General features: G+C 42.4%; 17 protein-coding genes, 1 long non-coding RNA gene and 1 pseudogene across 28 annotated transcripts; 8 read left to right on the top strand and 11 right to left on the bottom strand.

The window, feature by feature from the left end:
* Positions 1-2762: 2762 nt before the first annotated feature.
* LOC129868475 (brain mitochondrial carrier protein 1-like) lies at positions 2763-19237 on the bottom strand. 2 transcript variants are annotated; one of them, XM_055942491.1, is made up of 9 exons: positions 19084-19237; positions 18414-18512; positions 17772-17910; positions 15083-15177; positions 8751-8836; positions 8473-8568; positions 8145-8269; positions 7765-7978; positions 2763-7187 (listed from the first exon to the last, which is right to left on the bottom strand). In XM_055942491.1, the coding sequence occupies exons 2-9, from the start codon at positions 18475-18477 to the stop codon at positions 7146-7148; spliced, it is 861 nt and encodes a 286-aa protein (XP_055798466.1). In that variant the 5' UTR covers positions 18478-18512; positions 19084-19237; the 3' UTR covers positions 2763-7145. The 2 variants fall into 2 exon arrangements, with proteins under 2 accessions (XP_055798466.1, XP_055798465.1); XM_055942490.1 differs by lacking the exon at positions 19084-19237 and having other exon boundaries at positions 18414-18697.
* A 14613-nt stretch (positions 19238-33850) lies between these two features.
* LOC129867834 (glucose-dependent insulinotropic receptor-like) lies at positions 33851-35316 on the top strand. Its single transcript, XM_055941322.1, has 2 exons — positions 33851-34421; positions 34676-35316. Exons 1-2 carry the CDS (start codon positions 33851-33853, stop codon positions 35314-35316), a joined length of 1212 nt encoding a protein of 403 aa, XP_055797297.1.
* A 1002-nt stretch (positions 35317-36318) lies between these two features.
* On the top strand, positions 36319-40036 carry LOC129868473 (RNA-binding motif protein, X-linked 2-like). The gene is made up of 6 exons (XM_055942488.1): positions 36319-36418; positions 37045-37160; positions 37377-37428; positions 37641-37770; positions 37927-38107; positions 39137-40036. The coding sequence occupies exons 1-6, from the start codon at positions 36414-36416 to the stop codon at positions 39676-39678; spliced, it is 1026 nt and encodes a 341-aa protein (XP_055798463.1). The 5' UTR covers positions 36319-36413; the 3' UTR covers positions 39679-40036.
* An 18-nt stretch (positions 40037-40054) lies between these two features.
* LOC129868474 (E3 ubiquitin-protein ligase Siah2-like) lies at positions 40055-80150 on the bottom strand. Its single transcript, XM_055942489.1, has 2 exons — positions 79596-80150; positions 40055-44817 (listed from the first exon to the last, which is right to left on the bottom strand). The coding sequence occupies exons 1-2, from the start codon at positions 79992-79994 to the stop codon at positions 44266-44268; spliced, it is 951 nt and encodes a 316-aa protein (XP_055798464.1). The 5' UTR covers positions 79995-80150; the 3' UTR covers positions 40055-44265.
* Positions 80151-97585: 17435 nt separating this feature from the next.
* On the bottom strand, positions 97586-106184 carry LOC129868472 (transcription initiation factor TFIID subunit 9-like). Of its 2 annotated transcripts, none has more exons than XM_055942486.1 (7): positions 106081-106184; positions 105451-105532; positions 105187-105323; positions 104956-105090; positions 104760-104841; positions 104445-104555; positions 97586-97935 (listed from the first exon to the last, which is right to left on the bottom strand). In XM_055942486.1, exons 1-7 carry the CDS (start codon positions 106114-106116, stop codon positions 97778-97780), a joined length of 741 nt encoding a protein of 246 aa, XP_055798461.1. In that variant the 5' UTR covers positions 106117-106184; the 3' UTR covers positions 97586-97777. The 2 variants fall into 2 exon arrangements, with proteins under 2 accessions (XP_055798461.1, XP_055798462.1); XM_055942487.1 differs by having other exon boundaries at positions 105426-105532; positions 106081-106165.
* Positions 106185-106398: 214 nt separating this feature from the next.
* On the top strand, positions 106399-114379 carry ap4m1 (adaptor related protein complex 4 subunit mu 1). 4 transcript variants are annotated; one of them, XM_055942482.1, is made up of 17 exons: positions 106399-106625; positions 106815-106876; positions 107002-107087; positions 107200-107306; positions 107503-107599; positions 107763-107873; positions 108044-108124; positions 108265-108327; positions 108619-108687; positions 110305-110371; positions 110528-110581; positions 110995-111101; positions 111221-111312; positions 111511-111555; positions 111797-111847; positions 111991-112108; positions 113646-114379. In XM_055942482.1, the coding sequence occupies exons 1-17, from the start codon at positions 106576-106578 to the stop codon at positions 113835-113837; spliced, it is 1452 nt and encodes a 483-aa protein (XP_055798457.1). In that variant the 5' UTR covers positions 106399-106575; the 3' UTR covers positions 113838-114379. The 4 variants fall into 4 exon arrangements, with proteins under 4 accessions (XP_055798457.1, XP_055798456.1, XP_055798459.1 ...); XM_055942481.1 differs by having other exon boundaries at positions 106399-106652; XM_055942484.1 differs by having other exon boundaries at positions 106399-106876.
* Positions 114380-124231: 9852 nt separating this feature from the next.
* On the top strand, positions 124232-138770 carry LOC129868469 (arrestin red cell). Of its 2 annotated transcripts, XM_055942479.1 has the most exons (15): positions 124232-124418; positions 126860-126890; positions 127004-127064; positions 127223-127267; positions 127367-127563; positions 127655-127714; positions 127879-127946; positions 128098-128318; positions 128440-128512; positions 131855-131992; positions 132271-132354; positions 135572-135595; positions 136439-136515; positions 136984-137038; positions 137254-138770. In XM_055942479.1, the coding sequence occupies exons 1-15, from the start codon at positions 124396-124398 to the stop codon at positions 137336-137338; spliced, it is 1242 nt and encodes a 413-aa protein (XP_055798454.1). In that variant the 5' UTR covers positions 124232-124395; the 3' UTR covers positions 137339-138770. The 2 variants fall into 2 exon arrangements, with proteins under 2 accessions (XP_055798454.1, XP_055798455.1); XM_055942480.1 differs by lacking the exon at positions 135572-135595 and having other exon boundaries at positions 124235-124418.
* A 12109-nt stretch (positions 138771-150879) lies between these two features.
* On the bottom strand, positions 150880-158346 carry LOC129868468 (ribonuclease kappa-B). The gene is made up of 3 exons (XM_055942478.1): positions 158145-158346; positions 151894-151976; positions 150880-151727 (listed from the first exon to the last, which is right to left on the bottom strand). Exons 1-3 carry the CDS (start codon positions 158220-158222, stop codon positions 151583-151585), a joined length of 306 nt encoding a protein of 101 aa, XP_055798453.1. The 5' UTR covers positions 158223-158346; the 3' UTR covers positions 150880-151582.
* A 59-nt stretch (positions 158347-158405) lies between these two features.
* On the top strand, positions 158406-171719 carry c13h17orf49 (chromosome 13 C17orf49 homolog). Its single transcript, XM_055942477.1, has 6 exons — positions 158406-158710; positions 158841-158935; positions 170048-170149; positions 170435-170661; positions 170894-170998; positions 171142-171719. Exons 1-6 carry the CDS (start codon positions 158690-158692, stop codon positions 171204-171206), a joined length of 615 nt encoding a protein of 204 aa, XP_055798452.1. The 5' UTR covers positions 158406-158689; the 3' UTR covers positions 171207-171719.
* A 144-nt stretch (positions 171720-171863) lies between these two features.
* On the bottom strand, positions 171864-178179 carry LOC129868465 (P2R1A-PPP2R2A-interacting phosphatase regulator 1-like). The gene is made up of 9 exons (XM_055942474.1): positions 177376-178179; positions 177175-177259; positions 176891-176947; positions 176611-176657; positions 176485-176539; positions 176275-176342; positions 176101-176156; positions 175911-175995; positions 171864-175807 (listed from the first exon to the last, which is right to left on the bottom strand). Exons 1-9 carry the CDS (start codon positions 177474-177476, stop codon positions 175693-175695), a joined length of 669 nt encoding a protein of 222 aa, XP_055798449.1. The 5' UTR covers positions 177477-178179; the 3' UTR covers positions 171864-175692.
* Positions 178180-181318: 3139 nt separating this feature from the next.
* LOC129868466 (very-long-chain 3-oxoacyl-CoA reductase-like) lies at positions 181319-201423 on the bottom strand. 2 transcript variants are annotated; one of them, XM_055942475.1, is made up of 8 exons: positions 200437-201423; positions 189098-189144; positions 188931-188971; positions 188703-188813; positions 186839-186906; positions 182315-182380; positions 182055-182204; positions 181319-181906 (listed from the first exon to the last, which is right to left on the bottom strand). In XM_055942475.1, exons 1-8 carry the CDS (start codon positions 200470-200472, stop codon positions 181769-181771), a joined length of 657 nt encoding a protein of 218 aa, XP_055798450.1. In that variant the 5' UTR covers positions 200473-201423; the 3' UTR covers positions 181319-181768. The 2 variants fall into 2 exon arrangements, with proteins under 2 accessions (XP_055798450.1, XP_055798451.1); XM_055942476.1 differs by lacking the exon at positions 200437-201423 and adding an exon at positions 190835-191272.
* Positions 201424-210410: 8987 nt separating this feature from the next.
* Positions 210411-211823, bottom strand: LOC129867833 (P2Y purinoceptor 4-like; annotated as a pseudogene).
* A 1422-nt stretch (positions 211824-213245) lies between these two features.
* LOC129868464 (schwannomin-interacting protein 1-like) lies at positions 213246-218818 on the bottom strand. 2 transcript variants are annotated; one of them, XM_055942471.1, is made up of 7 exons: positions 218503-218818; positions 217654-217868; positions 217086-217216; positions 216887-216974; positions 216441-216554; positions 216204-216315; positions 213246-215994 (listed from the first exon to the last, which is right to left on the bottom strand). In XM_055942471.1, exons 2-7 carry the CDS (start codon positions 217858-217860, stop codon positions 215900-215902), a joined length of 747 nt encoding a protein of 248 aa, XP_055798446.1. In that variant the 5' UTR covers positions 217861-217868; positions 218503-218818; the 3' UTR covers positions 213246-215899. The 2 variants fall into 2 exon arrangements, with proteins under 2 accessions (XP_055798446.1, XP_055798448.1); XM_055942473.1 differs by lacking the exon at positions 218503-218818 and adding an exon at positions 218304-218495.
* A 410-nt stretch (positions 218819-219228) lies between these two features.
* LOC129868463 (uncharacterized) lies at positions 219229-222245 on the bottom strand. Its single transcript, XM_055942470.1, has 7 exons — positions 222065-222245; positions 221482-221722; positions 221219-221357; positions 220933-221069; positions 220791-220843; positions 220136-220578; positions 219229-219959 (listed from the first exon to the last, which is right to left on the bottom strand). The coding sequence occupies exons 1-7, from the start codon at positions 222201-222203 to the stop codon at positions 219633-219635; spliced, it is 1479 nt and encodes a 492-aa protein (XP_055798445.1). The 5' UTR covers positions 222204-222245; the 3' UTR covers positions 219229-219632.
* A 172-nt stretch (positions 222246-222417) lies between these two features.
* LOC129868462 (uncharacterized) lies at positions 222418-228131 on the top strand. Its single transcript, XR_008761767.1, has 5 exons — positions 222418-222669; positions 225378-225422; positions 225706-225740; positions 225836-225917; positions 227469-228131. It is a non-coding gene; the product is annotated as an uncharacterized LOC129868462 (long non-coding RNA).
* On the bottom strand, positions 223341-229686 carry med31 (mediator complex subunit 31). The gene is made up of 4 exons (XM_055942469.1): positions 229502-229686; positions 228643-228717; positions 228130-228226; positions 223341-223720 (listed from the first exon to the last, which is right to left on the bottom strand). The coding sequence occupies exons 1-4, from the start codon at positions 229521-229523 to the stop codon at positions 223513-223515; spliced, it is 402 nt and encodes a 133-aa protein (XP_055798444.1). The 5' UTR covers positions 229524-229686; the 3' UTR covers positions 223341-223512.
* A 3743-nt stretch (positions 229687-233429) lies between these two features.
* On the bottom strand, positions 233430-250626 carry LOC129868457 (Na(+)/citrate cotransporter-like). Its single transcript, XM_055942464.1, has 12 exons — positions 250525-250626; positions 245454-245582; positions 245237-245373; positions 244751-245076; positions 244298-244484; positions 243970-244092; positions 243525-243737; positions 240883-240992; positions 237074-237195; positions 236718-236879; positions 236036-236173; positions 233430-234608 (listed from the first exon to the last, which is right to left on the bottom strand). Exons 1-12 carry the CDS (start codon positions 250624-250626, stop codon positions 234456-234458), a joined length of 1902 nt encoding a protein of 633 aa, XP_055798439.1. The 3' UTR covers positions 233430-234455.
* A 2-nt stretch (positions 250627-250628) lies between these two features.
* Positions 250629-259767, top strand: LOC129868458 (alpha-2-antiplasmin-like). 3 transcript variants are annotated; one of them, XM_055942465.1, is made up of 8 exons: positions 250629-250712; positions 255233-255304; positions 255610-255808; positions 256100-256243; positions 256448-256636; positions 256738-256880; positions 257135-257339; positions 258779-259767. In XM_055942465.1, the coding sequence occupies exons 1-8, from the start codon at positions 250698-250700 to the stop codon at positions 259345-259347; spliced, it is 1536 nt and encodes a 511-aa protein (XP_055798440.1). In that variant the 5' UTR covers positions 250629-250697; the 3' UTR covers positions 259348-259767. The 3 variants fall into 3 exon arrangements, with proteins under 3 accessions (XP_055798440.1, XP_055798442.1, XP_055798441.1); XM_055942467.1 differs by lacking the exon at positions 250629-250712 and adding an exon at positions 252746-252895 and having other exon boundaries at positions 255211-255304; XM_055942466.1 differs by lacking the exon at positions 250629-250712 and adding an exon at positions 252747-252895.
* Positions 259768-260087: 320 nt separating this feature from the next.
* serpinf1 (serpin peptidase inhibitor, clade F (alpha-2 antiplasmin, pigment epithelium derived factor), member 1) lies at positions 260088-267290 on the top strand. Its single transcript, XM_055942468.1, has 8 exons — positions 260088-260211; positions 264672-264735; positions 264968-265157; positions 265250-265408; positions 265549-265752; positions 265853-265992; positions 266118-266328; positions 266416-267290. Exons 2-8 carry the CDS (start codon positions 264673-264675, stop codon positions 266664-266666), a joined length of 1218 nt encoding a protein of 405 aa, XP_055798443.1. The 5' UTR covers positions 260088-260211; position 264672; the 3' UTR covers positions 266667-267290.
* The last annotated feature ends 19030 nt before the right edge of the window (positions 267291-286320 follow it).

Raw genomic sequence — 286320 nt, 5'->3', positions numbered from 1 at the left:
GCTAGGTGTGAAAAATTTAGTTTAGACTACCGATAGACGCTGCGGTCAGTCAGAGTTGATTCCTATCAGCACTATGCTTCTGTTCCTGCTTCTGTTGCCTATTTATGTGTTTGTTTAATATCATACTTCAACCGCAAAATGTCGGATGAAGCAATTTCACAAATCCGTCTGTTTTTAAATGTTGCTATGCTGTAATAAAGCATCAGAACAGACTCTCTGGTATTACTTTATTTGGTGTTGTTTACACTGTTCCAAACGGACAGAAACATTATATTGTAATATAACAGCTCCTGTTTGTCATGCAACAGTATCTCTTGTGCTTTTGACAATGACGAAATACCCTTTTCTGTAACTCTACGCCCTCACATCCCTCCCTCCCTTTCCTCACCCTTGTGCGCACGAACCAACTACGTAGCGGATCCCGTTTAAACAATAGAGACACCCCGAATGTCACGGTATGATTCGCACTTTAGATGGCACTTCCAAGTTAATTTACTGCTGCACGCTAATAGCCTTATTTAAATTCCTGACCTTGAATGCAAAAACAGTAACAATACTTTTGGAATTGATTTATGATGTATTTGAACAGGGAAATGTACCAAACCTATGCTGAGTCTTTTAATTCGTTGAATCATCATAATTATATTGAAAAAAATCCACTTTGCATCGATGAAGGTTCAAAATGACATGGCCGCCCTAAACTCCGCCTTGGCCACACCATTCAAAACGTTTTGGACATGCCACTTATTTGTTACATGTTACACATTCAATCTCAAAGAAGAAAAAACACTTGAATTTCTGTATCACTTCAGAAGATGAGCATCAGAAGAAGTTCTAAGAGAAACACAGCTGCAGATAGAGTGATGACAGGGCTGTTGAATCACAGGGGCGTAATAAGTTGCTGTAATGTGTGTTTGTGTTATAGACTTATGTTTGTTTATGTGTAACTCTGTGTTGTTGTCGCACTGCTTTGCTTTATCTTGGCCAGGTCCCAGTTGTATATGAGAACTTGTTCTCAACTGGCCTACCTGGTTAAATAAAGGTTAAATAAAAATATTACAAATATTTTTATAAAAAGTTGCTTTATTATATGGTGTGACAGCTGGTTTGAACTTGACTAGGATTGGCTCGCTCCATAACATAAGTACCCTGTGGGATCCAAGACAAGACAACCATTCATTCAATTATGCTTCATTCATATTTTTCATTTTCTCTGGTGTAGGGTTATACTGGAGCAAATGGTTGCTCCGTTACTACCAAATCACTATCACAAAAAAGCATGTGGCTTTTCCTGTACAGGATTATCAAATGAATGGTTAGGGACAATTACACAGTGGGCAGATTATGATATACCTGTCTTGTGGACCTGCACTGACATGCTGTTCTCTTTATTTGCTCAGGAGTCTTGACCTCCACAAACAAAACCAGCTTCATTTGATGATATCCTTTTCATTGCTTTTTGATTTCTTTAACTTGCTCCGATGGTCCCTATGTGATCATAAGTAGCCTAATAGATGATGCCGAAGTGAACAGTTCTCTACATTCTTATGATACATTTTATAATATTATTGAATGTTAAATTGTTATACTCTTACAGGCACTAAGCCTATTTCTTCACAAAATGCATCTTCATCATACAGTGTATTGTAATAAACTCACCTCTACAATTTGTTCTCGGTAGATGCCTGATTCTTCCAAACTATTTACACGGACCCTCTGGATATTCTGCAAATATACAGGTGACACCATCTGCTGCATAGCCTGGGGGGGCTGGTTGACCAGCACATACTGCATCTGCTGCTGCTGAATCGCCTGCTGAACTGGCATCAGGTAGCGCACGGTATCGTAGCCATTACCGATGCCATACTGTACCGGAGCAGACGAAACACTCATAGTTCTGTAACCGTCGATGTATTGGCCCGGCGATAGAACTGTGGTGGCTGGGTCCGACGAGACGCTGACGGTCCTGTATGACGTGGAGGTATTCTGAATAGACATCTTGCTGCGAGTGCGAAGAATAAATTCCACCCAGGTTGAAACTTTGGCTAGATAATGAGTGCGCGCGTGCAAACTTTTATCACTAAAATATTGGAGCAGAGTAAACTAACTAGGTCCAGTCTCTGAAATACTGAACTTTGAGAACTGTGAAGGTGTTTTGTGTTGTACTACTACGCAAAAAAAGCATTGGGGGCGGATATCTATGCAAATGTCCCCCTGACACACATTGATGTTCTCAAATCACAGGGAATGTAGCCTACCTGAAGTCTAGGCAAATGTAAGGTGGGAGGCAACCAACGTCTCTACAGTACGTTCAGTTCGTCTCAACGTTTACTACGTTTCATAACTTAACTGCCTTCTGGGCAACCATAATCACGTTTTTCCAACTGGTCGTTCAGTAGTTTTCGTTGAATTAACGATGCACACCGTTGTTGTTTTTGAAAGCAACCCAAGCCACTTAGATACACTATAAAATGAGTTGGTCAACTGTATAATAGTACTCGAACATTAATTCATACACATACTAGGAAGGACCAACACAATAAATAGGTCACTGTATGGATATATGATTTATTCCAGCTGGTTCCAGGTATTAACCTGTATGCTACTACCACCTATTTTGGGGAAATCTGTCCCTCTATAGAATATAATGCATATGTCATCAATACTTTGAGCTGCTGTAGGGTTAGGCCATTGTTTTTGTGCACATTCTAATAAAGATGTCATTACCTTCTCACTTGATTACTCAACTGTCCACGCTGGTGCTGGGTGCTTAAAAATAAATACAATTCATTTTATTTAGGCGTGTACATTTAATCAAGTTATTTATACAAAGCCAAATCAAATCTTTCACTGAAAATAGTTTACACAATTAACCAACTAAACACTCAATTGACTAAACAAGCAAGATGATATTTGATTGCAAATACAGTTTTAAAATCAACAGACTTTTGACCAAAGTGCAAATGACCAGGTAATGACAGGCTGAAATATTTGACAGAGACCAAACAGTGTTTCAGCCAGCTGAGTCACACAGCAATAGAGAATATAACCATGAAAAACAGAAATAAATAAGATAGCCGTCAAAATATAACAATACAGCAAGGCAAGTCTAAGCAGTCAAAAAGGTAACAACATTGTACTGTCATTTTCTATTTTCATAATAGAAAGACAGGACGATGAAGATAAAGCCTATACTGGATTCAGGGTTGGGGTCAATTCTCAAATTCCAATACAATTATAGAAAAAAATCCTAATTTAAAAATGGATTTATTCTTGAATTTGAAGTTAAAATCACTCCCTGAATTGACAACTGAAAATGATCACCCAAGCATGTATTAATATATACCAAAGTAATAATCAATTTGTGGTTGACAGCAAAATGCAGCTGGAGCCAATGAAAACAATAATTGTCCAATAAATCATAAAAAACAGCAGCAATGTTGTTCCTAAGCTAGACATGCTCACATACTGTAAGTAAAAGCATGCAGTAAGCCCTGCCAAGTGTTTAAACAGGAATGAGAGAAAAAGTAAATAACATACTCTGCATTGCTGAGTAAAGGGGCAACAGGTTCAAGACTTCAATAATGTGTTTTGTTAAGTTCATATGGGAAAACATGATCATGCAATTTAAATGTAAAAAAAATAGATAATGCTTTGGAAAGAAATTCAATAAAAGTTACTCGTAAAGTACTTTCTGATTCTCTGTGGGGAAAAAAGTGTATTACATCATTGTAAAGACACATAGATAAAAGCTAAAAAGCTTGACTGTTCAGTAATGCATGACTGCTGAAACAACATATTAAGCAACAAAACTAGTAATTCTAATAAAAATCAACATGGCCATGGGACATGAGGCAGAGGTGCAGAATCAGGCATCATGTAAATTATAAACATGATCATGAAAGTAAAGTATAAGGCCTGAGTAAGAATGTAACAGTACAGTTCTCCTGATACTTTGGCAACTGACGTACTCAGATGGCGCTTTGCAACAGTGGTCCAATAAAGTACAGTTACAGTACAGAACATGCACACTTTGGCACAACAGCCCCCACATCCTAGTCCATTCAGGGCTTTACTCAAAGCTCAAAATAAAAATTCAAAGCAGATTCTCTAAAGTATCTCTGTACATACATTTACATAATGTACACTGAACAAAAATATAAACACAACATGTAACGTGTTGGTCCCATGTTTCATGAGCTGAAAGAAAAGATCCCAGAAATGTTCCATACGCACAAGAAGCTTATTTCTCTCATATTTTGTGCACAAATTTGTTTACATCCCTGTTAGTGAGCATGTTATCCTTTGTCAAGATAATCCATCCACCTGACAGGTGTGGCATATCAAGAAGCTGATTAAACATCATTATCATTACACCGGTGCACCTTGTGCTGGGGACAATAAAATGTGCAGTTGTGTCACACACCACAATGCTACAGATGTCTCAAGTTGAGGGAGCGTGCAATTGGCATGCTGACATCAGGAATATCCATGAGAGCTGTTGCCAGATAATTTAATATTAATTTCTCTACCATAAGCCGCCTCCGTCACTTTTTCAATAAAGCCCTAGACAACCAGGTGTGGGGAGTTCCTAACTAATTAGTGATGTTAATTCATCAATCAAGTACAAGGGAGGAGCGAAAACCCGCAGACACTCGGCCCCCCGTGGAATGAGTTTGACACCTGTGCTTTAGAGACTCATTCTGATTGGCTGGGCCTGGCTCCCAAGTGGGTGGGCCTATGCCCTCCCACGCCCACCCATGGCTGCGCCCCTGCCCAGTCATGTGAAATCCATATATTAGGGCAATAATTAATTTATTTCAATTGACTGATTTCCATACAGTTGAAGTCGGAAGTTTACATACACCTTAGCCAAATACATTTAAACTCAGTTTTCACAATTCCTGACATTTAATCCTAGTACAAATTCCCTGTCTTAGGTCAGTTAGGATCACCACTTTATTTAGAAGAATGTGAAATGTCAGAATAATAGTAGAGAGAATTATTTATTTCAGCTTTTATTTCTTTCATCACATTCCCAGTGGTTCAGAAGTTTACAAGTTTACTCAATTAGTATTTGGTAGCATCGCCTTTAAATTGTTTAACTTAGGTCAAACGTTTTGGGTAGCCTTCAACAAGCTCCCCACAATAAGTTGGGTGAATGTTGGCCCATTCCTCCTGACAGAGCTGGTGTAACGGAGTCAGGTTTGTAGGCCTCCTAACTCACACACGCTTTTTCAGTTCTGCCCACAACTGTTCTATAGGATTGAGGTCAGGGCTTTGTCATGGCCACTCCAATACCTTGACTTTGTTGTCCTTAAGTAATTTTGCCACAACTTTGGAAGTATGCTTGGGGTCATTGTCCGTTTGGAAGACCCATTTGCGACCAAGCATTAACTTTAGAAATTGCTTGCAAGGATGACTCAGACTTGTGGAGGTCTACAATTTTTTTGAGGTCTTGGCTGATTTGGATTTTCCCATGATGTCAAGCAAAGAGGCACTGAGTTTGAAGGTAGGCCTTGAAAGACATCCACAGGTACACCTCCAATTGACTCAAATTATGTCAATTAGCCTATCAGAATCTTCTAAAGCCATGACATAATTTTCTGGAAATTTCCAAGCTGTTTAAAAGGCACAGTCAACTTAGTGTATATAAACCTCTGACCCATTGGAATTGTGATAGTGAGTTATAAGTGAAATAATCTGTCTGTAAACAATTGTTGGAAAGATGACTTGTGTCATGCAAAAAGTAGATTTCCTAACCAGACTTGCCAAAACTATAGTTTGTTAACAAGAAATTTGTGGAGTAGTTGAAAAACGAGTTTTCATGACTCCAACCTAAGTGTATGTAAACTTCCAACTTCAACTGTACCTCAGCAAAATCTTTGAAACTGTTGCATGTTGTTAATATTTTTGTTCAGTATACTTTCATGGGAATCACCATGACAATCAGGCAGGTCCCAGAAAGTGTTTCCATTCCTGTGCATGTTTAGTGTTCCAGACAACAGCAGACACCTCTACTTCACACAAAGGGGTTGTGGTGAAATGTACAGAACGCAAAGTCACTCTCCGGGTACCCAATAGAGGCTTTGGTTCAACATTGGACTAAATTCCCATCTCATCTTACTAACCATACATATAGTCTCCCCACATTAAAAAAATACTAGTTTACTATAGAATACTGCAGTACTTACTATAGAATTCTGTAGTAAACTATAGTATACGATACTACACTGCAGTATACTTGAATCATTTGTAATACTTACTATAGAATATTTTAGTATAATGTAAAATACTATAGTAAATACTACAGTATACTATAAACCACAAAAACACAGCACTAAATATTACAGTAATGTGAGCAAAACTACAGTAAAGGCAGCAAAAACACTACAATGTATTTTAACCATAGTATATTATTTTTTCATGAGGGTCACCGTTGTCCTGAGTTCCTCTAACAGACTAAGCAGCACCTACTGTAACCTTTACTTACCCAGGTAAATCATTGAGAATAAATTGTCTGACAATAACAACTCGGTTAACCTGCCATGCATCGCATCCTCTTCTAGCTAGCCCTGCCCAAAACATTGAAGACATTATTTAAACGTCAGATCAGACAGGCAAAACCCCAATCCTATACATTTAACAGCCATTGTCTTTTTCTTGCACATCCCAGGCAGTATAGAGATGTGTTTAAAAAACTAGTCAGACACAATCAGAGGCCTATTCCACATCCCTAAAAAAGCTCAAGTAGATCTCCAGTTACCGTTCCGCCTTGGATAGTCCTCCTCCTTTTCCCACAAGCTCACTTTAAAATGGTAACAAGCTGGCAGTCAGCGTACCTAGCTAATACCTTATGGTAAAAACGGGCTTCCGTCCTCAGCTACAATCCTAAGCTTTAGCTGCCAGGAGTGGCATCAAGGATGGTTAATGAGTATGAGGAAGTGCTTTAAAAAAAAACGAACATTAAAAATTGTATAAAAAAAATATATATATTATTAAAAGTTCAAATAAAACTTAGATGAGCATGCACATACAGATTGTGTGACGAGGGAGGGATTGTGAATGAAACGAAGACAAGGGGCTGGGGTGTTTCCCGCGCTCTGATAGACTCTGGTCCGACGGAGTGTCCACTCCCTGTTCAACTATAAGGGGAGTTTCTTCAGCTGCTCAAACGTGATGAAGAACTAAAGAGCTCTAGTTAAGGACAACACTTTGTGGCAGCCCTGGAGCATAATCATGACATTGTCTGTGCCCATACAAAAATCACAATACTTATAAGACTTCACTAAATACAATTTACGTTTTGTATGGTATTATACAATATCACTGTAAACATAACAAGGTTCCTCCTTGCATATTTTGCTTCAGTGTAAGTATTTGGCACCCTCTACTGGTAGCCAAGGAGAAAGGAGACAGGACTGCCATTACACAAGCTGTATACCTGGCAACAGCTCTCCGTTCCACTCTGCTGTTCTCTCGGAACCTCTGAGCAACAATAGGGTGATAGAATTAGAACATGCTCTAGTTCCCAAAGGGATATCACCTCAACAACAAACTGACAACTTGTCCTGCAATGCTGAAGTCCACCTACTTTTACCAGGAATGGTTCTCGGATGTCTAAAATACTCAATATGACCTGATGCAAAACTGAACTGACCTAATAGAATGCAGAGAGACAGAGTTCAGATGACTCAGTTATTTGGATAATAGTGCTGGCAACACAGTGGGTTTGAACTTTGATTCCAGTGATGGAAAGGATACAATGATGTTCCATGGCCCCAGACGCAGCCAGTTGGGCCAGAAGCCCTTGTAGAGGGCAAAGAATCCTTCGTTCTTCCAGGTCTGCATCAATCCGTCCAGCGTGCCTTTATACATGGGATTCCCTGACAGCACTCGCTGGTTCATCATACGCGTCCGCACCACGTCCACTGGGTTGGAGGCTAGCGCCCCCGCCAGGCCACACATAAAACTGGAACTGCAGGCAGAGAGACCGATGTGGGAGAAGCCAGAGGATCAGGTGTATAATATGCACACTCACTGTTAGGTTTTCTATTATCTTTCTCAGAGAATATGCCGGTACATTATGAATAACAAAAATTATATATTTATATGCATTTTACAATATTGATGTCTAAACTCACATAAAGTGTGTGAGTATGGTGTCTCCCATGGTGCCAGACTTGATGAGGTGCTTCTTAGTGATGTCATAGACAGGAAGCTCCACTCCCACTACGATGGCTGCCCGCTGAGCTGTAGGGATGACGCCCTGAGGATGACAACAGTATAAATACAACAACCCGAGAGTACCAGTCACTCAACGGTCTTCAGATGGCCAAAAATAAATAAACTCACTGGTCTCAATCTTACAAAACAACAAAGCTCTTCCATGAAAATAAAAAAATAATAATAATCTTGATGACAGATCAGAGCCACTGTTTGATAGTTTGTGACCAAGAGGGCACCACTCACCCTCCACAGGCCACGGGTTCCCTCTGTCTGGTAGATGTTTATGAAGTTCGACATCATGCTGCCTTGTAACAGACTGCCCTGGGCCTGCATGCGGATCTGAACACAATATAGAAAATCAGGGCCTGCGTTCAGCAGGGCAAAACGTTGTGAGACGTTCAGATTATGAGATGCCTCAAACATGCCACTGACACAAAAAGGAGTCCCGTCAGTTCTATTCATGACATTACTTTCTGCAATGTCCAGTATCTAGATCTTTCAACTATCTACACGTTTTTCACCTTGACAACATCAGTGGGGTTGGCCAGAGAGGAGGACAGGACTCCAGACACCACTCCACAGAACACATTGATCACCATAGTCTCATCTGTCAGGGAAAAGAAAGTACAGCCAGTTACTCCTCCACATCAAACACACAAAGACAGAGAGAAATTCTAGAAAGACAGAGGTAGGCGCAACGTAAAACAAGTGCCTATAATTCTGAACAAGAGACTTTCAAATGATCATTTAGAGGTGAACATGAAATCTAAAAGATCGACAAACATGCAGTAATCAACTCCAGACAGAAAGTCATGAGACTTAGAAAGCCATTAAACTATTCATTACAGCATAATAAGTAAAAGAATGACTACTAACTAGAACCCTCTGCAATTTGGATTTGTCACCATTCAAAACATACTACTGTAATATTGTTATTGTATTGAAATTGCACCCTGCCCCTCTTACAGCACACAGTTTGAAATGGAATGGGGAGCATGATTTATTTATTAGTGATTATGACAGTTGGGGTTAAGACAAGAAACAATGACCATTATAAGTCACCAGGTAAACAAAACAAATCTACAGTGGAAGTAAGTGAGACAGAGGAGTAGGAAAGAAATTATGGATTAAGTTTAGATCAATAGTTACAGTGAAACCTTGATCAATGTGACCAAGAGTTAGTGTGGTCCTGGTGCCGTTCATTATGGCAGGAGAACGGGCGCTGGATCCCCCCGCCCAACCACCACACCAGGCAAACCACAGCCTGTACCAAAAATAAGCATTCAAAACACATTCGCACAACCTGGCAGAGTGAGGCATACAGAGTGAAGAAGCACAACCTGGCAGAGTGAGGCATACAGAGTGAAGAAGCACAACCTGGCAGAGTGAGGCATACAGAGTGAAGAAGCACAACCTGGCAGAGTGAGGCATACAGAGTGAAGAAGCACAACCTGGCAGAGTGAGGCATACAGAGTGAAGAAGCACAACCTGGCAGAGTGAGGCATACAGAGTGAAGAAGCACAACCTGGCAGAGTGAGGCATACAGAGTGAAGACGCACAACCTGACAGAGTGAGGCATACAGAGTGAAGACGCACAACCTGGCAGAGTGAGGCATACAGAGTGAAGAAGCACAACCTGGCAGAGTGAGGCATACAGAGTGAAGAAGCACAACCTGGCAGAGTGAGGCATACAGAGTGAAGAAGCACAACCTGGCAGAGTGAGGCATACAGAGTGAAGAAGCACAACCTGGCAGAGTGAGGCATACAGAGTGAAGAAGCACAACCTGGCAGAGTGAGGCATACAGAGTGAAGAAGCACAACCTGGCAGAGTGAGGCATACAGAGTGAAGAAGCACAACCTGGCAGAGTGAGGCATACAGAGTGAAGAAGCACAACCTGGCAGAGTGAGGCATACAGAGTGAAGAAGCACAACCTGGCAGAGTGAGGCATACAGAGTGAAGAAGCACAACCTGACAGAGTGAGGCATACAGAGTGAAGAAGCACAACCTGACAGAGTGAGGCATACAGAGTGAAGAAGCACAACCTGGCAGAGTGAGGCATACAGAGTGAAGAAGCACAACCTGGCAGAGTGAGGCATACAGAGTGAAGAAGCACAACCTGGCAGAGTGAGGCATACAGAGTGAAGAAGCACAACCTGGCAGAGTGAGGCATACAGAGTGAAGAAGCACAACCTGGCAGAGTGAGGCATACAGAGTGAAGAAGCACAACCTGGCAGAGTGAGGCATACAGAGTGAAGAAGCACAACCTGGCAGAGTGAGGCATACAGAGTGAAGAAGCACAACCTGGCAGAGTGAGGCATACAGAGTGAAGAAGCACAACCTGGCAGAGTGAGGCATACAGAGTGAAGAAGCACAACCTGGCAGAGTGAGGCATACAGAGTGAAGAAGCACAACCTGGCAGAGTGAGGCATACAGAGTGAAGAAGCACAACCTGGCAGAGTGAGGCATACAGAGTGAAGAAGCACAACCTGGCAGAGTGAGGCATACAGAGTGAAGAAGCACAACCTGGCAGAGTGAGGCATACAGAGTGAAGAAGCACAACCTGGCAGAGTGAGGCATACAGAGTGAAGAAGCACAACCTGGCAGAGTGAGGCATACAGAGTGAAGAAGCACAACCTGGCAGAGTGAGGCATACAGAGTGAAGAAGCACAACCTGGCAGAGTGAGGCATACAGAGTGAAGAAGCACAACCTGGCAGAGTGAGGCATACAGAGTGAAGAAGCACAACCTGGCAGAGTGAGGCATACAGAGTGAAGAAGCACAACCTGGCAGAGTGAGGCATACAGAGTGAAGAAGCACAACCTGGCAGAGTGAGGCATACAGAGTGAAGAAGCACAACCTGGCAGAGTGAGGCATACAGAGTGAAGAAGCACAACCTGGCAGAGTGAGGCATACAGAGTGAAGAAGCACAACCTGGCAGAGTGAGGCATACAGAGTGAAGAAGCACAACCTGGCAGAGTGAGGCATACAGAGTGAAGAAGCACAACCTGGCAGAGTGAGGCATACAGAGTGAAGAAGCACAACCTGGCAGAGTGAGGCATACAGAGTGAAGAAGCACAACCTGGCAGAGTGAGGCATACAGAGTGAAGAAGCACAACCTGGCAGAGTGAGGCATACAGAGTGAAGAAGCACAACCTGGCAGAGTGAGGCATACAGAGTGAAGAAGCACAACCTGGCAGAGTGAGGCATACAGAGTGAAGAAGCACAACCTGGCAGAGTGAGGCATACAGAGTGAAGAAGCACAACCTGGCAGAGTGAGGCATACAGAGTGAAGAAGCACAACCTGGCAGAGTGAGGCATACAGAGTGAAGAAGCACAACCTGGCAGAGTGAGGCATACAGAGTGAAGAAGCACAACCTGGCAGAGTGAGGCATACAGAGTGAAGAAGCACAACCTGGCAGAGTGAGGCATACAGAGTGAAGAAGCACAACCTGGCAGAGTGAGGCATACAGAGTGAAGAAGCACAACCTGGCAGAGTGAGGCATACAGAGTGAAGAAGCACAACCTGGCAGAGTGAGGCATACAGAGTGAAGAAGCACAACCTGGCAGAGTGAGGCATACAGAGTGAAGAAGCACAACCTGGCAGAGTGAGGCATACAGAGTGAAGAAGCACAACCTGGCAGAGTGAGGCATACAGAGTGAAGAAGCACAACCTGGCAGAGTGAGGCATACAGAGTGAAGAAGCACAACCTGGCAGAGTGAGGCATACAGAGTGAAGAAGCACAACCTGGCAGAGTGAGGCATACAGAGTGAAGAAGCACAACCTGACAGAGTGAGGCATACAGAGTGAAGAAGCACAACCTGGCAGAGTGAGGCATACAGAGTGAAGAAGCACAACCTGGCAGAGTGAGGCATACAGAGTGAAGAAGCACAACCTGGCAGAGTGAGGCATACAGAGTGAAGAAGCACAACCTGGCAGAGTGAGGCATACAGAGTGAAGAAGCACAACCTGGCAGAGTGAGGCATACAGAGTGAAGAAGCACAACCTGGCAGAGTGAGGCATACAGAGTGAAGAAGCACAACCTGGCAGAGTGAGGCATACAGAGTGAAGAAGCACAACCTGGCAGAGTGAGGCATACAGAGTGAAGAAGCACAACCTGGCAGAGTGAGGCATACAGAGTGAAGAAGCACAACCTGGCAGAGTGAGGCATACAGAGTGAAGAAGCACAACCTGGCAGAGTGAGGCATACAGAGTGAAGAAGCACAACCTGGCAGAGTGAGGCATACAGAGTGAAGAAGCACAACCTGGCAGAGTGAGGCATACAGAGTGAAGAAGCACAACCTGGCAGAGTGAGGCATACAGAGTGAAGAAGCACAACCTGGCAGAGTGAGGCATACAGAGTGAAGAAGCACAACCTGGCAGAGTGAGGCATACAGAGTGAAGAAGCACAACCTGGCAGAGTGAGGCATACAGAGTGAAGAAGCACAACCTGGCAGAGTGAGGCATACAGAGTGAAGAAGCACAACCTGGCAGAGTGAGGCATACAGAGTGAAGAAGCACAACCTGGCAGAGTGAGGCATACAGAGTGAAGAAGCACAACCTGGCAGAGTGAGGCATACAGAGTGAAGAAGCACAACCTGGCAGAGTGAGGCATACAGAGTGAAGAAGCACAACCTGGCAGAGTGAGGCATACAGAGTGAAGAAGCACAACAGCAGCAGAGGAGAGGTCTTCTCTTCACAATCACAGATAACGCAGTCCCCATTCCAGAACTTATTTGGCCGGATCCAGTACCTCTCGTGGCATGAAAAATAATTGTCACCTTTTGCAATATAAAAATTCAAATAAAAAGTGTTCAAATAATTACTGCTGTCTGTTCAGAAATAAATGAAATAATTCAGAATAGCCTACTACACAATGAGAAGCCCTATAATTTTGCCACATAGGACCAATAGCTTCTTTAAAAAATATTGCCTAGCTGTCTGCTGATTGTGTGTAGCCTAATAAGGCATAGCCTAATCAGGAACGCACGGCAAATCTGTCAGTGAATAGCATGCATACAAATAAGGGCTTTCCAAAAAATATTTCAAATACAATTGCGGAATAACACAGGTTGGAAAGCAAATGGCTCCTGCTGAACAGAGAAGACTAATCTGTCTGCTGTAGACTACCAAAATATCTGATCAACTTCCAAATAGTGTTTTACAAAGTAGTATGACAGGGATAAGATTTAGGCACGAACACATTGGCCATCACCGGCAAGTAAGCTGCACATCACTGGGTGAGCATGGAAAGCATTTTTAGGACTATAATTTCCTCCTCATATTGTAGCCTACAATATGTGTATCTCCATATGCCTAGGCTATTGATGGATTCAAGACAAGGTTGTTTTTATTGATCTCAGATTCTCAGTTTGTCAGTGTCTAAGTAGCCTGTCATTTCCATCATTTGTGCGGTGTTAAAAAAAACATTGTCCAGTCATGTAACATGACGTAGAACTGCATGACATGTTTATAAAAAGGCCACATTTTTCCCAGACCCTAGGCAACAACAAAAAACACCCGTGTGAGAAATTTATGGAAGTGCCTTTACTCTACTGCTCTATGCCAATACGCAAATGCAATTATACGCAGTCCTCCCCAGGGCAGCTCCCACTCGTGCTCACTTTTTGTTCCGGCACCTCCCGATTTACAAATGAACCACTGCCTTAAGTCTCAGATAAATCAGTGTGTCAACCCCTCTACTAACTAGGTAATCTCTTCAAACTCCGTTTGGTTCCATTTCTCTGTCTACTGCAAAGGTTCAAATAATCCTGTAATTGTTTTTGCAGTAAATACTCAGTCTCTCAGTAGAGATTGCTTCCTGTTATATGGGAATACATGTTGGCGCCGGTTAATGTAATGCAAACCTATTAATAGACAGCTGATGAGATTTGTTCCCTGTTGCATTAAAGGCTCCCAGTCTCCTGTTTATATTGGCCATTAGTGACGGCAGTTAGGCACTCTCGGTCTGTGTTTTCAGACATCTGCGTCAATGCAGGTTGTCCAGACAGGTATTTAACTGGTTTTCCCAAACTGTTATTTTTGCTGATGACAGTATGAGAAAACGCCCTGTAAGCTCTACTGGAAAGCCTAGAGACAAAACAAAAAACACTGATCTTCAGAAGAAGCAACGCAATGGTCCATTTTAAAATTACAGGCTTTATTTAAACCCCTGTTGATTGTTTGTGTGTGCAAATTAACAGTATGGTGAAGTCACAAGTACTGACTGATGTCCCCTCTACCCTTTCAGGTTGGCCAGCTAACTTCTTCCCTCTCTTCCCTCCAAACTCCCACTCCACACATGGCTGTAAAAGGGTGACTTTATTGTCCTGCCCTGGTATGACTGTTGGTAAGGTCAGTCCGTCACATGAATTTGGCTGGGACATGCAGTTCAGTACTCATACAAAAGGGTCGCCAGATTTCATGTGCATGTCTGAGATCCTTGACATTATAAACAACTGAAGTTAAATAATTCTGAGGGCAAAAGTAGATGCCACAAGATACGACCAAACCTCATGTGTGACCCACAACCACCACCCGACACAGTCATTCTCTCATTACTACTGATTTCTTGCCACTAATGATGCTTCCAGATTTATGCCCAGTTTTTATACAACATGCTAAAAGTCTATACAGTTGTAGAAGGCACTAGGCAAACAGAAGAGAGTACCTTATTACAGAACCTTGCCATTGCCTATGACAGCACTATGTATGCAATGCATTGTTGCTTAAAACAGCTGTCAGGGACATACCATAGATGGATGTTTAGGGCAAAAAAATAAAAAATTTAACATGAAAGGGCATATAGAGAAAATTATGTGAGATAGAAAGCACTGGGGAGTCATTGAAACCCACCTTCCGGATGGGTCACAAATAACCTCTTGAGTGTGTTGTAGGTCCCGATCTTGATGGTCCCGTAGGAGGCTTGCCTCAGGAGAGCTGGGGAGATGCTGCACAGAGAAAGACAGGAGTCATTTCGGGGAGTGTCAATTTTATGAACAAGTGAAGAGCTTTTTGCCTAACGTTCACACCCCATTAGCTTGCCATCAGGACTGTCAAGATGTTGGCAGACATTTGTATTTTGCCTGGGAAGCTTGGTTCCCTGCAACTCTCTTGCAAATTGAACTATTGACTATTGCTGTTATCACATTGGTCACTCCGCTCTCAGATACTCTAGAAACAAACAGGTATTTCTAAGGCTGTCCCCTAATGAAAACCACAGCCAAGAAGAGCGTTTCCCCCCAGGGAAAGCACCTGCCAACTTTCCTTGTAAAAAGTCACGCTCTCACATACAAGACCAGACTTCATTTCAGTAGCTTAGAGATCAATAGTTGAGAATGAGAGAAGGTTCTATTAGAGAGGCTTGAGGTTAATTGATAGTGGAGCAGGTTTATATGATAATGATCTAACTAAGAAGAAAAATATTCTGTTCAATTGCGTGTTCTACAATGGTAGAAATGCATCTCTTGGACACAGTGTATGCTTGCTAATTAAACATTTGTTGAAAAGTGCACCCCTTTAGCCACAGACCTTCGTCAAAGCATGACTTTTCAAAAACAAATGTTCAATTTGCAAGTATAATACAGAGCGTAGGAGTCTCTTGTACCATTTTTCAGTTGTTGCTTCTCCTATTTTAATTTTTTTTTATTTTACCATTATTTTACCAGGTAAGTTGACTGAGAACATGTTCTCATTTGCAGCAACGACCTGGGGAATAGTTACAGGGGAGAGGAGGGGGATGAATGAGCCAATTGTAAACTGGGGATTATTAAGTGACCATGATGGTTTGAGGGCCAGATTGGGAATTTAGCCAGGACACCGGGGTTAACACCCCTACTCTTACGATAAGTGCCATGGGATCTTTAATGACCTCAGAGAGTCAGGACACCCGTTTAACGTCCCATCCGAAAGACGGCACCCTACACAGGGCAGTGTCTGCCCTGGGGCATTGGGATATTTTTTAGACCAGAGGAAAGAGTGCCTCCTACTGGCCCTCCAACACCACTTCCAGCAGCATCTGGTCTCCCATCCAGGGACTGACCAGGACCAACCCTGCTTAGCTTCAGAAGCAAGCCAGCAGTGGTATGCAGGGTGGTATGCTGCTGGCTATGCACCTTTGATTGAAGACAGGGATGGGCAACTTTAATGGTGGTGGGGGTCACAAAAAAATCAGAACTCATCATGGGATGCGGGTCTGCTTACCCACATCCATACCCTCACATGCAGTCAGAGCTGGCCCTAGACTTTCGGGCCATAGCCTAAGAAAATGTTTGTTTGAAATTTCCTGCAATTCTACACATTTTGCCACGGGGTGTAGAGAATTGTTATTCCCTGACCTAAGCCTCTTGTAAGCCTGTCTGAGAACCCAGACCTGGACATTGTGTCCTGGATGTTGACACACTCAGACCAAGATGTTGAGCTGACTGGAGTTGATTGGCTCTCTTGCAGTAGTCCTGTAATGTCATCCTGTGCATACCATCAATGGATCACATATTTTGTTTTGTCTGTAAAAACATTTGCCATGTCACGGAAGGGAACAATTTGCAACAATTCTCCTAGTCACCTACACTGACATTATCAATTCTGATAAACTGCAGAAGATTACACTTATGGCATTTCTTCTTCCTCATCTGTTTCACTGGTAGGGTTGGGTGGTATCTAGATGTTCATATCGTCATACCATCCTTCTCTCATACTGGGATATACGGTATTACCGGTTTAGTACAAAAGGGGCCATTAGGAAATGTAGCTGGCTACATTCCCTCTATTATAAACATTAGAAATATGATTGCCATGCATTGTTTACTGCAAAAAATACATTGCTTTTTCACTGTAAGCTCATTTAGGCCTACGTACGAGGCTGCCAGCCAATTAGTGCTGCCCTTCTGTTGTCATCTGATGAAAACAAAGCTATTTTCTGCCGAATGTGTTACACTAATATATTTTCTGTGAAGAAAAATTACATTTGCACGTCCCTGATCATGCTACTGAAAAAAATAAAAACATTAACTTTCAATATAAGACACGACCCATCAATACACAGCTCCCTACCAGCTCCCGCTTTCTCACGTTATGCTATTTACATACCAACACGTGACTGGCTCAACTGTTCTGGGGAACCACAGTAAGCTTCATAATGTAAAATAACGTGACAGGTAAAATGAAGATCGCGATTTGCTTTATGTCCTAAAGTACTGCACAAGTTGACTGCAGGTATTTACTTAAAAAGTAGCTACAAATATTAAAATGTATTGACAAAAGACTTACTCAAAAATGTAAAGTAGCTTATTTTCACCTACACACAGGGGAGGAACCAGAAAAACCAGACTGCTGGAAATCTTTGCGTATTGGTTATTATCAGTAAAATATATATATATATATATATACAATTTGCCCCGGGAAAAAGGGAAATCCTTAATGTCAATCCCTGCCCAAACGGGAATATGTTCTACCATAGCACACCATATTAAATACTGTAATATGTTGTTTTTTCCCCCCCATAGTGTATAGGCTAACATGTGTAAACCATATTATTTTTGGTCACCCAGAGTACAGTGCCTTGATGCCCTCCTCCTTGCCGATCTTAAACAGGGCGTGGAACATGCCCCGGTAGCGCACCTCCATGTACTGGGACTGGCCCTGCACCTGCAGCCGCGTCTTAGTCAGGTCTATGGGGAACGTACCTGAAGGGAGAACAACCAACAACATCATGACAACATTGTTAAGTTCAGAGATCACTGGTAGTATTTAAATGAAATGACAAAGTGACCCCTCAGTAACTAAGATCAGGTAATAGTATCTCAATGCAATGAGGTGGACTAACAATGCAGTGAATGCAATGCAAATCAATGTGATGCTTTCACAAAGTAGGTGTTGCATTGTTTCGCTTTTTTCTAAGGAGGTGAAATATAATCTGTTAGTTTATCTAAGAGGTTACACAAGTAAATTTTAGAATTGCATACAATTGCGTCTCTGTAGATCTACTCCAATGGAGTACCATCATTAATAATTGTATGTAGCATCCATAATATAGGGCCATAGACATCACTCAAGAAGACTGCTGCAAATCTCTGAGTGCTTCTCAATGCAGCTAAACATGAGTCTTAAATGTGTGTGGGAACAAAATAATGAAAAAAATGCATGATTAAAATAAATTAGTCTGAACAGGTTTTGGTGCATCACGTACCAAATTCTGCGACAATCGAAGCCATCCCTCCGTAGATGAACGGTTTCCAGTTCAGGTTGGCCATTTCGGTGGCGGCCGCTTCTACCTGATCGAGCCCCGCTAAAAACAACAGGCCGCCGAGATACAAATAAATAAATTGTTGTAATCGTACATCATATAACATTGTGCTACCTGATCTAATTACTCCCCGAGATCTCATAAAATCAGCGTCACAGAATATTGCGCCGGAAAGGATACCCTCTTGTCAAAGATTCATTAAAGAGCCATCGCAAATGTTGGGAATTTCTATTGGCTGCAATTTAAGTCAATCGAATTTTAAAGCATTTCAATTGGCTTTGGTTGCTACATTCCCCGCCCGCACCACTGTGTTTAATGTTAACGTGTGTGACAGCAATGTCGTTCAGTATTTTCACCCCGAGATGACACAATATGTTATTATCTGATTATTACGCTAGCACCAGTTAACACGTAAAAAATATAGAGGGGAGTCACCGTCATCTGAAATATCAGTCAACTCAACGGAATTTTGTGAACCAGTTGGCCTGAGCCTGCCGGCAGCGCCGCATGTTAGCATTACTCAAACAAACAACCAGCTGGCTAGCTAGCTAACAGTTCTATCAATAATTTAGAAAACCCTCAACAAAGCGCAGAACCATATAATGACAACTACCTGTAATGTGAATAAAAGGCGTGCTCTGTTATTTTATTTTGGATCTCATATCTTCGACGTCAAGTGGGTTAACTAAAAAAAAAAAAAACATCACAAAAGTTACCCTGCTACGTAGCTTTCCATTTCTAGTGCACTTGCGCCGAAACAGGAACTGAGGCACCGGAAGTTTCTTCTTTTCGGTGGGGTTTATCGGCAGTTGGCATCTAACGTTATGGTGCATTACCGCCACTTACTGTATTGGAGTGTGGGCCAGAGACAGGGAGAAACTAAATCCTACCTGCCAGCCCCGTTTCTCTTAAAAAAAGATCACAACTACAGGAGGTTGGTGGCACCTTAATGTGGGAGAACAGGCTCGTGGTAATGACTGGAGCAGAATTAGTCGAATTCCATTTGCTCCGTTCCAGCCATTATTATGAGTTGTCCTCCCCTCAGCAGCCTCCACTGAATCTACTCAATATACTCTTTAAACTAATTTACTGTATCCCCTTCTCCCTCATACTAGATCTCAGCCAATATCTTTCCCTCTCATATTGCCCACACTGTATACATGCTCCACTGTCTCTGTTTCCTGGGAAAACTTTCCTGTTGGATGCTTTCCTATCACATTCAAAGTCTTATTCAACCCACCCTTAATTTTGTAACAATAGCCTCCTCTCTTCTGTCCCTCCCTGACTTTCCTCTATACTTGAAATAAATGCCTGCCCTTAGTATCTCTATTCCACTGCTCCTGCCATTTCTGCACAATCACTGTCCATATCAAGCTTGTTGCCTCTGCCTTGCCCATTGAAACTACAACAACAACATCCCCACTACTAAGTGCTTGTTTAGTCAGTACATCAACTTGCCACACCACATTCCTGCATTACAAATGCTGACCCAGTACGTTCTGCCCTTGGATCTTTTGATCTGTGTAAATTATCTGTGTAAATGGCCACAAAATCCTGATACACAGTATTCAGACGTCTATTAAACAAACCAGACGGATCAACACCCTCCCTATCTTTCGGTAGGCTCTCCAACACTTCTAGATCAACTACTGGAGGCGGGAGTAGCCATGGTGGATTTACCAGAATAGCTACCATTGGACTAAACTCCCTTCCTTACAGTCTCATCTCCCTCGCCTGGGTACTACCCACCCACCCAAAGCCTGTGTTTGTCCTCGCTCATGTTCCCAGCATGCCTTTAAAATCCCTTTCGCAGGATGAGATACCCCATGTCACCGTAGGTTGACCCAATAATTAATTGCCAGTTACTGTATCATAATCTGCAAAGGCAAATCCCCCATCTCAACCTGTAGTGCAGACACTGGGGAGATCCAAAACACCCCACTACATATTCTGAGTCCTTGCCTCTGTATGACATCTAGCCTTTTCAATGAGGTCCGGGCTGCCAAACCATACACTATACTGCCATAGTCTATTACAGACAGTGATGGAAAAAGTACCCATTTATAATACTTGAGTAAAAGTAAAGATACCTTAATAGAACCTCGTAGGGATCCCTTCACCCCCATTCCCGCTCAGATCCCGTTAACGGGATTGATTTGACAACATCCAGTGAAATTGCATTGTGCCAAATTCAAAAACAGAAATACTCATAATAAGAATTCATTAAACATACAAGTGTTATACATCAAAATACAGTTTAACTTCTTGTTAATCCAGCCACAGTGTCAGATTTCAAAGCAGACCATGCGATTATCTGAGGACAGCACCCCGCATACAAACACATGAAAATCAGATTTGAACCAGGCAGGTGCTACACAGAAATAACGATATAGTTCATGCCTTACCTTTGAAGATCTTCTTCTGTTGGCACTCCAAAATGTCCCATAAACATCACAAATGGTCCTTTTGTTCGATAAATTCCTTCATTATATCCCCAAAATGTCAATTTATTTGGCGCGTTTTATTCAGAAATACACCGGTTCCAACTCGCCTACAAAGTATCTAATAAGTTACCTGTAAACTTGGTCCAAACATTTCAAACAACGTTCCTAATCCAAAGTTATGTATCCTAAAACGTAAATAATTGATCAAATTTAAGACGGGAAATACTGTGCTCAATACCGGACGAAAACAAAGTGAAGCATGTTCCAGGTCACTCGCTCCAAAAGACTTGAGTCCCTTTGTGTGACACATGGAAAGAACAGGGCTACTTCTTCATTTCTCAAAGGATAAACATCAACCAATTTCTAAAGACAGTTGACATCTAGTGGAAGCCATAGGAACTGCAAGCATTTTTCTATTTAAAAAAGCTTCCCATAGAAATCTAATGGAAAACACATTGAGCTCAAAAAAAATGTCCCTGGATGGATTGTGCTCTGGGGTTCGCCTGCCAAATCAGTTCTGTTATACTCACAGACATTATCTTCTTGAGAATACAGGGGGTGCTGTTTTCACATTAGCATAATTGCCTCTACAGATAAAACTGCCTCTTATTCAATTATTGCTGTTACTATATGCATATAACCATATACCATTGGATAGAAAACAAGCTATGGTTTCTAAAACCGTTCCAATTTTGTCTGTGAGTGAAACACAGGCCATTTCACAGCACTTTCCCTGAGCCAGAAGAAGATTGCAAGATGTGTATGCTCGCTTCAACGCTCTGCCTATATATGGTCACGCGACCTATGACCCGAAACACACTTCCTTCTTCTTCCTCTGGGTGTCTGGAAGACGTCAGAGGAGAAATTTTTTGTTTATCTTGTACTGACGTGAAATAAGACCTATTTCTTTAGCGTGACCGACAACTTCCGGTTTCCTGAGATGCGCGTTTTAGAGAAGCCATTGACTTTTGTTATGCTGACGTTACGGATGAAAACTATCTCCGTGTCGAAGTTTGTTTGATACATGTGACCATATCACCGTAATGTATGTTTTTTCAATATAGTTTAATCAGATTATTAGAATTTTTTCGGGAGTTTTGCCGTGTTCCGTTCTTTGAGTTTTTTAACTTTGGACAGGGGCCGTGCCAGTCGACCAGTACCCAGGCTAAATGAAGAGGGGAAGTTGCCATTGTGAATGGATTAAACGACTCATCAGGACTAAGGACACCTTGATCAACATTCTGATGAAAGACCAGCAATAGTAAGACCCAATTTACGATGTTATTTCATATATCTGTCGTGCATGTGAACTGGTCGCGCGCGTCCAGCTGGTTCTGGCTGGCCTGGTTATGCTAATTTAGCGCTACATTTTGTTTTCGCTATAAAACATTTAAAAAATCTGAAATATTGTTTGGATTCACCAGATGTTGGGCTTTCAATGTCTGTACGCTGTGTATTTTTTCTGAAATGTTTTAAGACAAGTAATTAGTTATATAACGTTGGTCTCTGTAATTGTTCTAGCTGCATCAGCACTATATCAGATTGCAGCTGCAATGTAGAACTGTGATTTATACCTGAAAAATGCACATTTAAAAAAAAAAAACTATGCTATACCATAAATATGTTATCAGACTGTCATCTTAAGAATTTGTTTGTTGGTTAGTGGCTATCAATATCTTAGTTTAGCCGAATTGGTGATAGCACCTGATGGAGTAAGAAACTGTTGGAGTAAGAAAATGGTGTCATTTTGCTAACGTGTTTAGCTAATAGATTTACATATTGTGTCTTCCCTGTAAAACATTTAAAAAATCTGAAATGGTGGTTTTATTCACAAGATCTGTGTCTTTCATTGGGTGTCTTGGACTTGTGATTTAATGATATTTAGATGCTACTATTTAATTGTGACGCTATGCTAGCGATGCTAATCAGTGTGGGGGGTGTGGGGGGTGCTCCCGGATCCGGGTTAGGTACTCTGTAGAGGTTAAACAAACCGTTTTAGAAACTTCAGAGTGTTTTCTATCCAAATCTACTAATAATATGCATATCCTAGCTTCTGGGCCTGAGTAGCAGCCAGTTTACTTTGGGCATACTTTTCATCCGGACGTGAAAATACTGCCCCCTAGCCCAAAGAGGTTTTAATAGAAAATTACTCAAGTAAAAGTGGAAGTCACCCAGTAAAATACTATTTGAGTAGAAATATCAAAAGTAAATGTAATTGCTAAAATATACTTACAGTTGAAGTCAGAAGTTTACATACACTTAGGTTGGAGTCATTAAAACTCATTTTTCAACCACTCCACAAATTTCTTGTTAACAAACTATAGTTTTGGCAAGTCGGTTAGGACATCTACTTCAATTATCTGAGTGAATTGGAGGTGTACCTGTGGATGTATTTCATGGCCTACCTTCAAACTCATTGCCTCTTTGCTTGACATCATGGGAAAATCAAAAGAAATCAGCCAAGACCTCAGAATTTTAGACCTCCACAAGTCTGGTTCATAGCTTGGGAGCAATATCCAAACGCCTGAAGGTACCACGTTTGTCTGTACAAACAACAGTAAACAACTATAAACACCATGGGACCACGCAGCCGTCATATCGCTCAGGAAAGAGATGCGTTCTGTCTCCTAGAGATGAACGTTCTTTGGTGCGAAAAGTGCAAATCAATCCCCGAACAACAGCAAAGGACCTTGTGAAGATGCTGGAGGAAACAGGTACAAAAGTATCTATATCCACAGTAAAACGAGTCCTATATCGACATAATCTGAAAGGCCGCTCAGCAAGGAAAAAGCCACTGCTCCAAAACCGCCATAAAAAAGCCAGACTACGGTTTTCAACTGCACATGGGGACAGGACAAAGATCGTACTTTCCTGTGGTCTGATGACCATCGTTATGTTTGGAGGAAAAAAGGGGAGGCTTGCAAGCTGAAAAACACCATCCCAACTGTGAAGCTCGGGGGTGGAAGCATCATGTTGTGGTGGTGCTTTACTGCAGCAGGGACTGGTGCACTTCACAAAATAGATGGCACCATGAAGGGAGGAAAATGATGTGGATATATTGAAGCAACATCTTAAGACATTAGTCAGAAAGTTAAAGCTTGGTCGCAAATGGGTCTTCTAAATGGACAATGACCCTAAGCATACTTCCAAAGTTGTGGCAAAATGGCTTAAGGACAACAAAGTCAAGGTATTGGAGTGACCATCACAAAGCCCTGATCTCAATCCTATTGAAAATGTGTGGGCAGAACTGAAAAAGTGTGTGTGAGCAAGGAGGCCTACAAACCTGACTCAGTTACACCAGCTCTGTCAGGAGGAATGGGCCAAAATCCACCCAAATTATTGTGGGAAGCTTGTGAAAGGCTACCTGAAACATTTGACCCAAGTTAAACAATTTGAAGGCAATGCTACTAAATACTAATTGAGTGCATGTAAACTTCTGAACCACTGGGAATGTGATGAAAGAAATATAAGCTGAAATAAATCATTTTCTCTACTATTATTCTGACATTTCACATTCTTCTAAATAAAGTGGTGATCCTAACTGACCTAAGACAGGGAATTTGTACTAGGATTAAATGTCAGGAATTCTGAAAAACTGAGTTTAAATGTACTTGGCTAAGGTGTATGTTAACTTCCGACTTCAACTGTATGTATTGAAAGTAAAAGTATAAATTATTTCAAATTCCCTATATTAAACAAACCAGATGGCACCATTTTCTTGATTTTTTATTTATAGATAACCAGGGGCACACTCCAACACAGGCATAATTTACAAATTAAGCATTTGTGTTTGTGAGTCCCCCAGATCAGAGGCAATAGGGATGACCAGGTATGTTCTCTTGATAAGTGCGTGAATTGGACCATTTTATTGTCCTGCTAGCCATTCAAAATGTAACGAGTACTTTTGGGTCTAAAGGAAAATGTATGGAGTAAAAAGTACATTATTTTCTTTAAGAATGTAGTGAGGTACAAGTAAAAGTTGTCAAAAATATAAATAGTAAAGTAAAGTACAGATACCCCCCAAAACTATTTAAGTAGTACTTTAAATGATTTTTACTTAAGTACTTTACACCACTGATTACAGATTGGATCAATACAACATACATGGTCCTCAATGAGGAACGCCCATGCCCCCCACTACTTCCACGTCAGACAGTGCATCACATTTTGCACCTTCTTAAACTTTCTCACCACTCTCTCGATGTGTTCTGCCAGGTCAGCCTAGCGTCAAAGCACACTCCAAGGAACCTGAAGGCCCCCACCCGTTCCAAGTTTCTCCCATATAACCTCAAGTGTACCTCATCTCTCACCTTTCTCTTGGTAAAGAACACTATCTGAGTTCTCTACAGAGAACCTGAATCCCCAGATTAATGCCCACCGCCCACCGCTAAATTGCTTCCTGTACCTTCCTGAATATGTATGGCACATTTCTTTCACTCTTCCATTAGGCCCCATCATCTGCACATAACGACCTCCCAATATCCGGCCGTACCTGAGAGTTAACATCATTAATCATGACTGAGAACACCAGGTAGCTGCCTGACAGAGACTTCTCTACCCTCACCTGGATAGACCTTCCAAACAGGAAATTCTTTATCCAGTTGTACGTTCTTCCTCCTACCCCCATAATATCAAGCTTGATTAACAATCCCTCCTTCCACATCATATCATACGCCTTCTCCACATCAAGAAAGACAGCTACAACAGTCTCCTTGTTCACCTGAGCCTTCCTGACCTCTGCTTCTAAGCAGAGCACTGGGTCCATAGTTCCCCTCCCCTTCCTGAACCCACTCTGATGTGGCGATACTAGCCCCCTGCTCTCCAGGAAGTAAGTTAGCCTCTCCGTAATCATCCGTTCCATAATCTTACATACATGTGATGTTAAAGCTATTGGCCGATAGCTTTGGTAACACTACTGCCTCCTTCCAGCTGCCCGGTAGTTTCCCCTCCTCCCACACTCTGTGTACAACACCAATACCTTATCCAGGGCCTCATCACTTAGATGGGCCACATGGGCCTCCCGAGTGGTGAAGTGGTCTAAGGCATTGCATCACAGTGCTAGATGTGCCACTAGAGATTCTGGGTTTGAGTCCAGGCTCTGTCGCAGCCGGATGCAACCGGGAGACCCATGGGGCGGCGCACAATTGGCCCAGCGTCATCCGGGTTAGGTCATCGCGCACTAGCGACTCCTGTGGCGGGCCGAGCACAGTGCACGCTGACACATTCACCAGGTGTACGGTGTTTCCTCTGAAACATTGGTGTGGCTGGCTTCTGGGTTAAGTGGGCATTGTGTCAAGAAGCAGTGCGGCGGTGGGTTGTGTTTTGGGGGATGCATGGCTCTCGGCCTTCACCTCTCCCGAGTCCGTACGGGAGTTGCAGCGATGAGACAAGACTGTAACTACCAATTGGATACCACAAAATTGGGGAGAAAAAAATAATCCCCCTCTGCCCCTCTGATAAATTTGCTGAGCTAGGCACTTGGAAAAACGTTTTGGCCATCATCTCTGCCTTCTCTTCATCTGTTACAGCCATATTCTCCCCACTCGTCAACACTGGATAATCTCACTCCCTTCTGACCCTACTCATCCTATTAATCATCCCCCACACTTCTCCCAAAGGCGTCGTCCTTCCAATGGTGTCACAGAACCGACGCCAACATGACCTCTTTGCCTGACGGATAGTTCTCCACACCAGGGCCTGGGCCTGATAATTCTGAATCAGATGTTGGATGTGTCAGGACCCGGTGAGAGAAACAGTCACTAATAGTTGGCAGAACCCAGAAGATGAGGCAGACTCAGCAGTACTAGAGATAATGATTTAATAAAAGGACAAGATCTTCAGGCAAAGAATATAAATCCACCACGTCCAAAATAAAGCCAAGAGGCACAAAATGGATATCCTCCAAAATACAAAGAAACTCCACAAAGTGGTAAAAACAGCAGGGAAAAACAAACCTCAAAAGACTACTCAAAAATACACAAGAACTAAACCAGAGAACCTCTGGAAAATGCAATAAGAGAACTATATGTTTCACACAAAAAGGCTTGGGCTGGGTGCTAACATACACACACTGAGCAAAGAACTGAGGAACACACAGGGTTTAAATACTAACAAGGGAACGACACACAGGTGCAAACAATAAAAGAGCAAGGAAAAAACAAAAGGTTCAAAAAAGGTGCAATGGGGACATCTAGTGACAAAAACCAGAACAGTCCTGGCCAAAACCTGACAGGATGTTATGCGTCCTTTTCAGTACTCTAAATGCCCTGTTCCTACTTCTCACCATTTCCCCACACTCCTCTGTCCACCATGGGACTGCTTTCCTCCTCCTCCTCCTCCTCCTCCTCCCTGAACTCTTAGGTATAGTATCAGTAGCTGCCCCCACTAAAGCGTTTCTCACCCAGTTATTCATAATATCCACATCCCCACTCACCTGCTATCACCTGCGCACTCAGCTCCTGAAACGGATCCCACTTTGCCCTTCCAAATGTAACAGTATAACTTTACGTCGTCCCCTCGCCCCGACACGGGCGCGAACCAGGGACCCTCTGCACACATCGACAACGGTCGCCCACGAAGCGTCGTTACCCATCGCTCCACAAAAGCCGCGGCCCTTGCAGGGCAAGGGGCAACACTACTTAAGTCTCAGAGCAAGTGACGTAACTGATTGAAATGCTACTAGCGCGTACCCGCTAACTAGCTAGCCATTTCACATCCGTTACACTCACCCCCCTTTCAACCTCCTCCTTTTCCACAGCAACCAGTGATCCGGGTCAACAGCATCAATGTAACAGTATAACTTTACGTCGTCCCCTCGCCCCGACACGGGCGCGAACCAGGGACCCTCTGCACACATCAACAACGGTCGCCCACGAAGCACGGTCGTTACCCATCGCTCCACAAAGGCCGCGGCTTTTGCAGAGCAAGGGGCAACACTACTTAAGTCTCAGAGCAAGTGATGTAACTGATTGAAATGCTACTAGCGCGTACCCGCTAACTAGCTAGCCATTTCACATCCGTTACACAAACACCCACCTGCCTACTCCAAATGCCCATCCCCCCTCCCCATCTATCATGTAGTACTAGGTAAATATAAATCATACTATCAATTACACCAGATTATGTTGTGAGGGAAACCCATTAAGCATGTGACGTCAGGCCACTTCTTTGTTTTGGTCCTCCGTCTTTTGTTTGTTTGTCTATTCCAGACTGACCTTGGTTTCAATGTCCCCAGACCGGTCTATATTTGGCCCAAACATAGACGTTCAGATTTGGTCCAGATTTAGCCCAAACATAGACTATATAATTGATCAATAAATCTGAACCAATCATAGATATAAATGTTTCACAAGTTTGGACAGCACAGTACAGTAAAGCACGGCAGAGTACAGTACAATACAGTACAGTAAAGACAAGTAGAGTATAGTACAGTAGAGTACAATACAGTACAGCACACTACAGTACAATCAAGTAAAGAAAAGTAAAATATAGTGTACTGTATTGTACCCTACTTTACTCTAATGTTCTCTACTGTACTAAATTAAACTGTAATGTACTGTACTCTACTTTACTGAATAAAACTGTCCTGTACCGTACCATACTGTACTTTACTGTACTCTTCCGTGTTCTACTGTGCTCTACTGTACTAAAGTGTGCTGTACTGTAATGGGATGTTCAATCTTGTGAAACATAGCCTAGACGTCTGTGATTCATTCAGATTTGGATCTGGTCCACACCTGCCAAATTTGTACTTGTTTTGGAGCGGAGTTTATTAAAATAATACCCAGCATGCGTTGCAAGTGTTTGTTTTTACATTTACATTTTGGTCATTCAGCAAACGCTCTTATCCAGAGTGAATTAGTCAGTACATTCAACTACGATAGATAAACAACAATGTACTGTATCACAGTCTTAGCAAGAAACAATACATCTGTAACCGTTACTCAGAATGTTTATTCTGGACTTGTTAGAACGTTTTTTGCTATCAGTTTAAAAACTTTTGAAAAAGCTAACAGATGTGACAGATGACAACAATACTAAATATTATTTTGCAATCGTCAGTTAGCTCCTCTTATGAAGAGGCATGAAAAAGTATTATTGGGATATAATGCTTACTTCATTAAGAATGTATAGCAGTTTAAATATGGAAAGGTATAAAAAAATAACTATTTTATACCTAAATACCCACGTCCGTATAAGACATAAGACATATTTTCGACATCAGTACAAGACATATTTTCGACGTCAGGAAAAGACGTCTTCTAACATTTCATTCAGTACCTGAAATGCGTGTGATGTCAACGTCTGGAAAATACATATTTTCAACATATAGGCTTATAAAAAAATAAACTGTCAATTGAAAAACAAATGTAAAGTTTATTATATCAGTTTTGATACAGCATTAATTACAAAAGACTCAACTGTTATAACATTTAGCTAATCAAGTGGTACAAATGTATTAAACTATCTTCCCATAATTTGCACAAGTAACATTTTTTCGTATTATTTTATGAAGACAGCACCTACCACTATATGCATTCATGTAGTAGATTTAACAAAACTCAATCACATCAATTCCAGCAGGGAATATTTTCCATGTCCAGCGATAGCATTGAAGCTCATTGAAAGCATTAATTTCTTGATCACGCAGAAATAACTGATCAGTTTTCCACAAGAGGGCATGAAATGAATGACATCTTTGAATTATCCTGCAAACGGCTTTTCCAGCACTTACATTATAATGCAGGGAAATTGGGGCACTAACACAACGCTCATGCAGTTAAGGCCCACTAGAATCTCAACAAAATCTATTTGCATCAATAAAACATTGACATTTTTTAAAAACTATCTCCTGCTTTATTACAGTGAACTGCAATGAGAGCTTTTCGTCCTCTTGCTCTGTCGATGGCAGGTGCTCTGCAGGTCATCTCCATTGTATGGACAGGGTAAGGCAGGAGAGCGTCTCAGTCCTGGTGATGAATAGTGTTGAGGGACTCAACTCCGGCTCCATAGGATCAGAGAGTGGTGCGCATTAGCCTCATGACTCGTTGGTACAGCTGCTGGACAACTGTCATGAGATTCCTAAAATGGTTTGTCAAAAGAACACAAAAGACATGGACAGTAAGTGGTACCAAACACAGCAAATTGTTCAAGCCAAGGTTCTGTTTAACATGCTGTAGTAAATATTGAGCAAAGATTCATTATAACTTCATTAATTATTTTATGAATAATTACCCTAATAACCAAAATAAAAAAATACAATACAAAATAGATGTTGTATTGTCACATACACCAGATCAGTGCAGCGAAATGTGCTGTTTTACAGGGTCAGCCAAAACGGCACCCCTGGAGCAAATTGGGTGTAGTACCTTGCTCAAAGGCACATCAACCAATTTTCAAACTTAGGTATTTAACCCAGCAACCTTTCAGTTACTGGCCTAACGCTCTAACCACTAGGCTACCTGCCGCCAATATGACACTAACCGTGAGTCTTTTAAGACATGGGAAACAGTAACTCAGTAGCCACATATTCCATCTTCTTTTTACATCCCATATTGTTATACTGTATGTATTTCATTCTCTATCAAGCAAGTAAAGGTACGCCAACACATACAGAACAGAAGACATGTCACTACCTCAGATTTTTGCGAATTACCCCCAGATAAACAGATAAGACATTAACACAATAACACACACCATCATGACTAAGACATTTCTGCCCCTCACACAAATACAAACATACAGGCAAGCACACATATACACTGAAATACACACACACATACTGACACAGACTCACCGAGCGCTGATGGAGCCACAGTTGTTGCGGTTGGGGTTCAAGCAGAAGAGCGAAGCGACACAGTAGACACAACACAACAAAATGGACAGCAGTCGTCTCTTTAAAGTCATCTTCAGTACAGAGGAAACTCAGGTCAGCTTCAGAGGTCAAGCCCAAGACAGGAGGTAGTCTATTCAAAGAATAATAACACCTTCAAGATGTTTCTGGCTAAGGCAACCCGTAGGTGAGGAGTGGGCAATGCTAAGTGTAAATAGGGTGAGAATGACTACTGGTACAGGGGCATTGGGCACAATTACTGCTGACCAACAGAAGTTTTGAATGGCACTGAAAGGTCTAGTAGGGATGAATAACATTCCCACATTGTATGTCTGTGGGAGCCAGAGGTTTTTGTGTTTTTCCCCCCTTTGTGATCAAAAGGGGATCTTTACTCTACATGAAAATATTACTGTGTATTTGTATTTTTGTATTTATTATGGATCCCCCTTAGCTGCTGCCCCGGCAGCAGCTACTCTTCCTGCGGTCCAGCAAAATTAAGGCAGTTTATACAGTTTATACAATACATTCAAAAACATTACAATACATTCATAGATTTCACAACACACTGTGAGCCCTCAGGCCCATACTCCACCACTACCACATATCTACAGTACTACATCCATGTGTATGTGTGTGTATAGTGCATATGTTATCGTATTTGTGTGTGTGTATGCATGTGTCTGTGCCTATGTTTGTGTTGCTTCACACTCCCCGCTGTTCCATAAGGGATTTTTTTATCTGTTTTTTAAATCAAATTTTATTGCTTGCATCAGTTACTTGATATGGAATAGAGTTCCATGTAGTCATGTCTCTATGTAGCACTGTGTGCCACCCATAGTCTGTTCTGGACTTGGGGACTGTGAAGAGACCTCTTGTGGCATGTCTTGTGGGGTATGTATGGATGTCCCAGCTGTGTGCCAGTAGTTTAGACAGACAGCTCGGTGCATTCAACATGTCAATACCTCTCATAATTTCAAGTAGTGATGAAGCCAATCTCTCCTCCACTTTGATCCAGGACAGATTGACATGCATATTAATTAATATTAGCTCTCTTTGCACATCCAAGGGCCAGCCGTGCTGCCCTGTTCTGAGCCAATTGCAATTTTCTTTAGCCTTTTTTTGTGGCACCTGACCACACGACTGAACAGTAGTCAAGGTGCGACAAAACCAGGGCCTGTAGAACCTGCCCTGTTGATAGTGTTGTTAGGAAGGCAGAGCATCACTTTATTATGGACAAACTTCTCCCCATCTTAGCTACTACTGTATCAATATGTTTTGACCAAAACAGTTTACAATCTAGGGTTACTCCAAGCAGTTTAGTCATCTCAACTTGCTCAATTTCCACATTATTTATTACAATATTTAGTTGAGGTTTAGGGTTTACTGAATGATTTGTCCCAAATACAATGCTTTTAGTTTTAGAAATATTTAGAGCTAACGTATTCCTTGCCACCCACTCTGAAATTAACTGCAGCTCTTTTTTAAGTGTTGCAGTCATTTCAGTCGCTGTAGTAGCTGACGTGTATAGTGTTGAGTCATCCGCATACATAGGCTTTACTCAAAGTCAGTGGCATGTCGTTAGGAAAAATAGAAAAAATCAAGGGGCCTAAACAGCTACCCTGTGGAATTTCTGATTCTACCTGGATTATGTTTGAGAGGCTTCCATTAAAGAACTCTGTTAGACAAGTAACTTTTTATCCACATTATAGCAGGGGGTGTAAAGCCATAACACATACATTTTTCCAGCAGCAGACTATGATCGATAATGTCAAAATCTGTATTTGATGAGACCCTGGTGATATTGTTTGGACTGACCTCGTTGGGTTGTTGTTGCTGAGGGTTAAAACGAGCAGCAGGGAGTTCAGAAATAGTTACAGAGAGAGAGAAGAGAGTAGAAATGCATACACTTATGAGGAAGTTGGGTAGTAATTTATGCAGGGTAGATTTATGTCTCCCAAAGCAATGCTTCCCATACGTAAAACAGAAGTAGTTGACTGATAACATACAGTATACTGTACATGTAGGGAGATTCACGTCATCCTGTCTGGCAAATATACACTTTCTCTCTCTTTCTTTCTCCCTATCGTGTATTTTGCCTCTCAGTTTGTTTAGAGCTGTATAAATAGATACATAAAACACTTAGCCATGATGAGCAACTGATGAGACATAGATACAGTGGTTAGTCACAGCATATTTTGTACAGCACTGTGAATGTTAAGGGCTGTGTGTCAAGATGAAGAGGCTTCTCAATTCCTTCTATACCTTCTTTTTGCTGAAACTCATCTTAGACATTAGAGGAGCCAAGACAGCAGATAGTCTTTATTGATTATAGTACTGTAAGTGGGAGTAGATGGTTATTTTTCCTTTTGTGCCTCGATTTTTTTTATTCTGTGTGTTTTCTAAAGGACCCACATATTAGTCTACAGACAACTGCCAGATGGGTCTTCCCAAAGCAAATGGGTCTTCCCAAGAGACATGCCACAGAAAACTCTTCCTCTCTTTCCTTACTTCTCTACTTAGTGACATCAATGGATGGGCAAAAATAAAATCACTAATGACTTTATGATGAAGATACAAATGGCATCAAAAGCAGATCTATCTTAGTGTAGTGTAGTGTTGATGTTTGTACTGCAGACTACTGTCATTAACCCAGATTCAGTGGTCGTGGTGAACCCTTGTGGAAAATGGCCCAGTCATCCCGGATGTCTGCACCAGGGACTCTCTGAGGGGACTGGGATGATAACCAGATAGCAGGCTGGACAAGGGTCGGATGCAGAGGAACCACAGCTACAGACGAGAGAGGAGGGGAGATACTTTGCCCTCTGAGGAGCAAAGGCACATCGGGAGTGGATGAGTACCCATTGAACGTTCTTCATTTTTTCCTAAAGAGCTTTTTACTTAATAGCTCAGTTTATCGTTGTGGAATTTCTTTCTGTTATACAAGGAGTTTGACAGAGATTGATATTAAGTACAGTACAAAGAGGAAAAAATTGGTATTCGGATACCAATATACCACAGTAGGAGTGGATGTTGGTGGATATAATTTATTTGTTTTGGGGGGGAATCTCTCAGATATACAAGACTTAGATCTTGTAAAGGACTCAATGGCAGCTTACAATAAGACAGGCTGGATGGGAGAGTCGGGTGCCAACCTCACTGCCATGATGCCAGGTGTGAGACCCATACTAACCCCTGTTGTATACACTTTCATGACACCAGAAATGATGGGATGGGTCCTGAGTGTGGCCTCTCTCCTCATCATCTCCACCAACCTACTGGTGGTGGCTGCTCTCTTTCAGCTGATGCGCAGGAAGGGCAGTCAGAGCTGGTGCTTCGTGCTCAACCTGGCCCTGGCAGATATCCTGGTGGGCCTGGCTATCACTGGCATTGTCACAGACGTGTTTCAAAATTACAATACCGTGAACAATGGAACTATTCCAATTACTCAACCGCTACTCGTGATGCACTCCACACAGAAGACCAAGTGTTTACTCCGCATGGCCTTCATCATCTCCCCCTCAACGGCGTCCATCTTGTCCATGTTCCTGATCTCTCTGGACCGCTATGTGGCCATCAAGCTGCCGCTGCGCTACTCTCAGCTCACTGGGAGGTGGACCGTGACTGGGGCCCTGGTAGCGCTCTGGATGGTATCCCTCACCGTTGGCTTCCTACCAGGTGGAACAACTAACCTCAATTATCTTATTTCAGAGGGGACACATGTCCCTAACAACAGGGTTACATTTAAATTCAGGGGGATAAGCTGAGACTCAATTTGTGAATTTGAATGTGCTTCCTGAATTGACTAAATTGGAATTGAATTAACCCCAACACTGATTGTTGATCAATTTGATAATGAACATCATTATTTTTATTTTAATATTCAAAATACTATAAATATAGAAAGATTATTATTCCCCTCTGCTCCACAGGCATGGCATGGCAGCTCCAGCAGGGAGACTTTGAAAGCAGCAGCCTTTGCACCTTCTTCTCTGTCATCCGTCCCAAGGGCATCATTGTGGTGTTCTGTGCCGTCTTCTTCCCCGTCCTCTCTGTCTTCACCTACTTCTACCTGGACATTCTGAAGATAGCTTGCGGCCATCAGAGGCAGATCCGCCAGGCCGGCTCCAGGCTGCCCCAGCGCAGCCGCTACTGGGGCCACGTCAAGGCCCTGAGGACCGTGGCTCTGCTGGTGGGCTGTTTCACCCTCTGCTGGTGCCCATTTTTTGTGGTGTGTGCAGTGCAGATACTGTGTGAGGCCTGTGAGCTGTACAAGGTGCTGGAGAATGACCTGTGGCTGTTGGGGCTGTCTAACTCCCTCATCAACCCTTTGGTGTACGCCTGCTGGCAGAGGGAGGTGCGGCTGCAGATCGGGGCCCTCTTCTGCTGCGTTAAGTACAGGGTCAGGAACACAGCCGTGTTAGAGGCTAGTGAGAGATGTCAGACAGAGCTGCGTATACCCACTCATACTGTTATATCTGTGGACGATGCTATGAGCCTGGACCCCACCTTTCCCACGGTCACCAGTGAAGAGGGCCACACTGTACCGTTTTCTGCCTCAACCCCCTTGTGAATGACTTAGACATTTTGAGAACAACTCATTGGGGTTGATTGAGCCAATTTGGAAAATGCTTACTGTGGCAGCTTAGAGCTTTTTCCATTTCTGGCAGACACAGTTCACGTCACATGTCTAGCGACAGCGACTAACTGACAAAAGCAATCAAATGGGGAAAAAATAACAGAGTGAGATAATGGATGTGGAGACATCATGGAACCTAAACCATAGAACAGATGGGCTTATTTGCTTTTTTTGCTCTGTTTCCTCCACTAACCTAATTGATATTATCTCTGCAAAGTATGCACTTTGTCCCTCTCTGCATTCCCATCAACCTCACTGTCTATGTGTGTCTGAGAGGTATGTAGGTGTTTTGAATGGGAACAGTTTTTTTGATCAGTCAGTGATTATATATTTTAAAAAAATTGGACAAAGTATTTAATTTCTTGGGAAATTAGTGTGTATTATTACCTCCACTAGGGAGGTACATGGGAAATGTGTGTTGTGTTTTATTGCCAATACTTTCTACAAATGATTTACTCATAATGTCAATGTAGAATTTCTTTATTATTTTCTCATAAATTACCATAGTGGAAATATATTGATAAAAACTTGATATGAGGTAGGTAGAATATTATCGTTTGAGTGGTTGCTATTCAAAATAAATTATAGAATGCTTGGATGATTGATTATTCATTCATGGGCACTTCCTTGTCATATAAACACTTATTTTTAAGATAAATACGTCCATATTTTACAACTAGCCAATAAAATTACACGTTGTGATATGAGGAATGATGGTGCTATAAAAGTAGATTTCATATAGAAAAGAGATAATAAAAGTCTGTGTTTAGGCCAATGCAGTGGCATTGAAGAAAGCGTTTGCTTAATCACAAAATACCATTGGAATTGAATAATTTAATTGAATATTGAAATGCAGTTCTGTAGGACTTGTTTGTACGATTTTTATAATAAAAGTTTGTCAATACTGAGAACAAGGGAGCATGCCTTTGAACTACACCTCCCACAAACCCCTGTACGTAGTATGACGCGCCGGAAACTGATGTTGGTCATTTTAAAGTTAGCATCGTGTTTGCGTTCATGATAACTTCATAATGAAGTGAGTATAAGTGACCGATTAAGTGTTTTACATTTTGTATCGACTGTAATGATTATCTAGTTACCCACTGAGGTGTAATGGGGTAGTCATGTGAAGCGGTCTAGCTAGCCAGCTAACGTGTACTGCAACATCAGTCAACATGGCTAACGTTAGCTTGCTAATGATTTGCTGCTAGCTAGGTTATAATGACAATAATGTTCACGTTAAATGAATACACACTACTATATATAACTGGGTGGTTCGAGCCCTGAATGCTGATTGGCTGACAGCCGTGGTATATCAGACCGTATACCATGGGTATTACAAAACATTTATTTGTACTGCTCTAATTACGTTGGTAACCAGTTTATAATCGCAATAAGGCTCCTCTGGGGTTTGTGGTATACTCCGCAAGAACAGCTCTTAACTGTGGTATATTGGCCATATACCACACCCCCTCGAGCCTTATTACTTAAATATATTATGGTCTGTAGTTGCTCATGAGACGACCCCATGGGATAAAAAAAAAAAGCTTGGCCATGGTGGTTAAGAAAAGAGCAGACAGGATCAGCAGAGAGAATATTCTGCATTCTATTGCATGTTAAACTCTACCCTTTCGTCCTTCTCCATCTCTCTGTGTCCTGCAGTCCCCTGACCAAGGTGAAGCTGATCAATGAGCTGAATGAGAGAGAGGCCTCATTGGGGGTGAAGGAAAATGTGTCATGGCACTCTGAGTATAAGGACAGCGCCTGGATTTTCATCGGTAAGAGGCTGTCTCAAAGACACCCCTGCGATTGAATAGGATTGATCCACACCCTGGTATTACAGCCATGTTTAAGGTGTACTGTCAGCTGACCAGTTGGTGGCGTCAAAGTAGTGTTTTTTTAATTTTTATTCAGTCAGTGGCTAGCTCTCTAGTCCATCTCACCAGCAGTTATAAGCCTGTTTCTAACTTTAGTGTTTCTGTTTTAACCTGCAGGTGGGTTTCCATATGAGCTGACGGAAGGTGACATCGTCTGTGTCTTCTCTCAGTGAGTCCCATACATACACCCCTTCCTCCAATCTCTCCACTCACTGTGTCCTTTCTCTCCCCGCTCTTCTTTGTCTGTCTGTTTTTGTCAATACAATTACCTGTCTTTCCATGCTTATCTTCCCCTATTCCCTCTTAACCTTCCCCATTCTGAATAAATCAAGTGTTCTTTGCATTAGATTAGGTGTATTCTTGCTTCATGTCTGTCTGCAGGTATGGAGAAATGGCCAACATCAACCTAGTGCGTGATAAGAAGACGGGTAAATCCAAAGGCTTCTGCTTCATCTGCTACGAGGACCAGAGGAGCACCATCCTGGCTGTGGATAACTTAAACGGGATCAAAGTAAAGAATGGCAATCACTCACAGCTGAGAAGGAGAGAAGAGAGATTGAGACTAAACCAGTAGACATGCATAAATGAAGGTTAGACGATGCAAAAGACTTAAATGACTATCTCATTGTGTTGTGGTCTGTGTCTCTCTCGCTCTCTCGGTATCTAGATAAAGGGGCGGACCATCCGAGTCGACCATGTACTGAACTACCGCCCTCCCAAAGACCATGAGGACATGGATGATATCACTAAGCGCCTGAGGGAGGAGGGCTGTGCCCCCAAACTACCTGACCCTTCATCGTCCGAAGAAGAGGAGCAGTACGTCGTACCCGCGAAGAAGCCCAAGAAAGGTGAGAAGAGACTAATGGAGGTCCAGATGGTACAGGTCTGCTGCTTGTGTCAGCCTCATTAGACTGGGGATTTGAAATGCAAGAACTTTAGTCAAAGTAGAATGAACACTGAACAAAAATATGAACACAACATGCAACAATTTCAAAGATTTTACTGAGTTATAGTTCATATAAGGAAATCAGTCAATTGGAATAAATTCATTAGACCCTAATCTATGGATTTCACATGACTGGGAATACAGATATGCATCTATTGGTCATAGATACCTTTTTTAAAAAGGTAGGAGCGGGATCAGAAAACCAGTCAGTATCTGGTGATGGTGGCGGATGAATGACACAACACTGGGCCTCAGGATCTCGTCACGGTATCTCTGCATTCAAATTGCCATCGATAAAATCCAATTGTGTTCTTTGTCCTCGGCTTATGCCTGCCTGCCCATACCATAACCCCATCTCCACCATGGGGCACTCTGTTCACAATGTTGACATCAGCAAACTGCTTACCAACACAACATCATACAGGTGGTCTGCCATCTGCCCGGCACAAGAAGTGAACATTTAGTTCTCTGGCAACAGCTCGACTGGACATTCCTACAGTCAGCATGTCAATTGCATGCTGCCTCAACTTGAGACATCTGTAGCATTGTGTTGAGACAAAACTGCACATTTTAGAGTGGCCTTTTGTCCCCAGCACAAGATGCACATTTTTAATGATCATACTGTTTAATCAGCTTCTTGATATGCCACACCTGTCAGGTGGATGGATTGTCTTGGCAAAGGAGAAATGCTCACTAACAGGAGAGAGATGCTTTTAGTGTATATGGAAAATGTCTGGTATCTTTTATTTCATCTCATGAAACATGGGGCCAACACTTACATGTTGCATTTATAGTTTTGTTCAGTATAATTGCAAGGCAAGGACACGAGTACACCCGAGTAGTGGAGGATAACTTGGCTGTCAGTGTGCGTGTCATGTTCATATCTCCTCTTACCTGACCCTCCCTGTCTTTTCTTTCATCTCCAACCCAGACAAGAAGGAGAAGAAGAAAAAAGAGAAGGCTCTGAAGGAGGATAGGAAGCAGAGGGAGAGGCTAGCCCAGACTCACTCTGTGTCTCCCCCTGGGCCTGCCCTGGCAGTGAGGGTGAAGCAGGAGGAGGACCTGGGCTATGACAAGTACAGCCAGCGGGGGGCGCCAGAGGAGTGGCTGGGTGCCAGGGAAGAGAGACCAGGGCCTGGGGCAGAGCCACAGAACCCACGAGAGACACACAGGCAGGTGGACAGAGTGTTCCGAAATCGCCATGGGGAGAGGGAAGGAGAGAGAGAGAGGCCCAGGGAGGATGAGAAGAGAGCTGGAGGACTGCAGTTGGAGAGCAAGAGGACAGGCAGGGAGGAGAGAGAAAACCAAGACAGGGATAGAGAGAGAGACAGACCTAGGGAGGGAGAGAGGGACAATGAGAGGAACAGAGCGAGGGACTGGGACAGGGAGAAAGACAGGAACAGAGAGAGGGAAAGAGACAGGTCAAGTAAGCACAAAGAACACAGTCGGGAGAGAGACCAAAGGAGAAAGTAACAGAAGTGCCTTTTGTAGTCAAGACAACTGGACTGAGTGAAGTCTTATTCTTTCCTTCACTATAGAAAATCATCAGGAACTGGGACCATGAAGCTAATATGATTGGTTGTTTTATTTTGTTAGTATTTGTCATAAGCCATATCAAGCCTGTTGATTCAATATTCTCTTGTGGAGACTGAGCCAAACAGTGGATGACAACTTGAGTCATGAGAACATGGCCTGTTTCCACGTCAACAGCTTAGCGTTTTCAGCAGCAAAGTTAAATCGGAACTGGATTTCAAATGAATTTTTACCCTCAAACCGCTGTATAATGCTTAACTGTTGTAAATAAAATGAAATGTGTTTTTTTACAAAGAGATTTGGTTTCCAACAAGTCTTTGACAGATGCCTTATAAATAACATTTTATTTTTAAATTGGATTTCAAGTGATACAGAGACACATAGTAATATGGGTAACGCAAGATAGGAGCTTCCTCTTGGCTCCAAAAATAGGTGATTTTGGGTGAAAAGAGACTGTCCAAAACATTACACAATTTGTAATTCAGTGAAAAACCAACGACAAACAAGATACTTGGGGGGAAAAAAGGAATAATTCAGAACAAACAAAGATCGTATTTACATGATCACTAGCTCATACCTGCTCAACAGGATTTTAACTGCAATTCATCTGTATCGCTAAATGATGTTTAAAACACAGTTAATCATCTAAGACAGAACAAAGCATAGATACAGAAATACTGTATATATATCAAGAATAAATTAACATTGTCAAAACATAAAAAGGGAAAAAGAGGTAAAGCACATTCTGCCATTAAGGAAATGTTTTAATTCCGCCAAGAGGTTTTAAGTGTGTGAAGGAGCCTGTGGATAGTTGGCATGTGAAACACCGTAATGTCATCAGTTCTATTAAATCTCATCACACCGGGGCTCCAATGAAACTACCCAACTGGGGTATAGAGATATTAGAGAACGAGCCACCATTTTGTCCTTAGTAGATAGGAGTTAACCCTTCCTTATCCTCTTTTAGCTCTTCCAGTGGGGGGCCAGGCAGACAAGCCACACTCGAATAACTGGGATTTTGGTCGCCCCGTTGTTGTCTGGCTGCATTGATAGATCGTCAATGCTATACTATGTTAGTTACCTAGGTGATGTGATGTATTCAATGTTTTTTTTAATGACTTCTGGGTCTGAGCTTCACTTGTCAGACTGGTCAGAGGTCAACCGCTGCCTTCACCCGGGCCCCAGATTAACAGAGGCCAGCCTGGGATGGACAGGAGAGGAAAACGTGTGTCCCCCAAAGAAAATACTTGTTAGGGACCCAATTGAAATGAAGTAAAGAAATTGCACCCATACAGCTGTTATAGAAACATCCCAGGATAGGATTCGGCTAAACTTGGGAGAAAATAAGTATTGGGTCTGGCTGTACAACAGATGTCTATGACGTCATGTGTACTATGAATGTACAAGACATGGGTTGTATTTCCCGAGGTACATAAAGAATGTGTGTACTTTTCCAGGTTGTAGAATGATTCTAGGTGATTTACAGCTGGATGGGAATGTGTTTCTGTTCAATGTTCTGACACCCTGTGGGGTGGACACATCATACGGAACAAAACATTGTGCAAGAGGACAGCACTTAAGCAGATGAAGAGTTATAGTTCTACATGTTTTTTGTATAGCCTACAAAATGACAGCCTAGGTCAGGGATCATCAACTACATTCAGCCACGGGACCATTTTTGTTTTCGTGGATGGACAGGGGACCAGAACATTATTTATTTGAACCTTTATTTAACTAGGCAAGTCAGTTTAGAACAAATTCTTATTTACACTGACGGCCTACCGGGGAACAGTGGGTTAACTGCCTTGATCATGGGCAGAACGACAGATTTGATTTTTACCTTGTCAGCTCGGGGATTCGAGCGACAAACGCTCTAACCACTAGGCTACCAGCCGCCCCAAAACATAACTACAGAAAACTTGGGGGGCCAAATAAAACCACCTGTGGGTCACCAGTTGGTTAACCCTGGCCTAAGTATTCATTAGCATTTCTAGGACTTGGTGTTCATATGACAGTAGCTGCAAAGGATTTATATGTGCAACTGCCATTGTATGTTTAAGTTACATGGGTAGATGGACAGATGTTTTTGTCAGGTAATGGTGATGTAGACCTAAAGATGTTTTCATTTTGCTAAGTGGAAACAAATGCACCATGAAATCTAATTTTGTGGACACTGACTCTTAGTTTCCATTGATTTGATCTCCTATTGCCCCATAAACAATTCATTAATGAAATCCACACCGATTTCTGCAGTTCTCTATGGCTCATGATAACTGATCATGATAACTGATGCAGCATTAAAGGCTTCAAGCCCATGTTACAAAAAGGTGAGCGTCACAGTTTGCATTTTTTGCCGATATTACAGATCAGCCATAGCAATTGCAGAGCTGTCCTGCCCAAAGGATTGTATTGGCAGAAATGTTTGTCCACTCAGTGGGTAAGGCAGGGACACTGACCACTAGAATAAAATAGGATAGCAGGTAGTTACAACAGCTCAGAAAATAACCTCAAAACCTATGTACAACAGTTTGAGTAACCGTGAACACAAACACATCTCAGATTAACCGAACACAGAATCTCCTATCAGCTTTTAGAAAATATATGGTCATCCAACATTTACATATTACAAATACTTATAAGACAGAGCAGTGGGGCAAAGGTGATCAGCATAGGGTGATTTGGGATATACTGCAGTGTCTGAGAGCAGGAGGGGACTCTGTTGGGTTACAGACATGTCTGTGATCAACGTCATCAGAGGTACTTTATGAAAAGGTGGGTTTTTGTTTGCTTTGGTTGCTTGGTTACTATGACGCCGGGTGAAGGCGAGGTACATGGCTGGAGTACTATGGAATGCCCATTTCTACCCACAATGCCATGGGACTTTGCGCCAAAGTCCACAAAAACCGAGAGTCCGTTCAAGACACTGAGGGTGGGTCTGAGTGAGTCTAACTTAGTCATCCTCACAGATGCCTTCCCACCTTGGGAGTGCTAGTTAGGTTACGTACAAAAGTAAGGCTGTGGTGGGTTGACTGACCAGAGGGGAAGAGTCAAAACTACCCCCATATTACAGTATATCAATCAGAGCGTAGAAGAACTGAAGATAAACCAGGTTCTGCAGAACAAACGGTTTCAAGAGACATAAAGAGGAACAAATAAGAAAGCCGTGCCTCCGCCATAGTGTTCATCTCTGTTGGTGAGGAGTGGCTGCAGAGAAAAAAAACACATAATCATAACAGTAGTGGTACCGTCTCCTGCAAACATGTACGCTCGCACACTAGAAATATGATTTCTGTGTCAAAACAAACATAATGCCATCTTAAATATGACATGAAACCTGTTTTTCTTACATGAAATTGTATGACAATTGACCTTACCAAAGAAAGGGACTTCATTGTTAACAAACAAGCTAACCTTCAATCTATCAGAGTTTTATGCAACAGAGCTTGTGACTTTGGAGAAGTAACGTACCTTTGTTGTTTGAAAATTTCAAGATTCAACTTAAGATTGTTTTGCTTTTTGTTGTTTGTATTGTAATACAGAATCCATGTGAATAACTAGGCCCCAGGGTTTCACCAAACAGTGCTTATGACAGGTTTGATACCATGCTTACGATGGCATTATGCAACCTTTATGATGCATTATGACGAGAGCCTACAACCAAAACACCTGATCTGTGTCTTTATTCTACATGGCGGACATACATGCAGTCTTTTGCTTACAATCAGATCAGGATCTATCACCAATATTTATTATACACACCAGGGTTGGGGTATAATTGACATAGCCTAATTATTGAAACGGTTTAGTTTTGCGGTTCTGAAAAGTAAGGAGTTGGTTAGTAGTCAGTGCAATCCTTTAGGAGGGCATGAACAACCCCGGCTTAGCTCACACTAACCCAGACCGAGGCAGCACATTGGTCACTCTCAGACCCGACTCTGCCCATATGCGTCTGAGGCCTAATTGGTCCACTGACCAACTTACTGAAACTTAATTCGCTGTGAGGATTAGGAAGCTGCATCTGCAGGGGCCATTCACGGTTGAAGTGGAGGTTCTCTTAATACCGCTGTGTGGCAGCCAATTGACTGACCGCCCTTTCTTACACTGGCAGTGTCCTTCTTGCCTGGCACTGGTTGGCTGAGCAGAAGAGGAGGTAGGGGTGAGTGGGGTGGGAGCGGTTGAGGGGTCCTGGGGGCGGGTAGGGCATCAGTCATCAAAAGCCCACCGCATGTAGTTTACTGTACACTGTCTCCAGCACACACAATGAGAGGACAGGCAAACACCCTAACCCTGAAACTACTCTACAGCCCAGTCTCCATTCAAGCATTATGGGGAGCCAACGAGCCTCAAGCAGCAAAACACACACATCCTCTCCATATCCCACCTATCCTCTCACACACAGTCTACTGCATCACACAGGAGGCAGGTACAGCACAGCAGTCAGTCACTGTGCACCGGTTTCTGCCCATCGCACGTGTAAGTCTGAGAACGAGAGAGGCCTGTGGGTCTGTGTTTCCACATCTGAGCCGCTCAGCACATGGAGATGGTAACGTTGATCCCCAGGTTGCCGTTGTCGGCAAACAGGTGAGCGATGGACGTGTCAAAGACCAGACAGTCGCTGTTCATGATTGCGGCCGCCACACCGTCGTGGATGGAGCGGGGCGTGGCCTCCCAGGTGAGGCGCCGCCGGTTCCCGTTGAGCTCCAGGCGGTAGGCGAAGTTCTCGGCCTGCTTCCTCGTTCCGATGAGCAGCACCACGGCAAAGAACTGCTGGTGGCCCTCGTACTTCTCTTGCTTCTCCAGGACCAGCATGAAGTGGTGGCCGAAGCAGGACTGCATCATGACCCAGTCCACGGCCCCCGGCAGGTTGATGTCTGTGGCCAGGAAGACGATGTCCTCTCCCTGCAGGGTGGTGATGGACTTGTGGGCGTGCATCAGGTGGGGCATGACAGCCTCCAGGGAGCCCTGCCACTTGCAGGAGGCCCCGGGGCACGGGCAGGTGTAGGGACGGAACTCACACACCTCCTCGTGATCAGGCTTCTCACTGTGGTGGAGGGACAGCAGGCATCCGGCTGACGCGTACTGGAGATAGAGGGAGGGCGAGAGAGAAAGAGAGAGAGAGAATTGCTTACAATTCCTATGCATGTTGAGAACCTACTCGAAGTGGAGTGGGGTTGAATGACCCAAGAGATGGGAGACAGAATGGGAGAGGATGGACAATGCGGGGGAAGAGACAGAATGGGGTGGAGAGACAGAATGGGGTGGAGAGACAGAATGGGTGAGGAGAGAGAGGAGATGGTTATAAAAGAAGAGATGGGGAAGAGAGAGGGAAAGATATCGCAGAGACATAGGTGGTATGAAAAACAGAGAAGGCAAAGGAGGAAGTAAAGAAAGAGGGACCTATTGAGACATTGAACAATGTGTGGGAGGATAGAGATAGAGAGAGTGAGGCAGGGAAAGAGTGCAAGAGAGAGGGAACAAAGAAATAGAGGAGGGAGGGGGTGAGAGTGGCAGGGCACATGAAGGGTATGAAGAGAAGTAGATAAGAGTACTAGATGAGCACCTTACTAGATATAAACCCTCTGGCACTACAACAGCTTCCCAACACATCCATGGAGATGTTAGGGAGGAAGAATCTTATAAGATTGGATGGTTATTTTGTCTGAAAACAAAGCAATACCAGGCCATTAAACTGCTTGTCGAAGGGGAGATCGAGATACACGACATTGTTAGCAAGGCCGTTTTGAAAATATATGTACATATTGAACCATCAACAGACAACCTTGCCTGTAAGACGGAGACATACCAGTAAAGATAGAGTGTAGCAAGAGACGACAGACTACAATATGGGAGGATATGTAAGTAGCTGGTCCGCGCTGGGAGTGCTGGGCCGGTATTGAAGGGTTGGAGCAATAAGTGGATTATCTAATGAAAAGTGCATGAAGGGGGTGGATTTCAAGTTGTATTTGTCGTATGTACAGGATACACGTGGTATAGCATACTCTGCCCAATGAAATGCTTACCTGTAGGTTCCTACTGGACAATGCAACAACAATAAGAAATAATAAAAGATAAGAATATGAACATAAAGTAAATGGCTCAATAGAATAGATTAAACATTTCAGCATCAGTAGAATACAGGAAGACAGAATTTATAGACCAATATTTGCACATTTCAGGGATGGGGGAATAAAATGTCTGGTAGCAGCAGTTGTGGTGTGTGTGAGAGAGAAAGTGTGGCGCAGCAGTCTAAGGCACTGCATCTCAGTTCTAGAGGTGTCACTACAGACCCTGGTTCGATCCCAGGCTGTATCACAACCGGCCGTGATCCGTGATCTGGAATCCCATAGGGCGGCGCACAATTGGCCCAGTGTGGTTAGCGGTAGGTCGTCATTGCAAAATAAGAATTTGTTAACTGACTTGCCTAGTTAAATAAAGGTTCAATTTTTTTTTTTAAATACATTTTTTAAAAAACAGCTTGTGGCTGGAGTGTGTGGGGTCCTTCATCAGGCACCGTTTCAAGTAGATGTCCTGGATGGGTGGGAACACAGCTCCAGTGATGTACTGCAACTCGCCAGGATGCTCTCGATGGTGCAGTGGTAGTATTTGGAGTGGACCCGGTGTGGCATGCCGAATTTCTTCAGGCGCCTTATGAAGTAGAGGCGCTGTTGTGCCCCCTTGACAAGAGTGGTGGTGTTGTTGGTCCATCTCAAGTCATCTGTGATGTGGATGCCGAGGAACTTAAAACTGCTGACTCGCTCTACTGCAGTCCCGTTGATGTGGATCAGAGTGTGTTCCCTCCTCTGCTTCCTGAAGTCAACAATAAACTATTTTGTTTTGCTGATGTTGAGGGAGAGGTTGTTGTCCTGGCACCACAATGCCAGTTCACTTACCTCTTCCCTATAGGCTGACTTGTCGTTATTGGTTATAAGGCCTACAACCGGGGTGTCATCAGCAAGGATTTGGCTGATTGGCCTGGATAAGGCTGCAGGGAGAGGGGTTCTGAGGAACTAGAGCTGGAGTCACAACCTGAAGGACACCCAGGCCCCTTATGGAACAGGAGACAATTCTGATGTCAGTAAGATATAACCTGGGATAACAACACAACCTTCTACGGTCAATATGGGACCTAGCCAGAAACAGATAGGACCATACTGTCTATGATGGACCATTTGAATTGGGTCAGGCCAACCTTCAGGCTCCATAGACCGAGGTAGACTGGGAGGCTGTTTACAGAAGGATAGGGTAACTGTCCTCATCTAGAAGCTTACCTTAAATAAGACATCTCAGTTTGAACACACCTTCCTTCCTTTACGTTCTACTTTTCTTAGATCCTCATGTTGATCACTGATCTGACCTCATTGAAGCAACATGGAAGGAATTGAAGCAAATGTGGCAATCGATCAATCACCCACTCAGTTCCGTTAGATCAGTCATTACTCAAAGCAAGGTAAGAACAAAGGACACATTTTTCTAAGCATTCCAACAGGGCTTATGTGCTGTGTCCTCTAGCTCACTTTCATCTGAAGCCCTGGGGTTGAAAGGATGGGAGGGTGCAAAGATGGAAAGCGAGGGAGGAGGAGGTGGGGTGACATGGTGAGAGGTGCTTGTGTTTCTGCCCCAGTAGGTAAGTTTCAATATTTATAATATTAAATATTAATCTGTGTGGCAGGTTGGAGGCTTCCCACAAATCGATGGCTATGTTAGGACCCACTGGACCGATTGGCTGAATAACGGCATGACTGACTTTAACCATGCACTATGAAAAGAGCAGCTGGGTCAGAAAACCCTCATGGGAGACACACAACTGCTAAAAAAATGTGGGTTAGAATCAAATACTATTTCCCCTGTGTAATCAGTGTCCCAATTAATAACAACAAAAAATGTAAGTTTAATGTCATTTCATTTGGGTTTTCAAATGCATCCAGTCACGCAAATTCCTCTGTATGCCTTGTCTCTCCGTCTATCAGCCCAAATATTTGTCTGTGAGGTCAGATGTGTAGAGGTCAGTCAGTTTCCTTGGCAGAGTCCCTCAGGGAAGCTGATCCTCTTATCCACCTTTATTAATGACTGATTGACAGGATTTTGTGCCGTAATCCAGTCGGCAGGTCTTTGGTGATAAAGCTTACCCCCCTCCTCTACTCCGTGTGTGTGTGGGGGGGGGGGGGGGGGGGGGGGGGACCTCTGGTAGTGTGCCACATGTCACCAATGAATGTAATTTAGGCTAATTGAATTGAAATCCCTTGTCCATCAACATTTACACAAATCTCCTCAGCGCCACCAAAAATGAACAACATACACTAAACCACTCAGATCACACCTCACGGAATGCAGCATGTCTACCGTTCCATTTGGATCAAACCCATTGTTCAAATCTTTGCACGTCAACACAATAACAGTGATTATACGCTGTGTCCCACCTCTATCTACCCCCCCCCCTGTGTGTGTGTGTCTGTGTCCAAATTAATTGCCCAGCCTCTCTCTATGGTGTGCTACAGAGCCTCAGGGGTTTCAATCACTGCAAGTAGCCTCAAGGGAGTAATAACGCCAGCACAACACATGTCAACCACACTTCTCTACACTATGACGCAGACATGCATAGTATACACACATTTACAAAACAATCTATTTAGCTCTCTAAACCAGGGAGTGAAAAACCAACTGGGTTGTTGGCTAATCCTCTGACACTCACAAAAGCTTGCAAACTTGCCCAGGGGCGGTAAATGCTCTTTTCTTCCTCCCCTCGCTTCTTCGCTCTTATTTTAATTAAAACTTTTAATCTCGCCTGGGCCTGGGCTCTGGAGACCTGTTAAAATCTTAAGTAAAGCATTCTCTTTCTGGTACTGGCTGGCTTGGGATGGGGCTGCATGGGGCTGGCGTGAAACAGCTGAGGCTAGGTCTAGAGAGATGGGGTTGGGGTGATACGGCTGAGGCTAGGTCTAGAGAGATGTGGCTGGGGTGATACGGCTGAGGCTAGGTCTAGAGAGATGTGGCTGGGGTGATACGGCTGAGGCTAGGTCTAGAGAGATGGGGCTGGGGTGATACGGCTGAGGCTAGGTCTAGAGAGATGGGGTTGGGGTGATACGGCTGAGGCTAGGTCTAGAGAGATGGGGCTGGGGTAATACGGCTGAGGCTAGGTCTAGAGAGATGGGGCTGGGGTAATACGGCTGAGGCTAGGTCTAGAGAGATGGGGCTGGGGTGATACGGCTGAGGCTAGGTCTAGAGAGATGGGGCTGGGGTGATACGGCTGAGGCTAGGTCTAGAAAGATGGGGCTGGGGTGATACGGCTGAGGCTAGGTCTAGAGAGATGGAGCTGGGGTGATACGGCTGAGGCTAGGTCTAGAAAGATGGGGCTGGGGTGATACGGCTGAGGCTAGGTCTAGAGAGATGGAGCTGGGGTGATACGGCTGAGGCTAGGTCTAGAAAGATGGGGCTGGGGTGATACGGCTGAGGCTAGGTCTAGAGAGATGGGGCTGGGTTCCTGCCAGAAGGAGACGGGCCAGGCCTGTGGAGAGGCACACAGACCAGCCCAGCCGCTGGCTGCTGAATTATTGAACAACTTCCACATTTAAGTTACACTTCATCTGCAATGAGCTTGTCCAGTGAGGGGAGCTTCTGGGGAGGAGTTGTGTTGTTTCACCTCCAACCAAAACATATGCTCTAAACCGTATCACTCTGCTCTGAAAATGTAAATGTTCTGAAATTCTGTCAGCTTCGTTACTGATGGTGGTTTTTTGACAGCTTTTGACATTATATTTTACTGACAAAAACAAGCTGGACAGTGGTTTTTATTTATTTAATTTAACTAGACAAGTAAAAGGAAAGTAACACATGTAACCATCTCACATTTGGGTAAACGATCAAATAAAGTACCCAGATGTGTGACCATTAACTTTGAGGGCCTTGCATGAACTCCGCCTAGATAATCTATTTTCTGACAACCTCCTGCAGAAGCAGTCAAACCCTGCCAAGCAACCAACCATCTCCTTTCAGCTTAGAGACACAGCTCCTCTCCCACCACTACCTCCTCCAGAGAGAGGACCAATGCAAAGTACACAAACTACCTCACTGGCAGTGCAGGAGTGGAACATTCAGGCCTGTTCTCACAGTTAAAAGTAGTTCGCTACAGTGAATTATTGAACAGCTTCTCAGACACCGTTTGCCTGGGCAATTTCCTCACTGCTGTGTCTGAAGAGAGAGAGGCTACACTCACACTGGCTAACTGACTATTCTACTTTAAGCCAAAAAGGGCCCCCTGGCTGGGTTGGTATCGTCTGGCTGAGGCACATTGGAAGCTCTCCTTCTGAGGTAGAGAGACTGTCTTGCCCTCCCTCCAGGATTTGTTCCATCAGGCCTTTTGTTGTGTTGCAGCAGAAAAGGCCCATGAGACTGCAGACTCTTCAGCCCTGCTAAATGGCTATTCTTAAAAAATAAAAAAGGAGAGCCGCACACTCTAGAAGCTCAGATGCAATCATTTTGTAACCAACATTGGTTATAACATTTGGCTGAGAGACCACCTGGTCCTGAGACTACAGGCTACCTTGGTTAATGGGTCTCTAACCTGATAAAAGACTTTACAGGTCAGTCAATTAGACAGAGACAGTCTGGGATAACAGCCTTGGAGTAGTGTGCTTTAGTGCCATTTTAGTCGTTGTGCTTTACAAATTAAAAACACAACTAGGCTATTTCTTTCATATTGATGTTGCCATAGCAGAATGGAGAAAATGAGAGGGGTGTGGGACGGTCATATGGATACTGCAATGAAGGGGAGTTGTTTGTGTGGATCCCCTGAGACAGAGCCCTGAGGAGGAGCGATGGTAAAGTTAGTGCTGAGGGAACTTAACCGCCTCCACACTCAAGACACAAACCCTGCTAGTCTCTCTCTCTCCATGTCTCTCTTGAATGTACCAGGAGAGAGAGGGAAAATAATGGTCAAAAGGGAGATGAGAAAAGATGGATTGAGTAAGCAAATAAAGGAGAGATGTGGCAGAGAGAGGTGTGAGGAGGATGGCAAAAGAGAGAGGGGTGGAGAGAAAAACAGAGAGGTGAGAGACAGGAAGAGGATGCAGTGGGAGACCGGGAGTAAAACAGGAAGGGCAAAAATAAAAACCGTAATGAACAGCATAGGAGAAGCGGGTGAGGAGTAAAAAGTGAGTGAGAAAAAGAGCAGGTGTGGTCCTCTCCTCTTCTCTTCTCTTCCTCTAGTTCCAGTAACAGGCAGTGACCTCAGGCTGAACAGAGTACCCAGAGGCTCATGTGTCCCGAAAAACCATCCAGCTGCCAGGCCACGGGTATTACGTTACCCTCTCGGCCAGGGAATGGGTCACAGAGGGCCATCTGCATCCTCTCAATCATTCCCTCCCCCCAACCCCAGCCCCAGTACACAGCCTCTACACCTCTCCATTCCTCTGCCCACACTAGGATCAATAGCAATCTGGCTAAAAGTTTGGGATGAGATTGGCCAGCAGTGAGATTCTAGTAATTGAGTTAGAGGCATCAAATGTCTCGGCTAGAACACCAGTAACGATCCATTCCCTCTTGTTCTTCCCTCTCGCACACTCTTTCCCTGGCTGCAATAGCATTTTTCAAAATGAGAGATATAGGAACATTCTCTTGATGCCATGAGAGGAGAACCCTTGGGCCTCCATAATAATATAGTTAAATAGCCCTTTCATACCTCTTCTGAGAATAGCCTTTTCACTCCCCATTTCATCTTGCTCGTGACTGACTGGGTTCGAACCAGAATGTCACAAAGCTGTGTTAGTCCACTTACCTACAGCCTATAGGGATAAGTTCAGGAAGTGCATGTAAAAGGACGACACGCTGCTTGCTTAATCAGTACCTCTTCCCCTGATTCATGTTTGAGTTGTATTAGTCGTATGTACAGGATACACATGGTATTCACCGTCCAACAAAATGCTTACTTGTAGGTTCCTTCTCGACAATGCAACAACAAATATGAACATAAAGTAAATGGCTCAGCACAACCTCAATTCATCAGGGCATGGACTCAAGGTGTCGAAGTGTTCCACAGGGATGCTGGCCCATTGTAACTCCAATGCGTCCCACAGTTGTGTCTAGATGGCTGGATGTCCTTTGGGTAGTGGAACATTCTTGATACACACAGGAAACTGTTGAGCGTGAACAACCCAGCAGCATTTCAGTTGGCACACATACACAATCCATGTCGCAATTGTCTCAAGGCTTAAAAATCCTTCTTTAACCTGTCTCCTCCCCTTCATCTGGTTAAATCCACTTCAATAAGTGACATCAACAAGGGTTCATAGCTTTCATCTGATCAGTCTATGTCATGGAAAGAGCAGTTGTTCTTAATGTTTTGTATACTCAGGGTGTATATCTGTGTGGGTGTGAGTGAGTGGATGTGTGCTAAGGTGTGGAGACTCAGTGCAGGTTGTCAGTCCAGTTCAAGTGTTCAGTAGTCTGACGGCTTGTAGACAGAAACTGTCTGAGCTTGTTGGTATCAGACCACATCCGATGGTAAGGGAGTGAACAGTGAACAGCTCGTGGCTGGGGTGTGTTGTCCTTCATGATGCTGCGGACCTTCATCAGGCACATTTTTGAGTAATGTCCTGGATGGGTGGGAGCACGGTCCCAGTAATGTACTGGAGAGTCTTCACCACCCGCTCGAGTCCGTGTGGAGGTGGTGTTGTTGCCAATCCTCACAGCCTGTGGTCTGCCCATCATGAAGTCCAGGACCCAGTTGCAGAGGGTGGTGTCCAGACCCAGGGCTCTGAGCTTGGTGTCGAGCTTGGAGGGAACAATAGTGTTGAATGCTAAACTGTAGCCAATGAACAGCATTCTCACATAGGTGTTCCTGTTGTCCAGATGTGTTACGGCCGTGTGAATAGCGATGGAAATGGCAGATCTGTTGGCGCGGTAGGCAAATTGGAGTGGGTCCAGTGTGCATGTGATTCAGCTCATACCGAGACTCAAATGGGGCATCATATTGGTGTTAGCTTTCGGCCGTGTTTGAGAAGTCAAAGCACTTAGGGTTCGTTATTTGTACAGCTGCCACCATCTTGATTTCCTTGTGTTTTTTCACCTCTCCTCTCCCCTCTTCTCCAAGCAGAGCAGGCAGGCCCTAGCCTAGCAACTACAGACTTCACACAGGTCTCTCAAGGGCTCTCATTCAGGTTTGCTTGTAAATGTCTAAACTCACCAAAAATGGCATTCGGTAGCTCCTAACTATACATGTATAATTTTATGAGCTGGATTGCCTGTCTCAGCAATTTCTTTATTTTCGTTTGCACTCGTTATCATATTTAGCTAGCAGCCTCCATTGAAATTCGATATTACTTGTGCTCATTTTGTCAGCATTCTGGGCAATAGAATTCTGGACTTTTCTTTGTATTTTTGGGCGCCCCCTTGTGTACTAAGCTGGTAATACCATTTATCCCAGTATGAGAGAAGGACGGTATGACGATATGAACATCTAGATACCACCCAACCATAGTTATAACCTACCGTGCTACTGAAAAAGGCCTTTTACTATTGTGCAAGGGACAACACTTCAGGCTGATTAATGAGTTTCACAGATTCCCATATGCTACATTCACCACCTAAACTCGCTCCACAGAAAACCCAGTGGTTGAACCAGCGCAACTGTACATCTGAGTCCAGGGGCACCATTGTAAAGGACATCACACTGCCTGCTTAGCAAGTACTGCTTTCCCCTGATTCATCTCATATTGAGACTCAACCGCAGGACTTCTGCCTCAAACACACGTGACCATGTAACAGCTGGTTTGGTGACCATGCTTTTGTGATAAGTAACTTGTCGGAGACCTGAAAAGTTGAATTGTCTGAAGCACAGGAGACCTGGGTTAGAACCCAATCAGTCAAGCTAACACGTTTTTAGGTCTCAGGCAAGGTTGCTCATCACATGCATGGATCACCAAACCACCTCTGTTGCCCTCATTAAATGGGGTCCACAGATCATTCTGCTTCTGTTTGCAAAATAAAGTGCTGTTGTTGTACAGTAAGCCTGATTTCGAACCCAGTCAGATATATTGGTGCCATGATATCTGAGTATGAGGTCAAAGGGGGTGAAATGTAACTGAAGTGGTTTGATGAACCACGCTCTTTTGATGAGTAACCTTGCTGTAGACTTGAAGAGTTGTGTTAGGGATTAGTTCAGGAAGCTATGGGCTAAGTGGGCTAACACAGTCTTGTGACAGGCAGGAGACCCAGTTCGAACCCAGTAGGTCACAATAGCAAGATTACATTGGGAGTGGAAAGGCTATCATTAGAAGGGCTAAACTGTCAGGAATATTCAACAGTATTCTTATGTGGGCCAAATTGTTTTTATTTTGTGTTACTCCCTTCCAATGCGCCATGTGATCATCTTGGAGGGAACAGATATTTCAGAGACTCTTAGCTTTCAGGAATGGGATCATCATAGTTTATAACCAAAATGGTTCAAATGCTAGAAAATAAATTCAACATTTCACAAGAAGCTTCTGTTTACCACAGTAAGTATTTCATTATATTGGTCCTCCTCTACATTCCCTGGCTATGAAAGTACCAGGATGTTGTCTGTGGTTTTGAATCTGAATTTAGAGAACCAGATTTAAAAACTGAATCTGAATGCATCTGAGAAGTTGAATATATGAAACGTTGATGAACTTGAAATTATAGTTTGCAAACTTGATAGACAATGAATGCAATATATACAATTTTGAAACAGAATATATAAATATCTAACTTAAATATTCGATTTTAAAACTAAATGCAATATTCACTCAATTCAGATTTCAAATCATGAAATACAAGGTACATTTATTAATAAAAGTATTACATTTGTGCGTTACAAACAAAACAAATACTAAAAAGTGAATACAAATTCAAAATTATGGAATTGAAATACAATATCTGTTGGCACTCAAATCGTTCCATACGAGGCCCCTTATGACAAGACTCACACAAAATGTCACAAAAGAATGCAGAACCCTCTGAGGGTACAGAAAGACTAGGTTCATCAATGATTTATTATTATTATTGCAGTATCTAGTTTATCTAATGTGGGGTGTAAAAAGACTAGGTTTAAACTGTCTGAAAGATTGCTGAGTAAATTAAGGTACTCACCGTGCTCCCATGTTGCGGTTTGGTGAGGCAGACGGGTCGATTCATTCCCCCCACCCCAACCTCTGACCCCGGCCCAGCCCCTGCAGTGACCCCTGCACTGACCCCGTGTTGGCGTTGCCACCCTAGCAGGCAGCGCCACTGAGCCAGCTCCCTTAGGAGAGGCAGGCAGGACGCTGGGCACAACATGACGTGTGAGAGAATGGACACACACACACCGTCTTGACACACTGTCCAACACACACTCTATCCCTCAACCAATTTCACACACCACTGAGTCTTTACTATACCCCTCACAATACCTATCAATGGCCGTACTCTTGCTTTACAAGCGGATCCAATCTCAATCTCAATGCCTGTCTTCCAAAGTCCTGCTGAATTCACTCTCAAATAGCTTAGGGGCTATATCCGTCTGCACTCCAAGGATAGAATACCTTTCCACTCAACCATAAGCCAGGTATGAGAAACAAGGGGCTCCACAGCTGGCTACAAAAAGCAAATCAGAGTCTCAGTCCCGAAAAGCACACTGCTGTAATGGAATGGCAGCCCTAGGTGTAAGGAGAGCTGTCTGCCTGCCTGCCTAACAGACTCACTGCTCTAATGCTGCATGTAATGACTGAAATCAAACGAGTGATAAGTCCATAACTCTCCTGTATGTGATAGTATATGTGAATGAATGGTCTGTGTCCGGTCCACAGTGACACTACATCTAGCACTAATCCTGCCACCTGCCAAGCTCAGCTCACACATGCATTGTGCCTCTGGCTGACACAGACCACACTGAATCAGACCGTTGTTTCTGTCCCGCCAGGCAACCGAAACAAACCCACCAGGAGCCCCGAGCTCCTCCACTGTGGAGGAATTCAGAGTCTGATGCTCAGAACACAGCAGCCCAGCTGAACTCACCGTCCGTCCCCTACGCAGAGAGAACATTAATTACCAGCATTGTCTCCTCCACTACAGCGCTGTGGCCTCACTTACAGTATGGCTTCAGCCTGACTCATAGACACATGTCGTATCAGCCACACAGCTAAAGACTAGCAAGCAGTAGAGGAGAAGATAAACAGACCAATGCACATGGAGGGTAACAGCTCTCTCTTTCACTTGTTCCCGCTCCTTCCTTTCCTGGCGGTCTCCTGCAGCAGTCAAATGCAAACAGCATGCAATCTACCTTATGACAGCTCCTCCTCGATGGCTTACTGACCTAAACACACAATCAACAACAGAATAGTGGATGTCTACATACACACACCAAAAGCTCCTACCGAATCACCAGCAGCCAGACAGAGCGATCCCTGCATAACACACACAAGCACATGGACGCACTCTCGCTCTCTCTGCTGCGCTGCTCTCTCCTCCTCTCAGCTCTGCACGGTGACAGAAAAGCCAGAGCAGCCGCCACGCAAAAACATCCCTCCGCCGAACATCTGCAGCACACACACAAGAGTGGAGTGGGCGGGGAGACAGAGCCTGTCTGTGTGGGGAGGTGTTTCACAGCCAAGAGCAACAATCTCCCGAGCCCCTCCTCTCATGTTTTTCTTTTTCCCGCATCTGTCTTTCCCCTAAAGGACAGACTGTTGGGACTCCAGGCAAAACTCACCATCATCTGCCCCTTTCTTCATGTGTCTCTCATGGGTCGTTCCACTTCAAAAAGCACAAGAAAGAGGATTTCGACACCCACCAACAGATAAGATTAGCATTCCTGAAACATTGTTTTATTCAAATATAATTTGATCCTGAAAATGTAACTAATTGATTACACCCAAATTGGCCGTATAAATGTATAGGATTAATATAATATTCAATAAATATAATACCTAAACATCCGATTTGGACCAAACTTTTTTCTAACAATGAGTTAGGCATGAGGAATCTAAAGAAATGCCAATCACACCCCAACAACGAGTATATACACTGAACAAAAATATAACCACAACATGTAAAGTGCCCCATGTTTCATGAGCTGAAATATAAGATCCCAGAAATGTTCCATACGCACAAAAAAGGTATTTCTCTCAAACTTTGTGCACAAATATGTTTATACCCGTTAGTGCGCATTTCTCCTTTGCCAAGATAATCCATCCACCGGACAGGTGCATATCAAGAAGCGGATTAAACAGCATGCTAATTACACAGGAGCACCTTGTGCTGGGGACAATAAAAGGTCACTCTAAAATGTGCAGTTCTGTCACACAATGCCACAGATGTCTCGTGTTTTGAGGGAGCATGCAATTGGCATGCTGACTGCAGGAATGTCCACCAGAGCTGTTGCCAGAGAATTGGATGTTCATTTCTCTATCATAAACCTCCTCCAATGTCATTTTAGAGAATTTGGCAGTACTTCCAACCGGCCCACAACCACAGACCACGTGTAACCACGCCAGCCCAGGACCTCCACATCCGGCTTCTTCACCTGCGGGATCGTCTGAGACCAGCCACCGAACAGCTGATGAAACTGTGGGTTTGCACAATCGAAGAATTTCTGCACAAACTGTCAGAAACCGTCTCAGTGTAGCTCATCTGCGTGCTTGTCATCCTCACCAGCGCGTTGACCCGACTGCAGTTTGGCCACATAACCGAATTCAGTGGACAAATTATCACCTTCGATGGCCACTGGCACGCTGGAGAAGTGTGCTCTTCAAGGATGAATCCCGGTTTCAACTGTACCTGACAGATGGCAGACAGTGTGTATGGCGCCGTGTGGGCAAGTGGTTGGCTGATGTCAACGTTATGTTGGCGGTGGGGTTATGGTATGGGGAGGCATAAGCTACGGACAACGAACACAATTGCATTTTAGCAATGGCAATTTGAATGCACAGAGATACCATGAAGAGATCCACACTGTTGTGCCATTCATCCACCACCATCACCTCATGTTTCAGTATGATAATGCACGGCCCCATGTCACAAGGATCTGTACACAATTCCTGGATGCTGAAAATGTCCCAGTTCTTCCATGGCCTCCATACTCACTGCATACATTTCACTCATTGAGCATGTTTGGGATGCTCTAGAACGACGTCTACGACAGCGTGTTCTTGTTGTCGTCAATGTCCAGCACCTTTGCCCAGTCATTGAAGAGGAGTGGGACAACATTCCACAGTCAACAGCCTGATCAACTCTATGCAAAGGAAATAATCACCACTAAATTCACTGAGAATACATGACATAGGATGAAGAAACAATACTCCAAGCCGCAGCTTCATACTACTTCTCAGACAAAGAACTGATACTGTATACAGGGGTTGGGTTTGTGGGGGTCCATGAGTGGCTTTTGACAATTCCTTGTGTCTTCTCATTGTTACAAATCAGATGTTAGGTACTATATTTATTGAATATTATATGAATCCTATAAATTAAAATGGCAAATTTGGGTGCAATTAATTAGCTTAATTTCTCAGATATCAAATTATAGTTCAACAAAATAATGTTGCAGGCATGCTAATCTTATCTGCTTTAACTACAGAAATGATTTCAGAACAAATCTGAGATGACGGGTTTCATGGCTTGCAGAAATGGCATGGAATGACCCTCCCCCTTTTCATCCCGTTCAACCAGACAGAGTGTGTGTAATGAGATGGGTAGTGTAAACAGCGGTCCTGGGAGCTGGTTTCATTGGCTCTGGCAGGTAGCTGAGTGGAGAGCAGCTGGCCTTGGCAGATTGACTTAGAATGTTCCCCTTTTATTCTCCAGGTTTAATTTCCTCTCCTCATTCCTCGCATCGTATCCACGTGCTCCCCCTGTCCAAGGCCAGCCTCTATTACCTCCCTCAATGGGATGAGAAGCCTGAGATACATGCATGCGTGTGTGCCAGCGAGTCTGAAGACTATAACAGAGTCTAAAAACAAGACAACAGATTCAGGAGCAGGTATTGCCGGAGGACTCTCTATACACCAGAGGGCAGAGGAGAGAGGGGAAAAGAGAGAGAGCGGGGAGGAGAAAGAGAGAAGGGAAGAAAGAGAGACAGGGGAGGTACTGCAATACCTTCAGAATGCACCTCCCCCCAAGTGTACAAACAAGCAGTATGGGTAGGCACACAAACAAATGCATAGGGTGTGTAACTCATGAAGACACCGAAATGCATATTGATAAATGTGCAAACACAGACAACCACACGGCATCCCTGGATAAGCTGCATAGCTAGCTGTCAGTGTCCCTGCAGTGTACATGGCAGACTATTTATAGCACACGTCGCACCAGAAAATTACCGCCAGCACTCTGTTCAGAGGTACTCTCGGCAGGCAAACGCTATTGATGTCCAAGACCTTAGCTGTGAGAAACAGTTACTATCAGGAAAGGTTAGTGGGTTACAATTAAAGACAGCATGAACCATGTGTGATGAGAGAGATGTGATGACTGACACAAGCACACCGCACACACGGGTCATTCCACCTAAAAATACACAAGAAAGAGAATTGACACCCACCATCTCAGATTGTGCTGAAATCGTTTCTGTAGTTAGACACAGATAAGACTAGCAGTCCTAGAACATAATTATGTTTAAATATAATTTGTTCTTTGAGAAATTAAGCTCATTGAATGCACCCAAATTGGCCATTTTTATTTATAGGATTCATATAACCGTCAACACACCCAACAACCAGTATCAGTTATCTATGTCTGAAAAGTAGTACGGAGCTGTGGCTTGGAGTATGGCTTCTTCATCCTATGTAATGTATTGCCTGTGAATCTGGGGATTTTTTTTCCCCCGTTTAGAGAAATTAGTCATTGAAGTCGCTTACATCATTTACTATACTTTTCGATGAAAGTACAAGTTTATGCCCACTAGACGCCATTGTTCCTGCTACTGCAGGTCCCGTGTGGCTCAGTTGCTAGAGCATGGCGCTTGCAACCCCAGAATTGTGGGTTTGAGTCCCAGGTGGGACCAGCACGAAAAAAAGTATGGAAATGTATGCATTCATAAGTAAGTCGCTCTGGATAAGAGTGTCTGCTAAATTACTCAAATGTATATGTACTGCCACACCCTTTTATCCATTTTCAAATCAACCAAATCAAATTGCATTGTCACATGCTTTGTAAACAACAGGTGAAAACGAAGTGAAATGCTTACTTACGGGCCCTTCCCAACAATGCAGAGAAGAAAATATAGAAAAAACAATAACGAGGAATAAATACAGGAGTAACAATAACTTGGCTATAAACACGGGGTACCAGTACCGAGTCGATGTGCAGGGGTAAGAGGTAATTGAGGTAGATATGTACATATTGGTAGGGGTAAAGTGACTAGGCAACAGGATCAATAAAAAAAGTAGCAGCAGCGTATGGAAGTCAAAAGAGTGCAAAGAGGGTCAATGCAGATAACCAAATATCTACCCAGACTAACTATTTAGGTGTTTTATGGCTTGGGGCTAGAAGCTGTTCAGGGTCCTGTTGGTTCCAGACTTTATGCATCAGTACCACTTGCTGTGTGGTAGCAGAAAGAACAGTCTATGACTTGGGTGGCTCGAGTCTGACAATTTTTAAGGCCTTTCTCTGACATCGCCTGGTATAGAGGTCCTGGATGGCAGGGAGCTCGGCCCCACTGACGTACTGGGCCATACGCACTACACTTGCAGCGCCTTGCAGTCGGATGCCAAGCAGTTGCCATACCAAGCAGTTGCCATACCAAGCGAAAATACAGCCAGGTGCGCTCGTTAACATATTTATCTAGCAGCCTCCAAGGAAATTCACTATTACTTGGGCTAATTTTGTTAGCATTCTAGTGTTTGTGTTTTTTAGCACCCCCTTGTGTACTAAGCTGGTAATACCGTGAATCCCGGGATGAGCGAAGAACAGTATGACGATATGAAAATCTGGATACCACCCAACCCTAGTCCAGGGTGTCTGGGATAATGTGTTGAATAATGAACCATGAACAGCCTTTCAAAGCATTTCATGGCAACAGATGCGAGTGCTATGGGGTGAAATTCATTTAGACAGGTTACCTTGGCGTTCTTGGGCACAAGGACTATGGTGGTCTGCTTGAAACATGTAGGTAGTACAGACTCGGTCAGGGAGAGGTTGAAAATAACAGTGAAGACACCCGCCAGTTAGTCAGAGCATGCTCCATGTACGCCTCCTGTCTGGCCCAGAGGCCTTGTGAATGTTATCCTGTTTATCGGCTACGGAGAGCGAGATCACAGTCGTCCGGAACTGCTGGTGCTCTCATGCATGGTTTAGTGTTCCTTGCCTCAAAGAGAGCATAGAAGGCATTTAGCTTGTTTGGTAGGCTCGCATCCAGGGCCTAAAATGAACATCCGCCACCTGCCAAATGCGTGGCATTGGCAGGTAAGATGTCTGTTTCACCAGCCACGTTGGCGGGTGGTCAGGGTTCCAAAGTGCAAGCATTTCACTCACATTTGTGAATGGAAATAGTCAAGTGTGATCACATTTATAGTAAAATAAATGCTTCAGTAGATGTTTTCAAAGTATTTACGACGTTTTGTTACATAGCATGTAAATTAATTGCACAAAGTCAAATAACTATGAATCATATATAGCCTATGCCACCTAGCGCTGCAACATTGTCTGGCTGGGGGCTGTGCGCACATAAAGAGCTGAGAAATATTCATTTTTAGAAGCACGGTGCACAGGCATAAAGGTTGGTTTAATACACTTGAAACTAATGTATATTGAAGTGAGACTTTGTCCTTGTGTTTCTTGGCTATTTACATTGTTCACAAGCTTGGTTGTTTTTCTCTTTGAGTTTCAACTGCTAGATAACGCTTTTACTAGTCAGTCAGACTCAATCTCACAGGCACAGTCACCTCTCACCCTTAACTTCTTATGGCTGGGGGCGCTATTTTCACGTTCGGATGAAAAGCATGCCCAAAGTAAACTGCATGCTACTCAGGCCCAGAACCTAAGATATGCATATTATTAGTAGATTTGGATAGAAAACACTCTGAAGTTTCTAAAACTGTTTGAATGATGTCTGTGAGTATAACATAACTCATATGGCAGGCAAAGCCTGAGAAAAAATCCAACCGGGAAGTGGGAAATCTGAGGTTTGTAGATTTTCAAGTAATTGCCTATCCAAGATAGGAAGTGCAATCAGACCAAATTTACACTAAGGCTTCCACTGCGTTCCCTTTCATTTCTAAAGACAAAGGAATGGTCAGGTTGGAATATTATTGAAGATTTATGATAAAAAAACATCCTAAAGATTGATTCTATACATCGTTTGACATGTTTCTACGAACTGTAATGGAACTGTTTTGACTTTGTCTGGACTAAGTGCTTGCGCCTTGTGAATTTGGATTTGTGAACTAAAACGCATGAACAACAAAAAAAGGGATTTGGACATAAATGATGGACTTTATTGAACAAAACAAACATTTATTGTGGAACTGGGATTCCTGGGAGTGCATTCCGATGAAGATCATCAAAGGTAAGTGAATATTTATAATGCTATTTCTGACTTCTGTTGACTCCACAACATGGCGGGTATCTGTATGGCTTGTTTTGGTGGCTGAGTGCTGTACTCAGATTATTCCATGGTATGCTTTCGCTGTAAAGCTTTTTTGAAATCTGACAGCGGTTGCATTAAGGAGAAGTATATCTTTAATTCCATGCATAACACTTGTATTTTCATCAACATTTATGTTGAGTATTTCTGTAAATTGATGTGGCTCTGCCAAATCACCGGATGTTTTGGAAGCAAAACATTAACTGAGCATAACGCGTCAATGGAAACTGAGATTTTTGTATATAAATATGAACTTTATCGAACAAAACATACATGTATTGTGTAACATGAAGTCTTATGAGTGTCATCTGATGAAGATCAAAGGTTAGTGATAAATTTTCTCTCTATTTCTGCTTTTTGTGACTCTTCTCTTTGGCTGGAAAAATGGCTGTGTTTTTTGTGACTAGGCACTGACCTAACATAATCGCATGGTATGCTTTCGTTGTAAAGCCTTTTTGAAATCAGACACTGTGGTGGGATTAACAAGTTTATCTTTAAAATGGTGTATAATACTTGTATGTTTGAGGAATTTTAATTATGAGATTTCTGTTGTTTGAATTTGGCGCCCTGCACTTTCACTGGCTGTTGTCAAATCGATCCCGTTAACGGGATTTCAGCCGTAAGAATTAAAAGGGGCAGGTGAAAGTGTGATATTTTGCTTAAAAATACAAATTTTAAATATAATTAAACAATATACCACATTACTTCTTACTAGTACTAGTTTTAAAAACATTACAAAGAATGCACATCTGTTTTTTTGTGTTTTGTTAAGTATAATTTAAGTGAAATAAATATATTTGGACTAGTAAAAAATCTGAGCAGCTGCTAGTTTTTAAAATCTCCAAGTGGCTGGTGGATCAAAAAGAAAATGTTATGCCCTGCTCGCATCACTGGGCAGCTTGCGGCTGGGTTTCCCTTTGTAATCCGTGATAGTTTGCAAGCTCTGCCACATCTCACGAGTGTCAGAGCCGGCGAAGTAGGATTCAATCTTAGTCCTATATTTACGCTTTGCCTGTTTGATGGCTCATCGGAGGTCGTAGCGGGATTTGTTGTAAGCACCCGGATTAGTGTTGCACGGTATAAATACTAGAACATTAAACACGGTTCGGTACTAGAATTTTTGTTCATTTTGGTACTTCTGTCAAATGCTTCTCATGTCATATGGATTGAGAGGATCGAGTCCGTCTAGTCATTCATCTGAATATTCTCAAGGAGGCAGTAGCTAGCCAGGCTATTTGCACTTGCCATAGACTGTACAGTGCGAGGCACTTTTGAGAAGCAAGCAAGAGGAGAGAGAAAATGCCAACAGCATGGCTTCTTCTTCTGAAAAAAATAATTATACCCCCATCCCCGCAGCTTGTTGACAAAACTGGCTGCAGAAACTATGGGAATACTTTGATTAGAGCAGATGAGGGCCAGCCCACTGAAACATCTAAGCAAAATGTGTTACAAAGCAGTGCATTTCCAAAAATGACATGAAAAACAAATTTACACATGACATTTGCATTGTAACGTTATTCTACTAATTTATTTTTATTTTTTAGAGCCAATGACATGAACATCAGCATGGCATTCATGTGAGCATTTTAATAGGATTACACAACCCAAAAAGTAAAGCAATGGTCTACACATCATAGAAATACAATGGATTTTAAACTGCATACTACGATTCCCAGAGTGCATTTCACTCATGGCTCTGCTCAGGGCTGCTGGTTGGCTAGTGGCTATTGCTAGCAAGCCCAGACAAACCCGAAGTAGTCTGAATACATTGCTGTCAAGTTATGAGTGCATTTCACAGAGCTTCAAAAGTGTTTGTCGTTTTGGAACTAAACTATTAATTTAATACATTAAACTATTTAGCTGTACTGAATAATGAATGTCATTTGACCCAATATTATGGCCATAGATGAGCAAATGAATCCTGATATGTATCGAATTACATTTTAAAACAGTTTAGATGTAATTGTCAAATAATTGCCTGCTCTGGTATTTAATATGGTGTTTAATTTTTGCAATAAATTTAATATAGTTGTTATTTTATTTGTTTTACAAATTATCAAGATATTGTTAAATGTAAATAAAAAACAGTAGTTATTCTGTGACTTTAGCTAATATGCCTTCTTTTATTTTTGCCGTGGTCTAGTTTCGGTATCGAGTATCATTTCGATATCCAGTATCGTGATACTAAACCCTGGTGTCGGTATCGAAGTAAAAAAATATGGTATCGTGACAACACTTCTCCAGGTTAGTGTCCCGCTCCTTGAAAGTGGTAGCTCTTGCCTTTAGCTCAGTGTAAATGTTGCCTGTAATCCATGGGTTTTGGTTGGGCTATGTATTTATGGTCCCTATGGGGACGACGTCGTCGATGCACTTATTAATGAGGCCGGTGACTGATGAGGTAAACTCCTCCATGTTATCGGATGAATCCCAGAACATATTCCAGTCCTGTAGCTTAGCACACACCTCATCGGACCACTTCCATATTGAGCACATCACTGCTACTTCCTGTTTGAGGTTTTGCTTGTAAGCAGGAATCAGGAGGAGGAACGGCGAGGGATGTATGAGTCTCTGTGTGTGGAGTAAAGGAGATCTAGAGTCTTGTTACCTCTAGTTGCACATGTGACATGCTGGTAGAAATTAGGTCAAACAAATTTCAGTTTCCCTTAATTAAAAATCCCCGGCCACGAAAACTGCCGCCTCTGGATGTGTATTTTCTAGTTTGCGTATGGACCTATACAGCTCGTTGAGAGTGTGGTCTTAGTGCAAGCATCGGTTTGTGGTGGTAAATAGACAGCTACGAAAAATACAGATTAAAACTCTTGGTAAATACTGTCTGCAGCTTATCATGAGGTATTCTAACCCAGGTGAGCAAAAACTTGAGACTTGCTTAACAGAGATCGCACACCAATTGATGTTAACAAAGGGACACACCACTCCCCCTCTCAGCTTACCAGAGGCTGCCGTCCGATGTTGACAAGGCATGGAATAGCAGCTACAGTAGGTGTATATTATCCATGTTCTTGTTCAGCCACGACTCAAAGAAACATAGGATATGACAGTTGTTCAGGTCCCATTGATAAGATAGTCTCGAACGGAGCCCATCCAGCTTGTTCTCTAGTGCTTGTACGTTCAACAACAAAACTGAGGGCACTGGTGGTCTAGATGCTCGACCACGTAGTCTAATCGTCACGCCTCTTTCACCGCTTCCTCTTTCGAGTCCCGGGGATAAGGGCCTAGTCCAGGTTAAACAGAACATCCAGAGCTGCCGACTCGTTGAAGTAGAAATATTCATCCAGTTAGTGATCGCTGTTCTGATGTCCAGAAGCTGTTTTCGGTCATAGGAAATGATGCCGGAAACATTTCGTACAAAAAAAAACAATTTAAGAATTGTTCAGGAGCCCATAAGACTGCAGCTATCCACTGCAGTGCCATCTTGTAAGTGATTATGATGGTCTCTTGTGTTATGTTTCTCAACATTTTCTTTGCAACTTTAGGTAGAAAACCAATTTCAGAACAAATCTAAGATGATGGGTGTCATGGCTTGCTGAAATGACATGGAACGACTCACACACAAACACATGCACGCACACACTGCAACATGGACAAGTGCCACAGACAAGGACGAACTGGATGCCTCTTAACCTAAAAGGGACTACAAGCCTCCATTACTGCCAAATTATGACTGATTAAAGCGTGAGACCAAAGGGAAGGTGGGAGAAGGAGAGAGGGGATAAAGAGTACAACCGGAAAGGAAAGAGTGAAAATAACGAGAAAAAGCATGATAGAGGAAAAAAAAAAGGGCATGATCCAATGATAGCGCAGAGAGAGATGGGTTCTCAGTGTTCTTAAACACCCGGCAATTCAATTAAGTGCTGACGGATGAGAGTTTATGGTGCAGTCAAGAGTGACCATCGCTCTGGCTGAGATTAATGACTCCTCACACACAGGAGAGAGGGAGGAGGACGAGGAGAAGAGAGGAAGGAGGGTGGAAGAGGGAGACAAGTCGAGGGCTGAGAGAGGGAGGAGGATGAGAAAAAAAGAGGAGAAGAAAATAGGGAGAAGAGAAGGTGGCGGGAAGAGTGAGGATAGAGAACGAGGAAGAATTACGAGGAGGAAGAGATAATATGGTCATTGTGATTCAGCAGTATAATAGAAAGGGACAGAGGACGAGGAGGTAGCCAGGCTAGGGGCTTATAGAGCAGAGAGATCATGTTCTTTTGTTTTCAGGACATTCATTCAAGTACATCCTACCTCCACCAAGCCCAGGCTGCTAACAACAGCATGATGACAATTGGTTCCAGTAAAATAAATCCCATTCAGGGGCCCGACGAATACACACTGCGTAAACAAAACACAACATCAGTTGTGGCCAAAGTTTTGAGAATGACACAAATATTAATTTTCACAAAGTCTGCTGCTTCAGTTTGTGTGATGGCAATTTGCATATACTCCAGAATGTTATGAAGAGTGATCAGATGAAAAGACCCTCTTTGCCATGCAAATTAACTGAATCCCCCCAAAACATTTCCAATGCATTTCAGCCCTGCCACAAAAGGACCAGCTGACATCATGTCAGTGATTCTCTCGTTAACACAGGTGTGAGTGTTGACGAGGACAAGGCTGGAGATCACTCTGTCATGCTGATTGAGTTTGAATAACAGACTGGAAGCTTCAAAAGGAAGGTGGTGCATGGAATCATTGTTCTTCCTCTGTCAACCATGGTTACCTGGAAGGAAACATGTGCCCTCCTCATTGCTTTACACAATTAGAGCCTCACAGGCAAGGATATTGCTCCCAGTAAGATTGCACCTAAATCAACCATTTATCGGATCATCAAGACCTTCAAAGAGAGCGGTTCAATTGTTGTGAAGAAGGCTTCAGAGCGCCCAAGAAAGTCCAGCAAGCGCCAGGACCGTCTCCTAAAGTTGATTCAGCTGCGGAATCGGGGCACCACCAGTACAGAGCTTGCTCGGGAATGGCAGCAGGCAGGTGTGAGTGCATCTGCACGCACAGTGAGGCAAAGACTTTTGGAGGATGGCCTGGTGTCAAGAAGGGCAGCAAAGAAGCAACTTCTCTCCAGGAAAAACATCAGGGACAGACTGATATTCTGCAAAGGTACAGGGATTGGACTGCTGAGGACTGGGGTAAAGTCATTTTCTCTGATGAATCCCCTTTCCGATTGTTTGGGGCATCCGGAAAAAAGCTTGTCTGGAAAAGACAAGGTGTGCGCTACCATCAGACCTGTGTCATGCCAACAGTAAAGCATCCTGAGACCATTCATGTGTGGGGTTGCTTCTCAGCCAAGGGAGTGGGCTCACTTACAATTTTGCCTAAGAACACAGCCATGAATAAGGAATGGTACCAACACATCCTCCGAGAGCAACTTCTCCCAACCATCCATGAACAGTTTGGTGACGAACAATGCCTTCTCCAGCATGATGGAGCACCTTGCCATAAGGCAAAAGTGATAACTAAGTGGCTCGGGGAACAAAACATCGATATTTTGGGTCCATGGCCAGGAAACTCCCCAGACCTTAATCCCATTGAGAACTTGTGGTCAATCCTCAAGAGGCAGGTGGACAAACAAAAACCCACAAATTCTGACAAACTCAAAACATTGATTATGCACGAATGGGCTGCCATCAGTCAGGATGTGGCCCAGAAGTTAATTGACAGCATGCCAGGACAGATTGCAGAGGTATTGAAAAATAAGAGTCAACACTGCAAATATTGACTCTCTGCATCAACTTCATGTAATTGTCAATAAAAGCCTTTGAACTTATGAAATGGTTGTAATTATACTTCAGTATACCATAGTAACATCTAACAAAAATATCTAAAGACACTGAAGCAGCAAACTGTGTGAAAATTAATAGTTGTGTCATTCTCAAAACTTTTGGCCACGACTGTACACTCTCTACCGCTGGGGTAGGCAACCCTGTTCCTGGAGTGCTGCAGGTACTACAGGATTGTGTTCCAACTAGGCACCACACCTGATCAGCTGAGCTACTTATTCAGTTCAGTGATTGCCTAAATTCAACACACCTGGTCTTCCAGGTCAGTTAAATCAAAAACATGAAGTGCCTGCAGCCCTCCAGGACCAGGGTTGCCTGCCCTACCGTATATACATCAGTACAATATGTTGTTGGGATGGAATAGGATTTTTAGACATACAAGACAGTTCAATACATTTATCCAAGGGAAAGCATATTACACTACTGGGGCAATCAATACATGCAAACAGACAGGGATGCAGGGAGGCTGAGATGTTATATGACTCAGGCTAGAGCAGGGGTGTCAAACTCATTCCACGGAGGGCCTAGTGTCTGCAGGTTTTTGGTTTTTCCTTTCAATAAAGCCCTAGACAACCAGGTGTGGGGAGTTCCTAACTAATTAGTGATGTTAATTCATCAATCAAGTACAAGGGAGGAGCGAAAACCCGCAGACACTCGGCCCCCCGTGGAATGAGTTTGACACCTGTGGGCTAGAGCATGGTTCTCCAACCCTGTTCCTGGAGAGCTACCGTCCAGTAAGTTTTTGTTCCATCCCTAATCTAGCGCACCCGATTCTAATAATTAACTGGTTGATAATCTGAATCAGGTTAGTTACAACTGGGGTTGGAGCGAAAACCTACAGGAGGGTAGCTCTCCAGGAACAGGGTTGTAGAGACCTGGGCTAGAGACTCTACCTCAACTATACCCCCAAGTCCTCATCAACACAGAAACACACCTGTCAATCACAGCGCTGACACACACACACACAGGAGAGCACCACTTCAGAGGGGAGAGGGGATGCTGGATTGTCAGTCTGCCAGCGTTTCTTTGCAAGAACACACGCGCACACACACATCTGGAGACATGAGGAGAATGTGTTCGTGGATAGGATGAGATTTTCAGGTTGACTGAGTGTGAAATGTAGATGATGGCTTTGAGAAGGAAAGCAGAGGAGAGGCAGGGAAAGACTGAGAGAGAAGAAAAGAGTACTTAAGTGTCTGCTCACGATCCAGTTTCATTAAATCACACACTTAACAAGATAGCAGTAGTGAGATCCAGACAGCTAATGCTGGCTTAATCAAATCCCCATTAGAAACCCCCATGGTGAGACATCTCATCATACTACATCTTCCCTGCATGAGTTATTATAAACTCATTTTTTATTGGCAATTTCATTTCATTTCCAAATGATGACTATCATTTAAATCGGTGGTCTAAAAAACACTGCATTGCAGTTCTGGTTCCCTCCAGTAGGAGATAGTGGCGCTATAGACATATTGCTGTAGAGAGCAGCTGATTTATTCCCTGAAAATCAACCACAACAAACATTTCGCCTTCCTACTTCCTAACACCTCACTTGGCTTTCGACATCCTACATACTTAAAAATGCAAACACAAAAAAACAAATTCATAAATGAATGCAAAATGTATGCAACGATTCACTCAATAAATAGCCCACTCAAATAATCCAAAAGCATCCAAAGTAGGGAAGCAGCTCTCACACTACTGTAAAACACACCAACTGAACAGCCGTTCCATCTACACCACAGCTGAGCTTTACCACCATCCGTCATACATCAGCCCTGCTCATACACACACCTCAGCAGGAGTCCTACTCTAGCGATTTTAAAGGGATAGTTCACCCAAATTACATTCTGATTTATGGACAAGGTTTGACAGCAATCCATGCTTTCATTTAGTTCTCTGGCACTGTTTTCAAATGCTAATGTTTTGGTATTTGTGGCACAAATACCATTCAAGTCATGGGACCAACATTAGCCTTTTTCACGCATCAATCCAATAAAAAATAAATAACAATAGAAACTCAGTCACATAGATGATTTGAACATGATGCGCAAAAAATGATCATATTGGTCCAATGACTTGATGGGATATGTGCCACAAATGCTAAACATTAGCAATTGAAAACTGTGCCAGCCACTGCCAGGGAAATTAAACCAAAGCCTGGATTGCTGTTATACCTTGTTCATACCTTGACTGCTAACAGAATAAGGAAACCAATGTGTCATTGTATTTTGGGAGAACTATCCCTTTAATTACACCACTGCCTCCTGTGACCACTGACCCATACACTGATGTTAGTGAAACACACACACACAGTGAGTTTCTGCTCCCTGTGTCTCAGGGAGCAGAGGAGTATGCAAAGCAGATGTCACATAGCCTGCTTCTAAAAATAACATGGGGTCATAGAGGCAGAAGGGTGGTGTAGGATCAGTGAGCCCGTCATTAGTGTTAGCATGCAATGGAGCTCAGGAGTGACTCGTCAGGCCAGCACAGTGCTACAGGACACGCAACCGCAAGGGGGATGCTGCAGGGTGGAATGACCAGACTTAGTTTGATAGCACTTCGTAACCACTCAATCAATACACACCTGACACATCCAATTAAAATGTGTACTGTGTTGGGATAATCAATCAAGAAATATATGAAAGACAAATCTCAACCTGCTAACAGTGTTGCTGCTCCCAAAAGGGAGGAAATGTTTTCTTCGATAAACAGGATATAATGCATCCTCTCTGCCAAGTCAATTGTCTCATTGTGTGTGTACGTGCATGCATGTGTGTGTTCACATGGCCCCATGCCTGATTTCCATAAAAGCTGCAAGGGCACGTGGGTCACCCTGCAATCAGCTCATCTGTGAAATTAATTTGTTTTACAAACTCAGTTGGGTTCTCAACTTAATGTTGAGTTAGAATAGTAGAATTTGCAAAGCACAATTTCTATACTTGGTTGTGCATCAGCAGTTCTCCTCTTGTTATATGCCACTCACTGACAGTCACTCAATTAGCCCATGTCAGTTAAAACAAAAGTGATAGGTAAATGCTGCTCTGCACTTTCCATGATCTCATCCTGAGTCGTCCAGACCAGGGCAGGGTTCAGGGTATAAAATGTGTGACTAAACCCGTCACCTCTGAGCAAGAGATGGGCTCTTCTCTGGCTCAGACCACTACCGACTACAAAAAACTAACATTTTAGCTGGTATCGGTCTCATCACAGATCTCATAAACCAGGTCTACGTCTGTGTCACCCTGCTCTAACTCACCTGAGTCTAGGGCTAATTGTCTGGAAAGAAATTGAAAAGCAGATAAATAATATTGGTGCCGGACAATTGTCCGGGAGAGGAAGAAAAAAATCTCATTGCGAAATCATGCTTTTTAGCCTATTATCGATGGAAATACATTTGACTGGTCATATATATCGGTCTATAGGTTCATTTCCATAATTTTGTGGAATTAAACTGGCGCGTTTGTACAGTATATTCTTTACGTATCTTATTTATCACACGTGTAAGCCTACAGTATACAAATACATAGCCTTTGAGTGGAAAATATGACGCAAGAGCTGCTGTTGGTGCTGAAGCATCTTGTGGTGCTTTCAAGACAACTGGGAACTCCCCAAAAAATATGGTCAAATCATGTCGTCCGTAATAGGGATGCATGATATATCGGTGAACATATCGGAATCGGCCGATATTAGCTAAAAATGACAACATTGGTATCGGCCCGATATCTAGTTTAACGCCGATGTTAAAAACCGATGTCAAAGCTGCCGTGCATACCTATATAACGTAGGTACATGACATAATGACGGCAGGTAAAATGTTGCACTACACGTGCAACACAGCATCCCTAACCTAGCCCACAATGTCTGCTGTGCGAATCGAGCAGTCAACAAGTCGAGCAGTCATTTGAAAGAGTAAGAAAATTTCAGCGAGACAACTCAAAGGCGAAATCAATTAAAGCCAAGATAATGGAATTCGTTGCCCTTGACAATCAACTGTTTCTTCTGTCGTGGGTGATGTTGGCTTTCGCTGAGTGGTCGAGCACGGGTAAACACAAGCAAGTGCGCTATTTTTCAGATGTTGCCCTACCGGAGTTACACAGTAATAGCATCACTGCTATTAGCTTCACAACATGCTATGGAACGCCGTTTGGGTCTTTGCGTGTCAAAAAAGATACAGTAGCACTGCCAAAGCTATACAAAAAAAAGTCTGCAAACATCGGCTACGAACGATGTGGTAATAAAGCATTATTTGTTCGACCGCAACATCTGTGGTAGCTAGCGAGCACCAATACAACCAGCCTGAAAACAATGACCAGTAGAAACTGCAGTCATTTTCATTATTCTTAGCAATGAATTCTTGTGAGTAAGTATTAGCTAGGTAGTCACTTGTTGTTCGCCTATAGAAATTGAACTTCAGTTCATGAAAATAAAGAAATAGGTTTTGATTATGTTTTACTGGTAATGGAGACATACGTAAATGCCAACAAAATAATTTTTGGGTCAGTGTGGTGTGTTAACCTTTATTTAACTAGGCAAGTCAGTTAAGAACACATTTTTCTTTGTTCCAGCGTCAGCGGCACACAGTTGACGCTGGGCCAACTGTGTGCTGACCTATGGGACTCTCAATCACGGCCGGATATGATACAGCCTGGATTCGAACCAGGGACTGTAGTGACCACTCTTGCACTGAGATGCAGTGCCTTAGACCGCTGCGTCCATGTGTGTGCGTGTTAAATAGTTAACTGTACTAGAATGCTTAAAACGCTGCTAAAATGTTCAAATATCGGTTATTGGTATCGTTTTCTTTTAGCAAGGAAAATATTGTATATATCGGAATCGGCCAAAAACGTCATATCGGTGCATCACTAGTCCGTAATCTTCAGGTCAGAAAGTTAAGAGCTCTAGAAAGAGGCTTGAGTTACCGAGTTGGAATTCCAAGTTAGATGACCGTCCAAAACGATTTTTCCCAATCAAAGTTAGTTTTTTCCCCCAGTTCCTAGTTGTCTTTCCTAGTTCCCAGTCGGAAGTCTGAGATTTCCGAGTTCCCAGTTGTTTTGAAAAGAGGCATAAAACAGCAACGGAAGGCAGGCTTCATCAGCATCACAACACTTTGCAATAGGCTGGAGGCAGTATGCATTTTGAAAACATATACTTAATTGAATGTTTTAATACATATCATGAGGCATGTCCTTACCTTGCTTCAAAGTAGCCTATTAGTTCCCCTGTCTTCTAATGGGGGGTTCAGATAATCAATTATGAGATTGGAGGCTTTGCACAAGGTCAGTAAGTGTGTGTCTGGGAGGACATGTGTGTTAGAGGGTTTGTGTGTAGGCCTACCTGTTGTGTGTGTGTGAGAGAGCGAGAATGAAACATTATGGTGCAAATGCCACTCATAGTATGTATAGGCTAATTAGGTTTGTATGTGTGGTCCCCTGGCTGCTGCAATCAGGCTCTGCCACTCTGAAATCACTCAGATAACGGGTGTGATTAAAGGGGTGCAGAAAGAATTGGATGTGTGTCTGTTTATTTGTAGCCAATGATAAACCCAATCAGGAAGCCATGCAGTTGAGTGCAGGCAATGCACAGTGTGTGTAAACAACAACAAACCACAGAGGAACCGGTCGAGAATAGACGGACTCCTACCCAAAATAAACTGTCGGTCCATGCAGGCAGGAAGGCAGGCCTGGGGCTCCTCATATCCATGTCTAATCCCATTACACAGTGTGGCCGCTGCAGGCCAAACGCAGAGACTTTTACAACACTAACACCAGGAGAGAGTAGAGAACTGTCCAAAAGACATTAAAAGTAGTTACATAAAACAGAGCTCACTTGATAGAGGAGGATATCCAAAAAGCCAATCAGAGATGTAGCCTAAACATTGAGCTGCTCCTGAGGAAATGGACCTGCATATAAACACCATATAACACATATAAGCGCAGTGGAGCAGTGGCCTGCAGCTTTAGAGAAGGTAAACACAGCCATTCTGAGGAACCATTACCGGTAGAACAAGAGCTGTAATTAGAGGTCGACCGATTAATCGGAATGGCCGATTAATTAGGGCCGATTTCAAGTTTTCATAACAAATCGGAAATCTGTATTTTTTTTACACCTTTATTTAACTAGGCAAGTCAGTTAAGAACACATTCTTATTTTCAATGACGGCCTAGGAACGGTGGGTTAACTGCCTTTTTAACAGATTTTTACCTTGTCAGCTCGGGGATTCAATCTTGCAACCTTACAGTTAACTAGACTAACGCTCTAACCACCTGCTTTACATTGCACTCCACGAGGAGCCTGCCTGTTACGCGAATGCAGTAAGAAGCCACGGTAAGTTGCTAGCTAGCATTAAACTTATCTTATAAAAACAATCAATCAATCAATCATAATCACTAGTTAACTACACATGGTTGATGATATTACTAGTTTATCTAGAGTGTCCTGCGTTGCATATAATCGATGCGGTGCCCATTCGCGAAAAAGGACTGTCGTTTTTCCAACGTGTACCTAACCATAAACATCAATGCCTTTCTTAAAATCAATACACAAGTATATATTTTTAAACCTGCATATTTAGTTAATATTGCCTGCTAACATGAATTTCTTTTAACTAGGGAAATGGTGTCAATTCTCTTGCAACAGAGTCAGGGTATATGCAGCAGTTTGGGCCGCATGGCTCGTTGCGAACTGTGTGAAGACTATTTCTTCCTAACAAAGACAGCTAACGTCGCCAAACGGGAGATGATTTAACAAGAGCGCATTTGCGGGAAAAAAAAGCACAATCGTTGCACGACTGTACCTAACCATAAACATCAATGCCTTTCTTAAAATCAATACACAGAAATATATATTTTTAAACCTGCATATTTAGCTAAAAGAAATCCAGGTTAGCAGGCAATATTAACCAGGTGAAATTGTGTCACTTCTCTTGCGTTCATTGCACGCAGAGTCAGGGTATATGCAACAGTTTGGGCCGCCTGGCTCGTTGCGAACTAATTTGCCAGAATTTTATGTAATTATGACATAACATTGAAGGTTGTGCAATGTAACAGGAATATTTAGACTTATGGATGCCACCCGTTAGATAAAATACGGAACGGTTCCGTATTTCACTGAAAGAATAAACGTTTTGTTTTCGAGATGATAGTTTCCAGATTCGACCATATTAATGACCTAAGGCTCATATTTCTGTGTGTTATTATGTTATAATTAAGTCTATGATTTGATAGAGCAGTCTGACTGAGCGATGGAAGGCACCAGCAGGCTCGTAAGCATTCATTCAAACAGCACTTTCGTGCATTTTGCCAGCAGCTCTTTGCAATGCTTCAAGCATTGAGCTGTTTATGACTTCAAGCCTATCAACTCCCGAGATTAGGCTGGTGTAACCGATGTGAAATGGCTAGCTAGTTAGCGGGGTGCACGCTAATAGCGTTTCAAACGTCACTCGCTCTGTGACTTGGAGTAGTTGTTCCCCTTGTTCTGCATGGGTAACGCTGCTTCGAGGGTGGCTGTTGTCAATGTGTTCCTGGTTCGAGCCCAGGTAGGGGCGAAGAGAGGGACAGAAGCTATACTGTTACACTGGCAATACTAAAGTGCCTATAAGAACATCCAATAGTCAAAGGTATATAAAATAGAAATCGTAGAGAGAGAAATAGTCCTATAATAACTACAACCTAAAACTTCTTACCTGGGAATATTGAAGACTCGTGTTAAAAGGAACCACCAGCTTTCATATGTTCTCATGTTCTGAGCAAGGAACTTCAACGTTAGCTTTCTTACATGGCACATATTGCACTTTTACTTTCTTCTCCAACACTTTGTTTTTGCATTATTTAAACCAAATTGAACAGGTTTCATTATTTATTTGAGGCTAAATTGATTGTATTAATGTATTATGTTAAGTTAAAATAAGTGTTAATTCAGTATTGTTGTAATTGTCATTATTACAAATAAAAATGTCTAAATCGGCCGATTACTCGGTATCGGCTTTTTTTGGTCCTCCAATAATTGATTGAAAAATCATAATCGGTTGACCTCTAGCTGTAATGTCTAGGTTTGGATCCTGTGCTGTCCGTTATAGGGATACCTGTCCCCAGTGGAGGTTAGAGAGGGTTAAGGTTTCTACCAGGGCTGGCACAATTAGCGTATAACTGACGGTTATGGATGGAGACTGTCATGAAAATAAAATAACCGTCATAATAACAAATAGAAATAGAATGAATAGAACAGGCTTGTAACATGCGCCGAATACAACAGATGTACAGTGAAATGCTTACTTACAAGCCCTTAACAATGCTGTTTTAAGAAAATACCTAAAAAAAGGAAGGGATAAGAAAAACAAATAATTAAAGAACAGCAATAAATAACAATAGCGGGGCTATATACAGGGGGTACCGGTGCAGAGTCAATGTGCGGGCGCATCGGTGTCGAGGTAATTGAAGTAATATGTACATGTAGGTAGAGGTATTAAAGTGACTATGCATAGATAATAACAGTGGGTAGCAGCAGGGTAGAAGGCGGGGGGGGGGGGGGGGGGGGCAGTGCAAATAGTCTGGGTAGCCATTTGATTAGCTGTTCAGGAGTCTTATGGCTTGGGGGTAGAAGCTGTTCAGAAGCCTCTTGGACCTATACTTGGCACTCCGGTACCGCATGCCGTGCGGTAGCAGAGAGAACAATCTATGACTAGGGTGGCTGGAGTCTGACAATTTTTAGGGCCAATTTTTGACACTGCCTGGTGTAGAGGTCCTGGATGGCAGGAAGCTTGACCCTGGTAATGTACTGGGCCGTACTCACTACCCTCTGTAGTGCCTTGCAGTCGGAGGCCAAGTAGTTGCCGTATCAAGCAGTGATGCAACCCGTCAGAATGCTCCCAATGGTGCAGCTGTAGAACCTTTTGAGGATCTGAGGACCCATGCCAAAAAATGTTCAGTCTCCTGAGGTGGAATAGGTTTGTCGTGCCTGTCTTGGTGTGCTTGTACCATGTTAGTTTGTTGGTGATGTGGACGCCAAGGAACTTGAAGCGCTCAACCTGCTCCACTACAGCCCTGTCGATGAGAATGGGGGCATGCTCGATCCTCCTTTTCCTGTAGTCCACAATCATCTCCTTGTCTTGATCAAGTTGAGGGAGAGGTTGTTTTCCTTGCACCACATGGTCAGGTCTCTGACCTCCTCCCTATAGGCTGTCTCATCGTTGTTGGTGATCAGGCCTAGCACTGTTGTGTCATCGGCAAACTTAATGATGTTGGAGTGTCGTACCTGGCTGTGCAGTATTGAGTGAACAGGGAGTACAAGAGGGGACTGAGCACGCACCCCTGAGGGGCCCCCATGTTGAGGATTAAATGGCGGATGTGTTACCTACCCTTACCACCTGGGGGCAGACCGTCAGGAAGTCCAGGATACAGTTGCAGAGGGAGGTGTTTAGTCTCAGGGTCCTTAGATCGTCTGGTAGGCTTGTGTCACTGGTCAGCTCTCGGCTGTGCTTCCCTTTGTAGTCTGTAATAGTTTGCAAGCCCTGCCACATCCGACGAGCGTCGGAGCCGGTGTAGTAGGATTCAATCTTAGTCCTGTATTGCCGCTTTGCCTGTTTGATGGTTCGTTGGAGGGCATAGTGGGATTTCTCATAAGCTTCCGGGTTAGAGTCCCACTCCTTGAAAGTGGCAGCTCTACCCTTTAGCTCAGTGCGAATGTTGCCTGTAATCCATGGCTTCCGGTTGGTGGTGTACTCCTCAATGCCATCGGAAGAATCCAGGAACATTTTCCAGCCTGTGCTTGCAAAACAGTCCTGTAGTTTCGCATCTGCTTCATTTGACCACTTTTTTATAGACCGAGTTTTTTTTATAGACAGATCACAGCACATATTTTAGCACATATTTTACTTCCTGCTTTGCTCCTATGGGTACACTAACAATGGCCGCCAGTCCACCCATTATGCCAATATTTACATGGATGGGGACACTCGTTTTATTCATTCTATTTCTATGGCATCACATGCAGTCATTTATTTTTGCTATTCGAATAGTATTGGCTGGCCAATTATCGTCGTCCAAAACTTCATGACTGTCACAGCCTTAGTTTCTATGTTGGTACTACTGAGAAATGAGGGCTGAAGATTGTTTCACTGATTACTGGTAGGCAGGGATCCACACAGCCCTCAAACATTAGTCTCTGCAGGCCTGGGTGCTGCGCCAGAAGCCTTAGCACCCCACCGAAAACACCTGATGACAAATAACTGCCTGTATATCCATCCACCACATTACTGACCCAGCCCTTCGTCTCTGTATACCCCCTTCTCGCTCTTCTTCTCTCTCTGACACAGCCTTTAGCCTCTCCCAGAGAAAGAGAGGATGAAGCAGGGATCATCTTTGACAGGATTGTAGCACCACAGAGCGTGGATACAACTTTAATGCCTCCGTAATGCAATCAGAGCACCATTACAGAGCAGGAGCGGCTACTTGCCTGACTGACAGAGAGAGGAGATACAAGAGCTGCTGTGTGTTTCACACTACTATAAAGAAGAGAGCTTGACTGAATGGGTTCAAGCAAGCATGAATGAGGGTAGTGAGAGCCAATGTAATTGTACACATGAAACCTGCTCTGTTTAGAATGTGGGAATCCAAAGGGTGCATCAATGTATATGTAGGCATCTGATCTGTGTGTGTATTATGAGGCTGTAGTCACCATGTAAAGTGTGCAAGCGTCAGGGTGTGTTTGTTTGTATGTGTTTACGTTGCTGTTTATCACACAGATAAGTTTACCTCAATCACTCCCCTCAGTGACCTCTGACCCTCAGGACCCTGGGATATTGAGCAATAAGTGTGATGATATCTGCACCATTGAACGTCTTGATTTCACAACTTTTAAAGGTCCTTTGATCATTCAAGACCGTGTGAATGATTAAGCTGATTTACAGAATGCGCTGTTGATGATTCACTCAAAAGTCAATGACAACACATTTGGCCCTTATGACAACACAACATACTTTATCTGACCATAACGTTAGTTCAGACAAAGACTTCTTGTACTTTGCCAGGCATTATTGAATGTTGGGGTCCGTTCAATTCTGATCTTCTCTGATATTTATATGACAAGTGACTAACCATGATGACAACACAATATAGATCATAACTAGCTGCTTCACTTATGCAGTGAAGAATATGCACTTGTAGTGACCCCTGTGTGGCAACAACTCCTAAACCTTCTCTGCTTAGTTCGAATACACTTTGTTTGTTTCAGATTAAAGTATTGGTAAGTACACAAGTACAATGTACCAGAAGAGGTCTGATGGGACAGACGCGACAGCATGGAGATTTACAAACCTGCATCATCATCCCAACAGCAACATGTTTTGATCTCAGGACGAGAGCGCACGAGGTGCTCGCACACCTTCTTGTCAAAGTGAGCGCGAGCTAAGTAGCTAGGCTAGCTACTACATGGCAATAACTACAACACGCTAGCTAGTCATGTAACTGCATATTTCGGCTTCTGTCTTTATTTACCTTACAAGGAAACGGTAGAGTAGAAGCAACTTTTTCCATAGCCAAGTTCCTGATACTCGGGGTGAGAGGGCCGCGACAAGTCGGACAACAACTCAGCTTTTGACGACATTGGTTGCAAACTAGATGTCCGGCCTGGCATTGCAGAATCGGTGGCAGGACGTAGTCAAAACAAACCGGGCACTCGAACAAGGCTGTGAGTTCAGCAGATTGCCCAGGTAGCGATGCTGAGGGCAAGGCAACAGCAGCGACAGGTAGAGCCGAGCCAGACCCGGCCACAGCTCCTACTCCGGCGGCTGCAGCTGAGGCAGCAGCTCCTCCCGAACCGCCGTGCTTTCCTCCTCCTGTTTTCCCGGAACCGAGTCCTCCGCCCCCACCGCCCGCAGAGGACGGACGGCTCATATCGATTAGTTCAGTTCTTTAGGATAAACCCAGCGCGGAGTTTAAAGCCCAGATTCCTGTTTACGCACTCCTCTGAGTGGCATTCAGACTACGCTCCAAGAAATCTCCAAGCCCCCGGGGACAGAACATGGTGTCTGTGTTTGACAGAAAGCAGAAAGCCCATTGGAGAGCATGGTTTGGACTGACAGCTTCTGCACCAATTAGAAAGTGAGCCTGGGTGCCTACGTAATGCGCACTGTGTATACGCAAGAGTACAACACAACGGACATGTTGACATGTAGTCACAGATAGAGCCTAAACCTTAATTTAATACGCGTGAATTGTTTGCTGTTAAAGACGGTGTGATACCCTCTATATGCAATATTCCAGTCAAGGAAAAAGTAACGTACCTTGGGATTACCATATCTAAGGATCAACAGGAAAGATGCTCATTAAATGTTATACCTATTATTGAAAAAAACAAAAAGAAGTTGAACCATTGTTTGCAGAAGGATTTATCCTTGAAAGGTCGAGTATTGCTTTCTAAAGCTGAAGGTATCTCCAGACTTACTTATGCAGCCCAGTCCCTTTATCTTGACAACAAAATAGGTAAAGCAGTTGACCAGGTGCTTTTCAACTTCATCTGGAAAATTCATACACATTATTTTAGGAAATCTGTCATTATGAACTCATATGAATATGGTGGCCTTTTTTTTCCTACTTTGAAAAACACTTTTAAGATAAGTTGGGTTAAAAAAATATTTAAGAATCCAACTTCAATTTGGAATTTCATCCCTCATTATATCTTCTCCCGTTTTGGTGGCCTCAAATTTATGTTACTTTGTAACTATAACATTGATAAGATTCCTGCAAAATGATATGCTTTTCATAGACAAGTATTCATAGCGTGGTCGTTAATATATAAACATAATTTTTCCACGCGTAGGTATTTCATTTGGAACAATAAGGACATTTTGTATAGAAACGAGTCTTTATTTTTTAAAGAATTGGTTCAATAATCATATCCTGCTGGTGAGTCAACTTTTTAATGCAGAAGGATTGTTACTCAATTATGAGGAATTTTTCTCGTTACAATATCCCTGTAACACCTAGAGAGTTCGCCATAGTCTTTGATGCTATTCCATCTGGAACTCTCATGTTATTTAGAGGTGTAGCCAGACCTCACCTTCTTGACCTACCCTCGCTTAATCCAGTTGACTCTCCAATAGGGAAAATATGTTTCTCCTTGCTCCCTCAGAACAACAGATCTATACGTGCTTTATTTCAAAGGGATATTGTATCCATTCCTTATATCACAAGTTACTGGAATACATCGGTCACTAATATCTGTTGGGAAAAAGTCTGGTTATTACCAAACAAATATTGGCTTGTTAACAAGGTCAAAGAGGTCTCTTTCAGAATGATCCATAAGTATTACCCTGCGAATCATTACCTGAAGAAACTCAAAAAAGACATTAACATTGATTGTACTTTGTGTTGAGCATCCATAAACAGTTTTGCATTTATTTTGGCATTGTCTACATGTAAAACAATTATGGAAAGATATTCACAGTTTTATAACTGTTAATATTCTTGATGACTTTTGTTTCTTATGGGAGAATGTGCTGCTCGGTTTCCTTAACTTTAATAAAGATAAAGAAAAACAATTTTACCTCATAAATCTAATTGTGCTAATGGCAAAATGTCATATTCATAAATGTAAATTCACTAATAAAAAAACACTCTTCCGTGTTTTCTATAAGGAATTTGAGCAGTACATTAAGACCATTCTACATTTTTCTGATAAGAAAGCTGTTAAAACCATCAATATGTGTGTTTCTTTTAAGGTCTTTGTATAATCTGTAATTTGTTGTACCCCCTATCATATGTTATCATTGTCTATTTATGTACTTATTGTATGTATACAGACTTTTCTACATAGGTAATAACAAATGTAAATAACATTTTTGTAAAAAATTGTCACAGATAGAACCTTTTAATTTTTTTTATTAAACAGTAACATGCTAAACACAAAAAACAGAACAGCCAGAGCGATTCCACAAAGAAATAAGAAAGAGAAAAAAAATACAAATCCACATTATATCAATTCAAATACAGACATGGAGCGAATACATTTTTAAGACATTTTGTTTTGTATAAGTTTTAATGATTCTAAATAGTTTTCCAAGTCTGATAAAAAAATTAAGAGAGTATTTTTTTAATAAATTTAGATTTGTTCATGAAAATTTTTCATAATAAAATAAAGAGATGTATGACATACATACGTTCAATTGTAGAATCAGTATAGTAAAATAATATGTCAAACTTAGATATTTCAATGGATGTATGCATTTTGTTGCCAATATTTAATTTTACATGATTTCAGAACACTTCACTATGTAAACAATGACAGAATAAGTGTTCAATAGATTCAGTTTCTAGTTCACAAAAACTGCATTCACTGGTAACATCAGGTATATATTTAGAAATCAAGCTATTACATGGATATAATCTATGGATAATCTTAAAGGAGATCTCCTTTACTTTATTGGTCACCATAAATTTGTGTGGAGTGAGCCAAGCACGGCGCCAGTTTACATCAAACGATGAAGCCCAACAAAATATCACAGAGGGAATAGACTTCCTGTAGAAAATATCCCTTAATTGTAAGGGATGCGTACTGGCGGCAGAGAAGTCAGACGCAGGAGAGCAAAAACTGTGTTTCCAACGGCGCAGTTTAATAATAAAAACCCACCGGAAACCAGAACAATCAATAAATGGGTACAAAACCCGATGTACACCAGACATAACGTGCACAAGCACTTACAATAAACAATACCGGACAAGGACATGGGGGAACAGAGGGTTAAATACACAACATGTAATTGATGGAATTAATTAATTAGGTGTGTGGGAAGACAAGACAAAACAAATGGAAAATGAAAGGTGGATCAGCGATGGCTGTCACGACTTCCACCAAAGGTGGCTCCTCTCCCTGTTCGAGCGGCGCTCGGCGCTCGTCGTCACCGGTCTACTAGCTGCCACCGATCCCTTTTCCTTTTCTGTTGGTTTTGTCTTGATTGGTTTTGTCTTGATTGTTTTCACCTATTGCTTATTTTGGTTCATCAATGGTCTATTTAAACTTCCAGTGCCCGCCTGTTTTTGTGCAGGCTTATTCCTACTGTCAGTGGTGAAGTTGTGTTTCTCCTGCGTAATTTGTTGTATGTTATTTCCTGGTTTTTGGAGACATGCCTGATTTGTGGTCATTGCCTGATTGTTGGCTAGACCAAGCGAAATAAACACATCTATTGGAAGTATTGCTCTCTGCGCCTGACTCTACACCCACCACTCCTAGAATTCCGTGACAGAAGCCCGCACCAGAACATAGAGTCAGCAGGAGCAGCTGCGCCCCCCCTCCCATCCATGGAAGAGCGTGTTCTCCATCACACAGCCATCCTACACCGGATTGGGACGGCGATGAATCAAATGATGGAAAGAATGGAGAGATGGGAGAGGAACGGCCTCCCTACTTCGTCTCCCGCTCCTCTTCAGCCTGCGCTACCTTCTACTCCGGCGGCGTCCGGACCCAGCTCTCTTCGGCTCGCACTCCCGAGGGAGTACGATGGAACGGCTGCCGGGTGCAAGGGGTTCTTGCTCCAGCTAGAGCTTTACCTGGCTACCGTTTGCCCGACTCCCTCGGGAGAGGATTGTGTGAGCGTCCTCGTCTCCTGCCTGACAGGCAGAGCCCTGTAGTGGGCCAATGCTGTCTGGGAGGGTCCAGACTCAGCGAGGGACCATTACTCTGAGTTCACCCGCCGTTTCCGGGCTGTGTTCGACCACCCACCGGAGGGTCGAGCGGCGGGTTAACGGCTGTTCCACCTTAGGCAGGAGACGAGGAGCGCACAGGACTTCGCGCTGGAGTTTCAGACCCTGGCCGCTGGAGCGGGGTGGAACGACAGGGCCCTGATGGACCACTACCGGTGTAGCCTCCGGGAGGACGTCAGCAGGGAGCTAGCTTGTCGGGACGCCACCCTCACACTAGACGAACTAATCGACATGTCAATCCGGCTGGACAACCTGCTAGCTGCTCGCGGGGGTCCAGAGCGGGTTCTGTTTGTTCCACCCCCCAGCACTTCCGCTCCAACACCCATGGAGTTAGGGGGTGCTGCATCTAGGGCGACCGGAGGAGGAGCCTCCTCCTGCACCAGTTGTGGTTGGAGAGGGCACACTGCCGACCGGTGCTGGAGGAGCTCGTCTGGGAGTCGAGAGGGCAGGCAGAGTACTGCTCGGACACCCCAGGTGAGTCAGCACCAGACTCACCCAGAGCTCCCTGTTGGTCATATGTTTGTACTAATCTCTTTTCCTGAGTTTTCCCCCTCTTACCAGCATAAGGCGCTAGTCGATTCAGGTGCAGCTGGGAGTTTTATGGACCACGGGTTCGCTCATAGGTTAGGGATTCCGTTGGTGCAGATAGGCCAACCCTTCTCCGTGCACTCCCTAGATAGTCGACCGTTAGGGTCAGGGCTGGTCAGGGAGGACACGGTTCCACTGGACATGGTAACGCAGGGGGGTCATAGGGAACGGATTAGTCTCTTCCTCATTGATTCTCCTGCGTTTCCAGTGGTGCTGGGGCATCCCTGGTTGGCTATTCACAATCCCAAGATTTCATGGAAACAGGGGGCTCTAAAGGGGTGGTCAGAGGAGTGTTCAGGTAGGTGTTTAGGAGTTTCCATCGGTGCAACGGCGGTGGAGAGTCCAGAACAGGTTTCCACTGTGCGCATTCCCTCAAAATATGCTGATTTGGCAATCACTTTCTGTAAAAAGAGGACGACCCAATTACCACCTCATTGACGAGGGGATTGTGCGATAAACCTCCAGATAAACGCAGCACGCAGCACCTCCAGATAAACGCAGAGTCACGTGTACCCGCTGTCACAGGAGGAGACGGTGGCTATGGAGACATATGTCACTGAATCTCTGGGACAGGGGTACATTCGGCTCTCCACATCACCCATCTCCTCGAGTTTCTTTTTTGTGAAGAAGAAGGTGGGAGGTCTGCGTCCGTGCATTGATTATAGAGGTCTAAATTCCATCACAGTGGGGTTTAGTTACCCGCTACCTCTCATCGCTACGGCGGTGGAATCATTTCACGGAGCACGCTTTTTCACAAAACTGGATCTCAGGAGCGCTTATAACTTGGTGCATATCCGGGAGGGAGATGAGTGGAAGACCGCGTTTAGTACCCATCTGGCCATGAGTACCTTGTCATGCCGTATGGGTTGAAGAATGCTCCAGCCTGCACGGGCAGGGTGTGGTGGTTTATATCGATGACATTCTGATTCATTCCGCCACACGCGCCGCGCATGTGTCTCTGGTGCGCAGGGTACTTGGGCGACTGTTGGATCATGACCTGTACGTCAAGGCTGAGAAATGTGTGTTCTCCAAACAAGCCGTCTCTTTCCTGGGGTATCGCATTTCCACATCTGGGGTGGTGATGGAGTGTGACCGCGTTACAGCCATGCGTAATTGGCCGACTCCAACCACGGTAAAGGAGGTGCAGCGGTTCTTAGGGTTTGCCAATTACTACCGGAGGTTTATCCGGGGTTTTGTCCAGGTGGCTGCTCCCATTACCTCACTGCTGAAGGGGGAGACCGATGCGTTTGCTTGCGGTAGTCAGCGGAGGCGAGCAGAGCTTTTAGTCGTCTGAAGGTGCTGTTTACTGATGCTCCCGTATTGGCTCATCCGGACCCATCTTTGGCATTCATGGTGAAGGTGGACGCGTCTGAGGCTGGGGTTGGAGCCGTGCTATCACAGCGCTCGGACAACCCACCGAAGCTTCGCCCCTGCGCTTTTCTTTCGAGGAAGCTCAGTCCGGCGGAGCGAAACTATGACGTGGGGTACCGGGAGTTGCTGGCTGTGGTAAAAGCTCTGAAGGTGTGGAGACATTGGCTTGAGGGGGCTAAACACCCTTTTCTCATCTGGACTGACCACTGTAATCTGGAGTACATCTGGGCAGCGAGTAGACTGAATCCTCGCCAGGCAAGGTGGGCCATGTTTTTCACCAGATTTCGTTTCACCATCTCTTATAGACCAGGTTCCCGTAACACTAAGGCCGACGCACTGTCCCGTCTCTATGATACCGAGGAGCGGTCCATCGATCCTACTCCCATACTTCCAGCCTCATGTCTGGTGGCACCGGTGGTATGGGAGGTGGACGCGGACATCGAGCGGGCGTCACGGTTAGAACCCACGCCACCACACTGTCCAGCGGGCCGGAAGTATGTGCCGCTTGGTGTTCATGACAAATTGATACGGTGGGCCCACACGCTACCCTCCTCGGGTCATCCGGGAATTGAGAGGACAGTGCGGGGTCTTAGGGGGAGGTACTGGTGGCCCACTTTAGCTAAGGACGTGAGATGTTATGTCTCCTCCTGTTTGGTGTGCGCTCCTTGGTCACATCTCAGGGGAACACCACGATTCTGGTCGTTGTGGATCGGTTTTCGAGGGTCCTGCCGTCTCCTCCCGTTGCCCGGTCTCCCTACGGCCCTGCAGACTGTGGAGGCCATGTTTACCCACGTCTTCCGGCACTACGGGGTGCATGAGGACATAGTTTCTGATCGGGGTCCCCAGTTCACGTCCCGGGTCTGGAGGGCGAGGTACGTGAGGTACGTCCCATGGGAAGTACGTGAGGTACGCGAGGTACGTCCCATGGGCGGAGGTGGCCCAAAACTCACTCCGCCACTCCTCCACAAACTTGTCGTCCGTCCAGTGCATGTTGGGCTACCAGCCGGTCCTGGCACCTTGGCATCAGAGCCAGACGAGGCTCCTTCGGTGGAAGAATGGGTGCAGCGCTCAAAGGAGACCTGGAGAGCCGTCCAGGAATCGCTAAAACGGACTGGTGGGCAGCAAAAGGTGAGCGCTGACCGCCACCGCAGTGAGGCCCCCGTGTTCGCACCGGGGGACCGGGTCTGGCTCTCGACCCGAAACCTGCCCCTCCGCCTGCCCTGCCGGAAGCTGAGGCCGCGGTGTGTGGGGCCATTTAAAGTCCTGAGGAGGATAAACGAGGTGTGTTATAGGTTACAGCTCCCCCCTTACTATTGCATTAACCCCTCGTTTCATGTGTCTCTCCTCAGGCCGGTGGTAGCTGGTCCCCTGCAGGAAGGTGAGGTCCTGGAGGTCCCTCCGCCCCCTCTGGACATCGAGGGGCCCCCGGCGTACACGGTAGGTTCCATCCTGGACTCTAAGAGGGGCCTGCAGTGAGGGGCCTGCAGTACCTCGTGGATTAGGAGGGGTACGGTCCGGAGGAGAGGTGCTGGGTACCGGTGGAGGACATCTTGGATCCATCACTGCTGAGGGATTTCCACCGCCTCCATCCGGATCGCCCTGCGCCTCGCCCTCCGGGTCGTCGTTGAGGTCGGTGTCGGCGCTCTGCGGGAGCTGCGCGTCAGGGGGGGGTACTGTCACGACTTCCACTGAAGGTGGCTCCTCTCCCTGTTCGAGCGGCGCTCGGCGTCACCGGTCTACTAGCTGCCACCGATCCCTTTTCCTTTTCTGTTGGTTTTGTCTTGATTGTTTTCACCTGTTGTTTATTTTAGTTCATTAATGGTCTATTTAAACTTCCAGGCTTATTCCTACTGTCAGTGGTGAAGTTGTGTTTCTCCTGGTAATTTGTTGTATGTTATTTCCTGGTTTTTGGAGACATACCTGATTTGTGGTCATTGCCTGATTGTTGGCTAGACCAAGCAAAATAAACGCACCCATTGGAAGTATTGCTCTCTGCGCCTGACTAGTCGTGACATTCATAAACAAATGTTGAATTTCTTATCTAGTAAACCTACGCCATTCACCTGGATATTGCTTACAATAGGAGATATTCCAAAATATGCAATATTCTGAAGTAAAGATTTTATCCCACTAGGTATAGCTTTCATAACAGTGTCATATGCCTTGCTTGAAACCTCAAAGTTGGATCTTTCCATGAATTCTCTCCGCGTAAATAGATTCCCACTAATACTAACTAATTGGCTGACAAGGACAATGTTTTTCGAGAACCAGTTACGGTAAAATAACATCTTGTTTCTATGTAATATTGACCCATTATTCCATATAAAACATCTATGAGGTGAAAAGTTGTGTTTATATAGCAAAGCCCAGCACATTAAAGCCTGCTTGTGAAAAGCCACCAATTTCACAGGAAGTGTACCCACAATATATGGACATTGTAGTTAAAAACTAAGCCCTCCGAGCTTCTGAAAAACATAATGAGGTATAATACTCCAGAAACTATGAGGATTTTTTAAGTACCTTTTAACCCAGTTTACTTTTGATATCTGATTAAAAATAGTGAAGTCGGACATTTAGACCGCCGTCACAAACTCTTTTGGTGATAACATCTCTTTTTATCTTATGTGGCTTGTTTTTCCATATGAAGTTGTACAATAGCCTATCTAATGTACAGAAAGTGGATTTGGGAATTGCAATAGATGAAAAAAGATAGGATGCACGAGATAGCTCCTCAGCTTTGGATAAAAGCACCCTTCCTTGAAGACTTAAATCCCTCCCTAACCATGAGGATACTTTTTTATTGACAGATTCACTTACAGGATTCAAATTAAAATCATTCATAGTCTTAAGACTTTTGGTGATCTTTACACCGAGGTAGGTTACAGTATCTTTTTCAGAGATGTTACAATCTGCTGGATTGACAGCTCCTTTCAGAACAAACATCTCACATTTGAAAATATTTAATACCAAACCTGAGATTTTGGAGAACTGCTTCACAATATCCAATGCTAATCTAGTTTGTGACATTTTTCAAAAAAAGTGAGGTGTCATCCACCAGTTGGGATATCTTGATCTCTCTGGCCTGGAATGGAATGCTTTCAAATTTACTTTGATAAACTAATGAGCATAAGATTTGAGATACTAACAACAACAACAAAAAGGTGAGATTGGACAACCTTGTCGTATTCCTTTGTAAATGTTAAACCTTGAGGATGTTCCATGACAGAGTTTGATACAGCTATTGCCACCAGTATACACAGTTCTAATAGCATCAACAACAAAAATGACCAAACTTCTAATGCTTAAGACAAGCAAAGATAAAATTGTGACTTACGCTTTCTGAAAATCCCAAAATAAGATAACAGGGAAGTCATCCAATAGATCATAATACTCAACCAAGTCTAACACCAGCCTCAGATTATTAGATATATGGCGCCCTTTCATAAACCCTGATTGACATTCATCAATCAGATCATTCAAGCAAGACTTTAACCTTTTCGCAAAGATTGAGGCTATAATTTCGTAGTCGTTATTTATGAGTGTGATTGGACGCCAATTATCAATATTTAAGAGATCCTTGTGTGGTTTAGGTATAAGAGTAATAACCCCTTGCTTCAGAGAGGCAGGTAGTTCTCCCTTCTTGAAAGCCTCCTTAAAGGTTTCAAGTAAAAATGTTGCTACTTCTTCAGAGAAGGTTTTGTAAAATTCAGAGGTTGATCCATCACAACCTGGAGATTGACAACAAGACCAAATGAATTCTTCACTAACCGAGTTAACATTTTCTATAGAATCAAGGAGATCCAAGGAGAAATAGTTATAGTAACTTCCTAGCTCGCTCATTAATGTCTTAATTGAAATTACGGTTCGCCTCTTATCCGCTCGTCGTCCCCTTATGCCATAGTTTGTACATCTCAATTGTCAGTAGAAACCACATTTGTTTATGCAAGTCAGCCATATCAGCTATGTTTTTTTTTAAAGGCAGTAAATGAGGCTGAATGAACTGTTTCGCTGCCAGACAAGGCTCCGCTGATAGCCAGGTGTAGCATTGGTAAGGATTCACTCAATGGTGCTGAAAATAAAGCTAGGCTGTTGGGACAGCTTTATGTAGGCCCTAACAGTTTGTGGGCGCCCTTTGTCACCGTTATAGAGCAATTTATGTATTGTTTAGTGTTGTGTAGTGGCTTTGCTGGCAAGCACCAAACATTTTTTTGTTTGTTTGCCCCACCAAGATTGACATGCTAAAATTGCCACTGTAATCAACATAAGCTAAATATGATGTGACTGTCCACGGTTCTGATTTCTGTATGCGTTCGTACAAGTAGAAAAACCTGTTGACTTACGCTACTTGTAGAGAAATGCCAATGCCATCCTCCTCTTTTATGTTGATGAAACGGTCTATCACTCTGTCATACAGTATACACTTAAATGTTTTGCTGTCCTAGGCTACCTGGCTAAAATGGTTTCTCTCTAGCCTATCTTCCATTCATAGGCAACGTTAGCTAGTTAACATTAGGCTTATTTTTAAATGTTTTAACTTTTATTTAACTATACATCTAGTTATGTATTGAACTTCCATCCTCTCAGGCCTGGGGCACAACAATGTATGAATTAATGGTTAGATCAGAATCGGTGTTATAATCATTGACCAGTATGGAGAATTAAGTAAAACCACAAGTCCAAATCCCTATCTCCATCCATGGCTAATTCAGGAAATGAACAATTGTAGCTAGCTAGCCACCGGAGGACAACAACACAACCAGATGCAACAATTCAAATTTCTGACTTATGCTCTCAATGGGATTTGATAGGAGTAATGCCAAATCCAAGCTGGCTTGCCTTGACACTTTTTTTGGTGCGCCAGGACCATTCACAGTTGAGCTTGCTCAGTTTAGCTCAACGTTGATTGGCACATTTTTTATACATTTTTTGTCGAGGGTGGCCAGATGCTCGCTGGCTTCCCTTGCCTTCAATGCTACTGGTGGCAACAATGTCATACTCGTTTGGACCAGACAGCATCAGATAGATGGCCTACACGTAGAGAGACAGAGGTAAGCTGTTTCAATCACTCGGATGCTTTCTCCTGTGAGATACATTTAGCCTCTTGCGAATTGAAGGAAAATTATGAAACACAGAGAGACGCAAGATACATTATATTATAATTTTCCATTTTAAATTGAATTTAAAACATTTTGTTGTTGGCAGCCATGAATATACACCACTGCAGAAGCAAGGGATGAAAAATAGACTGAATGACACTGTATGGCTCAGTTGGTAAAACATGGCACTTGCACCGCCAAGGTTGTGGGTTCGATTCCTGGGGCCACCCATACGTAAACTGTATGCAAGCATGACTGTACGTGGCTTTGGATAAAAGAGTCTGATAAATCGCAAGGTCTTATCTGATGACATGGAGTCGGAGCTTGCTAAGAATCTTGAGGACCGGTTTCATGGGCTTAGTAGCCTCAAATGCAGAGAACTTGCTTACGCATTGGTACATCGAAACAGCATTCCTCTCTCAGACAACTGGTCAAGAAATTGAAGGGTAAGTGCTATTGAACAGAGATAGTTATATCTGAATGTAGGCATACATTTGAATGTAGGCAGGAAATAGTGTTTAACATGATTTTTTAATGACTACCTCATCTCTGTACCCCACACATACAATTATCAGTAAGGTCCCTCAGTTGAGCAGTGAATTTCAAACACAGATTCAACCACAAAGACCAGGGATGTTTTGCAATGCTTTGCAAAGAAGGGAACCTATTGGTAAATGAGTAAAAATAAGAAAAGCAGACACGGAATATCCCTTTGAGCATGAGGAAGTTATTAATACACTTTCAATGGTGAATCAATACACCCAGTCACTACAAAGATACAGGCCTCCTTCCTAACTCAGTTGCCGGAGAGAAAGGAAACCGCTCAGGGATTTCACCATGAGGTCAATGGTGACTTTAAAACAGTTACAGAGTTTAATGCCTGTGATAGGAGAAAACTGAGGATGGATCCACAACATTGTAGTTACTCCACAATACTAACCTAAATGACAATGTGAAAAGAAGGAAGCCTGTACAGAATAAAAATATTCCAAAACATGCATCCTGTTTGCAATAAAGTAAAACTGCAAAAAATGGGGCAAAGAAATTAACTTTATGTCCTGAATACAAAGCGCTATGTTTGCTGCAAATCCAACACAACACATCGCTAAGTACCTCTCTTCATACTTTCAAGCATAGTGGTGGCTGCATCATGTTATAGGAATGCTTGTCATCAGCAAGGACGGGAGTTTTTTTAGGATAAAAAGAAACGGAATAGAGCTAAGCACAGGCAAAATCCTAGAGGAAAACCTGGTTCAGTCTGCTTTCAACACACACTGGGAGACAAATTCACCTTTCAGCAAGGCAATAACCTAAAACACAAGTCCAAATCTACACTTGAGTTGCTTACCAAGAGGACATTAAATGTTCCTGAGTGGCCTAGTTACATTTTTGACTTAAATCAGCATGAAAATCTATGACAAGACTTGAAAATGGCTCTCTAGCAATGATCAACAACAAACTTGTTGAGCTTGAAGAATTAAAAAAATATTTATGTGCACATATTGTACAATCAAGGTGTGTTAAACTCTTAGAGACTTACCCACGAAGACACACAGTGTCACGTTCCTGACCTGTTTTCTTTTGTCTCATTTAGTTGGTCAGGGCGTGAGTTGGGTGGGTTTGTCTATGTGTGATTTTCTATGTTGGGATTTTGTGTTCGGCCTGGTATGATTCTCAATCAGAGGCAGCTGTCAATCGTTGTCCCTGATTGAGAATCATACTAAGGCAGCCGGGGTTCACGTGTGTGTTTGTGGGTGTTTGTATCTTGTGTCAGTGTTCGTGCCACACGGGACTGTTTTCGGTTTTGTCACGTTGTTTTGTATTTGTAAGTGTTTCGTTTTGATTAGATCAATATGAGCACTAACAACTCTGCGTTTTGGTCCGAGGAGGAGGAATTAGACAGCCATTACACACAGCTGCAATTGCTGCCAATGGTGATTCTAACCGGTATTCACTCAGGGGATTGAATACTTATGTAATTAAGATATATTAGGGTTTTATTTTTCATCGTTTCTTTTAGTAAATGTTACACATTTTCGGTCACGTTGACGTTACAGAGTATTTTGTGTAGATCGTTGACAATTTGAATCCCACTTTGTAACAAAACAAAATGTGGAAAGATTCAAGGGGTGTTAATACTTTCTGAAGGCACTGTATACAACATACCAAACCCCCATTCCATGAATTAAACTTTGACCTATAAGCACCATCACCCACTGTCACAGAACACAATCAACCACTTACTCCAAGGCGGCTCAACTTACCCTGTCCCTATGTTCAACTTACCAAGAGATCACTTTTTTTGGTGAAGATATGTTTTCAAAACTTTGGTTTTCATGAATTCTGATTATTTCCAGATACACAACATCCTAAAATATATGCAGATATCTTTGTTATAAATAATACTATATTTCCCTTGATATAGTGATGCTGAATGTAAAACATGGCTCAACATATCTCACTCTCCCCTATAATAATACATGTTCTATAAATACTGTATCCCCGACATAGCTCATCATAATATTTATACTACTGTACATTGTATTTTAGTTACACTTTTTATACAAACTGCATATGTGTTTATACACTGGATTCTTGACATACAGTGCCAGTCAAAGTTTGGACACACCTACTCATTCAAGGGTTTTTCTGTATTTGTACTATTTTCTACATTGTAGAATAATAATGAAGACATCAAAACTATGAAGTAACACATATGGAATCATGTAGTAACCAAAAAAGTGTAAACAAATCAAAATGTTTTTTTGTTTTTAGATTCTTCAAAGTAGCCACCCTTTGCCTTGATGACAGCTTTGCACACTCATGAAGATTAGTCTATTTTGATTTTGGAATGAGATGTTCAACGAGCAGGTGTCCACATACTTTTGGTCATGTAGCGTATCATTCTTAGCTAATCTGTAAATTCTCCCGGTGTACATAAGCATAGATCGCATTTGATTACTGCTACAGTGCTATTTGTGTTGTTAATCAGACTTGTCCCGCCGTTCTTGATTTATTGTCCTTTTGTCTTTTTTTCACTTACATTTTAATTGTTTGACATTTTACTGCATTGCTAGTGTAACCGATGTGAAATGGCTATCTAGTTAGCGGTGGTGCGAGCTAATAGCCTTTCAATCGGTGACGTCACTTGCTCTGAGACCTTGAAGTAGTGGTTCCCCTTGCTCTGCAAGGGCCGTGGCTTTTGTGGAGCGATGGATAACGATACTTCGTGGGTGACTGTTGTTGATGTGTGCAGAGGGTCCCTGGTTAGCGCCCGGTCCGGGGTGAGGGGACGGACTAAAGTTAAACTGTTACATTGGTGCCGTGACCCGGATCACTGGTTGCTGCGGAGAAGGAGGAGGTCGAAAGGCGGGTGAGTGTAACCGATGTGAAATGGCTATCTAGTTAGCGGTGGTGCGCGCTAATAGCCTTGCAATCGGTAACGTCACTTGGTCTGAGACCTTGAAGTAGTGGTTCCCCTTGCTCTGGCTTTTGTGGAGCGACTGTTGTTGATGTGTGCAGAGGGTCCCTGGTTCGCGCCCGGTTTGGGGCGAGGGGACGGACTAAAGTTAAACTGTTACACTAGTAACATAAGTATTTCACTTCACGCGCTAGAACAAAAACACACGAGAAATAGAAAGAAGAAGAACACTAGAAAGTAAGTAAGCTATACACAGGGGCAGGATCAGTGCCAAAACCATATTTATGATGTGCATGGTTACTGGAGTAGTAGTTTTAGATATGTATAGGGGCAAGTTGACTAGGCATCAGGATATATGATAAACACAGTAGCTGCAGCGTATATGATGATTGTATGTGAGTGTCTGTGTGAGTCAGTATAAATGTGTGTGCGTGTTATGTGTTTATGAGCAAATTAAGTGCGTGTGTGTTTGTGTGTGTGTGTGTGTTGAATATTCATAGAGTGTGTGTTAATGTGCATAGAGAGTGCAAAAATAAAATAGAAGGGTCAATGCAGATAGTCCGTGTAGCCATTTTGTTAGCTATTTAGCAGTCTTATGGCTTGGGGATAGAAGCTGTTCGGGAGCCTGTTAGTGTCAGACTTGATGCTCCGGTACCACTTGCCATGCGGAAGCAGGTAGAACACGCTATGGCTTGGCTGGCTAGAGTCTTTAACAATTTGAACAATCTTCCTTTCACACCGCCTGATGGCAGGGAGCTTGGCTTCAGTGATGTACTGGGCTGTCGGCACCACCCTCTGTAGTGCCATGCGATCGAGAGTGGTACATTTGCCATACCAAGCAGTGATGCAGCCAGTCAAGATGCTCTCTAAAGTGCAGCTGTAGAAGTTTTTGAGGATTTGAGGGCCAATGCCAAATCTTTTCAACCTCCTGAGGGGAAGAGGTGGTGTCGTGCATTCTTCACGACTGTTTGCGTATATGTGGACCATTTTAAGTCCTTAGTGATTTGGACACCGAGGAACTTGTAGCTCTCAACCAGCTCCACTGCAGCCCTGTCAATGTGGATGGGGGGTGTGCTCGCTCCCCCGTTTCCTGTAGTCCACGATCAGCTCCTTGGTCTTACTGACGTTGCAGGAGAGGTTGTTGTCCCGGCACCATACTGCCAGGTCACTGACCTCCTCCCTGTAGGCTGTCTCATCTTTGCCGGTGATCAAGCCTACCACCATTGTGTCGTCAGCAAACTTGATGATGGTGTTGGAGTCGGGCGTGGCTACGCAGTCATGTGTGAACAGGGAGTACAGGTGGGAACTAAGCACACAACCCTGTGGGGCCCCCGTGTTGAGGGTCAGCATGGCGGTGGTAATGTTGCCTACCATCACCACCTGGGCGCGGCCCGTCAGAAAGTCCAGGATCCAGTTGCAGAGGGAGGTTCAGTCCCAGGGTCCCAAGCTTGGATGACAAGCTTGGAGGGGTGTGTAGCGCTGAGCTGTAGGTAATGAACAGCATTCTCACATACAGTGCATTCGGAAAGTATTCAGACCCCTTGACTTTTTCCACATTTTGTTACATTACAGCCTTATTCTAAAATGGATTAAATGAAATAAATTCCTAAACAATCAACACACAATACCCCATAATGACAAAGCGAGAACAGGTTTTTAGAAATGTTTGCAAATGTATTAAAAATACAAAACAGACCCTTTGCTATGAGACTCGAAATTGAGCTCAGGTGCATCCTGGCACACACCTGTCTATATAAGGTCCCACAGTTGACAGTGAATGTCAGAGCAAAAACCAAGCCATGAGGTTGAAGGAATTGTATGTATAAATCCGAGACAGGATTGTGTCAAGGCACAGATCTGGGGAAGGGTACCAAAAACAATTCTGCAGTATTGAAGATCCTGTAGAATACAGCCGCCATCATTCTTACATGGAAGAAGTTTGGAACCACCAAGACTCTTTTTAGACCTGGCCGCCCAGCCAACTGAGCAATAGGGGCAGAAGGGCCTTGGTTAGGGAGGTGACCATGAACCTGATGGTCACTCTGACAGAGCTCCAGAGTTCTGATGTGGAGATGGGAGAACTTTCCAGAAGAACAACCATCTCTGTAGCACTCCACCAATCAGACTTTTATGGTAGAGTGGCCAGACGGAAGCCACTCCTCATTAAAAGGCACATGACAGCCCGCTTAGAGTTAAAAGGCACTTTGAAGGCGCACCAGTTTGAGTGTAACAAGAACTGCAGCGCTGCTGGGTTTTTCAAGCTCAACAGTTTCCCGTGTGTATCAAGAATGGTCCACCACCCAAAGGACATCCAGCCAACTTGACACAACTGTGAGAGGCATTGGAGTCAACATGGATCAACATCCCTGTTGGACGCTTTCGACACCCTTGTAGAGTCCATGGCTTGATGAATTCTGTCTTGTCTGAGGGCAGAAGGGGGTGCAACTCAACATTAGGAAGGTGTTACTAATGTTTTGTACACTCAGTGTATGTGATCCTATACAGTAAGCAAGAAATTGTTTTAGTCAAATAGACCTGTTTGGGCTTCCTGCGGTTAATTTGCAGTACATATTATTTGCAATTATGTTCCAGTCCCCTGAACATCCACTCAATAAAGAAATTGGCCCATGACTGAATCTAGTTGATGATCCCTGGTCTAGGGTGTCTGGGATGTTGGAGTTTATGTGTGCCATAACCAGCCTTTCAAAGGGTGGTAATCATTGTGGCAGGTAGTCTTAGATTTCTTGGGAACAGGAATGATGGTGGTCAGCTTGAGACGTGGGGATTAGAGACTGGGAAAGGGAGAACTGTGTGCACGACCAATAAACTTTGATTTGGTCCGTTTCTTGGACCATACATCCAGTTAAGAAGAATTTAAACCATATGTCCTAATGTCCATCTATACTTATGTTACTCCAAGTTATTACTGTGCAATATCTGATTGTTGTAGTAGCTGGGGAAGTTGACAGGACAATCAGTTTCTTACTGTTCATCTCAGGACCATGACAAAAAGTGCACAAGTCTACTGCTTTGATATTCAAGTGTATATTCCCAATAAAAATAATCAGATCATGGAGTCATCAGATTGACGTCCCCCTCTATTAGCAACTGAGTGGAACAAGTCCTCTAAACTATTCCCAGACTGAAGTGTAAAAATCCTATTGTATTCACTCATATCTTGCTTTCTGCATTAAGTCCCATTAGAAGTTTCAAGCTTTATAAATATAAAAAAAAACTTTGTTTCTAGCTAAATCCTGCACTGTGGTAATGTGTCCAACTAGTGTTCCATAAATTATATTTCATAGACTACATTTATTCACACTTTTTTATTTTTTTATACAAAAATTAGTGGCAAACAGGCATGACACTACATTTACTAAATGTCCACAACAATGATGGGGGAATTGTAGGCTGGCTGGCTAACCTCAAAACTACCTTCTAATATATTTACAGCACACTCTTGATTTCATCTAGCTGACTCCTTTATCAGATTATCCATGAGGTCATAATGCATCATAGTCATCGTCGTCTTCATGCTTCCTCTTCAGCGATTCACTGGCCGAGTTCTGTGACACCATGTTGGTGGTGATGAGGATCTTTTTGGATCCGATCAGGGAGGGGTTGATGAGGACATTTTGAACCATTGGGGTGGATGGTGTGGCTGTTGGAAAACAAAAGACAAAAATATCAGGATTTATTATGAAAATTTAAAATGCACATTTTATTCAGTGAATAAACTACTGAATTGAAGCGTCTTAGAGACTTGATTTCAATTAAATCGTATTGGTCACATGCGCCAAATACAACAGGTGTAGACTTTTGCAGCTGAAAAAAAAATCCAAATATTTGCCAAATAAAAATGAAATATTAACAATAAAATGGGTATATACAAGGAGTACCAGTACAGAGTCAATGTGCAGGGGTACGAGGTAGTTGAGGTAATACAGTATCATGGGGGTAGGGGTAAAAGTGACTAGGTAATCAGAATATAGAATAAACAGAGTAGCAGCAGCAGCATATGTGAAAGTGTGTCTGTGTGTGGTGTCAATAAGCATGTGTTTCTGTGTGTTGTATGTACTGTGTGTGTTGGAGTGTCAGTGTATTGTGTGTGGATAGAGTCTAGTGAGTGTGCCAGTCAAGGGAGTCAGTGCAAAACAATTAAGATAAATAAATGTGAGGTCAATGTAAATCATTTTTAGTGCCTTCTGACACCGCCTGGTATAGAGGTCCTGAATGGTAGGGAGTTCGGTCCTAGTGATGTTCTGGGCCGTATGCACTACCCTCTGTAGTGCCTTGTGGTCGGATGCTGAACAGTTGCCATACCAAGTGGTGATGCAGCAAGTGAAGATACTCTCAATGGTGCAGCTGTAGAACTTTGAGGATCCGAGGGCCCATGCAAAATCTTTTCAGCCTCCTAAGGGTGAAAGAGGCATTGTCGTGCCCTCTTCATGACTGTGTTGGTGTGCTTGGACTATGATAGGTCCTTAGTGATGTAAACACAGGAACTTTAAGCCCTTGACCTTCTCCACTACAGCCCCGACGTAAATACAGGTGTGTTCGGCCCTCCGTTTCCTGTAGTCCACAATAAGCTCCTTTGTCTTGCCCACGATGAGGGAGAGGTTGGTGTCCTGGCACCACACTGCCAGGTCTCTGACCTTCTTGGGCACAGTCACTATGGTGGTCTGCTTAAAACATATAGGTATTGCAGACTCATACAGGGAAAGGTTGAAAATGTCAGTGAAACTTGCAAGTTGGTCAGTGCATGCTCGCAGTACACGCCCTGGTAATCCATCTGGCCCTGTGGCCTTGTGAATGTTGACCTGTGTTATTCACATCGGCAGCGGAGAGCGTGATCACACAGTCTTCCGGTACAGCTGCTGCTCTCATGCAAGTTTAAGTGTTATTTGCCTCGAAACGAGCATAGAAGTAGTTTAGCTCGTCTGGTAGGCTTGTGTCGCTGGGCAGCTCTCGGCTGTGCTTCCCTTTGTAGTCTGTAATGGTTTGCAAGCCCCATCACATCCAACGAGCGTCAGAGCCGGTGCAGTACGACTCGATCTTAGTCCTGTATTGACGCTTTGCCTGTTTGATGGTTTGTCGGATTTCTTATAAGCTTCCGGGTTAGAGTCCCGCTCCTTGAAAGTGGCAGCTCTAGCCTTTAGCTCACTGCGGATGCTGCCTGTAATCCATGGCTTCTAGTTGGGGTATGTACGTACAGTCACTGTGGGGGTGAAGTCATCAATGCACTTATTGATGAAGCCAATGACAGATGCGGTGTACTCCTCAATGCCATTGGAAGAATCCCAGAACATATTACAGTCTGTGCTAGCAAAACAGTCCTGTAGCTTAGCATCTGCTTCATCTGACCACTTTTATTGATCTGGTGGTTCCTGCTTTAATATTTGCTTGTAAGCAGGAATCAGGAGGATGGAATTATGGTCAGATTTGCCAAATGGAGGGCGAGGGAGAGCTTTGTATGCATCTCTGTGTGTGGAGTACAGTGCTGAAGTCGGAAGTTTACATACACCTTAGCCAAATACATTTAAACTCAGTTTCAGAATTCCTGACATTTAATCCTAGTAAAAATTCCCTGTGTTAGGTCAGTTAGGATCACAACTTTATTTTAAGAATGTGAAATGTCAGAATAAGTTGAGAGTGATTTATTTCAGCTTTTATTTATTTAATCACATTCCCAGTGGGTCAGAAGTTTACATACACTCAATTAGTATTTGGTAGCATTGCCTTCAAATTGTTTAACTTGGGTCAAACGTTTCAGGTACCCTTCCACAAGCTCCCCACAATAAGTTGGGTGAATTTTGGCTTATTCCTCCTGACAGAGCTGGTGTAACCGAGTCAGGTTTTTCAGTTCTGACCACACATTTTCTATACGATTGTGGTCAGGGCTTTGTGATGGCTACTCCAATACCCTGACTTTGTTGTCCTTAAGCCATTTTGACACAACTTTGGAAGTATGCTTGTGGTCATTGTCCATTTGGAAGAGCCATTTGCGACCAAGCTTTAACTTCCTGACTGATGTCTTGAGATGTTGCTTCAATATATCCACATCTTTTCCCCTCCTCATGATGCCATCTATTTTGTCAAGTGCACCAGTCTCTCCTGCAGCAAAGCACCCCCACAACATGATGCTGCCACCCCCGTGCTTCACGGTTGGGATGGTGTTCTTCGGCTTGCAAGCCTCCCCCTTTTTCCTCCAAACATAATGATGGTCATTATGGCCAAACAGCTCTATTTTTGTTTCATCAGACCAGAGGACATTTTTCAAAATTGTACAATCTTTGTCCCCATGTGCAGTTGCAAACCGTAGTCTGTTTTTTTAAAAATAAAATGGTGGGTTTGGAGCAGTGGCTTCTTCCTTGCTGAGCAGCCTTTCGGGTTATGTCGATATAGTACTCGTTTTACAGATATAGATACTTTGTACCGGTTTCCTCCAGCATCTTCACAAGGTCCTTTGCTGTTGCTCTGGGATTGATTTGTACTTTTCGCACTAAAGTACATTCATCTCTAGGAGACAGAACGCGTCTCCTTCTTGAGCAGTATGACAGCTGCATGGTCCCATGGTGTTTATACTTGCGTACTATTGTTTTTACAGATGAACGTGGTACCTTTAAGCATTTGGAAATTGCTCCCAAGGATGAACCAGACTTGTGGAAACTAACCGACTTGCCAAAACTATAGTTTGTTTTAACAAGAAATTTGTGGAGTGGTTGAAAAACGAGTTTTAATGACTCCAACCTAAGTGTATGTAAACTTCCAACTTCAACTGTAGGTGGTCCAGAGTTCTTTTCCCTCTGGTTGCACATTTATCATGCTGATAGAAATCTGGTAAAACTTATTTAAGTTTCCCTGCATTAAAGTCCCCGGCTACTAGGAGCGCCGCCACTGGGTGAGCGTTTTCTTGTTTGATTATGGCGGAATAAAGCTCATTCAATGCTATCTTAGTGCCAATCTCTGACTGATGTGGTATGTAAAGAGCTACGAAGAATACAGATGAGAACTCTCTTGGTAGGTAGTGTGGTCTACAGCTGATCATGATATACTCAACCTCAGGCAAGCAATAGCTCGAGACTTCCTTAGATATAGTGCACCAGCTGTTATTTACAAAAATACAAAGTCCGTCGTTGTTTTACCAGATGCCGCTGTTCTATCCTGCCGGTACATTATATAACCAGCCAGCTGTATGTTGATATTGAGATCATTCAGCCACGACTCCGTGAAGCATAAGATGTTACACTTTTTAATGTCCTGTTGGTAGTTTAATCTTCCACGTAACTTGTCGATTTTATTGTCCAAATATTGCACGTTTGCTAGCAGAATTGAGGGAAGTGGGGGTTTATTCGATCGCCTTCTCGGAAGGCAGCCCGCTCTCCGGCCTCTCTTTCTCCGCCACCTCTTCACGCAGATCACGGGGGTCTGGGCCTGCTCCCGAGGGAGCTGTATATCCTCCGCCTCGGGCTCGTCAGAGTTATGAAAAAAGAAAAAGGATTCTGCTAGTTCGTGGTGAGTAATCGCAGTCCTGATGTCTAGAAGTTATTTTCGGTCACAATATGTACAAAAAGAGTAAAAAAATATGTTACAAATGCAGATAAACAAACAAAAAAACAATCAGTTGGGAGCACGTCTACCTTCTGTTCCGGCGCCATCTTACCCTGCACCGGGGCGCTGGTAGAAATTAGGTCAAACGGATTTCATTTTTTTTATGGCCCTATACAGCTCTCTGATCAAGGTCTTAGTGCCAGCACCAGTTTGTGACAGTAAATAAACAGCTACAAAAAATTCAGATAGAATACCTCATAATAATCTGTAGTCCATAATAATCTGTAGTCCATGCTAACTCAGGTGAGCAGAACCTTGAAACTTCTTTAATATTGAGAGATTGCGCAAAATAGCACAATTGGTCAGGATCCCGTAAACCGGCCACCATTTCCTCTGGCGACATTCTCTAATGATGTAAATACATAGTAGAGGTCGACCGATTAATCGGGGCCGATTTCAAGTTTTCATAACAATCGGAAACCGGTATTTTTGGGCGCCGATTTTTAATTGTATTTTTTTTTTTTACACCTTTATTTAATCTTTATTTAACTAGGCAAGTCAGTTAAGAACACATTCTTATTTTCAATGACAGCCTAGAAATGTTCTGCCTCGTCCAGGGGCAGAAGAGATTTTTAACCTTGTCAGCTCGGGGTATCCAATCTTGCAACCTTACAGTTAACTAGTCCAATGCTCTAACACCTGATTACATTGCACTCCACGAAGAGCCTGCCTGTTTGCGAATGCAGTAAGCTAAGGTAAGTTGCTAGCTAGCATTAAACTTATCTTATAAAAAACAATCAATCAATGACTGTCATTGCTCCAATGTGTACTTACCCATAAGCATCAATGCCTTTCTTAAAATCAATACACAAGTATATATTTTTAAACCTGCATATTTAGCTAAAAGAAATCCAGGTTAGCAGGCAATATTAACCAGGTGAAATTGTGTCATTTCTCTTGCATTCATTGCACGCAGAGTCAGGGTATATGCAACAGTTTGGGACGCCTGGCTCTTTGCGAACTAATTTGCCAGAATTTTACGTAATTATGACAACATTGAAGGTTGTGAAATGTAACAGGTATATTTAGACTCATGGATGCCACCCGTTAGATAAAATAAGGAACGGAATAAACGTTTTGTTTTCGAGGTGATAGTTTCCGGATTAGTCAAAGGTATATGGTTTAGAGAGAAATAGTCAACGCGTTATAATTCCTATAATAACTTGCGGCTGAACTTGAAAGGGGTTCCTTCGTTATTTTACCGTTCATGTCTTCTATAGAGAATGTCTTGATCTACAGTGATCCCTCGCCACTTCGCGGTTCACTTATCGCGGATTCGCTATTTCGCGGATTTTCATAATGCATTTTTTTTTTTTTTTTGGTGCATTGTGCTCTGCATTCTGATTCGCTAAAAACTCACTCCCGCTTCTTGTATCAAAACATGCTACGAATTGTGCTATCATTTTGTCGTCTCGTGCAGTTATGTGTACGTACATGAAACAGCTTGGCAAATTTACATTAAGTTGGCCAAATTATCTTGTAATTTCGAACATCTCCTAAACCCATAATGTCGACGAAACGCTCTGAAGAGCAGTGAAACGGCCTACACGTGAGTCACTGTATTTGTATACATGTAATAGTTGCTAATTGTAAAAAAAAAAAAAGTTTTCTATTTCGCGGATTTCACTTATCGCGGGTCATTTTCGGAACGTAACCCCCGCGATAAACGAGGGATTACTGTACTTCAAATTAGGTCTGTGTTTCATACAGGCTTAAACCGCCTCAACGTTTTGATACCCGTGTTAATCTCACTAGGATAAGGTAACGTTTGTCTACATATTTTCATAAATCCACTCTACATTTTTTTTTTTATCTTCGCTTATATTTAGCCAATATTGATCAGAGTTACCTTGTCTTATGGATATCTACACAGTTATAAAATTGTCAAGGTGGTGTAAGCCTACACGAAACACAGACCTTATTTTAAGTGAATCTGAAAATATCCTATGGAATAAGTGAAGGAACCGCTTTTCAGATTTTGCTAGAAGGAGTCATGGGAATTATGACTCGCACTTTGGTCGGCAATTCTTACCATGCCCATTATTAAAATAGGATTTCCTGCATATAGAAATTACAGTTTTTGTTTTCAACTTTCATCACAGGTAACTTAAACTCTATTTTTATTCAAACAGTTGAGAGTATTTGTCTCCTAAGCAGACTCTTCAGTATCATTGTCACTTCAGAGCTGTGTGTGTGTGTGTGTATTTATGTATTATATTAAGTTAAAATAAAAGTGTTCATTGTTTATTCAGTATTGTTGCAATTGTCATTATTACAAAAATGTGAGTGTGTGTATGAGATATATATATATATAATAAAAAAAAAAATCTCTCTCTCTATATATATATATATAGAGAGAGAGATTTTTTTTATTTTTTTATTTATAAATCGTCCGATTAATCGGTATCGGCTTTTTTGTCCTCCAATAATCGGTATCGGCGTTGAAAAATCATAATCGGTCGATCTCTAATACATAGTATAAAATTCATAAGATTACAGTAGACTCCTTCACCAGCAATCTGAAGCAAGTTAGCATTGTGAAATGAAGGTTAGTCTTACAGGACTTGGAGGCTGCAGTCTGTGAGGATGGGATCTGAACGCTGAAGCGCTGCCCCGACAGTGACACTGGCGTCCCCACTTTGGTTGTGACTGACTGCACTGAGGGAGTGCCTGGAAACATGCAGGAAGGAAGGAGTAAATGTTTTTGTAATGAAACAGAAAGTACAACAGATATGGTAGCAACAGGGCTGCACACCAGGAAGCAAACCCACATCCCACTGTCAAATAAGGACTTGGAGCAGTGTGTTAAAAAAAACATGTAATAAAATGACAAGGTATGAGTGAAAACATAGATTGCACAAAAGGGTCCCTCACCAAGGGTAGGCGTGCTGGGCCTGCTGGACACAGCTCCTATACTAAGGCGAGGCACTGTTATTCTTCCCGCAGATGAGGACACCTGCACAGAAGAGGAACAGTCAGAAAGATTCACAAAAGAGAACATACTGGAATAGAATACAATAAACATTGATTGCAAGTGCAGTAAAATCTTCAAAGCAGAACATGAGGCTACCTTTTTCTGTATGGACTTAAGCCTGTAGTTAGGAGCAGTAAGACAGTAACGGTCAGGGGGCAGGCGTGGCCCAGTGTATGGCTTAATCAAGGGCAGAGGGGTCTGGTTCTTCTGCCTAGCTACATCCAGCAGGAACTACACAAAGACAACATTGTCAGGAGTTAGTCTAGATAATTTATGAACATCTGAAAAAAATGTCATGTCTGTCTTAGCACTGCTATTAAATCTTACATCTCGTGGTGGTGGGGAGGTGAAGGACTGGTCCATTCGACACTGGATCGCCAGTCTTATGTCGTCAGCATCCACAATGTTCTTCTTGGCATGTGTTGCATAGATTTTGGCATCCTCGATAATAGTTGTCACATATCCTGTAAAATCAAATGATATTTAATGACAGCTGTTCATTGTCTTGATACATTGGTGTCTTGTAACTACTAAACATGCAATATTGCACACTGAGCATAACTAACCTGAGAGAGTTGAATGTATACTTACTGTAGGTAAATTCCAGCATTTGATTAATAACTCTGGGCTCATACTCTGTTATCCCCATGTCTTTGAGGATTTGGATCATAACCTTTGCAATGGAAAATTATGAGCACATAATAAGCAAGAAATGCAGTATGCTGTGTGGCTGCATGGACAAACATGAAATAGAGTAACCTGTCCATGTGTTGTCATCAACTGCACTAGCTAGTTACAACAATAACAGTCAGCAGCTGACGTTAGCTTGCCCTGCTAACTAACAAGCTAACTATTAGTTACCATTCCCAATAGGCAAGTAGATGCCATTACACAAAAACAACGTTAGAATGATATGGAGTTATATTACTGGACAGCTACTCTACAAATGCACATTTAAAATGAAGCGCGTCTGTTCTTCTAGTTCTAACGTCAGCTAGCTGACAAATAAATAACAAGCTAGCTAAAGTACCTAGCTGGTTACCGTAGTTAGCTAACGTTAGCGAGCTCACTGGCTAACGAACTTTGACACAATCCTGCAAAAACTAGAACCTTTAATTCAGCTGTCATAATAGATATCTAACTAAACACTCATCACCACTGTAGCTACACTAATGGAACTATGACATTTCAGAAATTGTACCTTAAACGGTTATATCCTACCTGTGCATCTTTAGGAACAGTTTTCGGAGAAGCCATTTTCACGTTTGACCCTTGCCCCGCGCATTCACTTCCGCACAGCCGTACTAAAATAAAATCAATATGCATAGTACCGCCACCCTCTGGTTCACCACGTTCATGACACTTAGCTTTATTGTATATTATTTGGGGGCTTTAAAAAAAACAACATTTACTGTAAATGCATTGATCCAATAAAATACATAGCTAGCTATTCTATAATGCAAAAATACAACTCTAGCTGTTGTGAAATTGAAAGTGCAGTAACTGAAATAATCTCCCTAGGTGGCGCTGTGAAACTCTAGGTTGATTTAGCTGCCAGTCAACAAACACCAAATAAGAATTGACGCGTAAATAAACGATGGCCAGCTAGCCAGCTAGTTACAAATAATGTGACACCTATCTTCTTAGAGTTTACATTTCGGTCAACGTAGGGATTTTGGTATTTTGCATTATCAAGTAGCTAAGCAACCATCCTGTATGAAAGCAGTCACGATTGGAGTCACGATTCCTGGACAAGTAACGTTAACGTTAAGTAGATTGCTATTTGGCTGCTGGTACTTAAATCTCATAAACACTGAATAACATTTGAAATGCTGATGTTTGATAGTCAGAGCCCACAGTAGGTTTGTCGATGTCATGGTCGTTATAATGTTAGTTGGAGCTAACTTAGGTTGATGTTACCGACTAACATGCATTGGTTTTTTATTTCCCTCTAGGAAGATGATATCCCAGGTGTTCATATTGTCCTCCAAAGGAGATCACCTCATCTACAAAGACTGTATCCTACATCATAATAGCTTACCTTTCCCTTTTACACATATCCTTAAACTTCAGGCATTTCTCCCAGTGAGTTGTCAGTGGAAATGCTGTGAATAATGAATGGCCTTAACCCTGAGTTGTCAGTCCGTGGTGAAGCTGGAAAAGATGCTGTCAACAAATTCTATGAGATGGTCACTGCATTGACTGGTGACCAGCCTCCAGTTGTAATGGTAAGTTGAACGGTTTGGCAAATAGGCATGGTGTGGGTTTTGATCAGCCGTCTATTACGGTATAATCATAGTTTCAAACTGTAATGTGATTTCCCTCCATGGTTGCCCACAGAAACACAAGGAGCTGCATTTTGTTCACATCAGACAGGGAGGGCTCTATTGGGTTGCCACGACGAAAGCTGATGCCTCTCCCTTCACCATCATCGAGTTCCTAAATAGGTAATTGTGTCTGTAAGGAATGTATTCTACAAGTAGCTTTCTGTGTGTATTTAATATCTAATTTGGTGTGCATCAGTCTCTCCACAACAACCTGATTTACAGGTTGGCCTCTACTGTGTGTGTGTGTGTGCGTGCGTGCGTGCGTGCGTGCGTGCGTGCGTGCGTGCGTTAATGTTTTGCTTACTGTCTGTCACAGATTAACAGCCCTGGTTAAGGACTACTGTGGTTGTCTGTCAGAGAAGTCTGTCCAGATGAACTTTGCTCTCATTTATGAGCTGTTGGATGAGGTAGTGGTGAGTATTCTCTCTCTCCTCTGGCATCCATCTTTAGGCCATTTTGAAGGCCCTATCTTTGGTCCTGGTTATCCGTGCCTATCTCCGTTCCTCCTTATTCCCACTGTCATCTATTTTCCTCCCTCTCTCTCGTCCCACCTTTCTCTCACTTTATCCCCATCAGGACTTTGGTTACATCCAGACGACCTCTACTGATATCTTGAAGAACTTCATCCAGACTGAGGCGGTCAGCTCCAAACCCTTCAGCTTGTTTGACCTCAGTAACGTGGGGCTGGTAAGACACCAATGCATGGTCACAATCACACTGACTCTTGGGGCTGCCCTGAAAATAAGTGCACTGGGTCCCATTTGCTAACATTTCCTGGTTATCTGCTTTTTATCATTAACATGTTGAGCCCTACTTACTCAGCTCTTTTATTCCACTTTCTTTTCCCTCCTGGTCAGTTTGGAGCAGACACCCAGCAGAATAAAGTGGCCCCCAGTGCAGCTGCCACACGGCCCATCGTGTCAAGTCAAGGAGAACAGGTAAAGAATGCGTCTACTGCTGGATGTTATGGGCTATTCCTAGGTGCTAGTGTGTTGATTGATGAAGATGTACAGATATGTATGAATTCTTTGTATATATATATGTATTCAACACTTTGTTTTTTCCCTTCTGTCTTCAGGGAGGCAAAAACGAGATATTTGTGGATGTGATTGAAAGGATGTCTGTAGTCATTGGTGCCAATGTAAGTATCACTGATTACATGGTGGAGCCATGCATATGATCAGTATCTCTTCCTTAAAGGGCAACTCTCTACATATGTGAAAATGGCGCATTTCTGTGATCTGTAGTTAAGAGGATAAGAAGAATGGTCCTAAAAAAACGCTGCTCTGTAGCTAGGTGTCCATCCAATTGGCGACAGATTTTCATGTGAATATTCTAAAATATGCATAAAGAAAATATGTGCATTTTCCCAACAGTGGTGTGTTTCTACCAAATGTTTGTATTTCTTTTTTTTACCCCTTTTTCTTCCCAGTTTCGTGGTATCCAATTGGTAGTTACAGTCTTGTCTCATCGCTGCAACACCTGTACAGACTCGGGAGAGGTGAAGGTCGAGAGCCGTCCGTCCCCTGAAACACAACCCAACTAAGCAGCACTGTTTCTTGACACAATGCCCACTTAACCCGTAAGCCAGCCGCACCAATGTGTCGGAGGAAACACTGTACACCTGGTGACAGTGTCAGCGTGCACTATGCCTGGCCCGCCACGCGATGGGACAAGGACATCCCTGCCAGCCAAACCCCCTCCCCTATTGTGTGCCGCCCCATGGGTCTCCCGGTCGCGGCCGGCTGCGACAGAGCCTGAACTCGAACCCAGAATCTCTAGTGGCACAGCTTTGCCTTAGACCACTGGGCCACTCGGGTGGCCGTGTTTCTACCAAACTGACATGTTGCGGATAAAAGTCAATGCGTGATGACGTAGTGTACACAAAATTAACTTTTTCGCTTAAGTTTTCAATAGCAAATGTGCCTACTACTCTGGTCTTGGCACGTGGGCTCTAGCCAACAGCTTGCAGATACAGTGCGGGTAGGCTAGTCTACATGATGAGATTATTATGGATAAGTGTGAGAATATTTTTATTTGTCAAGCATTGATCATCATGTCACCAGAATAAGACCCTCGATATTTATTGGAAAGGAGCATCAAGATCACCGTGCACTTTCACCACCCTGTGAAACTCATCATAAATTAGTTAATCTGTAAGGACAGACGCTGGCGACGAGTAGCAGGTACAGGGAGTGAACATTTAATTAACAACGGACATGAAACAGGACAGGACAGCGTCTGGACATTAAAACATAATGACATTAATGCTGACACGGGGAACCAACAGAGGAACAGACAGATATAGATGGGGCGGCGATTAACAAAGTGAAGGAGTCCAGGTGAGGCCAGTAAGCGCTGATGCGCGTAATGATGGTGACAGGTGTACGTAATGAGAGCAGCCTGGCACCCTCGAGCGCCAGAGAGGGAGAGCGGGAGCAGGCATGAAGTAATCGTTAGCCTACTAAACTGCATGGTTTCCCGAGTTGTAGTAAGACCACATATCATCACGTGACTAAATTTACTTCGATATGATGGTTATTATATCAATATTTGCTTTTAAATGTGTTTCAACCTCCATTTCTCACCAAAAAAAAAGAAAAATAACAAACAAATTTTCTGTCTGCATTTTTTTACGCAATATGACTTTACTCACATAAACTGTGGAGGGAAACGTAGTTAGTGATATCACAGGGTAGGATTAAACGTTTTAAAATATTGTGATTTTCAAAACCTGTAACGAGTTTCTTGCTCCCCAAGTCAGCGCACATCTCATAGTGTTTGAAAATCACTGTTGTAACTTCTGATGAGGTCATTGGGTAGAACCCTAAAGTTATATATTTTTTCTACAAGGTGTAGAAATGCGCCGTTTTCACATCTCTGTCTTGGTGCTGGAGATCATGAATATGAGCTTGAAAAGGGGCAGAGTTGCACTTTAACCTATACTTACTGTCTGTCCTTTCCATTTCTCTCTCTAAAAGCAATTACATTTGATACTTATGTTTAAAACTGTACCAGACCAGAAATATAATTTTGCGTTTTATATTTCTGTAAGTGTATATAAGGATGTTATTGCTGAATGATCATGAACGGAATAAATTCCCTCACTGTTCCCCAGGGAGTTCTGATGAAGGCAGACATTGAGGGAGAGATCAGAGTGAAGTGTTACATGCCAAGTTGCTCAGGTGAGCTTTTGTGTTTCAAGTCTTCATTTTGAATGATAAGCTGCCAGAGGAGGCACGGTAAATAGAGGGCAAGTACAAATCCAAATTCCTCCATGCCAAATTCTCATCACTTTCTCTCCCTTTCCCCCTCTTCTCTGTTCCTCACCCTGTCGATAGAGATGCGGATTGGACTGAATGAAGAGTTCAGCATAGGAAAGTCCCAGCTGAGCGGTTGGTACCATCCCTTTGCAAATACTACATCCTTCACTGGCTAGATTAGTCAATTTTATAAGATTGGCAGTCACTGTGCTGGCTGTATGGGTGACCTGAATGATTACTACACTTCCTGTAAAATCCTGCATTAGATGAATATGAGGCCATTGTATTAAAACGTATGATTCCCTGCCACAGCATTGATTGTCATAATGGATGTTATTGACCTTTAGTTGTACTCGTATCCTTGTTGTGGAAGAGCACAGTCACTATGGGCTGAATTCCCATAGATTCAGATTTTCACACATTCTCGTTCAGCTCTCATTGACATCAAGGCACTACACAAATGTCTGCTATCTCCTTTTATTCAAATTAGGATTCTGCCCTATATTCCAAATGTAATTTCCCTTCCCCACCCTCTCTCCTCTCAGGTTATGGGGCAGCTGTTCGTGTGGATGAGTGCAGCTTCCACCAGGCTGTCAGGCTGGATGAGTTTGACACCTACAGAATCTTGAAAGTGTGTCCCAGCCAAGGAGAGGTGTTCATGGAATTTACTAAATCACATGCACACACACAAACAACAATACTTGTATCTCACTGTTACATAAACAAATGTATTCTCTCTCACAGTTTCTCACAAACCTTTTCGTTCTCTAGCAAACAGTGATGCAATACCAGTTGTGTGATGACCTGCCCACAGCCCCTCCATTCCGTCTATTCCCTTCTATAGAGAGGGACAGTTGTGGCAGGTACAGAAAACTGTTCATTCATTTTGGGTAGAGAACCCTTTACCAGAACCATCTCAAAATATGTAGAACACACAGATTTCCCTTACTCTTGATGACAGTCATTTTAACTTCCCCATTTTACTAAGTTGAGTGTTGGGAAATCAAGTCTTTAAACAACCCAACCACCACCCTCAACACACACTTGTTCTTTCCCTGTAGGTTGTTGATGTACCTGAAGCTGCGGTGCGACCTGCCCCCAAAGAGGTCAGTTCTCCATTAACAGGAAATGCTTATTTGCTGATATGCATTTTCTGTATGTTGAGAATGTAGTTTGCATGGAGCATATGTGGTAGTCATTGAACACTTTATCATGTTTTATGATGCACATTATAATAGTTTAATAACATATGATCATGTAGTCTGTCAGTGTGATTGTCCTTGCCTTCTCTGACTGGGCTGCAACTTAGGTCCCTCTGTCACTGAGGCAATCTCTTTTCTCTTACAGCGCTGCTATTAATGTTTCTATTACAATACCGGTACCCAAGGGCTCGCTTCGGTGAGAAGAAACTCCTTTTTCTATCTCATGTTCCCTCCATCTTTTGCTTTGTCTCTCACTATGTGTAACCCCCCCCCCCCCCCCCCCCCCCCACTACATAACAAGCTCCCCCTCTCTCTTTTCTCACCCTCTTTGTTCTCCAGTCTCTCTCAGGAGTTGAGCAGCCCGGACCAGAGTGCTGAGCTGCAGCCAAAAAACAAGGCTGTCCATTGGGAGATCCCTCGCTTCCCTGGGGGAGCCCAGCTCTCCGCCCTGTTCAAGGTGACTAAACATAATCAGAACAACAATGGGAAACATGGAAATAGTAGATACTGGTAGTGAGAGGGTATAATAGGTCAGTTTCAATGATTATGATATCAGGAACTTCTTATCAATCAGGAAGAATCACCTCTTTGCACACGCTGTAGATCAGATTGTTAGGTGCAGATCAGGTTCTCAAAATCCATGAGCCATTTCGCATAGAGCAAGGATGCATATGCAGACAGCTTCGAATGGTTAACATGCACAACCATTCAAAAGTTTGGACAAAACTATTCATTCAACAGTTTTTCTTTATTTGTACTATTTTCTACATTGTATAATAATAGTGAAGAGATCAAAGGTATGAAATAACACATATGGAATCATGTAGTAACCAAAAAAGTGTGAAACAAATCTAAATATATTTTATTTTACATTTGAGATTCTTCAAAGTAGCCACCCTTTGCTTTATTGACAGCTTTGCACACTCTCGGCATTCTCTCAACCTGCTTCATGAGGAATGTTTTTCCAACTGTCTTGAAAGAGTTTTCACATCCTGAGCACTTGTTGGCTGCTTTTCCTTCACTCTGCGGTCCAACTCATCCCAAACCATCTCAATTGGGTTGTCGGGTGATTGTGGAGGCCAGGTCATCTGATGCAGCACTCCATCACTCTTCTTCTTGGTCAAATAGCCCTTACAAAGCCTGGAGGTGTGTTTTGGGTCATTGTCCTGTTGAAAAACCATGAAGGCCTGATTCACGCAGTCTCCTCTGAACAGTTGATGTTGAGATGTCTGTTACTTGAACTCTGAAGCATTTATTTGGGCTGCAATCTGCGGTGCAGTTAATTGGCAATTTCTGAGGCTGGTAACTAATTAACTAATCTTCCTTTCCTGTGGCGGTCCTCATGAGAGCCAGTTTTATCATAGCGCTTGATGGTTTTTGCGACTGTACTTGAAGAAAGTTCTTGAAATTTTCCGAATTGACTGACATTCATGTCTTAAAGTAATGATGGACTGTTGGTTCACTTTGCTTATTTGAGCTGTTCTTGCCATAATATGGACTTGGTCTTTTACTAAATAGAGCTATCTTCTGTATACCAACCCTACCTTGTCACAACACAACTGATTGGCTCAAATGCATTAAGAAGGAAAGAAATTCCACAAATTAACTTTTAACCAGGCATACCTGTTAATTGAAATGCATGCGCTGGTTGAGAGAATACCATGTGTGTGCAAAGCTGTCATTAAGGCAAAGGGTGGCTACTTTGAAGAATCTCAAATATAAAATAGATTTTGATTTGTTTTACACTTTTTTGGTTTCTACATGATTCCATATGTGTTATTTCATAGTTTTAATGTCTTCACATTTATTCTACAATGTAGAAAATAGTCAAATAAAGAAAAACCCTTGAATGAGTAGGTGTGTCCAAACTTTTGACTGGTCTTGTACGTTAGTGGTAACTTTGCAAGTGCATTATATGCCCCTAATAGTAGATGGTCAATCATATACAAAGTTGTCTAACATGCTGACCACTTCCTCTCTCTCTGTACATTCAGCTGGAGGTCTCTGGCCTTAGCTCTGCCTCGTTACAGGAAGTGGGACCGGTCAGTCTGAGCTTTGAGCTGCCGAAGTACACCTGCACAGGACTGCAAATTAGATTCCTCCGCCTGTCCCCGATACAGCCTGGACCGTCGCAACGCTGGGTCCGCTATGTAACCCATTCAGACTCGTATACCATCCGTATCTGATACGGACATACAGTACACACACACACCATTGATCAGTCAGACTCTGGCTTACTCTCAATGCAGATGTGAACCCTGATCTTGACTGCCTGAAAACGTCAAGGGACTTTTGTATCATGTGTATTCTGTATATGGTGGAGTGACCCAATACAAATCTACTACATCAAAAAGTTACCCATACATTTCACTATTGTCATTATATTATGTCATATGGGAAATCATTCAGGAAAGTCTATGAATGTGCATAAAAACATATTCAGCACTTTTGAGTTTCTGTAATGCAGGGATAATCCGGATCAATATACAAATAACCAGGACCAGCCCCTGGAGGTCTGCAGAGGTACTGCAGGGGATCCACAGCTAGATTAAAAGTATGTGTATATATATATACAGTACCAGTCAAAACACCTACTCATTCAAGGGTTTTTCTTTATTTTAACTATTTTCTACATTGTAGAATAATAGTGATGACCTCAAACTATGAAATAACACATATGTAACCAAAAAAGTGTTAAATTAAAATATATTTGAGATTCTTCAAAGTAGCCACCCTTTGCCTTGAGTCCATCTGTGGTAAATTCAATTGATTGGACATGATTCGGATAGGCACACACCTGTCTATATAAGATCCCATAGTTGACAGTGCATGTCGGAGCAAAAACTAAGCCATGAGGTCGAAGGAATTCTGTCTGTAGAGATCCGAAACAGGATTGTGTTGAGAGACAGATTTGGGGAAGGGTGCCAAAAAACATCTGCTGCATTGAAAGTCCCCAAGAACACAGTGGCCTCCATCATTCTTAAATGGAAGAAGTTTGGAACCACCAAGACTCTTCCTAGAGCTGGCCGCCCGGCCAAACTGAGCAATCGGGGGAGAAGGGCCTTGGTTAGAGAGGTGACCAAGAACCCGATGGTCACTCTGACAGAGCTCCAGAGTTCCTCTGTGGAGATGGGAGAACCTTCCAGAAGGTCAACCATCTTTGCAGCACTCCACCAATCGGGTCTTTATGGTAGAGTGGCCAGACAGAAGCAACACCTCAGTAAAAGGCACATCACTGCCTGCTTGGAGTTTGCCAAAAGGAACCTAAAGGACTCTCAGACCATGACAAACAAGATTCTCTGGTCTGATGAAACCAAGATTGAACTCTTTGGCCTGAATGCCAAGCATCACGTCTGGAGGAAAACTGGCACCATCCCTACGGTGAAGCATGGTGGTGGCAGCATCATGCTGTGGGGATGTTTTTCAGCTGCAGGGACTGGGAGACTAGTCCGGACCGAGAGAAAGATGAACAGAGCAAAGTACAGAGAGATCCCCAGACTTGAACCTGGTCGAACATCTCTGGAGAGACCTGAAAATAGCTGTGCAGCGACGTTCCCCATCCAACCTGACAAAGCTTGCAGAAAATAATGGGAGAAACCCAAATACAGGTGTAGCGTCATACCTAATTTGCAAAAATTTCGAAAAAACTTTCCGCTTTGTCATTGTGGGGTATTGTGTTTAGATTGATGGGGGGAAATGTTATCAATTTTAGAATAAGGCTGTAACGTAACAAAGTGGGAAAAGGAAAGGGGTCTGAATACTTCCCGAATGCACTGTATAGTGGTGTATGACTCCAGGATTTTTGGAGTTGACTCTTGCTCAACTCCCAAAACACTCTGAAACGGATGTGCACACCGCACCTCATTGCAGAGTTCTACTTGGGAGTAGCCGTGCATGGGTAAAATCACTAGAGAAGCGCTGTTTGCTCTACAACCTGTTAATTCATATGCCTTGCGACTGATATGTAAGCCAAAAGGCAGAGACCATAAGAAGACACAATGGCAGAATAAATTCAACCACACCTTTTGTTTTATCACAAAACTGGATAGCAACCTCTGTCCATTTGAAGTCCACAAACCATATTGCATGTACAGTATCCAACAGTTACATGACCTACAGCATGGTTAAGGTAGTTTAATGTTTATGACTTTTTGGACCACTAAACAACTATTGATTTAGAACCACAGAGATACCGCAAGTCGCAAAGAAAACAGGAGCTGCCGCCACTATTCCAGCACCATTTCAACTTCAACATTTCAACATCATCAAATCACCTCTGCTTAGTCTAATACAATGACAACTAAATGATACCAAAAACGATTTAGTCCAATCAACGTAAGCTAAATATGATGTGGCTGTCCATGGTTCTAATTTCTGTGTGTGTGTGTGTGTGTGCGCGTTCATGCAAGTAGGAAAAACCTGTTGACTCACCCTACTTGTAGAGAAATGCCAATGCCATCCTCCTCTCTTTCAATTTGATGAAACGGTCTATCACTCTGTCATACAGCATACACTTGTATTTTTTCTTGTCCCAGGATACCTGGCTAAAATGCTTGCTAGCCTAACTTCCATTCATGGGCAACGTTAGCTAGTTAGCCTTCTACATATTAGCCTTCTACATATTGGACTTCCATCCTCTCAGGCCAGGGGCACAACAATGTATGAATTAATGGTTGGATCAGAATCGCTGTTATAATCATTGGCTAGTACGAAGAATTAAGTAAAACCACAAATCCAAATCTCTATTTCCATCCATGGCTAATTTAGACAACAACACAACGACATGTAACAATTCAAGTTTTTCTGTCAATGATGTGTGAAGCCAAATCCAAGCTGGCTTCCCTTGACACTTTTTTTGTGAAGCACCAGGACCATTCAGTTAAACTCGCTCAGTTTAGCTCGATGCTGATTGGCTAATTTTTCATACTTTTTTTTGTCAAGAGAAGTAAGATGCTCGCTGGCTTCTCTTGCCTTCAATGCTACGGGCGGCAACAATGTCATACTCGTTTGGACCAGACAGCATCAGATAGATGGCCTACACCTAGAGAGACAGAGAGGCGCTGTTTCAATCACTCGGATGCTTTCTCCAGTGAGAACGCACATTCAGCCTCTTGTGAATTGAAGGGAAATTATGAAACAGAGATGAAAGAGATTATTTTATGTTTTTATATATATTTTTTGTCTTTTTTTGGGAAGCCTGGCTTCCCTTGACATCCATGAATACACACCACTGCTACTAGGAAGACTACATTTGCGTTCTAAAGGACTGACATGAGCATGATGCTGCCCATTTTATTATACATTTTGCCTATAAAAGGCCTATATCAAAGTGTATTTGTCACGTGCGCCGAATACAACAGGTGTACACCTTACAGTGAAATGCTTACTTACAAGCCCTAACCAGCAGTGCAATTTTTAAGTAAAAAATAGGTATTAGGTAAAGAAAAAAAAAGTTGAATGACAGTGAAAATAACAGTAGCGGGGGGGGGGGGGGGGGGGGGGGACAGTGCAAATATTCCGGGTAGCCATTTGATTACCTGTTCAGGAGTCTTATGGCTTGGGGGTAAAAGCTGTTGAGAAGCTTTTTGGTCCTAGACTTGGCGCTCCGGTACCGCTTGCCATGCGGTAGCAGAGAGAACAGTCTATGACTGGGGTGGCTGTGGTTGTTGACTATTTTTAGGGCTTCCTCTGACACCGCCTGGTGTAGAGGTCCTGGATGGCATCTTGTTTGAATATAGAAGGTAACGTGTAGGAACTCAAATATTTCAGTGATATTTCTGCAGTGTGTCGACTTGACAGATCCCATGGGATGATGCGGCACACTCTATGCTGATAAACCTATTATTTGCCCTGGTATAGCCCTATTCGGACTGGTTTTACTAGAGACGTTGGTTTTGTAATTGTTATACAAGCATGTGCGCTATTCCTCTGCACGATTCACACAGGATTCGTTTTTCAAAATTCCCCTGTAATTCCAATTTTTTTCAAATTGAATTGACTCTTATGACGGAAGCATGGAGGGTTTTTGTTGTGGCGTAAAGCTATTTAATGTCTAGACTATAATAGGCAACACTGATAACTCTTGCTTGGCTGCCAAATGTATAGGTCTCCCCATAATATTTAAATTTATGAAGTGCGATCATAGGCTAATCATTATTTTAACGATCCATGATAGACGTCCTTCCTAATAACGATCCCCCCCATCCTGCTGATTTGAGCTTCTGAACCATATTTGCACATGATTGTGTTTGTGGAGGAGAATGTGAACATGCCTTTTCCAAAAAGTTTTGCGGAAATAGTATAGTGCTTTGCGATGTAGCTACCATCCTCTAGGTTTTCACGCCAACCCTAATCTAGCGCGTCTGATTCAATAATTAGCTGGTTGATAAACTGATCAGGTTAGTTACAACTGTGGTTGGAGCGAAGACCTACAGGAATTTAGCTCTCAGAGAACAAGGTTGGAGAGCCCTGACCTAGGACATCAACAGCCAACCAGTGTTTCATTAAATAACCTATAGGCACAAAAGTTTTTATTGCACATTTAGGCCTAATTAACTGATGCTGTTGGCGATTTTCAACTTCAATTCACTGGCACTATGAAGAATAGCTTAACCATACTGATTGATAGCCTAATATATACTTTTGGTGAATTTGAGGCATTGCTAGACATGCCATTGCTACACTGAACAAAAATATAAACGCAGCATACAACAACTTCAAAGATTTGACAGAGTTACAGCTAATATAAGTAAAACAGTCAATCAAAAATAAATGAATTAGGCCCTAATCTATGGATTTTACATGACTGGGAATTCAGATATGCATCTGTTGGTTCTCACAGAATGTATGGGAGTGGATCGGTTAAATGAAAAAATCTGAAAACCAGTCAGTATCTGACCACCATTTGCCTCATGCAACGTGACACATCTCCTTCGCATAGATTTGATCAGGCTGTTGATTGTGGGCTGTGGAATTGTGTCCCACCCCTCTTCGATGGCTTTGCGAAGTTGCTAGATATCGGTGGGAACTGGAACATTCTGTTGCACACATCGATCCAGAGCATCCCAAACATGCTCAATGGGTGAAAATGTATGCAGGCCATGGAAGAACTGGGACATTTTCAGCTGCCAGGAATTGTGTACAAATCCTTGCAACATGAGGCCATGCATTACCATGCTGAAACATTTTTATTTTTATTTAACCTTTATTTAACTAGGCAAGTCAGTTAAAAACAAATTCTTATTTTCAATGACGGGGATGGCGGCGGATTAATGACATGAAAATGGGCCTCAGGATCTCGTCATGGTATCTCTGTGCATTCAAATTGCCATTGATAAAATGCAATTGTGTTTGTTGTCCGTAGCTTATGCCTGCCCATACCATAATCCCACCTCCACCATGGGGACCTCTGTCCACAATGTTGACATCAGCAAATCGCTTGCCCACACGACGCCCTCTGCCCGGTACAGTTGAAACCAGGATTCATCCGTGAAGACCACACTTCTCCAGTGTGCCAGTAGCCATCGAATGTGAGCATTTGTCCACTGATGTCGGTTACTACGCCAAACTGCAGTCAGGTCAAGACCCTGGTGAGGACGACGAGCACGCAGATGAGCTGCCCTGAGACGGTTTCTGACAGATTGTGCAGACATTTTTTGATTGTGCAAATCCACAGTTTAATCAGCTGTCCAGGTGGCTGGTCTCCAACGATCCCGCAGGTGAAGAAGCCGGATGTGGAGGTCTTGGGCTGGCGTGGTTACACGTGGTCTACAGTTGTGAGGCCTGTTGGACGTACTGCCAAATTCTCTACAATTACGTTGGAGGCGACTTAATGTAGAGAAATTAACATTAAATTCTCTGGCAACAGCTTTGGTGGACATTCCTGCATTCAGCATGCCAACTACACGCTCCCTCAAAACTTGAGACATCTGTGGCATTGTGTTGTGACAAAACTGCACATTTTAGAGTGGTATTATATTGTCCCCGGCACAAGGAGCATCTGTGTAATGATTGTTTTATCAGCTTCATGATGTGCTACACCGGTCAAGTGGATGGATTATCTTGGCAACGGTGAAGTGCTCACTAACAGGGATGTAATCAAATTTGTGCTCAAAATTTGAGAGAAATAAGCTGTTTGTGTGTACGGAACATTTCTGGGGTCTTTTATTTCAGCTCATGAAACGTGACCAACACTTTGCAGGTTGCGTTTTATATTTTTGTTCAGTGTGTATATAATGTGTCACCCTCACTTTCTTCCTGTATTTTCGCTCTCTCTCTTTATGTCTTCTCTCTCACGCGCTTCTAGGTGTGGTATCCCAGCTGTGTGTCTGTTTACAGGTTACTGTGCATATGAGTACAAAGGGGTATGAAAGGTGAAGACCACTGTGTGTGGGACTACAACTTGAGAAACAGCAGCACCAGCAACAGCTTTGGGATAAGGGAAAACTCACAGTAAAATCCCTGCCTTACGTTTTTGTAACACAGAGAAATAAAACTTGATTGTGTTCATTACTTCATTGATGCACTGATACAGTATGAGCCGTATGTATGTATTTTTAATAAGGTTTTCCAGAACAATCCTCATTCCATGCAATCTCACACAATGATCTTGTGTTTATATCAGATCCTCAAAAGGTTCTACAGCTGCACCATCGAGAGCATCCTGACTGGTTGCATCACTGCCTGGTATGGCAACTGCTCGGCCTCTGACCGCAAGGCACTACAGAGGGTAGTGTGTACGGCCCAGTACATCACTGGGGCCAAGCTTCCTGCCATCCAGGACCTCTATATCAGGCCGTGTCAGAGGAAGCCCTAAAAATTGTCAAAGACTCCAGCCACCCTAGTCATAGACTGATATCTCTGCTACCGCACGGCAAGCGATACCGCAGAGCCAAGTCAAGGTCCAAAAGGCTTCTTAACAGCTTCTACCCCCAAGCCACAAGACTCCTGAAGAGCTACCCAGACCCCTCTTTTATGCTGCTGCTACTCTGTTTATTATCTATGCATAGTCACTTTAACTCTACCTACATGTACATATTACCTTGACTAACCAGTACCCCCTGTGTATAGCCTTGCTTGTTATTTTACTGCTGCTGTTTAATTATTTGTTACTTTTATTTTCTATTTTTTTACTTAACACATTTTTTTTTTTTATCTTAACTTCTTAAAGCATTGGTGGTTAATGGCTTGTAAGTAAGCATTTCACTGTAAGGTTGTAATCGGTGCATGTGACAAATAACATTTTATTAAAATGAATAATAATAAACCTTTGCAAAGTGAATTGTCTGTGTGTACAGTGCAACTGACACTCGAAGTGAAATACAGTTTACATAGAAATGACACATTGGGACACATTTCATTGTAAAATGATCTTTCATATAATTGATATTTTAATTACTGATACCTCCACTTGTACAATATTATATGTCCAACTGCTCACATGTTCTTGACCTGATTTTAAAAAATGTTGTTTGCACAGCAAATGCTCTCACAGGAGTATTTACATGAACATTCCTGCTGGCCTACTTTTCCAAAAATCCATTCATACCACAGAAACATAACCACTGAAGGTTGGCCTTTCTCAGTTAGGTACGGAAATCCATTAATCCAATCCTAGTCTCTTGTGACAAAAAAACATGGCCATCCCACACTTGAACTGGATGCAGAGATTTGTCAAACCCTGTACAACAATCGCAGGTCCTGCAGCCAGGCAGCCACTTCCTGTAGTTCAAGAACAGGATGTGATGCCATCAGGCGAGGCCAGCCATCTTGTTGAGCAGGGCCTTCTGGTGCTGGAGGTCAGAGTTCTCAGTGGGTTGGAGTAGCCCTGAAACCGAGGAGGAGGAAAGAAATTAGGATAACAGAAACAATCAATTTTACATTTGTAAACAACCCTGACGGTGTCTCCAGTAATGACATTTCTGCAATATATATATTTACTTTCATTGTACTGGTGTGAGTATATAGTCTGTCACTACTACATGTTTCCACGACGATATTGAATTACCTACCATCATCTCGGCCAGGGGCACGGTGGCCAACAGCAACTTTATGGCGACTCTGGATGTCCCGGATGGCCCCTCGCCTCTGAGCCAGGTCACCCAACAAGGGGCTCAGGTGCCCCTCCCCCACCATCACCTCCAGTGTCATCACAGGCTCCAACACCTGCCCCCCCGCCTACCTCAGAGCCTACAGGAATGGACAAACACAACACTGTTACTACTGTAGTATTACTATCACCAACAAACACGCTACTCTATTGCTAATGCCTTTTTTTCTTCTATGGGCACTCACAAACCACTGAGGAGACTACAGTACATAGGCAGAGATCATCTCACATTGTGTACACAACTCTATCAAGGGTGTTCCTGTGCAGGTGTTAATGTACAGTACTAGTCAAAAGCTTGGGCACACCTACTCATTCAAGGGTTTATCTTCATTTTACTATTTTCTACATTGTAGAATAATAGTGAAGAAATCAAAACAATGAAATTACACAGATGGAATCATGTAGTAACCAAAAAAAGTGTTAATTGTATATTTGAGATTCTTTAAAGTTGCCACTCGTTGCCTTGATGACAGCTTTGCACACGCTTGGCATTCTCTCATATAGAAAAGTAGTGTAGGGAGTTGTGTCTGTTCTATAACTTCCAGTGCATTCGGAAAGTATTCAGACCCTTTGACATTTTCCAAATTGTTGTTACATTACACCCTTATTCTAAAATGTATTAAATTGTTTTTTCCCCTCATCAATCTACACACAATACCCCATAACGACAAAGCAAAAACTGTTTAGATATTTTCGCAAATGTATTACAAGTAAAAAAACGAAATACTATATTTACATAAGTATTCAGACCCTTTATTCAATACTTTGTTGAAGCAGCTTTGGCAGCGATTTCAGCCTTAAGTCTTCTTGGGTATGACGCTACAAACTTGGCACACCTGTATTTGGGGAGTTTCTCCCATTCTTCTCTGCATATCCTCTTAAGCTCTGTCAGGTTAAATGGGGAGTGTCACTGCACAGCTATTTTCAGGTCTCTCAAGAGATGTTCGATCGGGTTTAAGTCCAGGCTCTGACTGGGCCACTCAAGGACATTCAGAGGCTTGTCCCGAAGCCACTCCTGCGTTATCTTAGGGTCGTTGTCCTGCTGGAAGGTGAACCGTCGACCCAGTCTGAGGCCCTGAGCACTCTGGAGAAGGTTTTCATCAAGGATCTCTCTGTACTTTGCTCTGTTCATCTTTCCCTTGATCCTGACTAGTCTCCCAGTCCCTGCCGCTGAAAAACATCCCCACAGCATGATGCTGTCATCACCATGCTTCACCGTATTGATGGTGCCAGGTTTCCTCCAGAGATGACGCTTGGCATTCAGGCCAAAGAGTTCAATCTTGGTTTCATCAGACCAGAGAATCTTGTTTCTCATGGTCTGAGAGTCTTTAGGTGCCTTTTAGCAAACTCCAAGTGGGCTGTCATGTGCCTTTTACTGAGAAGTGTCTTCCGTCTGGCCACTCTACCATAAAGGCCTGATTGGTAGAGTGCTGCAGAGATGGTTGTCCTTCTGGAAAGTTCTCCCATCTCCACAGATAAACTCTGGAGCTCTGTCAGAGTGACCATCATGTTCTTGGTCACCTCCCTGACCAAGGCCTTTCTCCCCTGATTGCTCAGTTTGGCCGGGCGGCCAGCTCTAGGAACTTCTTCCATTTAAAATCCAGGCTGTATCACATCCAGCCATGATTGGGAGTCCCATAGGGCGGCGCACAATTGGGCCAGCGTCATCCGGGTTTGGCTGGGGTAGGATGTCATTGTTAACTTGCCTAGTTAAATAAAGGTTAAATAAAAAATAAAAAATAAGAATGATGGAGGCCACTGTGTTCTTGGGGACCTTCAATGCTGCAGAATTTTTTTCGTAGCCCTACCCAGATCTGTGCCTCAACACAATCCTGTCTCGGAGCTCTATTGACAATTCGTTCGACCTCATGGCTTGGTTTTTGTTTTTTGACATGCACGGTCAACTGTGGGACCTTATAAAGACAGGTGTGTACCTTTCCAAATCATGTTACTTATGCAAATAAGGTATTTCAGTTTTGTATTGTAATACATTTGCAAACATGTCTAAAAACCTGTTTTCACTGTGTTATTGTGGGGTATTGTGTGTAGATAGATTTTTAAGGTTTTTCCTCATCTAAGTGTATTTGTCACATGCGCCGAATACAACAGGTGTAGTAGACCTTACAGTGAAATGCTTACTTACAAGACCTAACCAAAAATGCAGTTAAAAAAAATAAGAATAAGAATAAGAAATAAAAGTAACAAACATAATTAAAGAGCAGCAGTAAAATAATAATAATGTAATCAATTTTTGAATAAGGCTGTAACATAACAAAATGTAAAAAGTCAAAGGGTCTGAATACTTTCCAAATGCATTGTATACACATTGCAATTCAATCTGCAACGCTCTAACGTTGCGTGACAAAAAGCACTACCTTCCTACCATTTGGGCGTAGGGCATTCTGATAGTGCGTAGCTATTGCGCAATGCTACACTGTTCCCAAAAGCGCGAATTTATCAGCGCTGCACGGATCGGATGAGTTCCTGCTTTTGCGGAAGCGAAAAGGAACGGAAGCCAGCGCCAGAGAGCTTGCAAGGGTGGAGTAAAATACACCATAAAATAAACAGATAACAATTCACAGAAATACACACAGCTTGTTCTTTTGCCACCAATATACCGAAAGCCTGTCGAGGAGATGGGGGACAAGGCGGGCACCAGGTAAGGATTCATTCCCCCGCAATCTCGTATTTTCTACTGCCTTGTCAGTGTGTGTGTTGTTGTGTGTGAAGGCAAGAGCACGGGTAGCTAGCTACGCTAGCACCATAGCATCACTTGAGACCAGCCTGTTCCCCTTGCATCAACATCAGATTGGTCCATACTTACCAAGGCAAGAATAGCAACTATCTATCTAATTAAACGTTAGAGACTATTTAGCCAAAACGACCATAGTCGTAGGATTTCGATAACAGTGTTTGTGTTGTTGTTAGCCAGACCCATATGTTTCCTAGCTAGCTAACGTTAGCAGAGGTAGTTAGCTAGCTAGAACTGTTCGGGCGGAAGAGTCTTCGCAATCCACCTGTATATCCCTGTTTTACCTACACCTTGATGACGATAACATAATTTCTAGTTTAACTAGATAACTAGCTAGTTTCACTTCACTTGCAACAGTTTTAGTAAGCATGTTCTAGCTAGCTGCAGGGTGGGGTAAACGGTCTTATGATGGCCACCGTGGTGTGTGTGGGTTTAGGTACAACTCGCATCCAACAACTAACGTTACTGTAGCTAGCTCAAAATTAACGAATGAGCTGATATGCATGCTTGATGTACTGTTTTGATTCCTGGCTAATTAGCGGTCTGTTTATTTGGCCCTCAGTGACATGTATTTGATGTACAGTTGACGCTTAATCGCCCAGTGTTATTTCATGTATAGATAAATATCCTGCATGTAAACAAACAAACACAGTCTATCCAGCTCATGATATCATGTGCCATATACACGTGATTACTGTATAGGGGCATGTTGTATAGCCACTGTTGTGTGCTGTCCATATCAGGCCAGGACAATTTAAGATGCAGCTATTCATACACTTGCCGGCCTGACACCTTTGATAACTTCAAAGTATTTTGCTCTTGGTAATCAGCTGCTTGTATCTGCATCAGTATGTACAGTCTGACTCTGAGCAGCTGTACTTCTCCACTAAGTTATTCTGGATCGATGTCCTCTGCAAGTGACTATAAATAATGTGGAATATATTTGAAAAGAATGTGCAGTATGGTTCTCTACTGACATTTTTCATAGATTTTATTTATTGGTTATTGTGCAGTGGACAGGGTCACGTTCATGTAGAAGGTTTGAAGTAAACGGTCAGATTGGTGTTTAGGTTCAGTGTTTTGTGATTTAGGGTCAAGGTCAGGTTAATAGGTGTTTCTCTTGTGGTCTCTGAAGCGTCAGCAGCAGTGATGACAACCCCCTGATGGATGCTAGTGAGCAAGTGGCGTGGCGTTTTTGAGGGGTCAAGGGTTTGGATGGCAACTGGTGAGGAAGTATAAAATGTAGCACTGGCTCGTAAATGAAGAGTCAGCAGAGCTCTAGGCCAATGAGATTCAAACTGAGCATGTGCGAGAAGACATGCCCTGTGTCCACTACATAGACTCACTATAGTTAAATTATATCCCAAGTCAAACTAAAAACCATATCATGACTTAGACGTGGCATCTATAAGGTCTTATTTATGCATACATATGCTGTTAGTGTGCTTATGTTCTCCACCACTGGTGGGAAAGGGTAAAGTGTTCACCTTCCTCCACTAGTCCTGGTCAGAAATGGACTAGTAGTCAGTGGTCCCTCTTCATTCTCCTAATGTTAAGGAGTTGTTGACTTGTCCTTATCAGTTAGTTATCAGCAGTCACTGGGATGAGTTTCTATGCAAATTTAGCCTAGATATCCCATTTATGACAGGACTATAGTCGTTCAATGCTTGCCTGTTAATATCCTCTTTCCTCCTATATGCACGCACACACTGTGTTACACCTTGCCACAGTCCATGAACCTCTCACACGTATGTGTGTTTGGGTACCTAGGTTAGGTATGCATAGGGTGTGTGTAGGCCTAGTCTGTGATAATGAAAGTGCTCTTTGAGAATTTAGTTTGCAAACTATTGTTGAAGGGAATTTTTTTTCTGCATGCTGCAATAGGCGTAAAGAGTACACACAGTATGTATCAATGCTCCTTTGTTGATATTCCTCGTGAAATGAGGAAGGAGGGTTTTTTCCTGTTGTGTTTGTGGCAGTCAGCAGCAGGAAATGGCCTCTATTTGCTGGGAGAGAGTTTCCTGTCCAGATGCAGGATATTGGGTCTAACCCTACACCTCTGGGACATGATAGAGGACAAACTGGACGAACACCAGGGGCGTATTCATTACGCAGATTCTGTTGCAAAATGTTTCTTAATTGGAAGCAAACGAAATGAGGAGTGACCTACCTTAATTTGTCCAATTAAAACTCTAATTCTAGTAGCAAAACGTTACATTTTGCAACTGTTTGGACTAATGATTACACCCCAGAGGTGTGAAAGTTACACCCCATACTTTATAGGCTATAGCTTCCTACTTGATCAAATCTCTCTTTCTTGCTTTCTATCTCCCGTGTCCTTTTGTCAGAGTCTTCAAGAAATCAAGCCCCAACTGCAAGGTAAATGACATGAGTATTGCATTACTAGTTGTATCCTTTGATGGTTTATGTTATTAATTGTGACACTTTCACATTTGTCTAAGTTCCTCTACTTCCCTCCCTCCTTTCTGCAGGTCACAGTATACCTGGGAAAGAGAGACTTTGTGGATCACCTTGACCAGGTGGACCCAGTCGGTAAGTGCTGGACGATCAATGAGTGTACTGGTGAGAGCATCATGGGACTCAGAATCTCTCATAAAACTGACTCGTTTTATTGTTCGTAAACACTGTGTTTCAAACAATTAACATTGTCTAATCAAAACCTTACCTCTTTACATTTTCCTTTCTCACAGATGGTGTGATTCTAGTGGACCCCGAGTATCTGAAAGAAAGGAAAGGTATGAGTTGGCATCTTCCTCATTCTCTCCACTGTTTTGTCTCCTCTATTTTTTGCCATTTTAACCTCTTCTGATGTTCAAACCCCTCCTTCTCCCCAGTGTTTGTGACTCTGACGTGTGCATTCCGCTATGGCCGTGAGGACCTGGACGTGCTGGGCCTGTCTTTCCGGAAGGATCTGTACATCTCCACCTTCCAGGCCTTCCCTCCAATCGCAGAGGAACGCAAAGCCAACAGTCGCTTGCAGGAAAGACTACTGAAGAAACTGGGCCAGCAGGCACACCCCTTCTACTTCACAGTGAGTCAAGTAGACACACACAACCACACACACACACATGAACATACATACCCTTTGAGACTGTAAAATATGGCAAATTTGTGTCTCTCAGATTCCCCAGAACCTGCCGTGCTCAGTCACCTTACAGCCAGGACCAGAAGACACGGGGAAGGTAAAGACGCTTCAGCATCACTTCATGCAAACTTACACATTATATGACGGATATCTAAACTCAGCAATTTCCATACCTGTAGAGTCAACAATACACACCCACATGACACTAATAATGCCGATTTGGTAATTTATATCCATGTCTCTTCTCCTTTCCCTCTTTAGGCATGTGGGGTAGACTTTGAGATCCGAGCGTTCTGTGCCAAATCTATAGAGGAGAAGATTCACAAACGGTACGAAAACCATTTTACTCTGTGTGTCTTCTGCAGGAGCTTTTTAGGGTCTGTAATCCTTGAAAACATGTGATAACCATGTCTGTGCATTTCTCTGTATGTTTTTAGTTAGTCAGCAAAGTTGGTGATCTGTAACGTGTGTGTTGTGTAGGAACTCTGTGCGGCTAGTGATCCGTAAGGTGCAGTATGCCCCAGAGAAGCCTGGGCCTCAGCCCATGGTGGAGACCACTCGGAGCTTCCTCATGTCGGACCGCTCACTACACCTGGAGGCTTCTCTGGATAAAGAGCTCTACTACCATGGAGAACCCATCAGCGTGAATGTTCACGTCACCAACAACTCCACCAAGACTGTCAAAAGAGTCAAAATCTCAGGTACCTGTCTTTCATCAAAGTTGTATCAATTGTTATTTTATGACTCTAGGCTCTATTCGCTCTTCTCTCCTCTGTTTTCTTTTGCATGTGTGTGGTTAACTCTTTCTTTCCCTCTCTCCAGTGCGACAGTATGCTGATATCTGTCTGTTCAGTACGGCTCAGTACAAGTGTCCAGTGGCTCAGGTGGAGGCAGAGTGAGTATTTTACATGACTATTATACCTATCACTCCTCAGTTCCTTTATTTCCACTTTGCCTGTTTCCTTTTATACATCACGCCTAGGGCTGTTGCGGTGACGTATCACTGCCACACTGGCAGTCATGAGTCATGACCACAGTAAAATTCTACATGAACGTCGAGTCAAGGTAATCTCTTTTTATGCACTCTGGACATGCATTAGTAGTAGCTTACCCAACTCCCTAACGATCATCAGGTGGCTAATGGCCTGGTACTCAGGGCTCAATTGTTCCTCTAACCCAGTGGTTCCCAACCAGGGGTACTAGGACCCCTGGGGGTACTTGGCCTATCCACAGGGGGTACTGGAAGACTGGTTGGTCAAATCTACATGAGGGGGTACTCCGGGCAGAGCAAAATTAAATTGGTGGTACAGTAACCAAAAAAGGTTGGGAACCACTGCTCCAACCACTCTGACATCTATGCAAATGTACATCAAACACTTATCATCAAGACAGTAGGTGCTTTTACAACTTACCTCACTGTGCTTGATCAATTTGAAGAAAGAAGTTCAACAACAAGTTCAAACTGAGTGGAAAACATGGCTTCTGTGGCTGTTGTTTCAAAGCCTAACACAACAAAATGGACAGCGCTTTCTAAGGTGATGATTAATTCAAAGCATACATATGCATATTAGAGCTTATGCATAAGCATAGGCCTATATATGAGCCCAAGCCCCCAAATCCCCCTGAATTAAAATAAAGATTGTGCCATTAAATAGCCAACTACATATTATGCATGGCAGAAAAACATAAATACTGATTTATGATATCTTTGGTACATAATCGGTCTAGCTTAAATGAAACAAATTCAGATTTAGACTATAATTATAGTGAATTTGTTTTAGATTTTGAATAGCCAAGTAATAGGGCATTTAAACAAATTATAATAATGGACTGACACATTACCTTTTAGCTACAAAATATCTCACTACCGTGAGTTTCAATCTCCTCCTCTCCTTTATTCCTTTCTCCTGCGCGCAGAGAGAGAGGGGCTGTTAACAGTTTAATGAAATATGTTTAGTTGTGAAAACATGTTACTGTCGATGTTCCCAAACAGATTTCACTTGGTTTCACAAATTAAACACTGGGTAGCTGCAGGAACAGGGTTGGAGAGCACAGAGTTTGGGCTGAATATCACCTGTCGCAGAGAAATGACCAGAATAGTCTACCCAACATGAGTGAAAACCGTACTGACAGGAAAGTGGCCTCCATTTGCTATACCAGTGCATATGGATGACATGTATTTTTTTTTATTGCTTGTTTGATAATGGGCCATTATAAATCACAACTAATTTTACATATTAGTAAAGACAAGTTCAAATTCAGAATAGTCTGATTGGTGGAAATATGATCACTTGAGAGAACAGCGTGTGCAGCCTGAGGCAAGGAGCAGAGCTCAAGCTTTTTTGTTGCGACTTTCTCAAATCATCAATATCCTATAGTCGGATCATACAGCCCATATATCTTTGATTTCTAAATAATTTTAAGGTTGGTATCATTCACAACTAAAGTTGCCAAATAACTCTAAACCTAGCTCATAGGACCTGTTTCAAATGATCACTTTTACGCCTAACATAGCCACTTCCTATGCACGCTCTCGCTCCGGAATGGGAATAATATCCTGTCTATTTTATTCAGCTAAGTTCAATTATATTCTTCTTACTATAAAATCATATCATGTTCTCGGGACTTACACGCATATATTGTCTGCTAAATGAACAAGACTACAGCTTATGGCATATTTTTTTATTAAAAAAATAATTTTATAGCCAGATAACACACAGCAACAACTCATATTCTGTTCTTCTGAAATAAAAAAAATTCATATCATAATGTTTTTTTTTTTTTTTTTAGACCTGCCTAAAATAAATGAATTTATTGTGATGGTGTATATTCAATTAGTTTTATTAAACTTTTTTAAATGTCGATGTTCCAAAGGCGTCAGAGGCTTGTATGCTACTTGTCTGAGTGGAGCCTGGAGATGTTAATTTAACATGTTTGTTAATTAACAGTCAATAACTGTGAGACTGCCAGCCTTTTGCATGACAATAACCTGCTGACAAATGTTATGACCGCTGCAGCACCTGACTTCATGGTATATAGACTATGTTGGTGAGCATTAAAGGTTTAGTTATACCATGTTTGATTTCTGGCGCCATTCTGCCATTGTATATCAGTATTTTAGGATGAACAAATGTTGAAACAACATTTACCCTGGTCTGGCAAGAAACAACAAAATGTTGAGTTTGTAATTCTACACACAGTTCCTTCTATGCTACAGGTAGAGGACAAAACATGGAAACTCTGTGGGAATGAGAAACAACAAGTACCCAAAGCAGAGGCTACATTGGTAACCTGTTCATAAGAATTTGAGGCTACTTTAGATACACAAAATTACAGGGTGTTTCTCTGCTATGTCAAAAAGAGTGGTGAAGCGCTGTCTCGGTTACCCTGAGAACATCTCCCATCCCCTGGCAGTTCTGAACTACTGCAGTATAGCCAGTCATGCATTGTGGCTGGTAGCAGCTGGGGGACACACACAAGCTGTGTAAAGCTTGTGTGTGTTTCTTTGGGTCGGAGCTTTCTCAGGGGCTACGTAGCAGATCTTAAATTGTTCTCGGATCTAGTTTGACAGTGTCTGCCTTGCTCGGTGGCGTTTGTGGCATCCATCCGCAAAGCCCAATTGGAGTGTAGCAACAGGAGGGAAGAGAGTGGATTTGAACCGCCATTCCTGAAGCCAGAACAACAACCCACTTGTCAAATATTGTTCACTTCTTCTTTTGGTTTCATCAATTCCTTTTTTGCTTTCTGTTAACCTTTAGTATTTTACACATGCAAGAAAGAAAAATAGTATCATGTTTGTAGCTAAGTTAGCTGAAAAGTCCTCTTCCAGGCCCACAGCCTCATCCAGTAAGTATGGCTGCTGTTCAAACAAATTCACTGTAGACTTGATATTTATCTAAGAAGTGTAAGGCAATATGAATAAATCATACATATTTCTCTTTTTAATACTGTATGAATACTTTCCAGGAGTAGCTCTGTTATTTTATATTAGTGCTGAAGTTTGATTTGGTACAAGGGACCCTTGTTTCTAATAATATCCTGTACAGTTCTGGCTCAGGCTTGCTCTCCCTCCCCCATCCTTTCCTGTTCATGCCATTATCATTTTTCAGACTTCCAAGACATTTCTCTTAACTTCTAGCTTGTGATCAGCTGTTTTTCCATACCTTCTTGTCCAGATCTATTGATATTTCAGTTATGTCCCAGGTGTGCTGATAGGTGTGTGTGTTCCTCTCCTCAGTGACCAGGTGTCGTCTAGCTCTACGTTCTGTAAGGTGTACACCCTCACACCCACGCTAGACAAGAACCGCGAGAAGAGGGGCCTGGCCCTGGATGGAAAGCTCAAACATGAGGACACCAACCTGGCCTCCAGCACCATGTACGATGACTCACACACTCAAACACTGTAGTCTGGCATCCAGAACCATGTTAGATAATAATGACACTCTCTCTAGCTTGGCCTTAGCACTATTTCACACACCACACATACTGTAACTGGGCATCATGTGAGTTTACACATACATGCTGAGGGAGTGGTTGAGCTCATAAATGCATTCTGATTTATTTTCGAACGCAGCACCCTAGAAGATGCAAGAACTCATCCCTTACTGAGAACCTTTTTCACCACCCTCTCTTTCTCTCATGTTTGTGTTTCAGTGTTAAGGATGTAACTAACAAGGAGGTCCTTGGAATCCTGGTCTCCTACAGGGTCAAAGTAAAATTGGTCATCTCTCGTGGAGGGTGAGTTCCACATGAGTCTGGTCAATATCAATACGTTGCTGTGGGTGGTTCTGTGCAGGTACACACTGCAGTGTTTTCCTTACGCGCTAGTTTTTATACTTCATATATTAACTAGGCTTCTTTTAATTTAAAAACCTCAAAGTCTAAGGGTGTTTCTCAAAATACATACTGCCGTGCTCCAAGCACGCAAATTGGAGCACGGGAGGGTCGGAGTATGAGTTCAAATTAAAGTATGTGAAACAGAGCACACAGGGCACTTCTTGAATGCGTACTCCATTTGTACATATTTTGAAGCATGCATCGACACAAGCTTCAACGGAAAGTATGCAAAGAATTATGACGCAACCACGTAAAAAATGCTGCAACATTTCTTGAAATCAATGGCAGGCATTATTTGAGCTGAAGTGAGAGAATGAAATGTTGGCTGTTCACATGTCATATATTTCCTGACTACAATATTTTATCTTGATATGTTAATAAATACATGCTGTGTTAAATTTGGCATGTTTTCCTGCCTATGTACCGTATATTGGCTAGCTACAGGTATTGTTAGATGGCCACAAAGAATTGTTAGCTAGAATTTACATCTATCTTGTATAATATTAGTTGTAAGTAATTTTTGCTTGATTTTATTTTATTTAACCTTTTATTTAACTGGGCAAGTCAGTTAAGAACAAATTCTTATTTACAATGGAGGCCTACCCTGGCCAAACCCGGATGGCGCTGGGCCAATTTGGACTCCCAATCACGTGCGTCACTACAGTGCCTTAGACCGCTGCGCCATTTGGGAGCCCAACTGTTAAAATATCTGGTTAGCTACATTATTATGATTCACATATAGCTAGCTGATAGTTATGAAGTAAAACGGTTGCTTTGTGTTTATCTTGTTTCGTCTCTATTGCCATTGTTGTCATGATTGGAAAACAGTTCAGTGAATGGGGCTAGCTAGCCACGAAGAATTGGTAGCTACCCATGAAAAATGTACATCTACCTTGCATAACATTAGTTTTAGGTCATTTTTGCCTGTTTAACTACATTATTACGATTCACATATCTAGTTGATTATTATGAAGTGAAATGTTTGCTTTGTGTGTATCTTGTTTCATCTATTGTTGTCATTGTCCTGGCTGGAAGAAGGTAACGTGTGAGGTAGTACAGTAGGGGGAGTGTGAGTGCTTCTCAAATGTATTGTTTTATGCTTTCTTCACACTTTCGTCCTCACAAGAACATGATCTGAGAATGCACTCTTGAGCATGAGAGTGTGGAGCAAGGTAGTATGAAAAATTGAGAAACACCCTAAGCCTCTCGGGTTCTAAGCTGACATGTGGAATTGTTTTAAGGTGGTCATAACATGGATCATTTAGCTATTTGTTTTATAATTGTAGGACCCCTTTAGGTATAAAAAATAACTATGCATATAAATATAAAACAAGTATTGAATTTGGCCTTTACTACTATAGCCCATAGAAATGCATTGAATAACATATTCATAAATGGCAAAGACAGTTAAAAAAAATGAATTATAAGGTTTAATAAGAAAGCTCAGGAAATATACACACTACCGGTCAAAAGTTTTAGAACACCTACACATTCAAGTGTTTTTCTTTATTTTTACTATTTTCTACATTGTAGAATAATAGTGAAGACATCAAAACAATGAAATAACACAGATGGAATCATGTAGTAACCAAAAAAGTGTTATAAAATATATTTGGATTTGTTTATTTGAGATTCTTCAAAGTAGCCACCCTTTCCCTTGATGACATCTTTGCTCACACTTGGCATTTTCTCAACCAGCTTCATGAGGTAGTCACCTGGAATGCATTTCAATTAACAGGTGTGCCTTAAGTTAATTTGTGGAATTTCTTTCCTTAATGCGTTTGAACCAATCAGTTGTGTTGTGACAAGGTAGGGGGCTATACAGAAAATTTGGTGAAAGACCAAGTCCATATTATGGCAAGAACAGCTCAAATAAGCAAAGAGAAACGACAGCCCAGCATTACTTTAAGACATGAAGGTTCGTCAATACGTAAAATGTCAAGAACTTTGAAAGTTTATTCAAGTGCAGTCACAAAAACTATCAAGCACTATGATGAAACTAGCTCTCATGAGGACTCCCACTGAGAATTTTCCTGCAGTTCTATATTGTTTCTCAACAGGGAATCCATGTTTACTTGACAGAACACAGACTTTTTTCTTAGGTTTTTGCCACAATAAATGTAATTGAACGACTAGACTAGTTTTTCTGACTAGATTACTAATCTACCCCCTTCCCTCCAAGTCTGAAACCCTACCAACTCTGTGACTCACAAACATCCTGTCCCCTCCCTGACAATCCCACCCACAGTGATTGACAGGCCAAACTGTTAAAGGGATAGTTCGCCCACATTTCTAAATGACACATTGGTTTCATTACCCTTAGTGTCCATAGCCACAGAGCCAATAAAATATGTAATTTTAAGAACATCATTGTGGCAATTCATATCTTGCAGTAAAATTGTAAATATAATTTGAATCTCAAGAGACTGGTTTAGTGTTAAAGGTTATATTACTTAGAAAAAAGCTCTGATCATATGGGCCTAGAAAATATCTCAAACATTAACAACACACTGAATTCATACATTTTAATTGTTAAGTCACAACCATTTTACCAAAATGGGAGGTAAAGTCGTTAAACTATTCAACAATTTAGCTGTGTATTTCGAATAGAATCAAGGAATTAGAATGTATCAGAGGTCACCAAAATAAAGCTTGTTCTGCAAAAAAATTTATCCAGGACGGCATGCCCCCCGGACCCCCCCCCCCCCCCCAGCACTCTCTGGCTGGCTACTTCCATGTACTCAGGGAAAAACTGACACACACACCTACCACTTTTACTGACCACACACATGCTGTAGTCTACACACACACCTTTACACCCCAATCTGTGTCATACACTCCTGATACTCTGCCACTACAACTTGTGTATAAACAGTCATAAAATCACATCTCCCAGACCCTCACTAGTCTCTCTGCTCCTCCCACTCCACTCACTGGTGCGCCATGCTTTGTGGTCTCCCCTCTCGGTTGCGGTTGCCTTGGTTTTGAGTTCCCGCCTCATTTCATCTTCCCTCCTGTGGTTTGTGTCTCTCTCGCCTACTGTGTTTGTCCGCCCGTCTGATTGTCTGTGCGTCTCTCCCTCCATCCGTGCATCTGCTCTTGCATTGGGTTATCTCAGGCTGCTGAGGGGCGTGTTAGAAAGGTAATATCACATCCCAGCCACCACCTGCATGTGTGTGTGGTGATCTTATGCCCTACTGCCATTTGTGTGTGCTTGGTTGAGTGTCTGTGAGCCAGAACCGCCATCAGTGCCTCTTAAGTGTGTGTATGTGTGATTATTTTACATACCAGCCATTGTATGTCAAATCTCGCCTGCAGATGCTAAGCTGCAGCCTCCTGTGTTCTCCCTGCCTGAGTCAGTCCTAACCCTAAGGATGGTGTGAGGTTTCATTAGGCTGTGGCCCAAAGTCACACTGATGCAGAGTTATCAATGCAGTGTTGAGGGGAATGAAGCTTGAATATATTAAAAGTCTGCACACCTTGGCGTTTAGGCTTTGATTTATTACAATTCATTGGTTATTACTGTATAATGACTGTTTGCAAACGAAGTGCTACCCAGAACCGAAGAGTTCACATTGGGTGAGATCAATGTTCGACAGCAAAGGAGGGTTGATGGGCTTTATTCCCCCTTCACTGATCAAACATGTCACTAATCACTATTTCCTGGGTGGTTTCCTGTCATATCTTGGATTATTCATTGTGCAATAGTATATCATATGAATGTTTCCATAGAATAACTATCAAATTGTTATTGATTGACATGCATGATTGAACATGCATGTGGTCCTTCGTAGCTCATTTGTTAGAGCATGGCACTTGCTACGCCAGGATAGAGGGTCCAATTCCCGGGACCCCCCCCATACTTAATGTATGCACGCATGACTAAGTCGCTTTGGATAAAAGCGTCTGCTAAATGTCTTATTATTATGCATGCATATATATTATTATTGATCTTAATGAATGTTTTTATTCTGTGTTTCTCCAGAGATGTGTCGGTGGAGCTGCCCTTTGTCTTAATGCACCCCAAACCCATAGAACTGCCCGTATCCCGCCCACATTCAGGTACCTACAGACTCCACCACCTCTCCATAAACCCACTATCAGGTCTTTATCTCAGTATTTCGGGTTCCTCTCCTTCCCTTCATTTGCAGTGAATTGAGAGAGTTGAACAAATCCTCTGGCAAGCTTCCACCATATTCTTCCACCTTGTTACATTCACATATTCAAATGTTCCGATCAGTTCAAATTAAGGAAGATGAGCACTTTAGAGTCCCTCAAGTGGCTTGCTTTTTTGTGTGATTGGGAAGTAGTGAATTAGTGGAAACTACTAATCCTATAAGTGAAGAGGAATTGGCAAAGTCTTGTGAAATATCTGTCAGTAGTTTAGTTCAGCCTTGTGGGCAGGGAATAACAGTCCCTCACATGCACATCAAATACATAATCTCACTCTGGTATTTCCTGCCTGTAAATTACTATGGAGTTGCCATGGTGACATCACACTGACATGTCATTATCTGTGTGTTCTAACAGCTGTGCCGGAGTCGGACCCTCCCATCGACACCAACCTGATAGAATTTGAATCAAAGTGAGTATTAATCTGGTCTGTCTGACCATTGTAATCACTGCTTCTTTACTGCGTTTACACAGGCTGCCCAATTATTGTCAAAAGACCAATAAGTGAAAAAAATATCAGAAATGGGCTGCTGGTGTAAATGCAGCCAAAGACACCCTAAGACTATTCCCACAGATCTAAAACACTCACACTTCTGCCATGTTTCCTTGTTTCTTGTCGTCCTGCAGTAGTTTCTCCCAAGATGACGACTTTGTGTTCGAGGACTTTGCCCGCCTGCGGCTCAAAGGAATGGCAGACGATGAGGACTGTTAGAGCTCACACACACACTCTTACACACACACGGTGGGATGAAAGCATGTGGATGGAGAGACGTGGTGGCCTCGTGGTCTTCCCGATGTTGCTTGCGGTGTTCTTTTGTCTTGCTTAAGCCACTTGTCTTCTTGTACATGTTCTCTGTTTTGCGTTCTCGCTGTCTGCAGTGGTTGTTGTTATGGGGGGTGGCAAACAAGCGAAAACCCAGCACCATGTAAATGTTGATGTAATATTGTACCATGGCAATGCTGACAGATCCACAGGTGTCATTTGGCCAGCAGTTTCGAGGTGTTTAATAAGTGCTATAGTGGATAAAAAGTAGATGATTTAAATGTAATAAAGAGGGATGATGTGCCATGGCTGTCCACGCCGAGGGAGTGCCATTAAAAGGAAGGGGGCTTTATCGTTCTTTTTCCACCAATAGTGATTTAAATGTAATTATTTCTACAAATATTGATCATATTGATCATGTATTGATCATTGATATAAAACGAGGTTTAGAGCATACCTGTAAACACACTGAGAGAAGGGCAAACACACAGACTGACACACTTTGGTTAGTGATGTAATTTAGGCAACCCTTTCATCTGCCCCATCTTGACATTCCTGAGTTTCTACCCTGTCATTCATTCTGTAAAAACCTTCATGTTTTAAGGGAATAATACGGAGGTTTCTGTGATTCACTCTCTTCTACAATAAAGAGGACAGATGATACGCTCCCACTTACAGTAAACTTGCACACACTGGACCTGCACTGTATAGCCTAGTGATACTCCTCATTGTCAGTCTGTCAGTTAATCTCAATGCACCAATGACATTCATCAGATTCTTGCACATGGTCTAAGAGAATGGGTATTTTCAAATAATTTCTACATCAGATTCCATTCACTCTTGTGCTGAATCCCAAACTGACCCCTAGCTCTTCTTCCGTAGGCACTCCTGTAGATCTGAAAGGATTGGATAGGTATAAGTAATGTGGGGAAATTCCAACTAGCCAATCAGAAGGCAGGGTGAATCAATTACTATAATATTCATACCTATCCAATCCTAGAAGTGCCTAGTGACAGGCTAGCTAGGGGTCAGTTTGAGATACATCATTGGTGTCAGAGCTTTGTAGAGCAACAGCGACACCAATGGAGCATGTTTTTCAGCAGTGCTGTGAACTATGATCTGTGATTATTGTTGTTGTGCATCTATGGGTTACCTGTTTGCAGCTCTGCTAAGTGAATATTTGAAAGTGCTGCCACTGAGCTGTGGGAGTCTTAATGTCTACAGAAAGTATACTGATATGATTTTGATCGAACATGACAGAACTATTAATATTATTACTACTGTATCATTGACTATGATTATTCTCAATCATTTAATACTTTTGTTTGCCTTAATTTTTTCTTCAGATTTTTTTATTTAATTAAAGGCAAAATTAATTAAATTCTCTTGTCCTTTTCGTGTACGTTCTATCAAGTCTCATATCCAAAGACGGAAGAGAAGTTAATCTCACTGTTGACGTGATGAAGTCAAGTATCCAAACATGGGCTCAGATGACTTCCTTGTCAGAATTTATTTATCTACAATGTGTGTTCGCGTTAAATTTGATTTGCACAGTAGCTTGTCAGAAGTTATCAAAATGGCATCATGCTTCACCATTTGGGGCTCAAAGTGCCACTGACACATTTATACCTACTTTGCAGTAATGTGTAGTTAGGTAAGCTCCTCTGTGGGCCAGTGAGTGACCATTGAAAAGGATGGTCGCACATAAAAACAGGAAGCAGTCACAGGACAGAGAGTGGTGTATAAGTGAAGTGAAAAACATGACAGAAGTTTGTTACTTTATTGCTCATAGTATTTTAAAACGGTTAATATTAAAACATTGAGTTAGGTCTTAGGTACTCACTTAAATAAGCCTGTAAATACAGTATCTGAAATTCACAACAGTATTACAGTTTGGTTTATAATTAGCTTTACCTATAGCTACATTGATTAAAATCAATATCTTTCAATAGATAAACATGTAAAAAAAGATTTGAGCCACATTCGAGGTCTGTTTTAGTACAGGAAACTTTTGGGAAAATGTGTCAAGGTCCACCCTGGGCAGTGCAGTGTGAACCATCCTCCTCTGGTCAAAGCATACCTTGATATTAGTTGGTACGCAAGCGATTGCCTGCCACTGCTGTGTGTTCTGTGTCTGTGTGTCTCCTTACAGAGAAAATACAGGAGAATGGACAGTGGGCAGTTATGCATACGTGTCACTACACGTCACTGTGATTAGAGTATGCATACAGATCTACAATAGAAACCCTCCAATGAGGATAATTTAAGGCTATTGGAAGTGTTACTCTGTATGGCAGTTACTGGTTCTGTTGAAAGCCTACCAGTCATCCAGGAGTTGGTCTGCTCACCTGGTCGCAGCATCGCTCTACGGAGATGCTTGTTGAATCGACGGGTGAAACGGCGCCATCTGGTGGGGGAAAAGCATTCAATCACTGTACCTCTATCCACATCCAGTACTACACACCACACACATCTCTCTTAGCCCCAACCACATTTACATTTGTACATTTTAGTAATTTAGCAGACGCTCTTATTCAGAGCGACTTACAGTAGCAATTAGGGTTCAGTGCCTTGCTCAAGCGCACAACGACAGATTTCAGCACTTAGTCAGCTCAGGGATTTAACCAGCGACCTTTAAGTTACACCTAGATATATTACTTTACCTCTAGGGAAAGAGGCTAGGAATTGAAACGTTCTAAGTATTCAAACTAAGTATAGAACCCTTGCTCTGTCACCTTTCCTGTGCATCATTGCGCCTGTTCACCCTCTCTGCCACCGCCTCCTTCTCATCCATCCATCTCTCCAGAAGCCCCTCTTTCTCTCTCCAGACCGCTGCAAGCCCCTCCCTCAACTCCCGCAACTCCCGCTGCTCCAACCGCAGGGCTGCCAACTCCTTTGATTGGCTCTCCAATTCAAACTCACGCTCTTATAGGCTGGCCTGCAGAATGTTGGCCCCCCTGGCTTGAGTGACAGCTTCCTTCTGATAGCGGGAGACTCTAATAGAAGATGGTGACATGAGTCTATGTAAGTTTATATCAGACAACCTCACAACTAAGATCCCTCTCAGTTTCAGTATCTTTGTAGACAATGTCATGGATCCATTATTAAACCATATAGACTACTGTACCTTAACATTAATCTATGAACAGATTACAATGGTTGATCACTTACTGTGATTAGCAGTATTGAAGCTTTCTGGTACATGGCGGTGGTCAGGTAAGAAACTGTCCGAGAGAGCTTGGGAGGAAGAAGAGGAAGATTGGACTAGTAAGAGCAGGTCAAAAATTAGATAAACAATCACTGTTTTGATCCAATTCTGGGAAAGAAAGGCAAGGAGAAGCAATCTTGTGTACAAGGCCACTATGTAAGGGCTGGGTTGCCAGATGCAGCACAAGAGAAGACATCAGAGAATCCAATTGACTGGATGACATTGAATGGAACCAATGTAGCAGCAGCACCCACAACTCTCTTTCCACAATCTATGGAAAAGTGCACAAGAATCTTGAAACTGACCAAGAAATATGGGTTGAGTGGGACTGGATCCAGTAAGATAATTGACAGTCACCTTTTCTGTTATATATTCACTCTCTCTGAGGTTGAGGTGTAATTCTCTGTGGTCAGCTGTCATTCCACCATATCCTTCAGAACTGTGGAAAATATTGACATATGGTCAGAGAATGCTGATGGACATCAAATCAAACATTAGGATTGTATGTCAGTTGATCTTTCTAGATCAATAGGATGCATTACAACACATTTGTACAATTCTGGATTTTCTCTAGGTGTTTCCATCTCCTAGCCTAGTCTGACCTTTACTCTGTTCCAGCTGGCACTCCTACCTGGGTCTCCGCTAATTTGGACACTGAAAAGAGACAATCACAAAAAAATAAAAATAAAATTATTGGAAAAATGACAGTGGAAACGCTTTTATGCGCAAATATTGATATAATAACCATCATATCGAAGTAAACTTGGGAGTCACGCGATGATATGTTGTGTGGTCCTCGCACAACGACTCACGAAAGCATGCAGATCATTAAGCTAGATTAACTTCATAGGGTGGTGAGTGAGTTTGATGCTCTTTTCCAATAAATAGGGTCTTATTCTGACAAATAATCTCGTTTTTATCCAGAATAATCTCATAATGTAGGTAGCCTTTTTTCAATGCTGATTTGAATGCCATTGAGAAAACAGAAGTGTCATTTTTTCCCGCAAACATCCTTTCTGAATATAAAAGTTATCCTCAAAGTAATCATCTAGTTTTTCAAAAGTATCTGTATTCTGATTACAGAATTTTTGTTGGTAATGTAAAGTATTAAAATGACTGTTTTTTGTAATCCTTTACATGTAATCTGTTACTCCTCAACCCTGAAGGTAGGCTATCACTGGAGACCAGTGGCGGTCAGTGCCGTTTAAAATGAGGGAGGATGATTTTTTTCTTATGAGCACGGCCTTATTTATATTACATCATATTGGATGAGTGTCACATATTCCATTCACCCAGCTCAATTTAACAGCGTTGTAACAGCATTACAACATGATACTCAAATTTTACCTATACCCATCACGAGGTTGCTACAACCTATAAATGAAAGTTTACAATGTAGGTGCACACAGGATGAGAGAAAAATTTGAGGTGATACATGGACACAGTGATATTCAATACCGCCTTGCACACGCTTGCCTGCATCTAGCTGATATAGGGTGTAATCATTAGTCCAACAGTTACAAACAAGTTTCTATTGGACATATTCAGGTATGTTTATCCCCGTTTTGTTTTCCATTTAAGAAACTTTTTCTACAGAATCGGCGGAATGAATACACCCCTGATCTCGCGTGAACACAGTTCACTTTCATAGCAGCCACGTTGTTTTCCTTTTCGCAACTATGCGCTCTCCTCTTACCTATTCCTGTTCGCTTGTGGACTTCAATGCACAACTGTCATGAGAATTTTCAATCCCAATGATAATAACTAACAATCAATAGCTTTGACCAATCCCCGAGGTTTGTAAGACCATGGGTTTAATAATAATTAGGCAAGGACTCAGCTTATGCAAAAAGTTAGTGCAGTTTATTCAGAGAACGTTCTAAATTCAAGAATGCAAACACAGTCTTTATAACACACACAAACAAGTTCAAATCTTAAGCTACGCCTTGCTCAGACAGTCAGTGTTTTTTCACTACACAGATACATTGTTTAATCTGCAACATGTTTCATAATTTTCTGCAAACCTAACAGTTTCTCCCCTCCATGGGTGGAGACAGAATGTCCTGTAAGGAACACAGTATTACAACTTGTCTGTCGATAGCTCATCATTTGTTTCCCACTTGCACCCTGCTTACATAGTAAAAAGGAACAAAAGGTCCTTGTTCTAATTCTGACTAAAACTACACACATCATCAGATTATAGTTTTATGATACTAATACATTTCATACAATTATATGGTTTCAGAGTGGAATTATTTAATCATTATCTTTAAACATATAAATTATTTTATCAACAACACATCAGCTTTCCGCGACACACAGCCTACATTGTTGTCACCATATTAGCTAAAGTAACATCATAGTCAGCATAGCTAATAGAACTAATGCGTTAGTAAACCCGCTACAATCATGCAGTAACGTTACAGTGTACAGTCAGCAGTTACACCGGTGGGCCCCAGTTGCAATAAATTAGTAAAACCAAAAGTTTACCTTGACTTGTAAGAGATCCAGTGTTGTATTGGATAGTCATAGCCAGCTAGCTAACATAACATCCATTTGTTTGAGCAAGGTGTTTCAGTAGACTAAACTAGCTAGCCGCATTTGCTAGCTATGTAATTGAAACTGAAATTTTTCAAAATTACTCTCTTTTTCTCTCTTGCTTCTCCTTCATTTTGGAAGAAATTCATTTGTTCTAAACTGTTGTCTATTGTCTTTCTCTCCCTTTGAGTCAACTACTCACCACATGTTTTGCACTGCAGTGCTATCCAGCTGTAGTTTATGCTTTCAGTACTAGATACGTTTTCTGATCCTTTGATTGGGTGGACATGACAGTTCATTGAGTGCAAGAGCTCTGATGAGTTGGAGGACGTCCTCCGGAAGTTGTCATTATTACTATGTAACATGCTGACCAAACCGCTTGCACGCGTGGGTCCGCCATCGCGCGCATGTTGATTCTGTCCACACACACCAGACACGATCAGGAGGACACTCAGGTTGAAATATCAAAACTAATTCTGAACCAACTATATTTATTTGGGGACAGGTCGTAAAGCATTAAACATTTATGGCAATTTAGCTAGCTAGCTTGCTGTTGCTAGCTAATCTGTCCTGGGATATAATCATTGGGTTGTTATTTGACCTGAAATGCACAAGGTCCTCTACTCCACTGATAAAAGGGTAAACTGAGTTTGTTTCTAGTAATCTCTCCTCCTTCAGGTTTCTTCTTCTTTGAACTTTATATAGCGGTTGGCAACCAACTTTAAGGTGCATTACCACTACCAAGTGGACTGGAGTGTGGACCTCAGTTCATCTTTCAATCACCCACGTGGGTATATGCCTCTAAAAAACAACGAGGAGATGAGAGAGGCAGGACTTGCAGCGCGTCATGCGTCACAAATAGAATCAAGTTCTATTTTAACACCTGGCTACGCAGGAGCTCGTTGACGCGCAATGACTGAATGACATCTATGTGTACATTTATTTTGCAACACTCGCGCAACGTGAGCGGTGTGGTCAGCATGTAAGTCTATAGAAGGGGGTGAGGACCATGAGCCTCCTAGGTTTTGTATTGAAGTCAATGTACCCAGAGGAGGACGGAAGCAAGCTTTCCTCCGGCTACACTATGGTGCTAAACTACAGAGTGCTGTTGAGGCTACTGTAGACCTTCTTTCCAAATTATGTGTTTAATCAATTATTTGGTGACGTGATTATATTTAGCATAGTTTTAACTAAAAATAACAACTTTTAAAATGTTTTACAATTTTTATTTGAATGAAATTCACTGAGGAGGATGGTCCTCCCCTTCCTTCCTCCTCCACTGCTGGACCCAGTGCTTGACTTGGAACAGCATCAACAGAGTGGAGACTGAAACGCCTACACCAGTAGAAATTCATTTTTTTCGAGCTGAAAGACAAAAGCCATGATGTTGCAGAACAATTTAAGTCAATAAGTAATCGTTTTATTGACTTAAAGTGACAAACACAAACTGAAAATTAGTGCCAACAAAGTGTATTTTCCTCAGTGTTGGAAAAAGTATAAAATTGTCATACTTGAGTAATAGTAAAGATGCCTGAAAAGAAAATTACTCAAGTGATATTCACCCAGTAAAATACTACTTGAGTAGTTATAAGTATTTGGTTTTAAATATACTTAAGTATCAAAAGTAAATGTAATTGCTAAAATATACTTAAGTATCAAAAGTAAAAGTATAAATTATTTCACATTCCTTATATTAAACAAACCAGATGGCACAGTTTTCTATTTACGGATAGCCAGGGGCACACTCTAACACTCAGACATAATTTACAAACAAGCATTTGTGTTTATTGAGACCGCCAGACCAGTGATGTTCTCTTGATAAGTGTGAATTGGACCATGTTCCTGTCCTGCTAAGTATTTAAAATGTAAGGAGTACTTTTGGATGTCAAGGAAAGTGTATGGAGTAAAAAGTACATTATTTTGTTTAGGAATGTAGTGGAGTAAAAGGAAAAGTTGTCAAAAAATATAAATAGTAAAGTATAGATATATATTTTTAAACTACCTATGTAGTACTTTAAAGTATTTTTACTGAAGTACTTTACACCACTGCTTTTCCTATGAAATGGCATGCACATTTCTTTTTAGCCTACATTTAGTTTCAGGGCTGGGTTTTATTTGAATTGTACCACCCACCAGCATGGCATTGTTTATTAATCAGAAACACCTGCAAAGTTCGCAAGTCGCGACTGAGCTGAGCAATATAAAAGATAATATTTGTCTGCAGCAAAGATGGTGGATAAATAAAGATAATTCACTCAGGCCGTTTACCATTTAAAAATGTTTGTCAGTTCCGGTCTACTTAACGGGGTGGGTCTCCCATAGACAGCAATACAATAGCAGCTGTGTCTGGTCTAGGCCTAGTTCATTGACTATTATTGAACTAGAAAAAAATGAGAGAGTAATGTCTCGCTTCCTTTTCCATCTCTGGCTACAGCTTTTCATAGTAGCCTACACTTGGCTGCCTGAGCCATGGAGTAAATTAAAATAGGGGTGCAAACGTATGACTGTCCTATATAGAAAATGTACCCAAGATAGAAAATTCCACAAACTTGTTTATTTTATCAACTATTGGTGTTTCGTGTCCGATGCGCTCAAGGTGTTGTTACATACAGTGGTGTGTATTCATGGATGCCAAGGGAAGCCAGGCTTCCCCAAAACATTTACCAAGAAAAAAATACAAAAACATAAAATAATTGATCTTTCGTCTCTCTGTATTTCATAATTTGGTCTTGGCGCACCAAAAAAAGTGTCAAGGGAAGCCAGCTTGGATTTGGCGTCACTCCTATCAAATCCCATTGAGAGCATACGCCACTGACAGAAAAGCTTGAATTGTTGCATTTCGTTTCGTTGTTGTCCTCCAGTGGCTAGCTTAGAGCCACCCTGGCTAAAATTGTCCCTTTCCTAAATTAGCCATGGATGGAGATGGGGATTTGGACTGGTGGTTTTACTTAATTCTCCGTGCTGGCCAATGATTATAAAGGTGATTCTGATCCAACCATTAATTAATTAATTGTTGTGCCCCTGCCCTGAGAGGTTGAAAGTTAATATTTAGCTGGATGTAGACAGCTAATGTTAACTACATAACGTTGCCCATGAATGGAAGTTATGCTAGAAGGCAAGCATTTTAGCCAGGTAGCCTAGGACAACAAAAAATAAAAGCGTATACTGTATCACAGTGATACTCTACAAGTAGTGTGAGTCAACATGTTTTTATACTTGCACGAACGCGCACACACACACACACACACACACACACACACATAAATCAAGCATTTCGCTACACCCGCAATAACATCTGCTAAATATGTGTATGTGACCAATAAAATTAGATTTGATCAGAACCATGGACAGCCACATCATATTTAGCTTATGTTGATTGGAATAAACTATTTTTGGTATCATTTAGTTGTCACTATATTAGACTAAGCAGAGGTGATTTGATGATGTTGAAATGGTGCTAGAATAGTGGAAGCAGCTCCTGTTTTCTTTGCGACTTGAGGTAGGTAGACTAACTCCTTGCTTCTAAATGAATAGTTGTTTAGTAGTACGAAAATGTCAGAAACATCAACTTGCTTAACCATGCTGTAGGTATGTATGTTACTCTACATGCAGTGTGCTTTGTGGACTTCACTGGACCGAGGTTGCTATCCGGTTTTGTGATTAAAAAAAAGGTGTGGTTGAATTTATTCTGCCACTATGTCTTATTATTTCGGCCTTTAGGCCTATACATCACGGTCGCAAGGCGGGGGGTGGGGGGTTTTGGCTTCCCCAGAGATTTTACCCATGCACCGCTACTGGTTACATATAATTTGCGGCATGTATCTTGAGCAAAGTCATTGTAGCCTATCATTTCACTTCCCCTATCTGTGATAACCATAGCATGAGCCTACCAAATGTTGCACCGTGTCCATTACAAAAACGTGTCTCTAGTCCAAATCGTTTAATATTTAGGCTATCCATATTATCAAAGCTTCATCTTCTTTGTATTTCTATGGTAGATTCGCGACCGCAATTTATGGAAGATGCCAAAACTTTTGAGATAACAATAGATGTCAAAGCTACTCCCCTATCCATCTTTGGTGAAGTTTTCCCTACATGCTTATGACAAATCTAGATCCAGGATCTGTACCACTGCCCGTCTGCCCAGCGCCGCCTGAGCTGCCCGTCTGCCCAGCGCTGCCTGAGCTGCCCGTCTGCCCAGCGCCGCCTGAGCTGCCCGTCTGCCCAGCGCCGCCTGAGCTGCCCGTCTGTCCAGCGCCGTCTGAGCTGCACGTTTGCCCTGAGCCGTCAGAGCCGCCCGTCTGTACTGAGCCGCTAGAGCCGTCCGTCAGTCAGGAGCCGCTAGAGCTGCCCCTCAGTCCTGAGCTGCCCCTCAGTCCTGAGCTGCCCCTCAGTCCTGAGCTGCCCCTCAGTCCTGAGCTACCTCTCAGTCATGTGCTACCTCTCAGTCATGTGCTACCCCTCAGTCCTGAGCTACCCCTCAGTCCTGAGCTACCCCTCAGTCCTGAGCTACCCCTCAGTCCTGAGCTGCCCCTCAGTCCGGAGCTGCCCCTCAGTCCGGAGCTGCCCCTCAGTCCGGAGGAGTTTCCTCAGTCCGGAGGAGTTTCCTCAGTCCAGAGGCGCCCCTCAGTCCAGAGGTGCTCCTCAGTCCAGTGGGGCCCTTTATTAGGGTTCCCAGGCCAAGGTCGGCGGCGAGGGTCGCCGCTAAAAGGACGCTAAGAAAGCGGACAAAGACAATGGTGGAGTAGGGTCCACATCCAGCGCCAGAGCTGCCACCGCGGTCAGATGCCCACCCAGACCCTCCCCTATAGGTTCAGGTGTGTGTGTGGGGGGGGGGGGGGGTACTGTCACGTTCTGACCTTTATTTCCTTTGTTGTGTCTTTATTTAGTATGGTCAGGGCGTGAGTTGGGGTGGGCAGTCTAGTTTCGTATTTCTATGTTTTTCCTATTTCTGTGGCCTTATATGGTTCTCAATCAGAGGCAGGTGTTTTGTGTTGTCTCTGATTGGGAACCTTATTTAAGTAGCCTGTTTTGTGTTGGGTTTTGTGGGTGGTTGTCTTCAGCCTTCGTGTGTCTGCACCAGACAGAACTGTTTCGGTTTTTCACGTTTGTTGTTTTGTTCAGACCTGAAAGTGCATGTGCGAGCAAGGATGCCTACAAACCTGACTCAGTCATTCTCTCTACTATTATTCTTTCACTATTATTTCACATTCTTAAAATAAAGTGGTGATCCTGACTGACCTAAGACAGGGAATCTTTACTAGTATTAAATGTCAGGAATTGTGAAAAACTGAGTTTAAATTTATTGGCTAAGGTGTATGTAGACTTCTGACTTGAACTGTAGATGTTCACTTGACAAGTTCTATGACAATTATTGTTTTCATTTTGTCATGCCAATTTTGAGCAGAATTCATTGTGACTAATTTGTTTTTAAGGTCCAGAGAACAAGGTGCAAGGGGAAAATAACAAGGTATGGGCACATTTTGCAATCCATTTACAAGCTGAAGTTAGCAATACAGATACTTTGAACTGGTATAGGTGAGGATGGTTTGACTAAACCCCCCATATAATTAGAATAATATTTATGTATGTTCTACCCATTATGTTGATATGACAGAACCACACATATTTTTACTTTCTCAGGGTAATCCTCCCCCCTCTTCCAAGTGCAAATCCAACTCCTGTGTAAGTGTGGCTGCATTTACACAGGCAACCCAATTCTGATATTTGTTTCACTTATTGTTTTTTTTACCAATCAGATAAATTCTTTAGCCAATAATTGGGCAAAACATCAGAATTTGGCTGCCTGTGAAAACTCAGCCTATCCTTTTCTGAAACCTGAAGACTCATTAGGTCCCAGAGCTTGAGTCACACAGACGCCTACATTCAAGGGTTAAATACCTGATCGGTCACATAGAGTCAATTGGATATTATATGTGGTTAGAAATTGTGTGACAGATCCTCTTCTACACTGTGTTTGTTAGATGCTAACCATCGCAGATTTGAAAAACCTGGGAGGACTTGGCGATAACATGAAAATGTGTAAAAAAATCTGATCTGATATATTATGACACAAAGGCAAAGAAAAAACGATTTATTTTCCATGTGGGTCTGACTGATGACACAGCCAGTATCAAAGTCACTGTATATGGGAAGGAGTGATATGACTTATTCCAAGAGGGAAGCTTTTACCAGTTCAAAGCTCTCATTGTGGAAGGGGATATAGTGGAGGTCACAAAAAAAGCAAAGTGTCCAGAAAAAGCCAATTAGAAGTTCCTCAGAGGCTGGAGTTGGAGGCAAGGATGGTCATTGAACCGCCCACCATCCAATCTGCTCCATCACTGATGCCAAGGCCTCTTACCCAGGCAGCTAGATGAGCATTGATGGAACTATTATTGATGTGAGTCATACAGTACCTCTTTAAATGACCTTTAAATAACCCTTTGCTAATTGTTTTAGTTAACTACACCCTCTCTCTGCTCAGATGACACCTGTGAGTAAAGTGAATGTGAAAAAGAAGAGCACCAGGAAGTTGATTGAGCACCGCAGCCTGACCTTGCAGGATGAGACTGGTTCTATTGAGGTCTGTCTCTGGAGAGAGCAGAACTGCCGTGCTTTGGTTGGAGATGCCGTAAGGGTGACCAATGTGTACTCCAGTGAGTACTTTGACAGTATTTCTCTCAACTCAACTGGAAGAACCAGGGTTTATAAGGTGAGTCCTGTTACTAAGGGCCGGGTGGTCTGCCATTGCCTATGCTTTTCAAATAGACGATCAGCTCTTTATTGCAGGCTAGTGATGATATTCATATAAAACCTATAAATGTTATGGTCTATCTCACTCTCTGTGGTGTAAATTAGGTCCAGCCTACTACTTTGGAGACTGTGAGGCTGTCTATTGAAGCAATTGAAAAGTGCACTAAGATGGAGGTGACCCTGGAAACAGACAGATGAAAAGCTGAGACTCTTCAATGTGGCATCGGAGATCCTGGTACAGACCTATGGCATTAAACTTGAGGGAGACTTTGGAGAGAGGCTTCTTAAGATAATGCCGCTTTTTGCATAGGCAAAAATACAAGGCAATAGAATTACAACTCTCACAAAGATTGAAGTCCATCCTGAATGATAAAAGGTTTTGTGGATGAAAGTTGGATTACTGGCAACTTTGGCCACATAACCAATGACTTGAGCTAGAATATAATTGTTAATGTATTGATTTGTATCTTTACTTATACTTTTTCATTTTGTAATGAACTGAGCTGAAGTGGTACACCACAAACAAAATATCATTGAATCCAAGATTTGTCTGATTTCAGTTTAATTCCGCATGTAAAACCATTGTATTTCACCAGTGGTAAGAGAGAGGTAATGGGTTTCTATCTTTAAACTATTATACACAATGTATTCAGCTAAAAGAAATCGCTTTTATTAGAAGCTGAAAAGAGACCTGGCTGATGCCTGTATTATAAATACTGTACATAGGGCTCTATTTCAATCTGTATGCGTGATAAAAATGTAATGTTAATTTCCAATTGAGCAGACATATGCAGCGTTTACCGTAAATGCAGTCTCCGTCAACACGGGACCATTGCCTTTAAATTTCAATTGGGCTTTAATGCTGAACTTCCGCGATATGGATTGAATAGAGCCCATCAAACCCCAATGTTTATCCTTGCCACCGTCATGTTTTCTTTTCGGGGAGGCTTGGCTATGGCCTTTTGTCAAACATGTATAGTCAAGGAAGCTATTTCCTTTTTATCCTTCCAGTTTATTGCAGGGAACATCTACAAGAGACTGAGGTCCTTCACATCAAGTACCATTTAGTTAGATCCTTTCACATCATTACACTCAGGAAAACAAACATATTAAATAAATACTTCATTCAAACATTTGGTGCACCATATTTTTCTGAGGAACTACTACATAAGTGACTAACAAATTAAGAGCTATATCTCAACAGCATACAATTCACAACAGCACAAACACAAAATGTACTTATTTAACCATTTTCTGACATCTCTCTTGATTTCACCAACATTGACCATTATGAATTTGCAGTATATTTAGATTTCTCTATTGAAACAGGAGATCATTCTACATCTTTTTGTAACTTTGTAGTTTCTGTTGCATCTAGGAATTTGTGTTGAGTTATCTAGCACACATGATGTATGCACTGAAATGGTCCTTGAGGGGAACAAGATTTACAATTTTATTCACCATGATCAATTTACAGTTTGCATTTTTGGGTTACAGTTTTGGTCAATTCAATAAATAGTTGTATGCAAATACAAGGAATGATAGATTTCAGTCATTAGCATATAACAGAGAGGACTTATGTTGAATGTTTTACTCTGAAGTTACAAATAAATAGCTTTTTATAAGGTTGCTTCCCTTGAGAACTTGAAATAGAGTGTGTGTGTGTGTGTAATCTTCTGATGCTGCAGGGGAACTTATGTCACCATGTACTCCTGGCGCTTGTTGAGTCGAACCTGGCAGAGTGACACCGCCCCCACTGCAACATAAATGGCTGCTGCGATGAAGCAGTTGATGCCCACCTGGTTGTAGAGTCCATATATGGTTCCCGGGGGGTTCTTACTGTGGGGCAGAGAGAGAGATGAAAGAAAGAGTTGAGTTTGGGGGAAAACCCAAGAGAGACAACATGGGATGGTTTTCTAAGGGTGAATTCAAAAGGGATCTAAACTAGAAGAGAAACTCAGTTCATTGTAAGGGTCTAATGGTTCCTTTTCTTCACACCACTTACTCATTGCGGATGTCCTCCTCTGTGAAGGGCACGTCCTCAATCAGTACAGCAGACTTTGCACTGAAGAAGATCCCCAACATCACCTACAATACAACAAGAGAATACATATGTTATGCATTATGCACATTCAGTGTAGTCAGAGAGTAAAGGGGTTTGGATTACGGGGCCAATTAGGGCCTGTCATGCCAAATAGTGTCCCCCTCTACGGGATTCGATGAGTTCTAGCTTCTGTTGCCAAAACTTGCAACATTCTGACCGGATTACGTAATGAACCAAAGCATCCGTTGCTATGCTGGTTGCTTGGCTCCTTTTTACCTCGTAGCGGTTGCGAAGGAGGATGCGGGCAGTCCTAGTTCACCTCAAACACTCACCTAGCCCTCGCAAAATGATTACCTCAGATTTGCTCTCCAAGGACAGTGTTTTTGGCAGTGACAATCTGCTAACTACCTGCTTTTTCAGAGGACCGAAAAGACTGGGAAGAGAACATTTTCTTTACCATGTATGTCTTTACAGTGCCTTGCAAAAGTATTCACCCCGCATTTTTCCTATTTTGTTGCATTACAACCTGTAATTTATTTGGATTTCATGTAATGGACAGACAGAATAGTCCAAATTGGTGAAGTGAAATTCAAAAAAATGACTAGTTTCAAAAAATAAAGTGTTGCGTGCATATGTATTCACCCCCGTTGCTATGAAGCCCCTAAATAAGATCTGGTGCAACCAATTACCTTCAGAAGTCACATAATTAGTTAAATAAAATCCACCTGTGTGCAATCTAAGTGTCACAATCTCAGTACATATACACCTGTTCTGAAAGGCCCAGAGTCTGCAACAACCCTAAGCAAGTGTCACCATGAAGACCAAGGAGCTCTCCAAACAGGTCAGGGACAAAGTTGTAGGAAAATAACAGATCAGGGTTGGGTTATAAAAAATTATCTGAAACTTTGAACATGCCACGGGGCACCATTAAATCCATTATTGAAAAATTGAAAGAATATGGCACCACAACAAACCTGCCAAGAGAGGGCCGCCCACCAAAACTCACAGACCAGGCAAGGAGGGCATTAATCAGAGGCAACAAAGAGACCAAAGATAACCCTGAAGGAGCTGCAAAGCTCCACAGAAGAGATTGGAGTATCTGTCCATAGGACCACTTTAAGTCGTACACTCCACAGAGCTGAGCTTTATAGAAGTGGCCAGAAGAAAGCCATTGTTAAAGAAAAAAATAAGCAAACATGTTTGGTGTTCGACAAAAGGCATGTGGGAGACTCCCCAAACATACGGAAGATGGTACTCTGGTCAGATGAGACTAAAATGTAGCTTTTTGGCCATCAAGGAAAACGCTATGTCTGGCGCAAACCCGACACCTCATCACCCCGAGAACATCATCCCCACAGTGAAACATGGTGGTGGCAGCAGCATGCTGTGGGGAGGTTTGCCCCATCGGGCAGGGACTGGGAAACTGGTCAGAATTGAAGGAATGATGGATGGCGCTAAATACAGGGAAATTCTTGAGGGAAACCCGTTTCAGTCTTCAAGAGATTTGAGACTGGAACGGAGGTTCATCTTCCAGCAGGACAATGACTAAGCATACTGCTAAAGCAACACTCAAGTGGTTTAAGGGGAAACATGTAAATGTCTTGGAATGGCCTAGTCAAAGCCCTGACCTCAATCCAATTGAGAATCTGTGGTATGACTTAGATTGCTGTACACCAGTGGAACCCATCCAACTTGAAGGAGCTGGAGCAGTTTTGCATTGAAGAATGGCCAAAAATCCCAGTAGCTAGATGTGCCAAGCTTATAGACATACCCCAAGAGACTTGCAGCAGTATTTGCTGCAAAAGGTGGCTCTACAAAGTATTGACTTTGGGAGTGCTGAATAGTTATGCACGCTCAAGTTCTGTTTTTTTGTGTTTTTTTGTTTGTTTCACAATAAATATTTTGCATCTTCAAAGTGGTCTGCATGCTGTATCAATCAAATAATACAACCCCCCTCCAAAATGTAATTCCAAGTTGTAAGGCAACAAAATAGGAAAAATGCCAAGAGGGGTGAATAATTTCACAAGCCACTGTATTTAAGTACATATTGTTAAATAGGAACAAATCATTTAAGCTGTTTTTAGATTGACGTTGCTAGCTACTGTACTTATCTACCTCAGCCTGCTTAGCCAGCTACAGGAGCTGGCTAGCTAGCCAGACCGGTTATATTCTGTCACCAATGGCTTGTGTTTATACATTTTTTACAATTTGTTTTCTATGGTACATAAGACATATTTTAATGTCTTACATTGTCAATAGATATTGCTTTCCTACCCCCTCCTCCAGGTTTGGTGAATGGACCAGGAGGTATCCCGTCCACCAGAACCAGTGAGTTCGGATCAGTCTGATTCTCTGTGCTCTGAGTCGGACCAGCTTGAGGTAGGCTATACCTTCCAAATGTGTTGTAAGGTACACATCTCCCATTTATAACACTGCACTAATCCATCACATTTTCTCACAGTAAAGTGTAACCTGTGTGTTTGCTTGTTTACATCTGTCTCCTACCCTGTTCCCTTTAACTCTGCTCCTGTTCTCCAGGACCTAGGGGTTCTGTTCAACACCCAGACGTGGATCCACCTGATGTCCTCCATTACCAACCACCCTCCAACTTTTCATTACATCAACTACAGCTACTGTTGTCATTATCTGCTAAGAAAGTTCTTGCTCTATCATACTGGGTACATAAATATGTGAAATACACAGATTAAAAACACTAGCACTGCAAACACTCAGAACAAAGAGAGCAGCAGTGCCTGGACTTTGCAGTCTCCTTTAAGTCCCCCTTCTGAGACTGGCTGACTGTGTGGATGACAGGCAGAACCTCCCACCCACACAGCAACCACCTCCTCTATATCCCACACACCAGAATTCAGTATTTTAGTCTGTGAGTGGACAGAAAATCTGAAAATAAATGAATGGCAAACTTTGATAGGTTTTGGTACCGTTGTGTATTAAAATCTTTAATATTGCCAGGTTCACAGCTGCTTCATAAGGTGTTCATTATTGTAAGTTATCCTTTGTTGGTATTTATTTGTTCTACATTATTCATTGTTGTATCCTTGGACCCACAAATAAATATATACATTTATATAAAAAAATATTTAAAAAACACACACACAAAACCACAAGGGCATATTAATGAGCTATGCGAGATAGAAAAAAATTAATCAAATCATAATAGAGGACTACTGAAATTATATTTCAGTGTAGATAAGGGAAGCATCCGATTGGAGTTTTCACTCACTACCAAATATGGTGATGTGAGGAAGCCCAGTGGCAGCAGTGGGAGGAGATGGAGCAAGATGGATTTTGGCAGACATTCTGTTCATATTCTCATGGATGAAACATTATCTCCATACAGTTTTCTGTTTTCAAAACTAGAATCTGTAACAAACAGAGTGTACTGTATTTTGTAGACTTTAGTCTTTGCCAACGTTTCTAAAAACGGCATTGTTTAGGAGTGCAAGGGCGAATTGAGTTATTCCACACGTGCACAGAAATATGCAAATAAATGCTAGAACGCGCCAATAGGATCTCACTAGCTCGTGCTTGGCTCTGCACACATCGTTGTTTGTTCTGCCCACTAGGATTAATTTACTCCCAATGGAAACGACAGGCTCTGGTCTATATTGGGTTAGTTATAAAAATCTGTTTTCACCAGAGAAAAAGGGTCATGGCTAGAAGGGATCTAGAGAGGAAGAGGTAAAGCGAGAGGGATAAAGAACAAACAGCAAAAACATACATGATCAATTACAAATATTAAAATGAACTATTAAAGACTTACCAGAATCCCACTGGATTCTCCAATTACATTGAATGAACTACAGGACAAAATACAAACCCTCCAACCCAAAAAGGCCTATGGGGTTGATGGTATCCTAAATGAAATGATAAAATATACACACCACAAATTCCAATTGGCTATACTTAAACTCTTTACCATCATCCTCAGCTATGGTAAATTCCCCAATATTTGGAACCAAAGACTGATCACATCAATCCACAAAAGTAGAGACAAATTTGACCCCAATAACTACTGTGGGACGTGTCAACAGCAACCTTGGGAAAATCCTCTGCATTATCATTAACAGCAGACTTGTACATTTCCTCAGAAAAAAAACATGTACTGAGCAAAATGTCAAATAGTTTTTTTTACCAAATTACTGTACAACAGACCACGTATTCACCCTGCACACCCTAATTGACAAACAAACAAACCAAAACAAAGACAAAGTCTTCTCGTGCTTTGTTGATTTAAAAAAAGAAGCTTTCGACCTAATTTGGCATGAGAGCCTGCTATACAAATTGATGGAAAGTGGTGTTGGGAGAAAAACATACGACATTATAAAATCCATGTAGACAAACAAGTGTGCGGTTAAAATTGGCAAAGAAACATTTATTTCCATAGGGCTGGGAGATGAGACTGGGATGCAGCTTAAGCCCCACCCTCTTCAAAACATGATTTAAAAAAAATGTGTATATATATATATATATATATATATCAACGAATTGGCATGGCCAATGAAACAGTTCGCTGCACCTGGCCTCACCCTACCAGAATCTGAAGTCAAATGTCTACTGTTTGCTGATGATCTGGTGCTTCTGTCCCCAACCAAGGAGGGCCTACAGCAACACCTAGATCTTCTGCACAGATTCTGTCAGACCTGGGCCCTGACAGTAAATCTCAGTGAGACAAAAGTAATGGTGTTCCAAAAAAGGTCCAGTTCCCAGGACCACGAATGCCCTAGAGCACACAAAAAAATCAATATATACCTCAGTGCCATAGGTAACTTCCACAAAGCTGTGAACGATCTGAGAGACAAGGCAATGGCCTTCTATGCCATCAAAAGAACATAACATTTTACATATCAATTATGGTGGGTATAATTTGTGGAACGTTTCAACAGGAATCTGTTCCAAAAACGTTGTAAATAACAAGGTTGTCAACAAAAAGTTTAAGAATAAGCTACGAGGTGAGTTGATGCCTATTCGGCAGCTAGTTAATTGATTGTGCTACTTTGTATGTGTTGTTTTTTGGCAACCTTGTACTTTACAAAGTTTTTGAAAAAGATTCCTGCTGGAACGTTCCACAAACTATACCCACCATACCAATTAGGATCTGACTAACAATACTGGAATCAGTTATAGAACCCATTGCCGTTTATGGTTGTGAGGTCTGGGGTCCGCTCACCAACAAAGAATTCACAAAATGGGACAAACACCAAATTGAGACTCTGCAAAAAATATCCTCAGTGTACAACATAAAACACCAAATAATGCATGCAGAGCAGAATTAGGCCGATATCCGCTAATGATAAAAATCCAGAAAGGAATAATTAAATTCTACAACCACTTAAAAGGAAAGCAATTACTAAGCCTTCCATAACCTACAGAGAAATAATAAACCTGGAAAAGAGCCGCCTAAGCAAGCTGGTCTTTGGGCTCTGTTCACAAACAGAACCCCAGGACAAAAACACAATTAGACCCAACCAAATCTTGAGAAAACACAGATAATTACTTGACAAAAACAGAAAAACTACAGTGCTATTTGGCCCTAAACAGAGAGTACACAGTGGCAGAATACCTGACCACCGTGACTGCCCCAAAATTAATGAAATCTTTGACTATGTACAGACTCAGTGAGCATAGCCTTGCTATTGAGAAAGGCCGCAGAAGGCAGATCTGGCTCTCAAGAGAAGACATGCTATGTGCACACTGGTTTAAGCCGCAACATTTTTTTTAATAGTCTGAGTTTTTAAAATGAAGATTTCTGAAAGCTAATAATGCGACCACTGATTATACTTTCCTGTGGATATAGTGTGACACATTCCTATCTGCAAACGGACCAACCGGTAAAGTAAGTATTATTTTATTTAACATTCTGGTTTGTAGAGGTCGCGAGAGGAAACTTTCCTGATCCAAATGCTAATTTATGTCCGACGTTGAATCCAATGCAATTCAACATCTGGTCTCCAGGCTGCTAGCTAGCTTGCAGCAGCCCAACTACGCTCTAATTATCAGATAATGAAAAGCTAAAGTTACTTTAGCCCACAATCACCTACAGGTGTCTTATCAAAAAACATGATTGTTAAGTAGCTAATATCGAAAGGTGGAAAATCGTGACACGACCTATAACTAACGCTAGCTAGCTATAGCAGATACTTTACTGGCAAGGATGGGGTGGGAGCTAACGTTAGCCAGCTAATCCTTACCAGCATGATGACTCCCCATATGCTGATCACTATTCCACAAGCGGCCATTTTCGGACCACAGAATAAAAGGGATGGCATCCTTGTACTTTATCTTTTCTAACAAAACAAACAATTTCGATACACTAATCTAAAACAGTATTTTCTTTTCTCAAAGGACGAGCGTCGTCCTAGACTCCATAAGATGACAATCGTTTCCTTCGTTAATTTCCGTAAATGTTCGTCTATTGCGGTACGAAAGCCAATCAAAATTGGTCCTCAGTCAGTCCCCGCCTTCTTCCTTTCTCGAATCTCGCGCGACAGTCACCAGGCTAGCTAGTCTTTATTAATTTATTTGACCGTCTTGTTGCGAAATTGAAAAATGTAGTTTTCAAACGATAAAGTTACACTTCGTAAACGCATTAGTCTATGCGAATTTGTCTTGCGTCTTAATTGTTGAAACGCTTAATTTGCCGCCTTTTATTGTAACTACCCTGCTAACGTTAGCTTCCCTTAAGACATTTGCTATTGTTGTTGCCTGGAATAGCGAGCTATAGTAACAGCCCAAAATGACTTCAGCCTCTACTAAGGTACGAACAGTCTAAGATCTTAAACAGTGCTTCTCTATTTTACTAGTAACCATGGTGTGAATGCGTCATGTGATATGGCCCTAAGCTAATTCAATACTATTACGTTTCCATGTCTCTATTTCTGTGACAGGTGGGAGAAATCTTCTCTGCAGCAGGAGCAGCCTTCACCAAGCTGGGTGAGCTTACCATGCAGCTGCATCCAGTAGCTGACTCTAGCCCTGCAGGGTGAGTGTACACTCTCTTTCACTCACTCAAAACAATATGGGGATTAAGGTGTAGTTATTCCACAATAACAGAGTGATGCTGAGACTCCGATTTTTCACTTTAAAATATATGTCAAACATAATCCATTGATTGCTAAGTTAAACATACCATACAACTCTATGCACAAGTACTACTTAACAATTTCCACAGAAAATTTTACAAAAACACATTTACTTGAATAATAATGCGGATGCAACGTTTGGTAATAGAATGACAGCACAAACCGTCAAACTTGTAATAAAAGTAAATGGATTTTTGTTAAAAGTAGTAGTTGTCAGTGGTGACCCGTCATGATTTTTTTTTTTTTTTGGGGGGGGGGCTTGCCTGTTTTGCATGTTATTTTGGCATTAATATGTGTCACATATCAGTTTCGAACAATGTACAAATATATATTGAGTTAATAAAGCCGCATACAAACATGGTCTCTTTTTTATTTTCTTGAGTAAGGCAGCTCCAAAATGCAGGTGTTTTAGCCTAGCTCAGTCAATGCTTTCTGTGGTGGTGGGGCAAGCCAGCAGAAAATACAGAGCGTGGCGCGGGATTGGCTCAGTATTCTGTCACTCATGGGGACTTTACGTCACTGCCATGTGTAAGAGGAGACATTGAAAATTCAAGCCCTTTGGCTACTGTCATAGAAGTGCCCATCCAAGAAGGCTCAAGGTCATTGGCCACAGATAAAATGACTTCAAATCATATTATATGTACAGTAGCTTTGATTGGACTGATCATGTCAACATCATACTTTCAAAATCTTAGCTAGCAGTCATCATCATGAATCAAGTCAACAATCTACTGGCAAATCCTTTTTAATCCTTGTCATATGAAGAGAAATTATAAATAAAACGTATCGGTGCTCATCGGGCATAAACATTACACAACAAGTTGGAAATTTCAAATTCAACAAGTGGTTTGGAAGGAATCAGTGACAGTGGCTGTGTGGTGCTAAATCTGAGATTAAGGGGCTCTTTTCAAGTTAAAAATGATAAACAGTCAACATTGGCCACGCTGTCAATGAAGCATGATTTGTGCCACGCTCAAGACAACTCTTAACTTGGTGGACCGTCTCATCAACTTCCTGTTCAAGTGAGCCAAGCACAACAATGTGAGTCCAACATTTTTTTGTATGCTGCTTCGTAAATTATGTAATATTCCAGGGATATATGTATACTGTAGTGCAGGGATATATGTATACTGTAGATGTATGTATACAGTTGCTCTTGCTGCTGGTGATTCTCTGATACACCTCTACGCAGACGACACCATTCTGTATACTTCTGGCCCCTCTTTGGACACTGTGTTAACTAACCTCCAGACGAGCTTCAATGCCATACAACTCTCCTTCCGTGGCCTCCAACTGCTCTTAAATGCAAGTAAAACTAAATGCATGCTATTCAACCGATCATTGCCCGCATTACTTCGCCACCATGGCCTATTTATTGCCTTAACTCCCTTATCTTACCTCATTTGCACTTTGTTTTCTTTTGTTCTACTGTATTATTGACTGTTTTGTTTATTCCATGTGTAACTCTGTGTTGTTGTATGTGTCGAATTGCTATGTTTTATCTTGGCTAGGTCGCAGTTGCAAATGAGAACTTGTTCTCAACTAGCCTACCTGGTTAAATAAAGGTGAAATAAAAAAATTTAGTAGCCCATGTGCCTCACCCTAATAATTTGGTCTATTTACCCCTCTTAATTTCACCTACTGTTCTGACTTCTTCTGTAGCCTATAACCTGTTTTAGAGAAATGTAATCATTGAATATTGTAAGAGCTTTCATTATCTGCTTATATGCCCCCTTTATTTATCGTACGGTTCTAACTTGGTGTACAGGGAGAGCACTGTAAGAACAACCCATGTCATGAATTCTGTTGCTGTACATTTCAAAAGTGCTAAACAAATAGTTATATTGACTAACGTTACGTCCGTCCTAGCTCGCTCATTGTCTTAATTGAAATTATGGATTGCCTCTTATCCGCTTGTCGTCCCCTTATGCCATAGTTTGTACATCTCAATTGTCATGAGAAACCACATTTGTTTAAGCAAGTCAGCCATATCAGCTATGTTTTTTTAAAAGACAGTGAACTGTTGAACTGTTTCGCTGCCAGACAAGGCTCCGCTGATAGCCAGGTGTAGCAGTGGTAAGATGTTGGGACAGCTTTATGTAGCCCCTAACAATTGTGGGCACCGTTTGTCACCGTTATAGTGCAATTAATGTATTGTTTAGTGTTGTGTAGTGGCTTTGCTGGCATGCATTCCACTTGATTTTTTTTTTTTTGCCCCACCAAGATTTACATGCTAAAATCGCCACTGCTAGTTGTGCATAGTTATATGGTTTAACTTTGCAGTCGTTTGTTTTTGTTTGACATACATTTCAAAGTTGAAAATCTCTGCATTACTCTGTTACCGTGGAATTGTCCAGCAATAACAGTAGCAGTGATTATTATTATCATTTATTTTTTGTCAAAGTTTACAAAGATTGCATAGAAAATAGATGCGACAATTTCATTTCCATTTAACTGTCGTGTCAATAAAACAGCTGGATGTAATGACGTCATACCAAAAATAAAATTTTTCGCTATAACCTACATTGTCGAATCATGTAGTAACCAACAAAGAAAAGTGTTAAACAAATCAAATATATTTGAGATTCTTCAAAATAACCACCCTTTGCCTTGATGACAGCTTGCACACTCTTGGCATTCTCTCAACCAGCATCATGAGGATTGTTTTTTCCAACAGTCTTGAAGGAGCTCCCACACATGCTGAGCGCTTGTTGGCTGCTTTTCCTTCACTCTGCGGTCCAACTCATCCCAAACCATCTCAATTGGGTTGTGGTCGGGTGATTGTGGAGGCTTGGTCATCTGATGCGGCACTCCATCAATTTCCTTGGTCAAATAGCCCTTATAAAATCTGGAGGTGGGTTTTGGGTCATTGTCCTGTTGAAAAACAAATGATAGTCCCACTAAGTGCAAACCAGATGGGATGGCGTAAGGCTGCAGAATGCTGTGGTAGCCATGCTGGTTAAGTGTGCCTTGAATTCTAAATAAATCACATTGTCACCAGCAAAGCACCATCATACCACCTCCATGCTTCACGGTGGGAACCACATATGCAGAGATCATCCGTTTACCTACTCTGTGTCTCACAAAGACACAGCGGTTGGAACCAAAAATCTCAAATTTGGACTCATCAGACCAAAGGACAGATTTCCACCGGTCTATTGTCAAAGCAAAGCAAGTCTCTTCTTCTTATTGGTGTCCTTTAGTAGTGGTTTCTTTGCAGCAATTCGACCATGAAGGTCTGGTTGACACAGTCTCCTCTGAACAGTTGATGTTGAGATGTGTCTGTTGCTTGAACTCTGTGAAGCATTTATTATGGCTGCAATCTGAGGTGCAGTTGACTCTGCAGCAGAGGTAACTCTGGGTCTTCCTTTCCTGTAGCGGTCCTCATTAGAGCCAGTTTCATCATAGCGCTTGATGGTTTTTGCAACTGCACTTGAAGAAACTTTCAAAGTTCTTAAAATGTTCCGCATTGACTGAATTTGCCGCATTTTGTTACGTTACATCCTTATTCTAAAATGGATGGATTTTTCCCCCTCAACAATCTACACAAAATACCACATAATGACAAAGCAAAAACAGGTTTTTAGAAATGTTAGCATGTTTATGTAAATAAGTTATGTTTTTTATATTTAATATGTATTCAGACCCTTTGCTATGAGACTTGAGATCACGTGCATCCTGTTTCCATTGATCATCCTTGATGTTTCTATAACTTGATTGGAGTCCACCTGTGATAAATTCAATTGATTTGGAAAGGCACACACGTCTATATAAGGTCCCTTAGTTAACAGTGCATGTCAGAGCAAAATCCAAGCCATGAGGTCGAATTGTCCGTAGAGCTCCGAGACCTGCTTGCAGTTTGCCAAAGGCCACGTAAAGCACTCTCAGACCATGAGAAACAAGATTCTCTGGTCTGATGAAACCAAGATTGAACTCTTTGGCCTGAATGCCAAGCGTCAGGTCTGGTGGAAACCTGACACCATCCCTACGGTGAAGCATGGTGGTGGCAGCATCATGCTGTGGGGATGTTTTTCAGCGGCAGGGTCTGCGAGACTAGTCAGGATTGAGGGTAAGGTTAACGGAGCAAAGTACAGAGAGATCTGCTGAAGGACCTCAGACTGGGGGCGAAGGTTTACCTTCCAAAAGGACAACAACCTGAAGCACACAGCCAAGACAATGCAAGAGTGGCTTCGGGACAAGTCTCTGAATGTCCTTGAGTGGCCCAGCCAGAGCCCGGACTTGAACCCAATCGAACATCTCTGGAGCGACCTGAAAATAACTGTGCAGCGATGCTCTCCATCCAACCTGACAGAGCTTGAGATGATCTGCAGAGAAGAATAGGAGAAACTCCCTAAATACAGGTGTGCCAAGCTTGTAGCGTCATACCAAACAAGACTCCAGGCTATAATCGTTGCCAAATGTGCTTCAACAAAGTACTGAGTAAAGGGTCTGATTACATATGCACATTTGATATCTGTTTTTTTATTTTATAGAACTTAGCAAAAAATTCTAAAAAAAAATTTTTTTTGCTTTGTCATTATGGGGTATTGTGTGTAGATGAAGGGGGGGAAACGATTTAATACATTTTAGAATAAGGCTGTAACGTAACAATGTGGAAAAAGTCAAAGGTTCTGAATACTTTTCGAATGCACTGTATATGTTTCACGAGCTCACAAAAGCCAGCATTTATAGAACGGAAGAATTTACTAATATTCTAATAATTCTCATGTGCCAACATATCTCCACGGTCCCTGCCATGGTGTAGTTGCTATCCTGTAGATCTGAAATAATTGGATGGTGAAACTTGCATCCAGCCGACCAGAAAAAGAAGGCGAAGCAGTTCAGGCATTCTTGAAAGTCAGGACAATCCTTGTCAAATCAAATCAAACCTTATTTGTCACATGCTCCGAATACAACAAGTGTAGACCTTACAAGCACTTAACCAACAGTGCAGTTCAAGAAGAGTTCAGAAAATAGTTAGCAAATAAGCTAAAGTAACACAATAACATAACAAGGTTATATACAGGGGGTACCGTTACTGAGTCAGTGTGTGGGGGTACAGGTTAGAGGTCATTTGTACAGTTGTGGCCAAAAGTTTTGAAAATGACACAAAAATGAATTTTCACAAAGTTTGCTGCTTCAGTGTCTTTAGATATTTTTGTCAGATGTTACTATGGAAGACTGAAGTATAATTACAAGCATTTCATAAGTGTCAAAGGCTTTTATTGACAATTACATGAAATTGATGCAAAGAGTCAATATTTGCAGTGTTGACCCTTCTTTTTCAAGTCCTCTGCAATCTGTCCTGGCATGCTGTCAATTAACTTCTGGGCCGCATTCTGACTGATGGCAGCCCATTCTTGCATAATCAATTGGAGTTAGACAGAATTAGTGGGTTTTTGTTTGTCCACCCGCCTCTTGAGGATTGACCACAAATTCTCAATGGGATTAAGGTCTGGGGAGTTTCCTGGCCATGGACCCAAAATATCGATGTTTTGTTCCCCGGGCCACTTAGCTATCACTTTTGCCTTATGGCAAGGTGCTCCATCATGCTGGAAAAGGCATTGTTCGTCACCAAACTGTTCCTGGATGGTTGGGAGAAGTTGCTCTCAGAGGATGTGTTGGTACCATTCTTTATTCATGGCTGTGTTCTTAGGTAAAATTGTAAGTGAGCCCACTCCCTTGGCTGAGAAGCAATCCCACACATGAATGGTCTCAGGATGCTTTACTGTTGGCATGACACAGGACTGATGGTAGCGCTCACCTTGTCTTCTCCAGACAAGCTTTTTTCCAGATGCCCCAAACAATCGGAAAGGGGATTCATCAGAGAAAATTACTTTACCCCAGTCCTCAGCAGTCCAATCCCTGTACCTTTTGCAGAATATCAGTCTGTCCCTGATGTTTTTCCTGGAGAGAAGTGGCTTCTTTGCTGCCCTTCTTGACACCAGGCCATCCTCCAAAAGAACTTCGCCTCACTGTGCGTGCAGATGCACTCTCACCTGCCTGCTGCCATTCCTGAGCAAGCTCTGTACTGGTGGTGCCCCGATCCCACAGCTGAATCCACTTTAGGAGACGGTCCTGGCACTTGCTGGACTTTCTTGGGCGCCCTAAAGCCTTCTTCACAACAATTGAACCGCTCTCTTTGAAGTTCTTGATGATCCGATAAATGGTTGATTTAGGTGCAATCTTTCTGGCAGCAATATCCTTGCCTGTGAAGCCCTTTTTGTGCAAAGCAATGATGACGGCACGTGTTTCCTTGCAGGTAACCATGCTTGACAGAGGAAGAACAATGATTCCAAGCACCACCCTCCTTTTGAAGCTTCCAGTCTGTTATTCAAACTCAATCAGCATGACAGAGTGATCGCCAGCCTTGTCCTCGTCAACACTCACACCTGTGTTAACGAGAGAATCACTGACATTTTTATTTTTTTTATTTTATTTCACCTTTATTTAACCAGGTAGGCTAGTTGAGAACAAGTTCTCATTTGCAACTGCGACCTGGCCAAGATAAAGCATAGCAGTGTGAACAGACAACAACACAGAGTTACACATGGAGTAAACAATAAACAAGTCAATAACATGGTAGAAAAAAAGAGAATCTATATACAGTGTGTGCAAAAGGCATTAGGAGGTAGGCAATAAATCGAATAATTACAATTTAGTAGATTAACACTGGAGTGATAAATCATCAGATGATCATGTGCAAGTAGAGATATTGGTGTGCAAATGAGCAGAAAAGTAAATAAATAAAAGCAGTATGGGGGGTGAGTTAGGTAAATTGGGTGGGCTATATACCGATGGACTATGTACAGCTGCAGCGATCGGTTAGCTGCTCGGATAGCAGATGTTTAAAGTTGTTGAGGGAGATAAGTCTCCAACTTCAGAGATTTTTGCAATTCGTTCCAGTCGCAGGCAGCAGAGAACTGGAAGGAAAGGCGTCCAAATGAGGTTTTGGCTTTAGGGATGATCAGTGAGATACACCTGCTGGAGCGCGTGCTACGGGTGGGTGTAGCCATCGTGACCAGTGAACTGAGATAAGGTGGCACTTTACCTAGCATAGCCTTGTAGATGACCTGGAGCCCGTGGGTCTGACGACGAACATGTAGCGAGGGCCAGCCGACTAGGGCATACAGGTCGCAGTGGTGGGTCGTATAAGGTGCTTTAGTAACAAAACGGATGGCACTGTGATAAACTGCATCCAGTTTGCTGAGTAGAGTATTGGAAGCTATTTTGTAGATGACATCGCCGAAGTCAAGGATCGGTAGGATAGTCAGTTTTACTAGGGTAAGTTTGGCGGCGTGAGTGAAGGAGGCTTTGTTGCGAAATAGAAAGCCGACTCTAGATTTGATTTTGGATTGGAGATGTTTGATATGAGTCTGGAAGGAGAGTTTGCAGTCTAGCCAGACACCTAGGTACTTATAGATGTCCACATATTCTAGGTCGGAACCGTCCAGGGTGGTGATGCTAGTCGGGAGTGCGGGTGCAGGCAGCGAACGGTTGAAAAGCATGCATTTGGTTTTACTAGCGTTTAAGAGCAGTTGGAGGCCACGGAAGGAGTATTATATGGCATTGAAGTTCGTTTGGAGGTTAGATAGCACAGTGTCCAAGGAAGGGCCAGAAGTATACAGAATGGTGTCGTCTGTGTAGAGGTGGATCAGGGAATCGCCCGCAGCAAGAGCAACATCATTGATATATACAGAGAAAAGAGTCGGCCCGAGAATTGAACCCTGTGGTACCCCCATAGAGACTGCCAGAGGACCGGACAACATGCCCTCCGATTTGACACACTGAACTCTGTCTGCAAAGTAGTTGGTGAACCAGGCAAGGCAGTCATTAGAAAAACCGAGGCTACTGAGTCTGCCGATAAGAATATGGTGATTGACAGAGTCGAAAGCCTTGGCCAGGTCGATGAAGACGGCTGCACAGTAATGTCTTTTATCGATGGCGGTTATGATATCGTTTAGTACCTTGAGCGTGGCTGAGGTGCACCCGTGACCGGCTCGGAAACCGGATTGCACAGTGGAGAAGGTACGGTGGGATTCGAGATGGTCAGTGATCTGTTTGTTGTCTTGGCTTTCGAAGACCTTAGATAGGCAGGGCAGGATGGATATAGGTCTGTAACAGTTTGGGTCCAGGGTGTCTCCCCCTTTGAAGAGGGGGATGACCGCGGCAGCTTTCCAATCCTTGGGGATATCAGATGATACGAAGGAGAGGTTGAACAGGCTGGTAATAGGGGGTGCGACAATGGTGGCGGACAGTTTCAGAAATAGGGGGTCCAGATTGTCAAGCCCAGCTGATTTGTATGGGTCCAGGTTTTCCAGCTCTTTCAGAACATCTGCTATCTGGATATGGGTAAAGGAGAAGCTGGGGAGGCTTGGGCGAGTAGCGGGGGGGGGGGGGGGGCTGTTGGCCTAGGTTGGAGTTGCCAGGAGGAAGGCATGGCCAGCCATTGAGAAATGCTTGTTGAAGTTTTCGATTATCACGGATTTATCGGTGGTGACCGTGTTACCTAGCCTCAGTGCAGTGGGCAGCTGGGAGGAGGTGCTCTTGTTCTCCATGGACTTTACAGTATCCCAGAACTTTTTGGAGTTAGAGCTACAGGATGCACATTTCTGCTTGAAAAAGCTGGCCTTTGCTTTCCTGACTGACTGTGTGTATTGGTTCCTGACTTCCCTGAACAGTTGCATATCGCGGGGGCTCTTCGATGCTATTGCAGTTCGCCACAGGATGTTTTTGTGCTGGTCGAGGGCAGTCAGGTCTGGAGTGAACCAAGGGCTATATCTGTTCTTAGTTCTGCATTTTTTGAACGGAGCATGCTTGTCTAATATGGTGAGGAATGACATGATGTCAGCTGGTCCGTTTGGGGCAGGGCTGAAATGCAGTGGAAATTATTTTTGGGGATTCAGTTCATTTGCATGGCAAAGAGGGGCTTTGCAAATAATTGCAATTCATCTGATCACTCTTCATAACATTCTGGAGTATATGCAAATTGCCATCATACAAACTGAGGCAGCAGACTTTGAAAATGAATGTGTCATTCTCAAAACTTTTGGCCACGACTGTACATGTAGGTAGGGGTGAAGTGACTGCATAGATAATAAACAGCGAGTAGCAGCAGTGTAGAAAACAAATGGAGGTGAGGTTAATGTAATAGTCCAGTGGCCATTTTGTTCAGCAGTCTTATGGCTTGGGGGTAGAAGCCGTTAAGGAGCCTTTTAGTCCTAGACTTGGCGCTCCGGTACCGCTTGCCGGTAGCAGAGAAAACAGCCTGACTTGGGTGACTGGAGTCTGACAATTTTATGGGCTTTCCTCTGACACCGCCTATTATATAGGTCCTGGATTGCAGGAAGCTTGGCCCCAGTGATGTACTGGGCCGTACGCACTACCCTCTGTAGCACCTTACGGTCAGATGCCGAGCAGTTGCCATACCAGACGGTGATGCAACCAGTCAGGATGCTCTTGATGGTGCAGCTGTAGAACCTTTTGAGGATCTCTTTTCAGTCTCCTGAGGGGGTAAAGGTTTTGTCGTGCCCTCTTCGTGACTGTCTTGTTGTGTTTCGACCATGATAGATCATTGGTGATGTGGACACCAAGGAACTTGAAACGCTCTACCTGCTCTACTACAGCCCCGTTGATGTTTATGGAGGCCTGTTCGGCCAGCCTTTTCCTGTAGTCCACGATCAGCTCCTTTGTCTTGTTCACCTTGGGGGAGAGGTTGTTGTCCTGGCACCACACTGCCAGTTCTCTGACCTCCCTATCTGCTGTCTTATTGTTGTCGGTGATCAGGCCTACCACTGTTGTCATCAGCAAACTTAATGATGGTGTTGGAGTCATGCTTGGCCACGCAGTCGTGGGTGAGCAGGGAGTACAGGAGGGGACTAAGTACACACCCCTGAGAGGCCCCAGTGTTGAGGATCAGCGTGGTAGACGTGTTGTTGCCTACCCTTACCACCTGAGTGCAGCCCGTCAGGAAGTCCAGGATCCAGTTGCAGAGGGAGGTGTTTAGTCCCAGGGTCCTTAGCTTAGTGATGAGCTTTGTGTGCACTATGGTGTTGAACGCTGAGCTGCAGTCAATGAACAGCATTCTCACATAGGTGTTCTTTTTGTCCAGATGGGAAAGGGCAGTGTGGAGTGAGATTGAGATTGTGTATCTGTTGGGGCGGTATGCGAATTGGAGTGGGTCTAGGGTATCCGGGAGGATGCTGTTGATGTGAACCATGACCAGCCTTTCTAAGCACTTCATGGCTACCGACGGGTAATCATTTAGGCAGGTTACCTTCGCTTCCTTTGGCACAGGGACTATGGTGGTCTGCTTGAAACATGTAGGTATTACAGACTCAGTCAGGGAGAAGTTGAAAATGTCAGTGAAGACACTTTCCAGTTGGTCCGCACATGCTTTGAGTACACGTTCTGGTAATCCATCTAGCCCCAGGGCTTTGTGAATGTTGACCTGTTTAAAGGTCTTGCTCACATCGGCTACCGAGAGCGTTATCACACAGTCATACAGTACAGCTGGCGCTCTTGTGCATGCTTCAGTGTTTCTTGCCTCGACGCGAGCATAAAAGGAATTTAGCTCGTCTGGTAGGCTCGCGTCATTAGGCAGCTCCCGTCTGGGTCTCCCTTTCGTAGTCTGTAATAGTTTTTAAGCCCTACAAAGATTTTTTTTTTAATAGTTTTAAAATGGATTTTGCAAGTAGTTGGCTTTAGAATTAAATGTGGAGCTTTATAGTTACGTGATATCACGTGCCCCGCCTACCCTTAAAATTATTCGGCAATCATAATTTATTCGAAAAAGTTTCCGTCGTCATTTGTCGCAATTAAGAAAGTTAGACAAAGGAAAAATCCAACCGTCGAATGGATAAAATGTTGCCGATCTTTAGAAAATGTGTCTTGTATCTCCCGTTTCCATTACACGTCGCAATGTTTTTGTGGGGTGATAAATCTGGAGCAATGGAAACCTTCCTACTGACTCTTCTCCTTTCTTCTTCCCATTACTATGTCCCTCTCCCCAGAGCCAAATGGACAGAGACGGAGGTCGAGATGCTGCGGTCAGCTGTGCGGCGCTTCGGTGATGATCTGAACAGTATCAGCTCTGTGATTAAGGAGCGCACTGTGTAAGGACCCTTCTGTCCCCTCTTTCTTGCCATCCATGTTTATTCTAGCCTGCCACACTTTCAATCTTTCTTTCTCCCTCTCTCATCATACTGCACCCACTCTTACAATCTTTCATCCATTGATCTTTTATCTTTACTGCCTTTTTTCTAAAGAAGACATCTGGCGGGGTTGACTTCAACTCCTGACATCTCTGTTGGCAAATTACCTTGTTTACCATTATACATCCTATGTTTAAACCTGTATGAAAATCACATAACCAATCTGTTGCCTCCTGTTTTATGCAGAGCCCAGATAAAGACGACAGTGAAGAGGAAACTGTATGAGGACAGCAGGGTGCCCCTCTCCTCCGACTCCCCCAAAAAGATCACCAAGAAGACCACAGTCATCATGGCAGCCGCACTAGCACCCGTGGCCCCCACTGTCATCGCAGTGCCCACCTCACAGGTTGTCGTGACTACAGGGCTGCAGAGCCCCTCTATGCCCACTGCCATCAAGAAACAGAAAACAGCAGGTAAGTGGAATGATACAGGCCTTTACGTCATGGGGCAGGGATTGTGTAATGAATAGGGCTTGTATACTGATTTTAGTTTATTCCATTTTCATCCATAGTGAAAAGACAGACATTTCTTTTGAAATATGCTAACCCTTTTCAAATCAATACTTCTGATGCGTTTACCCCAAACATTGGCTGACTTGAATGTATGTGCAAGTTTACTAACATGTTTCCCTGTCTGTGTGTGTAGATGTGACGCTCAGTGCTCTGAATGACTCTGATGTAAACAGCGACTTGGTGGACATTGAGGGACTGGGAGATAGTTCCAACACCAAGAAGCTCAACTTTGATCAAGGTAAATGATACTATCCGCTCCATCACTGGCTCTCAATCAACATGGTTCACATTGTGGCATTATGCCAAAGTCCAAGGTATTTAGCTGAATAGAGTCTTCATCAGTTCTGTCTTAAATCTATGTGGCTCATCTTGTTTTCCCAGAAAGCCTCAACCTGGACTCCAGCCTAATCATGAACTCCAGTGACCTGCCCCTCCTGTCTCGCTGACCTCGAACCCACTGTACCATTGGGTTGGAAACACTCGGTCCCTATATCACCAGAGAGCAGACTACACTTAGTATCTTTCTTACAGAGCTTTTTTGGACACATTTAAGCAGATAGATGTGTATTTTTATGAACAGACCCCTCTCCCCATCGAGTACATCTATTCAGTCTGGGGCATTTCTACTGAGGAACCCTTCTATTTTGCTGTTTCTCACAAACCTATAGTTTGTGTGATGTATAGCTTTTTTTGCATTGTAACATTTCTTTGCTCTGCTAATTTTCGAAGTACTGTTTTGCAGCTGAACATATGCTGTTCATGATCTCCAGAGAGAAATGGCGTTTCAGTGCAGATGTCCATCGTGTAACGTAGTGAGTGTACATGTTGTGTATCACTGGTTGATATTTAAAAATGCAAGACACCAGCTATCCAACTATTACTGGTATTTCATTTTGTTCACAATGGTTGTGCATGACATGATTCCTCTTATGTTGATGTTTAGTAAAATGTTAATCTCTTTTGTGTCTGTTTCACTGGGCTCGTAGAATGTGATAGAGGGTAGTGGTTCAGACTGCCATCAACTGGCTGTTATAAAAAAAGATTGCAGAAATGTACAGGTGACCAAATCAAATTATCTATGGAGACAAAGGCAAGTCCACAGGTTTTCTAAAATAATACAGTGACTTTTTATCATGATTTTTATTTATATATATATATATATAATACAATATATTTATATTTAAGGTGTACATTCTCACTCTTTCTTGTGCTTACAGTTCCATAAAAATACAATCTTCTCTTTGTGTAGAGACTTGTCAAAGCTATTTACAGTTTGAAAATACTTGTCTGAATGTTCTGGCAATGTGCTTTAATTCCCTTTCTCACAATAACATCTTTATTTCCTCCTCTCTCTCTCTTTGTTAATTCTATTGTCAGTCAAACATTTTTAAAAAAGGGTGAAAAGGGGCCCTCTAACACTGACATGTCATATTTGGAAAACAATCATTTTTAAGATTGTGGCTGTTCACTTTTTTTTTATGTGATATTTTGTACAATGACAACAGCAACAATAATGAAAAGGAAACAATAAAATAATCAGTAAATGGCAATACAAATGAAGTGTGTTTAACTGAACTCGCACCAACCAGATGGTCTCCTGGTTGAAGTATTGCAATTGAGACGGACAGACGTGGCTTCTGTTTGTCTCCTAGGCCTGGGTCTGACCAAGGTGACATATCTATCTCCTACAGGCAGTGGTCTCATATGACAGGACACTGGGAAACACTGCTGATAAGGCATGCAAACCCTGTGGGTCAACTACAATGAACATCAACAGATTGATTAAATATTTTATATTTGGCTTCAGATCATGTCCAAATGTATTTATTTCCCTCTAGTTTATCTTTTGCAACAAGGATGGGATTGGTGAAACTACCATTGAATGTTAGTGCCATTTGATTGCAAGTTTTACTTGTAGGTTAACCGCAGATTAAAATGGAGTTAGCTATATCAGACAGAGATCAGCATCTTCTGTGGATGTTCATGTCATTTGACTCAGTATGCATTTACAGGATATCTCCCCATAATTAGGAAAGAGTATCAAATACATGTGTCTGAAAGCTAGTCTGTCGTACAATGAGTATGAAAAGGTAATCATTTGGGTTTGGCAATGTGAGTTGATTGATCATCTACACAAGGATCTCAATCATACACCTTGGCGAGAAATGGAGCTGTGATGCTGGTTGTCAATCTAAACAATGTATGCAGTCAAAATATAACTACAGTCTTGTGAACATGAATATAACTTGAACTGGAGGTTTTATTTCCCTCCAAATTCACTGATTGTCACTAAGGAAAAACAAAATTCCTTCATCTAAAATCAGTGGTTAAGATCAGCAGATGACCCTCAACCCTTGCTGACCCAAGCACTTCTCTGAGACAGGACAGAGACAGTAACCTGATGAAACGAGCAACTGAAGCAAGAAATATACAAAGAAACAGCATGTCTTAAAATCAGGATATGATCCCATTCGTGTAACAGCAATATTGATTAATAATGTGAAACTAATACTGTGCAAAACTGAAAATAGGAAGTAGAAGGTCTACAAAAAGGAGACATTTTCTGTCCATTGCTGTAAAACTCAGCTCTGGAAAGGGCATTTGAATTAAGAGTATTACACAGTTACTGTCGATAACATTCTGTTTTTGTATAAGACACTTCTCTAAGCAGCTTATATAGACTATACATTTCACAAGTCAAAAGGTCTGGAGGTCACATAGTCATGGGGTTAAAAACCACATACCTTTCCCATAAATGACATCAACCCAAACAGCATGATATGCCCTTGATGTCACTTATGATATCTATCTACCAGGGTACTGAGCATGTATAACCATACCACATTACAGAATTTGAATAAGACCAGTCAGCAATGTAATCCATGGGAAAAAATGTATGTTAACACCCCACAGACTACCTCTGTTAAAGTACCCATATAGAGAAAGGGTAATATCACGCTCTACCCAGAGGACTGAGATCCCCAGTCCTGGTCCTTTCTATCTAACTAAAGAACACACACCTGTCAAGAGGTGATTCCTTCGTCAAGTAAATGTGTTTTTATAAAATGTTCAGGTGAAATTGTTCAAAGTAGTCCTTGTGCATAGAGTTGTATGGTGTTTAACTTTGCAATCATTGGTTTTTGTTTGACATTTTAAATAGAAAAATCTGAGTCTGTAGCTAGGTTTCCATCCAATTGGTGACAGATTATCATTTGAATATTCTAAAATACGGTGGTGGTGTTTCCACCAAACTGACTTGTTGCAGATAATAATCAGTGTGTGATGACAGTGCACACAAAACATACTTTTTCGCTTAAGTTTTCATGTATCGAATAAAAATAAAAATGTGTTTCCATCACATTTAACTCTACCAATACTTTGGTCACAAACAGTTGTGTTAAATAGCAAATGTGCCTACTCTGGTCTTGACATGTGCGCTCTAGCCAATACAATGCAGGTAGGTTAATCTACATGATGAGATTATTATGGATAAGAGCGAGAATATTTATATTTGTCAAAATGGCAGTCAAGTATCGATCATCATGTCACCAGAATAAGACTCTCTATATTTATTACAAAGGAGCAGCGTGCACTTTCCCCACCCTGTGAAGTTCATAACTTATTTCATCTGTAGCCTAATAAACTGCATGGTTTCCTTGAGTTGTAGTGGGAGGACCACACGTCATCGTGTGACTCCAAGTTTACTTCGATGTGGTTATTATATCAATATTAGCGCATAAAGCCATTTCTTGCATAATTTATTTTACAGACAAAAAAAGATCCTACCATGTCGAATTAACAAATTATCTGTCGGCATTTAGAAAATTGTACTGAAACTTCCTGTTACCATCACAGCTGTCGTATTTTTTTTTTTTATACAATATGACTTTACAAGCATAAAAACTGTGGATGGAAACGTGGTTTGTGTCACTCTGATACAGTGGAATTGCTCTGTCATGTCAATGACAGATTTGTGCTAAAATTTTTGAATTACCAGTATCCACGCAGAACAATAATTAGGATTGGGCCCTTAAGGACCAGGATTGGGAGGGACCTCTGGGCAGAGCTTTGCTTGGGGATTCTATATTTACAGTACAAACCCCTACAGCCAGAGAAAGTGAGGGGCCATAAAGGCAGCCCTGCTCATATCCGCGTATTCACATATCAATACACTATTCACATATAGACAAACTCAGAGCCACCACCGGCTCGGCAGTCCGCTGTGGTGACTTATTGTCTCATGTTTGAGTGCTAACTTCTAGACTATCAAAGAATACTGGACTATTGTGTCCCGTTCAGTGGGATATAACATTCCCTCACCGTTACCTCTGAACACAACTTCAGACAAGGCCTTTTCTTGACTATTGGAAGAACTCATTCTGTTTTACAGTACCAGTAACACCTCTAGATATGGGATAAACAAAATCGCAACAAGGAAAATTACAACCATAGTTGACATTGGTTATCACAACACAACCCACATGTCAACTACAGCGAAAAGTGAGCCCAGAAGTTAGTCAAACGATTTTCTAAGTTCTTTCCCATTGTCATCACAATCTCTTCACCCTGACACTACCTTACAATGCACTGGTCACCAACTTCCTTTAGCAGGGCATTTCCTGCAACCTTCTGATTAACAAAGTACGGGTGCCAGTCTTTGTATAACATCTAGATATTATCAATTAACTTGATTACAAATCCAGATCTGATTACTTCAGGAGCCAAGGAATATGTTTCCCCAATGCTCTGATGGTTTGAGAGAGAGGAGTGCTCCCTGATAGGCAGATTGTGTAGAAACTAGGGTTCTGATAGGCTTACTGAGTTGATTCCCATGATAGGTGGACTGGGTGAGTGGGGCTGTGTTGAGGGATCCAGGGCCCTGACAGGCTGACTGTAGTCCTGGTCTATGATAGGCTCCTGGTGTTGTGGTGTCTAGATGTTGGGCTGGTAAGAGGGGGGAGGAGACAGGGACAGTGGACTACCCTGGGGACTGGCATCACACACAGACACACCACCTGTAGGAGAGTCTACAGATGCCTGGGACACACTGGGGGAGGGGGAAATAAGGAAAATAGAAAGAGGTTAACAGAGATGCAGCTAGCACCATATTTGCAAGAGTGTGTTTGTGTGCGTATGTTTCTAGTTCTCACCTGACTGTGTAACTAGTCCGGTGAGCAGGTTCTGTTACCCCGGCAACAAACAGCTTCTTGGGCGGGCCATCAGACTCCACTCCTCCTACATGGCAGAACAACAGGATGGAGGAGAGGACACAGACAAACACACACACACACACACCAAGACTGAGCAAAGTAAGCACTATTCTTGAAGCAACGTTCTTACCTTTCCTTTTCAGTGGAGTCAGGGCAGGCCATCTCACAGTAGAACTGACTGTAGGCCTGGTGGGGGACACATTTTGTGTTAAGATGGTGTGGACACAGTGTCAGTCCACAATCATAGGATGGCAATGAATCTGCACTCAATTTAGTTTGCCATACAGCGTGGAACTCAACTCACCCCCTAAACCTTCGAGTTGGACTAGGGGACGAATTGGGTGTGACACCACTGTCCTGTGAAAGGAATCCCTGTGAAAGACAGCGGACCAAAACAAATGTCAGATGCCTCTTTATCCATCTATTTATTAATCATTCATTCATTACACCTCTCTCCATGCTTTGGTATGACAAAGCACTACAGTCACGTGCAGAACACACAGGGAGTACTCACCCCTGATGAATGATCATGCCAGTGACTGACAGGAGGAGGGACCAGGTTGGAAGCACTACAGCAAGAGAGAGAGAAAACATAGTAGTGTGTATGTATGTGCATTTGTACAGCGTTTTACTACCTTACCTTAGTCTCTGAAGACTCCCCCTGAGTGTCATCTCCATATTCTCAACCTGGAACAAAAACACAAACTTCCAGTCAGTGGTCATACACCACACATACTACAGCATGCTGCACACACTCTGAAACACCAATGTGAGCACTCACATAAGATAACCTCACACAGAACTGTACTAACACACAGGCTAATGCTTAAGCAAACACCCAAACCAGCATCATTACTCAGAGGCCGGCATTTGCACAAATAGAGGGAAGAGGCCCAGAATATCCCTAACCTTGTCCTCACCTGCCTTTTGTGGTCTGGTCTCTCACCACCCAATGAGAAAGGGGACAAGGGGACGGCCTGTGGAAACAAGACTGGAGGTATTATTGTCGGCCTCCTCTTGACGGAGTAACTGACAGAATACTGAATGATAACAGACAGGCATCCAGAGACAGACAGAAATACATGGAGATTGAGAGATCAGAAAACACTGAAGGCATTTCAACACCAACTTAGTCAGACAGAACCCCCCCCCCCCCCCCCCCACACACACACACACACACACACACACACACACACTCACTCACCCGATAAGGGCAACTGGGATTCACAGAGACACTGCTCCGCCGATACCGGGCTGAACTAGTTGGACTGAACACTGTCATACCATCACTGTTACACGGAGGGAAACAAACAATACAATAAAACTCAGTCATTCCAAAGCAGACATGAAAAACAAAATGACAAGACAGTTGCATTCACTCAAAGAGAATATAAATTTCACTGACCTGACACTTGTGATCATGGGGGCGCTGTTCGATCTACGAAGAGCCCCCCCTCCGCACCCGGTAGTTGCGCCTGCGCACTGGTCCACTTCCATTCGTTCCATTTCTTGAAATTCCCGGCCTCCAGCCTAGCAGCGCGAGCTGCTGGCCTAAGAGTGTTCACAGGCGGCGTACGGCCCTACTCTAGCTCGGTGAAAGCCCGACCTGCAGGCCTCACACACAAAGCTTTCGCTCCAATTCAGAGCCGCTAAATCAGCGGGAAATGTACTTGGTGTCTTCCTTCTATCTCATTTTTGTTAAATGAAGTCAGACTTTTGGCTCCAGTTACTGCAAGCGACTATTCGTAGCTAGCTAGCAAGCTAACCTTATAATAAAACACCCAGACACCCAATTCCTATGGTTGCACAAAGGCTAAACAAACAACGCATAGAAAAACACTAAACTAGCGAGATATATCCCTTACAATAAATGTTAACGTAAATTAGGTTAGGTTAGCAGGCCAGCTGGAGACGTGACTTTTTAAGATTAGCTAGCTGGGTAGCTAGCTACTCCAACTGTTGGCTAGCAGCTAACCAGTCAGTCAGAATAAAACGGCACTGTCCTCAACAACAATATAACCTTTGGTTTTGGGTCGTTGAAGTGGTGCATCCTCCGGTTAAGTTGTTAATTGCGCAATCGACCAAATCTCCCAACATTAGAACTATATCGAAATATAACTAATTGAAAGATTTTACAACATAGTCCTCCAACAATTAGTGGTAGTTCGTCATCTGTGATTACAGCGCCTCTCCTTGGCTAGATAGAATATTGCACGAAGGAGATTCATTGCAACATGAGAAGGCTGGAGTGCTGCATGAGCACATTGTCTGCCTGCCTGCATCACTTTTCCAAACTGATTTTGATAGTAGACAATCAAAGAGATAAGGCTATGGTCAGGGATAAGGGTTGGTGGTAGGCCTATGCTTAGCTTAAAATACAATATCTGATGTGTTATGGGGTGCCTAGCCCGGTTGTAATTCAAACCCTGCACTGGTTTACAATAGTACACAAGTGATTTTGCACAGTTGTCCTTTTATAACAATCACCCTGTTGAATTAGACTATTTAAACTTCCTCCATGGTTTCCTCTTGAATTGTCCTCAACATTAGACTGTTCTGGATGCTGCTACTGCTCCTATGCCTCCAGCTTTTTCACACATGCTTTCCATTAACAGAGGCAGGGGAGGGGACTGTCCCAGCCTGTGTTATGCCCACCTTTTCTACACCAGCTGTCATGGCCTGGAGAGGGGGGCAGAGTTAGGGTCATGATTGGGAATGGAGGCTGTGTGTGCATGTTCGTGTGCCTTCCCAATAATGTGTGAGTGATAGAGGGAGATGTTCTGTGAACGAATACAGAGTTTAAAGATGTGTGAGGGTGTCAGATTAAGCAATGTGCAGTGTCAGAGGACATACAGTATTGTATGTAGACCAGATGAAAGGGAGGTTCATTAACCTTCTACCCTCCTTATGGATTGGCTAATTATCACAGGACACTCCCCCTAACGTCCAGTCTTCGTTGGCTGGTGATCACACAAATAAAGTTAAACACAAACAAGAAATAGACCACACTGTTCCACACTGATAACTGTGATTATACTTTATACTTTAAGACCCTTCTTTTTGTGGGTCTGGAGTGGGTGATTTTGGGGTGGATCTGCCCTCTCTGCAAGCCCACTTCCCCCCGGTCCGCCATGTGGAGAGCCCACGCTGGCTCACGTCAGAGGAGTATGTGGGAATCATCTTGGATGCCATCAAGATGAGTAAGAACGTGTGTCTGGGCCGCTATTTCTTCCAGCTGCAGGGAGAGGGCATGGGGACCAAGACGGACGGGGCCGCGAGGATCATCGACGTGTGGCCCCTCAACCTGCTGCAGCCGAGCAGCACGTCTGCAGCCTCCGTGGACGTGTGCAGTCTCTTCCTGCTGCAGATGGCTTGTGTTCTCAACATGGCCAGCAGATGGCGCCATGCCAGAATGAGAATATTCCTGTGTGTGGAGGCAGAGTCCAGCGACCAGGGTTGGGTGGTTAAAGAGGAGACCTACCGGGAGCTGTTGAGGAAGCTGAGGACCAGTGCCTCCATCAAGATAGTGCCCTGGGACTCTGTAGTGCAGCTCTACGGACAGAAACAGACACAGGACCCAGAGCTGGAGGCCCTGACGAAGCCGGCCCAGGCCCTTTCAGAAGACTTCCTGTCTGCAGTCAACAGGATGCTGATGGAGCACAGTGCTGAGGCTGCTGTCCGCTTCCTGTATTTACCACGCCCCCCCTGCTCACTCCAGCCAATCACAAAAATATCTCAGTCAGCTGGAAGCTGTGACTTACGGTTTAGGCCCAACCCTCTTGATTCATGGTCTCACCCCAGTCACGTGCACTGAGCTTTGAGTGTGTCACTCTGTGTGTTTATGGGATCAAAATGTAATGTAATTAACTTAATCCTGAACATGATAGAAAGGGCAGTCTAAATGCTTACAATATGAGCTACTTTACATAACATACTTTTTAGTTAGAAAATAAACACACAGGCACACTACACAACGGGACCTATAAGTATAGCTCTGTTCCCTGGGCATGTAGTTTCACATCTTGTATTGTAACTCATTGACACATCCACTCATTTCACAAATGAACACATTCAACATCTAGTCAGTCACAGTGGTACCTACCTACTTTCTGTAATATATTTATTTGTTAACTGTAATTTAATGGAGTACTTGTCTCATGCCTTTGTGTTGGTTGGGTAATAATATAAATACATTTATGTTGTGCCTGATATAGCTGTGTACACAGATGTAGTTTTCATAAAAAACCTCCGCTATGGAATTGACCGTGTGGCCTGAGAGTGACACTGATTCAGTGTGAGTGAATGTTACATGTCAGTAGATCAAATGGTCTGTTCTGCAGCACTGGACCAAAGAAGAATCATATGATAGGTTGAATGGTGATGGAGGGAAAATGGATTCTGAAATACAGAAAGGGCAACATATGCTAACTAGCTATGGAAACTAGAATTTTGTGTTCCTTGTGTTCTTTTATTTGTTATTTGATGCTGGTACAATCGCTTTCCATTGACCCCTTTTCCCAGTGTGTTCCTCTTCAAATTGTGACCCAGTTTGGGAGAGCTCACGAGCGTCTTTGGACCAAATGATCTCTTAGGATTTTGGGTCACTCACCAATTGGTCGTGCTTGAAATGCTGCTTCTTCGGACTACTATGTGGTTCATGATGGAACATGAATTCAAACTTCCTGAAACCGCTCTGAACTACATTAGTGCCTAATGCTTGACAATATTGTCATAATACACAAGCATTAAGCCACTGTCAGGCAGACTAAATATGGATTGCTCATTTATTTTGTCTAATTTATAATGCATCACCTTATGCCAAATGCTAAGGATCATGCCATTCATTTGTTACTTGGAAAAAGTATTTAGATTTTTATGCTGTTTTGCTATGCTTTTCTTATGTACAGATTTTGGAAACAGAATGTTACTGCAAGGATTTTGGTATTTATGAAAACGATTTACTAATTTAGAGGCAGATAGTTGACGATATACGAAAGATTAAACATTTCACAACTTGTGGTGGGATGTTTGTGCTTAAGCAGAAATAGTCCTCTTTACAGTCCTATGAAGTTACTGTATATTTCTGACTCTGCTCAGAATCCATGTACTGTTCTCAGGTTGTGCCACACAAACTGTTCTCTAGAGTCTGTGGACTGATCAGTGAGTGCCAGACAGGCTGCTTGTGAGTTAATCAGGACTCTGTCCAAGCAAATTACTCAATAGAAAATGTCAAAAACCAAAGTAATTAGATTAAACATGCTGTTTCCTCTACACATATGTTACTCAGTTACAACTATGTGACAGTCATTTGTGAATGGGTTGGCAAAAGGCAATAAAATAAACAAAAGTAATTGTCTTTGTATTTATTTTTAAGAAAATAGAGTTCACAAAAATGTGACGGTTGATACCAAAAATTGTACTATGTTAAAAGTCCAAATCAACCAGAACATGCACATGTCCAAGCATTCAGTTATACTGTTGTAGTCTATATCCCTAATATGTATATAGCTAGAATATGTACTATAGAAGCATGTTTGAGAGTTGCGTCTCCCACAGATCATACTCTGCTGCACTCAGGCTATATAGTTCCTGATGGATTTGGGGTCAGCTTGTTAACAACACATCAACATTACACAATCTCTTTCCTATTACCAATACCTTTAAATGGCAGTCAATGCAAAAACAGTAACATTGATCAATTAGTTATCTACATATGAAGTAAAACATCTCATATCAATTTCCAATATGACCTCTTTAAAGCACCACAAACGTTTCAGTAGCAACCTCCTTTGCACTCCTTAGTCCTCTTTGCTTGCAGAACGTTCTGTCATTTCATCAATTTTTTTCTCCATGTTCTTTGCAAATGTCTCTGTCTGCTTCACACAGTAGGATGAAAGGCGCAGCCAATCAGGGAAGAAAATGGACAGAGCAATGTGCTGTGGGACGGCAAAGAGAGACCGAGATATTTACAATCACATAAAATAGTCTAATAGTATATTCTGCATGGCTCATTTTTGGCTAAGGTAACAAACTGTTATAGAGTAGTTTGTTTTGAATATTTGCGTGGATAAGAGGAGTTCCTACCTGAAGAGCGTGAGAGACACAGCCGCTAGTGTAGCTAGAGTGACCCACTGTGTTCAGAGCTTCACGGGCAAAAGCACTGGCACTCTTCAACAACAGGTTGGGGGGCAAGTTGTGGGTCATGTTAGTGGACACCATAAAGGGAGCCACACACTAAAGGAGAGGAAATTAAGAAAGCACAAGAGATAGGAAGAAACACAAAGATGCAAGGAAGGATACTGAAACAGGAGTGCATGTGATACAAAATTCTTAAAGTATTTTACCTGAACTGTTATTCCCTGTGACTTGTACTCTGAATTCAGAGATCTGGAAAAATATGTCACAAAAATCTGCCAAGAAAAGAATGGATAACATTGATTCTCTGTAGCTGTTATAGAGCATGTCACTTACAATGCCAGGATAGTGGGTTTGATTCCCGGACCATCCGTATGTAAAATGTATGCATGCATGACTGTTTGTCGCTTTGGATAAAAGCATCTGCTGAATGGCATATACAGTTGAAGTCGGAAGTTTACATACACCTTAGCCAAATACATTTAAACTCAGTTTTTCACAATTCCTGACATTTAATCCTAGTATTAATTCCGTTTTAGGTCAGTTAGGATCACCACTTTATTTTAAGATTGGGAAATGTCAGAATAATAGTAGAGAGATTGATTAATTTCAGCTTCCCAGTGGGTCAGAAGTTTACATACACTCAATTTGTTTTTGGTAACATTGCTTTCAAATTGTTTAACTTTTGGAATGCTACGTTTCAGGTAGCCTTCCAAAAGCTTCCCACGATAAATTGGGTGAATTTTGGCCCATTCCTCCTGACAGAGCTGGTGTAACTGAGTCTTGTTTGTAGGCATCCTTGCTCGCACACGCTTTTTCAGTTCTGCCCACACATTTTCTATTGGATGAGGTCAGGGCTTTGTGATGGCCACTCCAATACATTGACTTTGTTGTCCTTAAGCCATTTTGCCACAACTTTGGAAGTATGCTTGGGGTCATTGTCCATTTGGAATACCCATTTGCAACCAAGCTTCAACTTCCTGACTAATGTCTTAAGATGTTGCTTCAATATATCCACATAATTTCCCTCATGATGTCATCTATTTTGTGAAGTACACCAGTCCCTCCTGCAGCAAAGCACCCCCACAACATGATGCTGCCACCACCGTACTTCACGGTTGGGATGGTGTTCTTTGGCTATTTTTGTTTCATCAGACCAGAGGACATGTCTCCAAAAACTACGATCTTTGTTCCCATGTGAGGTTGCAAACCGTAGCCTGGCTTTTTTGTGGCGGTTTTGGAGCAGTGGCTTCTTCCTTGCAGAGCGGCCTTTCAGGTTATGTCTATATAGGACTCGTTTTACTGTGGATATTGTCACGGCCGTTTAAAGGAGTGGACCAAGGTTCAGCGCGATTGGAATACATATTTTAATACAACGAAGAACACTTAACAAACTAACAAAATAACAAACTAACAAACGAAATAACTACCCACCAAACCAACATGGAAAATGGCAACCTAAATAGGCTCCCCAATCAGAGACAACGATAAACAGCTGTCTCTGATTGGGAACCCACTCAGGCCACCATAAACCTACAACCCCTAGACAATACAAAATCCCCATAGATAACAAAAAACCCTAGACAAGACAAAAACCCCAAGACAATACAAAAACTAAACAAACCACCCCTTGTCACACCCTGACCTAACCAAATAATAAAGAAATCAAATATAACTAAAGTCAGGGCGTGACAGTACCCCCCCCCCCCCCCCCCCCCCCCCAAAGGCGCGGACTCCCGGCCGCAAACCTAAATGGGAGGGTCTGCGTGAGCATCTCCCCGCGGTGGCGGCTCTGGTGAGGGACGCAGACCCCGCTCCACCTCTGGCTTGGCCAACTGTGGTGGCTCCTCTAGAGCGGGGACCCTCGCAGGAGACTCTGGCAGCTCCGGACAGGAGGGAGACTCTGGCGGCTCCGGACAGGAGGGAGACTCTGGCGGCTCCGGACAGGAGGGAGACTCTGGCGGCTCCGGACAGGAGGGAGACTCTGGCGGCTCCGGACAGGAGGGAGACTCTGGCGGCTCCGGACAGGAGGGAGACTCTGGCGGCTCCGGACAGGAGGGAGACTCTGGCGGCTCCGGACAGGAGGGAGACTCTGGCGGCTCCGGACAGGAGGGAGACTCTGGCGGCTCCGGACAGGAGGGAGACTCTGGCGGCTCCGGACAGGAGGGAGACTCTGGCGGCTCCGGACAGGAGGGAGACTCTGGCGGCTCCGGACAGGAGGGAGACTCTGGCGGCTCCGGACAGGAGGGAGACTCTGGCGGCTCCGGACAGGAGGGAGACTCTGGCGGCTCCGGACAGGAGGGAGACTCTGGCGGCTCCGGACAGGAGGGAGACTCTGGCGGCTCCGGACAGGAGGGAGACTCTGGCGGCTCCGGACAGGAGGGAGACTCTGGCGGCTCCGGACAGGAGGGAGACTCTGGCGGCTCCGGACAGGAGGGAGACTCTGGCGGCTCCGGACAGGAGGGAGACTCTGGCGGCTCCGGACAGGAGGGAGACTCTGGCGGCTCCGGACAGGAGGGAGACTCTGGCGGCTCCGGACAGGAGGGAGACTCTGGCGGCTCCGGACAGGAGGGAGACTCTGGCGGCTCCGGACAGGAGGGAGACTCTGGCGGCTCCGGACAGGAGGGAGACTCTGGCGGCTCCGGACAGGAGGGAGACTCTGGCGGCTCCGGACAGGAGGGAGACTCTGGCGGCTCCGGACAGGAGGGAGACTCTGGCGGCTCCGGACAGGAGGGAGACTCTGGCGGCTCCGGACAGGAGGGAGACTCTGGCGGCTCCGGACAGGAGGGAGACTCTGGCGGCTCCGGACAGGAGGGAGACTCTGGCGGCTCCGGACAGGAGGGAGACTCTGGCGGCTCCGGACAGGAGGGAGACTCTGGCGGCTCCGGACAGGAGGGAGACTCTGGCGGCTCCGGACTAGAGGGCGTCGCTGGAGGCTCCGGACTAGAGGGCGTCGCTGGAGGCTCCGGACTAGAGGGCGTCGCTGGAGGCTCCGGACTAGAGGGCGTCGCTGGAGGCTCCGGACTAGAGGGCGTCGCTGGAGGCTCCGGACTAGAGGGCGACGCTGGAGGCTCCGGACTAGAGGGCGACGCTGGAGGCTCCGGACTAGAGGGCGACGCTGGAGGCTCCGGACTAGAGGGCTACGCTGGAGGCTCCGGACTAGAGGGCGACGCTGGTGGCTCCGGACTAGAGGGCGTCGCTGGAGGCTCCGGACTGAAGGGCGTCGCTGGAGGCTCCGGACTGAAGGGCGTCGCTGGAGGCTCCGGACTGAAGGGCGTCGCTGGAGGCTCCGGACTGAAGGGCGTCGCTGGAGGCTCCGGACTGAAGGGCGTCGCTGGAGGCTCCGGACTGACGGCCTTCGTTGGAGGCCTCGTGCCATAACTCCTCACTGGAGGTTTCGTGCCATGGATCCTCACTGGAGGCTTCGTGCCATGGATCATCACTGGAGGCTTCGTGCCATGGATCATCACTGGAGGCTTCGTGCCATGGATCATCACTGGAGGCTTCGTGCCATGGATCATCACTGGAGGCTTCGTGCCATGGATCATCACTGGAGGCTTCGTGCCATGGATCATCACTGGAGGCTTCGTGCCATGGATCATCACTGGAGGCTTCGTGCCATGGATCATCACTGGAGGCTTCGTGCCATGGATCATCACTGGAGGCTTCTTGCCATGTATCCTGGCTCTGGGAATTGGAATTCATCTTTTAATACAACGAAGAACACTTAACAAAATAACAAACTAACAAACGAAACGTGACGCCAACGTAGTGCTCACAGGCAACTAAACATGGACAACTACCCACCAAACCAACATGGAAAATGGCAACCTAAATAGGCTCCCCAATCAGAGACAACGATAAACAGCTGTCTCTCATTGGGAACCCACTCAGGCCACCATAAACCTACAACCCCTAGACAATACAAAATCCCCATAGACAAGACAAAAACCCTAGACAATGCAAAAACTAAACAAACCACCCCTTGTCACACCCTGACCTAACCAAATAATAAAGAAAGCAAATATAACTAAAGTCAGGGCGTGACAGATATAGATACTTTTGTACCTGCTTCCTCCAGCATCTTCACAAGGTCCTTTGCTGTTGTTCTGGGATTGATTTGCACTTTTCGCACCAAAGTATGTTCAACTCTAGGAGACAGAACGCGTCTCCTTCCTGAGCGGTATGACGGCTGCGTGGTCCCATGGTGTTTATACCTGCGTACTACTGTTTGTACAGATGAATGTGGTACCTTCAGGCGTTTGGAAATTGCTCCCAAGGATGAGCCGATTTCTTTTGATTTTCCCATGATGTCAAGCAAAGAGGCACTGACTTTGAAGGTAGGCCTTGAAATACATCCACAGGTACACCTCCAATTGACTCAAATTATGTGAATTAGCCTATCAGAAGCTTCTAAAGCATTTTTCTGGAATTTTACAAGCTGTTTAAAGGCACAGTCAACTTAGTGCATGTAAACTTCTGACCCACTGGAATTGTGATACAGTGAATTATAAGTTAAATAATCTGTCTGTAAACAATTGTTGGAAAATTTACTTGCGTCCTGCACAACGTAGATGTCCTAACCGACTTGCCAAAACTATAGTTTGTTAACAAGAAATTTGTGGAGTGGTTGAAAAACGAGTTTTAATGATTCCAACCTAAGTGTATGTAAACCTCCGACTTCAACTGTATACATAGACCATTTATGTGAGTGGGGTGTGTGTGAATCCTACCTGCTCAGGGTTGGGAATGTCCAGGAAATGTACCAGCCTGTCAGAATAGTTCATGCCTACATTATTAACTGTAAATGAGGAGTGTCAGAATATATTTCTATGTAATTGATTATTAAATGTCACTACTAACATACATTGAAAGAGAGAAAAGCTACAGTGCCTTGAGAAAGTATTCACACCCCTTGACTTTTCCCACATTTTGTTGTGTTACAGCCTGAATTTAAAATGGATTAAATTGAAATGTGTTGTCACTGGCCTACACATAATACCCCATAACGTCAAAGTGGAATTATGTTTTTAGAAATGTTTACAAATTCATTAAAAATGAAAATCTGAAATGTCTCAAGTCAATATGTATTCAACCCCTGTTATGGCAAGCCTAAATAAGTTCAGGAGTAGAAATGTGCTTAACAAGTCATAATAAGTTGCACAAACTCATTCTGTGTGAAATAATAGTGTTTAACATGATTTTTGAATGACTACCTCATCTCTGTACCCCACAAATACAATTATCTGTAAGGTCCCTCAGTTGAGCAGTGAATTTAAAACAGATTCAACCACAAAGACCAGGGAGGTTTTCATAATGACTCGCAAAGAAGGGCACCTATTGGTAGATGGGTGAACATGTTAAAAAAGCAGACACTGAATATCCCTTAGAGGATGGTGAAGTTATTAATTACACTTTGGATGGTGTATCAATACACCCAGTCACTACAAAGATACAGGCGTCCTTCCTAACTCCGTTGCTGAAGACAAAGGAAATAGCTCAGAGATTTCACTATGAGGCCAATGGTGACTTTAAAACAAGTTACAGAGTTTAAGGAGCTGTGATAGGAGAAAACTGAGGATGGATCAACAACATTGTACCTTTTCCACAATACTAACCTAAATGAGAGTGAAAAGAAGGAAGCCTGTACAGAATAAAAATATTACAAAGCATGCATCCTGTTTGCAATAAGGCACTAAAGTAAAACTGCAAAACATGTGGCAAAGAAATTTACTTTTTGTCCTGAATACAAAGTGTTGTTTGGGGTAAATCCAACACAACACCACTCAGTACCACTATTCATATTTTCAAGCATCATGGTGGCTGTATCATGTTATGGGTATGCTTATCATTGGCAAAGACTAGAGAGTTTTTTTTAGGAAACAAATAAACAGAATAGAGCTAAGCACAGGAAAAATCCTAGAGGAAAACATTGTTCAGTCTGCTTTCCAACAGACACTGGGAGACAAATTCACCTTTCAGCAGGACAATAACCTCAAACACAAGGACAAATATACACTGGAGTTGTTTACTAAGACGACATTGAATATTCCTGAGTGGCCTAGTTACGGTTTTGACTTAAATCAGCTTGAAAATCTATGGCAAGATTTGAAAATGGCTGTCTAGCAATAATCAACAATCAACTTGACAGAGCTTGAATAATTAAAAAATAATAATGTGCAAATATTTTACAATCCAGGTGTGCAAAGCTCTTAGAGACTTTACCCAGAAAAACTAACTGTTATAATATCTGCCAATGGTGATTCTAACATGTATTGACTCAGGGGTGTTAATACTTATGTCAATTAGATATTTCTGTGTTTATTTTAAATACATTAGCAAACATTTCTAAAAACATGTTTTCACTGTCATAATGGGGTATTGTGTTTTCTCAAATCTATTTCGATTTCAGGCTGTAACACAACAAAATGTGGGGGTATAAATACTTTCTGAAGGCACTGTATGTTGACGGTAATAAGAGCACATTCTACATTTAATTGCAGACTAGCTTTAGTTCCTTTCTCATTTCCTGATTGTCGTCCCCTTTATGACTCCTTGTTCTCCTCCTCCTATATATCATTGCCATAGGTTCCCTACCCAGGATGCCTATGTCCAGGTCCCGTAGTGCCTCAGCTATAGCAGGGTAGATGTCATGGCCCTCTGTGAAGTCTGTCTGGATGATCTGGGTCTGGCGTCCATGTTGGCTCTCTGGAACAAACATATTGAAGTACAATTTCATTTAAAGGGACAATACATTTGCATATTGATCTTTTGTACCTCAACTCTTCATTTAGTTCTGTTTTTCCATCTCAGCCCTTCACTCACCAATTTCCTTGGCGACAATGTGGAGTTTATCTTTTGACCGGCTGTAGTGTCCAGGAAGAAAGGCAACTGTTACGTGAGTAAAGACTCATTTTACAAAGCACTTGAATTACATGCTTATGCATGCATCAATCTTGTCTGTACACAGGCGAGAATCAGTAAAGACTCACCTCATTTGCGTAAGCTTTGCCAATCCCTGAGGTAGCCCCTGTGACAACTGTAGAAAGGAGATCATGGTCAGAATTAGTTAGTCTGCAGACTTCCATAATTACATATTACTACTATTGTTGTGTCTCCTCATCCTCTGCAGTGAGAGGTCTCAGAGAGGTCAGTTCAGACACTGGATGTGACTGCAGGATCCAGGAACATTTAAGGATCTCTCTCTTCCTTTCTTTCACAATGCTGGCAGGAATGCTGCTATCCTGGTCTGCTCGGTGGAAGCATACTATCGTTTGTCATCAGATACTTGAAAAAATTGTTTTATAGTGGCAACAACTTTTCTCCAACTGCTGCCAAAAGTGTAAAATGATGTGCTGTAATAACCAACAGGAAAGTTATGTTTCCAAATGAGACTGAAGTGGCCCAGTGCCCACACAAATCCTGTTCCACCTAACAGCAGATATCATCTTGGGCACATGGCAAAATAGTGAGCTGTAAAATGGAATGTGACCTGCCTCTCTCAGTCTTCCATTGAACAGGGCTAGGGTAAGGTGCACAGGGGACACATGATACACTCAGGGTGGGTTACACCAACATGGTTTAAATTAATCTAGGTTGTTTTTTGTTTTATTTATTATTGTCATTACTTAACGTTATTGACCCATTTATTATTTGTCCGCTAGCCACCTGATCATGGCACGTTAAAAAAAAACATTGTCGGAGCTGATGGAGGAATTTAGTAACATACTGGAGGATATAAAGACAGACAACACGACTGTCAAAAAGAAGTGAGACGCCTGGGCCATTTTATCCGACAAATGTAATGGATCGGCACGGATTAAAGAGAAGAGGGACCCAAATTGGATGAAAGCGTGCTGGAAAACAATTAAAGGCGAAAGCCAAAAAGGACGCTGCAGAGGAGAGGCGGGGGCTCTTTCAGACAGGAGGGGAGCATCGGTCCAATGGAATTGATCCTCTCTCCCAGAAGATATGCGAGATGATTCCTCAGCAGTTTGCCCCTCTCTATAACCCCTATAATGACGACGAACATCTTGACCCACCAATATTTAGTAAGCTTAAATAACTGTTAAATATCAATGCCTATAATCCACGTTAAAACTAACGTTAATGCTACAATGTTACCGTTGTCAGGCCCGTTACAGCATGTTGCATAACATCATCATTCGTACCAAGGCAATATCATAAACCCCAATTCAATTGTTGTACAAAATGGGCACATAAATAGCCTACTAATAATACGTTAATTATCAGAAAACTCAACAGGTCTCTAATTATTCTCTGAGGAACTCGTTTTGGTCTCTCCGCAGTAGATATGCTGTCATTTAATCAGTTAAACCACCTCAAGTGGCAGATTATAATTAATCTCCAATCTAAATGTATATATTTTTTTTAATGAATTGATCAACATCTAGGTTTAAAGTGAAAATTAAACTTAGATTAGAGGAAGGATGTAATTTAACTAGGATTAATTTAAAACTAGGTTTTACATTTGGTGCAACAATATTAATAGATACACCTTGATTTAACCCAGTTTAAGAGTTCATCCATGTTGGTGCAACCCACCCTCAGTCTACTGTAGTTTTTTTTATCTTGTAGAGAACGTCTAAAGAATCATGTAACATAGCCATCACTATGACTAAAAAGAGAATGCATTTATTTTCATAAATAAACAAATATCAGTCTACTGTAAAAATAGCTTCCTTTACATAGCATGTAGCCTGCCTTACCTGCCCATTGTCCATATGTCTTTAAATCAGTTTGCCAAACTTTTGACAGCACGTACACTCTGAATCCACACCAGCAAATCCAGGACCATTTTAGCATGTAATACAGCACTGTGAAGCCACCTATGAACACCAGTCCCCTCACAAGTATCGAGTCTGATACAGTGACAGTATCCATGTCTGGCCAAATTTCACTCACACTTCAGCAGACAGTTCTTCAAAAATATGAACTTTGGCTGGTTTTATAGTAGAACTGAACATGCTTACTTAGACATACAACGTGCAACGCTCCGCCCAAGAATCTTAATCTAATCGACGCATTGGTCAGGAATATTTCCTGGTGCGTCATCTCAGCAAATCAATAGGCAAAAGCAGTATGACGCTTCCCTGCACGGTATTCATCGTCCCCCACAAGAGCAATACCAAAGAGGAAAATGCGACGCGAGAGGTTTTACTCTGGCCCAAAAATGCCCAATAAATTTCTATGGGTTTATTTTGGACCTGATCTTGTCGCCTGCCTTCCCGCATTTGGGACAACGACTACCATTGTTAGGGCGGAGACATAGTCATATTGTCATTATATATAGAGCTCTGGCTATACAAATACTACAGTTTATCCTAGCGTTTGTTTTAATTGGACAATCTGTGGATGCCGACAGTAGTCGCACCATTGGAAGACATAGCTTGGACTGTAGCCTACGAAAGCCTATTCCTGCTCTTTTCCCGCGATCCATCAAAAACATTTGGTGTGTCATCAAAGTGGTCTCTGATTTGTGGTCAGACTCGTTCAGGTGGAACAAACTTAAATTTGCGCCTTTTTTCAATGGTGATTTGAATGTCATTGAGAAAACAGAACTGTCAAAGATTTTTTTTCGCAAACATCCTTTCAGAATTTAAAAGTAATCCTCGAAGTAATCATCTAGTTTTTTAAAAATATCCATAATCTTATTAGAATATTTTGCTGGTAATGTAACGGATTACAGTTACCGTTTTTTGTAATCCCCTACATGTAAGGGATTACATTACATTAACCCCCAACCCTGAATGTAGTGGACTAAAAGTAAAAATTCTCAAAAATATAAATAGTAAAGTATAGATACCCCCCAAAAACGACTTTAGTAGTACTTTAAACTAGTTTTACTTAAGTACTATACACCACTGCAAAAGGTTGACATGAAACATTTGTTAAGCATTATATTTGAAAAAAAAGAACGTTTGCACTCGGGTAAAGGTTAATGAAGAAGAATTAATAGGGACAGGATATTCTTCAAGTTTTGGCAATGCTATTACTGGAGCCTATAGGTGCATGTTAGTGGAGCAGTTCATGTTGAGAGAGAGAATGTGATAGAATCTGATTGTACTGCCAGTCCCTGTCCCTCAAACAATCAGATGTCAATCCTATGGTTTGGATAGGGCTTTTACATAACATTCAAAGTGTTGTTGCAGTATGGAGTGTGTATTAATGTATGGAAATAATGGAATGAAGAATGGAAGCTCTTTTAATATTCACAAAAAAAATCTAAACATCTGACCATATATGCTATATAACACTAGAGGGAGCCAGCAAAATTGCCTTTACTGGCACCTCAGTCAAGAAGCAGCCAACAGAGAGACTGATAGGGAGCCTACTAGCACCTAAACAGGTTGTTGAGGTGCCAGTAGTTGAGGTGTCAGAGATTGTCACAGTTGGGGATTCTTAATTTCATCACTCTGTTGTCACTATGATTTTATCTGAGATTCAGGAAATTCAAATGAGCCTCGTGATTTACATAAATCCAGTGAAAACCTGCAGTTCTCTTTCTCTCTCGATTGAACGCTAAAGTACCAGACATAATAAATGTCCTACTATTGTAGGTCCTACTACTGCGACATTCAAATGTACAAGTAGTATTTTTCTGGGTGACTTTCACTTCCGTTGAGTCATTTTATATCAGATATCGTTACTTTTAGTCAAGTGTGACAATTGATTACTTTTTCCACCACTGATAACACACAATATATATATTGATATCCACTACAACATACAAGTGTATCCAAAATACAGCCATAGGCTACACCTAAATAATAGCCTACTGTACTCTATGAAAACTGATTTCCCGTTAGAAATTCTGACTTTTTTTGACAGTAATCAAATCTTCCTGCTGCAGGATTATTTTACTCCTGCGACAAAACTGGTCAAATTAAGATCCTACATCTGTATGTGATGCACTGCACACAAAATACACTACCGTTCAAAAGTTTGGGGTCACTTAGAAATGTCCTTGTTTTTGAAGGAAAAGCAAATTTTCTGTCCATTAAAATAACATATCATTGATCAGAAATACAGTGTAGACATTGTTAATGTTGTAAATGACTATTGCTGGAAACAGCTGATTTTTAGGCGTACAGAGGCCCATTATCAGCAACCATCACTCCTGTGTTCCAATGGCAGAATGTGTTAGCTAATCCAAGTTTATCATTTTAAAAGGCTAATTGATCATTAGAAAACCCTTTTGCAATTATGCTAGCACAGCTGAAAACTGTTGATTAAATAAGCAATAAAACTGTCCTTCTTATCCTGTCTAGGACTGGGGTGCCGCTCGCGCCACACCCCCCCCACCCCCACTGAAAAGGCAGAGCCGCGAAATTCAAAAAAAATATTTTTTTTAAATATTTAACTTTCACACATTAAAGTCCAATACAGCTAATGAAAGACACAGATCTTGTGAATCCAGCCAACATGTCCGATTTTTTAAATGTTTTACAGGGAAGACACAATATGTAAAGATGTAAATCTATTAGCTAAAAATACATTAGCATAATCCACCATCTTTACTTTGTCCACCAACAACAGTAGCTATCACCAATTCGGCTAAACTAAGATATTGATAGCCCCTAACCAAGAAAAAAACTCATCAGATGACAGTCTGATAACATATTTATGGTATAGGATAGGTTTTGTTAGAAAAATGTGCATATTTCAGGTAGATGGCATAGTTTACAATTGCACCCACCGTCACAAATGGACTAGAATAATTACAATGAGCAACGTGTTTACCTAACTACTAATCATCAAACATTTCGTAAAAATACACAGCATACAGTAATCGAAAGACACAGATCCTGTGAATACAGACAATATTTCAGATTTTCTAAGTGTCTTATAGCGGAAACACAATAAATCGTTATATTAGCATAGCACATGTGCAAACATTACCCCAGCATTGATTCTAGCCAAAGAGAGCGATAACGTAAACATCGCCAAAATATATTAATTTTTTCACTAACCTTCTCAGAATTCTTCAGATGACACTCCTGTAACATCACATTACAACATACATATACAGTTTGTTCGAAAATGTGCATATTTAGCCACCAAAATCATGGTTAGACAATGAGAAAAGTAGCCCAGCTGGTCAGAAAATGTTCGTGCGCCATATTAGACAGTGATCTAGTCGTATACATAAATACTCATAAACGTTACTAAAAAATATAGGGTGGACAGCGATTGATAGACAATTTAATTCTTAATACAATCGCGGAATTACATTTTTTTAATTATCCTTACTTTTCAATACAGTTTGCGCCAAGCGAAGCTAAGTAAAAAAAAATGGCGTCCTAAGCCACTAACATTTTTCGAACAGAAACACGATTTATCATAATAAATTGTTCCTACTTTGAGCTGTTCTTCCATCAGAATCTTGGGCAAAGAATCCTTTCTTGGGTCTAATCGTCTTTTGGTCGAAAGCTGTCCTCTTGCCATGTGGAAATTCCAACTGCGTTCGGCATGAATTGGAAGCGTGCCCAGAGATTCACAGTGTCTCAGAAATAAATGTCCCAAAATCGCACTAAACGGATATAAATTGCTATAAAACGCTTTAAATTAACTACCTTATGATGTTTTTAACTCCTATAACGAGTAGAAACATGACCGGAGAAATATTACTCCCTACACTAATGCTTGGAACAAGTGCGGGTCGGTGGCTACCGCGCGCATGACGCACCAAGAAAAGAGTTCCTACCTACAGGGTTTTTGCATTTATAGTGCCTGTGATTGCGCAATCGACACCATTCAAATCGTCATCACGTAAAGGCATCCAGGGGAAGACGTAAGCAGTGTCCGTATACTCATAGGAATAACAGTGGCCTTAAAACTGACTCCAGAACAGGGGCCAAAATTTCTGAAATCTGACTCCATGTCAGGGAAATTGCTGTAGAATGAGTTCTGTTCCACTTAGAGACAAAATTTCAACGCCTATAGAAACTATAGACTGTTTTCTATCCAATAATAATAATAATATGCATATTGTACGATCAAGAATTTTGTAGGAAGCCGTTTCAAAAATTACACGATTTCCAGAAATAGTGACAACAGCACCCCCTAGCCTTAACATGATTTATACTAGTTGAGTATCTGGAGCATCAGTATTTGTGGGTTCGATTACAGGCTCAAAATGTCCAGAAACAAATAACTTTCTTCTGAAACTCGTCAGTCTACTCAACTAGTATAAGAAGGCCAGTTTTATTGCTTCTTTAAATCAACAGTTTTCAGCTGTGCTAGCATAATTTCAAAAGGTTTTTCTAATGATCAATTAGCCTTTTAAAATAATAAACTTGGATTAGCTAACACATTGTGCCATTGGAAAACAGGAGTGATGTTTGCTGATAATGGGCCTCGATACGCCTACGTAGATATTCCATTAAAAATCAGCCGTTTCCAGCTACAATAGTCATTTACAACATTAACAATGTCTACACTGTATTTCTGATCAATTTGATGTTAATTTAATGGACAAAAAATTTGTTTTTCTTTCAGTAACAAGGAAATTTGGGTCATCTGGGTCTCGCCTTGTGCCCTTATAGGTACATACTTATATTGCAATGTACAGCCTTACCTATGGATCTTAGGTCCATGAAATAGGGTATCAGCCTACTCAGTGCCAGATTACAATTCTAAAGAGTTTACACAAATATTAGTGTGCTCTTATTGTGGGACTTTAACTTTCACCTCACAATTCAGTCTATTGTGCGCAATGTTCAGCCTTATTTATGGATCTTCGGTCCATGAAATGGAGTTCTCAGTGACATTCACAGAGCACAACTGTGAAGAGTTTTCACAAATATTAGCATCATAGCTCTTATTGCGCAACTCTGAAACCACTGAAATTAGCAACATTAAGCTCATATGTCAACCTATGTGTAGTAAACATTCATATTGCAATGTACAACTTGATACCCCATTTCATGGACCCAAGATTCATAGCTAAGTCTGTACATTGCAATATGAATGTCCAAATCGCACAATAGGCTTAATAGTGAGGTGATTTCCCACAGTTAAAGTCGCAGTAAAAGCTGCAAATATCATTGCGGTAAAGTGAGTAGACACTTGCAAAAAGCAGTCAAGTCATCCGCGCTTCAGTCTCCTCCTGAATTTGAGTACCCGAATACACAACACTTTACGATGTCACGTGTTTTCTGGTAGGGGAACTCAGTTGGATGCACTTTCACAACTCATTCAAGCAAACAGTTTGAAGCACACTTATTCAATCTTTCACAATAAAAATTATATCAAATCGCTCCTTTCATTTTCGCACCTTATCAAAAATAACTTTATCACGGGTAGAGTGAGGCTGCAGAATACTAAAGCGGGTGTTGTTTTGCAGATATGAAATTGTGAAAGCAAGATGTGTGACATACAGTTGATGTCGGAAGTTTACATACACCTCAGCCAATTACACTTAAACAGGTTTTCACAAGTCCTGACATTTAATCCTAGTAAAATTTCCTGTCTTAGGTCAGTTAGGATCACCACTTTATTTTAAGAATGTAAAATGTCAGAATAATAGTAGAGAGAATTATTTATTTCAGCTTTTCTTTCATCACATTCCCAGTGGGTCAGAAATGTACATACACTCAATTAGTATTTGGGAGCATTGCTGTCATGTTCCTGACCTTATTTGCCTTTGTTTTACTTTGTTTAGTTGGTCAGGACGTGAGCTGGGTGGGTAGTCTATGTTATGTGTTTCTATGTTTAGGTTAATTGGTATTAGCCTTATATGGTTCTCAATCAGGGACAGGTGTTTGACGTTTCCTCTGATTGAGAACCATATAAAGGTAGGCTGTTCACATTGTTTGTTTGTGGGTGATTGTCTTCCGTGTCTGTGTATGTCGCACCACACGGGACTGTTTCGTTTTCGTTCGTGTATGTAGTCTGCTCCTGTTTGTGCGTTCTTCGTGTTATTATGTAAGTTCCATGTTCAGGTCTGTCTACGTCGTTTTGTTGTTTTGTAATTTTCCAAGTGTTTTCCGTGTTCGTCTTCGTCTTTAAATAAATCTTCATGGATTCAACCTACGCTGCACTTTAGTCCGACCCTTACTCCTCCTCCTCGTCCAAGGAGGAGGCATTAGACGAACGTTACAATTGCCTTTAAATTGTTTAACTTGGGCCAAACGTTTCAGGTACCCTTCCACAAGCTTCCCACAATAAGTTGGGTGAATTTTGGCCCATTCTTCCTGACAGAGCTGGTGTAACTGAGTTGGGTTTGTAGGCATCCTTGCTCGCACACGCTTTTTCAGTTCTGCCCACACATTTTCTATAGGATTGAGGTCAAGGCATTGTGATGACCACTCCAATACATTGACTTTGTTGTCCTTAAGCCATTTTGCCACTACTTTGGAAGTATGCTTGGGGTCATTGTACATTTGGAAGACCCATTTGCGACCAGGCTTCAACTTCCTGAATGATGTCTTGAGATGTTGCTTCAAAATATCCACATAATTGTCCTGCCTCATGATGCCATCTATTTTGTGAAGTGCACCAGTCCCTCCTGCAGCAAAGCACCCCCACAACATGATGCTGCCACCCCCATGCTTCACGGTTGGGATGGTGTTCTTCGGCTTGCAAGCCTCCCCCTTTTTCCTCCAAACATAACAATGGTCATTATGGCCAAACAGTTCTATTTTTGTTTAATCAGACCAGAGGACATTTCTCCAAAAGGTACAACCTTTGTCCCCTTGTGCAGCTGCAAACCGTAGTCTGGCTTTTTTATGGCGGTTTTGGAGGAGTGGCTTCTTCCTTGCTTTCAGGTTATGTCGATAGAGGACTCGTTTTACTGTGGATATAGATACTTTTGTACCTGTTTCATCCAACATCCTCACAAGGTCCTTTGCTGTTGTTCTGGGATTGATTTGCACTTTTCGCACCAAAGTACATTCATCTCTAGGAGACAGAACGCGTCTCCTTCCTGAGCGGTATGACGGCTGCGTGGTCCCGTGGTGTTTATACTTGCGTAGTAGTGTTTGTATAGATGAACGTGGTACCTTCAGGCGTTTGGAAATTGCTTGCAAGGATGAACCAGACTTGTGGAGGTCTACAATTTTTTTCTGAGGTCTTTGTTGATTTCTTTTGATTTTCCCATGATGTCAAGCAAAGAGGCACTGAGTTTGTAGGTAGGCCTTGAAATACATCCACAGGTAGACCTCCAATTGACTCAAATGATGTCAGTGAGCCTATCAGAAGTTTCTAAAGCCATGACATCGTTTTCTGGAATTTTCCAAGCTGTTTAAAGGCACAGTCAACTTAGTGTATGTAAACTTCTGACCCACTGGAATTGTGATACAGTGAAATAATCTGTCTGTAAACAATTGCTGGAAAAATTACTTGTGTCATGCACAAAGTAGATGTCCTAACCGACTTGCCAAAACTATAGTTTGTTAACAAGACATTTGTGGAGTGGTTGAAAAACAAGTTTTAATGACTCCACTCTAAGTGTATGTAAACTTCCGATTTCAACTGTACAAACACAGTATACAGACAGACACAGACAGACATAGTACACAGACATAGTACACAGACTCCCAGCTTCACAGCCATATCTAGGTGAGCTTGATAGGTTTTCCTTTGTTTTTATTTGTATATCATGAAAGATATATATTTTTTAAAGCGTTGAATAACTGTCACGCCCTGACCTTAGAGAGCCTTTCTTATTCTCTATTTGGTTAGGTCAGGTTGTGACTTGGGTGGGCAAATCTATGTTTCTATTTGTTTGTTGGCCTAGTATGGTTCCCAATCAGAGGCAGCTGTTTATCGTTGTCTCTGATTGGGGATCATACTTAGGCAGCCCCTTTTCCCACCTTAGATTGTGGGATCTGGATTTTGTATAGTTACTGTGTAGTCTGCAGAACGTTACGTTCGTTTATATTTTGTTGTTTTTTGGTGTTCATCTAATAAAGTAAGATGTACGCTTACGACGCTGCACCTTGGTCTCCTCATTCTGAAAACGGACGTGACAACAACAACATTTTACGTGGCCTATCCCCACATTCTTTATCTTTTAAATAATAATTTTTAAAAAGTAGTTATATTACGGTGGCCTTTGATGACCCCATGTCAAAAGAAATCCTATAGCTTTTTGTCTATGCTGGTTGTTAGCTTGCATAACTGATATTTGTATAATTGTAAGGGACACTTCATGTTTTATAGATAATATTTAAATTTACAGAGTGGGTGAGCTCCATTCCTGACAGACTGATCAGATTAAATTTTAGCCTCAGAGCTTGATCACATTCAATCGCATCCTCAGAGGCTGATAAATTAGGATTCTGTCTTGTAGGCTGTTTCATAGGTAAAGCTCCTTGCAGGCAGATTTGCAGTCAGTGCATTTTATATATCATCAAGATTGGGTGCGCTCTATTCCTGGCAGGATGATCAGATTCAATAGTAGCCTCAGAGGCTTATAAGTCAGGATGCTGCCTTGTAGGCTGTTTGCAAGGAACCATACATATGAAACAGCCTACAAGGCTCTTTGCTAACTGAGTGCTCAATGCCTGATTCATCAGCCACTGTGGCTGCTATTGAATCTGATCAGCTGCCAGGAATAGAGCGCACCCTCTCTGGATTATATGCATCAGCCTATAAAGCACTGAGAGCTATCCTGCCTGCAAGGAACCTTACCTTTGAAAGAGCCTACAAGGCACCCTAGTCAAAAAAAATCCTATAGGATTAGTGATTTTTCCAATAGAATCCTATAGGATTGTCACAATGGGGGTATGCACAGCATATAAGGAAAATAAATGTTTAGGTACAGTAACACACAGATATGAACTTTTCTTTCATTTATTATATAATAGTCAGCTATGCATACAATACATGGAATGTTCCCTTTACTCTCTTTATGTTGGGATAGGGAGAGGAAAATAAAAACCTAAAGATAATGAGACCCCCCACCCAACTCTTTCCCTCCCAGGGTTGTAGAAACCTCCCTCCCTCCCTCCCTCCCAGGGTTGTAGAAACCCCCCTCCCTCCCTCCCAGGGTTGTAGAACCCTCCCTCCTTCCCTCCCTCCCTCCCTCCCTCCTGGATGTAACTACCAGTGCCCATCTAGTGACCTCTTGGCACACCTGATCCAGGTGTTGTAAAAAAATAAATGATGATCTGTGTCATTAAGATTACATCAACTTGTTAATATATCTCTATGCTGTTTGGCTGTAATGCCACATAGCACACCTTTTTGACACAAATGTAAACAACCTTGCAGACAATCTCAGGTTTAACAGCTATTGTTGTTGCAGTTGAAACAATAACTTTAATGTGTGATGCAGATGCACCAGATGCAAATGTTTACTCACATTGTGTCCCCTGGACATCGGGGGATGGAGCTGCATGAGATAGCTACTGTGCTAGCGGTTTCACCAAGTGGCAAGGGTGGCAGTTCAATATCGGTCACTTATGATGTTATTACAGTTCACATGTGTCCACTGTCCCACCTTCTTAGATAATTGTCTAACGCTTCGAACACACCGACTGCGAAATTGCGTTTCGATACACCAGAAGTACATTCATTTCCAATGGAACGCTGCATTTGCCTTGCAGCATTGCGTTGCAGAGGCAGTTGCAGTGCGTTCTGTGTGGTGCATACGTTCGATAAATCGAACGTATGCATAAAATTGTATGAGTGGACTTGACAGAAAGTAGCAAAATATGAATGTAGATTTTTTTTTTTTTGCACATATTCAGTAAAAAGGTGGGATTACATAAAAACAGTTTGATTGCATAATTTCTTTACATTTTTTATTTATTTATTTGCCAAGTATATTATTTATTCGATGACATCCTCAAATTAATTGTGAGAGCCTATAATATAATTTCCCTCCAAAATGCAGTTTTGGAGCGAAATGCAATAATAAATAGTCAAGATAGGCAGAGTAGGCTCTTTCAACAATGAGACCAACGTTGAGGAAGGTGGTATGACTATTTCTTTCACACACACCTCATTGGCTAGGTTAGCAAGCTAGGTTAGCTAGCTAGCTAACGCTAACTAGCCACATCTAGCACAAGCTCACTACTAAACTGACCTGGCAATCCTACTATCGTGGACACTTGTCTCCAAGCAGCATTTTTTGTGTTTATGTCCCTGTAGCTGTCAGCAGTTGTGTCAAAAAGACACGGTTTTGAGGATACTGCGAAAATGATTCTCTCCTCCATGTGTCCAACCGCATGCGACCATTTGCAAAAGGTACCTGCATCAGTATAGTTGCCTAGCTGCGCAAAATGTTATGCAGCAGTGATGCAATGACACAGTCGGTGTGTTCGAAGCGTAATTCATTGCGGAGGCCGCAGGGATGGCACAGTCCAGGAAGAAGGGGCGTGTGGCTGCACAATGCACTTCTCTCTCCAGAATGCGCTCTCTCCCGCTAATTTGTGCACGTTCATTGTTTCATAACTTCATTGTGTCAATTGTTTGCTTTTGATTGTTAGTGTCTATCCATTCCGAATTACATAGGCCTATATCACCAGTAGTTAATTTACCATTAATTCCTATAATTTCTAATCTACAGTGTTTGTTTGGTTGTAATGTCTGTTAATGCATTCAAAATATTATTATTCTAGATTTTACCGTTCTCATTGTCGGACTGGACATGTGGTGTGCAGAGCGCACAATCTATGCTACACTTGTGATAAACACGTTTTGGTTTTATTCCATTTACGAGTTTTGTCAATTTAGTCATTGTCTTTTGTTTGGAGCCTCCTGTCAATGTGGAGTAAAGATGCACACCTGTTTATGCATAGAAGTAGGCCTATAGGCTGCCTGGTTTGCGTGCATATGTAGGCATATAAATGTTCCCATTTGGGGATCTGATGGTATTTCTGATTGGCTTAATGCACAACCACTAATGAGCTCTGGAGCTTGTTAAAGTAATGTTTTCTTCACCTCAAACAGCAAGCAAACAAAGTCTGTTTTTACATCCATTGAGAATGACAATAATTCCTCAATTTATTTGAAAAATCTTTCCAGCTCTTTCCCTTTTGATAACCACTCAGTATGAAAGGGAAAAATGTCATCCTCTGATCCAGTGGAAACATCATAAAATAGGCCTACCTGATTACTTCTTATCCCTTGAACAAATAGCCTACAGCTTTGTCTATCCCGGTATCCCAATGTTGCAAGCAGCTTTAGGCTGGACCCAAGTTAATAGTTGATATGTTTTAAGTTCGTTGCAGACAGTCCATGCATAGCCAATGTGATATTTATTTTTATCAGGATATTTTCTACCTGCATACTGAAATGTGTTTATTTGTTGGCTTTATAAGCTATTTCTACAAACTGTAGTTGGCAATGGCAGTAGAATTAACTTTTTAGGTTTGTATAATTTTCATTTAGATTTGGACAGAATTTTAATTAACCATATGACAATGATTTTGAGATACGAAGACATTATTATAAATTAAATAAATCTGTTCCACGAAAATGTGTATATGAAAACCATAACTGGCACACATATCGGTAGAAATGGTAAGATATATTGTCATTCCACATGAGAAAGTTTACCGACTCCTTGTGTAGCCTATTACCGGCAACTTCAGGAGAGTAATGGCAGAATCTACAAAAGCCAGTAGGAGCGGAAGGAGAATGGTCGGGACAGCTTCAGTTCTCCCTCTTCTTGTGATATTGATCTCTGGTTCCCTCTTGAGTCATTTGTGTTTAATTTCATCAAACAGTGAGCTTAAAGCATCAGACAAGCTCAATAGTTTATTTTATTAAAACACATAGGGTATTGTTTAAAACCTTTTCTCAATAGGGGGTGCTGTTTGCACTTTGTAAAAATTTCGTTCCCAAATTAAACTGCCTCGTACTCAATTCTTGCTCGTACAATATGCATATTATTATTACTATTGGATAGAAAACACTCTCTAGTTTCTAAAACCATTTGAATTATATCTGTGAGTAAAACAGAACTCGAGTTGGAGCAATCTTTCTGTCAGCAAGTGAGAAATCTGAAATCAGCCAGGCTGTTCTGAGGTCGGTTTATTAATTTGCATGTCTTCTATTGGTTGAGATGCACTGCATACGCCTTCCCCTGGATGTCAGCAAATAGTGAGAATTGGAATGGAGTTGCTAGGCAGATCTGAGGCCATATAAATGGACTGGCAACGTGGGGTCCATTCTTTCCTTCATTCGCCATGACGCAAGACAGACCTCAGGATGGCGTTCTAGAAAGCTCCCGTTATAGCCCTTAGATATATCCGGCTCTGATTTTATTCGATATAGGTGTTAAAGACATCATAATGTTGTTATTTTAAACCGAGTTATATCAGTTTATATCAGTATATTGCGATTTTCGGATATTTATTTGTGCTGCGTTCTAGTGAGTTGGGCACGTCTGGGCCACATGGCTAATGTTTACTGCTAATTCCAAAGTTGAAGGCAACAATCTACAACCGAGCAACGATTCTTTTGGACAAAGGACAACTTGCCCAAGATTCTGATGGGAGCTCATCAAAAAGTAAGAACTATTTATGATGTTAATTTGTTGTTCTGTTGAAAAATGTAAAACTCATATTCCGCCATTAATTTCGGTGCGGTCTCGCTTTAACGCACGCTGTATGTCGTAGTAACGTTAATTTAAAAAATCTAACACAGTGATTGCATTAAGAACAAATGTATCTTTCATTTGCTCTCCAACCTGTATTTTTTAGTCAAGTTTATGATTAGTTACTGATTAGATTAGGTGCCTCTCCCAAGATTTCTCCCGACATATTGTTGGCAGCTTGGCTACTATTCTCATTGTATAACCACGATTTGTGCCGCTAAATATGCACATTTTCGAACAAATTCTATATGTATTGTGTAATATGATGTTATGGGACTGTCATCTGAAGAAGTTTGAGAAGGTTAGTGAAAATATTAATATCTTTTGCTGGTTTATTCGTTATCGCTATTGTTGGCTTGAATCAATGCTGTTGTGTGGTTGGCTATTGTAAGCTAATATAATGCTATATTGTGTTTTCGTAAAACACTTAAAAAATCTGAAATATTGGCTGGATTCACAAGATCTTTGTCTTTCATTTGCTGTACGCTGTGTATTTTTCATAAATGTTTTATGATGAGTATTTAGATAATTCACGTTGGTCTCTGTAGTTATTCTAGTTGCTTTGGTGAGAGTTGTGATGGTGGCTACAATGGTAAACTATGATTTATACCTGAAATATACACATTGTTCTAACAAAACATATGCTATACAATAAATATGTTATCAGACTGTCATCTGATGAAGTTGTTTCTTGGTTAGTGGCTATTTATATCTTTATTTGGTCGAAATTGTGATAGCTACCTATGCAGGAAAAAAATGGTGGGAAAAAAAAGTTGTGTCTTTTGCTATCGTGGGTTAGCTAATAGATTTACATATTGTGTCTTCCCTGTAAAACATTTAAAAAATCAGAAATGATGGCTGGATTCACAAGATGTGTATCTTTCATCTGGTGTCTTGGACTTGTGATTTAATGATATTTAGATGCTAGTATTTACTTGTGACGCTATGCTAGACTATGTTAGTCAGCTTTTTTACTGATGGGGATGCTCCCGGATCCGGGATTGTGTGCAAGTAGAAGCTAAATATGGAAAAATAGACGTTCAACATTTTCGAACAATCAATTGGTTGAAAGAACAGACGAAGCGCTGATGGCTTGACTGCTTTTTGCGAGTGTTGGCTCACTTGACCGCAGTGTAAATATCACAGTAGCCACTAGCCAGTAAGCAAAAACTATTTAACAATCCAAGCAACTTTTCTTTTAAAACATAGCTATTACACGGTTGAGTAATGCAACCAAACCATATTACACTCTTGAATAATGCCACAATTCACAAGCATGTGCAGATAATTGAAGGGTTTATTTTCTCCTCCGTACACATTAGCTGACAATACACAGCTAACTCCTGCTAGCAAGCAGTCAAGCAAAGAAACATAAAAAATACAGTTGGGATTTAAAGGTACAGTGACAATTTCAGAATGTTACAGGCTGTTATTACCATTTCAGGTAAAAACTCAATAAAACAAGTCTTAAAAATAAGGAAAATGTATGTACATTTAAGCTGTTTCAAAATGATTGCTCTGCTATTGCAATTTGTACTGTAAGAGTGTTGGCTCAACAATACAATTCTGTTTACACTGTCCTGCTTAGAGGGGGGCAACTGTCAGGCGAGTGTCGTGCGCTACTTCCGGAGGTAGTGGTTGAGACGTGACAAGTTTGCAAGTTTACATTGCAGTAATATGTGTAGCCGTGGGTATTTTTGCGCAAAGTCTACTAATTGTGAAGTCCCTCTAAGTTTGTTTCACAAAGCCTATATTTATGGAGTGTGACCAGGCAGCTGGCTGACCCACTTGATTTCAGCAGCCTGCTCCACTCTGCTCTGCCCTGAAACATTTGGATTTATCTGGATTTATGCAACAGGCAGGCCCCTGGAAGTCCTGGCTGTACTTACCTTATGTCGACCTTAATACAGATCCACTGGTTCTGCCCATTACATCTTGCTGGGAATTAGTAGTGACCTCTGATTTACTCTTAACCTTACAAAGAAGTATTGAATCTTTAAATTCCAATTGTGTCCCGATGGTGCCTTGAACATGAACTTAGGTCCCCAGACCCTCATAGTGACCCTTTAACAGTTAAACGATTTCCCTGTAGTTCTACTCCAACATTGCATGTCAGTATATAATTGCATTGTTACTTAACTGTATAATGTTCAACCTACATAATGAATTACGCAAACTCACTCAATCAATCACATGTAGTTTTAGCCTGCTTTTTAGTTTTCAAGTCATTACTCATAACCTACAGATGCAGTATCTTAATTTGATCATCCTTTTGTTGCAGGAATTTTCCTGCAGCAGGAAATGCAAACTTGCAGTTTATTTAAGCTTTAAAAAAGCTTCTAAAGTTTGTCATTTGATTTGCCCTAACGAAAAATGCATCAACCCCTACAAAAAATGTCCATTCATTATAATCCACATAATAATTCACATTTCCTGTTGCTGTAAGATTTTTTCCCCCGGTAGCAACTGGCTCAAATTAAGATCCTACATCTATACAGATTAATACTGGGGCCAGAATAGTTCCTATTACTTCATTAAGATCTTTGATGGAGTCACCCGATCGATTATATGGATGATGGGGGCTGTCTGCCGTGCACCTAAGCTGCTTTCGTGTTCCCTCCTTCTACAGGTCTGCTTAATAGCAGCTGATTAATTCAATTTGACTTAAAGCTTAGAGAAAAGGAGAGAAGACAAAAAGAGAAGGCAGTCCAAGACAGATCATCCAAGGATTTTTGTAACCAAACCCATTGTCAATTGACCATGCCTTTGCCTACTACCGCTCGTCAGCCTTTTACTGTTTTTGATTTTAAGGAGCGTTGCCTTCTAATATCACTTTGCACTATTTGTTACTGCTTCACTTTGTGATGTAGATGGATGTGTGTAGAGTGTAGATGGATGTGTGTAGAGTGCATTGGTACTCTCATTGCCCTCGATGATCTGACTTTATAGTGCTATTACTAGACTGTATGAAGACCAAATTACACTTTGACCAGAGGCTAATCATGTGTCAGAGTGTGTACTCTCCTTGCCCTTCGGTTCTGGGTGCTCTCTCTGTGATAGCTATAGCGAAAGGGTCAGTGTCAGGGCTTTGCTATCTGTGGGAGGCTCTATCCCTAAGTGTAACCTTGCTTTGAGGCGATCTCTGTCAGTGCTGTCAGCCTGCCTCACATACTGCTAAGAGGCTTGCAGATAGCGGCCCAGTTTAGCAGGACCCCATCGGACTAATCTTATTAGGTCAACTGGACTCTATCAATCTTAAGATAGAAGAGCACACAGTCATACTACAGACCATGTGGTTAGCACATGACACGTGACACTTGTGATCATACAATCAGAAAGCTGTATGAGAGCATTCTCATGATATGTGTGTGTACGTGTATGAGTGCGTGTGAGATTTTTTTCTATAAGAAGCAGTCCATCACAGTCCAATAAACGGTGCCATTCACCCCACCCCTCTGGGTTTTCCAGGAAATCCAGCTGTACAGCAGGCCATTTCCAGGTATCCATGTACCTACCATGTACATTGCTGCATCTGTGGACTGGCCTGTGTCAGTTTTTTAAAATATATTTTCAGCCCACTATGGGGGACGGACCATCCCACTGGCAAAAACTGGTTGAATCAACATTTTTTCCATGTTTTTTCAACCCTAATTGGATTTGAAAACTAATCAACGTCAGGGAATTTCATATTATTTTCACCCAACTTTTTACCTAAATCCAATGACATGGTGATTTTTATTTTTTTCACGTTGAATTTATGACAACTCAACCAAATGTAAATCCAAACTAGACGTTGAACTGACATCTGTGCCCAGTGGGATATGTCTGTTTGCTGATAGCTTTATCACTGCCTTGAACTTTGTCCTCGATATATAATGGCATCTTATGAGAGGGTTCTCACAAAACATCTTTTCGTACTAAATACCACTTAAACAATACTAAAGCCCTCTACCTGTACCTTGCATATATGCTGTTTTTCTTTCCTTAAGCCCCCCTCTCACCCTCAGTTGTCTCCTCTCTCTGCCATTATGTGGGGAGCATCTGTAACCACCTGTAAATGGCACTCAGACATCATATGAACAATAGATTAAACAAACAATGAATTAAACAAATGGCAAACTGTGTGATAGTGTAACAAAAGGATGCAATCAAGATCTTAAAGTAATTGATTTGATGTGATGACAAAGGAAGCTATACTTATCCATTTCAGGAAGTGAAATCCCCTTCGCCATGTCTCACAGCCAATTCAATGGAATGGTTGTTAGGTGGTCGTGCGGAGCTAAAGAACAGGGGAGTGAACAAGGAGGGACACCAAACCAATCAAAGCCCATCAGAGATTCTTAATTGGGAAAAAGTCTGTCCTCTCCTGGACTCCTCAGTCCTCCTCTTCTCTCCTCCAGTGAACCGGAAACCGATAAGTGGTTGCCATATGTAGGAGAGTGTCAATAATTTTTTCTCCAGTGGAGGATGCTCAGGTGTATCATACCGTGGAAGAGTTTTGAAATCCATGCACCCCCTTTCAAAATGCTGTTTTTAAAAAAATGCTAATTTTCTTTTTATCAATAAAATGTCTAGCATAACTATACATTTCTTTACACGTATATTTTGGGATTCCACCTCAGTAAATGTAATTTGCCTGATGACGCGCCAGTGGCGAAGTAGTCTCATTTCATACAAGTGCATTTGTTTCTACCTTTCCTCTGCTCGCCTCTTCTCCCCGATTACTTTTTACCTTTTTCAAAAGGAGGCAAGGAGAGGACGGAGGAGACGATGCAAGGAATCGAGGAAATCCAATTGAGATTCTCCTCATGAGATTTGTTTTAGCATGCAATGTCTGTGTCCCTCTACCTTTTCACCACCTGATCAGTCTAACCACTAATGAGCATGTCCAGGTTTACGTTGGGTTATGGCAGCAGTCTGCACTGTTCGTCATAATGACAAAGACATATGTAGCGTAATCCAAAACACATGTAAGTATGCAAGCTTTCCTGCCTGAACCAACACTTTGTAGAAGATGCACAGCTGTGCACAGGTCATCTAACAGCTTTCCTGCCTGAACCAACACTTTGTAGAAGATGCACAACTGTGCACAGGTCATCTAACATCTTTCTGCTCTGGCACGTTTAGTTCTAGTCGTTTTTCGGTTTGACACTGCCTCCTTGAATAAAACTTCCATTGTTACTCTGGCCTTGGTAGAAGCCACATTATTACCTTTGAGTTCTAAGTTCTTGTAATAAAATAACATTTGTTGTGTGAACCTGGGATAGGTAGAACACATTCCCTTTCTTTCCCCCTCTTTCTCTTCCTTTCTGATCCCTTCTTGCTTTCCCTCCCCCACCGAGCCTTAACTGCACTCTCAGGGCTCCAACACTGTTACTTATGGATTAAAAGCTAAAGCCAGTTGAGAAGTCAAAGCTTCCCTGTCCCCCCAGCCCTTCCGTACCCTTCACCTGCTCTCTTTCACCAACTATCAGTCTATCTATTTGTTACCAGACTGGGTGAATCTCACCCTTCTTCTCACGTCCCGATTAGTCCCTTGCTCCTAGGTTTGGGGCAGGTCCCAGTCCAAAACAGGGGTGGTGCCCCAGGGACTAAATTACAGGAAGCCTGTGGATTTTTTTAAACAAGAGAATTCTAAAAACAAGAGGAAATATGTAAAGAAAAAGAAGCAAAAAACCCCCCACCTTACTTGGATTACTATTTATTTTAAATGTTCATGCCAAGATACTGCACCTGCTCTACTGCTGAATGTCAATCTGCTCATCACCTGGATTCCTGCCATTCAAAGACGAAGAGCATTGATATGGCATTATAGACAAACTACTCCAGGTCAGCAACACTTCCAATCAATATGATTTAGTTGTACTATGTTTCAGTACTAGGTAGCTAGTGTTTTCATTTCAGTACATTCCAACCTAACTTTTATGCTGTTGTGCTGTTAAATGTGGTCAGTGGTTGAAATACTTACAAATTACTTAGAACTTTTCAGGGTAAATTTTGTGACATTTTTGGGCCCATCTGCACAGGTGTGTTATCAGCATAGGTGTATGGCCAATATCAGCTATGAAAGCTGCAGTGATATCAGGATAGCTGCATTACACCCTAGACTAACATTTCAGATTCATAGAGGAATTTGTTTTTGATGGATTCAATAACCCTAGAGTCACAGCATCACATTTTAGTTGTAAGATCAGTAAATGTCCCCAAGAGACATTGTGCTGGATTTTTCATTCTATATTTATCCAGTATTGCTTTCTTATAATTTGTTTCATAGCTTAAGTCCTCACAGCTAATGTCAGTCAATTGAAATCAATGGATTTCAAGTCATAATTTGATTAATAAACAACAAACATTTTATAAGATGCTTGTGACATCCCTTACTGTAAATTGTACCAGCTTGTTAGCAGCTTATTAGCTATTACCACTATTAGCTTTTTAACTATAGCCATGTAGCTTAGCTACTGTTTGTACACTGCGTGTTCACTGTATGTGCTGGCCAGGGTTGAGGTTAATTCCATTTCAATTCCAGTCAATTCAGGAAGTACACTGAAAATCCAACTGTATTTTAATGTCAACATGCTAAGTGAGAAAGTAACGCATTTAACAAGTCCAAATGAAATAAAGTGCAAAACAACTAAGTGCCCCAAATAGAAAGGTCCATACAAAAAATACACAAACACAAACAAATTTACACGTAAACGATGCCGTATTTGTTCCAAGTGTAAAATCTCCTAAACGACAAACCCAGTAGACTTTGACTCATTGTCCAGACGAATTGCCCTCTTCTTCTCCTTTTCAGTCTTCTTTTCTCCCTTCACCTACTCCTTCTCTCCCACTCTGTCTCTCCTCAGGATCCTCAGTGGCTAGAGAGAGGGGTTGAGGTGGTGGTCATGCTGACTGGCCGTGTCACAGCAGGAGTCACTCTTGTCTCCAGTGAGGAAGTACAGGAGAGCGTTCAGCCAGGCATTGCAGTGGCCAATGGCCTAGTGACCTTGTAGCAGATTGAAATTGTCTTCATGGCATTGCAGCCCCCCATGTGACCCCTCCTGAGTAGCAGGAATAGTGTCCGGGTAATGTGGAAAGGGAGGAAGCAGTGCAAACAGGAGAGTGATGGTGACAATGCTTTTGATGGACTTGCAGCTCCTGTGGATGAAATAGGAATGCTGTGAGCTGGAGATGGAGATGGACGTCCTTTCCTTGCTCCCCTCTGACTCCACATTACCTCCCTTCTCGTCTTCTCCCACCTGGGAGCTGGATGGGGAATGCAGGGTCCTAAAGATGGTCCTGACTACCTGGAAGTATCACTATGCGATGATGGTGAATGGGACGAAGAACCCCAGTAGGTGCAGGACAAGGCCGTACAGGACATAGTCTGCAAACTCTTTATCAATAGCATCATCCCAACAGTTCACAAATGCCTTTGAATCCCCACCGATCCCCTCTCCTCCACACCCCTCCTCTTCAGACCCATTCCCCCACTCCTCTTACCTCCCTCCACCACCTCCTCCTCTCACCACATACCCTGTCTGTGCAAACCTGAAGATGGGACAAGTAAGCACAAACACCACCACCCACACCATGGCACAGGTCCCCTTCACGGCCCTCTTGCTCTCCAGGGTGATGGTCCTCATAGAGTGGCAGATGCCCAGGCAGCGGTGGACGAATATACAGGTGAGGAAGAAGATGGAGCAGTAGAGATTGAAGTAGAATAGGAAACGCACCAGGTGACACATGACGTCCCCAAACACCCAGTGGTCTCACAGCACATATCTGGCCACCAGGAATGGCAGGGACAGGCCATACATTCGATCTGTGGCCGCCTGGTTCACCATGTAGATCAGAGAGGTGGTCCAGCGGCGGGGGGTATTGCCATGGCAACAGCCGCCACAGCGACGGCAGGACCGCACCAGGACAATGGAGTTGAGCGTCAGGCTGAAGAAGAAGGTGAGGGAGTAGCAGAGAGGGAGGAAGATGTACTTATAGTACTCATCAATACTGCAGGGAGAGAGGGAGAGAGGGGGGCTGGGGTGAAGGAGGAGAAGGTCCCTGTCACAGATGTGCTCTCTGTGGTGTTGGAGGCTTATCATCATGGTTGACTGTGGTTGTTTTCCCTTCTTTTGCAGAGTCTCGTGTTCCTTTTTCATCACGCGCTCCTTGTGGCAAATTCTTCTGCTTGTTTAGTGTTCCTGTCGTTTGCAAGAGGGAGAAAACAAGTGCTTTAGTTTGGAAATACTCACTAGGAATGTATTTAGCTGATTATGGATAATTCTCGGTCCATTAGCTGTTCAATCAGTAACACACTCTTCCGGAAACTCTCCATTCACCCATGTTACATATCTGATCCACTTTGACCATGAGTACACTGAAGCCCATGTTCTGAAGTACTGTAGATTGATCCACTGTCCAAGAATGTGACATACAGTATTTAAAAGTCTATCCTAAGTGCCAAGAATGCATGTTCTGGAAATGGAACCAATGATAGTGGGTTCTCTTTGTGTGTTGTTGTGCACACTGTTTGTGTTTTCTTTAGATTATTCATGTAAATCACAGCTAAATTAGTTGGAAAATGTTGTTTATGTGATCAATGTTTAGCTCCCTCATGTTTATCTTCTATGTTGGGAGTGTTTATCACACAGAACTCTCTCATGGCCTTGGTTAGTTATTCCAGAAGTCTTCTTATTTATATCTTTCTAATAACAAGTGGATCTGAACATTTAAAGGAAGATGTAGCATCTTGGTGATGGGGAGGGTGCAGCTCAAAGTGTCTTGGTCCCGATCGACACAGGGTCCTACTCCTATGACCTTCGCTGGCACTGTAAATAATTGATATCCATTCAGACAGATATGCAGAACGGAAACCCAATACAAGCAAGCAGCTGCAGGCGCTACTACTGGAATGTTACTGCAACATTGAATTATCAATGCTTCGATTTATGTTTATTGACATTTTTCATGAACCCTTTTGTCAAATCAAAAATGTGTGTAAATTGGGTATTTATATCATTGTAAATCTTACAACAGTAAGGGGAATCCTCATTCATCGTTCTCTGTATGTTTGTGGTGGTGTTGATATTTTTGCGTATTTAATGTGTACAAATATAATACCTTACCTGGTTTTCTGGTGATATAAAAGATTGTCCTTTGTCACTTTAAAATATACCAGCCTGTTTTTTCCCTCTTGCCTTTGTCCTCGTAGCCAGTGAACTCATCAGTAAAACAGTGTTAGCATACAGTAACAGTAACTTTCTCTCACCTTTCACACTATTATTTTATTCCTCTCCTCCTCCTGCTCTCTCTATCTCTCATCTGGTCAGTCATCCCTGAGTCTGTTGCGCAACCATCCTCCTACCTCAGTTTTTCTTTCTCCTCCTCTCCCTCCCTATTCCTCTATTGTTGACCTCTCAATCATTAGTGCTGGGCTAGTCAACTGAAGGTCCCACTGGTACACACAAGTTTACTCGCTCGCACACAAGCACTTAAACTATAGATTTGAACAAATATTGGAAATATTGTATGGTGTGCTAGCAGCAGCAAAGACAAACACAGTGCCAGCACACAGCATTAAATAACCTTACAAGGTTTATTGAATGCAAAATTATACATTTAAAAAAAGTTAATAATGAATAATACTTCAGAGATGAAAAAGATCAATGTTACTTCATAGCATTCACCCCTTTCCCATGGCCATGAATCTGCTAAAACAGTTCATTGTTTCATCATACTACAAATACACACGATTATTGGAAGTACCACATATAATAATTGCTAGTTAAGACACAAGAGGTAATAAGGCCAGGAGTTTTTCCTGATCATGTGACTTGAAGAGGAAAGACTCTGGGCCTGGTGTGTCCCTGGTGAGGTCACATGGTCAGGAAAATATACCTTGTGTCTTAACTAGCAATTATTATATGTGGTACTTCCAATAATCGTGTGTATTTGTAGTATGATGAAACAATGAACTGTGATAGCAGGACATAGACAAGAGGGAAGAAACAGGCTGGTATATTTTAAAATGGCAGACAAATGACAATCTTTCATATCACCAGAAAACCAGGTAAGATATTATATTTATTATTAATATCTCAAAAGAGGCCTTTTTGGTTTTGCTTATTTTTACACATTGTTTGGAAGAATATACTTTTCAAACATCACATTCCCAGAGTGGGCTCTCTACCACTTTTGAAGAAATGATAAATGTTATATACTGAACAAAAATATAAACGCAATATGCAACAATTTCAATTATTTTACTGAGTTACATTTCATATAAGGAATTCAGTCAATTTAAATAAATATATTAGGCTCTAATCTATGGATTTCAATCAGAATAAGTTTTCCCCCACAAAAGGGCTTTATTACTGACAGAAATACTCCTCAGCAATCCCACCCTCAGACGATCACGCAGGTAAAGAAGCCAGATGTGGAGGTCCTAGAGAAATTAACATTCAATTCCCTGGCAACAGCTCTAGTGGAAATTCCTGCAATCCCTCAAAACTTGAGACATCTGTGGCATTTTGTTGTGTGACAAAACTGCACATTTTAGGGTGGCCTTTTATTGTCCCCCAGCACAAGGTTCACCTGTGTAATGTTCATGTTGTTTAATCAGCTTCTTGATATGCCACACCTGTCAGGTGGATGGATTATATTGGCAAAGGATAAACGCTCACTAGTAGGGTTGTAAACAAATATGTGCACAACATTTTGAGATAATTAAGCATTTTGTGCATATGGAACATTTCTGGGATCTTTTATTTCAGCTCATGAAACATGGGACCAAACCTTTACATGTTGAGTTTATATTATTGTTCACTATACAAAGAAATTTACATTATAGGTAATTAACCAATCACAGCCCTACTGTAGGATTGCACATTCAGCAAATCACCAGCAGAAGGAGTTCCCTTTGAATCATAACTTTAAAAGTAACAGAGAGCCCACTCTGGAAATGTGATATACTAGTAAAATAGATTGTTTAAAACAATATGTCTAAAACTGAACAAAATCAAAAAGTGTACTTTTGAGATAATATTAATAGTTTTAATATTGAATAAATTAATGTATAAAATTGTATTTCAGAATGTAATGATAGTCCATATTTTAGAGCTATTAGGGGTATAACAACACCAAGGTGTTGTCATACATAGGATTAAAAAGGGCCTAAAATTGCCCCTTCCATCATGATAAAAAAAGATCTGATTTGTGTTACAAATGTAAAAAGCACATCAAACATCCTTCATCCCAATGAAGTTTCTATGTGAGAATTGCCAGAACAATCTGAGAAACACAAAATATTTTCGGGTTATGCTGGCATGGAGTCAATTGACCAATTGCAGCTTTGTAGTTTCCTATGCTGGTGGTAGTTATAGTTATGGCTGCAAACCAGGTATATCATAAAATACATAATGGCAATACCCACAGGCTTATTGGCACTATGCAGACAATTCCCTTACATCAACAACTACATGAGGCTTATATTATACATAATAGAGGATAATTAGCAACAAAGAAACTTCTCTACCAAATTGTTACAGGACAGTTCCCTTTAGCCTGAATATGTAACTCCTCAGCTTGTTTTAGACAGGCTATAAGTGGACAATTCCCTTAAAGTAGTAAGTCAAGGATATTGCAATGTTTACACAATAAAACTTATGTAAAGCTGTATCCCTCATATATGTAAATGATATAACTCATTGAATGTTGGGTTACACTATGGCTGTGAAGGTTCTCCATCTGACACCCCCAAGATAAATAGGACTTTCTTACCACAGGCAAAAGACTATGAGTCAGATATTACTAGAGATGTTTCAAACAACATCACAAATGGCTTAAAACCCTCTTTCTGATATTAAATATTTTTGGTTAAGTGCATGCGTAAGTCAAAACAGGTCCTAATACAGTACGTTCTCCACTAATGATGATGAAGATTATGCTGGTCAAGATCAGGTGGGGATGATGAAGAGAAAGTTATCCATCCATCTGAGAAATATGGATTGTATTATGACACTGGTCCAAGATGTTGCTCATCAGTTGCTCATAATCAACATTTCTCCTTTACGAAAAATCATATTGAGTAGGTTACTATGGCAATACTTCTGATGGTCTCATAGTGGCATATCTGGGCCAAAATCACTTTATCCACTATTGGTCACAATGACTTCATGTCCTGGTACCCTGTCCATGGCAGTGGGGATGTCACATCCGGTGCACCTGTGGGTCAACATTATGTCAGATCCTGTACATCCAGGAGCATGGCATCCTGTTTGGTCCTCAGCTGGTCCCTTATCAACAGGTGACCCACCAACTCAGAGCTCAGGTCTACAAGAATAGAATATAATATTACTAGTATTAATACTATTGTCACATGCAAAGCACAACAACAAGGCACAAATACATAGAGACAAAAATGCACAAACTGTACAGCAAGCACTCACATGCCAGTGCACTTACTAACAAGTTATTACCATGTAATAACCACTTTTTTCCATGTAATGACCAAGATTTCCATGTAATGACCGCCTACTGACCGTGTATGTCGTGGTTGAGTGAGGTCCTGAGGGAGCTGAGCTGTTGTATTGAGCAGATCTGCAGGTCACAGCATTCCAGATGCTTCCTCTTAGTGATCACACAGGCGAGATGCTGAGACACACACACACAGGAATTATTCACACATACCAATCTTCACCTCTCTCTCAGACAATGCTCAGTGTTTTCCTCTATCTCCACAGTTCACACTTACAGTCTCCCTTCTCCATCTTTCTTACCTCCTTCTCTTTCTGTTCAGCGAGCAGCTTGTATTTAAGCGCACTCAGTGCGGCCCTCACCTCCAGCTTCAGGCCAGAGGGATGGTAACCATGGCTACCTGCCTCTTTAGAACCCTGACAGTAAACAGGAAACACAAAATGGCATGAGTATAAATGCCAGGGTTGGGGTCAATTCCATTTAAATTCCAGTCAATTGAGAAAGTAAACCAAATTCCAATTCCAAATTTTCATAATTGAAAAACATTGAAGAGAGTTGGAATTGGAATTTCAGTGTACTTCCTGAATTGACTGGAATTTAAATGGAATTGACCCCAATCCTGATGGATGAATGAATGATACATCGCTGTAGAACAGAGTTCTTCACACCTCGTTCTAGAGTGCCGCAATGTGTGCAGGTTTTTGTCCCAGTCTTGAGCTAGACTATAATACAGGAGGGAATCGCTCACCTCTTTGCCAGCCCCCTCCTCCTTATCATCATCCTCGCTCTCACTGTTGTTGGTGTAGCATAACTGTAGATTTCTGTGGTTGTGGAATCTGTAATAAGAAAAGGAAAAGGCAACAATTGCATGAACAGAAAGAACAGAAATTAGATGGTTTTAGCGAATACAGAATGAAGTTGATCATGAGATTTTTTACATTTATTACCTAGATGAGAAAACAGTAACTCGACACCTTCCATAGTCCTCCTCCTCCCATTCCTCTCTCATCCGAAGCCCACCCTGCCTCTCCTCCGCCCAGCTCTCTGACACACTCCCCTGTTCCGACCCACACGTACTCTGAAAGAAAGGAATAGAGGGAGGGATCAGGGATGGAGAGATGACATGGGAGGAGGGAAGGGGGGGAGATTTGTGGTGGTGGGGTATTTAAGAGTGTAAGGGTGTCATTAAACCCATCTCTGCAGTTTTTTTCAAACAGACAAGTTCAGCTTTAATGCCAGGGGTTCACAGGATGTTATTCCTATCATCTTATTAACAGAGGCTATTACTGTGATCTCGGGCTCCAGCTTTCAGCCTAATACCAGTAGATGACAGTCACATGTGTAAGGCAAAGAGAGAAGTAGGATGAAGTTACCCCTAGATTCTGATCTAAGGTCAATGTAGTGCTGTTCCCGCAAATTGTTAAGGTCTTGATTTGGGGCAGATAAACTAATCTCAGATCTGTCGTTAAGGGTAGAGCACAAAAACGTCTACTCCCTCTCTTTATGCCTTCTGACCTTTGCCCTCTCCCTCCTCTCCTCCTCCTGTTTCTCTAGCTCGGCGATACGCAGGCTCAGGTCCTCCCACTGCATGATGGGTAGGTCCTGATCTTCATCCGAGGACCCTCCGCTCTGATGAAGTCGCCCCACCCCTTCCTCACCAGACAGCTCTGTGTCATTACCCTCCTTCTCCTCTGCTGTCTCTTTCTCTGTATCTCCCTCCATCCTTCACCCTATTGTTGTGGGCAGATGACAGAGAAAGGGATGTCAAGGAAGAGGATTTGATTAATTTGAATTTTAAAGTGATTCAGGTGGGTGGTCTCTGATATATATATATGTATATGTATATATATATTTATATGTATGTATATTATCAAAAAGAAGCTGCCAAGATCATTATACAATGTGCACAATCTTACTACAGGATAAAGCGGAGTGTATCAACAATAGGATACCAGGATAGCCTACTCAGGAGAAAAACACAAAGCATTCCTTAGAGAAGTTCGAAAAACACTGACTGAACTGTAGGCGAGGCTAGTCTATTTCGTAATAGTGAATTGTTGTATCTTTCCCATTATCTAAACTCGGAAGTGTGCATGCACTAGCCTATACCGGAAAATTCTCAATCTGTTTTAAAAGGTTGCATTTGAAATACTTTTCAGACTCACTCTGTCTGACTGTAGAAGGAGTGCGCTCAGATTTCTTGCCATGAACGTGCTGCCTGGAACGCGCGCACGACACGTTGAATACAAAGTATCTCTTCTCTTTTGATATAACGCACATGTATGCCACACACACCATGAAAGATTTGTTGTTTACAATTTTAATATTGAGGGGGGCTGGTGGCAAGCGGATACTTTGACTTACCTATTCCAGACCGTGTCCTATTCCCGACATCGAGGTTTCTTTCTCTTGTTAATATCTTATATAATTAGATAACTTTCGGTTTCCCAGTTCTCCGCGGTGTAGGCTATCGTTTTAATAACTCACAATAAGCTATTAACTTCTGATTTAACTCTTCCTTTAAGTTAAGAAAAGACCCTGCCTGCCTTTCTACTGTACCCTTTACCATTCCTCCCGCCCCTCTCTTTCCTCTGACCCGTTCCCACAGCTTTTTAACCTCTACCTTCTGCAGCCGGGAAAAGATACGCCCGCTTTTCCTACATCCAATGTGCCACTACATCCCTCCATGCCTAACCCTTTTAAATAGCGATGCTTCGGATTCCTGGAAGTGTTGAAATTACATGAGATATCTATTTAAGATTAAAACAATCGGGTGTGGTCTGGCTCTTGTTCTACATTTCGAACTAAAAACAATTGTAAAGGAGGGTTATAAAGGTTAAGAATGTACTCTTAATTAGTGTCCAATTTCAACATTTTGGGATATGATTACTCAAACCAGATGGGAAAACCCGGGAGAGAAAGTCATATTACAGCATTTGGAGCAAAACTGAAACACATACATATCTCAATGTCTTTTAAAATAGCCTGACATGCAGGCCAGATGGCTATTATTACATTCATGTCATTCGAATTATAAAAGAGGGAAATCCTAAATAAACTAAAATAGTCATATTAAAAAAAGTGGACAAATTGGTTTTCTAATATTCCCATGGCATTTTTTTATTTCCTTGGAGCTTGGCAGTTTTGGCATTGGAAATACATTTTGAAAAGTTCATTAAGGAGTGTATTGATATAAAATATCCTACAAATAATTCAATATTGAGAAATCTGACAGAGATATGACATGTTTTCTGTTTACAATAAGTGAAAGAAAAGCTGGTGAGGTACATTTGATATAGGCTAGGCTACTAACATTATCTAAAGAATTGTGGGTGAAATTGCATATATTATTTACATGAGTCCATACATTACAATAAATTATGTCAAAGTAAGATTTCAGTAAAAGGCCTACATCATTCTGTCCATTTATCCAAGGATGCTCAGTCATTTCCTCTCCTCCTATCCTATTTCTAACCTCGATTTTCCTCTCCTCCTCATTCACCAGCATGCAGTTCCTGTTGCTCCCACTGTGTGTCACTGACGAGTCGATAGTTCAGCTGCCGGTAGTTCTGTGGGTGAACCTGTCTCTGCCTCCATACCTCCTCATACAGGCTCTGTGTGACTGGGGGTAGAGGGGCGAACCTCCCAGTCTGAGCTAAGGTCTGGGCATAACCCCACTGTTCCTTGTCCATCTTCAGCATGTGTCTGAGCTGCACCCCCCTCTCCACCTTCCTCGCCATCTCTCCCTGGGCCTCCTCTTCCATCTCAGCCCGCGATGGCAGGACCACGGAGCCCTCCAGCACTGCCAGGGCAAACTGGACCTGAGAAAAAGAGGGGAAGAGCGAGAGAGAGAGAGATTGATAGAGAGAGAGAAAGATGGGAAAGAACAAAAAAGCAATAAGAGAGAGAATGAACAAGATATAGTGAGGGAGGGATGAGGTAGCCAGACATTTTGTTCCACAAAATATAAGATAATCAGCATCACCATCAACCTCACCTGGCAGTGGAAGTGGGGGAAGGGGCAGATTATTTTACAGATGCCTATGATGAAGAGTGAGGGGAATGCTGGGGGCATCAGGAACCTGTAGAGCGGGGTTACCAGGTGCTCCTGAACCTCCAGGCCCAATCGGGCTGGCTCCAGGAAAGGGTAGCTGAAGTTGTAGCCCGTGCAGAGCAGCAGGACCTGGGCCTGGGTAATGGACCCATCCTGGAACCGCAGAGACCCATCCTCCTGGATCTCCTCCACAAGGGTGGCCTGGTGGACTCCATAGGGCAGAGGAAAGGGTAGGGTGGGCTTACCGTGGCTCAGAGTCACCTGGGCGTTGGATCGACCCAGTTCTAGTGAGATGTCAAGTCCTGAGGCCCCAGCGCCCAGCACCACCACTGACTGACCTGAGAAGGGTTCTGGGTGGCGGTATGAGTGACTGTGGATCACTTTGCCTAGAGAGAGAAACAAGGGGATGGGATGAGATACAGCTTCAGAGAAAAAGCGAGATAAAGAGAAATGGCAAAAGATAAAAGCCATGAGTTTTTCCTGAACACCTAACCTGGCCCAGACATTTTCCAGTTCAGGTTGCATGGTCAAGAAAATTCTGGGCATGAGATATAGGTAAAGAAAGAGAGGGATAGGGATTGATGACTGTGGTGTACACCTTTAAATCGCTCTAGTCCAGGGATGGATGGGATGTGGGGGTCAGAGTAGTGCCTACAGGGAAAAGAGACAGGGGGGTTAAGAGTTAAGGGTTAGGGTGTAAAAGACATTGTAAATATCTAAAGCACATGCACATCTCTTACCCGCTGCAGATGAACACGGAATCAAAAGTTTCAGTGTTCCGTGATCCTGACTTGTCACGTGACGTCACCTCCCACGTCGTCATTGGTCCTTTACCCTCTGTCACCACAGGGCTCACCTCATCCACCACAGTACTGAACTAACAAAGAGTGGGGGAGAGATGGGCTTTAGACTCTTGTCCTGTGAAACGGAATAAACATTTTTCTTTTTTCACCTGAAATTGATGAGGGTGGACCTTCCTTCTCTACCCCTGACAAAGGACCATGTGTGTGAGTGGACGGTACCTACCCTAATATGTGGTGTGATGCAGTGGCTCTGGCAGTATCTCTCCAGATACTTCTGTACTTCCTGGTGTGGCAGGAAGGAGGGCAGCTGGGGGTCAAAGGGGAAGTCAGGGAACATCATGACCTCCTTGGGCAGGTTGGTCCTGCATAGAGTTAAGGGAGTGTAAAACATGAGACACACAAAATAAGACCTGGGTCAAGTCAGAGAGAGAGAGAGAGAGAGAGAGAGACATAGAGAGAGAGAGGGTGAGGTTAGTGTTACTGTACCTGAGGTTTCTGTACATGCTGCTGTGAATGGACAGCCCGTTGTCATAGCTACCGGTGCGTTCCTCGTAGAACCATGTGCCGCCCACGTGTTCCGCGAGCTCGTAGACGACGGGTGGGGCAAAGGTGTCTGGGCGGGACAAGATGTGACGTACGGCACACAGACCTGCAGCTCCCGCGCCCACCACCGCAACTCGCAGCTGCCGCATCCTCACGGTCCTGTGCGAGGACATGACAGACAGACCTGGAATACAATTACATCAGGGACCTATTCAGGAGGGTGTTTATAAAAATACAGCTAGAGAACTGACTAATAACACTAAAGAAAACAACAGACCGGTACTGTGAGACAACACTGAGACCAAATAGACAAATGACTCTGTCGCTGACATACCTACACAACAGACACAAACACTACCCACTGTCTGTCTCACACACTGTCCAACTGGGTAATATTGTATATGATGCCAAAACAGATACATCTGAGCTCAAGCGAGAGAATGCACATAATCTAAACATTACAGTGTGTGTTTGAGCTGTGGGGGTTTAGTGGGAGGGGACTGCGGGTGTTTCAAAGTTCACTTACGTGTGAAGCCAAAAACTGCTGTGCGTTGAGCAGGGTTAAAACAATAGAAGAAAAGTAATTTCAATAAAGACAAGAAGGAAAAGTCAAAATACGTAATCTCACAATCCTTCAGCGGTACAACACAGAGTGAAGTGAACATTGATCTCGAGACAAAAAATGGACATTGGGAGAATCTCAATTGTGCCTCCTCGCCTCAAATCCCATTGGAGGAGAAGTTCAGAGGGGCGGGAGCTCTGTCTTTCTCCTCCAATGGGTTTTGAGAAGGAGGCGAGGAGTATACAATTGAAATCCTACCATTATTTATAGAACATCACGTGACAAAGAGTAAAGATCATTTTTAGGGAAACGTCATAAACCAGAGGTGTGGCAGACCCAAAACACACAGCCACAAATCTTTGAGATGAACATTTACCGGGTGTTAATAAACAACCATCCACAAATGTATTTTGGAGCAAATTAGACAGAACAATGAGAAATTCTATTTTTTTTCAACTTCGCAATAATCCGCTCTGTGACCTTATCAAATTGTTCAACAGCAGTTTTTGTTCAGTAATCTTCCGGTTTTGTGACAACTCAAAACGTTGGTTATATTTTGCGCCATCTTGGTAAGGGACTACGAACTAGATTAAAATGTATCCAATTACAGTGATACATTCCAAATGCATCATAATTCAGAAATAATACATGTTAATTGTGTGCATGTTTAAGTTTACTAATGTAATTGTACACGATTGAGAAGTTGTTCACGGTCTTTACCCATCTTGGAAATAGATTGATACAAGAAGCATCTAGTCATTAGCAGATTGAGAGCTTTAATCCATCTGTAAAATTGAAGTGTTATAGATTCTGCGATAGAAATGTTAAGGTAAATTCCGATTGAGCGGACATAAGCACTCTTTACCGTGAATGCAGTCGACGCTAAAGTGGGTACATTGCCATCACACTTATCACGCTGTAATGCTTAATTTCATGATGTGAATTGAATAGAGGCCTGAATCAGGGTGACAATGTTTTACATACACTTACAACAGTCCCATATTTGAATGTGTATTATCCATATTATCCAAGTCCTATCCATATCCATACGTGTTTCTCACTGCTTATATTGTTATTTTAGCTCTTGGTTGCATAATATCCATTACTGACCTTAAGTATCTATCATAGTTTTCTAATACTAACCAAAACTGCTGCCTCACTCTCCCTGAGAAATTAGGAGCAAACAATGCTGTCCATTTCCACCACTGTTCTATTGAGGTCAAACAACAAAGCAACAGCATTTTAACCAAAAGTTGTATTTATTTTCCAAAGCAGAAACATAAATAAGAGCAAAAAGAGACATCCCCATGATCCATATCACAAATACATTTCCAGGAGGCTGAATTGACATTTGAGTCCATGTCCATTCAAATTCAATCTTCCTGTTTTTTTTATGCCACAGATTATCTCTCTCATTTAGCAGTAGCATTGCCATGAGGCAGCTGTTGCTGCTGTTGTTGCTCTGCCAGAGCCTGCTGCAGACGGGTGCGTTTCCGGGAATAGTGCTGCCAGTGCAGTAATTGCTGCTCGTCAATGAACTTCGCACATTGTGCATTCACAAGCTCCTTCCTGAAGTGCTCGTACTGAAGCAGCTCCAGCATGTGCAGGCAGTGGGGGTATCTGCATAACAAGGGAGACATATACAGTGCCTTCAGAAAGTATTCACACCGCTGATCTTTTTCCATATTCTGTTCTGTTACAGCCTGAATTTAAAATGGATTAAATTGAGATAAAATGTGTCACTGGCCTACATACAATTACCCATAATGTCAAAGTGGAATTATGTTTTTCATTTTTTTTAAACAAATTATTAAAAAAATAAAAGCTGAAATGTCTTGAGTCTATAAGTATTCAACTCTTGATATCACAAGTAAAGATGTGCTTAACAAGTCACATGGACTCAATGTGTGCAGTAATATTATTTTACATCAGATTTTTAATTGACTACCTCTTCTATGTACTCCACACATAAAATTATTTGTAAGGTTCCTCACGTCGAGTAATTCATTTAACAGATTCAACCACAAAGACCAGGGATGTTTTCCAATGCCTCGCAAAAAAGGGCACCTATTGGTAGATGTGTAAAAATAATAAAAAGCTGAAATTGAATATCCATTTGAGCATTGTGAAGTTTTAATTACAATTTAGATGGTTTATCAATACACCCAGTTACTACAGTTGAAGTCGGAAGTTTACATACACTTAGGTTGGAGTCATTAAAACTTGTTTAGTTTTGGCAAGTCGGTTAGGACATCTACTTTGTGCATGACACAAGTAATTTTTCCAACAACTGTTTACAGACAGATTATTTCACTTATAATTTACTATCACAATTCCAGTGGGGCAGAAGTTTACATACACTAAGTTGACTGTGCCTTTAAACAGCGTGGAACATTTCTGAAAATGATGTCATGGCTTTAGAAGCTTCTGATAGGCTAATTGACATAATTTCAGTCAATTGGAGGTGTACCTGTGGATGCACAGCATCATGTTGTGGGGGTGCTTTGCTGCAGGAGGGACTGGTGCACTTCACAAAATAGATGGCATCATGAGGGAGGAAGATTGTGGATATATTGAAGCAACATCTCAAGACATCAGTCAGGAAGTTAAAGCTTGGTAGAAAATGGGTCTTCCAAATGGACAATGACCCCAAGCATACTTCCAAAGTTGTGGCAAAATGGCTTAAGGACAACAAAGTCAAAGTATTGGAGTGGCCATCACAAAGCCCTGACCTCAATCCTATAGAACATTTGTGGGCAGAACTGAAAAAGCATGTGCGAGCAAGGAGGCCTACAAACCTGACTCAGTTACACCAGCTCTGTCAGGAGGAATGGGCCAAAATTCACCCAACTTATTGTGGGAAGCTTGTGGAAGGCTACCCGAAACATTTGCCCCAAGTAAAACAATTTAAAAGGCAATGCTACCAAATACTAATTGAGTGTATTTAAACTTCTGACCCACTGGGAAAGTGATGAAAGAAATAAAATATGAAATTAATCAATCTCTCTATTATTCTGACATTTCACATTCTTAAAATAAAGTGGTGATCCTAACTGACCTAAAACAGTGAATTTTTACTCGGATTAAATGTCAGGAATTGTGAAAAACTGAGTTTAAATATATTTGGCTAAGGTGTATGTAAACTTCTGACTTCAACTGTATATATCATGTTTTGGGTGCCATTTTGATTCTAACAAGGTAATAATGTACTATGGTTGGATTTAAAGCTTCAGCTAATAGTTGAGTTAATTTGTGTTTTCATTCCTCCTTAACACAGAGAACCACCCAGGTGATCAACTGTAAGATCCTCTCTGTCACCCAGGTGAGATGATCTGTCAGGACTTATATAGACTCCCTCTGTGAAGTTCTATGCATGGTCCATGTCTTAGTTTATGTTTCTAAACTAGTGTATGGCTCATACAAAGTCATAGCTTTTAATATTTGGTCATTATGTGAAAAATATAATGGTAACGTTTAGGAGATTAATGTTGGTGTTGTTGATCATGATGATCATGATGCGGATGATGATGATGATGGGGGTGAAAGAGGATTCTGGTGATTATGGAGATGTTGGTGATGGTACTGATGGTGTTATCATTCCTCAGATGACCAGACTGGTTCTCCCACGCATGGTTGCAAGGTACATATGCATCATGGTGATATCAATGAAACGTGAATCTTAATGATTTCAATCTATGAAATTGTCCCTTTATTTACCTGTCCTGTCTTTCCCAGAGGGAACGGTCTGATCATCAACATGTCTTCAGAGGCAGGTGCTCAACCACAACCCATGCTGTCTCTCTACTCCGCCACCAAGGTGCCTCTCCCTTTCACTTAACTTTCTCTCACTCAAGCAAGACAGGGAATTTTTACTAGGATTAAATGTCAGAAATTGTGAAAAACTGAGTTTAAATGTATCTGGCTAAGGTGTATGTAAACTTCTGACTTCAACTGTACACAGATACAGGCGTCCTTTCTAACTCAGTTGCTGAAGAAAGGAAACCGCTCAGGGATTTCACCATGAGGCCAATAATAACTTTAAAACAGTTACAGAGTTTAATGGCTGTGATTGGAGAAAACTGGATTGATCAACAACATTGTATACTGAACAAAAATATAAAACGCAACATGTCAAGTGTTGGCCCATGTTTCATGAGCTGAAATCATACTCACAAAAAGCTTCTCAAATTTTGTGCACAAATTTGTTTACATCCCTGTTGGTTAGCATTTCTCCTTTGCCAAGATAATCCATACACCTGACAGGTGTGGCATATCAAGAAGCTGATAAAAACAGCACGATCACAGGTGCATCTTGTGCTGGGGACAATAAAGGGCCACTGAAATGTGCAGTTTTGTCAAACAACACAATGCCATAGATATTTCAAGTTGAGGGAGCATGCAATTGGCATACTGAATGCAGAAATGTCCACCAGAGCTGTTGCCAGAGAATTTAAAGTACATTTCTCTACCATAAGCAGCCTCCAACATAATTTTAGAGAATTTGGCAGTATGTCCAGCTGGACTCCCAACCGCAGACCACTTGTAACCACGCCAGCCCAGGACCTCCACATCCAGCTTCTTAACCTGCGGAATCATCTGAGACCAGCCACCAGGACAGCTGATGAAACTGAGGAGTATTTCTGATTATAATAATGCCATCTTGGTTCTGTTATAATCTCCACCCGGCACAGCCAGAAGAGGACTGGCCACCCTTCATAGCCTGGTTCCTCTCTAGGTTTTCGCCTTTCTAGGGAGTTTTTCCTAGCCACTGTGCTTCTACACCTGCATTGCTTGCTTTTTTAGGCTGGGTTTCTGTACAGCACTTTGTGACATCAGCTGATGTAAGAAGAGCTTTATAAATAAATACATTTGATTGATTGAACTGCACCTCAGATTGCAGGCCAAATAAATGCTTCACGTATTTATTCACAAGCTTCACGAGTTCAAGTAACAGACACATCTCAACATCAACTGTTCAGAGGAGACTGCGTGAATCAGGCCTTCATGGTTGAATTGCTGCAAAGAAACCACTACTAAAGGACACCAATAAGAAGAAGAGACTTGCTTTGCTTTGACAATAGACCGGTGGAAATCTGTCGATTGGTCTGACGAGTCCAAATGTGAGATTTTTGGTTCCAACCGCCGTGTCTTTGTGAGACGCAGAGTAGGTGAACTGATGATCTCCGCATGTGTGGTTCCCACCATGGAGGAGGAGGGGTGATGGTATGGGGGTGCTTTGCTGGTGACAATGTGTGATTTATTTAGAATTCAAGGCACACTTAACCATCATGGCTACCACAGCATTCTGCAGCGATACACCATCCCATCTGGTTTGCTCTTAGTGGGACTATCATTTGTTTTTCAACAGGACAATGACCCAACACACCTCCAGGCTGTGCAAGGGCTATTTGACCAAGAAGGAGAGAGATGGAGTGCTGCATCAGATGACCTGGCCTCCATAATCACCCAACCTCAACCCATTTGAGATGGTTTTGGATGACTTTGACTGCAGAGTGAAGGAAAAGCAGCCAACAAGCGCTCAGTACGTGTGGGAACTCTCAAGCTGGTTGAGAGAATGCTAAGTGTGCAAAGCTGTCATCAAGGCAAAGGGTGGCTACTCTGACAAATATAAAATATATTTTGATTTGTTTAACACTTTTTTGGTTACTCCATGATTCCATATGTGTTATTTCCTAGTTTTGATATCTTCACTATTATTACACAATGTAGAAAATAGTAAAAATAAAGAAAAACCCTTGAATGAGTAGGTGTGTTCCAACGTTTGACTGGTACAGTAGATTTTACAAATATTAAAATTGTTCTTCCACGTCGACAGAGTATTTTGTGTAGCTCATTTACCAAAAAAATGACAATTAAATACATTTCAATCCCACTTTGTAACAACATGTGGAAAAAGTAAAGGGGTGTGAATACTTACTGAAGGCACTGTTGTACATACATTATACATATTGTTATACTACTGTGATTGATGTATATGATGCAGAAGGAAAAACAACAGTGAATCTTACTTCAGGAATTTGGCATATTCAGGCTCCTTCCAGTACAGTAGGTACTTCAGGTAGTTCACAAAGGGTTTTTCTCGCAGGTAACCCCTCTGAGCCAGAACTGGAGGGACACAGAGGAACAGAGACGAGTCACGAACAATGCTAGCTATATCTCAAATCAAATCAAATTTTATTGGTCACAGACTCTCCCCCCCCCCCCCCAGATGTTATTGCAGGTGTAGCAAAATGTTCCAACTGTGCAGTAGTATCTAACAATTCACAACAATATACACAAATGTAAAATAATGGAATTAAGAAATATATAAATATTAGAACGAGCAATGTCGGAGTGGTACTGACTAAAATCCAGTATATACATATGAGATGAGTAAAGCAGTATGTAAACATTATTAAAGTGACTCGTGTTTAATTTTTAAAGTGACCAGTGATATCTGCAGGTTATAGTAACGAGTGTCTTTGGTTGTTCTGAGTGACAGAAAATTGAGGATAAGTTAGCTAGCTAGATAACCCACTCACAGTTCAGATAATTCGGATTGGCCAAGCATTGGATGAACTCCAGCTCTGATTGAAAGCGGTTTCTTGCCTGCTCCTCTGTGAAATTAGACACACAAAACAAGTTAGAGTAACATAACATTACAATTGACTTTGGGGAATGCAGTTTGCTAGCTAAAACAGATGGCTAGGAAACCATGGGTGTGTCCAGTTCATATGTTGCATTACAGTTTATATCAAACAACATTTTTCCCCAAAACTGTGCGCTCGTTTCTTCAACAGCCTTTGAGGTAAGTTCTCTCTAAATATAGGTGTGACTATATGAAATTGCATAACTCGTACAGCACACCATACACATATGCATTTTGGGCCACCATAATCACAACGTTCTTCATCTGGTCGAGCAGGACAATACCGTTTCCGTTTACTTAAACGTTACACACCGTTCTGTCGTACTGAAAGCGTCCCAGGGATAACTTATTTTATTTTTTGTAACCTTTATTTAACTAGGCAAGTCAGTAAAGAACACATTCTTATTTACAAGGACGGCCTACCCCGGCCAAACCAAACGACGCTGGGCCAATTGCGCGCCACCCTATGGGACACCCAATCACAGCCGGTTGTGATACAGCCTGGAATCGAACCAGGGTCTGTAGTGACGCCTCTAAGGCTGAGATGCAGTGCCTTAGACCGCTGCTACAACGTTAGCTCGAGCTACACCAAGATATCAAATTTAGCTTACATTATGTGGACATTAGTCTTAAAAAAAAAAAAGCAGCGACAAAACATCCATTCCGCTAGCCACTTTATAGTTGTTTGTAGCCTACTTTGTCTAACGAGCTAGTTAGCTAACGTTAGATAGCGAGTTGGTTATCTTTATTACCTGATTCCATGACGCCTGCCATTAAAGGTGACTGGGTCTGCACGAAAACAACAGGCTCCTTAAAACGGAAATATGTAAGCTGTTTAAACGAATATATTGTTAGTTTGCTGAATTAACTGTTGTGGTCTGGTCAACAACACAATCATTTCGATCATGTCGCCATATTTGCCGTAAACTGCAGCAGTTTAACTTTTTACGACAATAGTAGACTGCCATTCTCAAGTTCACCACTAGAGGGCAGTATTCGCACAGTCTTCAAATACAGTATGTCTGTCTGATAGGAGAGACTTTACAGACTTGTGGAATGCTTTATTTTACATCCAGTACAATCATTTTCACCAAAGCTTACGTTGGACACATCGAAATAAGGCAGGATTTACCACCCTGGAGTCTAGGTTATATGTCGATTTATCTTGATTTGTGATTGATACTATAAGGGCTATCTACATACAGTGCTTTCAGAAAGTATTCACACCCTGACTTTTAACACATTTTCTTGTGTTACAGCCTGCAATTAAAATGAATAAAAGTAGAGATTTTGTGTCACTGGCCTACATACACCATAATGTGAAGGTGGAAGTATGTTTTTTAGAAACCTTTACAAATGAATTACAAATTAAAAGCTGAAATGACTTGAGTCAATAAGTATTCAAACCATTTGTTATGGTAAGCCTAAATAAGTTCAGGAGTAATAATTAGTCACATAATAAATTGCAATAAATGTGCTATAATAGTGTTTAACATGATTTTTGAATGACTACCTCATCTCTGTACCCCTCACATACAATTATCTGTAAGGTCCCTCAGTTGAGCAGTGAATTTCAAACACAGATTAATTTACAAAGACCAGGAAGGTTTTCCAATGACTCACAAAGAAGGGCACCTATTGGTAGCTGGCTAAAAATAAAAAAAAGCAAACATTGAATATCCCTTTGAGCATGGTGAAGTTCTTAATTACACTTTGGATGACTTATGAATTCAGCCAGTCACTACAAAGATACAGGCGTCCTTCCTAACTCCGTTGCTGGAGAGGAAGGAAACCACTCAGTGATTTCACCATGTCAATGGTGGCTTTAAAACAGTTACAGAGTTTAATGGCTGTGATAGGAAAAAACTGCAGATGGATCAACAAAATTGTAGTTACTCCACAAATCTAACCTAAATGACAGAGGGAAAAGAAAGAAACTTGTACAGAATAAAAATATTCCAAAACATGCATCCTGTTTGAAATGAAGCATTAAAGTAAAACTGCAAAAAATGTGACAAAGAAATTAACTTTATGTCCTGAATACAAAGCCTTATGTTTGGGGTAAATCCAACATAACACATCCCTCAGTACCACTATTCATATTGCTAAGAATTGAATGTTCCTGAGTGGCCTAGTTACAGTTTTGACCTAAATCGGCTTGAAAATCTATGGCAAGACTGAAAATGGCTGTCTAGCAATGATCAACAAACAACTTGACAGAACTTGAAGAATAAAAAAAAAGAATGAAGTTAAAATATTGTACAATTCAGGTGTGCAAAGTTCCTAGAGACAGCTGTAATCACTGCCAAAGGTGATTCTAACATGTATTGACTTTGTAATTATGTGGTAATTATGTGGTATTATGTGTAGATGGTTGAGACAAAAATCAATGTAATTAATGTTGAATTCAGGCTGTAACACAACAACATGTGGAATAAGGGTATGAATACTTTCTGAAGGCACTGTATCACTGCACACTGCTCCCACTGTAACACTTCCTCTGGCCCCCTGCTGAGTTGTTTTCCCACAGCTCTACCTGCCTCAGACAGACAGGGCCATAGTTCAATACACCCTCCTGTTCTTACAATCCTCTGAATTATTAAACGTATTTAAAAACTCCTTCAACCAAAGCATCCAATAACTTAACTGCCTGTGAACGATTAATTATACACTTTTGAGATTCTTTGACTGAATGACTTGAATCCCCTGAGGCTATCAGTATGATATAGAGGGTTTGTTATAGTCAGTCATGTTCTCAGACGTGAGTGAATAGATAAGTCATTTCTCTTTTGGCGTCAGTGGACTTTATCCTGTCCTGCGGCGTGTTGTGTGTGTGTGGAGGAATACGCTTCTAAACATTTAGGCTGACTGACTACACACCATATCTCATTCTGTTTGCTTGATGAGGTAACACTGAACATTTTTGTGTGTTTGAGAGAGAGAGTGAGAGAGAGAGAGAGCGAGAGAGAGAGAGGGGCAACAGCAGGCTTCTGTAGTACTGTGCTCAAGCTTTGCCTTCGAGACAGTAACTGTAAGTTACTGTTTTGCTGTTCCTCACTAACTTAACAAGGACTTACTAGGTTTCAAACATTTGTCTAGGAATTCTTATCCAAATGATATTTGTGTCTGTCTTACTAATGCATGGTATATACACTGCTCAAAAAAATAAAGGGAACACTTAAACAACACAATGTAACTCCAAGTCAATCACACTTCTGTGAAATCAAACTGTCCACTTAGGAAGCAACACTGATTGACAATAAATTTCACATGCTGTTGTGCAAATGGAATAGACAAAAGGTGGAAATTATAGGCAATTAGCAAGACACCCCCAATAAAGGAGTGATTCTGCAGGTGGTGACCACAGACCACTTCTCAGTTCTTATGCTTCCTGGCTGATGTTTTGGTCACTTTTGAATGCTGGCGGTGCTCTCACTCTAGTGGTAGCATGAGACGGAGTCTACAACCCACACAGTGGCTCAGGTAGTGCAGCTCATCCAGGATGGCACATCAATGCGAGCTGTGGCAAGAAGGTTTGCTGTGTCTGTCAGCGTAGTGTCCAGAGCATGGAGGCGCTACCAGGAGACAGGCCAGTACATCAGGAGACGTGGAGGAGGCCGTAGGAGGGCAACAACCCAGCAGCAGGACCGCTACCTCCGCCTTTGAGCAGGAGGAGCACTGCCAGAGCCCTGCAAAATGACCTCCATCAGGCCACAAATGTGCATGCTGGACCGGTCATGCTGGAGGATGTTGCAGGCAGCAGAACGTTCTCCACGGCGTCTCCAGACTCTGTCACGTCTGTCACATGTGCTCATGTGCTCAGTGTGAACCTGCTTTCATCTGTGAAGAGCACAGGGCGCCAGTGGCGAATTTGCCAATATTGGTGTTCTCTGGCAAATGCCAAACGTCCTGCACGGTGTTGGGCTGTAAGCCCAACCCCCAACTGTGGACGTCGGGCCCTCATACCACCCTCATGGAGTCTGTTTCTGACCGTTTGAGCAGACACATGCACATTTGTGGCCTGCTGGAGGTCATTTTGCAGGGCTCTGGCAGTGCTCCTCCTGCTCAAAGGCGGAGGTAGCGGTCCTGCTGCTGGGTTGTTGCCCTCCTACGGCCTCCTCCACATCTCCTGATGTACTGGCCGGTCTCCTGGTAGCGCATCCATGCTCTGGACACTACGTTGACAGACACAGCAAACCTTCTTGCCACAGCTCGCATTGATGTGCCATCCTGGATGAGCTGCACTACCTGAGCCACTTGTGTGGGTTGTAGACTCCGTCTCATGCTACCACTAGAGTGAGAGCACTGCCAGCATTCAAAAGTTACCAAAACATCAGCCAGGAAGCATAGGAACTGAGAAGTGGTCTGTGGTCACCACCTGCAGAATCACTCCTTTATTGGGGGTGTCTTGCTAATTGCCTATAATTTCCACCTTTTGTCTATTCCATTTGCACAACAGCATGTGAAATTTATTGTCAATCAGTGTTGCTTCCTAAGTGGACAGTTTGATTTCACAGAAGTGTGATTGACTTGGAGTTACATTGTGTTGTTTAAGTGTTACCTTTATTTTTTGAGCAGTGTAGTTTGATAGGCTAGTGTGAGAGAAGATGTTTTGTGGTCAACAGAAAGAGACTATGTCCCAGGGACCATATCTGCTCAAACAGTAATCAGCACAACATCAAAAGTCCAGGTTTTATTCAGCAAAAAAACAAAACAAATACAGTACAATGACAAAACCATAATAGGTTGTTATCGGAATGGAAAAAACAACTCTAAACTCTTACAAAAGTCAATCATTTACATTGATAACTATACAAAATATCTAATTAATTACACTTACTGAAAAGCATTTATCATAATTTATGTAATATTACAGAGTTCCCCAACTGGCAGCCCGCAGATGATTTTATTTGGCCCCCAAGTTTTCTGTGCAAAAATTAATATTTTCTTTTTTTGATTGTTGGACATAAAAGACTGAAAATGCCAGAAAATCAGCTCCAAGTGATTTTAATTTGGAAAATCTGTTCCAAAGTATTCCCACAGATAATAGAGCGATATGTGTGATCGTATACAAATGTAAGCAAGGTTTGAAATGATTATGTTTTAGTCAAATATTATATTTGTTTGGGCTTCTGGCAGTCAATTTGTGGTCTCCAAATTATTTGTAATTATGTTCCGGACCCCTGACCATCCACTCAAGAGAAAATTAGCCAGTGGCTAATATTAGTCGATGATCCCTGTAATATAATACAATTATAGAAAATAAATTGATATAACAATATTGTCAGTAATACAAATATAACTTACAGTATTACAGCATGTCTTGGCTTTGCAAGTTATTTATCATCCCTGTTCCCTACGGCTCTCTAGTGTCATAACCATATAATATAAGAATAAGTCCTGAACTGTAGAAAATACACTGATAATTAACCAGTACGGTGATGGCACAGCTGGAAACTATCCCAGTGTGTGTGTGTGTGTGTGTGTGTGTGTGTGTGTGTGTGTGTGTGTGTGTGTGTGCACGCGCATGTGTTCACCAGACCATAGCAGTGCTCTCATGGCCAGCCTTCTGTTGCCCCAGCGAGGCTTGTAGTGCTGTTGGAGAAAGATCCGTGGTCTCTTGGTAATACTTCCCCTTCCTCATCCCCTTTTGGCATCGGTAGCAGTGCAATGGCAGTACAGGGGCGTATGGTGGTATATTTGGGGTCATTTCCCCCCTCCTCCCCCTGTAGTGATGTTCGCGGTGGTGTTGGCCCAGGAGGGGAAGGTGTCCAGGTTGAACATGGCTCTACCCCAGCTGTTAATGGCCAGGGTGATGCACAGGATCCCGATGATGTTCATCACTATACCCGTTTTAGCCTGTAGGAGAGAGAGGGGGTTAGAGTTGAGGTGGTGGTAGGTTGAGGGGATGGAGGTGAGGGTGGATGAATAAGGTGTAAGGAGGAGGTTTAGGTTTCGGGTTGGGTGGCAGGGTGAAATATATATACATTTTTTTATTTGATTTATTTCACCTTTATTTAACCAGGTAGGCTAGTTGAGAACAAGTTCTCATTTACAACTGCGACCTGGCCAAGATAAAGCAAAGCAGTGAGACACAAACAACAACACAGAGTTACACATGGAATAAACAAACATACAGTCAATAACACAATAGAGAAAAAAAAGTATATATACAGTGTGTGCAAATGAGGTGAGATAAGGGAGGTAAGGCAATAAATAGGCCATAGTGGCGAAATAATTACAATTTAGCAATTAAACACTGGCGTGATAGATGTGCAGAAGATGAATGTGCAAGTAGAGATACTGGGGTGCAAAGGAGCAAAAAAATAAATAACAGTATGGGGATGAGGTAGTTGGATGGGCCATTTACAGATGGGCTATGTACAGGTGCAGTGATCTGTGAGCTGCTCTGACAGGGGGTGACCAGTGAAATATAACTGCTGGAGCGCGTGCTACGGGTGGGTGCTGCTATGGTGACCAGTGAGCTGAGATAAGGCGGGGCTTTACCTAGCAAAGACTTATAGATGACCTGGAGCCAGTGGGTTTGGCGACGAATATGAAGCGAGGGCCAGCCAACGAGAGCATACAGGTCGCAGTGGTGGGTAGTATATGGGGCTTTTGTGACAAAACGGATAGCACTGTGGGAGACTGCATCCAATTTGCTGAGTAGAGTGTTGGAGGCTATTTTGTAAATGACATCGCTGAAGTCAAGGATCGGTAGGATATTCAGTTTTACGAGGGTATGTTTGGCAGCATGAGTGAAGGATGCTTTGTTGCGAAGTAGGAAGCCAATTCTAGATTTAATTTTGAATTGGAGATGCTTAATGTGAGTCTGGAAGGAGAGTTTACAGTCAAACCAGACACCTAGGTATTTGTAGTTGTCCACATATTCTAAGTCAGAACCGTCCAGAGTAGTGATGCTGGACCGGCGGGCAGGTGCGGGCAGCGAATGGTTGGAGAGCATGCATTTAGTTTAACTTGCATTTAAGAGCAGTTGGAGGCCACGGAAGAGAGTTGTATGGCATTGAAGCTCATCTGGAGGTTAGTTAACACAATGTCCAAAAAAGGGACCAGAAGTATACAGAATGGTGTCGTCTGTGCAAAGGTGGATCAGAGAATCACCAGCAGCACGAGCGACATCAGGGATGTATACAGAGAAAAGAGTCGGCCTGAGAATTGAACCCTGTGGCACTCCCATAGAGACTGGCAGAGGTCCGGACAACAGGCCCTCCGATTTGACTCTGTCTGAAAAGTACAGTAGGTACCTATGGTAGCCTATCTCTCACCATGTCTGACACCTTCAGGTATCCATAAGAGAACACGATGGCATTAGGAGGCGTGGCCACAGGCAGCATGAAGGCAAAAGATGCACTGAGGGTGCAGGGTACCATCACATACAGCGGGTTCAACCCTATGGACTGGGACTGCAATAGAACACACACATATTAACCAACACACACTTGCACTTACGTGCATACGAATGCATGCACATGAGCACACACAAGTAGTACTAACCTGTAATGTGGATGTGAATAGGATGAATAAGAGTGTGTTTGCATGTGGCTCTGTGTGCTGGATCAGTTATCAAAGCTTCTCTTCACTGAATCAACAGAGCTGAGAGCTCTACACAGTGCTGCTACAGTCTCACTGTCTGCTCTCTAATGTGACCTATGTGTGGGTGTGTGTGTGTGTGTGTGTGGGTGTGTGTGTGTGTGTGTGTGTGTGTGTGTGTGTGTGTGTGTGTGTGTGTGTGTGTGTGTGTGTGTGTGTGTGTGTGTGTGTGTGTGTGTGTGTGTGTGTGAGAACCTCTTAAGTGATAGGCCTGGCTCAGATCCCCTATTGACCAGCTCTATTCAGTACATTCCAATTTCATCAAGAGGAAACTTGATCCCAGAATGAGGGTGCAGAGGGAGTGTCTGTGTGAGAGGGAGGGGGAGAAAGAGAGACTGTGTGTGTGTGTGTGTGTACCATGGAGGCGAGGATGGGCAGGAAGAGTGTAGCGGTAGCCACGTTGCTGGCACACTCAGTGAAGGTGGCGATGAGGAGACAGAGGATGACAGCGATGGCCCAGGGAGGGACGGAGCAGAGAGGCATCATCTGATCACCCAGCCACCGCGACAGACCAGACACCTAGATGGATACACACACACATATTGAAGCTCACACACACACACACACACACACACACACACACACACACACACACACACACACACACACACACACACACACACACACACACACACACACACACACACACACACACACACACACACACACACACACACACACACACACACACACACACACACACACACACACACCTCGCTGCCCTTAGCCAGTGCGAAGCCTCCTCCTAGCAGCAGTACAATGCTCCAGGGCATCTTCATCTGGGTCACCTGCCAGGTCAGCAGGGCAGGGGCGGGGCCGCGGGGGTGCTGGGGCTCTGACGGGAGGGGGCACACACATGTCAAGCATTGTCTACTGCAGAGGTTCACAAACTTTTTGGCCCCAGACCCCATTTTGATATCTGAAAATTCTCACAACCTAAACTATGTGAAAAAATAAATATACTTAACAGCCAATGTTTACTTTATTTGCAGCTATGGCAGTCAATTGAATATTAGTCTGACATAATGTATCTTATCCCACCACTAATGAGATGGGTGTGCTTGATGCATGTTGCGTCGGAGCTTCTCAAAGCCTGGGTCGACTGTGCACGCACACCTCATCTCTGCTGTCATATCCAACTTGGATCAATATTTGGTTTTAATGCAGACGAGAGCACTGAATCTGGCTTCACACAGATATAGCCTACCATGAGTCTTTGGTGCTTTCAAAGTCAAATCATGATGTCAGTGATCTTAAGGTTGGAAAGTCAGAGCTCTAGAAAGAGGCCAGAGTTCTCGAGTTGGAATTCTGAGTTGGAGTTTCAAAAAGGGTTTTCACAGTCGGAGCTCATGTCTTTCCGAGTTTTCAGTTGTTTTGAACACAGCATTAATGCTCAGAGGAAAAAGGCAAGGTATTCCCTTTGAGTCAGGAACCAAAACTCCTGTGTTGTGACCCGTGAAGGCATTTGGTCACATGACAACTCGATCATTTGTATGATTTCACTTACCGGCATGTCAACTGAGCCAGGATCACAGTCAAACAGATTGGGAAGTAGGTCCCAAAGTGTTTTTCCAAGCGTTGGAGGTGAGCAGTCATCACTCTTGTGGGACACTTACTGATGCTGTTTTCTGTTATTTTCTTTTCACTAGACAGAAAATCAACCAAACTCTACCATAAAGGCCTGATTGGTGGAGTGCTGCAAGAGATGGTTGTCCTCAAAAGTCTCCCATCTCCACAGAGGAACTCTAGAGCTCTGTCAGAGTGACCATCGGGTTCTTGGTCACCTCCTTGACCAAGGCCCTTCTCCCCCAATTGCTCAGTTTGGACGGCTCTTGGAAGAGTCTTGGTGGTTCCAAACTTCTCCCATTTAAGAATGATTGAGGGCACTGTGTTCTTGGGGACCTTCAATGCTGCAGAAATGTTTTGTTACCCTTCCCCAGATCTGTGCCTTGACACAATCCTGTCTCGGAGCGCTACGGACAATTCCTTCGACCTCATGGCTTGGTTTATGCTGTGACATGTACTGTCAACTGTGGGACCTTTTATAGACAGTGCCTTTCCAAATCAAGCCCAATCAATCAAATTTACCACAGGTGGACTCCAATGAAGTTGTAGGAACATCTCAAGGATGATCAATGGAAACACAAGTTCAATTTCGAGTCGCATAGCAAGGGGTCTGAATACTAATGTAAATAAGGTATTTCTGTTTTATATTTGTAATACATTGGACATTTTTTTTGAAAAACCTGTCTTTGCTTTGTCATTATGGGGTATTGTGTGTAGATTGCTGAGGATTTTTATTTATTTTATCCATTTTAGAATTTGGCTGTAACATAACATTTAAAAAAATTCAAGGGGTCTGAATACTTTCTGAAGGCACTGTATAATCTTTTGCCGCAAGTTGCTCTCGGTGTATCATACAATGCGTCTATATGGCAGAGGGAGACACATTCAAAACTAGACTGAAGAGGCCTGCCTACCGTCCCGCCATAGATGGAGCCTCATCTGTGCAAAAGCCTACCATTGGAATCTGTTTGTCATCAATATAGCTCCGCAGCACACTGAACATCCCCTGTGCTGTTTCATGCTCGGGAATCGTGAGACAGAACAATATGTCCTGACATGTAGCAAACAAAAGTCAATGCATCTTGGCCCTCACAGTTATGGCTGCAGCCCGACGCCGGTACACCTATGACAACATCCCGCTCAAGTGCAGGGCGCGAAATTCAAAATCTATTTTTTTTAAATATTTAACTTTCACACATTAACAAGTCCAATACAGCATTTGAAAGATAAACATCTTGTCAATCCAGCCAACATGTCTGATTTTTTTTATGTTTTACAGAGAAAACACCACATATATTTATGTTAGCTCACCACCAAATAAAAAAGAGGACAGACATTTTTCACAGCACAAGTAGGATGCAAGTAGCATGCACAAGCCAACCTAACTAACCTAGAACCAACCTAAATAACCTAGAAAAAACTACCTCAGATGACAGTCCTATAACATGTTACACAATAAATCTATGTTTTGTTCAAAAAATTTGCATATTTTAGCTATAAATCAGTTTTACATTACTGCTACCATCATAGCTACAGTAAGAAATCGCACGGGAGTAGCCAGAGTAAATACAGACACCAACGTCAACAACCTAATTACTCATCATAAAACATTTCAGAAAAATATATGGTGTATAGCAAAATGAAAGACAAAGATCTTGTGAATAGAGCCAATATTTCCGATTTTTTAAGTGTTTTACAGCGAAAACACAATATATCGTTATATTAGCTTACTGCAATGGCTAACACACAACAACAATGATTCCAAGTAATCGGTAGCGATAGCACAGCTCGACAGATATATTAAATAGCATCCCAAATTGGGTCCTTATCTTTGTTGATCTTCCATCAGAATGTTGTAAAGGGGTCCATTGTCCAGTACCATCTTTTTTTTGATCCAGAACGAACTATTTCCCTCTTGAATTAGCAAGCACACTGGCCGTGCGGCGCTAACCTCTCCTTCTTCAAACAATTCTTCCAAAGCATCACGTCTAAAGTCCCGAATAAATTTAAATAATATAATTAAACTATATTGAAAAAACATACTTTAGGATGATATTGTGACATGTATCAAGTCAAATCGAAGCCGGAGGTTATATTCACGTATAACGACAGTTTTCCAGGAGGCAATACAAAGTCCAACTTCGCGTCTTGGAGAAAAAAAATTAGGACGGTTCTCTCACTCCAAGAGGGTGTATTCAATCCCTGAACGAGATATTCAAGTCCTTTCTGCTCTCACTTCCGCATGACACCCAGGGGAAGGCGTATGACGTGTTTCTATGGTCCCAAGTGACATGCCCTTTTATAGACAAGCTCTTGAAAAGAGACCTCGCATTTGGAAATCTCACTTCCGGATAGGAAATGGGCTGCAGAAAGAGTTCTGGTTCACTTAGAGAAATAATTCAAACGGTTTAAGAAACTAGAGAGTGTTTTCTATCCAATAGAAATGATAATATGCATATTGTACGAGCAAGAATTGAGTAGGAGGCCGTTTGAAATGGCCACCTATTTTCAGGTTACTCAGTGCTGCCCCTTGCAGCCATAAGAATTAACATCTATTTGGAGACCATAAGCTGGGGAGTCGTTCAGTCAGAGCATTCATTTTTGGTTTAACAGTGTTATCTGACAAAGGTATTGATGTGAGTTTTGGTGCCTCCCCACACATTGTTTTCGCCATATCAATTGCGGCCAGCAATATCAAAGTCTCTGCAATAGTGTGTGGTGTCATAGCGTAGCGGACCTAGTCATTCACAGTGGGAATGATTCAAGTGTAACGGTCAAGTGCGACCTTTTCCCATGATTTAAGGGCTCGCTCTCGTTGAATTTGATATTATTTTGTCAGGCTTTTGGAAATTCTCCCGCGACTCTATTTTCATATCAGGAGCCCTAGTTTGGGAACCACTGGTCTACAGTGTATGTGTGTTGTGTGTGTGTTTATGAATGCGTGTGTGTGTATCACCTGTGTCAAATCTCTGTGTTCTCCAGAAGCAGAGGTAGCGGGGGGGCTCAGAGGGCAAGACGAACAGCAGCATGGCAACAAACACTGCCACTGTGGCATCAGTTACAAACCTGGAGAGGGAGAGGTGGAGGGTTTAGGAGAGGATGGTTAGCGGTTAGGTGTTAGACTGTGTGGGGTTAGGGGGCAGCAGGGTAGGGGAATACAGGGGTTAGGAGTTGGGTAAAGGTGTAGAGGGAGGCCGGGGAGGGGCCCTCCAATCCTTTTTTGAACACTAACTAATTCTTACCCAATGGCAATGTGATGACAGAGGTGATTGACGTAAAGGACAGAGCATGTTTGATGACCTTAGCCCCAGTTTGATCCAGGATTCTGTTAGAATCAATGCCTGTTTCCATGGTGATGTGCCCATTCATAAATTGACAGATGTCACATATGCCCCATGTGTTAGGCAGGTCACATGACCAGATAAGAAAGAAGGGCATTTCCATGTAAAGGACCCATGTGCACCAACATGCATGTAAAGTTCATAGGAGCATGTCACATTGCGTGTCAAATGAAAGCTAACAGTCTATATTTTTGAGAAATGAAGGCATATATACATTTTTATACTACCTATCCCGTTCAGCTCATAGCAGATTTGTTTTATCTTTCTGTCGTCTGGTGGTCAAAGCAAGACTATGAAAACAGTCTCGACAACCCCTCCCCACTCTCACTCTATTTCTCTGCCGTTCTCTCTCTCTCTCTCTCCAGGTAATGCCACCTCTCCTGGCTCTTACTGACACCTACCATGACACCCTACCACCTACCCTATTTCCATTTACTTTATCAAGCATCCTCACCCACTGAGCACCGACCGACACCCGACGTTCATGGATGTTGAAAAGGAGTTGAAATTTGGTCAGTCCTCCCTGTCCGGACCAGATCTGAAACAATTCTAGAATTCTAGAGAAAGTACTGTATACTACAGTAGAGCACACACGCGTAGAGTACAGTATAATGTACTGTTGGACTCTACTGTGTTGTACTGTGATATCCAAACTTTTGAAACAGATGTTTAGATTGTTTCAGGATTTGGTCTGGTCCAACCAAATGTGGTCTTGTTTGAGGGCGGAGCTCTTTGCAATCAAAGCCAGTGTGTAGAATAATAAGGAAGGGGGATACCTCGTCAGTTGTACAACTGAATGCACTCAACTGAAATGTGTCTTCCTCATTTAACCCAACCCCTCTGAATCAGAGAGGTGCAAAGGGCTGCCATAATTAACATCTTTGGCACCCGGGGAATAGTGGGTTAGCTGCCTTGCTCAGGGGCAGAACGACAGATTTTTACCTAGTCAGCTTGGGGATTCGATCCAGCAGCCTTTCGGTTACTGGCCCAACACTCTAACCACTAGGCTACCTATTTTAAATTTTAAATTTAAACGTTTTACCTTTATTTAACTAGGCAAGTCAGTAATACCCAAAAATGCAAAGAATATTATATAATTATATCCATAATTATGAATTCCTGTATAGTACAGATCATAGACCCATGATGTAATTCCGTTACTGAAATTGTCACCTACTGTAGTTCAATAACCATTTTATAATTTCTAACTCCAGGTGTCATGTCATAGCTGACACCCCATTCTTTCTGCAGGAGTCTTTGAATCTTAATTCGGAGCAGACATTTAAAGGGGCAATATACAGAAATCGCTCCACCATTTCTCAGTTTATTTGACCAAACAAGCAATGTATTGTATAGAGAATCATTGTACCATCTAAACTGCTGTGAAATATATTTTCAATAACCAAAAAAACTGTATTTTCAGCTTTTTGAAGTTGGAAAAAGCGAATGTAAAAGAGACAAAAATTAAACTTAAGTACGGGAAGCATAAAAAAGCACACATAGAACAGATCTACCGCTTCTTAGACTTCCTTTCAATGAGATTGACAAATTTATAACTCACATTCTATATGAATTTGGTGGAGTCGCCCAAAAGGTTTTTGGAAATGGTGGTTGCTTAAACAACTGAGGGAGAGTTTACCGTAATTCTGTTACCAAACTTTGCATTTGCACAGGTCTTCCAGTAAATGGGTTTTTGTGAAATTTTCTGTGTAAATTGTACAAAGTAGTCTTTGAAATCAATTATTTTTGTTTGGCATACATTTGAAAGTTAATCTGAGTCAAAGCGTAATTGCGTTATCGTGGAATTGCCCAGAATGTAGTGTGTGCCTCTCCTGCCCATCGATCTGTTTGTCATAAAGAAGTGTGCTTTTGTCTCTCATTCACTCTAGGGAGATCATGTTTCCCGGACTCTGTGTGCTGGTTGCAGCGTATGTGTGTGCAGGGGAGAGTGTGTGTACATGTACACGTGTGTGTCCCTGTGTGTCAAAGTTCAGAACACGTGTATTGATGCAACACAGATGGTTTACTCTCTGAACGACATATTTTGTCCGTCTGTGTTTGTTTTATCCTGTTCCCCGTGTCCTGACATTTGGTCTAATGGAAGGTTCTGGGACTAAAGACAACTCAGGTCACCTATCCTTCAGATCAGGCTGGTGTTACTGTGCATGTTTCTGCATATTTCCACTTGCTAGTGTGTGTCTGTGTGGTTGAGTGTGTATGGTGTGTTCAGTATTTCACTGTGGCGTGTGCTACATACGGTGCGTTGGCATTGAAGACGTGGGTTGCCCATCCATCGATGAAGCCTGGGCTTCGTGTGAACCAAAGCACCACCAGCAGGATGAAGAGCCCCAGGACACTCAGCTCTCCATAAGACATGGGCCCCAGACGACGATGCTCCTCACGGATCAAATCATATGTCGCAAACTCCTTCTCTGACTGCACAGCACCACAGCCCCACGTACGCTTCAGACTGGAGAGGAGGAGTGGGAGACAGGGAGACAGGGGTGAGAGAAAGAGAGACTGAGTGAGAGAGAGAGATTATTTACAATAATAAGTCAGATAAGAAGCAGAGTGAGTGAGAGAGACATTACCCCTATTTTGCCTATGCAAACCTTTACATATATCATGTCATGGTTGAACTGAGAGGGAGGAGAGAGTAGAGTTAAAATAATGCACTGTGATGCTCTGGCCAGGTCACTCACTTGAAGCCGATGAAGACGAGCTGGAGCCAGAGCCAGGCCAGCGTCAGCATCAGCAGCATGGTGGGGAAGGCAAAGGCGAACCATGAGGCAAAGTTAATGACGTCACCGTTCTGAGGGAAGAGTCTGACAGTGGGCTTCTATTAACAACATAACTTCTCAAAAATGTTAAACATCAAATGTCAGTTGATCAACATGATGTGTTCAGAACCCCATATCTATGTTTATAGCGACGGGATATACTGTACATACACTAACATATGTGAGGTGTGTGTCTGTGAGAGGTACATATGTGTGTGTATCTGTGTTTATGCGTGTGTGTGGTACATACTGGCTCATCTGCCCTGTGAGGACGAGGTTGGGTCCGGTGCCAGTTAGAGTGGCAGTGCCGCCGATGCTGGCAGCGTAACACACACACAACGTCAGGCCTTTACACATCTTCATCCTCTCCTTCTCCTCTTCCTCCCCAACCTGCGCCTCTGCTTCAGTCCCTTCCTTCAAGACCATGGACACCATCACTGTATACAGAGAGGAAGGAGGAGAAAATAGCACTATATATTGGAGAAGTTTGGGAATCAGGACTACCAAGAGGTCATGGCCAAAGTTGTTAACTAGGCAGGCCATAGTTTTCCTGTTGCCTATAGACATTTAGCCTATGTCTATAATTGTCTGAAATCGCCATTAACTGTGTTAAGGTGTTGGTGAAAGAGCAGTGCTCCAGCCTCACCCAGACCCCAGCCCCCTGCCCTGGCCTCTGCCCCCAGCCCAGTGCCCTGCACCTCACCTGGCTTCCCATCAGTCAGAGAGTTGTCCTGAGGAACGGGTTTGTCTGGGGAGTCCAGTTTATCTTTTGAGGCTAGTTTCTCCAGTGGGATGTGATTGTCCTGGATCATGAGTGTGCCCTGTGGGGTCGAACTGTTCTCCAGTTTTTCCTCAGGAGTCGTACCATTCTCCTGGCTCTGAGGGGTGGGCAGAGGGTTCTCCCCCTTTCGTGGGCTGTTGAGCTGCTCCAGGACGGCCTGTACAATGGGGACCATCATAGCTGTGGTGGCTGTGTTACTGATCCACATGGACAGGAAGGCTGTCACACCCATGAACCCTAGCATCAGACTGGTGGGAACAGCGGAGGAGGGGAGGGTGTATCAGAGTCAGAAAAGAAAATAGAAAGTGGAGAAGGAGGAAAGCATGCTAGGCTTTAGCTCAGTGGGCTGACAATCATGATTTGATACTTGAACAACTGATAGACAGACACCTGTGATTTGCTACTCACAGGGCAGGCCGCATCCCCACAACGAGTAGAACTCTGAGGGCGATGCGCTTGTGAAGATTCCACTTCTCCACGGCAACAGCCATCATTAGCCCGCCAACAAACAGCATGTTGGTGTCCTTCAGGTACTGCATACACACCTGATACACACACGTGAGAGATTGTTTTTGAGTGTGAGCATGTGTGCGCGTGTGTGTGAGCGTGTGTGAGGGAAGCGTACCTGCTTGGACTCCATGATGCCAAACAGAGGGAAGAGGACAGCGGGCAGGAGAGCAGTCACAGCCAGCGGCAGTACCTCAGTACACCAGTACACTGCCATCAGGGCTATCACATAGGCACAGCCTGCCTCCTGCATCACACACATTTACAATACTTGATTTAGATCCATATAGCTGTACAGAGAACCCAAATATTCTAGAGGTCAAAAGGACAAACACCCACACACACACAAAAGAACTGAAGCACATGAAAACACGTGTTCTGTGTGTCTGGTAGTGCCATTGTATCAATATTAATCTGTGATGTGAATTTGTGAATCTCAAGTAATGTAAACTTGAACTTCAACACCCTATGGTGTGATGAGGACATGTTCCTTAGTCTTCAATGCCCTGGCACTGAAACACTGAGCTTACAAGAATATAAGACCTCCTGGGGCAGGTTTTATGTCACTCTCACAAGAGTAGACTGCTAAGTAGGCCTAATACCTAAAATTGGTCTACTGTCTGTCAGCACAGCAGGAGAAAGCATGGTCAGGTGACAATAACACGCTCTCTCCGAAACCAAAGTCTTTGCAATGTGTATTTTTCTGATATATTAATATTTATATTTAAAGGGTCCAGCTGGGCCTTCTACTTTAGTTACATAGGGATGGCACATGCTGTGGAGACCCCTGAGATCCAGTTGCCAGGGTTACCCGGTCAATCAGTGTGGGATCTGGGATGTTTTTCAGATTCTACATATCTCTATGGATACTTCTGGGAATCACCGACTATATCAACACTGACGGATGGTTATCATGGTTCATCAGCACTGGGTACAGAAATGGTCAGATTAATATTGCAATTGAGAAAATTCTAAACAAAATGAGACATGACCTTTTTCAAGGTCAGTCTCGCAAAAAGAAGCATTCTTGCGTTCTAACTACCCGCTATTCAAAGTGCTCTGAACAAATTAAGGGAATCGTTCACAAACATTGGCACATTCTAAGATCCGATGATGATAGTATCAGTAATGTGTCTTCAGACCTTCCCATGGTCGTATTCTCGCGGGGCAGAAACCTTAGAGATCAGTTGGTAAACTCTGATTTACCACCCCAAGATATCCCTGCACAACGTGTATTTGCGCCACTATTGGATGGAAACTACAAATGTAAGGGCTGTGCTCAATGCAATGGCACTTATAAATGTAGATCCTTCAAACACCCCCAAACAGGGAAACAGATCCCAATCAAAGGTGTTATCACGTGCTCCACTAAGGCAGTTATTTTATCTTATAACTTCTCCTTGAGGTAAAAATGATGTGGGTAAAACAAAGCGTGAAATAAAAGTACGTATCTCGGAGCATCGTAGCACCATTAGGTGCAAAAACTTACCCAGTTGCTGCCCACTTTTTGGAAGCAAACCACTCGATTTCGTCTCTACGTTATATTGGCATCGAACATTTCACCCTCCCTAGGAGAGGGGGTGACCTCGACAATGTATTGTTAAAACAAGAGGCTGGCTGGATCTTTAATTTAAAGAGCCTTGCTCCCTTCGGTCTCAACGTAGACTTTAATCTGAAGCCATTCTTGTGATTATTGTCATTTTGGTGGGCATTCTATGTTATTTTTTCTATGATTTGTATTTCTGTGTTTGGTCGGGTGTGGTTCTCAATCAGAGGCAGCTGTCTATCGTTGTCTCTGATTGAGAACCATACTTAGGTTGCCTTTTCCCACCTGTCTGTGTGGGTAGTTGTCTATGTGTTGTTGCCTGTCAGCACTCATTTTTGTATAGCTTCACGGTTCGTTTGTTATTTTGTTAGTTTGTTTAGTGTTCGTTCTTTAAATAAATTAGTATGTACGCATCCCACGCTGCGCCTTGGTCTCCTCTCTTTGATGGCCGTGACAGAACTACCCACCACCAAAAGACCAAGCAGCGTGGTAAGATGGAGCAGCGTTTTTTGGAGAGTTGGACATGGGAGGAAATCCTGGACGGCAAGGGACCCTGGGCACAGACGGGAGAATATTGCCGTCCTTAAGAGGAGCTGGAAGCAGCTAAGGCGGAGCGGCGACGCTACGAGGAGTTGGCTCAAAGAGGCGTGCACGAGAGGCAGCCCCAGATTTTTTTTGGGGGGTGGCACAAGGGGAGTGTGGCAGAGTCAAGTTGGAGACCTGAGCCAATTCCCTGTGCTTACCGTGGCGAGCATGTGACTGGTCAGGCCCCGTGCTATGGGGTGATGAGCACGGTGTACCCAGTGCGCACTCATAGCCCGGTGCGCTATATTCCAGCTCTTCGCATCTGCCGGGCTATGGTGAGCATCCAGCCAGGAAGGATTGGGCCAGCCCTGCTCTCCAAACTTCCAATACGTGTCTACGGCCCAGGATATCCTGCGCCGGCTCTGCGCACTGTGTCTCCAGTGCGTCTGCACAGCCCAGTGCGTCCTGTGCCTGCGCCCCGCACGCGCAGGGCCAAAGTCACCATCCAGCCAGGACGGGTTGTGCAGGCTCTTAGCTCGAGACCTCCAGTGCACCTCCACGGCCCAGTGTATCTGGTGCCTGTGCTAAGAACTAATCATTCTGCATGTCTCCCCAGCCTGGTGAGTCATGTGCCTGCTCCTAGAGCCAGGCCTCCTGTGTGTCTCTCCACTCCAGTGATGATCCATGGCACGAAGCCTCCAGTGATGATCCATGGCAAGAAGCCTCCAGTGATGATCCATGGCACGAAGCCTCCAGTGATGATCCATGGCACGAAGCCTCCAGTGATGATCCATGGCACGAAGCCTCCAGTGATGATCCATGGCAAGAAGCCTCCGGTGATGATCCATGGCACGAAGCCTCCGGTGATGATCTATGGCACGAAGCTTCCAGTGATGATCCATGGCAAGAAGCCTCCAGTGGGGATCCATGGCACGAAGCCTCCAGTGATGATCCATGGCACGAAGCCTCCAGTGATGATCCATGGCACGAGGCCTCCAGTGATGATCCATGGCACGAGGCCTCCAGTGATGATCCATGGCACGAAGCCTCCAGTGATGATCCATATCACGAAGCCTCCAGGGGTGAGACATGGCACGAAGCCTCCAACGAGGGTCTCCAGTCCGGAGCATCCAGCGACGGTCTCCAGCCCGGAACCTCCAGAGACGGCCTCCAGCCCGGAGCCTCCCGAGACGGCCTCCAGCCCGGAGCCTCCCGAGACGGCCTCCAGCCCGGAGCCTCCCGAGACGGCCTCCAGCCCGGAGCCTCCCGAGTCGCCCTCCAGTCCGGAGCTTCCAGCGACGCCCTTCAGTCCGGAGCTTCCAGCGACGCCCTTCAGTCCGGAGCTTCCAGCGGCGCCCTTCAGTCCGGAGCTTCCAGCGGCGCCCTTCAGTCCGGAGCTTCCAGAGGCGCCCTTCAGTCCGGAGCCTCCAGAGGCGCCCTTCAGTCCGGAGCCTCCAGAGGCGCCCTTCAGTCCGGAGCTCCCAACAAGGGTCGCCAGTCCGGACCCCACAACGAGGGTCCCCAGTCTGGGGTCCGCTACGAAGGTCCCCGCTCTAGAGGTGCCACCTAAGTGGGCCAAGCCAGAGGTGGAGTGGGGTCTACGTCCCGCACCAGAGCCGCCACCGCAGTGAAATGCCCACCCAAACCCTCCCCTATCGGTTCAGGTTTTGCACTCCGCACCTTTTGGGGGGGGGGGGGGGGGGGGGGGACGACGACTGTCACGCCCTGACCGTAGAGAGCTTTTTATGTCTCTATTTTGGTTTGGTCAGGGTGTGATTTGGGTGGGCATTCTATGTTCTTTTTTCTATAATTTGTATTTCTGTGTGTTTGGCCGGGTGTGGTTCTCAATCAGTGGCAGCTGTCTATCGTTGTCTGATTGAGAACCATACTTAGGTTGCCTTTTCCTACCTGTCTGTGTGGGTAGTTGTCTATGTGTTGTTGCCTGTCAGCACTCATTTTTGTATAGCTTCACGGTTCTTTTGTTATTTTGTTAGTTTGTTTAGTGTTCGTTCTTTAAATAAATTAGTATGTACGCATCCCACGCTGCGCCTTGGTCTCCTCTCTTTGACGGCCGTGACAGTGTGGCTGTCCTTAATTTTTTTAAGCATTCCACTCTGCTAGCCAGCACCTCGCCTAAATAGGTGTGCGTTTCTTTCGCGTCTAGGTTTTAGTATTTTAACCTGTGTGTCATGTCTGGTGGGGATAGACAAAAATCAATATGCGCACGATGACGCACGAGAAGGCACACAGACGCAAGCGCGGAGCCGATTGGGTCAGCATGTTAAAGAGCGGAATTTCCATTTTCTGAATTTCCAGAATAAACGAAGTTCATCTCGTACAAGACCGAGTCAATGGCTCTGGAGAAGTCGCAATCAGACGGCGGTGACGGCGAGGCGCCGGTGAGACACCTTGAATGGAGAGTGAACTGTGCTGCCTGCCACTGGAGGACCTGCTCATCTCGCCTTGTTGACAAACCCCCACTCTCTGCTCAAGCTATGTGGATCCCTCTTGACGGTCTCCCCATCTTTTGGAGGCTTGAAACACCCAAAACGTTCAACTCTAGGTGACAATTGTTGTAGTCCAGACCTACTCTCTGTTCTGTAACTACTTCTTTCATTTGCTGATTTTTTATTTTTATTTTCAAGACTTTGAGATTTTTTTCTGTAATGAAAAGCGCTATAGAAGCTGAATAAATTATAATTGTTATTATTATGAGTCTGAGAGAAAATATTTGCAGTTTTAAAGCAAATTTCCTGTAATAAAAAAAAATCATATTTTTTGACGTGTTCATATGCTATCGGGGGCCCGACCTCCGAGGGGGACCCCAATGCCCCCCACCCCTTGGGTGCTACGCCAGTGTGTGCGTGGGGAAATTAGAACTATAGCAATACATGTTTACGCCAAAATCAGCATGCGTCAGGTGCACAAAATAATTCTGATTTAATTTATGAAATATCTAACAAGACAATAGACTACTAGTAGGCTGCTAGTGAAATATTTAAAATCATCATTCAGATAGCCTACTCTTTGTGTAGAAAGCAGAAAGAGTAGGCCTAGATGGGGTCAAGAGGAGGTAGGGACCCCTGGAATAAGTCTATTCAACAACTTTGGTGCATACCGTGGTTCCGATCAGCAGAGGTAGTGGGAGGAGGAGGAACGGTGTGCAGAACAGAATCACCCCATCCTTGAACATCCACATCGCCTGGAGCGAGGACACCATCCTCTCCCGGTCAGAGAATACAGAGAATTACAGTTGCGCACGTCTGGACTCACTCCGGGAAGAAAGCAAAAATGATGAGGGAAAGGGTGAGCTAACTCAGATACCTCCAGCTTTACACTGGATACAGGACTGCACATGACATCTTTCTCTCTCTCATCTCCCTCTCTCTCTCTATGTTTTTGTGTGTGTGTGTGTGTGTGTGTGTGTGTGTGAGACAGAGAGTCAACACTTTTGTGTGGCATTCATACTTAAATATTAACTTTTGTAATGTGTTTACTCACACACTGTAGTCCTGGTGCAAGTTTATCATAAACTCTTAGAAAAATAAATGTTTGAAAAGTCATATTGTGCACTTAACTTTATAAAACTTAATTTACATTTTTAAGATTGAATTTGAATCTGCTCATTGATGCAGCTTTGTTAGGATTTATCACAATTGTTGAATCTCTCACAAGAAAGTGACATATTAAGACTAGAAGGCAGTGATTTGACATATTATTAGCAGGCAGTGATTTGTTTTGGACACCCATGTAATTCAAATCCTGTCATATCACATTGGAGTTTGGAGGGCAGGGTGAGAGAGAGAGCGAGAGAAGGTATAAACTGAGAGCGACATAAGGGGACAGATAGATGGGATTTCCTTTGAACAGCAGTGGGTGCTGGAAAACCAACCTGTCTTTGGGAGTAAAGTTACACTCCCCATAACACACACACACACACACACACACACACACACACACACACACACACACACACACACACACACACACACACACACACACACACACACACACACACACACACACACACACACACACACACACACACACACACACACACACACACACACACAAACAATTTGACTTCAGATACTACACTGCCACCGTATGGCAATTTTTTTGTTTACTTACACTCAGTCCTTAACATGATACCTCCCTTCAAATAGCCCAGATGTTCTGAGAAATTAGAGTTAAAACACAGAAATGCACAAATATGAAATCTGATTATTTTGCTTAAATTTGATTGGAACATGGAGGACCACTTGCAGGTCATTCTTCATACAACATATGTGGGGGCCAATCATCTTCCTTTCCTGCGTTCCAGGACCAGGGTTTACATTTAAAATAGGCTACATCCAGGCTACTTGTTCTGTGCAGCCAGCTATTGATTGCAAGTAAAGGTCAAAAATCAGTTATGCAGACAGTCTATGCTTCTCCTACCTGTATACATAACACAATCCATCGGCTCGTGAGGTAAGGTGGGGGCTGTGAATGGGGTCCTTTTATGCTTCCCTAATGGGAGGCAGTAAACAAACAGTCACTGCAAAACACCCCAAAGGGGGTGAGCAGGTGATGCCCTGATTCACAGGTGCATTTTGGGTTTGCAATGGTAGTGCCAAGTTCTTGCATCGGTGTAGGGCTGGAATGGGTCAGTCCATGCAAGAAAAACAATATCTCCCACCGCCTACTCTATTTTACCTAAAGGGCTAGAGACAGTGGACTAGAATTATGCCAAAAAATCATGTTATATCAACTCTGATTCATATAGAAACGTTCTACAGTGCTTATTCTGGGTTTCCTCCATTAGGGCCAATAGAGGGAGCCACAGTGCTGTAATGCTAAAGGTCATACATGTGTTAATGTTGTAACATATCAGCTGTCATGGTCACAGCCACTTCTGTGGGCAGACATTTGAAAGTTGACACTATCGTAGAGCTATCTGTGAGGGTTTCCAAACTCTTTCTAGGAAACTGTGTTTGTAGGTCAGCAAAAATAATATCACAATCCAAACGGCAACCCCCATCCTCCTCTGAGAAAAATATAGAGGTCCTTACTAGACGGTAGATATTAAGATTCTGATGGACATTTAAAAAATGCATATTTCATCCTCCCTAAGGGATACCACTGATCTGATGAGAGCAGAAAGGTGAACATATTGTGCTACTGGCAACTTTTACATTTATTACACTTGTTAAATGTTTCAGATGAGTGACATTTCTAAGGAATGAGGGGAGAAAGGCTCTTATAAAGGCAGGTTTGACCTGTGGGTCACATATCTACATATTTACATTTTCTGGTTGTGTAGTGGCTCTGCTGAATCAATTCAGAGTTGAACATTAACTGGGCAATGAGGGGGCTGACAGTGTAGAGTACTGGGCACTACAGGATCCAGCTAGGGTAACACTCACCGTGCCTGTCTGACTCTCTATCTGTCTTTATCCTAATCCTATTTGCCTATATCACCTATCCCCTGACCAAACATCGGCTGGGTAAGTTTTCTCCACCTCGATTCACTTGGAAGGGATAGTATCTGATGTTGGGCAGTCAGTAGGTTTTTTGACACAGTGCATGAAACCGTATAATTCTAGTATAGTAAGTGCTCTTTATTTAAAGCATGATTTGGAACATGATTTAGATGTATGGCTGTAGCTATTAGTTTACTAGTGATATAATAATAGCACAAACTGTTTAAAATCAAATTGAATCTTAAAAAAAGACAAAAGAGCCCTTTGTAAATTTAAATGTACACTCAAATCATCAATCAAGACATCACTACTACCACTATTTCTAATACGTCTATGAATGCTAGTGATTCTAAGCAGAGTCATATACACATATATGTATATATATATATATATATATATATATATATATATATATATATATATATATATATATATATATATATATATATATAAACACGAATACTACCATTGCATCCATAGAGAACCCATTGCAGTCGTGAGGCCAGTGTTTGCTGTTTGTGGACTTTAGCAGTGAAACAGAAACCTTTGGCCCTCTGACAAACAGTTGATCCCAGAGCAAAACACCACACATCTCTGCAGTGTAGAACCAGGCCTAAAGCAATGCCACACTGACTACTAGCCAAGCATGCTTTTGATTGGCTCTCATTTCCTCTCAACCTATCAGTGTTTGCTGGTGTTGCCATGTCCAGCAACAATATGTACTCTTTTCTTGCTCTGTAAAAGTGAGGGGTTCAGTAATTCTTATGCATTGATAATCACTGTTATTGAATCTTAAATATTTAAGTTATTGGCTGTGTTCTAGAGGATCAAAACCGTAATGTATCATGGGCAAATTGTGACTGACTGACTGATCTACAAATAATAATGAGTAGTTATTTATGATGCAAGGTTTTTTGTCGGCAGTCGCTTGTACTGTCGAATGCAATGTCGAACAAGCCCATAGTGACAGGGTAGGAACCATAGTTTCGGTCCATGTTTCCCAGGGGACTCTAATTGGTGTTAAACATGTGAAATGTATAAAAGCAGAGATACTGTACAGTATATGATGACGAGACGGTCTTGTCTCCGCCCTAACAATGGGCGTTGTTGTCCCAAAGGTGGGAAGGCATATGGTCTGCTTATCGCTGTATTCCCAAGTACACAGATTTTAACGGGAGTGGACCCTCTCGCTTCGCCTCTTCCTCTCTGATAAAAGCACCCCATAGTCCTTTTCAGGGGTGTATTTATTACGGAAACCCTTTACCGTTTAAAAACCAAATGAAAGCAAACAGAGCAAACGGAACAAAACGGGGAGAGACCTACCCAATAGAAACTCCTGTTTTTGTTGCAAAATATTTTTCCTTTAGAGTAAATAGTTTCTGTTGCAAAATGTTTTGCAACAGACTAAACGTTTTGCATCAGAATCCATTGGGAGAATCCCAATTGGATTGCTCGCCTCCTCTCCTCCAGCTGGAGAGAGGAAACAAATGCGTTTTTATTAAATGAGACTCCATTTTTACTCTTTTGCGTCACCAGGCAAATTACATTTACAGGGATGGAATCCTAAAATAAATGTGTAAAGTGATAAAAACTAATTTAGCTTTTAAAGATAAAAGGATAAGTGGCATATTGTTTTCTAAAAGTGTGCATGCTTTACTCCTTTGAGAAGAAAACAGCTGATTCAAAGGGGGGTGGTGTATTTTAAAACACTTCCGTGCTACCTGCTGTGAGGATACTCCTGTACATCCTCTGTCGAAGTAGGTGATCGAAGAGGGGCGCAGACACTTGTTTTCGCCTATTAAAGAATTCAAAGAGGACAGACTTTTGCCCAATTGACAATCTCCCAGAGTGTTTGCACAGACTGTGTAGCGTGGTTGCTGTCTAGTTTTATTTCTATGAGAAACCATTTTGTGAACATGCTCATGCTGTCTGTGAAGAAATGTTTGGGGTGTGGTCCATTGTTCTGAAAAGTTGTTTCCAGTTGATTTGTGTTGGGAGAGGCTTTGCTCGCTTCTGGGTCCAAGCACTGTTGCTAGCGCCCTCCCTTAAGGAAAGTATTGGTTGTCACTGTTTTTTGGTCACTGTGTGTAGCCTAACTAGGTCAATACAGTCCTGTGAAATCTAGTTGGGTGAAATCACTGTTGCACTTTAGAAGGAACTGAGATCTAACAAGCCTTTTGTGTTCATGTCAAAGTATTTTGTATGTGTATCTATTTAACAAGCAAACCTTAGTCATTTAATAAACTTTTTACATCTTTTTACATCTGCCTCAGACTATTTCCCTTAAATGGTCCTAGATAGAACCTGTATCTTTGAATATATGTTATATTATTGTACAGGTTTCTTTGTTCTGTATTGCAGGCTAGCTGTTGGGATATGAAGCTGCATCTCCCTGTACTCCTGCTGCTCTGCCTCTGTTGGCTGGGACTGACTGTAAGAGGGCCAACCATAACCTCACCCCAAACACATCAACCTTCCTTAAATATCTAACCATAAATTAGAAAAGTATTGACTACAAGGCTTTTAAAGCACCCTAACCCTACCCTAGTTTCTACAGTCCAACCCTAGTGTCTCTCTCTCTCTCTCTCTCTCTCTCTCTCTCTCTCTCTCTCTCTCTCTCTCTCTCTCTCTCTCTCTCTCTCTCTCTCTCTCTCTCTCTCTCTCTCTCTCTCTCTCTCTCTCTCTCTCTCTCTCTCTCTCTCTCTCTCTCTCTCTCTCTCTCTCTCTTTTTCTCTCAGGATGAGACTGGTAAGGTAGCTACTGAGGACCACTCTTGCGGGGAGCAGGTGTTCAGCCAGGAGGCCCGGTGGTCAGTAGGGGGTGCTGTAGAGAGACTGGGCAGGCAGCTACTGGACAGCCTGCAGACAGGGCCAGAGCAGCCCAACGTCATCATATCACCCCTCAGCGTGGCCCTTGCACTAGCACAGCTCACACTGGGTGAGGCACGTGTGTGTGTGTGTGTGTGTGTGTGTGTGTGTGTGTGTGTGTGTGTGTGTGTGTGTGTGTGTGTGTGTGTGTGTGTGTGTGTGTGTGTGTGTGTGTGTGTGTGTGTGTGTGTGTGTGTGAGAGAGAGAGAGAGAGAGAGACATGTATAATGTCAATAGTGAGTATGTACCTGTGAGATTGTAAGTGTATGCCTGTGTCTGCTTATGACTGTTATTAACTTTTGTCTCAAAGAATTAATGTAATCAAAACATGGTCATTGCCTCCTTGTGATGCCCCTATCAGGAGCTCGTAACGAGACACAGAAGTTGCTGCTAAGTTCTCTACACGCCCACACCGTGCCCTGCTACCATGAATCCCTGGGCAGCCTGCTCCAACACCTCACCAACACCTCCCTACAGGTGGCCACACGCATGTACCTGCGCCCAGGTGAGTGTGTGTGTGTGTGTTTGTGTTTATGTGTATATTTCAGTGTTGCAGCTCTGTGCCAGAAAATGGCAGTCTACTGACATAATTATACAGCAAACCCATTCTAACTGCCTTTGTTAATGCAGTAAAGGTCTGACAATGTTTTGGACTCTTTTGGTGTATATTTATATGTGTTATATATTTGTTTCTCTCTTTCTCTCTCAGAGTTTGAGGTGTACCAGTCCTTTGTTGCAGAATCTGTGCGTAGCTACAAATCAGAGCCTGCCCCCTTGATCTCAGTGGAAGATGTCAACCAATGGGTGGAAGACACCACCAAAGGTCACATGACCAATTTCCTGCCCAGTATTCCGCATGATGTGGTGCTCATGCTTATCAATGCTGTGCATTTCAAAGGTAAGCCCTTTCACTCCTTGTTTAAAATAACGTATTTGAAACTGTATACAAGTGTCTACTTTTTACAATTGTGTGGCTTGTTCTCCTGTTGTCACTGGTAGGTGAGTGGGAGGCTCGCTTCGATCCTCAGCTCACACAGAAGGATGTCTTCTACCTGGACAATAAGAACTTTGTCCATGTAGACATGATGCGGTCAGCCAAGTATCCACTGAGCCTGTTAGAAGACGGGGAGCTTGGGGCTCAGGTGAGCTGGTCCAGCTGTATGTGTTCTGTCGTCTGCTTCTGTCTACATCCTCCCTTTCTATCTTTTCACACACAACACTTTCTACTGGAGACTTGTTTTGAAAAGTCCTTGCTGTTGAAACGTAGACAGTAAAACGTATTGTTCTCTCTACCACTTTCTCACCTCCATTCTCTTTCTCTCAAACTCTCTACAGTGCAGTTGGTGTAGTCTCCCTCTCTAAAATGTTTCTCTCCACCCCCCTTCTGTGTTTGCAGGTTGCACGTTTTCCATTTAAGGGAAACACCAGCTTTCTGGTAGTTATGCCGTTGCCAGGAAGAGGAAACGTGTCATCGCTGGTGGCCAAGCTGAATATCTCTGACCTGTACAGACGTCTACCTCAGGAGAGGACCATGCAGGTCCAACTGCCCAAGTTCACCCTGCAGTACCGCCAAGAGCTACAGGAGGCGCTGACCAGCATGGGTGAGAACAGAAGTAGTGTCAGAAATGACCTAGGGCAACAGCACTAGGTCTGGGAATCATGTCTGATTCTCTTGGCCAATTCTGAGAAGGTGATTTTCGAGACAGACAACTCTCCCAACAAATCACTTGTTTTGGTAGGTGGGGTTTAAAAAGAATCCCCTCAGAAATAAGACGGACACACACAATGTGGATGCAGATAGCTAGGGTAATTTTAGCCACAGCCAGTCAGTGGTTTTAAGCTTGTAATGCTAACGTCATGGCGCATGCAAACTACTCACTTGTGAAATACACTCATTGAAATTATCCTCCTCCAGCTCCATCTAGCTAGCTACAGCTTCGCTCTTTCCTCTCTGCCAAACTGACGTTGGTCCTAGTACAGACGTGTATGCTGGAACATTGGTACGTTCTGGGAGGCAACCCACCTGTCTAGAAACTAGCACAGAAAGTTAAATCATTTTGGCCAGGAGTTTTTCCTCTGTCAGATCATGTGGTCTGGAAAAACTTGAGTCATAGTTTAAGCCCTAGTCATAGTTTAAGTGAGCTATAAATGGACAGGCAGGGCCAGCCCTAGCCTTTTGGGGGCCCTAAGCATTAGCTATCTAGTGTCTGCTTGCTGGCTGAACCAGTCTCAAATCAATCCAGATTAAATGAAAGGCAGGGATGCTACCGTATAGCCAGTCAAACAAGCTTGGACTAGGCTGCTCGCTGGAACAAGTTCGCTCAGGTGATCGAGCATGGTTTGCTATAGTAGCCAGTAGCTAACGAGAGCAGAATGATTTTCAGAATTAGGAACTAGTGTTAGGTGGATGGGCAAAATCTTGATTTTTAGAGATGAGTTCCACGCCATCTACAAGAGAGATCGGTTAAGGGACGTACATCACGTAGGAGTGAATCCTTCTGATGTGAGACAATGGGGCCCCCCTACCTCGCGGGCAAAACATTATAGTGGTCCCCTTCTTGACGGCGAAGAGAACATTTTAGGTTTAAAGTACATTTTCAGCAATTCCACACATTTTGCCCTGGGGTGGAGAGAAAATGTTGCAATTTTGTAACAAATTTCATGCAATTTTACTCGTTTTGCCATGTGGCTGAGAGACATTTGTGCAGTTTAAATTAAATTTCCTGTAATTCTACACAGTTTTATTTATGCCAAGGTAATATGATATCTGATTGAGAGTGACTAACAAAATCAATGGGGGCCCCCTGGAGTTCAGGGCCCCTGGGCATGTGCCCTGCGTGCCCTGTCGGTATACAGCCATGATTACTACAAGTTTAGATAGCTGACTAATTTACCAACCTAAAAATGATTAGCTGACATGTATAATTGAGTGACTGACCTATCAAGCAATAAACTGCTGGGGCACAACTACATTTAGAAATAACACGTTGTGTATTCTACTATTCTGTCAATCAAAATCTCTCTTATCTCTCTCTCTCAGGTCTGGGCTCTTTGTTCTCTAGTCCTAATCTTTCCGGTGTCTCAGAGGTTCCTCTGCAGGTGTCCAGCATGCGTCACGCCTGCGGGGTGGAGTTGAGTGAGGAAGGGGCCGAAGCATCTGCAGCCACCTCCATCACCATCATGCGCTCTGTTCCCATCTTTTCTGTAAACTCCCCCTTCCTGTTCGCCCTGGTAGACCACGCCTCCCTCGCTCCAATCTTCCTGGGCACCGTCACTAACCCAGCCCCTGACGCCAGCCCCATGCAGATCGACAGTCCCCTTGGCGATGATCCCAATGGCAACAGGACCCAAAGTGACAGCTCTCATAGCAACAGCAATGTACAGAACGATGGTCCCCATAGTAACAACAACGTACAGAGCGACAGTCCCCATAACAGTAACAACGTACAGAGTGACCAGCCACAAAGTGAGAGAATGCAGTGTGGCGTCCCTGTCGGGGGGGAGGAGCAACAACAGCCACTGAATGAAGTAGAGGGAAACCCCAACGCCCAAGTGGAGGGGCAAGGATCCAGTTCCTGTGCCAATCCCTCTCTTACAGTTCCTTCCTAAACCAACACTGATGCCCAGCTTGCCCCAACCCATCTCTCACTGTTCTGTCCTGAGCAACACTGCCCGACCAGCCGGTCCCATATGGAGCCCAGCCCTCACATAGCAAAACCTTATCCCAATCTATTGACACAGTTCCCAGTCCAGAATCAACCCCAGCCCCTACCCCTAGACACCTGACAACTTCTCATAGTCGCTCCCCTCCCCAGTGAATGCCCCTGATTACAACCCAATGATTTAGGAGAGACCATGGACCTGTCCTATACTATAGTGTGTGCAGATTAACACACAAATGTGATGCTATTTTTACACTTGGCTGTGCACTGTCTGTCTTACAGTATTTGTTGCGTTTTGTTGTGATGTCTTACTTTGTCATTTGGATGATTCCCACCTCTGGTATTGATTAAAGAAATTAAGTCTCAACGTTTTAGTGAATGGTGGATGTGATCATGTGAATGAGCAGGACTGGATTTTTTATATAACAACAGGGGAGTCTATTTCATTTTCAATGGATTTAGATTTAGGCTTATACCTCACAACCTATAATTTAACTATTTTCTCCAGCACATTCATGCAATTAAAAACTGACTTATTTAAGATTTGTTATAACATTTCAGGTCAATTGCTTGCGCGTCAAATTTAACATACCACCGTTCATTTGGGGCAGTGAGGGAGGACCATGGATGCGCCTTGCGCTCAAAACAGCCATCCAGATTCTTGCCGAACCCAACAGGTTACGTCAGAGAAGGGCGGGTAAAAGTTGGCTTCACGGCTGTGTGCATCATCCTGGTACAGTCAGCACTCCACCGGAGACACGACTGCTAGAGACATACGTACAGGCGACGTGGACCATAACCGCTTGGAAAGGTCAGTACCTTTATGCATCATATGCAGAGTTGGGGAGTAATGTATTACAAAAAAACAAACTGTAATCCGTTACGTTACCAGCAGTAACATTGTAATCATATTTACAGATACTTTTGAAAATCTATATGATTACTTCTGGGATTACTTTTCAATTTATAAAGGATGTTTGTGCTAAAAAAATATCAGACACCTTTCTCTTTTCTCAATGACATTCAAATCAGCATTGAAAAAAGGCACAAGTTTAAGTTTGTTATGCCTGAGCAAGTCTGACCACAGATCAGAGACCACTATGACGATACACCAGGGTCATTCCTACTATGCGATGCCTTTTCTGTCCCCAGGAAATATTACTTCTCATTTAGTGTAAAATCTGCATTCCAAAGGGCTTTAAATATAAGGTTAGGTGCCTAGCCGCGGGACGTATGGGTGCTGAGGGTGCTGCAACACCCCCTGAAAAATCGCAATAAAATAAATATATTTACTAGTCCTGTATTAGCGACTGATATAGCCATCTGTAACGCAGGCAGAAACATATATTCAGCACCGTAGGTTAGTTTCTAAAATGTAATCCGTTACAGTCAATAGTTACCTGTCCAAAATTGTAATCAGTAACGTAATTTTAGGATTACCCAAACTCTGTAATGTAATCTGATTACTTTCAGATTACTTTCCTCTTAACAGATGCAGGCTAGCATTTTTTCGGCATGAATCTTGTTCTGGGGGCAGCTCTACAGAGTGATCACTAGCTGGCACAGCCACAAAGTCATTCAATCTAATCCTAATCTTAACCCTAACATTAACCACACTGATAACCCCTAATGCCTAACCCTAACCTTAAATTAAGACCAAAAAGCTATTTTTTTTCATACATTTTTACAATACAGACAATTTTGTCGCTGCAGCTGGCCCATCTAATGGAAATCGCTCAGTTCTGCCTCAAGGACAAGACTCATCCCAATAAACATCAACCTGCTTAAGAGCCATTAGAAGAAGACGATAATTCATATTACCAATTGAACATCCATTGCAGGATAAATCAATATTAAAGTTTACATAGCTGGCCATAAATAGATGTTGGATTTTACTATGGGTTGTTATGTACATAAATAGATGTTGGATTTTACTATGGGTTGTTATGTACATAAATAGATGTTGGATTTTACTATGGGTTGTTATGTACATAAATAGATGTTGGATTTTACTAAGGGTTGTTATGTACATAAATAGATGTTGGATTTTACTAAGGGTTGTTATGTACATTAATATATGTTGGATTTTACTATGGGTTGTTATGTGGCTTCTTCTAACCCATTGCTTTCTACAACAGATAATAATACAGTTAGGATGTCTTTACATTATTAACCAACATCTGTCAGATTTACTGTTGTTACAATTCATTTAATACCCCTTGAATAGGACATGGAATTCTAGATCAGCCAAACTGTTTTACCTGAGCATAACCCCAAAATGAAGGACTTGTTAGCGTACTCTGTTCTTGATTTTGTTGTCATGGAGGACAGATTGGGCTCATTGCTTTGAGTTAAAAAATAAATGCTGCTCTCAGAATGGCATGCTTTGAGTACTACTGAAAAGCGCTTGTATCCCATATGCTGCATTTAATAGAGGCCTGTTGTTCATGTCGTTGTTGGTGACATCTTGATCATTTACAACTGTTTAAGTCTATCAAAAGTGTGTGAGTTGTGTCCGTAAGGCATATGTGGTCTTCTTATATTAAACTTGTTTTGACAGTATGTAAATACCAAGGGTGAGTTTAGAAGGAACTCCCTCAAACTTTTATTCCATAGGTTGGGATCCGCACTATGTGTTGCAAGAGTGTTTTATACTGGCTGTCCACTGGGGCATATTCATTATGCCTATTCTGTTGCAAAACGGAAGCAAATGGAACGAACCGTGGAGGGACCTACCTGAATTTGTCTAATAGAAACTCTTGTTTTTCTCTGTATGCTTCTGTTTGGTTCTTAAACGGTAAACGGTTTCCTTAATGAATACACCAATGGCCGCAAAAACAATGATTGACAGGCAGCTTAAACTTCTTCAATTCAACCATTATTTTGTTAAAATACACATATACATTTGTGAACAGCCATCCACATTCACATCATCCACAATCCGAAAATAGTTAAATGAGAGAGCAGCAGTGCGATTCACATCATTGCGTTATGTAGACTACATTTCAATAATCAGTGATATCCGTATCGCCGTAGACTACACCACTGCTGTCATCCTTACCTCCAAGCGTTTATTCAAGTTGGATAATCTTTGGATGCCGACAGCTGTTGCACCATTGGAAGATACAGCTTGGACTGTAGCCTACAAAAGACTATTCCTGCTCTTTTCCTGCGATCCATCAAACACATTTGGTGTGTCATCATTGTGGTCTCTGATTGTGGTCAGACTCTCTGATTGTGTCTTTTTTTAATGCCGATTTATATGTCATTGAGAAACTAGAAAGGTGTCATATTTTTTTCATAAACATCCTTTCTGAATTTAAAAGTAATCCTAGAAGTAATCATCTGTATTTTTTTAAGTATCTGGAATCTGATTACAATATTCTTGCTGGTAAAGTATCTGATTACGTTTTGTTACTCACCAACCCTTTAAATGGGATAACTTGAACTCTTGATCAGGATTGACATTTTAATACTTGTCTGTAAAACAGAGTAACATAGTGTGACTATACATTTTTTCCCCTTTGTTTCCGAGCACTTTATTGACTGGTTCATCTGCCGACCTTTGGGCTACCTCAGGATGTGCAAGGAACTCGAAAACACTATATATTTTCAGAAATGTTGGTATATGAGCTTTTATTGGTGTATCTTTTTCACTATCTAATCATCGCACGGGTTTGTTCAATGACAGACATGTATTTGTTTCATTTCAAAGAGACAAATAATCATGTTTTTTTTGCAAAATGCTATATATCCGACGCACTCTCAGAGAAATAAGTAGTAGGCTACTGCTAGGTTAAACTGTAAACTGTAAAATGTAACAAATAACTACATCTGTTTATAAAGAAATGTACAGATATAAATTTTTACATCAATATTGATAAAAAAAATACAAAAACAATTCAATACAGTAATACTGTATATCAAACATTTACATTTGACATTTTAATAATTTAGCAGATGCTCTTATCTAGAGCGACTTACAGGAAGTACATTCATCTTAAGATAGCTAGGTGAGACAACCACATATCACAGTCGAATATACAGGATACGTACATTAGATTCCAGCTAATGCAGCGTTTTGCAAAAAATATCTAAAATCTGTATAAAAAAAAAGATAACAGCAATATTTTACACACACATGAAGGTACCCATAAGCAATAATTTCTGATGAAAAAACACAAATGTGAGAAAGTGGTCGATATAGCGTTTTGGAAATAAACTCTTAATTTGTGGGTTGAAAATTTGTGTAGAACAAGAGGACTGTGTGACCTACAGCCAATATCTACTATACCATTTTCCATTTTATTTTGGCTTAAATTCATCATGCTTTTGATTGTGAATGGTAGAGGACGGCCTCAGTGCAGAGAGAAGGAAGATCTCTCTCTGTGGGTTTGGTTGGCTGCTTTGGGTTGGAACTCAGAGATCAAGTGTCTGGTTTAACCATCAGGCCTGCAGAGAGAAAAATGAGAGGGGGAGGAGAAGACGAAAGGAATTGAGAGGAGAAATGTGTGGTCTGAGGTCAGTTATGGATGTTTTTTTCATCCGGGAAACCAGGAGAACCTTAATGACAACCAGATGTGCAGGGAAAAAGAGAGTATGTGTGTGTGTGGGTTAAATAGAAAGAATGTGAGAGAGAGGGAGAAAGAAAGAGGGAAAGAAACCTCTGATCTCCACCTCCTGTGACCCTTCAGCTTCTCCCTGCTCTGTCTGCTCACCTCTCTATGACTCTATTCACTCCACTAAGCTCATTACCAATACTAGCTGTGCTAGTGTGGCTAGCTAGTAAACAGGTGTGAACTTCACAGCAGCCTGCCTCTGCTTGTGTTGTGCGTTAGCTACACTCTGTGTGTGAGTGGAGAGCCAGAAGTTTAGGATATATTATATGGTTAAGTCTATACTTAGTAAGAGGATGTAATGGAGCTCAGTCTGAACACACAAAGGTCTACACATCTCCAATTAGTAGAGCAAGAAGAGAAGAAGGAGAAGAGAGATGCTGACAGAGCTAGAGCGATAGAGAGACAGACAGAGAGACCTTATTGAGAACTCATTTCTCCATCACACCCTGCTGAGCAGGTGAGATGGAAGGACTTACTGTAAGTTAAAACCACATTTTCCCACAAGAGCCCTGGCCTGCAGGGAATCACCCTCACAAACTGAAAGTCTGACTCACACTCTATGGGCCAGTTTCCCAGACACAGATTAAGCCTAGTTCTGGATGTATGTTTGTATAATAATGTGTGTGTAATTGATTGTGTGCTTGTGTTGCAGGATGATGTGGACGACCCTATTGCTGTGCCTGGGGGCCCTCCTCTCCCTCTCTTATGCTCAGTTGGTGAGACCACTCCACATCTCTGTTTTCATACTGCTTTCTTTTTCTCATACTTTCATGTCTCTTTACATGCACTCCATCCCTTTGGCTTTCTTATGCAGAGAGATGACATGTATAATCTCTCTCCTCATCCTCTAGTAGTTTATCTCTCTATTTTTCTCATTCTTCATGAACTAGCCATGCCATTAACCCTCCTCTCTTTTTTTCTGTCTTTGGATCAACCAATCCTGTGCAGTCGGAGAAAGAGGGGGCGGGAGGGGAAGAGGAAGCTGTGGAGCTCTTTACCACGCCCAGAGCCAAGATGGCTGCCGCCACCTCTGACTTTGGCTACAACCTTTTCCGGGCCCTGGCGGGTCGCGACCCGAAGACCAACGTATTCTTGGCCCCCATCAGCATCTCTGCAGTGCTCACTCAGCTCTCCATGGGTTAGTTAGCCTCAGCACTGTTATACTCTATATCATTGTCTGCTATTTATCTGGTATTTACCCCCCCCCCCCCCCCCTTCTCTCTCGCTCAGGAGCGTCTCCGGATCGTTCAGAGAGGTGGTTGTACAGAGCTCTAAGGTATCACACCCTGCAGGACCCTCAGCTCCACGACACTCTCAGGGACCTACTGGCCTCACTCAGAGCACCTGGCAAAGGCATCAGCATCGCTGCACGCATCTACCTGGCCCGCAGTGAGTGTGTATAACCATACATGTGTCTCTGTGATACTTTGAACAGTCTGTGTGTATTTTGATTGTGTGTATGTTTGTTGACCTGTGTGTGTATGTGTGTATATTTGTGTGTGTGTGTGTGTGTGTGTGTAACTCTCTAGGACTGCGTCTGAAGCCGGAATATTTTGGAGTGGTGGAAAAGCAGTATGGGGTGCGGCCCAAGACTCTGATGGGCGGGGCTAAAGATGTGAATGAGATCAATGATTGGGTCAAACAGCAGACGGGTGGCAAGGTCGACCGCTTCATGTCCAAACCCTTGGGACGGAACTCTGGTGTGGTCCCTCTCGGTGCTGCCTACTTCAAAGGTAAGGACAGTCTGTCTGCGGTTCAATTCTCTACCCTTATCCCCAAAGTTTTGCACTCGTTTATGGGGTGTAGTTTGTAAAATGCTGTGTTTGTGTGTAGGGAAGTGGATAACTCGGTTCAGTCAGAGTGGAGTGATGGAGGACTTCCAGCTTGATGGAGAGGTGCCCGCCCGCATTCCCATGATGCAACAGGACAATTACCCAGTGAAGATGGGAGTTGACCCAGACCTGGGCTGCACAGTGAGTACAGATGCAGAAATGTAACTTTTTTCAATGGTTATTACTTTCTTAAACAGCCAGTTATGAAAGTTTGCCTCAGGGAAAACATCTATTGAGCCCCTCCTTCCCTCTCCCTTTCTCTCCAGATTGCTCAGATCCAGATGCAGGATGACATCAGCATGTTTGTGTTCCTTCCTGATGATGTCACTCAGAACATGACCCTGGTGGAGGAGAGCCTGACGGCTGAATTTGTTCAGGACCTCTCCATGACCCTTCACCCCATGCATGCGGCCCTTACACTACCTGTCCTAAAATTCAGCTACTCCACTGACCTCTTGCCACTGCTCTCTGACCTGGGTGAGTGCCTGTACCTCTCTCCCTCTCTCTTCATCTTGCTCTCCTCTGTCTTCACATCTCTCACATCCTCTCTCTCCATCTCTCCAGGTCTTGCCGAATTTCTGGCAGACACAGACCTGACTAAGATCACGGCTCAGACGGTGAAGCTTGGCAGCCTCAATCATAAGGTTGTTATGGAGATGGCCCCAGAGGGCATCCAGTATGCCAGCTCCAGCCACGTCCCCACGCCCCTGTCGTACCGCGTGGACCGCCCCTTCCTGTTCCTGGTGAGGGATGAGGCCTCGGGGGCACTGCTCTTCATCGGCAGGGTGGTGAATCCACGCAAACTGAGGATATAAGCGCGCACACGTTTGTTTTACTATTATTGTGGGGACCAAACAATTGATTTCCATTAAAAATCCTATTTTCCCTAACCCCTTACCCTAACCCCTAACCTTAATTGTAACCTTAACCCCAAAGCCTGAAATAGATATCCTTTGTGGTCCCCACGAGGATAGTTAACACACACACACCAGGTCCTAGGAGAGGATCAGGTATTGTTAAGCTAAATGTCTCATAAAAGCACAGAGAGGATGGACAAGCGGCTAGATTCCGCTGTGGATCAGATAATACAGTTGGTTAATCGTGTAGGAATACCATGTATACCATTTAGGCCAATAGTCTAAACACTCACTGATATTCCTTGAATTCTCAAGTTGTTTTCAGGAAAAGGAATTTGAAAAATAAAGCGAACTGGATGGAATATGGGGAAAAATGCACCAAATAATTTTTTAATCTTCAACATAGAAATGCTACCAAAAATAATTTGAATTTCTTACAATGTTGAAACCAAACAGCCAAATCATGTTTATCTTACTGACATGCTTCTAAGAGGCACAGGCAAGACTTTATGCTTTAACCAAAGAAAATACTCTTCACATTATTGTATATTGCGATGCAAGAAATAAACATTTAAGTTTTAAGTCTGTCTGACTGTCTGTGTCTGTCTGACTTCGGTGAGGGAGTTGGATAACTTTATCCAGTTGACATACTGTAGCTGTTTTCAGTAAAGGGTTGGGTTGATTTGGCAAGAAATTGGACTCTTGGCTATTCTTTCTTTAGCTATTGTGCTGGGAAATTAAATTACAGTACTGACACATACTTTTCTCATTCTTCTATGCACTTCAGTCTCTTTCAAATGAAACATAGCTGAGCAGTGTGTGCCTGTGTTTAGTATGTTTGCGTCGACTCAAGACTGTAGTTTGAAATTACTTTGATGAATTTTCCACATTTGGGAAGTGATTCCTGTGGCCATGGAAACCCTTTCCAGAACAACACAACCAAAGTAATGCCTGGAAAATCTCTCCCTCTTTCTCAAATTCAAATTCAAGCTGCTTTATTGGCATGAAAACATTGCGTCAATATTGCCAAAGCAACAATGTATACAATATACATTGTAATAAAATAATACAAATAATAATAAAATAACAGTCAATAGTAGAAATATAATAAATATAAAAGGTTAAACATAGAAAATGAAACTATAACTAAATTACTGTCATCCTCACCTTTACATCAGTACTACAACTACCATCATTATTACTTCTACTACTACTACTACCACCACCACCATCACTAAACTGCTATCATTACCATCACCCCTACTACCCATACCACTACTATTTGGAATAATAATCACAACAATAATAATACTAAAAATAATAAGTAACTTACTGTTTTACTTTGTAGATGTATCTTTCTCTCTCTCTCTCAATTTAATTTCAATGTAAGGGCTTTATTGGCATGGGAAACATATGTTAACACTGCCAAAGCAAGTGAAGTAGATAATAAACAAAAGTGAAATAAACAATAAAAATGTACAGTAAACATTACACTCACAATAGTTCCAAAATAATAAATACATTTCAAATGTCATATTATTTGCAAATAGTTAAAGAACAAAAGGACTCACCTACGACTTGATAATGGTTAATTAAATCTCCCAATTTTTGCAAAATGTTGCATGCCTTCTCATACAGCTGCAACTGTATATGCATTCGTAAATCAAGTCCCTTCTTGAGTTGGGCTCTGGGTTGGAACAACTGTTGAGCATCTGAGTTTATGGTTATTTGTGGGGGAAAGGGGTTGAGTGTGTGTGTCTGTGTGTATTTGTGAACTACCTACATTATTACAAATATGAATTGTTGATTATGGAAATTAAGATACGCAGGATTTACATATATATATATATTGTTATTATTATTTAAATAGCTATATATAATACAAATGGGACACTTTTAAATGTGCCTTTAGAGGTCATGCAATTCAGTACTCATCTCTAAAACAAAAGCAATTGAGGTCAAAAGAGTACATATTAAACAAGGAAATGGAAGGGCTAACAATACAGATAGATAGCAATACTGTACCATAGAGGCTCAGAATAAGTTAGAGGAAAAACAAAAAGAAATGGAGGAATTTATTCAAGAAAGATCCAGTGTAATATATTCTGAAAATAAAGCGAACTGGATGGAATATGGGGAAAAATGCACCAAATTGTTTTTTAATCTTCAACATAGAAATGTTACCAAAAATAATTTATTGAAACTTGTTACAAAATGATGGAGTCACCCATGATTCACCAAACGGTATTTCGAAAAAGGAAGTAAAGCATTTATTTTCGTTTCAGTCTCTTCCATCTCCACTAACCGAAGCTAATTGTTTGGAATTTTTCCTATTAATAATGTCAAATTAACAGCTGTACAGAAAGACTCATGTGAAGGCCAAATTACATAGGAGGAACTTCTTGATGCAATTAAAGCCTTTAAGTTCGGAAAAAACTCCGGGGCTGGATGTCATATCAGTGGAGGTGTACCAAACCTTTTAATATTTACTCAGAGGACCGTTATTAGCCTGTTTTAATCACTCCTATATAAATGGTAGATTATCAGATACTCAACAAGGTCTGATTTCATTAGTACTGAAACAGGATCCAAGTGGTAAATATAAAGATCCAGTCCATTTAAAAAAAACTGGACGCCTCTTACATTTCAGTGTTGTGATGCAAAAATTCTAGCAAAATGCTTAGCGCCTTAGAATTAAAAATGTGTCGTTGGGATATTATTCCTCATAATCAGACAGGTTTTTAACATGGACGATACATTGGAAATAATATAAGACAAGTCCTGGAAACAACAGAACAATATGAAATATCTGGGAAACCAGGCCTTGTATTCATAGCTGACTTTGAAAAGGCTTTTGATAAAGTACGACTGGAGTTTATATATAAATGCCTGGAATATTTACATTTTGGAGAATTTCTTTTAAAATGGGTTTAAGTTATGTATAGTAACCATAAGTGTAAAATAGTAAATAATGGCTACATCGCAGAAAGTTTTAAACTGTCAAGAGGAGTTAAACAAGGCTGTCCACTATCGGCATATCTATTTATTATTGCCATTGAAATGTTAGTTGTTAAAATCAGATCCAACACTAATATTAAGGGATTAGAAATCCAGGGCTTACAAACAAAGGTGTCATTGTATGCTCATGATTCATGTTTACTTTTAAATATATAATTAGAATCCCTCCACAGTCTCATTGTAATGGGGTGCGTAACTGGTGGCAGTGAAGTCAGACGCAGGAGAGCAGAACTAGGTAATAGCCGGAGCAGTTTAATATCAAAACCAACGGCATAAAGAATAAACCAACATGGGTACAAAACCCAACGCGCACCAGTAAACATGTGCACAAGCACTTACAACAAACAACTCCACACAAAGACATGGGGGGAACAGAGGGCTAAATACACAACAAATAATGAGGGAAATGGAAACCAGGTGTGTAGGAAAACAAGACAAAACAAATGGAAAATGAAAAGTGGATCGACGATGGCTAGAAGACCGGTGATGCTGACCGCCGAACGCCGCCCGAACAAGAAGAGAAAACGACTTCTGCGGAAGTCGTGACACTCATAGAGGATGTAGATACTTTTTCAACCTCTCTGGATTAAAACCAATTTATGATGTGTACTATATTACGTATTTCATCACAAAAAAATACAACTTTCACGTTACCATGTAGTTTACCAATAAAATGGTCTGGACATACTTGGTATACATATCCTGAAAGAAAGAAATTATCTCACTCCAATAAATATTTATAGAAAGTTAGCAAAAATCGATATCTTGCTACCATGGAAAGTTTATTGGTAGCAAGAAAGCAGAAAAACCACCCTGATTAACTCGTTAGTCAAATCACAGTTTACCTATTTGCTTATGGTTTTGCCTACACCTAGCGACCAGTTTTTAAATTATATGAGCAAAAAAAAATTCAATTTTATTTAGAATGGCAAGTCAGGCCAAATTGAAAGGGCCTATTTATATAATGAATATGAATTTGGAGGGCAGAAATTATTAAATGTTATAGCATTAGACCTCTCACTAAAGGCGTCAGTCATACAAAAGTAGTACTTAAATCCGAAATGATTCTCTTGCAAATTAGTAAGAATGTCTCACCCCATGTTCAAGAATGGTATTTTTCCCTTTGTTCAGATTACAACAGCTCACCTTTGGTTATTTGAAAATGAAATAATCTCCAAAATAACGTTCTTTTTTAAACAAGCCATAGAAAGTTGGCTGCAATTTTAATTTCATCCACCAGAAAAGACAGAACAAATAATACAACAAATGTTGTGGTTAAAATCAAATATACTAATCAATAAAATGTTTAAAAAGGTATAATCTTTGAAAAATATATCATAAATAGGACTGTTGGAGTTGTTACACATGCAGCTAACACAAATGCATGTAAATGTCTGCTCTACGCAAAATTACAAACAGCTATTTGCAGCATTACCGCAAAAATGGAAGAGGCAAGTGGAAAGGGGAAAAAGTAAGGAACTTATATGTCGGCTCTGCATTAAAGACCAGAAATTGGTTAAAAAAAGGTGCTAAATAAAGATATATATCAGTTTAATTTAAGGACCAAAAAATTGACAGCTGTGCCATATAGATAGTTGGGAAGAGATTTTCGATGTATTGATTCCATGGCACATGGGTTATGAATTGACACGCAAAATGATGCCGGATTGAAAACGTTGAATCTTTCAATTGAAATTATTATGCTACATTTTTGCAACGAATAGAATGTTATATATATACACTGCTCAAAAAAATAAAGGGAACACTTAAACAACACAATGTAACTCCAAGTCAATCACACTTCTGTGAAATCAAACTGTCCACTTAGGAAGCAACACTGATTGACAATAAATTTCACATGCTGTTGTGCAAATGGAATAGACAAAAGGTGGAAATTATAGGCAATTAGCAAGACACCCCCAATAAAGGAGTGGTTCTGCAGGTGGTGACCACAGACCTCTTCTCAGTTCCCATGCTTCCTGGCTGATGTTTTGGTCACTTTTGAATGCTGGAATATACAGCTTCCTTCTTTTCACTCTGTCAATTTCGTTATTATTGTGGAGATACTACAATGTTGTTGATCCACCTACTCAGCCAGTTCCGTGCCTGCCGGCCCCTGGCCCCTGGCTCTCTCAGCTGTGACCCTGTCCCAGTTGAGTGAACCGACTGCCTTTCTATTCCAGTTTTCACTGCCAGTGGCTCTGGTTTTAAATATACTTAGCATGTTTGGGATAGGGGGCAGTATTTTCACGTTCGGATGAAAGCGTGCCCAGAGTAAACTGCCTGCTACTCAGGCCCAGAAGATAATATATGCATATCATTAGTATATTTGGATAGAAAACAATCTGAAGTTTCTAAAACTGTTTGAATGATGTCTGTGAGTATAACAGAACTCATATGGCAGGCGAAAACCTAAGAAAAAATACAACCAGGAAGTGGCAAATCTGAGGTTTGTAGTTTTTCAAGTCATTGCCTTTCGAATATACAGTGTAAATGGGGTCATATTGCACTTCTTAAGGCTTCCACTAGATGTCAACAGTCTTTAGAACCTTGTTTCAGGCTTCTACTATGAAGGGGGAGTGAATAAGAGCTGTTTGACCAAGGGGCCTGGCAGAAGGCCTTGAGCTAAGTCACGCACGCGGCCGTGAGAGAGAGCTGCGTTCCTTTTCATTTCTAAAGACAAAGGAATTGTTCTGTTGAAACATTATGGAAGATTTATGATAAAAACATCCTAAAGATTGATTCTATACATCGTTTGACATGTTTCTACGAACTGTAATATAACTTTTTTGACTTTTCATCTGGAAATTTCCCGCGCCTTGTGAATTTTGATTGGTGAACTAAACACGCAAATAAAAAGGAGATATTTGAACATAAAATGGACTTTATCGAACAAAACAAACATTTATTGTGGAACTGGGATTCCTGGGAGTGCATTCTGATGAAGATCATCAAAGGTAAGTGAATATTTATAACGCTATTTCTGACGTTTACTGACTCTACAACATGGCGTGTATCTGTATGGCTTGTTTTTGTGGCTTAGCGCTGTACTCAGATTATTGCATGGTGTGCTTTTCCGTAAAGCTTTTTTGAAATCTGACACAGTATATCTGTAATTCTATGCATAACACTTGTATCTTTTATCAAAGTTTATGTATTTCTGTAAATTGATGTGGCTCTCTGCAAATTCGCCGGATGTTTTCGAGGCACAGCATTACTGAACATAATGCGCCAATGTAAACTGAGATTTTTGGATATAAATATGAACTTTATCGAACAAAACATATATGTATTGTGTAACATGAAGTCCTATGAGTGCCATCTGATGAAGATCATCAAAGGTTAATGATTAATTTTATCTTTATTTCTGCTTTTGTGACTCCTCTCTTTGGCTGGAAAGTGGCTGTACGTTTTTCAGTGACTAGGCGCTGACCTAACATAATCGTATGGTGTGCTTTCGCTGTAAAGCCTTTTTGAAATCGGACACGATGGCTAGATTAACAAGAAGTTAAGCTTTAATTTGGTGTATTGCACTTGTGAATGTATGAAAGTTAAATATTTCCCAAAAATATTTTTGAATTTCGCGCTCTGCCTTTTCAGTGGAACCCCTAGCCTTAAGATTAAGTATCAAAAGTCAATGTAATTGCTAAAATATACTTAAGTATCAAAAGTAAAAGTATAAATCATAAAAAAATCCTTATATTAGGAAACAAGACGGCGACATTTTCTTGTTATTTTATTTACGGATAGCCAGGGGCACACTCCAATACTCAGAAATCTTTACAAACTAAGCATTTGTGTTTAGTGAGTCCGCCAGATCAGAGGCAATACGGATGACCAGGGATTTTCTCTTGGTAAGTGCGTCAATTTGTCAATTTTCCTGTCCTGCTAAGCATTCAAAATGTAACGAGTACTATTGTGTGACAAGGAAAATGTATGGAGTAAAACATACATTATTTTCTTTAGGGATGTAGTGAAGTAAAAGTCATAGTTACCAGAAATATAAATGGTAAAGTAAAGTACAGATGCTCCAAAAAAGAATTAAGTAGTACTTTAGCCTCTTAAATGTAATGGCAAAATGTAGATTTCTGCCTAAATAGACATACCCAAAAGTAACTGCTATTCATGTGCAATTACATGATTCTGACATGCAAAAACGTGGTATGTTTGGAAAGAAGACATCTGGGAGATGAGGAAATGATCAGAAGATAGATAGAAGTTACATAGTTCAGAATACACAAAATCAAGCACAGACAAATAACGTATTTTTTGGGGGGAAAGTCATCTTTCATTGGCTTCCACAACATGTGAACAATATCAGAAAAAATATGCGATTGATAGACCTAACAACTAGAAATGTTTTAGTAAGTGGTGTCAGTTGTGGTCACGGAGCGTTTCCAAGTATTTTTTCAGTAAATTAACCTTTCTCGCCCAGGGTTTCCGCTAGCGGAACACCCACAACATTCCGCTGAAAAGGCAGCTCGCGAAATTCAAAAATATTTTTTAGAAATATTTTACTTTCACACATTAACAAGTCCAATACAGCAAATGAAAGATAAACATCTTGTGAATCCAGCCAACGTGTCCGATTTGTAAAATGTTTTACAACGAAAACACAACATATATTTATGTTAGCTCACCACCAAATCCAAAAAAGCACAGACATTTTTTCACAGCAAATATAGCTTTCACAAAACTCACAAATAGAGATAAAATTAATCACTAACCTTTGAACATCTTCATCAGATGAGTCATATGACATCATGTTACACAATACATTTATGTTTTGTTCAATAATGTGCATATATATATATTAAGAAAATCTCAGTTTACATTGGCGCGTTACGTGCAGTAATGTTTTGATTCCAAAACATCCGGTGATTTTGCAGAAATACTCATAATAAACATTGATAAAAGATGCAAGTGTTATTCACAAAATTAAAGATAAACTTATCCTCTATGCAACCGCTGTGTCAGATTTCAAAATAAACTTTACGGAAAAAGAATAATCTGAGAACGGCGCTCAGTGCACAATCCAGCCAAAGAAATAGTCGCCATTTTGGCGTCAACAGAAGCTACAAAAACACTATAAATATGCACTTACCTTCAAATAACTTCATCAGAAGGCACTCCCAGGATTCCCAGTTCGACAATAAATGACTAAAAAGTTCCATAAAGCCCATCATTTAGCCACTTGTTGTTAGCATGTTCAGCCCACGAATCCATTTTCATGACGCACGAGCAATCCCTCCAGACAAAAACTCAAAAAGTTCCGTTACAGGTCGTAGAAACAAGTCAAATGATGTATGCAATCCATATTTAACATTCATCATCAATAAGGATCCAACCGGAGAATTACATTATCTGAAGAAAGAGCATTGGAACGAGAGCACTCTCTCGCGTGCGCAAAATGAGACTGAGAATTTCTGAAGACCACTCAGTAAAATAGCTCCTATGAGCCCCTCCTTTATAGTAGAATCATATAACCAAAATCTAAAGACGGTGATATCTAGTGGAATCCCTAGGAAGTGTTTGCTTATCCATAACTATATGGGGTATCATTTGGCACTGTTTTGAAAATCGAGTTCTCATTTCCTGTTTGGAAGTCTTCTCAGGTTTTTGTCTGCCAAATGAGTTCTGTTATACTTACAGACATAATTCAAACAGTTTTAGAAACTTCAGAGTGTTTTCTATTAAATAGTAATAATAATATGCATGTATTACCTTCTGGGGCAGAGTAGTAGGAAATTCCGTTTGGGTATGCAATTCGTTCAAAGTGGAAACACTGCCCCCTGTCCATAAACAGATTTTAACACAAGTTCTACCATATCAATCTCACTCAAACATTGTGGTGGTGTCAGGGGACATATGGGGGATATGCAAATGTTTTTTCAACCTCTCCAAAGTGCATGATCGTTTAGCCTTGGCATATCCAATGTATTGGTCCCACATACAAATCAACTGTTTACAAAAACAATATAAAAGCAACAGATATACACTACCATTCAAAAGTTTGGGGTCACTTAGAAATGTCCTTGTTTTTGAAAGAAAAGCAAATTTTTTGTCCATTAAATTAACATCAAACTGATCAGAAATACAGTGTAGACATTGTTAACCTGTCTAGGATCAGCGTGGCGCTAGCGGCACCCCCCCCCCCCCCCCCCACTGAAAAACCAGTGCCGCGAAATTCAAAAAAAATATTTTTTTAAAATATTTAACTTTCACACATTAAAGTCCAATACAGCTAATGAAAGACACAGATCTTATGAATCCAGTCAACATTTCCGATTTTTAAAATGTTTTACAGGGAAGACACAATATGTAAAGATGTACATCTATTACCTAAAAAGACATTAGCATATTCCACCATCTTTTATTTGTCCACCAACACCAGTAGCCATCACCAATTCGGCTAAACTAAGATATTTATAGCCCCTAACCAACAAAAAAACTCATTAGATGACAGTCTGATAACATATTTATGGTATGGGATAGGTTTTGTTAGAAAAAAGTGCATATTTCAGGTAGACTTCATAGTTTACAATTGCACCCACCATCACAAATGGACTAGAATAATTACAATGAGCAACGTGTTTACCTAACTACTAATCATCAAACATTTCGTAAAAATACACAGCATACACGAATCGAAAGACACAGATCCTGTGAATACAGACAATATTTCAGATTTTCTAAGTGTCTTACAGCGAAAACACAATAAATCGTTATATTAGCTTAGCACATAGCAATTAGCAGCCCAGCATTGATTCTAGCCAAAGTGAGCGATAAAAGTCAACATCGCCAAAAGATATTAATTTTTTCACTAACCTTCTCAGAATTCTTCCGATGACACTCCTGTAACATCACATTACAACATGCATATACAGTTTGATCGAAAATGTTTATATTTAGCCACCAAAATCATGGTTAGACAATGTGAAATGTAGACAAGCTGGTAAAGAAAACGTCCTTGCGCCACTTAGACAGTGATCTACTCTTATACATAAATACTCATAAACGTGACTAAAAAATATAGGGTGGACAGGGATTGATAGACAATTTAATTCTTAATACAATTGCGTTATTACATTTTTTAATTTATCCTTACTTTTCAATACAGTTTGCGCCAAGCGAAGCTACGTCAAAAAACATGGCGTCCTAAGCCACTAAAATGTTTCGACAGAAACACGATTTATCATAATAAAAATGTCCTACCTTGAGCTGTTCTTCCATCAGTATCTTGGGCAAAGGATCCTTTCTTGGGAGAAATCGTCTTTTGGTGGAAAGCTGTCCTCTTGCCATGTGGAAATGTCAACTACGTTCGGGATGAACTGAAAAGCGTGCCCAACTTTTCACATCGTTGCAAAAATAAATGTCCCAAAATCGCACTAAACGGATATAAATTGCTATAAAACGCTTTAAATTAACTACTTTGTGATGTTTGTAACTCCTATAACGAGTGAAAAGATGACCGGAGAAATATAACAGGCTAAACTAACGCTTGGAACAGGAGAGGGTCGGTGTCTTCCACGCGCGTTACGCAGCAAGAAAAGACTTGCTAGCTAAAGGTTTTTTTCATTTGTAGGGCCTGTGAACGAGCAATCGAGCCCGTTGGAATCGTCATCACGTAAAGGCATCCAGGGGAAGACGTAAGAAGTGTCCGTATAGTCATAGCAACGACAGAGCCCTTTTAAATGACTTCAGAAAAGTGGCCAACGTTTCTCAAATCTGACTCCATGTCAGGGAAATTGCTGTAGAATGGGCTCTGTTCCACTTAGAGACAAAATTTCAACTCCTATAGAAACTATAGACTGTTTTCTATCCAATAATAATAATAATATGCATATTGTACGATCAAGGATTTTGTGGGAAGCCGTTTAAAAAATTAGCCACATTAGCATAAATAGTCTAAACAGCGCCCCCATCCCCAACAGGTTAATGCTGTAAATGACTATTGTAGCTGGAAACAGCTGAAGTTTTATGGATATCTACATAGGCATACAGTGGCCCATTATCAGCAACCATCACTCCTGTGTTCCAATGGCATGTTGTGTTAGCTAATCCAAGTTTATAATTTTAAAAGGCTAATTGATCATTAGAAAAGCCTTTTGCAATTATGTTAGCACAGCTGAAAACTGTTGTTCTGATTAGAGAAGCAATAAAACTGGCCTTCTTTAGACTAGTTGAGTATCTGGAGCATCAGCATTTGTGGGTTCGATTACAGGCTCAAAATGGTCAGAAACAAATAACTTTCTTCTGAAACTCGTCAGTCTATTCTAGTTCTGAGAAATGAAGGCTATTCCATACGAGAAATTGCCGAGAAACTGAAGATCTCGTACAAAGCTGTGTACTACTCCCTTCACAGAACAGCGCAAACTGGCCCTAACCAGAATAGAAAGAGGAGTGGGAGGCCACGCTGCACAACTGAGCAAGAGGACAAGTACATTAGAGTGTTTAGTTTGAGAAACAGATGCCTGTCACGTTCCTGACCTGTTTTCTCTTGTTTTGTATGTGTTTATTGGTCAGGGCGTGAGCTGGGTGGGCATTTCTATGTGTTGTGTTTCTATGTTGGGTTAAAGGGTTGCCTGGTATGGCTCTCAATTAGAGGCAGGTGTTTGGCATTTCCTCTGATTGAGAGGCATATTAAGGTAGGTTGTTCTCACTGTTTGTTTGTGGGTGATTGTCTTCCGTGTCTGTGTCTGCGCAGCACACGGGACTGTTTTCGGTTTGTTTTGTACATCGTTCTTTTGTGTAGTCTATTTTCCCTGTTCGTGCGTTCTTCGTGTTATTTGTAAGTTCGTATTGTTCAGGTCTGTCTACACATTCGTTTTTGTTATTTTGTAGTTTATTCAAGTATAGTTTGTGTCATTGTTTCGTTGTGTCTAATAAATCATTATGTATTCAACACCCGCTGCATATTGGTCCACCGATCCTTCTCTCCTCTCCTCGTCCGAGGAAGAGGAAGACGACAGCCGTAACAATGCCTCACAAGTCCTTAACTGGCAGCTTCATTAAATAGTACCCGCACAGTATCAACGTCAACAGTGAAGAGGCGACTCCGGGATGCTGGCTTTCTAGGCAGAGTTCCTCTGTCCAGTGTTTGTGTTTTCTCCCCCATCTTAATCTTTTCTTTTTATTGGCTCTTGTCTGAGATATGGCTTTTTCTTTGCAACTTTGGAAGGCCAGCATCCTGGAGTCGCCTCTTCACTGTTGACGTTGAGACTGGTGTTTTGCGGGCACTATTTAATGAAGCTGCCAGTTGAAGAATTGTGAGGCGTCTGTTTCGTAGCTTATCAGAGCATCAGATCAGTCACCATGCTGACATTGTAGTTCATCACAGAAACGGAGACATTCTTCCTCACCCATGCCCCACCTAGGCATTTTTCACTCTCCTTGAGACATGGTTGTTATTGAATTGAAAAAAGCAGCTTGTTAGTCCTGATCCAACGTATAGTCCCCCTCTCTGCTGTCTTTTTCATGTTGTTTACATTGATCTTGGGGAAACCGATTCTGTTAGGACGAATGCTGCCACAAGCCCCTATTTTCTTATTCAAGAGGTCTATGAAATGCATGGGACCAGTATAAAAATTGTCCACAAAGAGCTTGTACCCACTGCCAAGTAAGGGAAAGACCATCAGCTCCATGACAGTGTCATAACTAAGGCCCTTCCCTGTGGGTGTGATCGCCTTGCCTTCATAGATTAAAAAGTTCCATGTGTAGGCAGAGGCTGAGTCGGCTCGCACAAAGAGCTTGTTGCCCCATTTGGTTGGCTTATTTTTCATATAGTATTGCTTCGAGACAATTCAAGCCTTTGAGGCAACCATGCGCTCATCTATGTGAATCCAAGATGGCGTAGCAGTCGGACGTGTGTAATTGTCTTGTCCCGTCCAGTCCCGTGTTTATATCGTTTTCTTCATATATATTTCGTATATATTTTGATCTCACTTTCCATTTACGGACTGAATATACTCTCCTGCAACCCGCCTCACCCAATGTGGTATGGATCTGCTTTTTTTATACTTTAAAACCGGAACCCCCATCAGAAGCTAGCCAGCTAACTAGCTACTAGCTAGTTGTCAGTTAGCCACTGTTAGCGGTCATCACCGTTAACTCGGACATCAGCCAGCCTCATCCCGGTCAATTCCTGCCAGTCTGCACAATGCGATATCAATCCAGAGCATATCGGACTGCTTTTTCTCTACCACATCTCCGGATTCCTACCGCAAGCTCTGAACCTTTACTTCGGATCATCGCAGCTAGCTAGCTGCTATCTGAGTGGCTACTCCTGGCTAACGTCGCTGTCCCAAAGCAAGCACCAGTTAGCCTTGAGCTAGCCTCGAGCTAGGCCCATCTCCCGGCTAGCCAAAGAGGTCCCCCAGCCAATTCTTGGGCTACAATACCTCTTTTGCCAATTGGCCTGGACCCTTTACTGCTGACATGGAGCCCTGCCGATCCATCACGATTGGTCGGCCGACGTAACCGTCCGAGGTGGTTTCAACAGGCTCTTTCATTGCGACGTCACCGGATGCCCATCTGCTAACCCCGGCCCGCTAGCTGTCTGAATCGCCGTGTCTCCAGCTAGCCTAGAGTAGCAGCGACTACGGAATTGGCTCCCTGACTCATCTAGGGCTACTCTTTGGACCCTATGATCACTTGGCTACACTCCCATTCCTCAGGCGCTCTCATTTGTTGACTTCTGTAACCGTAAAAGCCTTGGATTCATCCATTTTAACATTAGAAGCCCCCTCCCTAAGTTTGTTTTATTCACTGCTTTAGCAAACTCTGCCAACTCTGATGTCTGAATCATAGCTTAGGAAGGCCACCAAAAATCCTGAAATTTCCATCCCTAACGATAACATTTTCCGACAAGATAGAACTGCCAAAGGGGGGTGAGTTGCAGTCTACTGCAAAGATAGTCTGCAGTTCTGTCATACTATTCAGGTCTGTGCCCAAACAATTCGAGCTTCTACTTTTAAAAATCAACCTTTCCAGAAACAAGTCTCTCACTGTGGCCACTTGTTATAGACCCCCTTCAGCCCTCAGCTATGCCCTGGACACCATATGTGAATAGATTGCCCCCCATCCATCTTCAGAGTTCGTACTGTTTGGTGACCTAAACTGGGATATGCTTAACATCCCGGCCGTCCTACAATCTAAGCTAGATGCCCTCAATCTCACACAAATTATTAAGGAACCTACCAGGTACAACCCTAAATCCGTAACCATGGGCACCGTCTTAGATATCATCCTGACCAACTTGCCCTCTAAATACACCCATCACGCACCACATTGCCTGCGTGCGTGATGGGTCTGCGGTCAAATGACCACCCCTCATCACTGTCAAACGCTCCCTAAAACACTTCAGCAAGCAGGCCTTTCTAATCGACCTTGCCCGGGTATGCTGGAAGGATATTGACCTCATCCCGTCAGTAGAGGATGCCTGGTTGCTCTTTAAAAGTGCTTTCCTCGCCATCTTAAATAAGCATGCCCCATTCAAAAAATGTAGAACTAAGAACAGATATAGCCCTTGGTTCCCCCCAGACTTGACTGCCCTTGACCAGCACAAAAACATCCTGTGGCATTCTGCATTAGCATCGAATAGCCCCCGCGATATGAAACTTTTCAGGGAAGTCAGGAGCCAATATACTCAGTCAGTTAGGAAAGCTAAGGCCAGCTTTTTCAAACAGAAATTTGCATCCTGTAGCACTAATTCCCAAAAGATTTGGGTCACAAAAGTCCATGGAGAATAAGAGCACCTTCTCCCAGTTGCTCACTGCACTTAGGTTAGGAAACACTGTCACCACCGATAATCAATAATTTCAATAAGCATTTTTTCTACGGCTGGCCAAGCTTTCCACCTGGCTACCTCTACCCCGGCCAACAGCTTAGCACCCATGCAGCAACTTGCCCAAGTCCCCCCTCGCTTCTCCTTCACACAAATGCAGACAGCTAGCTGATGTTCTAAAAGAGCTGCAAAATCTGGACCCCTGCATATCAGCTGGGCTAGACAATCTGGACCCTCTTTCTAAAATTATCAGCCAAAATGGTTGAAACTCCTATTACTAGCCTGTTCAACCTCTCTCTCGTATCGTCTGAGATCCCCAAAGATTGGAAAGCTGATGTGGTCATCCCCCTCTTTAAAGGGGGCGACACTCTAGATCCAAACTGTTATAAACCTATATCCATCCTGCCCTGCCTTTCTAAAATCTTCAAAAGCCAAGTTAACAAACAGATCACCGACCATTTCAAATCCCACCGTACCTTCTCCACTATGCAATCTGGTTTCTTACCTGGTCATGGGTGCACCTCAGCCACGCTCCTAAACAATATCATAACCGTCATCGATAAAAGATAGTACTGTGCAGCCGTCTTCATCGACCTGGTCAAGGCTTTCGACTCTGTCAATCACTGCATTCTTATCGGCAGACTCAACAGCCTTGGTTTCTCAAATGACTGCCTCGCCTGGTTCACCAACTACTTCTCAGATAGAGTTCAGTGTGTCAAATCGGAGGGTCTGTTGTCCGGGCCTCTGGCAGTCTCTATGGGGGTGCCACAGGGTTCAATTCTCGGGCCGACTCTTTTCTCTGTATAGATCAATGATGTTGCTCTTGCTGCTGGTGATTCTCTGATCCACCTCTACACAGACGACACCATTCTGTATAAATCTGGCCCTTCTTCGGACAGTGTTAACAAACCTTCAGACGAGCTTCAATGCCATACAACACTCCTTGCAGTGTTGTCAATTCAAGGTTCTTTATTATAAATTCAACTTTTACAACACACAGTATCACTGCGGCCCAATTAGGACACCATAGTGCCCTCAAAGCTCATAACAAAGCTAAGGACCCGGGAATTAAACACCTCCCTCTGCAACTGGATCCTGGACTTCCTGACGGGCCGCCCCCAGGTGGTAAGGGTAGGTAACAACACATCTGCCACGCTGATCCTTAACACTTATTAAAGCATTGTGGTTAAGGGCTTGTAAGTAAGTATTTTACAATAAGGTCTACACCTGTTGTAGTCGGTGCATGTGACAAATACAATTTGATTTGATTTGAAATGCATAATAGGGCTAGGATTTAGGGGTATATAGATTCACTCACAGAACGGTGGCCAATGTTCATTCGTTCGCCTCTTCCCGAGCAGGGTTCTTTCGTTCGGCTCTAACCGTGCAGGGTTCAGCTCTTCCTACCGAGCAGGGGCCGTTAGTTGATGGCTGGTTTGGTCATCAATGGCAGGTTCAGTTGTCAGTGGCTGATGGCTGGGCGGTCTCTCATTCTACGCTGGTCCTGCTGGGTTGTAGCCTCTTGTAGCTGCGTCGGGCGTGTCCCCTGTGTCTGTAAACATACAATTAGAGCATGTACTGGCCAACAGTTGGAGTCACAATCACATGCTGGAAATAAGCACCTTTCTTTTGATCACATTGTATGAGTTGTCTTTTTCCCACAGCAGGTGATTAGCAGAGAGGAGCAGCAAGGAGGTAGATGTCTTAGTCCATGCCAATCTTTGGAATCACATCACAACATTCAGTACAAGCAAGCAAAATAGTCCATGTGTTTCAATTTGATTTCACACGTGAGATTGTAAGGAATTAAGTGAAAGGCAATCGTTGTAAACAACACACAGCACACGTGATTAAAAGCCACTCATAAAGACATGATGTCAAATAATAAGACATGCTGAAACGTAATATAAAGAGAATGGCAGTCTCTAGTTTAGTAAGTGTTTTGTGTGTATCTCTGTGTGGCTGAGTGCGAGTGTGTGAGTGTGTGGAGGGTGCTGGATGCTCTGCAGGGGTCTGCCATGTCCATCCAGCCGTGTCTGTGCACTGTAACGGAAAACTGTAATTTATACGGTAATTTTCGGTATTATCAACACTAAAATATTCAGAAATGTTTTACTGAAGCATACTGGGCGGGGAAAGATTTGTTCTATTTGTTCTATGTAATTTCATCCCACAGAATTCAGAACCATACCGTGTCTTTGGTGCGCCAAAGAGCGTTTGACCACTAGTGGTTGCATGTGTAACAGTATAACTTTACGTCGTCCCCTCGCCCCAACACGGGCGCGAACCAGGAACCCTCTGCACACATCAACAACTGACACCCACGAAGCAGCGTTACCCATCGCTCCACAAAAGCCGCGGCCCTTGCAGAGCAAGGGGAAACCCTACTTAAAGTCTCAGAGCAAGTGACGTAACTGATTGAAACGCTACTAGCGCGTACCCGCTAACTAGCTAGCCATTTCACATCCGTTACATTCACCCCCCTTTCAACCTCCTCCTTTTCCACAGCAACCAGTGATCCGGGTCAACAGCATCAATGTAACAGTATAACTTTACGTCGTCCCCTTGCCCCGACACGGGCACGAACCAGGGAACCTCTGCACACATCAACAACGGTTGCCCACGAAGCATCGTTACCCATCGCTCCACAAAAGCCGCGGCCCTTGCAAAGCAAGGGGAAACCCAGACCCTAAAGTCTCAGAGCAAGTGACGTAACTGATTGAAATGCTACTAGCGCGTACCCGCTAACTAGCTAGCCATTTCACATCCGTTACACATGGTATTGTTGTTTTGGATCATTAACATATTTTGACATGTGCCTTGTAAGAGGCTATATTTGTTTCACCAGTGAGTGAGAATTCTGTGAGTGAGAATTCTGTACGAGTTTAACTGGTATGTGGTAGTAGTGCCCCATCAATTTATAATGTATAAGGGACAGATTGGAGTGGGAGCAAGTCTCTTTTAGTCTGTTTTGCCCTGCCAGTTTGGAAGGCTTTGTTAAGATCTCTAGAAATGCAAGTAATTTAAAACACCAAATATTCATTAATATGCTGTAATGTGTAAACACTATACCTAGCAGCCAACCTGCTTGCAACAATGCCTTGTAATTACAAAAAAATACTGTGAAGTACAAACCCATTCCTTCAATGAATTTAAATAATTCATCCATTCATTCCTTCATTTCAGTTACGGTACCATTTACTTTTTTTTTTTTGAGTATAATACAGTCGACTTTACGGTATTGTACTGTGTGTCATTAAACAGTACTTGCTTTGATACTGTATTTAGATTACAGTAGGTGTACTACAAAATGAAAAACAGAATTTTACTTGCCACTGAGCTGCCTGTAAATTACTATCAAATTCACAGCAAACACTTTACAGTGTGAGTAGAACACCAGTGTGAGTCTATCTTGACTGCTGCTGTGTAAGCTAATATCTGTTCTCCCTTTCTGGATCTGAAACTGGGGGAAAGGTCCCAGAGTTACTGATGGCTTCACTGAGCCTGTGTGTGTGTTTGTGGTACTAATTCCCCTCCTCACTCACTCCCCTAAATCGCAGCAGTGTGTTCTGGATAGAGTTGCAAAATTCCGGGAACTTTCAATAAATTCCCTGGTTTTCCCGAAATGCCGGTTGGAGGATTCTCAGAATCAGAAGGGAATAAGCAAGAAATTCAGAATCTTTCAAGCAGTACTTCTGGAAAACCAGAGAATTTATTAAAAGTTCCTGGAATGTTGAAACCGTGGTTCTGGATTATCTAAGCAGCAGCGTTGTTGGAGTCAGCCAGCATACACACACACTCAAACACACACAGATAATTCAAGCAGGATGTCTGTCTCTGGTATGACATGAATTGGGCCTCTTTGCTCCTTGCCTCTGCAGAACATGGCAGAATTCTCTGGTGTTAAGTCAGATATTGTGAGATTAAGGTGCATATCACAAAATCTTAGGTAGGTCTGGGCAGGTCCCAGTTGAGCAACTCCACACAGTACATCAGCAAGAGACGGTTGCTCTCCTGGCATGACTCATTTACACAAACTATGAGGCCTGAACATGTCTGTCTGCTGATAGAGTTTATTAACCTGGTGTTTCATCACTCATGATGGCAGTTAGAAAATCTTGGCTCAGTTATCACAACATCCTCCCTCCACCTTTAACTCCCTTCCCTAACTCCTCTCTGAGAGAACAATACTCTCTTCCATGTCACAAGGGTTCACATTAGTTTATAACATGCATGATTTCTTCCCTGTTTGGAAAGGAACTTTAAACTCACAATAGACGTGATAAAGAGGTCAATTGAACTTGACCAAAACAATGTAATTACCATGGAAACGCGTGGGGGAAGGATCCCGTGTCTCCTCATTGCCCCACAGCAAAATTATCCTACATTTAGGCAATTTTTTATATGTGTATTTCACACTATGTTGAGGTCAAAATCAGAGTATAATGCTTGTAGAAAGTATTATTTACCTCAAATCTGAAATCCACAATAGAAGCTAGCCAGAAGCTATCCAGAAGCTAACCAGAAGCTAGCCAGAAGCTAATCAGAAGCTAACCAGGAGCTAGCCAGAAGCTAACCAGAAGCTAGCCAGTTTACTGGCTAACGTTAGTATTCAGCTAACCACGGCTTGTGGTCATCAGCTATCTTTTAGCTCGAAAAGCTATCGCCAGTTTTGTACAACGCGACTCAGACCAGAACATACCGGACCTATTTTCTCTCCATATCCCCGGATTTCTACCGCAAGCTATGGACATTTACACCTGGATCTTGCAGCTAGCTGCTATCCGTGTGACTATTGGCTAACGTCGA

Source organism: Salvelinus fontinalis, chromosome 13, assembly GCF_029448725.1.
Source record: "Salvelinus fontinalis isolate EN_2023a chromosome 13, ASM2944872v1, whole genome shotgun sequence".
Lineage (NCBI taxonomy): Eukaryota > Metazoa > Chordata > Actinopteri > Salmoniformes > Salmonidae > Salvelinus > Salvelinus fontinalis.
Note: the sequence above shows the minus strand (reverse complement) of the source record. Positions and strands in the feature narration are given on the sequence as shown.

What these genes read in the sequence shown, in the direction of transcription:
- LOC129868475 (XM_055942490.1), bottom strand. Translation starts at nt 18,612, where the DNA reads ATGAGATCTCGGGGAGTAATTAGATCAGGTAGCACAATGTTATATGAT. An exon ending in ACCCCACTGATGTTGTCAAG is followed by an intron (nt 8,569 to 8,750) that starts GTGAAAAACGTG and finishes TATTGTGTTCAG; the next exon opens with ATCCGCATGCAGGCCCAGGG. An exon ending in GAACCCGTGGCCTGTGGAGG is followed by an intron (nt 8,270 to 8,472) that starts GTGAGTGGTGCC and finishes TGTCATCCTCAG; the next exon opens with GGCGTCATCCCTACAGCTCA.
- LOC129867834 (XM_055941322.1), top strand. Translation starts at nt 33,851, where the DNA reads ATGGCAGCTTACAATAAGACAGGCTGGATGGGAGAGTCGGGTGCCAAC. An exon ending in CACCGTTGGCTTCCTACCAG is followed by an intron (nt 34,422 to 34,675) that starts GTGGAACAACTA and finishes TCTGCTCCACAG; the next exon opens with GCATGGCATGGCAGCTCCAG.
- LOC129868473 (XM_055942488.1), top strand. An exon ending in ATCGTCTGTGTCTTCTCTCA is followed by an intron (nt 37,429 to 37,640) that starts GTGAGTCCCATA and finishes GTCTGTCTGCAG; the next exon opens with GTATGGAGAAATGGCCAACA. An exon ending in ATAACTTAAACGGGATCAAA is followed by an intron (nt 37,771 to 37,926) that starts GTAAAGAATGGC and finishes CTCGGTATCTAG; the next exon opens with ATAAAGGGGCGGACCATCCG.
- LOC129868474 (XM_055942489.1), bottom strand. Translation starts at nt 79,994, where the DNA reads ATGAGCCGTCCGTCCTCTGCGGGCGGTGGGGGCGGAGGACTCGGTTCC. An exon ending in CTCTACCGTTTCCTTGTAAG is followed by an intron (nt 44,818 to 79,595) that starts GTAAATAAAGAC and finishes CTCTATCTCCAG; the next exon opens with TACGCGTCAGCCGGATGCCT.
- LOC129868472 (XM_055942486.1), bottom strand. Translation starts at nt 106,116, where the DNA reads ATGGCTTCTCCGAAAACTGTTCCTAAAGATGCACAG. An exon ending in CTGTTCCTAAAGATGCACAG is followed by an intron (nt 105,533 to 106,080) that starts GTAGGATATAAC and finishes TCCATTGCAAAG; the next exon opens with GTTATGATCCAAATCCTCAA. An exon ending in CCTCCCCACCACCACGAGAT is followed by an intron (nt 105,091 to 105,186) that starts GTAAGATTTAAT and finishes GTCTTTGTGTAG; the next exon opens with TTCCTGCTGGATGTAGCTAG.
- ap4m1 (XM_055942481.1), top strand. Translation starts at nt 106,576, where the DNA reads ATGAAAGCAGTCACGATTGGAGTCACGATTCCTGGACAAGTAACGTTA. An exon ending in ACCAGCCTCCAGTTGTAATG is followed by an intron (nt 107,088 to 107,199) that starts GTAAGTTGAACG and finishes GGTTGCCCACAG; the next exon opens with AAACACAAGGAGCTGCATTT. An exon ending in ATCATCGAGTTCCTAAATAG is followed by an intron (nt 107,307 to 107,502) that starts GTAATTGTGTCT and finishes TGTCTGTCACAG; the next exon opens with ATTAACAGCCCTGGTTAAGG.
- LOC129868469 (XM_055942479.1), top strand. Translation starts at nt 124,396, where the DNA reads ATGGGGGACAAGGCGGGCACCAG. An exon ending in AATCAAGCCCCAACTGCAAG is followed by an intron (nt 126,891 to 127,003) that starts GTAAATGACATG and finishes TCCTTTCTGCAG; the next exon opens with GTCACAGTATACCTGGGAAA. An exon ending in TTGGTCATCTCTCGTGGAGG is followed by an intron (nt 132,355 to 135,571) that starts GTGAGTTCCACA and finishes GGGTTATCTCAG; the next exon opens with GCTGCTGAGGGGCGTGTTAG.
- LOC129868468 (XM_055942478.1), bottom strand. Translation starts at nt 158,222, where the DNA reads ATGCCATCCCTTTTATTCTGTGGTCCGAAAATGGCCGCTTGTGGAATA. An exon ending in TATGGGGAGTCATCATGCTG is followed by an intron (nt 151,977 to 158,144) that starts GTAAGGATTAGC and finishes GTTGTATTGTAG; the next exon opens with GTGATGTTGGGGATCTTCTT. An exon ending in GAGGAGGACATCCGCAATGA is followed by an intron (nt 151,728 to 151,893) that starts GTAAGTGGTGTG and finishes TCTGCCCCACAG; the next exon opens with TAAGAACCCCCCGGGAACCA.
- c13h17orf49 (XM_055942477.1), top strand. Translation starts at nt 158,690, where the DNA reads ATGACTTCAGCCTCTACTAAG. An exon ending in TGACTTCAGCCTCTACTAAG is followed by an intron (nt 158,711 to 158,840) that starts GTACGAACAGTC and finishes TTTCTGTGACAG; the next exon opens with GTGGGAGAAATCTTCTCTGC. An exon ending in CAAGAAACAGAAAACAGCAG is followed by an intron (nt 170,662 to 170,893) that starts GTAAGTGGAATG and finishes CTGTGTGTGTAG; the next exon opens with ATGTGACGCTCAGTGCTCTG.
- LOC129868465 (XM_055942474.1), bottom strand. Translation starts at nt 177,476, where the DNA reads ATGGAACGAATGGAAGTGGACCAGTGCGCAGGCGCAACTACCGGGTGC. An exon ending in GACCAGACCACAAAAGGCAG is followed by an intron (nt 176,658 to 176,890) that starts GTGAGGACAAGG and finishes TTTTTGTTCCAG; the next exon opens with GTTGAGAATATGGAGATGAC. An exon ending in GGCATGATCATTCATCAGGG is followed by an intron (nt 176,343 to 176,484) that starts GTGAGTACTCCC and finishes TGTCTTTCACAG; the next exon opens with GGATTCCTTTCACAGGACAG.
- LOC129868466 (XM_055942475.1), bottom strand. Translation starts at nt 200,472, where the DNA reads ATGCAGCTCCATCCCCCGATGTCCAGGGGACACAAT. An exon ending in ACATTCCCAACCCTGAGCAG is followed by an intron (nt 182,381 to 186,838) that starts GTAGGATTCACA and finishes TTTTCTTGGCAG; the next exon opens with ATTTTTGTGACATATTTTTC. An exon ending in GTGTCTCTCACGCTCTTCAG is followed by an intron (nt 181,907 to 182,054) that starts GTAGGAACTCCT and finishes GCCGTCCCACAG; the next exon opens with CACATTGCTCTGTCCATTTT.
- LOC129868464 (XM_055942471.1), bottom strand. Translation starts at nt 217,860, where the DNA reads ATGGAGGGAGATACAGAGAAAGAGACAGCAGAGGAGAAGGAGGGTAAT. An exon ending in GTTACTGTTTTCTCATCTAG is followed by an intron (nt 216,975 to 217,085) that starts GTAATAAATGTA and finishes TTCTTATTACAG; the next exon opens with ATTCCACAACCACAGAAATC. An exon ending in CTGAACAGAAAGAGAAGGAG is followed by an intron (nt 216,316 to 216,440) that starts GTAAGAAAGATG and finishes TGTGTGTCTCAG; the next exon opens with CATCTCGCCTGTGTGATCAC.
- LOC129868463 (XM_055942470.1), bottom strand. Translation starts at nt 222,203, where the DNA reads ATGTTCACTTCACTCTGTGTTGTACCGCTGAAGGATTGTGAGATTACG. An exon ending in AGCAGTTTTTGGCTTCACAC is followed by an intron (nt 221,723 to 222,064) that starts GTAAGTGAACTT and finishes ATTGTATTCCAG; the next exon opens with GTCTGTCTGTCATGTCCTCG. An exon ending in TGGACTAGAGCGATTTAAAG is followed by an intron (nt 220,579 to 220,790) that starts GTGTACACCACA and finishes TTCTCTCTCTAG; the next exon opens with GCAAAGTGATCCACAGTCAC.
- med31 (XM_055942469.1), bottom strand. Translation starts at nt 229,523, where the DNA reads ATGGCAGGCGTCATGGAATCAG. An exon ending in CAATCCGAATTATCTGAACT is followed by an intron (nt 228,227 to 228,642) that starts GTGAGTGGGTTA and finishes GTGTCCCTCCAG; the next exon opens with TTCTGGCTCAGAGGGGTTAC. An exon ending in GAATATGCCAAATTCCTGAA is followed by an intron (nt 223,721 to 228,129) that starts GTAAGATTCACT and finishes CTTGTTATGCAG; the next exon opens with ATACCCCCACTGCCTGCACA.
- LOC129868457 (XM_055942464.1), bottom strand. Translation starts at nt 250,626, where the DNA reads ATGGTGTCCTCGCTCCAGGCGATGTGGATGTTCAAGGATGGGGTGATT. An exon ending in CTCTGCTGATCGGAACCACG is followed by an intron (nt 245,583 to 250,524) that starts GTATGCACCAAA and finishes TGTGTGATGCAG; the next exon opens with GAGGCAGGCTGTGCCTATGT. An exon ending in CTCGTCTTCATCGGCTTCAA is followed by an intron (nt 243,738 to 243,969) that starts GTGAGTGACCTG and finishes CCTCCTCTCCAG; the next exon opens with TCTGAAGCGTACGTGGGGCT.
- LOC129868458 (XM_055942465.1), top strand. An exon ending in ACTAGCACAGCTCACACTGG is followed by an intron (nt 255,809 to 256,099) that starts GTGAGGCACGTG and finishes TGCCCCTATCAG; the next exon opens with GAGCTCGTAACGAGACACAG. An exon ending in ACGCATGTACCTGCGCCCAG is followed by an intron (nt 256,244 to 256,447) that starts GTGAGTGTGTGT and finishes TTTCTCTCTCAG; the next exon opens with AGTTTGAGGTGTACCAGTCC.
- serpinf1 (XM_055942468.1), top strand. Translation starts at nt 264,673, where the DNA reads ATGATGTGGACGACCCTATTGCTGTGCCTGGGGGCCCTCCTCTCCCTC. An exon ending in GCTCACTCAGCTCTCCATGG is followed by an intron (nt 265,158 to 265,249) that starts GTTAGTTAGCCT and finishes TCTCTCGCTCAG; the next exon opens with GAGCGTCTCCGGATCGTTCA. An exon ending in ACGCATCTACCTGGCCCGCA is followed by an intron (nt 265,409 to 265,548) that starts GTGAGTGTGTAT and finishes GTAACTCTCTAG; the next exon opens with GACTGCGTCTGAAGCCGGAA.